Source organism: Gavia stellata, chromosome 11 (assembly GCF_030936135.1).
Source record: "Gavia stellata isolate bGavSte3 chromosome 11, bGavSte3.hap2, whole genome shotgun sequence".
NCBI lineage: Eukaryota > Metazoa > Chordata > Aves > Gaviiformes > Gaviidae > Gavia > Gavia stellata.
The window spans coordinates 11,738,343-12,026,700 of NC_082604.1; the positions used below are offsets into that span (position 1 = coordinate 11,738,343).

The window sequence follows — 288,358 nt, forward strand, 5'->3', positions numbered from 1 at the left end:
TGCATCTAAATTTGCATCATTTCTGAGGACTGACCACTCTCTTCCACTGTAGTCTCGCTTGCTCTGACCTTGTCTCAGAGAACCTTGCACCTTTTGTTTTCGCTTTTGTGTAAATGAGGCTCTGCTACCTTCTGTCTAACAGTTCTTCTAATGTTAAATTTCAGTGATGGATTTAGATACTTATAATTTGTAGGTGCTTATGGCTTATAAACTACTCTAGACCCTATTTTTGTCCTTATTACAGTATTCTTGCATAAAAAATGTACCACTGTTACAGTCAACAGGTTTAGGAATCTGACAAATAAAATGCGTCACTTTAATGGTTTTGTCCCTAAGATACTATTTCCTCTACATGGTCACCATCAATCTGGCTTGAAAATGGGATTTTTTTCCCCATTTTCTCTCTATACCTTGCTCTCAATACCAGCTTCCTCTCACTGATGCTTGAGATTTTAGAGCCAAGGTGATAACATCTGTGATGATGTACAAGATATTTGATACTGAACATAATGCTCTGCTCTTCTAGAGTTGTGTTCTGGCTGCTAGTACCAAACTTTTGGGAAAAGTAGCCTCTAGTAGCCTCTATTAACTAGCTTTCACAGTGGATGTCATAGGGGGTTGACAGTACTGTCTACTGAATGGAGATCCAGCTCTACTCTCATGCTTGTAAGGGAAGCTGTTTTACAAAGCTCTGTGGTTAGCTTTATGCTCATGAAAGGGTTTAGATTTATATCTAATGAGTAGTCCTAAATAGATTTATTTTATATTTTTGTATATTGTTGCTTTTTCTGTATCACTTGTAGAGCTTAATAAAACCTGTAACGTGGGATTTTCTGTACAACATTCACAAACGCTACAGATAAGGTAAGATCGCTGTGGCCAGCCTAGCCAACGTACTTTCTAAGTTCACGCCATCTCAGAACACCACCTTATTTGGTGAGGTGTTACCTTGAACATGCAGTATTTTTGTCAGTAATATTAATGTGATAAACTTGACATATTTCTAACATTTTACAAATCACACTTCCATTCAGAAAACCTTTATGTCATGCTAAGCTATGTGGAAAGCCTGGGGAGAAACATTGCTCACTGATTTCTCACTGATGTACATTTATGCAGTGGGCAGCAGTTTGTCCCTCCTCGAACTTCTTAGTCTGCGTTGTCTCGTTAAGAAAACACTTGAGGGACAGGGAAGCGTTTCTGAAAGAAAACCACGCCCGTCAGTGCCCGGGAGCGCCCCGGGCTGCGGCGCGATGGCGCTGAGGGCCCGGGCTGCAGCCGGCCTTCCCCGCTAGCGCCTCACTCACGCACCCAGCGCTGCCGCCTCCCACCTCGCTCCCGTCCCAGTTTAAGCGACCCCTTCTCCCCGCCGGGGCTCTACAGGCGACCCCGCTCTGGGCGGGCCCAGGCAGTGTCCTCTCTCGGGTGGTGCCCGGGGCTGGCCCGGGCGGGCCCCCGTCCCCACTCCCGCCGCGCAGCCCCGAGGCCGTTCGGCCGGCGCCCACCACCTGCGCCCTCACGGCGGCGCGGGAGAAGCGGGCGGGGGACGGAGACAGCCCCGTAACCAGGGACACCTCCAGCTGCCCCAGGACGGGGCTGCCCCTCCGCGGCGCTCACCTCAGGTCCCAGGCGGGAAAGCCCCCGGCTCCTCGCTCACTCCATGTCCGCTGACGGACGGACGGACGGCGACTGCCGGCGCTGCCCGAAGCAGGAGACGCAGCGGGAAGAGGAGATGGGAGGAGAGCGGTGGCCTGGGCGGCCCCGCCCCGGCCAGCCCCGGCCCCTGTCCCCACCCCAGGACGCCGGGACCGCCGAGGCGGGTGCGAAGCAGCAGCCCCCAGGCCAAAAGCCGCGGGCGGGCAGGGGGCAGAGTCCGAGCGCCCCGAGCCGAGCTCCGTGGGACACCGCGCAGGCAGCGCCGAGCGCGGGGATGGGCGGCAGGGGCTGCCCCAGCCGTCTGGCGCCGCTGCTGCTGCTTGTCCTGCTCTGGCCGGGCCGCGCTGCGGCGGCTGAGGTGAGTGAGCGCGGGGCGGAGGGGCTGGGGTGGCGCGGCGGGACGGTGGCGCGGGGTCCCGCGGCGACTGCAGCGTCAGCTGGGGCAGAGCGGCGCTCAGCCCCTCGGCCATCTCACTGCATTTCGGCGTTGGCCAGTTGTGAGGAAGAAAAGGTGAATTCACTGCATTTAAAATGTTACGCCTCACCCGCCTGAGGTACCTCGCACCGGGGCACCGTGAGGTATCGTTACCCCTGCCCCGCTGCCAGGCGGGGATATGTAAAGGCGGAGAGGCCCCTGCACAGGGCATTTCGTCACCGCTTGCCTCAGGTGCGAAGGAGAAGCACAGCGTGTCGGCCGCCCGGCCGGGCGGGTCGCAGGGCGGCTTCCCGCGCTTCCAGCTGAGGGGCTCCTCTGAGGGGACGGGGGGGGCCTCAGTCCCGCCACGAGCCTGGAGAGCGGCCGCGGAGGCCTCTCCTGCGGGCAGAGCGTCGCTCCGCAGGAGGCAGTGGATGTGGACAGCAAGGACGGAGCGGTGTTGGGTGTGGATGGTCTCAGAGGTAAACACTTTCAGAGCAGCGCTTATTATCTGGACCACCTGTGCCGCCTTCATTGCAAACTCACTTTACCATTTGTCTTTCAGGTTTGATGATGAGTGTGCATCACCGTTTGGTCGATAAATTCTCCTAGATCATATTGTAGTCTTTGCCGTGCCTTTCTCCTCTGTCTGGTTATAACATTTAGATTGTACATTCCTAACTGGGAGAAGAGCAGTCAGCTGCAAAGGTAAATGGGTCAGTGTAGCTCTCAACGTTTCTGGCAGTTACCAAACAGAAAGCTGCCAGTTTCAGTAAATATCTGATAGACATCAAACACAGGAAACTGCCAGTTTCAGTAAATTTCAAGTTCTGTTTCTCCCATAATAGTCAACGGTGTTAATTTCCCCTTACACATGCCAGTAAAGCTCTAAGGCAGTACATCAAAATCCTTTACTGCCTATCAAAACATTTTGCAGTTCACCTTTATAAGGAAAAACTCTGATCTCCTACTTTATTGTTGCTAAAATAGAGCCACATTCTGCTGTAATTATCTGAAGCAGACTTAATTAGTAATAATGTTTCTTCTAAAATATTGCAGCTCTTTCACTCACCCATTCTGGGTAAAGTGTCTGGAAACAGCATAAGCACCTCACCAAACATGTTTTCTTTCATGGGACTCTAACTAACTTGCAGTCAAGTTTAGCCATTTAACAAAGATATAATTGTTTCATTTGTAATGGAATTAAAATACCTCTTAGTTCTTATGTAGAACAGAGGTACCAGATCTATTTGCAAAGTACACGTTTTCTGCAGAGTTGTTTCAGGCTCTGCCTAGCTCTAATCCTTACTCTAAAGCAAGATGTGGAAGATGAATAAACTCAAGACCCGCCTCTCTCTTCTATCCAGTTTGCTGTTCTTTATTCCGTTCTTCTCTTTGTCTGCTGGTACCTCCCATCCATTGCCCTTGTTGCTCCTAAGAGGTGGGCATCGTCGTATGGGCTTCTGGATGGCTGTTAACAAGTGCAGGCTGCGTACCAGGAACTCCGCCCCCCCTGCCTCCCACCACACACACACACACTTTTTCTAAGCCTCTGTTCTGTCTGTGTTGATCTTGTCATCCTGTTTCATGTTTTTATCTACAAAGGAAGGGAAAAGGAAGTATGTTGACAAGTAAGCCCCCGCATATGGTACAGTAAAGCATTTCAACAGTTTTTAGCAACCTCAGTAGGATCCTAGAGTATTTGCCAGTCTTGCAGACTCATGTAGCTTGGTTCATTAGTAGCCTTTCTGCTTAGGCTAGATCATGAAGCTCTGAGATACCAGTTTTCTAGAGCATTGTCATTAGTAGATCCTCATTTACACTTAGGTCTAAAAGACAGGATTTGGGATGGTAAGTGTCTTCTACAGAAATCTTGCTGTTTAAGCAAAGTTTGAACACAATGTATTGATTCAGTGGTGCTCTGAAAATTCAGTGGATCTCAAATGTTGTCTGAGATGAGATTAAACTAGATAACAGATCAGTTTAAGATTCAAACGTCATAATTTCTATTCTTGTATGAAAAAGCTGATATTTTCAAAAGAAAGTCTAAAAAATTTTTCTAGATGATGGAGGAAATAAAAACTTTTAAAAAAGCAATTTTATCTAAACTCCTGATAAAATATTAGTGGCTAATGTTAATTGACATGAAATGATTGATGAATAAATCATTGCATCTTGATTGGACTGTCCATTGCAAAGAAATAGGTATTGTTTGTGTTTTAAAATAGTGCTACACTTTCATATGAAAATAAATTGATATTTGACCAGCAAGCAATATTTTTGCTATATGCATAAATTAAAAAATATTTCAACATAGAAAAGTTATAAGTGTATGTCTCAATAAGTAGTTTATTCCCAAAGACAAGAAAGAAGATTATTAATTTTTGCCTGCTGCTATTCATACAGCAAATTTTGGTCCTCACAGCCCTTCAAAGAGTCCAAACTTCCCTGTCCTTAGGAGGCTGAACTTTTTGGCTCCTGCTAGGGAGTATTATTATCTGCATTTGTGGCCACTGGCATGCTTTAATCACATCTTCTGAAAACTCAGCAGAAGTAGCATCTTTCCATGTCAAAGGCTTTTCAGCTTGCTTGATGTATTCCTTTCCTGCAAATACTGATGTTACATTCTTTGGATTTTCTCACTGTTCATTTAAATACCTTAGAAGAATAATAAAAATTATCAATCTGTTTCCTTGGGGAACAAGATCTTTCTCATTCTTCATTTCTATTTTTTTCCTCTGAGAAAAAAATTGATTTGCTTTCTCATTGTTTCGTTTTGTTTAACAACACCTGGAGCTGATACTGTCTTGATGCACATGTATGATCCAATTAATTCTGAGTGTGTCCTGTCTTTTGATACCATCCATGTCCTTCTTGTGTATCTTGAAATTAAACACTAATCTAAAAATGTTCCCTGAAATGTGCTGTTTCAAATGACACTCATAAGAAAAATACCTAGGTCGAGTTCATTAGTATTGAATTGATACTGCTTCTTAGTGGCATTGATCACTTTTATTTTGGCATCATGTTAGCATGTGTTCAGAACAGGATAAAAGAGGGTTTCTACTTGAGCAAGATCACTTGATTGCAAGTTAGCTGTACCTCACATTACTACCATTTTTTGATTTGCATTGTAATACAATTGCAATATTGTATTAGCTCACAGGATGAAGTGCTCTATGTTCTATATTTGCCTCAGTCATTACTTTTTGTATTTTTTCATCGTGTGCTGCTGGCAAAGGAGGGGAGATGACAAACTCAGTGACTATAAGGCTTGAGAAGATCTTTTTTGCATCCCCTTTCTCACTTAGGCTTATTGTCTGTGACTAGATGCAAGTGTTCATATTTCCCCATTAATTTTATTTTGTACAGATGTTAGAATTCGCATGCAAGTACTTACAAACTACCGTAATGTTTTCTTCTTCATGCAATATTTTTTTCCTAATTATATGCAAACTATATTGCTGTCACAAATAGATCTTAATACATGGCTCTGGAAGGAAAAAATGCAGTGTTCTAGCTCAGCCATGAGCATCTCCAAGGCTGGTAAGAATGGGATGCAGGCTGAATTGCTTTGTTTAACTAGGAATCAAAATGTTGGAGGGACAAAGTGTCACAGTGAGAATTTTCCATCTCTGCCGGCCTTTCGAAGTGCCCAGGTTCTTTGTCACACAAGGCAGCTGAGAAGGGAAGATGTGCACCTGAATATACAAAAGAGAGTTCACCGAGTGTGTTAGAAAAAGAAGTCCTTTGTGAAGTGCTCTCTTTGATTTGGTTAATATGATCCCAGCTCTGAAGTCAATGGGGGTGTTACTTTGATAATTGGGCCCAATTTATACTAGACTGTTCTGATCCTGATTGCCTCTATAATTAGTTGTAATTCAGCCATCACCTCCATAGAGAAACGGGCCAATGTCACAGCACTGCAGAGCAATGCTCTTCCTACTGGGACAAGAGAGTTAGCATAAATTAGCAGAGTTGCCCTAATGTTTGTACATGAAAATTAATGGAGTTCTGCTGTCTTATACCACATGGAGGCTTGCTCTGATGGCCATGAAATGTTAAGTGTGCTTATGTGTTTGCTGCATCATACAACTGAAAGAAGATGAACCTCTTAAGGTGATCTTAGTAAACACCTGTGAAAACTGAACTGTTAACACTTGATGTATAGCTTTTTTCTAACAAATCTACAAGGTAAATACACATTTAAGCAAAACTCTATAATTCAAGTTATTTTGCTGGCTGAATAATATCATTAAGATGATCAAAGTAGGCAGGCAAACACTGGTTTGTTCTTCCTTGCTTTGCCTTTCTTATAGATATAACAGCATTTTATTTCGAGATCTGTGCTAGCAATCTCTTCTGCAATACCTAGAGCTGATTTATCATAACATGTCTTTGAAACAAAATACTTTGCTATTAAGTGCAACTAGTATGGGATGTCCGGTCATCTGTTTCACTGTCACATTCTCACCCAGCCACCTAACAAAGTAATACTAGAAGGCTCAGTGTGTTGGCATGGATTACAGAAGCCTATGAGGAAGGTGAAATACAAAAAGGCTGTTTTCTTCTTAACTGTTTACAGCCCCAGTCTCTCATACATGCACTGAAAAAGTTCCATTTTGCCACACCTAGTATATTTTTAGTTCTATTTTCATTGTTTGTCTTTTTTTTTTAAATTAGCAATTTTGTGATAGGATACAAGTCTCACAGGTTTACAGGTTTTCCATTTGGCCTGGTACAATGAAGGCTTTTTAACCAGGGCTTTATGCCACATTTTTCCACAGATCATTTAGGAGGAAGCTGCAAGAAAAAGTAACCTTTTTTTTTTTTTATCTGTGAAATCACAGAGCCTTTCAAAAAAGGAGAAACCAAAGCATGTGCAATAAGCTTTCTCTGAACAAGCTACTGTTGCTTTCATTGCTATTTGCACCACTTAACAGAAGATGCACACCAGGAATTTTATGAATATACAAATATACAGGCCTGAGGAGACAACAATTATATTGAATATAATTCCGACACTCAACAGTTGGGAAGAAATAAAAGTTGTGTGATGTAATGCTAACCATATTATGGTAGGTAAGCAAAAATTCTCTACTTAAATGGTGTGTATTCTTTGTTATTAGATTGCTCTTTTAAGATGACCCTCTGTTAGGAAGGAAGAGCACGGATGAATAAGCTGATTAAACACCCTTAAAAGTTTGCTACACAAAACAAAATTCTGTGGCCTGAATTGCCTAATCTTTTTTTCCTTGTGGAAAGGAAGAATATTTATTTCTTTTGTCCCCGTGTCCTGTTCAAGGTCAGGAGAAGAAACCCACAGAGATGGGGTTTATGGGTCTGCCTTTGGAAATGTTACCCATCTGAATATATCGTGAACAGTTTTTGGTCCAGTTTCTGATAGTCCTCATCACACTGACTTCCACCCTAGTGAGATTATTTGTAGAGTAAGATATCAATCATTATAAATATATGTATATAAAAGTATCAAAATTTTCTGTGTTTTAGCAGAAGAAAGTAAACCATCATTCTCTCTGTTTAAAGACGGAGTAATTCTGTATCTTCTCTTTATAGACCAAAAGCAATTAAAAATCCCCAAAAAACAGAGATTCAGTTGAGAGCCTCAACTTATGGTTTTCCAAAACTGCACACAACATGCCAGCTCTACATACATAGATACTCAGTAATTCAGGCAGCTCAGGCAGCTTCTAAAACACAGGCCTTAGTGGTCATCACTGCAAAGCTCACAAACAATTTGTTTGTGAAAACTCAAGGTGTTGGGTTTTTTTCTAAATGACCACATTTTACCTGTTTTATCCTAACGCAATGATGATAACACGCAGGCACAGTGAAGATTGCTAAGCCCTACTGTTCTCACACTCCCTAATTCTTTACTGTCAGTGAGTAGGAGAGAAGGGAGAAGCTCCATGTACTTAATTGTACTGTATCTGCTTGGACAAGAATATCGTTGGCACCATGGAAGTTGTGGAACTATGAGCAAGATGGCAGAATGGTGTGCTTTCATAAGAATAATATGAACAGCTATGTTACAGTAGTTTCTTGGAACTTCCATACAGACAGGCTCATTCACAGCAAAAAAGATACGCTATATTACAAAAAAAGAGTTGCAGGGTGTTTTACAATTTTTATTTTGTTTTGGTTTTTGGTTGTTTTTTTTTTTCCCAAGGACTTACTTTATTTCATTTAAACATAGGCAAGAGATAGCAAAAGTTCTATGAAAATTTCGTTTCCATCTGTTTTATACTGGTTTACTTAAGGTTTATATTACTAATTTTTTATTGTGATAAATATGAATAGTTATAATGAAGACGTTTGGCTAACACTACAAAATTGTTATTTACGAAGTTCTTACTGAACAGGTTTTTGCTTTAAAAACTAAGAGAAGGTTTTCAAAATGGTTTCAATCTCTGAAGTGAAAAAGGGTGTTCATACACATGTTCCCTTGACATAATAGAAAGTTGTTTAAAAGTTCATCTACAGCAGCTTCTTCTGTTTCTCCATACCAGTCATTTACCATAGTTGGTCTGCAAATACCATTATAAATATATCTTTGCATTACATAAAAGAGCAAATCCCTTCCAAAAGGACTCCTGACATTTTAAAATTAAGAATAGAAAGTAAGGAAATTCTTATCAAGTTCAGCTAGATGCATGTTGTGTGTTCACATTGTGTGATCACAGAATGTGTATCTCTAGACACAAAATCCTGCTTCTGTGAAGTGTTATGAAGGTTTTTTCCAATGATCGTAAATGCTTAGGCCTTCTTTTCTGCACCTCACACTGAAAGCAGCACATAACCAGTAATACAAGGCCTATGTCACCAAGGAGGGATATTGATTCAGTAGTTATTCCCTCAGCAAGGTTCCCATTACAAGTGTTTAATGGAGCTTATTCAACAACTGCACTGTCTGTAGCGTAACAGTTGTCTTCCACTGTGTCCTTTGAGATCCAGTCTGCCTACATTAGATGTTATTGACCAAGTTGTTTACTAGTTAAAGTTACAGGTGTATTTCTTTATAATGGAAAGTCAAAATGAAATCATTTTTGTCAGGTGCCAGGTATTCAACTGGTCGGCAAAATGCAGTGAATTCTGATAGCATACATGGCTGCTAACAGGAGTCTTCTAAGGTAGGAATGTCTGGCTGCCTTCCAGTTCACAAGTGACTACACAATGTTTCAGGGTTTGGAAACGGACATATTTTCCTTCATCTCATCATCTCCTATTTCTGCTCTATGTTGTCTATACTTACTGAAGGCTTAATAATTTGGTTTTGTTGTACTGGTCCAGCAATCACTAAAAAACCACAAAGTTCTTCGTGGTGTTTGATAATTTTAATGAATTCTTGCTTGATGCTTAGAATGCATGAAAAAATTTTAGTATACAGATTGTAATTGTGAGACTGGTATTTTGTTTTGATAGCAATGTTTTGGAGTGAGGGGACTTCATTCTCCAGTACCTTGTACGCTACATGATGATTCAGTTGTGCAACATGAGGAATATGCTGCCAGAGTCACGTATCTACTAACCATGTCTAGATAGAATTACTGACTGTGCTAGTCTAGCTAAGTATGCTAACACAGGTGCATCAGACTCAGAAGAAAGGTTTCCCTTATATAGCCTTTTCCACAGTGGGAATTTTTTTCTATACAGCTCTGCTGTCAGATCCTCTGCTTGAGCAGGTTAGGATAAATTCTCAAAAACATAACTGTGTCCAAGCAGCATACCTATCCCAACACAAGTCTGTAGTGCAGATAAATGTTAAAGCAGAACTTTCCGCTTACTGTAATCATAATGCTTTACACCCACTTTTATTAGATGTAATAGAAAACATGTAGTAGAAAACATTAGAGAAATGGGCCCTTTGTAGTTTTAAGCACTATATTAACATCAACTATTTGAGCAATATTATTCTGTGTGCTCAGTTGTGGTTTATAGACGCAGCTGGAATGTGTAAAGTGATTGCTCTGCACTGAGACAGCTCAGGAAGAATTCAGAAATCTCAGTGTGTCAGCAGCCCTTGAAAATTCATAATCAAGACTCTTTAAAGGAGCTGGCTCACTGATACGTAATTTTTAATAAGTATTGGAATTTAAGGGAGATTACAAAAAACTGGAAATTAGCTGATAATTTACTTCCACTTAGAAAGGACCACTGTGATGACCTGCATATTTGTAGGCTGCTCAGGATACCATTAATGAGCAGAAAGATGAAAAAAAAAAAGTGGCATCACAGAAAAATAGATCTTGTCCAGTAAGTCTTGTTCCATCTTTTGATGGACTTGTAATTTAGTGATCCTTGAACTTGGAAGTTAAAGACCTAATGGCAGGATAGGTGAGATGCTAATAAAAATCCAGTTTAAATGAAAAATCAGGCTTGCATTTTTAAAAATGAGCCTGATCAGCAGTTAGAACAACCAATGAAGGAAAACAACAGCTTCATCACCCACTTGAGAGAAGACACCTGGACTATTTTTACTGTCCAGAGTAATTAATGGATATCACTTGCACTGCTTTTAATTAATCTTAAAATTCCTCATGTTGCACAGTCATCTTTCATTTATGTTAACCAGGATTTACCTCTGGAATCAATGGAGTCCATGCATGAAATTAAAGACCAATCAGGCCAAAAGTGTAAACTTAAGCACTACTGCAGCCAGATTACTATATTCCTACAGAATACATTTAATTTCATCTCAGCTTTCATCTGAATGTCTTTATTACTTATCCTGTGTGGTCTTGATGTAGTCTTCATCTGAAACATGCTTAAAGAATACGGTGCCTGTTGCCTGCAGCAACACATTTTGCTGCCTCTCTGTCCTGGGTGCAGTATTTTTAATACAAATAAGTATTTTGAAATCATAGCTGACCTACTCTGATCTTCTCTGGATCTGGAGAAGCAAACAAATACTCTGACTGTTCTGTCATCATATATATCATTCCAAAAAGAGATCAATGAAGAAATATTGGCTCATCAGCCTTACTGGCTCATTTTGTCTGTTCCCCATCCTCCTGCCTTTAAGCCATTCCCAGTATGACTGTATTGCCCTACAGATGTGAGTGACAGGTCTCAAAGCCTGTGGTATTGATAGAAATGCCTATCATTGTTTGCTTTTTTCCTTACATTAATGTTTTGTGACGTCCTTTGACGTATTCAGGTTTGATAGCATCCCTAAATACATTCTCTGACATCTTTCATATAACTAGCTCTGTTGGCAAAGTGCTGTAAGCTATATAAGATTCACTTTGATACTCCAAATTAAGTTGCCACGACTGCAATGGTAGGAGTAGCAGTGCCATGCTGAATCTACATTAAGCTTTGTATAGGTGACAATGTAGTCTGTTAGTATGTTATTTCTTCCTTCTTTCTTAGTCATTTCATTGAGGGATTCAGTGGAGAGGACTGAAACACTTTCTAAACATGCTTAAGTTAGTTTCTGAATTGGGAGCAGGAAGAGGTCAGAGCCCCATAGAATCCAATCCCATAGTGTAGGAAGGGCAACTCAGTGTTATAGGTGAGATTGTACCCACTGAACAAAACATGAACCGCTGCAGAAAATGTGCTTCAGCATGTACAACTGTAATTATTTAAAGAACACAGAATACTACTACTATAACTCAAAACACTTTTCAAAAGAGTTCCTCTATAAATCACTCCAAGAAAGTGTTGGGTTTTTCTAAAATTTGGGTTCATTGGTGAATTCATTTGATTTGTTATTCATATAACGATCTGACTTTATCCTTTGGCTTAGATTTTTAGATCAAAAATCTAGTGCCATCTATAGTATCTAAATATTTGAAATAAATGTAGGTTGTTACTATAAAAATCACAAAACTGAAAAACATGCAGTAAACCTGTGGCTTTGGTAATGCATTTACTTATATAGATGTTATTGTGAGGATTTTGAGCAAATAATTAATAACTAATATTCAATTTCCTTATCATATAACCTGGCAATAGACTATTGTTTTGTTATGGTCCTTTGATAAAGGAGCTGCAGGCATCTTGCAAGGATGTGGAAACATCCAGTAGTGTAAGTGAGCAATAATTTTTTGGTTCAAAGCTCCTTTACAGAAGGCAGAATCTAATGTTATGTAAAAATCATATGCCAAAACATTTAGTATTATCCAACTAACTGACTGTGTAATGTAAAATCATCTTTGGTCTTTTCAGTTTAGTTTAAAGTGATATGTGTACACAAAAAGACCTAAATTGATCTGAAAGCTTACTAATGGCAAATTAAACACATTCTAAGCATTCTGACTTCTTGAAGAGCAAAGGCTCTTTTTCTTTAAATAGTTTAATAACCTTGTTTAGTTATATAGCATCATAAGTTTCTACATGTTCATGCATTTAACTTCACATTGAATTATCTGTGATTGTTAGTTAAAAGAAAAAGTTTCTTCTGTATCTGTACCTGTCAAGTCTTCTGCAGACTATACCTATTATAGAAGAGTCATTTCATTTGGTGATTTCTCTACATGTCCTGAAAACTGTGCTTTGCATACAAATACTGTAAAGAATCTGCTTCTAGCTTTACTTTCACAGGTAGAAATAAGGGGCAACTCCATGAAGGTTTATAGAATTACAGTGGTAAATAACCGCTACTGGGAAAATTAGAAGCCCACTATGGCTATTTCTCAGGAAAGTTCTCTATGGTCAGCCAGGATATGCTCCCAGTTACACTGAAGAAATTCAGAGAATTTGGAATACTGTAATCATTTTTTCCTCAGTAAACAGTACCTTCCCTGGACTCAGACATGTGTCTACTAAATCTGTAAGCTAAATCTTTGCTTCAGCAGTTGAGATTGCTGAGTAAATGGGTCTCATAGGTCTTGTAGTTAATTTACAATTTTCATATCCAAGCCTTAAGAATGTGGTAGCTTGAGTCACTCACCAGCCCTGTACAGCAGTAAAATATAGTGCCTGCAATTTAAGACTCCTTTTAATGTGCACTGTGTTTACATCTCTCCTTGGGATGCTGAACATTGAACAGTTACCACTTTTATACTGCTCAGCACACACGTACCAATAACCTCTGTCACCTATTTTGAAGAGAATACTTTGGGACGGAAAGTACTATTATTGAATACGGAACAAGAAAATTGGTTGTCTTATAGACTATTCCAAATTTATTTTGAGATATATGTCACTTTATCCTCTGATATTTATGCTTAAAGGCTTAAGATATCTGTCATATAACTTACTTGGTGAATTTAGATTATCCAGTGCCAAACTGACCTCACCAAGAGGAAATCAGAATACTGTTTGTTGTTAATTTTGCACCTAGTGTTCATTCTTGTGTCTCTGGTGATAAAATCATAAAATTATACAATCGTTTAGGATGGAAAAGACCTTTAAGATCATCAAGTCCAACCGTAAATCTAGCACTGCCAAGTCCACCACTAAACCATGCCCCTAAGCGCCTCATCCACATTCTTTTAAATACCTCCAGGGATGGTGACTCAATCACCTCCCTGGGCAGCCTGTTCCAATGCTTAATAACCCTTTCAGTGAAGAGGTTTTCTTCCTAATATCCAATCTAAACCTCTCCTGGTGCAACTTGAGGCCATTTCCTCTTGTCCTATCACTTGTCACTTGGGAGAAGAGACCAGCACCCACCTCTCCACAGCCTCCTCTCAGGTAGTTGTAGAGAGTGATAACATCTCCCCTGAGCCTCCTCTTTTCCCAGCTAAACAACACTCTTGGGCTAAACTCTCTCAACCACTCCTCATAAGACTTGTGCTCCAGACCCCTCACGAGCTTCGCTGCCCTTCTCTGGGCATGCTGCGGCACCTCAATGTCTGTCTTGTAGTGAGGGGCCCAAAACCGAACACAGTATTCGAGGTGCAGCCTCACCAGTGCCGAGAACAGGGGCACGATCATTTCCCTACTCCTGCTGGCCACACTATTTCTGATACAGGCCAGGATGCTGTTGGCCTTCTTGGCCACCTGGGCACACTGCTGGCTCACATTCAGCCGGCTGTTGACCAACACCCCCAGGTCCTTTTCTGCGGGGCAGCTTTCCAGGCACTCTTCCCCAAGCCTGTAGCATTGCGTGGGGTTGTTGTGACCCAAGTGCAGGGCTCAGCACTTGGCCTTGTTAAGCCTCATACAAGTGGCCTCAGCCCATCGATCCAGCCTGTCCAGACCCCTCTGCAGAGCCTTCCTACCCTCAAGCAGATCAACACACCCACCCAATTTGGTGTCGACTGCAAACTTGCTGAGGGTGCACTCGATCCCCTCATCCAGATCATTGATAAAGATATTAAACAGAACTGGCCCCAGCACTGAGCCCTGGGGAACACTACTTGTGACCAGCCACCAACTGGATTTAGCTCCATTCACCACAACTCTTTGGTTTTTACCCAGCAAAGAGTGTGCCCGTCCAAGCCATGAGCAGCCAGTTTCTCCAGGAGAATGCCGTGGGAAATGGTTTCAAAGGCTTTACTAAAGTCCAGGTAGACAACATCCACGGCCTTTCCCTCATCCACTAAGCGGGTCACTTTGTCATAGAAGGAGATCAGGTTAGTCAGGCAGGACCTGCCTTTCATAGGCCCAGTCAGCATGGGTTTGATCACCTGGTTGTCATGTACATGCCATGTGATGGCACTCAAGATGATCTTCTCCATAATCTTCCCCAGCACCAAGGTCAGGCTGACAGGCCTGTAGTTCCCCAGATCCTCCGTGGCCCTTCTTGTAGATGGGCGTCACATTTGCTAACTTCCAGTCAACTGGGACCTCCCTGGTTAGCTAGCACTGCTGGTAGATGATGGATAGTGGCTTGGTGAGCACTTCCGCCAGCTCCCTCAGTACCCTTGGGTGAATCCCATCCAGTCCCATAGACTTGTGGATGTCTAAGTGGTGTAGCAGGTCGCTACACATTTCCCCTTGGACTGTGGGGACTTCATTCTGCTCCCAGTCCCTATCTTCCAGCTCAGGGGGCTGGGTACCTGGAGAACAACTGGTCTTACTATTAAAGACTGAGGCAAAGGCGGCATTAAGTACCTCAGCCTTTTCCTCATCCTTTGTCACTGTTTCCCCCTGCATCTAGTAAAGAATGGAGATTCTCCTTAGCCCTCCTTTTGTTGCTAATGTATTTATAGAAACATTTTTTATTGGCTTTTATGGCAGTCACTAGATTAAGTTCTAGTTGGGCTTTGGCCCTTCTAATTTGATATTTAATCATATTGATTAAAATAACAGTAAAGTTACCATAGTCACATGGTTTCTGTTTTACATGACACCTTTGTTTTCCAAATTTCTGATGTAGTACCACTTGAATTCTAGCTGTCAGATCAGGGGAAGAAAGTGTCTTCTTTAAATATGCCAAAGAAGTAAGTATTTAATGTTTGCAGCTCTTTAAAAATCTAGCTTGAAACATCAAGTAATCACCTATTGATCTGTCTGTAGAATACAGGCAGACACAATCATTTCTTAGGGGATTTGCTTTTCATGGCCAACTGAGTCTAATTTCTGTTTTCTTTTGTAAATGAGTGTTTAAATAACTGTTCACTTGAGGAATGCCTCCTGCATCTATGTTTAAATTAATAGATGGCATCATCTCACCTAACTTCAGCCACCATGGACAGGGGAGCTACTGTCAGTAATTGTCTAGTCTGTAGAGAAAGCAAGTACTTGCAGCATCTTTCCTCCATCCTAAAAGAGGCACCTAAAGAGACTGGATGAGTTGTTCCAAACTAGATGTTTCCTTGTGTAGTCAATGGAAAGATACGAACACCATGAACTGTGTAAGAACTGAAGGCAAGTAGCTGATACCACATACCTCAGTTTTGGATGATAAAGATAGAAGAAATTGATCCTAACTTGTGGGAAGAAAAGATGCTTTTCAGTTCTGTAAAATGTTTTACCTGAACAGATTACTACAGGAAAATTTAAATTATCATTTTAGAATGTAATGGAGAACATTTTTTCATCTGTCTTTTATTTTCTGTTTTAGAGAAGACAACTGGAAAAGTTATAAATTTGGAACAGTGCTGCTGCTGTTGTATTATGACCAGCTGTAGGCGTCAATGAATTCTGTCTTCAAGATCTAAATAGAAATTTCATATCATACCATCTTAAATGCTGTAGTCTTGTAAGAAAAAATACAGTTCTTCCTTCTTTTCTGAATTTATGCAACTTAGAAAAATATCTTCATAACCAATATGTGATATTTGTCCCATTCTTACTGTCTGTAACTATGCCATAGTATATGGTCATTGTGATAAACATATATACTAAAGTGGAAGGATAAACTGAAAAATAACCCTCTTTCTACAGTGGTACAATTGAAAAAGTAATTCAGCAAGAGCTTCAAAAACAAAGGAAATAATTTAAGTGTACAAAGAAGGACAATAAGTGCAGTTTACTCCACATCTGTATGAAATACAAGGCTTCAGTAACCTCAGTGATATTTTAGTATGTATAATATTTATGTTAACAAAGGATTATTTTCTTCTCCTCCACTCCACTGAAATAGGATATGTCTACATGAGTGTAGAAAAGTCCTTTGCAGAGTTATCCCAGCCTGACTGGGCTAGCTCAGGTACTGAGCTTGTGATAGCTGTAGCAGGAACAGGACACAGAAGGGTTAAGTGATCTCGAATTCACCCAGGATCTCAGATGTGCTTTGCAGCTCTGCTGAGCTCCCTGCTACCACAACTACTTAGTACATGAGCTAGCTAATTTAGTCATGCTGTCTATCCAGTTACATACTGAATATCCTTGTTTGGGTTTTCTGTTTGTTTGTTTGTTTTCACAGTGTGAACAATGTTTCATAGTGTGAACAATAAAAAACCTGAATATCTCTTCATACTTGATTAATCATTGAATTTTCCTAAATTGTAGTTGCTCCCAGATAGCCATGCCATAGTCCGGCAGTAGACGTCACAGACTCAACATTCAGCCCTCCAAGGAGGCCTTTGAACCCCAGGTTCACCTGAAGACATGGATATGATGGTAGCAGCTACAGCCCAGGACTTGCTGCAGGAGTGGGGACTTCCCTGTGTGAGGGCACTCACTGTCACACAGCTTGGCTCAGGAAACCTCCAGAATTCAGAAACAATGAAGTTGAGGGTCCTTTGTAATTGTATTAAGTAGCATGTGTCAGCGTCAGAAGATGAATGCAGCTACAAAAAGTCAGAAAATTATTGGTTAATAGAGTAAAATAAAAATAATATCATCCTTATCGCTCTCTACAATTACCTGAAAGGAGGTTGCAAAGAGGTGGGTGCTGGTCTCTTCTCCCAAGTGACTAGCGACAGGACAAGAGGAAATGGCCTCAAGTTGTGCCAGGGGAGGTTCAGACTGGATATTAGGAAAAATTTCTTTACTGAGAGAGTGGTGAAACACTGGAATAAGCTGCCCAGGGAAGTGGTGGAGTCACCATCACTGGAGGTGTTCAAGGAATGTGTGGACGAGGCATTGCGGGACATGGTTTAGTGGGCATGGTGGTGTTGGGTTGATGGTTGGACTTGATGATCTTACAGGTCTTTTCCAACCTTAGTGATGCTGTGATTCTGTGATCTGAAACAATATCAGTATATGCATGTGTTTCTATACTAAGTTTTTTAAAGGATCATCAATGTTTAGTGCTGTGAGCCCAAACTTGAATTTTACACTTCATACTGATATTATAACCCTGGTGGTGTTAAGCATGGCTTCTTGGCCTTTACCCCAACTACAAAATTAAACGAGTGCCCTTCTCTGTCTCAAAAGACAGTACAGAGGAATAATGACCTCTTTTCCGCTGTTGAGAATTGCCATTCTTCACGAACATTTTTTTAAGTTGCATTATCTGTGAAATAATTACCTTATTAAAATTACTGTGCTCTCATTTGCCCCTCACCAAACAACACAATGAGAAAAATAATTTTATTATAAAGTTTGTCTTTTTGTTTTTCAGAGCTGTGTATGCAAAGGTAAAAGACCCTGCTTTTGTGATAGCATGAAAGGTAATAAGGTAAGAACAAATACATTTTCCTTTTTTTAAGATTAGCTTATACCTGCAAATTGTTAATACATTAGTTGAGTCGATACAGTGAGTGAATTTATCATGTGATGATATTCTGTCAACAGAGTCTACAGAGAATTGTAAAAGAAATACATTACTTTACAAAATTCTGTTAAAATAACTCTGGGGACACTGTTTAACTAAGAAGAGTTTTAATTTTTTTTTTAAATGCATTAGTTTGTCGACAGCATTGCATGATGTTTGAACACCAACAGAAGAACAACTGTCCAAAGCACTACGTCACTTTCACAAACTCCTAACAAATGCCCACAGATACCATTACCCTGGCAGCAGCTCTCCCGTTACAAATTTCATAATGCCATCAAGGGTGTCATGTTCAGTGCTTCCCTCTTTGCATCTTTGGACCTTGCCCTCTCCCTCTGTTTTTCCAGTTCCTGAAGGAAAGCTACATGCACTGGCGTCAGATACATCTCCTGCAGACAGACTCAGAGGATGAGTTTCTGGGTCCTAATCACAAACACCTTGCCAGCAGTGAGGAAACAGCATCAAATCCATCAAAAGTAACAGAGCCGCAGCTCTGCCTGTTGCCAGTAGTAGCTTGGCAGAGGCTCAGAGTGGCTTTTGACAAACCTGAATTACACAAATGCCAAAAATTCTTTCAAACTCCTGCTTGTAGCTGGAAAAACAACTGATTCACAAATGAAAGGGGCATTATTAAAGAAGTCATGGTTGTAATTCAGGCTAACTGTGGACACAGTGATTGCCGTACTAAACCTTATCAATAGATTCCAGGTGTCTATATAGGCTTATGGTTGTGATTAGTCCCACTGATCGACACATCTGGCTGGTAAAGAATTACTCCCAACTTTCCTCCTTGTACTTTTATTACCAAGAAAAAATGTCACATTGCACCACAGTAAACACTGCTAGTCTTGCCTTTAGGAAGCTTCATTTCAGTGGTGAAGAGTTCTGTCAAAGTAAATATGTTCATTATTAAAACATTATTTTCAGAAGTGGGAAAGGAGAATACTCATGTCTTTAGTAAAATCTCAGTGCTTATTTTTCATGTTCTTTGTTAGTCTAACCTGACTTTGTCCTAACCAGTAAAATTGGCACCAGTTGAAAAATTAAAAAATAAGCTGCCCACTAAAAGAGAAATATTAATAAGAATGAACACCTGCAACTTGTCTTCATCAGTTCCATGTTAAAGCAACTGAGCAATTAGTAGGTAAGAGTTAATCATTATTTACACTGATGAAGTTTTTCAGGCAGCTTTGGAAAGTCAGGACAATTACATTCATCAATATGTTTTCATAACTGTTCAATGTTAAGAAATTCTCCAACCTGAGAATCCTCTGATCATGTTGATCTGTCAAGAAGAAAGTGTGGATAAAATGGCCTGTACTGTATGGAGGGGAGTGAAGCTGTCAGGACAGTGCAGTGCTGCTCTCTATCCGGAGAGCACTCCATGGCTTGCTTCAGTGTGGGGGTAACAAGCTCAGTAGAGGAAGATCAAGGACTTCTTTCGGTTTTCTGTGAGTTAGTACCACACTCCCTCCAGTGGCATGCCTTGGTATAGCATTATCCTTTTTTGCCTTTTCTTGGGACGCTGGTGGACGAAATAAACGATTTGTTATAAAAAGCTATACCGGTTTATGATACAGATCTCACAGACACTTCATAATGCAATTATTATTTTGATTTGTGTTAAAATGTTCTGGGATTATATTCTATCTTTATATATTTTAATACTCTTTTTTTTTTTTAATAATTCAGAAGCTATTTAAAATCTGGTGAGTTAGTGGGATTTTGAGGGGTGAGAATTGGTGGAGGGACAAGCCAAGGTATTTTGGCTTCCCTGAGACTTCTTTTGGATCCTGTCTTGTACATCAAATAATAAGATACTGGAACTTCTGCACAGCAAAATTTCCAATGCATTTTCGTATAACTCTCCCCTGATAAAGCAATAGAAAAATTGAGAGAATTGATAACGCCATCCTCTCTCTCCCATGCTGTGATGTAAAAGCTCTTGAATAGGCAGCTCTTTGTTACCGAAAAATTGTAACCAAGAAAACTCTCCAAACCAAATGATAGTTTAGAAAGCTGACATTGGTTTATTGCAGCACTGGGTGCATGGGGGATTCTTCCTCCTAGCATGCACACCCAGTTGAAATCATTACAAGTATTTAAACAGTTAACAAAGTTAGTTACGCCTACTGGTCCCACCCCTTAGCTAACTATTGGTTAGTATCTTTCTTACTTCATCTTAAAGATACAGTTCTCTTTTAATTGACAACGCATGCCCAGAGAGTAGGGGGCTTATTTGGGTTGGGGGCTTTTCTAGCTCGGAGGTGTGGTTTTTAACATTATAATGAGGTAGGTCAGCCTTAGGACACCTATTTGGGGCATTTTACTGACTTTGCTGTTTGGTATGTAAACAATACCAAGTCTCAAGGTTGTATATCAGTTGTTATCAGGAGACCCAGAAGCTCCTCCAGGGTGCTATATCTCAGTATACTGTTTATCTCAAGGTAAACAATATCAACATAACCCAATACAGCCAGTGACCACAGCCAGACCGTTTCCAGAAAAACTGATGCATATTTCAGTTTATGTGACGCAGTATCTTCTTAATTTGTCTGTACAAAGTTTGCACAAAGGGGTCTGTTCTTTGTATGCTAACTAAATTGTTTAAGTCTTTGGTATCTTCACTGATGTAAAATTGAGCATGCTAAATTGCTGCTATCTAAAGAGCTGAAACACCTTTTCTGTGAGTTTCTAGTCTTGAAGCACTTTATTTTAACCAAAATAAGACTTGCATCTTCATTATATTTAACTAAAAAACTGAAAATGGCCCTTTCACTGTAACTTAGCCTCCTGTTTTCTATATGTGTAGCTTTAATCTTCTGTGTTTCCTTTACATGGTTGGGTTATTTGAAATTGACCTTAAAAAACACATGAAAAAGTAATTGGATGTCTTAATGTCTGAGACTCAGAACAATTTTTAAAAGTTGTTGCTTAATGCAATCTTCTTTTATTTTATCTGAATGGTTTGGTTGCATTTGATTCCCACTGTTTCTTTCCATGGCTTGCATGAAGAGAGGTATTGATGATTTGGAACTGACCTTGCTGTACAGCAGCAGCCATTAAGTTTGCCAACTACAAATTAGAGCTGCTATGATGGATTTGTTGCTGCTTGTAGGGACTAAACACATTATAGAAATATTAACAAGGAATATGTATGAGCTGCTTTCCTAAACTTTTCATGCTGCCAATTAACTTCTGTACTCTGCAAAATCTTGAGTACTGTTGTCTTCTGATATCTTCAGCCATACTTATGAGCATGTTACTTCAGTGGTACCATGTGACCTAGACAGCACACAGGCAGGACCACAAAAACAGGTTAGTATGGGCAAGGGTAATATATCTGCCACGGTAGCAGACACATATATAGAAGTTAAGAGGTACTGAAAGTAATGAGTGCCTTAGAAATCACTTATCAAAAGGAGAATTCATGGATCTTTTAAGAACTTCTTTCTCTTAATGTTTACAGGGTGAAAAAGGCTTTCCTGGTGTTCCAGGTCCACCTGGTCATAGAGGCTTTCCTGGTCCAGAAGGGCCTCCAGGGCTGCAGGGACCAAAGGTAGGCGTGTATGTGAGAGAGAGAGAGACACAGAGAAACTACTGTGCTTGACTGTGACAGTGAGCTATGACTGGGTAGAGAATTCTGTTTTAAAAAACAAAAACAAAACAAAACCTGTTTCAGAGTCTCCTATTTGGTGAGGGATGTTGTGTGGTCACTAGCTGCAATGGTCATTTTTGACTGAGAGGAAGTAGCTGATATGAACATGGGCTTTTATTGTCAGTTGTCCAGTGGCCAGTGCTAAAGCACCTGGACTGAATTGCCAGAGGCAATGAACATGGGTCTAAGTAGATTTTAGCAGCATAACCTCAGTTTTGTCTTAACGGTATACTCTGTTGCTAGAAAGAGAGGAAGCAAGCTGCTACTGAGACAATTATAAAAAATAGATTTAAGAAAATTTGACGGGAAAGATTGTTTTTAAGATAAATCTTGTTCTGTTTAGGAAATACCTAGTATGGAGAGAGTGAATTCAGTGACTTGGGCTTTCTTTCCTGTATGCGTAAACTGATGCTGAATATGCATTTTCAATGACTCCTGCATGAGCAGAAAAAAGAAATAAATTTCTTATTAAAAACCATTTCATTTATATTTGCCTTGAGGAACAGCACTCCTGCTGTCATCAAAAAATTGACTCTGGTGAATAAATTATTTGTGTGTAAATATGGCGTGAACTCAGCCACAGTATAATTCAGGAAGGTACTGCCACAATCACATTATGTCTAGGACCTGCATTAATGTGGTTCCAGCACTTATCCATACCTTTAAACAAATGTTTTTTATAGTTTTAATTTGTTAGGGTAATGTTGCATTATTCTGTCCTATCTCATTTTTACAATACTTTATGGAGCTGATACTCATGGTGGATCTCATACATGTTGATGAGTCATGTATTTGAATTCATTGAAAAGTGTTTAGTAGAGCATTTCCCTTTTAATAAGTGATAATAACTTCTGCAAGAATTGCAAAAAGTAAGGATAATTTATCTAGCAATGTCGTGGTTTAAGCCCAGCCGGACTAATCACCACACAGCTGCTCACTCACTCCCCCCAGGTGGGGTGGGGGAGAGAACCAGAAGAGTAAAAGTGAGAAAACTCGTGGGCTGAGATAAAAACAGTTTAATAAGTAGAGCAAGAAACCCCGCACGGAGAAGCAAAGCAAAAGAAGGAATTCATTCACCACTTCCCGTCGGCAGGCAGGTGTTCAGCTATCTGCAGGGAAGCAGGGCTCTATCACGCATAGCGGTTGCTCGGGAAGACAAACGCCATTACTCCGAATGTCCCCCACCTTCCTTCTTCCTCCCCTGGCTTTATATATTGAGCATGATGTCATATGGTATGGAATATCCCTTTGGTCAGTTGGGGTCAGCTGTCCCGGCTGTGTTCCCTCCCAACTTCCCGTGCACCCCCACCCAGCCCACTCACTGGTGGGGTGGGGTGAGGAGCAGGCCTTGGTGCTGTGTGAGCCCTGCTCAACAGTAACTAAAACATTCCTGCTTTATCAACATTGTTTCCAGCCCAAATCCAAAACACAGCCCCATACAATCCAAAACACAGCCCCATACTAGCTGCTATGAAGAAAGTTAACCCCATCCCAGCCAAAACCAGCACAAGCAAGAACATCTCTGTTAGCCTGAATGCCATCTATTGTCATGTATTATTCCAGTTAGCTTTTCCTTTTCAATGCCTGTACGTTATCGTAAATGAAATGTCACCCAAGATTTTAGGAGCTATGCAGTCCTGTACGTTCCCCATTTCCTTTATGGGAATGATAAAAGTTTCTTATTATCAGTAAAGCTCTAAGTGTCTTGAAACAATTCTAGCAGATTCTGTCTAGACTGTGCTGTGTCATGCTTTGCTGTCTTCTTTCAGCCTTGCTCTCCCATCCTGCTTAGCCCCCTTCCAGCCTCCTCCTGGCTTTCCTTTCCATGCACAACAGTGCGAGTGAGAGTGGCTGGTACATGCATGTACCTGATCATTACATGAACATTGACCATATCCAGGAGCTGAGGAGCTCTCCTGACTACTGGTGAGCCTTCCAGCTATTTCCTCACAGGGAAGCACTACCAGGTCTCACACTTTTAAACAGATCCATAGCAACTGCTTTCTCAACAAACCCTGACTGTTATTTTTTTGACCTATGACGAGATATATCCCCTGTAAACACTGAAAGGGAGGGCAAAGTGCCACAATTTATGCAAATTGTATTAAATGCTTGCTTGCTTTAGTGTCTGTAATAGGCAAATCATTTATTTATTTATTTATATAGTTTCATGTACACATGTTGGTATTGGTAAAATAATAAAAATATTGCACGTCCTGTTGACATATATGTACTTTTTCTCAATTATATTGAAATACGTTGTTTTCCATTTGTGATCTAGGGTGCTCCAGGGCTTACAGGCTTAGTTGGACCCAAAGGTATACGAGTAAGTATTTATATTTTAAACAAACTTGTATGTATTAAATGTCATGCTAAATGCCAATTTGGTTCAGTAATTTGTGAAAAATAAAACCAAAACATTATATATGATTTTGAAGTATTTTTAAAATTTATGATATGGACTATGCACATGCATTACCTGTTTTTTAGAACTTTTGCATTTTTTGCTACACCTTATGTACAAGGTTCATGCTGTATGTATTTAGTATTGGGATGTGCTATGAAAAAGTCAAGACTAGAATTACATGAAGAGTTGTTTTGGGTGTTTTTCTGTGGGCAAAACCAGTCTATGGCAACAGTGTGTAAGCTACCATTATACTTGTTTCACAGTCAGAAGGGTTAAGGAAATAATGATCTTTTGATAGAATCATACTTGCATTCATTCTTCTTTTGAATGCAATCAAAAGAAAAACTGCATCATGAGTTTTTGCTTAATATTTGTAATATTACTCCTCTGTTTTGATATCATTAGGGAGTCCCAGGAATACCTGGATTTTCAGGTCCCCCAGGCCTTCCAGTAAGTAAAAACAAAACTGATTTAACCATTTTTCTCTTACTATCGTCTTCAGTACACAATTATCCTCAGCCCAATATGCTCACTCTAGTCTCAATATCAGCATTGTCAATTAGCCTGGAGATAGCAATCTTAGCATCAGCAGTTCTTACTCATTGTAATGATTTAAGAACACATTGTAATCTGTCAAGTTTTGTGAAACACTGCTCTAACATAAACTCTTTCAGTGTTGCTGTAGGGTAATATGAACATGTGGAAACAAAGCTTGTGTCAATTTTGCACTTCTTTTTAGGGTGAACCGGGAACTGTTGGTCCTCCTGGGCGCTCAGGTATTCCAGGATGCAATGGCACAAAGGTACAAACCAAGCTGAATGTTATGGGGATTGTGTTTGGCTATGCTTAGGAATGGCCAAAAAGCATTCTGAATTTTTCCCCTGATATACAGCAACTTCGATTTGTTTCAGTTTGTGACTTTATCAGCTAGGAAAAATTTGAATCATGAGGCTAGAGAAAGGAAAAGTGCTGCCTTTTTATGTAAGATAGATAATTAAATAATCCATATTAATGACCTTTGCTAAAATGTTAAGAATGTTTGGTATTTTAACAGATAAAACTTTTTTCATTAAATCCAGAAGACCTAATCGGTTTTGTCCACCCTGTCCTTCTGTTGAAATGGATTATAGAAGAGATAGTTAATTAATTTTATTTCACCAGTATCTAGTTTGCAGTTGACAATTCATAAGTCCTGAAAGCAATTAAAAGAAAAGGCTTAATGTTAAGTTACAGGTTTACTAGTTTTTCTTTCCTCTATGAGCAAATGCTTCTAGCATTCTGAAAAAGGGAGTCAGAAAAATGCCTACTACAGAAAATCATACATTTCTAGTGAAACAGTGAACTGATCTGACATAGCTAATAAAGCCCGGTGTCTGGGATAGAAGTCAAGACCCATACAGTCAGGCTGTGCCCCTTCTGGCAAATATGGTGGTAATGCAACTCACAATTTTGGTATGGTAACATAAAGACCTTCTTTTGTAATCACATTTGCTAAAATCAGACCAAATAATAAACAATAATATGCATTAACAGTCACTCTTACTACTTTCAGGGTGATCAAGGTTTTCCAGGTCCTCCAGGTAGAAGAGGTGCTCCAGGCATTCCAGTACGTGTCGGTGAAATTCATGATTGTGTGCATTTCTACCACATAAAGCCATTCACTGAAGGAGCGTAAATCCTCACATTAGCTGGTATTGACAACAGTTGAAATATATACGTATCCCCATTTTATTAATATTAAAACTGTGTGGTAAAGAAACCAAAGTTAAAAGTAATGCTTTGTCTGCTTCATGTTGGGCCTCAACTTCTTAGTTAATGAGTGCATGCAAATTCATTGACTGGTGTTAGCTCTTTAGTGTCTCCGGGGATACTCATGAAAATTTACCACTCACATCTCTAAAGGTGTCATATATATTTAATAGATTGCAGTTTCAGTTCATGCCTAAATATCTTTGAGGATATGGCCTAATTAAGTCAATAAGAACCAGGAATTAAACCCAGAACTTCTCATTATGGTTGCACTGCTTTAACCCTAGGATTTGTTTTTTCTCTGTAGAAATGTGTTATTAAAAGAAACTTCTAAACAACAAATGGAAAAGGAATGCTGTCTGTCAAGTTCCGGTGGTTTCAAGTTTAATAACTGCTAAACATGAGTTTTACTTTACCAGCTCTCCTGATTTTATTTATTTATTTATTAAGGTCAGGCTTCAAAACTGTTCTGCCCTCACTTGTAGAGTTGTAACTGTGAGACTGGACTATTTTTTGACAATATGCCCTTTCTTCTTCAATTGAAGTCTGGTACAGTAAACATGTACCTGGCTATATACTGTGTCCATGAAAATAAATCACTTTAAGAGCACTGAGCTTAGAGAATATTTAGAATGTGTCATTTTAGAGAATATTTAGAATGTGTCCTTTTACCATTGTCTCATTTTACTTTTCTGTTTTAATAATACGATTGTTCTTCTCCCTAGGGTATTGCTGGCATCAAAGGAGACAAGGTCAGTTATTTACACCATATTACATGAAATATTTATTAGTGATCAACAGTTTGTGTGTATGTCAAAATCTCCATTCACGGTAAACAGAAGGTCCGCTTTCCAGAAGAAGCAACTACAAATTTTGGTACTTCGTCTGTACTAGTTGCATTCAACCTGGGTTACAAAACAGTATATAATTTTTTTTCTCCCTTTAACTACTGTTATTGCATAGAATGAATTTAACCCTTTCAAGCACAGAAATAACTAAGCCCCTCCCCCAAACAGTTTATGAATTCATATGGAAATCCACAGATGCACTAGAGAGTATTTCAAAGAGATAAAAACCACTAAAAAAAATTTGAAGGTCAGGACTGTGGGTGAGTAACATAGGTATGTCTGAAATGAAGGCTGCTCCTAACAGACAACTGGAATGCCTGGAAAAGGTATATTCTGTTTAATAAAATCTTTTTTAAAGGTAGAACTATCCAGAGTGGACAGTTGCCATCATTATGCCATTCTGATGTTCCTTATTTCCCTACAAACTGTATTAGAAGATTTGTTCCACTACAGAGTTCTACAGCATAACTTTTTGTCTTCCTTTTTATCTAATTGCCCAGGGGTGCCCTGCAGATGGATATAACCAAGGGTATGGTGCAAAAGGTGATCCTGGATTGCCAGGAATGCCTGGACTTCAGGTAATTCAGAATTAATTCAGACTGTGATATATATATAAAAAAATATTATATGTAATATGTGTGTATATATATTAGAATTATTTTATATAATATGTAATTTTAATGTGTTATATATTTTACATAGATATAGTATTTTTACAATTATGTCACTATTTTCTAAACTAGAAAATAATTGTGTGTCTTTAAAAAATTAACTTTATGTGATCTGATTAATACAATATATTCAAAGTCTTTCTTCTGACTTTACAAAACAGAGTACAACAAGACAATAGTAATTAATTTTGCCATCAGAACCAATAGTGTCCATTATGTGTTAGTAAAGTGAGATAGGGAATTCAGGTTGCACACAAACAACAATACTTTAGAAATGGAGAAAAACTGATCATAGATTTAGGGGTTTACCCCTGCATATAGAATAGAATAGTTCGGCTGGAAGGGACCTACAGCAACCATCTAGTCCAACTGCAAAAATTCCTCATGAAGTAAGATTAAACAGATTAGGCCAGCTCAGCTTCTAGAGGAGTACTAACAAAGACCAGTATGATCCATATTTAGAAAATGGAGATTAATAGAAGAAGGCAGAGCAGACATTTTTTTTGACTGTTCTAATAAACGGAGGACATTAAATTAAAAGGAAATTAAAAATTTTTAATTTTCAATTTCTTTGAAAATGAAGCTTTGAAGTATAGAATTTATTGTGTAGAATATTTGAAAGATGAAAGGCTTGTTAGGGTTAGGAACAGGACTATACGGATTATGAGAATGTCCACAGTTAAACAGGACATATATCCTCACTTGAGTAGTTTAGTTTTAGAACAGATATGTTTCCTCATGTTTCAAAACGTATGCCAACCAATGAAGCAGTGAGGAGGAATTATACTTCTGTGTTATTCTGAGACATGAAAAGGAAATCCAGAGACAGTGCTGCTCCTCTGTTTCTTATTCAGTTCATTGAATTTAGTGTTGTGCTTTGCTCATAATCTTGCCAGGAGATTTATTCGTGTTTCTTTTTTAACATGTAGGGTGCCAAGGGTGCTCAAGGATATTCTGGGGAATTTGGACCACAGGGCCCTCCTGGAGCTTCAGTGAGTATGAACTTACGTCTCACTTGTTACTGTAACATTTGATTTTCCCAGAAACCTACAGAATGACATAACTACAACTACCAGACTTGTTTGAGGCCTAGAGACATGTGTATGTGAAATAAATATCCTTCTGCAAACATCTGATTTTTTTTCAGTTTTTTTTTATTATTTTTATGCATGATAATTTCCATGTTTTCAGAAGCATCTTTGTCCATGTAGGCACAAATTTTAATTTTCACATAATTACCTGTAAATTCATTTTAAATACTAATGTGTATAACTGTAAGAAAGAGAGATGTATATGTTTGCAACTAGACTGTATAGACATTCTATCACCCACTCACAACAAATTGCAGTTGTAAACATGGAAGAAAGAATAAAAATATTGATATGACTCAAGTGAAAATTGGGTACTTCGAAACACCTATATTGGTGCTGAAGATTGTAATTTTTTAAATTAAGGATTTTTTTTTTCCTTTTTTGTAGGGCATGCCAGGGAAAGCAGGACCTCCTGGACCTAAGGTAGTCTCAGATTGGTAATAAGAATGAAAACTTCCTATTTAAGTCATTTTGTAGGTGTTTTGAAAATAAAAAAAAATAACATTTGGGGATTTTTTTACAGGGTCTTATGGGACTGAAAGTAATAGGAACCAAAGGAAGAAAGGTAATTGTATAAAATGCTGAAAACATTTTTTTGAGTTTTGTTTCTGTTTTCTGCTTTTTCTGATCTACTATGGTGAAATGTTTGGGGAAGTAAGTACACTGAAATAAAAGTTTCCAGTATATATGTGGAAGTCTTTGATTGGAAAATGGAAACATGGCAATTAATATCCAAGGACAATCTGTTTTCACATAAGAGCCAATGATGTAAACTTCCTGATAGAAGGGTAGAAACTTAAGAGGAGCCAGTAGTTAATATTTACTAACACATAGCATTAAATTTATTTATGTATCATTTGTACAGTGTTCCTAAATGCTTATCTAAGTATGTAAACATTGATAAATATATAGCATCTGTAGACTCACAACTTTTATGGCCAACATCTTTTCAGTGTCAGCCTTTATGATGCTAGAAAACCACCCAGATTTTGAATAAAAATTGTGTGATTTGTTGTCCATGTTCTTACTTTGTATCCCATGTTATTGACATTAAGCTAGAAATGGCTACGAGTACATATATTGTCTCTCAGGACTTCAGCCTGCAGTTGGAGGACCAGTGTAGTCAGTCTAAATGTCTTTACAGGATCCTTGCAAGAAAATGGGGCATCTCACAGTTATGCTAACTTACCTGCACAGATTCAGCTGTGAACTGAAACAGCACTATCTGACAGTGGGATTAGTTTTAACTTTGTAATTACTACCAGGAATGTGCTAGAAGTTTTCTGGGAAAATTTCTGTAAATAGAATTGATTATTCATTAGCATTAGAGCAGTTCACCATGGAGCATCTTGCTTCCTTATGAGAGTGATGCATTCTTTGCTGTTATGCTGCAAGTGCATGCAAAGGCATTCCACTGGCTTAAAGTCACTGAAAATTATGGATGTTCTTTTGTAGAGCTCCACAGGAAAGATCACATTTAGGACTTTCCCTGTTCTAATAGATCCTTAATGAAAAAGTGTACTGCGATATTAATGTTTTTGGTTAAGAACACATGAAAGCTAATTTTATATGTCAGCACTATGTTACAGTCATCTCCCTGTAATAGACAGACTGCAGTTCTGAGGATGTCACCAAAGACAGTTCATGTATTTTACTGATTGACTTAAATTGTGAGAAAATTATAATCAAGGAGATATTTTTATTTGGAGTTAAAATGGTTGTATAGCTTTTAAGCAAATAAATAGTATTAAAAATTCAAGATAATTCTAGATACTTTAACAGAAATCAGCATATGCATTTTTATATTTCTCAGCTAGGAGAAGGTTGTCATAGTATTCTTAAGTCTTCCATATGCCTTTTTTATTGGAAGGTAAATAGCAAGCAAAGAGAAATGTTAATTGTGTTAATGGCTAAATGTAATGACAGAAAAATTTTCACAATGTCAAAAGTATATCGATAGTAATTTGAAACAATAAAAACACACTGCTTGTAATTGCTCTATTTTTCTCTTTTTCTTTGAAGGGTGACACTGGGTTAACTGGACCCCCTGGACCACCAGGAACCGTTATTGTGACATTAAGTGGACCAGACAACATGACTGTAATAAAATTGTTAAACATCACGTTCAGATAAGCCATCTTACTAGGTTTTACTTTGAGAGGATGTCTTCATCTTCATTGTTCCAGTAACATTTCCTTTTACCCATCCTAACATTTTTCAGACTTGTTTAGTTTAACTAAACAAGTTTAACTAAGCTAAGCTAAGCTCTTCTTAGTGTGTCTATACAGCCAGCTCAGCTGAGGCCTGTGTATTCACATGCACATCTGCACAATGCCAGTAGAATGCTAAATGCTTATTAGTAACCCACCTGCTGTGGATCTCTGAGAACATGAAAAGTAAATCACTTTTAGCTTCACCAAATCAACATGGATTTTCTGAATGGATATCAAAGCCACAGCTGTGTTGACCTCTGGGCCTTGTCACTGAAAATATCAGGACTCTGAACTACCAGAGTTTCACAAAAGCTTACAATATGTTCATGTACATTTCATAGTTTAATTTCTCATTGTTTTTACTGGAACATGAGTTATCATGGAAAGTGTTGGAAAAACAACGAGTATTGGAGAAAGAAAATACTGTGATTCAGCTTTCATTTTAAGTATTGCTTTGTGAATTAAAATTCTTGCATTTTGTCTTTATATAGAACTTAAACAGCAGTAGTTCATACACAGCTTTAAGTCTTCCCATATTAACAGAACAAGTCTTCAACCTGTTCTTGACTGTTTTCCTTACTTAATTTGCATCTAATCCATAGTGTTATCAAAATGTCCTCTCCATTCTGTGCTAAAATAAAAAGTGAATTTTGCATCAAGACTGGATTGAGGAGGGAAGAGAAAGATTGCAGAAGCAAGGTTCAGCTTTTAGGCACAGTAGCTCTTCCCTGTTTAAATCAAATATGGACCACCTGGAGCACTTCCCAGTCACAGCTGTGGCAGTTTATCATGGGGGAATGGCAGTTTTTCAGAGACATTGGACATTAAGGTTTAAAAACCCCTCAAAACTCCTTACATAAATAGTTTGGGGTATGAGTCCATAAACTTTGGCTTTATAATGAACTTAGGATGTGGCCCAATACATAAAAGTACTACACAGTAGGGGTAGTCTAATGGGCCCACAGTGGCAAGGATCTTGTGGGTAGCCACTGCATTTATGTGTTGGAGGTAACTGTAGCTCCAATGAAGCAACTAAGGTTTATTTGTTTTTCGCTTGCAATTTGTTGCCATTTCTGGGAATATTTGCTCCAGTCCCCTTGCACGCAATCACAGCTAGGTCATTTTGAACTTGCTATGTTCAGAAAAACATGCAGAGCCAGTTTCTTTTTCAAATATCATAGACTTAGGCAGGAGCGCTGATATGAAGCTTCTGTTTCTTAGTTGTTGAAATAGAACCATCTCTGCTTAAAGAAGCTGGCTGATAACACAAGGATTTCCTATTTGTAAAACTTGAGTGTTATGGTAAGCACAGAAAAATCCAAGAGACCATATTACACTTTTATTTTCTGTGTAATAGGACTTGAAAGGAGAGAAAGGAGAAAAAGGATCAAGAGGACTTCCAGGGCCAATGGGCTTTACAGTAAGTGACCAGAAGTAAATCCCTTAAATCCAGCTGTTCAGGCAGCATCACCTAGTAAATGCTACTCTTTAGAGTCCAATATTTACACTACTTACTCCAACCTTTAATGAATAGAATAGAACTAATTAATAGAATAGAATACCTATTAATAGCATTCTAACTGTAATTTACTTTATCCTTTTTTTGAAGATTAAAAAAAACTGTAAAAGATACATTTAATTTAGAAAATGTGAGTCTCAAAATATGTGTATCTTGAGGGTGGTTTTGTTACAGGGGCCGGTTGGTGATTCTCAGAGTGAAAAGGGTGACCGAGGAGAACCGGGACCACAGGTATGTGCAAACAAACATTGAATACACATATATTAGTCTTTTCTGAAAAGCAGTTTTGCACTAGTGTTGCTCACCAGTTTTTGTTTCAATGCCACTCAGAGCAAATTTTCTCAGATTCAAAAGCTCTTTCATCCAGTAAACCAGACTAGAGAGCTGAAATTCAAATGACTGTTCTTATAGGCTAACATACCATGAGTACATGAGGTAAAGGTCAGTTGATGGTGGATGCACTTCTATTTGTTTTGCTGTAAAGGTTCAACTGTTGAAACTTAGTAAAAAAAAAAAGTGCTTTTCTGAACACGTACTGGCTTTATAATGCCAGTGTGTATGTAGAAAAGAATTAAAAACATTGGGCTTACTTAAGACACCAGACTTAATTTAGTATGCTCAACGAGCAGGTATGTGGAGACATGAAGAAAGTTGTCATACGAGGGTTATTCTGTTAACAGGATAATATGAGAAAAAAAACATATGTTTATTTTAAAAAGCATATGCATTACAATATAATTTACTTGAGTATATCTACGTTTTGAAGATAATTAAATAGAAAGTTACCACTTTGCATTCAAATAGCTTTCAAACTTTCAGATAAAAACTAGCCAATGAAAGTTCTTAGTAATTAAAACTGTATGAATTCATAACAGTTTATCTATATGTAATCAGGGGAGTACCCTAAAATATCCAAATAAATCAAAATGTTTGGTGACATTTTCTGAACAAAACATTTTGATTCCAAATACATTTTGAAAGCAGTATTAAGAAAAATAATATTCAAATGAAATATTTTTCCATACTAACATACATATTTTGAAACTTTTCCCATACTTCTTGTAGTTGCAATAAATTTTCTTCCACAAGGAAAGGTAGCAAGACAAGACCAGTACTACCTGTAGATTGCTCTTTCTTCAGTTGTATGGTGCTGTAACGATGATGATGCTATAGAGCAACTTGATTGTTATTTTTATTATTCCTACATTATGAAAATTTTAATTTCTATTTGAGTTACTGGTGTAAAGTACTAAAGGTTCTTGCTGTCCAGTGTGTGTTACTCTTCCTCCATCTTCTGTGTTTCTTCCCTATTATGTCTTCTGTTTGCAAAAGCTCTGTCCTGTCACGCAGTATTTTTTAGAAGTCGTCTTAATTCACCTCTCCCTTCCTAACTTGTGGAGCAAGTACTAGAGCACCCTTGCTTTTCTGCCCATTGACCTTGAAGAATGCTGAGGAAATAAAAATTGTGTTAAGATATTGACTGACTGGCTATTATAAAATGAAAACAAAATGTTTCCTTTTGCTATTGAAATTACATCAGTGAGCACAAAATATCAAACGGCTCTGGATTTTATGTTCCAGAAAAAATTATTATTTTGTGCAAGTGAGTTTTGAGCCTGTGGTGACATCATTCCAGCTCCCTTTCTTTTCCAGAGTATCGCCTTTGGTTAAGTTCTGCCATCTTTTGAGTATTGCTGTTTTTTCTGATGCTTACATTGTAATTCATGGTCTGGTCATCTTTTTCAAAATTATTTTAAGTTTCATTGATTTATTCTGTGCAAAACAAATTTCTAAAATGTACTTTCTCCCCGGTTGTTCTGAGTTCATAATCTTCCACCCCCCCTTTTATCTTATCACTACCTTTCTGCTGTGGATGTTAATGAACCAGGTTTTCCTCATTTCTGCCTTCAAGGTGGCAAGTAAGGTATCCATATTCAGAATTATGGTTTAATTTCCTTCTGTTTCTCTCCCCATTTTTCCCCATTCTCTCCCTTCCCTTTGTCGTCTTTTTTTGTTGTTGTTATGAATTGCTTAACATGTATTGTTGCCACACTAGATACCAGGACCCCAGCAGAAAGCTGCCTAATGTGCTATGCACCATAAAAACCAGCAGATATCTCTGGCACGCTGCCTCCTGTTTTCACTTTTCCATCTACTGCCCTGCTTCCAGTACCTTTTGAAGTGTACTCCCTATTCTTTTTCATTAAATAATTTCTCTTCAAGTCATCGCTTAACCCCATTTCCTGTAAGAGAAGTCTCCCTTCAGTATCTTTCCATGCTTACCATTAGAAGGGCTGCTAGCTGCTGTATTGTTTTATCATTTGTCTTGCTTCTGCAAGGACCTGATTTTGGACCAAGCTTTCTGCACTTGCCTGGCACTTTGTGCTGGTGAAGTGTCTGCCTCAACTAATCCTCCACAGGAGGAGGGATGTCCAGGGAATATCTTACTCCCTGTTTTGTAGAGTTTTATGAACATTAGTTATGACTAGAAATAATGAACCTCTTAAAAATAACCTTAATGGCTTTTCAGAATTTATAAAGACCTAAAATACAGTTATATGCACAGCATTTAGTTGTTATGCTCTTTGAATGTGATGACCCCTCTTTTGATCTTCTTAATTTTTTTTATTTTATGTTTTTCCTTTGAAGGGTAAACCTGGAAAAGAAGGTGCCCCAGGTCCACCTGGCTTGCCGGTAATGAAGGAAGCCTTCTAAACATTTTCTAAGTAACAGTCATCTGTTTATCACAGTCCTATCTTCCTGTCACAGCTTTTCCCCATTGCAGAATGTGTTTGAAAACGTTGATTTGCATAGACTCTGAAACATTTCCTTTCACACAGCTGACCTTGGGACATACCATGTCCTCAAATTTATGCAGGAGAGGGAGGCTCAGTTCATAGATGTTGTCTCTTTTGTGTAAAAAAAAGACCTGTTGCTTGCTGCTGACTATGTAATGAGTTTGAGACACGGTCCAAGTTACGCAAAATTAATTCTACTGAGTTTAATTCTGGTGAGTCACACTGAAATTTTTGCAAAAGAGTTATACCTTCACATCCACCTAAACCAGGAAGCAAAAGGAATAATTTTTAATCACTAGAATCAAAGACATTCTTTTACAAAGAAAAGTTATTGTCAAGGTCACAGCTGCCTCGGTCTGAAACAAGATGACTGATAGGTATTATAACTGTCATCTTGTCATCATAGAATTCTTAATTTTGGTTATAAAATGGCATATTTTATCTCATTTGTACACTAATTTAAAAGCTAAAGTTGTTCAAATGCATTTGGAATACTGTATTCAATTGGTTAAATATCAATTCTTTAATATTTATTTCACTTCCACTTAAGTGACATCATTAGGGTCACAGTGACCTTACAAATATCTTATCAAAATTCTTATTGTCAGAATAGCCCATTTCACATATCTCTTACTAAACCATCATCTTCGTCATGCCAAAACAACCTTCGCAGACAGTCTAAACACATTCCAGTCTGACAAAGAACGTGGAATGACAGACCACAAAGCTCTACTGCCTCAGCTAACAGAAAGATAACTTTCTGTCATGACTAAGACATGTCATTGCTCTGTTCCCATTTCAACTTTACTAACTAGCAGTGCATTCAACTGCATAAGCCTCTGAGAAGTCCCTTTTCCTTGCATGTATATACTTGAAGAAAGCCTTAGCAGCAGACTGCGCTATTACCCCTCCTGGTCTTGCTGACACCTCTTGAGATCTGCACCATCATGCAGACTGACCAAGTTCTGGGAGAGGGAGTTGCTGAATGCAAGAGTCTCACATTGTGTTCCGTTTCTCCCCTTTCAGAAATAGTAGTTTGCAGAGGGAGACCAAACCAGAGCCTCCTACACTTGTGCTATCCAGAGCAGCTCCACCTTGGGATCGGTGGAGTGTGCCGTTATAAAGGCAGGTTTGGATAAGACCTGCCATATTTCCCACAGACCTGGAACTATACCCCAAACTGAGTCTTTCCCTGAGATTTCTTCCCCTGAGCAAGTCACATTCACTTTGCCATCCCCATGAAAGATTAAATCTTTCCATTTTAGATCTTACTGATGACAGTGCTAAAAGATTAATCTTCATAAAATTGTGTACTGTCACCTGCAGGGGCAAAAGGGTGAACAGGGCAAACCAGGACTGGCTGGCAGGCAAGGAGCTAAGGTATTGTCTAATGGTTTTGTTGCTTATGAGGATAAGGTACATTTTGGTGTTATTAAATTGTTTTGTTTATCGCTGTGTATACAATATGTTTTACTTTACCTAAAAGATGACAAGTAATGATATCATGGAGTAGGGGATGGATCAGCTGAAATAGATCATGTGTTTCAACTGGTGTCCATCTATGCCGGCTGATGTGTTCCTGTAGTTTTTGGTGTATGTGGATGAATAGTTGTATAAGGAACAGAGATGGGGCTGGTGAAGGACTGGTCAGGAACAGTTGTTCTTTAATGTTATGAGCAATGTACTGAAGTAACAGTGGGTACCAAATGTCATGTATTGTTTTTAATAAACAACCCATCTCTGTTCTCTGATGAAGGGGATGAAAGGAAACACTGGTCCACCTGGAGCTTGTGGTCGAGTAAGTGTAAATTGTCTTCACCATATCATTTTTCTAAACCATTAGATTAAGAATAAGCCAAACTGACTGTATGAGGCAATAACAGATGTACCATGATGCTCTAATCGAGGCATGCCTTTCTTAAAGTACTGATGTTTCTAGGAGTCTCACAGAGATAGCATCTTCCTTCATGTAGAGCTGGATGCACAATCAGGGCCTGGTTAGACCTCACTCAGTTCCAGCAATTTTGGCAGGAGATTGGATTGTCACAGAACAGTTACAAAAATTCACAGGAGTTAATTTTTAAACCAACCTCTAATCAGTTCCAGAACAGGTGTTGTTAATTTTAAAATCCTAAGAAGATTTTCTGAAGAAAGCAAGAGATGCTATGAGTACAATCTGTCTAGTCATGCTGTCTTGCTAGTGGCTTTCTTAAAGGTCCCATGCACACCTAATGGAAACCTTCTGCCCAAAAGAAATAACTTTGTAAAAAGCTAAATCATTTGTGATATTAACAGAGTACTAAAACCCCACCACTTTTCAAAAAATCAATAGGAGAAAAGTAAAAATTTTGAATTTTAATTTTAAGCATTTTTTAATTCCTTTTAAAACTGATACATTAGTAGTCCATTTAAATTTCGTTGTGATGTTTATATATCAAGGAACAATACTTATTATAATACTGATTTGCTAGTAACACTGCCCATACAAAATAATCCAGAAAAGAGCAAAAATTTGTAGTTATAAACAAATAGTTACAGCAAATTGCAATTTGATTTTTCTTGTCATTTGTAGAAACTTTGAAACATCGTAATATTAAACTTTAATGAATTAAGTATTAATTTTTATATAAATTACTTTTTAAAGCACATGTGATTTAAGTAGTTGATTTTTGGTTTTTTTCATGTATGATTATTTAAAAGAGTAGTCTAGATATAGCTGATGCTGCTTTGAGCCAATGGAATAAACTAAGTGTTTCCTAGATGTTTCTTTCAAGAATATTTTCTATTTCATGCTACCGTAATATTCGTGATTGGGTCTCCAGCTTATACTTTGCCTGTATAATTGCATCTGCAGGCAGAGGAGTTCTCTGGGAGTTGAGGGACTGGCCTGAAATCCCAGCCCCATCTATTTGTGCAGGTCTCTTGGCATTATCTGTGTATAACAATCAGAATTTCATTTCTGGCTGCTTGTAATTAGATGTGCTAATTTGATTAGAAAGGTCTCATGGTTTCACAACATCAAAATTATGAATGAGATCATAACATTGTTCTAACCAAATGTTCAATATGAGGCACTGTGCTTTTCCATTCTTACTGTTCTTCTTTTCTTACGATCTTTCTCTTAAGACAGAGTATTATGATAATGTGGTTGGTGAAAAAGGAGATGAAGGACACCCCGGACCTCCAGGACCAAAAGGTCAACGTGGCATGCCTGGTGAGTGGGACATCAAAACTAGAATCTTTTAGAAAGAGCTGTCCACTTAAAGGGCTTGTTGCAGGCTAGGTTTTTGAGCACCCAGCTTGAAATGTACCCTGAGACTTTGATTTATGGCTATATTTCCTCTTAAAAATAATGAAGCTGGCACACTTCTTTGCACAGATAACTGAGTTGAGCACCTAAGCTCACTGACATCCCGTCTCATGATCTTAGTGGACTGCTGCATCAGCACATTATTTTATATGCCATAGACAAACCATCAGGGCTGTAAGTCTCCTGTTAAAGGTCATGCACCTTTTTTCTCTCCTTTCTTCTTTTTTTTTCCATAGCTTTCATAGTTTGTCTTATGCCATTTTTATTGCCTATCATTCCTAACTAATAAAGATCTGTAAGTTTTTATTTTGTTTATTTTGGCCATGCTGTAAAATTAAAATGTACTGATAACATGGACTTGTGGGCTGAATTCTGAGGGAGCATCTTATCCAGCAAGTCCTTGCCTTCTGTGTTTTGATGTTCTAGTTTTAGGAATATTTATGCATCCAAGTGATTGTGTTGCATTCAATGAATACTCTTTGTTGTCGTAAATCTACTTACATACTTCCAAGGGATGGCAACAGGAAAGTTGAGCCTTGCAAAGGTATTAATGCATTGTTAAGAGGTGGTATATTTACTAGAGCAAATAATAGTGGCAAAAAGAAGCAAGTTTGCAGGCCTGTAAGTGATTCTCAAGTAATTGAGTGCATCTTCACCTAAGATAAATGTGGTGGATCCTATTCCTACCTGTTCTAAACATCCATATCTTGCCAGATTTCAGTGAGTATTGTCAGTATGCAACAGCTGCATACATAGTAGATGCCTACTTAGGTAAAACCAAATTCTTAAAATAAGCTCAAAATGCAGAAGCCCAAAGTTTGCAGTCAGTATTAGTGAGTAGTGACTTTGCAGAGTATACAGTGGTTTAACTCAAGTTTTAAATATATTGCTTTTGCAGGGCCACAGGGTCCTCCCGGAGATGCTGGTAGACCAGGTACGTGTAATGGTCCAGTACCAACAATAAAATACATTGTTCTTCCTGCCCATTATACTGAATCAGCTTTGTGGAATCTTAACTTGAGATTAATTTAAACATATCTCTTAAGTGGTAAAAAATTGTCACCCAAAAGCTTTGATGGGCCAAGTATTTAAAGAGAGGTTAAAGATCTTTTTAAAATATCTTTACATTGTCATTGTGATTATTTAATATACTACAAGATAAAAAAGATTTGTGGAATGAACTCAGTGTGTCTCTCACTCATCCTATTGAGTACTTACTTTGCTTTGAAATTCCATTTATTTAACTTCATTTTCGTATTTTTTCTTCTTTGGTTAGGTGTGTCAAGACCTGGTCTGAGAGGTCCCCCAGGATTTCCTGGGCCAAAAGGAACAAAAGGAGAGAAAGGACAAACTGGCTTGTGTATTGTAGGCCCTCCAGGACTTCCTGGTATTACTGGCAGACCTGGTTCTGTTGGATTACCAGGTCCTCCAGGAGAACCAGGTGATGTTTCAGTACTGTATATATAATGAACAAGAACAAATCCAAAGTCACCTCAATATCTCATGTATGAGATCATATAAATACATTACTTACAGAATATATTTCGAGTAATATGGTTGAATAGAATTTCTTTTTGGAAACTTTGTTTTAGGATATTCATGAAGGAAAGGTCTGCTCCATTGCTAATGAGATTCTGTGGAGAAGATAGAATGACTTCCCAGTATAAAGATTTCTCACCTTTTTGTATACCTATGACTATAAAAATCTGCTACATAAAACCAGGAAAGACTAATGAGAGAAAATCTGTTCTTAAAATCCATTTTTCCAAAAGTTGTAGTAAATCTGTAAAACTAAATTCAGAAGGGGCTAATCTGAAAGCTAGAGAAATCACTTGCATGCCTCCAGAGATCTTAGTGGGCCTTAGGGCAGGTTTGAAGTTCTTGCAGCATGAAAATACAGCAGTAGCAGTTTATAAAACTTCTAGAAAATTTATTAACTAGGAATTGCTCTTTAACTAGTAGTACTAACATCATCATGTTTCTTTTGTATGTGGTATGGCCAAAATAAGTTTCTCTGAACCAATGCCAAAGTAGTGTTTCTCTTTTCTCTCTCTTTGAAAAATGTATCTATATCCCAAATATATTACCTTAGGAAGAGCTCGATGCATATTCTGTTTTTCCAAAATAAAAGTAAATACACCAGAATAATTCTGTCAACGATACATCAGCAGCATTAATAATTTAGGATTAAAAGGAAAGTTCACTTTCCATTCCTGGTAAAAGAAAGAATTATATTTCTGTTGATTCAGATAAAATGGAAATACTTTCCCCAGAAGGTACTATGCTTTTTAAAGGCTAGGCAGATGGATCCAACAGTCTGCTGAGATTTACTTCAGCATTACAATATTTATCCTCAAGTACTTCCAGTTACAGGTGTTTTGGATTTGTCCAGGTAGTTCTCTCTTTTAAATTAATCATGGAATATCTCAAGTTGGAAGGGACACATAAGGATCAGAATACTGTCTCCAGCTCATCCCTGCAACTTTTTTCTCTCTTAGCAAATAGAGAATTGTCTGAATAATCTGCTGACGTAATGGTGCCATCCTCATTTCATTAACAGGTAGAGTAACATTTAGAACAGGCTTACCTGGACTTCCTGGAGAGCCAGGGTGTACAGGACCTCCGGGACCTCCAGGAGATATTGGCATGAAAGGTCAGTTTCAGAAAACTGTCACTCAGAAGCAGATGGTAGAATCCAGTAATCTTCATGGATCTTCATGAAAATTTGAATTTAATTTACCTCTTAAGCCATTTGATGAGTTCAGAGATTTAAGAAAATTCATTAGGGGTAGCAAGATGTCTTCCATCCCTTACAGTAAAAGAGCAGTGTATATGCCAGTGCTGCACACCAGTTGTACAGCACTGCAGCCAGCGTGTAGATGTTCGCTGGAACAATTATTACAGGTTGGTAGGGTTTTCGTATTCTCCCATTGTAATGTTCAACACTAACAGTTGTCCTCTCAGAGAAGGTTCCTTCTGTGAATATCACCACAGGAGCTGCTGAATCTCTTTGCCATTTGCCAGTCATTAAAGTCACCCAGGCTGTTATGGAGCCATGTTAGTTTGAAGCCTATGTCCCTTTCTTCTTTTGAAACAATTTAGCTTATCGGTAGAGCGACTGTATCCAAATCGTTTACTAAAACTAGATTTGAAAAAATCAAGAGACTTAAACTGAATGTTCCTGCATTTTCAATTAAATATAATCAGTTCTGCTTCACTGTCTGACCATGGGTAATTTTGTACTGTGTTGGAAGTGATCTTCCAACAAAATTAAGGCCATGTTCCTACCACTCTCAGGCCAAAAAGTCTTAGCCATACTCTGTAACAAATTATGTAACACATTAGTTAAGCTTGGGAATGACTTGCTGTGGAACAGCTAATGAATTATTTTCATTCTAGGTGATGAAGCTTGCGTGTGTACTGACTGCAGCTATGTTCCGGGAATACCTGGTCTTCCTGGTTCTCCTGGGCCCCATGGCCAAGATGGCATGCCTGGTAAATCATCTTGTTGTTTCTAACAGGACAGTAGGAAATGCCAATGATTTTGCTTTTAGCATGAGAATCAGGTATGAGCATGTCTGCAGCATTCAGTCCTTGAATGAGCGCTGAGGTTGTGATGAGTGTGAGAGCCTGACGCAGCTCCATCCACTGATACGAGCACAAGCCCTAAAAGAGGTGAAGTCAGAATGCTAATAGGCTTAGGTGCAGCCTGAAGCCAGGTCAGTCTGTGATGATGCAGCAAAATAACAAGCAGAAACACTCAATGCTGGGTGTGATTTTCAGAGCTTGTCAAAATCCATGTCCTTGTTACCATTTTTCTTTACAAAATATGCTGTTTCTTTTGTAGGTAGAAAAGGAACAACAGGTCAAAAAGGTTCTCCAGGTTCTCCAGGAGCACCAGGGTTTCCAGGAGCTCAAGTAAGACTTGGGTTTTTCGGATTATTTTCAGATCCCACAAGAATTATATCAGAGAAGCCTCATGGCTGGTGTGACATGCAGTGTCATACTGGGTGATCTGAACAGTTTTCTTTCTGTAGTAATGAGTGTGTTTGCGTGGGAGGCCTAGGTAGTGACTGTAATGTGGACATAGCTGACCTAGCTTTACATGAGCCTGTTTTGCTGAGTGCAGCAAGAAGTTCAGCCCAGGCAGCGAGGCAGGCAAATAACTGTGTGATTAAACTGTGCTTTATTTCATGATGGCTAGACTGCTTCTTCTGCCTGGTATGGGTCGTTTACAGTTAACTTCTGTTCATCTACATAATTGTATAATCATGGCAGGGGCTGTAAAGCATATGTAGAGTTTTGTGTGCTGTGATCATCGTTAGACTTCTTACTTCTCTTGTTTCCAGCATCCTTGGGACTTGCTAAAGCCCCAGCTATGCAGAGGAACTTGCTTCTCATAATAGCCTCTTCAGGCATGCAAAGGACATTCCCTCTTGGGAAACATTGTGAAGAGGGAAGGCTGACACCTGCTGCCACAGTCATACCACGTTCTAACTTGTGCCTGTAGTAGTAATTATTCATGGGAAGTTACAGTTGGCATAAGTATTCCATTGTGGTGGTTGCCATACAGATGCAGAATGAAAGAGTCTGCTAACAGGTTTTTCCAGAAGGCTTCCAAGAGTTCAAGAGCCCAAGATCACTAGAGCCTAGTGTGCTTTCAGCTTGTACTGGTCTTGGCTGGGATAGAGTATCCACTTTGTACCCTGAGGGGTAAAGAAGGAAGAGGAGAAGTTAACTATGAACAGAGCCAACTGTGGCTGTTATAGTATCCCTGGGGAAGATATTCCCATGTGGAGGAGAAATCTCTAATTAGATTTTAAGGTACTTTCTTGTACAACCAGGTAGCTAACGGTCTGATCCATTAAATGATCCTGCATTATTTCTGCTTATAGTAGCATAAATTAAATGATAATCAGGGCCAAAAGAAGTAAAGGCAGGAGGAAAAAAAAGGACCCAAACCAAAACCTGTTCATTGAAGTGTGCCATTACAGTGAGTAAAGATGAGAATAAAAAGAACCACTCTCAGGTATTTAATTTAAAAAGAGAAAGATTGAAAACAGTTGACGTATGTCTAGCACTGAAATTCTTTTGATTGCTTTGTTCCAGGGACCTGCAGGTTTTAGAGGAGATCAAGGGCATAAAGGATCAAAAGGTGAGCCAGGATATGTGTATCCAGAAGGGCCAAAAGGTGAGCGAGGAGATCCAGGGGCAAGGGGAGACAAAGGAAGAAAAGGTTCAAGTGGATTTCTGGGAAGACCTGGCTCTAAAGGATCCAAGGGTTCTAAAGGTGAAGAGGTAGGTATGCACTGTTTGCAATTAATATAGAATTCATGAAAATCTAAGTCAGTATTTACGTCTTGTACAACAGTCTGTTTTATCTATTCAGATACTTTTACTGAATATCCTCTACCTGATGTAGGGGTACTATGCTCAACTATAGCAACCAATATGCATAACCACTATGTATGAAAGAATGCGAGTAAATATTCTTATGTAATACCAGAGAGATGAGGCTAGTGTAGATACATATTGCTGAAAAACCTTGGCAGTCTACTATGGTGTCAGTTTGGATATTTATATTGGAGCATTATCTTGGATTCCTATGATGAATAAGATTTAAAAAAAAAAAGACAGTTTTCCTGACTACTTATAATGCTTAAAAGGAAATAGTAATTCAAATAATTCCTGTTCAGTCTTTAGGTGTTAATCTTCAGTCAGGGCTGAGAGAACCACGAAAGCTGGGAGGACTGACCATAAAAATAGAATCGCTAGGGCAGAGCTCTTTGTTCAGCAGAAACAAAAAGTAACAATTATTGTTGTGTTGTGTTGGCTGAGAAACTGTAAAAGTGATTCAGATATAACTCTCTAAACCCGACGACAGTATTCAAGGAGAATCAGAGCTGAGGTGTTTTTCTTTTTACCAAACCTGTTTTAAAAAGAAAAAAAGCATACAGTGTAATGCCACAGCAATCGAAAAATCAAGCTGTTCTATTTATTTGTAGTATTTCACTCTTAATAGCCTTCTATTTGTAACCATTGATATTAAAATTTTTATTCCTTTAATCACAAGTAAATCAGAGGAAAAATTCTTCTTAAATTAGCAGAGCTACTCTGTTGCTAAAGTAATGCAAGATTATAGTCAGAGAATCGGGCATTTTGTTATGAAAGCTGTTGTGGAAAGCAAGTAATGCTTGGTATACACACATGTGTAATCATTGATAGGGATTGGCTGGTTCAAAAGGAGAGAGAGGACTACCTGGGTTGCCCGGCAGTCTTGGTCTTCCTGGAGAGATGGGGCTTCCTGGACTGCCAGGATATGGACCCCAAGGAATAAGAGGTTTCAAAGGCTCTAAAGGAATGCCTGGTCCACCTGGATTACCTGGAGAAGCTGGTTTGTAACTTCCTATTTTACCATGTCTTACCGATGCTAGAGCACTTGCTTGAAATTGAAGAGATAGATTGAAGTCAAAGACATAATTTAGGAAACATAGGAAGTTTTTCTTGGGATGAGATTTCCACAGCATTGTCCCAACTTTGGTCCCACTGGAAATAATAGCAGAAGTCTTAGGTTTATAAGATAATTGAGGTTAGAAGGGACCCTGTGAGGTCTTTAGTCCAAACTCCTGCTCAGAGCAGTGTCAGCTATGAGATCAAACTAAGTTACTCAAGGCTTTATCCAGTTGGGCCTTGAAAACCTCCAAGGACCAAGACAGCACATAATCTGGGGGCAATGTGTTCCAGTGCTTGACTGTCCTTATCATGGAAAAAAAAAAAAAAGCCTTTAAATATGTATCCAGTCATCACCATTAGTGTGAGCTAGATGATCAGGGGAAAATATGAAGGACTTAATAATTTTTTGAGTGCTGAAAACATACCAGTGTGCGTATTTATAGGCAAGCATAATCTGGAAGAACTCAAAGTTGGTTGGCAGATATAGTCAAGGTTTCTTAAAGAGAATAACCATCAAATCTTTATGAAACGGAGCTGCAGATTAAGCATTTCTCAATTGCATCATCTTCCTGCTGACTTTGTGCCTCCTTTTCTGGGTCTCCAGTAGACTGCAGGAGGGCTGAGAGGAAGGCTATGGGGGGCTTGTTGTCAATAAAATCCTTTTGCTTTATGAAGCCAGGATCTGAAGGCTTTTCAAAGTCTGCTGGAGTTTCAGAAATATGGAAACTGTCGAAGACTGCATTTTTAACCAAGTGGATTGATCACTAATATTTTTAAATGCTTAAGATTACATATTGCCAAATTATAAGACTTTGTAATCTTTGATTATGTGTTTGCTGAAGGTCTGAAAGGAGAGACCAGTAGGATAACTCCATTACCTGCGTTGCCAGGACCTCAAGGACCAGATGGTTTACCTGGACCCCCAGGAGTGCCTGGTAAGTACATCTGCACTAAATACAGTAAAAATCAGAGATAATCTAATCGGGATTTCTCTCCCAGCTCTGGCCAGATAAAACTGTTGGGTTACTTTGAAATAACTATGAAAACGATTTCTGTGATACAGAAACTATGGAATTAGCTGTAACATTCCCTTTCAAGGAAACTAGGGGAAGTGGATGTGAATAGGAAGGGCACACAGGGCCATGGGCATGGTGTGTGCAGTATGGCAGATGTTCCAAGCAGTCCTATGTTAGGATTTGGTTCCTACAGGAACCAGGAGCATCTGGTGCATATGCCACAGCTTGTATATCCAGAAAGGTGCCTCTGGCATAATTTTGGCAAAAGCCTGTCCTAAATTATGCTGGGACTGCCACAACCTTCAAAATAGAAGGAACAAAATTAGATTAAAGCATTCTTAATCTTCCTGAAGCCCTTGGCCCTTCTCATGCTTTGCAGGGGCACAGTCAAAAAAGTGACTGTATTACTAAGTTTCCTTTTTGATGTGACTATTAACTAACCATTGTTCTGAGATACTAAGAACCTGAGTTTCCTTTTTTGGGTGGGTTTTCGGCTTTGGTTCTAGGTGAGGTTTTTTCGGTTGCTGGTGTTTTAAATTTTGTAGAATTTTTCAATGCACTGAAGAACAGTCAGTGACATTCAGGCTAACCATAAGGCATCTTTGCTTTGGTTTTGTAGAACAATAGTCCTTAAAGCTGCCCTGAATAGCACAGGAAAATTTCTTGGCAGCTTTATGGTAGCTTCTGTTCTTAAAGTTGCTTCTGTTCCAAGCCTCACCCCTATAATGTGTGTTTGTATATTTTCAACAAGTGGAAGATTTGTATCTGCATGCAGTTGTTCCTAGAAGTCTGGAATTTGGGCAGATTGCATAAAAACTCAAGTCACAGACGCATGCCTGCTTTGATACTGTGAATGCAATTAGCATTTTAACTGTGAAAACCTGCTGTGGCGAAGAAATAGTGTCTGAGTTCTGATATAATCTATAGTGGTGTGCTAATTAATAGTGATAAACTATAAAACACCTGATCTTACAAGCTGATGTTCTGTGGTAAGATACATCATAGTTTTCTTATTTAATTTGTACAGGTAGGGTTGGAGCAAGAGGTCAGCCAGGTGATTCAGGACATCCAGGGCCAACAGGTGACACAGGCTTTCCAGGGCTTGGATTTCCTGGAAACCCAGGTCCAAAAGGTAAAATATTCTTTTAGATCTTCTGAAAAAGAAAAAAAACAAACCCCCAAAAAATCTACTGGTTTTTTTTTTAGGCTATGTTAAAAACAATCAACTTGTTAAAAAAACAAAATCAATGAACTTTAGTCAGACAGGCAAGTGTTTTTAGCACTCTTGTAATTTACTGCCTTCAGGCTTATAAATTGCAAGTGTGTAGTTTTTTTGAAGTATTTCAGAGAATCAAGTATCAAAGCTGGCAGTAGGAAAATATTTTAAAAGACATTGTTGCTTCCTGGAATACTGCCCAAACAGGTGCAGCTCATCTGAGTGCCACGCTTACTTCAGATGGATTCTCTTTACCTGGATATGTGTTACATATGTGTATAAGTGTCAGTATATGTGTATAAGTGTCAGTACTTTATTTTTAATCAATTTTGGTTATGTACAATGCCATACCTGCTCTCCTGTGCAGGTAATAGAAAGCATTTTGAATACTGTGAATTTGGCCATTCCTCATGCAAAGTCATACACCTCTTTGGACACTAGAAATATTAAGAACTATTCTCATAATCCTGTCAGGACAAGGTGGGGATAAAAAAAGAAAGCTCTGATACTAAAACTACTATCAAGCTGCTTGTTAAAAAAAACAGTAGGGAACTGACATCAGAATAGCTTCACTTTAAAAATAATTACATGTTAAATAACTGATTTGAAGGAAGTAACCAAGCAGTGTTACAGTAAACACTGAGTGAATATGTAAGGAACAAGATGCAGCATGTCACATCAGCTCTGAAATCAAGATGCAGTCTTCAGCTCATGTAGGCTACTCTAGTTTCGGAGGCTCATAACTGCATCCATACAAATACCCATTCGTAAAATAAGGTGATAACCATAGCATCTGTACTGCCATTTAATTCCTTTTGCAGGAGATAAAGGACTTGCAGGAGGCAGAGGGTCACCAGGTTGTGAAGGAAAGATCGGAGATCCGGGCCGAGCTGGAAACCTAGGACAACCAGGAGAAAAGGTTTAGTTAGAAATACAGCACAGACGTTTCTATAGGTCCCATTCATTAAAGGTGACACTGAGCAAATAAATTAAGAAGTATAAGGAATATAGGAGTTCCTGTATTTCCTGACGAGTGACTCACAAACCATGAAAATAAATCATGTATATATAAAGGGGCTCAAGCCAAAATTTTAAATTCAGAAACAGGATTTCAGAACCCCAGGTGTTTGGGATGTTTTGGTACTTCTGTTTTTAAAGCCCAAGGAAGATAAAGCATTGCTTACAGCAAAAACTTAAGGCCACAGCTTCTGCAAAGATGGCTATTCAGAAATTGCAATTAAGCATGTATTTGATGGAGGTCAGTGACAAGTAAGTATGCATTTAATTTAAGCAAGTGCTCTGTTGAATTGAAGTGTAAAGGAAGTAGGTTGCAGGTAATTCAGCAGCCACTCTTGCTGAATAACAGAAGCTAATCTACCGATGGCACATGTAAATGTAGGATTCTTGACTATGTAATCAGGATTCAAATTTGAACAAAATAATAACACCTAAATGTTTCGAAAAGGTGGCGTTTCTTTTTTTGTGTGCTCATATGTCATTCTTTTGTGTGTTTTCTGACATAACAAAATGTGGGGGTTGGGGTTGTGGATTTTTAATTTTTTTAATTATTACTTAATCTGTGTTTGATGCCACAGAACAGCTGGATGTGGAGTGGCCTTTGTGGTCCAAGTATCAGTGACTGGTATAAACTCAGCTCTACTGACCCGCTTTATGAACATACTGATTTGCTGGTACTCAAAGCTAGTACTCAAAACAACCAGCAGTTCAGTCAGCCAAAAAAAAATAATTCAAACTTTCCTTTCAGGGAATAGACCTGGGACATTTGTGATAAAACAGTCTTCGTGGAAAACAATGTTCAGAAGAATGATTAAAAAAAACCCCAATAACTGACTTTGAGTATTCCGAGACACATCTGGGTGCTGACCTTGATTATTTAAATAAATATTTTGATAAAAATAAGACTCCCATATAAAATAAAGGAAAAGTTGCATTTGCACAAACTTCAACCAAATTTTCAGATACAGGTCCAAAGCTTTTCACAGCTACAGCAAGCATCACAATACAGTAAAGGCGAAATGGAGGGAAGTGTCTTGCATTGTGCAGTAGCGATTTGTTAGAGTTAGGAGACAGAGTTCAAAAGCTGTCTAGAGGAATTACTCCTCTGTTATAGAACCTGCAGGTGGTCAACAAGGAACATCCATCGGTCTGCTGAATTGGAGACATTAAAAATTATAATGTGAAAGATCCCCAGGGAATGGAGAAAATTACCCTAACAGAAGTTGTTAATTGATCACATAGCAGAAAATATTTTGGCAAATTTGCAAAACACAGTACAAGTGGATTGTTTACATTTCTGTCTGTGTTGCAGGGTGACCCAGGCATGGTTATTCCTGGAGAGCCAGGTAGACTGGGTTCACCAGGAGGTCATGGCATTCCTGGCTCAAAAGGTGATACTGGATTTCCAGGACTTCCAGGCCTACCAGGGCGTGCTGGACATGATGGTGATGATGGCCTGAGAGGTACTGTTGTCAAACAAGCTCAAGGAGCACAGCAAGTTATTTTAAGGAAAGGGAAGCCAAGTCAAACAATGCTCACTCAAAGCCTGAAACTTCTACTTAAACCATTGTGAATTCAGTTTCCTTTCTTTTAGGAGATCGTGGCTCACCTGGAGTTCCTGGAGATCCAGGTTTTCCAGGGAAACCTGCTGAATGTATTATTGGTCTGCCAGGTTTGCCAGGTGGCCAGGGAGCTACAGGCCCACCAGGTAGGCCCTCTGAATCAAATGTGCCATTTGGCTAGGTGGGTCTGGGTTTTGTTTCTGCCTTCCAATGGCCTGAGGGAGCTGAAGGTGGTTTTGGATATTGGTTATAGGATATTATGTGAGAAAATGTGAGCCCATTTACAAGATACACTTTCTGCAGGTGGGAGGAAACACATGCACTGATTAAGATAGATTAAAATTAAGATTCAGATTCCATTGTACAGTGCAAAGAGTAATCACAAACTGGCCCAAATTGTGCAGGAAGAAGGATATTTCAGGCATGTCTCCTATATGGGGCTGAACTTTGATTCCTTGGCACAATGCGATTGATAAAGAAACAAAACAGAGGAAGAGCTCAGCTAGGTAGAAAACAAGTTTAGGGACTCAAAAGTAACTTCATATACTGCATATGATTTCTGTTCCAAGAGAAACACACTCTGGGTATCCAGCACAGTCCTTCTCCTATGTATGATCTCAAAAGGATTTTTTTTTTTTTTGAGAAGGAATGCAAAATTGGTGAGTTTTTCATGTTTGTTTTTTCCTTCTTTTTCTGAGAAAGAACAGAATTGTCTACTCTCGCCTTTTTTTTTTCTTTAAAAAAAAAACAAAACAAAACACACCACCACAACTCTTTTAAGATTTCCTGAACATGTATGTTGTCTTACCTAATGTTTGGCCCTCAAACAGGCAAAGTTCAAGACGAGTTTCGTGCTCATGATGGCAAGATAGAGATGAAGGTTTATTTTCCACACAGATGTACCATAAAACACTGTCATGCATTTTTCTTAGGAGGAAGAGGGTCGCAAGGTTCAAAAGGAAAACTAGGTCTTCCTGGCTTGAGTATCCCGGGAATCTATGGAAAGCCTGGGGAACCTGGATTAATAGGTCTTCAGGGAAATACAGGATTACCTGGTCCCAAAGGACAGTCTGGAAGGCCAGGAATCTCTGGTGTGCCAGGTAAGGATTCCCCAAATACTTGCTTTGACATAGAAATTAAGTCAGTCTCTGCAAAAAGGTGTCAGTCATGCTTTTCCAAATTGAAGATGCTGAAATATATGAGTCAGATCAAACTCTGTCACATTAACCAGAGCTAACTTTAAGTCAGGCAGGTATTCCCTGTAGTTTTTTTGTTTTTTTCAGAAATGTGTTCAAATCTGATTTGTAGAATGAACGAAATCCGGTATATAATGCTTCTTATCTCTAACAAAGATTTTTCATTGCTATCAAATCCTGCATTATCCTGTGGGAAGGAGATGGTACGTACCTTTTTATATATACAACCTATAAAACTAATGATAAACATGTAGCGCTTGACTCAGTTGCGCAAACCTAGGTTTCTGATGTCATTTGAGCGGAGTTATCATGTCCCAGCAGGCCTTCAACTCCTGAGCCAGAACATCCCATGACAGGTCTCCCATCCCTGTGTGGATATCTCAGATACATTATCCTCACTGTCAGTTATTTCATTCATTGACAGAAGCTGTTGCAGATACTAATCTAGGTAGTTTGGGGGTTACTGTGTGTGTAAGTGCTGTTCATGCAGTTAAAGACTGGAAAACTGGCTTCAACAGTATGTTACAGAAATGGAGAAAATAATAAAATAAGCAATTAAACACTTAAATGATGGGCACGTGTGTAGTTTTCTGAAGTAATGTTCTGTTTCACTGATCAAATACTAACAAATATGTTCCTATTGCTTCAATTCCACAGGCTCAAGGGGAGAGCCAGGTATAATGGGTCTGTTAGGAATTCCTGGCCCCCCTGGCATGATTGGAAGACCAGGCAACATGGGTATCAGAGGCAAGTGGCCATAGTGTCTGCCTTCATTATTACTTAGAATATAGGAACTTCCATGCTGAAGTAGTCTTGTGATCCATCTTGATGTATGTTATCACTCCTGAGTATGCATGTCATACCAGAATGTCTTTGAGTCTTGGTAAATCTTTGACTTCTGTATATGTGCAGTCTACAGACTGAATGACAACATTATTTATTTCTTTTTATCAGTTTTGAATCACCACCTTTTCTATTTCATTGATGTTTGTAAAAGTGGCTGGTGATCTGCTAAATAAAGAGCAGAGAGCTTTTTTGCTCTATTTTTTTCTATTCCATTCATGTTCCAAATGTCATCATTATATCTATTCAACAGATAAAAAATTATACATATATTCAGTATAAGAAATAATTACCATCTCTTGCCATAACCTGTGCTCATAGATGTTTTATTGATGACTGGAGTACCTAAGAAGCTAGTTTAGGTTGTTGATTTGGAATGTATATTTACACATGTAGTTGCCCTTGAAGACAGGAGTTTCATTGCTTCCTTTATGCTATCATCTAGTCAGGTTTCTTCAGAAAATTTAATTGTATTTTCTTGCAGGTTCTTCCGGCTTTCCAGGACTAAAGGGAAGAAAAGGGTTTCTTGGAGCAAAAGGCGAACCAGGTGATAAAGGTTTTCCTGGACCATCTGAAACCTTGGTTGGTATTGGGACTAAAGGAGAACAAGGCTTAAAAGGTATACATTCATTGTTCTGTCATTTGAAACTACTTAGGGTTATCATCTATGTTGCAGTTCCAGTGGACTCTAAAACATGGAAGAAACTGACTCTGCTACTGAGAGTATTCACATGGCTTTGAAGTAATTATTGCTGTACACTGTAACTGCCTTTTTATTTATGGGATAGTTGGATATTACATTGAATATTTATTTCCATTTGAACAAATCTGTATTCCTTAAAAAACCTCTTACTATAATCTTAAACCAGTATTACTATGTCAATAGTACTAGGAGGCTTATACATATATGCTATACACTCATGTTTTTACACATTTAGTAGCCCATGAGCACAGAAATGGCTGTGCTTACCAACTAGATACTGGATTGCAAAGAAATTGAGTCTGCTCAGGAATACTTGACTGTCAGAAGAATTCCTTTGTTTGCAATATCAATATAGACTCTCTGTATATGAGTTGTACATGCGTAACACTGTCTGGCTTTTTGTGTAGACATTTTCCTGTGGAAGCTTTCAGAAACTTCCTTTTGTCTCACTATGAGAAATACTGAAGGCATTAACTGTGAGCTTGTGTCTTGCTTGTTTGTGTTCATAGAGTGAAAATCCTATGCTGCACTTCTGCTTCATTAGTTTTAAGAGTTATAAAACTTTAAACTTTACATAAAACTTATTGCAAAACAACATCTTAGAGTATTTTTTTTAATGAAACTTTGTTTTAGGAGTTCAAGGAAGAGTGGGTCTAAGAGGAGAAAAAGGAGATGCCGGTATGCAAGGTCCCCCAGGTCTTGAAGGGTCTGAAGGAATACCTGGTCTACCAGGTATGGAATATGTATATTGAAAATTACTGTATTATGTGGAGGGTAGAGGTAATATTACCTCAATGCTAGACATAAACTCTGCTCCGGCAGCAGCACTACATTCTCTGTGTTAACTCTTTCTGAGAATTCTGAAACTGAGCGATTTCAAAAGCTGCTATTTGAAAATCACAGCAGCTACCACCAAATGATTCTTTGTTTCCTTCCAATTATAGAACATTGTTTGGGGTGATAAGTAACAAATAATATTAAATCCTGAATACTAATAACTTAAAAATCTAAAAGCTGATGATGCCAATGAATAAAAATTGGTATTTATAGAAGTGAAGTGTGAATTCCCAGTATTATGGAAAAAAGTAAGAATTCTAAAATAGGAACATTACAATTGTGCACAAAAATATTTCAGAAGCTTTTTTTTAATTTCAGATTGATTCTATTTCCCTTTTCAAAGCCTGCATGTTTGGCTTATATTTTGAAAGTTACCAGGTCTTCAGTGAAAAGCAGACTTAAAAAACCTGCCTAAGCCATTTCACAAAGTTTTACTCTGCCATTACCATAACATCATACATAATGATACATGTTGACCCTTGAGTGAGACAATACATCTGTTTTTTCAAATTAATGCTAATAAAACATCTTTACTTCTCTGTATTCTGTATTTTTGATTTGAGATAACTTATTTCTAGAAAACCATGATACTATAATTAGACACATAAAAACGGTGACAGTTAGAAATAATTTTAAACTTGTATTCACAGTGGCTCTTCTCATGATGGCAATTACCCATGCTATATGTCATTACAGCATCACTGCTATATTCTGTCATTAACATCCTTTGTAGTCATTGCACTGTAGCCATCACAGGAAAAACTGCAGAAGGTCCACTACTCACTCACTTTTTATGGAAGAAAATAAGACCTCACCTGCCTAAATGTTCATTGCTAGTACCCTGGAATTTAAATATCTGGACATTTTAGATGCAACTAGATCTTGTAGTCGTTAAACTGAATGCTAATTTAGCTAAATTAAGCTAAAGTTAAGTGAGTGGGGGAAAAAGTGCCTAAGCCGTATAAGGAAAAGCTCTTGAGTATACTAGTCATGAGAAGTGCATAATGAGTAAGTAATAATGTGACTGTGACATGCCCAGAAACCAGACTGAACTCAGGGGGACAATGAAAGGAGAGTCCAGGGCGTAAATACAAATTCATGATCTTGATCAAAATTTGCAAAAGTATATTTCAGTTGCCGCCCCCAAGTGCTGTAGTCACAAACCTTCATTTTAATGTTGATACATAAGATGCTTGTTATTTCCTTGACTTTCTGGCAACAATTATGATAATTTTATCTGTGCAGAGGCAAGAAGAATTATTATACTTTGGCTGCGTGTTGATTTATAGAATAATAAAATACCATGACAAGGTGTGCAGTAGAGGATTCTGTATTCATGACAGCTCTGCCTGCCAGCCATTCAGTGTCTAAAGCGACCATGTGAAGATGACACTTATTTCTTCATCTTGCAGGTGTCAAAGGATTTATGGGTCTTCCAGGTATTCCTGGAGGACAAGGATTTCCAGGTGCACCAGGAAACAAAGGGAACATGGGAATTCCAGGTCATTTTCTATCAAGCCATATTACAAATTCATAGAGCTGTATAGAAGCATTTGCACAGATCTGAGCAGTTACTGTAAGCACACTACACAATACTTAGACTGGGACTTATTCTTTGCAGTACCTATAGACTTCTCACCACCCCAGTATTTGCTTGACTTGCAGAATGCAGTTCTTCCTCTCTCTAAATGAAATATAACTTCTTCAATTTATGTATTGTTACGTATAAGAACCTCTTCTTAATGTGTTTAGAAATAAAATCACTGGCTGTGTAAATTACTTTACCTTTAATGAAGAATGAATATCTGAATATACAAGCAGTAGTTCACAAAACACAAGGTGTGGTATGCAATTATGATCCTTTTAAGAATGGTATCAGTATCTGTATTTTTCCAGGTCCAAAAGGACAGAAAGGATCTCCAGGCTTTCCTGGACCATCAGGTGACCCTGGTCCACTGGGCTATGGTGGCTTTCCAGGTGACAAAGGAGACCCTGGGTACCCATCTGCTGGGCCTCCAGGAGAACCTGGTCCAAAGGTATAAAGGCAATGGAAACACTGTCATATTAGGCAATAAGCAGAGCCTTTGACTGTAGAAACAGAACATGTAAGCAGGAGCTGCAGAGTTTGCAGAAGTAGGTGATTTGTTAGTGATAAAAAATGTGAAAATCCTATTGTGTCATTACTCAGGAGAAATTTTTGAGTTCATTACATTTCATTTTTTCTCTTGGTACAAGAATTTCTTATTTGGAAAGATAGAACATCTTGGAAATAGCTTTGTTTCTGTAAAAGTTGCTAATCCATTAAGAACAAGGACTTGCAGTTAAAAAGTCAGCAGTAGGAATACTTGTATGTTAAAAAGTACAGAAAAACATAATGTTAGCAAATGTGAAAGTTTTGTAATCTGATCTTGTACTGTTGGTTTTTGACAGTCTAGTAATATCATTACACAAGATGAATTGATTTTTTTTTCTTAACAATATATATTACTGAACATAATATATTGCTAAGAAAAAAACAGTATCTAAGGACAATTGTGTACAATTTTTCTCTACATATTCTGGTTGTTGAAGAACTGGGAGTCTTTTTACATATGAGATTATCTGAAATATGTGGTTGAGGCTGTAAACTGTACTATAACTCCTGTAATCTGTCTACATTATGTTTATTTTCTGTATTAGCTGGGTAGCCACAATGAGATTACTGTCGTGAAAGTTAGTAGGAATTCAAGGAAAAATATGCATTTTAGTATTTTGCATAGCTGCATATTATGTAAGGAATGTATGTTTGGATCAAAAGAGAATAAAATTGAAGGGAAGTCCATGTGCCGGTGAAAACATTTGAAGACTGAAGTTGATTAGTACAGATTAGAGAAAGATCTTTTTTTCTTGGCTAGGTCTACAGTATTAGTGGTATTATCAGAAGACTTCATATTAGTCTAATTTGATTTTTGTCTGAAAATCGTAATGAACCATGATTACACATACTCAACCATGATTTGCCCCTGGGCAAAGGGGTCCAGGAAGGCTGGATGTTCTTCAAGAAGGAAATCTTAAAGGCGCAGGAACAGGCAGTCTCCACGTGCTGTAAGAAGAGCTGGCAGGGAAGACGACTGGCCTGGCTGAACGGGGAGCTTTTGCTCAGACTCAGGAAAAAAATGAGAGTTTATCACCTTTGGAAGAAGGGGCAGGCAACTGAAGAAGAGTATAAGGATCTCATTAGGTCATGCAGAGAAGGAATTAGAAAGGCAAAAGCCCAGCTAGAGCTCAATCTGGCCATGGTCATAAGGAATAACAAAAAATGTTCTTTCAAATACATTAACAACAAAAAGAGAGCCAAGGAGCATCTCCGTCCTTTACTGGATGCAGGAGGGAACACTATCACCAAGGATGAGGAAAAGGCTGAGGTACTTAATGTCTTCTTTGCCTCAGTCTTTAATAGCCACAGCAGGTATCCTCAGGGTATCCAGCTCCCTGCGCTGGAAGACCAGGATGGAGTGCAAAATAAACTCCCCATGATCCAGGAGGAAGCAGTTGGTGACCTGCTACACCACCTGGACACTCACAAGTCTATGGGGCCTGATGGCATCCACCCAAGGGTACTGAGGGAGCTGGCGGAGGAGCTTGCCAAGCCACTTTCCATCATTTATCAACAGTCCTGGTTAACAAGGGAGGTCCCAGACGACTGGAGGCTTGCCAATGTGATGCCCATCTACAAGAAGGGCTGGAAGGAGGATCCGGGGAACTACAGGCCTGTCAGCCTGACCTTGGTGCGGGGGAAGATTATGGAGAGATTCATCTTGAGGGCGCTCACAGGGAACATGCAGGACAACCAAGGGATCAGGCCCAGACAGCACGGGTTCATGAAAGGCAGGTCCTGCTTGACCAACCTGATCTCCTATGACCAGGTGACCCGCCTAGTGGATGAGGGGAAGGCTGTGGATGTTGTCTACCTGGACTTTAGTAAAGCCTTCGACACTGTCTCCCACAGTATTCTCCTGGAGAAGCTGGCGGCTCGTGGCTTAGACAGGTGCACTCTTCGCTGGGTTAAAAACTGGCTGGACAGCCGAGCCCAGAGAGTTGTGAATGGAGCGAAATCCAGTTGGTGGCCGGTCACAAGCAGGGTCCCCCAGGGCTCAGTTTTGGGGCCGGTCTTGTTTAATATATTTATCAACGATCTAGATGAGGGGCTTGAGTGCTCCCTCAGCAAGTTTGCAGATGACACCAAGTTGGGCGGGAGTGTTGATCTGCTCGAGGGTAGGAAGGCTCTGCAGAGGGATCTGGACAGGCTGGATTGATGGGCCCAGGCCAATTGGATGAGGTTCAACAAGGCCAAATGCCGAGTTCTGCACTTGGGTCATAATAACCCCAATGCAACGCTACAGGCTTAGGGAAGAGTGGCTGGAAAGCTCCCCTGCAGAAAAGGACCTGGGGGTGTGGATTGACAGCCAGCTGAATATGAGCCAGCAGTGTGCCCAGGTGGCCAAGAAGGCCAACAGCATCCTGGCCTGTATCAGAAACAGTGTGGCCAGCAGGAGTAGGGAAGTGATCATGCCCCTGTACTCGGCACTGGTGAGGCTGCACCTCGAATACTGTGTTCAGTTTTGGGCCCCTCCCTACAAGACAGACATTGAGGTGCTGGCGCATGCCCAGAGAAGGGCAGCGAAGCTGGTGAGGGGTCTGGAGCACAAGTCTTATGAAGAGCGGCTGAGGGAACTGGGGTTGTTTAGCCTTGGAGAAGAGGAGGCTGAGGGGAGACCTTATCACTCTCTACAATTACCTGAAAGGGGGTTGCAGAGAGGTGGGTGTTGGTCTCTCCTCCCAAGTGACCAGCGACAGGACAAGAGGAAATGGCCTCAAGTTGTGCCAGGAGAGGTTTAGGCTGGATATTAGGAAAAATTTCTTTACTGAGAGTGTGGTGAAGCATTGGAACAGGCTGCCCAGGGAGGTGGTGGAGTCACCATCACTGGAGGCGTTCAAGGAATGTGTGGACAAAGCATTGTGGGACATGGCTTAGCGGGCATGGTGGTGTTGGGTTGATGGTTGGACTTGATGATCTTACAGGTCTTTTCCAACTTTAGTGAATCTGTGATACGCTTACTTAACCTTTAAAATTACGTATGATTTTTCTATAGTTGAAATATGGAATGTAATGTATTTAATGTAATGTGATTCTTTACCTGTGTGTGTGCAACTGCTATTTCTCAGGGAGATCCAGGCACCCCAGGAGCTTTGGGCAGTAAAGGGGAAAAAGGATCCCAAGGTTACCCAGGACATGAAGGAGTACCAGGACCACATGGGATCAGAGGGGAAACTGGAGATGCAGGGATCCCAGGTATGTTTTGTTTTGGAGGGGTGGTGAGATGTTGACATGCTTCTAGAAGATAATTTCTAAATAAACTACACAGGGTGCCTGTGGGCTGGCACATTTATATTCACCTGCTGTAAACCTAAACAGCTCCTTTGCAGTCAGTGCAACAGGCTAGGTTACATCAACTAGAGATCTTTCGCAGCTGTCCCAAGAAGAAATGGTAGCAAAGTTCTCAGAGTGAGTCTGGATCTAGTGATAATGCCTTTTTCCCTTTTCCACACTCTTTCTTCTTACAGGGAAGCTTGGACCTCCTGGAGATACTGGTGTTAAAGGACGGCAGGGCCGCCCAGGACAACAGGGCATTACAGGCCCTCCCGGTATGGTATATAGCATCCCTCCCAAATCACTGCCCCCTGGTTTGTTATTTTCTTTGTAACAAGGCAGTTGATGTTCTTGTTCTTCTGAGCTTTTGAGAATTTAACTGATGCAGTTGCAGTCTCTGTTTATGTTAGTTCAAGGCTTTGTTTGCCTTCTTTGATTTCAGCTAAGGTCTTTAACAGCCTGTTTTCAATGTTATCAGTTCAGCAGAAGCAAGAGGTTTTAATTTTGTCTCTCTATTGTAAAGGTTTTTGCCTTTTTTTTTTTTCATCCAGAGGTCTCAAGATGTGATATCCACACAATTGTAAGAAAAGCTTGTTCTACCTCCTAAAAGAGAATAATAAATTAAGATGTAGCTAGACGAGGAGGAGAAGAAAATGAAGTAGAGTGGAAAGAGGGGACAGAGTTGCAGTTGTTTGTTAAAGCAATAGAAAAGATCAAACTGTTCAAAATATAAATAAGGGGGAATGTGTAAATATGCAGCAACAGAGAGGTATGCAATGCAGATTTTATTAAAGTGAGTGCCAGTCATTGCCTTCAAAAAGAGCACTGAATGCTCTTATATTTGGAGATCCTCATCAAAGTGATGTTGTTGTGGTTTTATAGACCTTAGTGAACTTGCACTGACTTAACAGCAGAGTTAGTAAAGATCAGAAGCTACTCCCTGTATAGAGAAAGCTTGAATTTGTAATAAAGCCAGAGAGAGAAACCACGTTGCCTGTATGGATTCCCACCAGCATGGGTTAAATCAAAAGCAGGGTCCGAAAATGTTTTTGAAAGACAGGAAGTTACTGCCTGTGAAAATAGTGGGGGTGTTAAATCCATTGAAGTCCAGTGAGATCAATAAAAATGATATGCTGCTCTTTACAAATGTTTATATACCAATTCAGTTCCATCTATCTTTGAAGTAGCTGAACTAATTAAATTTTAATAAGGGGGACTCACATCTTCTCCCTTTGAAATGCAAAATAATAGAAGTGAAAACGATGTTGAGGTCCATAATAATTCACAGGTGCTGTTGGAGACCCTGGAAAAAATGGACTTGTTGGTGAAAGAGGTAATCAAGGTCAGGATGGTATGCCTGGTCCCGCAGGAGTAAAGGGAGAACCAGGTAACACCAATGGAATATTTTCATTCTATTTTACTATTGTTTTTTTCCCTAGCTAAACTGACAAGGATTATTTGGGAAGGATTAATAAGGAGCTTCTGTGGAGCCAAAGATAAGTTTATAAGTAGAAGGTTTTTCACTTTTACATAATTCACATGTTTTTCTATGTAATTGTTGTACATGCTGTTAACAACCCAAATGCATATGTCACTGCTCTATTATACATGTGATTTGTCATAACTTCCCCTAAAAATGTTAATGTCTGCAAGAGCCAAAGTATTGCTGTTAACAGTCCTATGGGTTTAATCTCAAAGGATGAAAAGAACCAAAATCCTTTTAAAGGAGTCTCCTCTTATGTGGAAATAAGATAAAAGGAATCACAGTGTTTACTTACATGAATAGTGAAGGTTTCTGTGACCTGGCCCTTGGGTTGTAAATCTTTCATTTAAATGTCACTCCTGATGTCCTCAAGGTCCACAGATAGATTTAGTCCTCCACTGAATTCTGACAGAAAGTGTTTTATTATTTTACAGTGAAAATGTTTCTTTGCATATTAGTATAAAGAGGATACTGAGAAGGCATTCATAGTATTTATTAAGACTTTTCATATTAAGTTTGAAGTAATCACTGTTAATGTATTTTCTTTTTTAGGTATTTACATTTCTTCCTTTATTTTTCTCAGTAACTAACTTAAATGCGGATTATTCTTCCATTCTTTTTCCTATGAAAAAAGGCAAAGCTGCTTATTGTAGAATGTACCTCAAATATGATTTATCAATACGAGTTCCTACTATAAAGAAAAACTTACAAATTCAATTTGTATTTCCGGATAGAAGAAATGGAAATAACCAATAAATTATGTTTTACATTTAACTAAAATTTATGTTTTGCTTCAGTGAATTGTGAAGAAATGTATGAAATATTAGACAACTATGATGTTTTCTAACAATTATTCAGGACTTTGAGTATAACGTGACCTAATATTTTATAGGAGCACCAGGGAGAGGAATCCCTGGCCTTCGAGGTATTCCTGGTCGTAGGGGTGAGTTGTCTTTCCAGAAAGCAAAAGCTTAATTTTTAAATACCAGAATTACCATCTTTATGTTGCCTCCTGCTTTTGGATGCTTGAAATGGCACTAAGAATGTCAGAGGAAATCAAGAGTGAATCTGTGCTTTTGATCAATGATTTGGTGCTATACATTAAATGTCAAGAGTTTCTGCTTGTAAAGTTAAGACTCTTGTAAAAGGGAAATGAAGAAGCTAACTTCTATGGTTTTGTGAAGGTGATATACATGATCTACAGCTTTTGAAATTTTATTTTGATACATAATTTGATCAACAGAGTATGTTCTGATGAAAACAGATGCTGCTGCTGAATACTAAGCATACTGTAAGAAAGCTACAGTGATTGCACTTTAATTTTGTTCATCTCCCCTTTTATGTTGATGAACAGTTGACTGAGGGGACTCTTCCCATTTTTTAGGTCTTGCATTGCATTTCTAGTACTGGTAGAAATCCATTGACTTGCTTTACTTTAAAAAAAAAAAATCTCTCTTCATACCCTCCATATATAGATCATACACTCTAAGATCAACCATAGAACAATACACTTTTGGAGTGTTCTCTTATTTTATTGTACTCATATTGATGCTTTTAGCTGGGATTTAGTTTAAAAGAATAGCCAGTTCTGATGTTCAAAGAAGCATTTCTTCTACTCATGCATCAAGAAATATTCCCTGCTCTGGTCTTTCTACCCTCCTCTCAAGTTTATTCTTTGTATGATCAATCTCTGCAGTGGAGTTTTTAAAACAAAAAATTAAAAAAAGAAAAAAAGAAAAGTGATGTGTACACTACCTTGCAGTGAGTCCTCTCTTCTCATAACTATTTTGCTTTACAGTAGCAAGGTGGCTTTGGGGACTTCTCCATGCTAAAAACAAAGGCTGAATTCCACCTTTGCCGTATAGTAAATGCACATATTCTGTGTAGTCACATCATCTTACCATCTTTGACAGCTCTCCCCATATGTAATACTTATACTTTGCAGGAATCAAAGGGGACATGGGACTGCCTGGTTTTCCTGGGCCACCAGGTATGAAAGGCCATCAGGGTGATCAAGGACCCATTGGACCGCCTGGCTTAGTGGGGTTACCTGGATTTCAAGGTGCAACAGGCATGGCAATTACTGGCCAAAAAGGGAACAGAGGTATTGCTGGTGCAGATGGAAGACCAGGTGTGTTGTTATAACTCCTTATTTATCTGAAATGATATGCCAATAATTGAAAGCAGAATTCAGCCTGTCCAGAACTCAAGGTTGAAAGGGGTCTTCCTCCAAGACAGCTTCATAATTAAACAGGTAGTTTCTTTACCAATTAATGCAATGTTACCATTGCAAACACCATGATGGTCTATGCAGCGTGATGTAAATTAAAATAATGCTAAGCTTTGCAGTCCACTTGATTGCATTATTTTCTTTCTTCCGATGTGGTCTGCAGGGCAGCTGAGATCCAAAGTGAGATAGCTTGAGTGTGATTACAGGCATAACTACAACTGGAGGATATTCAAAAAACTGTAGTGCTATAGAGTACTGCAAGAACTCAGGTCTGATCTCAGATTAAATTAGCAGGCTAGGAAAAATGAGTTGGTTTTTTTTAAAATGGGTAGGTATATTTCCTTGGGAATCACTGAGGTGGTAAACATGAGTACCGTTACAGAGTCATTGAATGTTGTACTGCATTGCATGTAATGTATGTGAAATGCTGTTGGCAGTAGTCTTTACTTACTCTGATGTTTCTGTACAGGTGCTCCCGGTTTTCCAGGGCCTCCTGGTCTTCCCACTGCCAGCATAAAAGGAAGCAAAGGTGTTAGAGGGGCAGATGGCATACCAGGGCCAACAGGCCCAGCTGGCGACATTGGTCCTCCCGGTCCAAAAGTAAGTGAAAGGAATATTGCTTGTTTCTTACTCCATTGTTAATTTTGCTCTTACCATGAAAATAGCACCCAGGACAAGTTTTTAAAAAAAAAAAAAAAACACACAGAAAAAAAAACCCACCCAACAAACCAAAACAAAAAAAACCCACATACTCACAAAAAAACTTGTAATAGAGGAAAAATATTAAAATGAATATGAAAAGCAGTTTTTATGGACTTAAGTGGACCAAAAAGAAATTATTGTGAATTTCCTTGGCCATTCTGCATTACAGAATAATATTAACAATGATATGAATATTTCTAATATGCTCACAAATGGAACAGATAATTCTAGTTGTAGCATATTCTGTGAACATAATGCTTTGAATATTCTGAACAAAAAGAAAATGTACTTCATAGCGTACAGATGCTGCTTCCTGTTTATTACTGGTATTATCTGATTTGCAGGGAATAGAAGGTCGATCAGGTTATCCTGGTGCTAGAGGGGACCCTGGATTTCTTGGATTTCCAGGTGTAAAAGGTATTCATGTATTTATTACATACACATCTGTGTGCCAAATACAATAATTTACATGTTGCATTATAATAGTATGTGTGTAATAGTACTGGGTGTGGTCCTAGAAACATCAAGTTTTTCCATCAAAAGCAGGGTGTAGGTCAGCTATAAACGAAAGCATTCACGAAGACAGCATGTTCTTTGAGTTAGATGCTATGGATGTGTCCAAACTGATGTTAAAGTGAGGAAGGGCTGAAACTTCAATGGCCTCCATTCCAGGCAAGTTCAAAACAAGTTTGTCCTTAGTGACTATAATGTGTAAGGACTTTGGGACTGAGTCTGCTAATTAGAAATGCCACACCACTGCTAGAAGATGTGACTTTTTGGCAACCTCTTAGCTACAGAACTCCAGAGCATTTAATTATAATTACAACACAGAGCACTGGGTCCTCTGTTTGGTGTAAGAATAGTCCCAGTTATAATCTAATTTACCAGTTTATCAGCAGATGAACTGTTATATGTATTGGCTTAATTAATTTCATATTCCTGAGGGTTAGTTGGATCAGTAGCTGGCTAAAAATCCTTTTAATTTAGACATTTTTCTAGTGATTTAAATCTGATATATGTGTATATTATTCCAATATTCTCTTTTTTCAATTACATGATTTACAGTGACACAAAATTGTCATTACCTGTTTAACCTACTGGTTTGTGTTCCATGCTAATTATTGTGTATTTTAAAGTGGTTCTCATTTGAAAAGTCACCGTACAGACAGTAATTATACTTTCTTAAGCAAAAAGCTCTCATTTCATGGCATAGTCAGTCAAGTCTCCTGACTTGATGATAAAAATACTTTTTTTTTTTTTTTATTTCCAGCAGAGCTGTGGAGAGTAATATGGATGTAACCTCGTATTTTGCACAGTGAAAAGAATTGCTTATTAAGTGTCAAACACTTGAAAAACTATACAACCCTCCTAACAGCCATCAGCATAACTGACAGTAGTGTTTAAAGGGAGTTGAATTGCACAGCATCACTGAAGGCAGCACTTGACCTGCAAACTCAGTGGCAAAAACACGTAAGATAAAAGGACATAGTCTAAAGTTGAGATTTCAAGCTAGGTTTGTGGGACCAGCCGTTACATGAAGATAGGCATGGAAACATCCTATAAACTGGCTGCACTTGGCCTATAAATTATACAGTAACAGCAGAGATATAGAAGTCTCCTTTTGCATTTCATACGAGTCTACAGGCTGTGTTACTCTTTGGGAAGGTTGCATGGATCATGCAGGACTCTTACATAAGCCTCTGAAACTTTAATGGTTGTTTTGACATTTTAAACCAGACAGACTTACCTCCAATCTTCTTTTTTAGGAGAAAAGGGTAATCAAGGACCCGCTGGACCACAAGGTGCAGAAGGGCCAAGGGGACCAAAGGGCCAGCAGGGTAACCAGCCTTTCTCATTCTAATACCAGCTGACTTAGGTTGATTTGTTTGTTTTGTTTTGTAGTTTGTTTGCTTTCTTTTAATAAAAAGCAATAGCTCTTCATTGTATTTTTGCTGCTAGGTCCACCTGGAGTCCCTGGGAGAATATTCTCCATCCCAGGAAGCAAGGGTCCTCCTGGACTGCCAGGAATCCCAGGAACACCAGGTGATCAAGGAATTCAGGGGATTCCTGGACTACAAGGTAGTTTATATTTTCATCTCCATACATGTTTATGTGTGCTGCTTAGTGGAACATTTTGGTTTGGTGGGAAAACATGCTTCGGCATAAAAAATTGACACATCTTTAAAAATACCTCTCTGTATTTAAAAATAGCTCTTTGTACCTTGTTAACAATCTTGTATTTATAACCTGTCCCATTCCATCTGCCCTCTACCCTCGCAGTGAGTGAGTGAGTAAGTTTCTCCCTCAACATAAGCCTAAGCAAAATAATGGAATAAAAAGTAATCTTGGATCAAAACATTCACCATTTTCATACAACCAGAACCATGCTCAGGATGTTTGCCATTTTGGGGGGGAAATTACCATACAAAATAGAAGTACTCTAGATGTGCTACAAAGAGATTGTGTCTGTCATAGTCAGGGGGTGGGAAGGGAAAGAAGAGGCTGGCTACTTCTCCATTGAGAAATGGAGCTCCTCAGGGGAGCAGGCTTGCCAGAAGTCATGCCCCACTCAGGAATGACAGTTGCCTCCAGCATAACAAAGCAGACACCAATGAATTGTTCTTTTACACTTTCCTTAAAGTTGTTTTACAAAGGACCTGCATTATTTATAGAATTACAAACTGTGACGAAGACGATTATGGCCTGTTACTATATTTTTGAAATATTTCTATTGTATGACACATGCTAAAAGAAAAAGCTATTTGCTTTGGTTTCTGTAAACATTTCTTATGAGAATAATATTTTTCTGCAATACATCCAATATTTCCTTGTAATCTTCCTGATAGGAAATATGGTGACAGTAACACTACAGACAGTCTCAAAACTTAGTAAATTCACGCTGATGTTTTTATTCTAACATTTACGTGGGGATTTTAACTTTATTTATTAACAAATATTAAAATCTAGAATAGCTACTGCTATATGATTCTGGGTTTTTTCTTGATTACAATTTAGGTCCTAAAGGAGTAAAAGGTCTACCAGGAAGTTTTGGTCATCCAGGTCAACCAGGACTGCCTGGACCAAAAGGAGACAGGGGATTTCCAGGACAAAGAGGTAAAGGGAAGCAGACATCTCTGTTTGGCTGCTACTACTGAATTTACAGAAAAACTGTATTCCTGATTTCTTTAAATCCTTCTTCTTGCATGTATTGAGATACTGTAACATTTACAGTAGCTTTAAGGCGACAAGAACATGTAAGCACATTCTTAACTTTTAACAGATGCGATGCATGTTCACAACTGAAATAATAATTTACAAAAATATGCCTTGACTGTGCTCCTTTGTTATTAATCACATTTATCCACTTGAAATCCTTAGGTATCAGTGTGCCTTTTTATGACATCAAAATAGAACTAAGTATTTTTATTTAGTCACCATAAAATGTTTTTACTTTACAACTTTTTTGGTAAAAATGGCCATGGTTCTTTAAAATACTTCACTATTCCATGAAACTGTGCAATGTAAAGCTACCTGAACTAGGTCTGAAGGAGTTAATACATCTAGCAACAAATACTACAAATTTTGAAGTTTTATCTTCTTATTGATAATTTTTTTGTCAGTTTTCAAGTGGTTCCACTAATTTAAATAAAGTAAAAATTCAAACAAAATTATAATATTTGCAGTCATATTTCTTTCTCCTCCAAAGGACAACCTGGACTGATTGGCTTTCCAGGTCTACAGGGGTCACCTGGATCACCAGGTACTATCATCGCTGGTCCAACAAGAGGAGGTTTTATCTTTACCCGGCATAGTCAATCAACAAAGATTCCTTCATGCCCACATGGGACATCGCAAATCTATGTTGGCTATTCGCTGCTTTTTGTGCAAGGAAATGAACGAGCACATGGACAAGATCTTGGTACTGTATTGGTAAAAATTTTCAGATTATTTTCTTTAGAGTCCAGTAATGCTAAGTTGTTATGAAACCAAACTCACAGTAAGCGTCCGAGATGAACCGATGTTTCAACCATCAGTCTCTAGAGTCAATTCAGGAATTGTGGCTTGAAAGACAACTTTCTTTCCTGCACTCCTATATTCCCTTTTTGCTATCCCTAGACATGTTTGAGGAGGAATTCAGTTACTTACAGATAGATGTCTAGTATAAATGTTCACAATATCTGCATAGGGCTGACAGTAACAACACAGGATCTGAGAGAGAATCTTGCTTTTCTGGAGACCAAATAGGATGCTTTAGGGTGTCAAAAATGGCACCAGAAGCTTTTGTTTAAGTAGCTGAATCCCTGCCACTGTGTCAAGGACCGATACCATTCAAGAAGATATTACTATTTTAACAGATCTTGTTCTTAGCTCATATTTTTTATATACCTATTTTTATATATACCATAAGCATTTTGCTTTTGGATAATTCCACTGTACAGACACTTCTCTCTTTGAAGTTAGCATTTTAATTCTCGCTTAAGTAGATTGGATGCCATGATGTGCCTCTTCTGTTCATCATACTAAATATAAGCTCCTATCTGTCACAAACCTCTCCTCTTTTGTCTTTTAGGAACAGCTGGTAGCTGCTTGCAGAGATTTACCACCATGCCATTCTTATTCTGTAACACCAATGATGTTTGTAGTTTTGCTTCTCGCAATGACTATTCATACTGGCTGTCAACTGCAGCAGTAATGCCAGTAGACATGGCACCGATTTCTGGCAGGGCACTGGAGCCCCATATAAGCAGGTAAGAGTATAAGAATTTTAGCTCTTCTGGCCTGGGATCACAAAGACATCATAAATTGTTTTGAACGGCAAATCTTGGGCAAAGATCTGCCCATCTCAGCCAGTACAAGCACTGTTTTTAACCACCTGATTTTTGATTACTCACCTGAGTATGTCAGCTATTCAGTGACACTCTAAGAAAAGTTAGATTAAAGCTAGGGTCCCACCACAGGGATTAATCTGCATAGCTGACATGAGAAGATGGAACACAATCCTACTGATTGCAGTGATATTTTTTTTTTAAACTTATTGTTGTGTATATCAGAGGCAGACTAAAATGAAATAGACAGGTTCACTATTTGGAATACGGTGCAAATCAAGTTTTGCTTTCAATTATGTGTGATACATTTACTGTAGTTGGCAAAGAACACGGTAAGTTGGGGCTGAAGGTTCTCTGCTATGAAACACCCTTGTGCAAATGTGGCCCTTTCTAGTTGCTTTAGAACAGCTGAGAAGGATGAAGAGCATCTTAAGAGGAAAAGCTCTAAAAGCATGGAAGAGACCAAGAGTAGCAAAATGAAAGATGGGAAGGCAAGTTTTGCACACTTGTCTTCTAGCCTGCCCTACCCAGTTATTGCAGTCTAGTAGCTCAGCTTCATAGTTTCTTCATTTAGGAAATAAAGATTACTTTTTCTAATCTTAGCAAATAAAGGTACAGAACTTTGATCTAAACCATAACAACATAAAGTAGTGAGCACATGAAGAGGGTAAAATTTAGCTTGTTACTTCAGTAAAGGCAAAATTAGGAAGCTCAAATGTTCTGGAACTAATTCCCATCTTATACCAGTTTTTGCCTGGTGTTACTAGTAGACATGGCAAAGCAATTGCAAAGCAAGTAAATTGAAGGTAACCCAAATACCTTATCGCCTCATTAAACAAAGAAAACCTGTGTAAGTTATAACATTTATAGTAAGTGCCGCCATTAGGTAGCTGCTATCCTAGAAGATACAATTTTTGTCTGCTTTCATGTTTTCCCTCATATCTGCACTGATTGCATGTGCATTTCTTTGTACAGGTGTGTTGTCTGTGAAGGGGCTGCAATGGTTATAGCAGTTCACAGCCAAACAACTGTAGTTCCTGCATGTCCAGAAGGCTGGATATCTCTCTGGAAGGGTTTCTCTTTTGTTATGGTAAGGATATAAAGACCTGAATTATTAATTTTATGTCCTATCACTTTCATTGGCATTTTCATCTGCTCATAGCTCAGTTTCTTAATAATTGTTAAATTATTTTTTTCTTCCTTTGCCAAGAGGTAGACAGTAATTCTATTAACTCTTATTCAGTGCCAGAAACATAGGAACAACTATTTTGATCTGTCCTCAAAAATAGGTGGCAGGAGGAAAAGGGAAAAAGACGAAAGGAGAACCATAGGATTTTAGTCACAAAAATAACTGCATGCTCTCATTTTCATGTGTACGCTAAGATCTAGGAAACAGGTTTGGGGAATGGAGTTGTTAAACCAGTCCTGAACACATATACACAGAAATAACTGACCCACTTCCATGCCAGGGAGTTCTTTTATAAATCAGATCTTGGGGCTGAACTCCACAGAAAGCTAAAATCAAAATAAATACAGTACGCTGTCTATAAAAGACTGCCTCAGCAATTTTGATGCATAACGAGGTATGAGTGAAGAGAGTTCATAATGTGCCTGCAAAGTGAGAACCGATTATGGGAATGAGTGTATCTATACTAGGGGACGTAGCACTTCATCTTTGTTATCCATGCCTGTGGGATGTGATAGGGATGCCAGCAAATGACAGTAAAAGACAGAAATAAAAACTCCTCTTTTTTGCATGACATAAAGTCCTTTTAGGTCTAGTGTGAAATTTGTTGTCTCTCCTGGGATTTGGCCCTAAGTAATAATAATAATCCTGGAAAAGAATGAGAGAATTTTTGCAGTATCTGGTTAAAATCATTTGCTTGTTTCCAACATCAGCAAATTTAAATGGTATCTTCTAGCCAATTTTCTACTGTCATAAATTATTTTAGAGCTATTTTTACAAGCATTTACCAACATCAGAGAAGGAAAATGCCTTCTTTGCTTTTCGTGTTTGGAGAAGCAATCAATGCAACAAGAAATACGAACACACACAAAATAGGGGATTTGGCTTATTTGTAATTCAGTTCCTGTAGTCCTTAACTGGGCAGAAGCCAGCTACTTTCTAGTCTTTGTATTGGTTACAGTTTTATGCCTCTTCATGGAGCAGAAAAAGGCCTTTGCAGGGACTTAAAAACTGCTGTAACCGTCCTTGCATTTTCATAAGGTTTCTGTGCCTCAGTATAAGTTTGATAAAACTAATCTGTGTTCATTTTGTTTTGTCCAAGATATACCACAGAACATATGGTATGTTTTAGAAAGAGATATTTTTTTTTGCCTGCAGTTTACTAAATGCTGATGGACAAGTTATCATAAAAAATGTATTGGTGGTTACAGTATACAAGTGCCGGCTCAGAAGCTTCTGGCCAAGCATTGGCATCTCCTGGATCTTGTTTGGAAGAATTTCGAGCCATCCCATTCATAGAGTGCCATGGCAGAGGGACGTGCAACTACTACACAAATTCCTACAGTTTCTGGTTGGCATCGTTAAATCCAAGAAGAATGTTCAGGTAAACTGTACTTCCCTGCATCCATACGCATCGCATCCACACTGCAAGTGCCTGAGGAGACACTAACTGCCTGCATAACATGTGGGGGCTCCCCTAGTAATTCCCCTCAGTTTAGACATCCCCTTTGTTAGGTTTGGGGTCATTCTGTAGCACAAAGATGCCTTAAGTGAGCCAAGGATTTCAGCGTTGTTGTCAATAATTCCATATCCAAAGTTAATATTGTCTCTCCCTGTTTTTTAAAGAAAAAAGTAAATGTTTGTTTTCTTTCTTTTAGGAAACCTCTGCCACAGACTTTGAAAGCAGGAGAACTAGAAAATATCATCAGCCGTTGTCAGGTCTGCATGAAGAGGCCAAACTAAACGGTGGCCACTCTTGATGGAACATGAAACTCTGCTTTTATTACAAAGAATTGCCTAACTTTGAAGAGCTATAATTTATTAAAGTCCAACTGCATCTGGAAAGAAAATTATAAATTGCCAATGCAGGACTGTGGTGAGGTAGGGCAACATTTTGACTTTTGTCTTCGGCAAATGACAAAGCACTTTGTTGGAGAAAGCTTGTAATGGCAGTCTGCACGGGCTTCTCCTGAACTGTGTCATTTCTAAACTGCATCTTCATGATAAACCTATGGCATTGCCAGATCTTTAATGAAAGATGTTAATGCTGCCTTGTGTCCTGCGCTTTTCAAACTGCAAAACAAACTAAATGCTCTAATATCAGCTTACATATGTTCAGTGTTCAAAGTGCATATAATTTAAGATGAAAATCTGGCACTTATGAAAGACGGGGTTTAACAGGATATATTTTTAGTGCACTTTTAAATACATGTTGATTCATTTAGGGTTGTTTTGGTTTGGTTTTCTTGTCTAATAAACAAGTATCTCCCCGCTTACCTCACCCCTCCTCTGGCTGGCAAACAGGAATACAATCTTTTTTGTATCACTATAATAATAATGGTCTTGACTAGCCAGAAAGCGAGCTACACCGTGCGCTGGGCAGACAGTGCAGTGGTGACATGCACTACCTGTGTTCTCCAGAGTGACTCTGGCTAAGGGCTGACTAATTGAAAGTGTTGGAAAGTTTTCATTAGATTTCATGGCTTTTGACACAGATCATGAGATCTTTTAAATTCTTCAAAAGTTGACAGTATCCGGGCCTTTATTATGATCACGTTTCTGTCTCTACTGAAGAACAACTATTTAGCATATCATAATTTAGGCTTTTGATGGAATTAACAATTACTGTATGGCTCAAGTGGTCCCATGGGATTATCAGGTTATCACACACGCATCAGGATGTGATCTCTTTCTATTTTATTTTAAATAGATAACAAAATATGTAATATTCACATTTTATAATATTACATATTTAAATATTTATCACAAATTATATTCTGTATTTAAATATTTATCAAAAAATTATGCAAATTAAACAATTTATTCCATCCAGTTAAACGTGTGCCTCCAAAATCTAAAAAAAAGACTAATATTTAAATTGTACCTTCTGAGTACTGACTTATACAAGAGAATTCAACTGTAAACAAACATAAATACTTGAAAAGCACTTTCATTTACTCATATAACTTATATAAAATTGTAGCTCTGAGGGGTTTTTTATATTTATAACATTGCACTTGCAAGGCTATTTAAAATTGTAATGTTAACATTTAAAATGTTAATATTTTTTAATACTTGCACAATTTATCAAAATTCCAGTATTTAGTGTTATAAAAGCAGCCTAATTCATCTGAATAGTTCTGTAAATGCATCATTTTAAATGTAGGGTCTAGCAATTCATTGAAATAACCAAAATTTCTCATTTAGATCTTTTTTAAGCCAGTGAAATTTTATATTGTTTCTGTTAAAATACTTGCATTGTGTTTGCCTGACTGTTTGAATTTTCATTGTTAACCTAAGTAAAAGTTTCATCAGTGTTTCATGTCAGTATCTTCTGATGGAGCTAATGTGAAGATACCATTTACATGAACTGAATGCATATTTTAAAAATTGTTTGCTTGAACAGTCATAGTACTTCTGTTTGCAAGGTATAATTGTGAATTTGCAGGGTTTTATGAAGAATGTGCAGATGCACTACTGATAAGAAGGTGTTAATGTCAAGTTAATATTTAGTCTTCCACTTGAACCAGGTTTGGGGATGGGGGTGTTGTCCTTAAAACAATCAAATTTAGATTTTTCCATAAAATCTGAAGTTTGCTTTAAATACTCAAAGATAAAATCCATACCCATTGCTTGTTAGGTTGTTGGGTTTTGGTTTGTGGTTTGGTTTTTTTTTTTTTTTTAATTAAGGCTCATTACAGTCACCCAAAGGTATTGTATACTGTACCCAATTGATGACTGTGGAGACCCTCATGTAAAACTTGCTAGTAAAATGCAGAATGTAAGTACCTGAGGTTGAAGCCTGCTGGAAATGGTCAGTAGAGGATAATGTGTAAGGAGAAGGGAATGGATTGTGGTTTTAAAGTCCAAAGGTAAGTTACAAAGAGTTATGTCTCATAGTATAGCACATAACTGGAAGTTATGACTTGTTCCCAGTTTTAGATTCCACTGCTCACTTATTGTGTGGCCTTCAACAAGTTACTAAAGAAAGATTTTCATAGCTAGCTTTAGATTTTGAGTGCTAACACTCAGTCTTTCTTTCAAAAGCATGAAACACAACTGCAGGGACATACATGTTCATCAAGCCCAGCATAATACAAGCAGGACACTGAAAATCAAAGAAAAACTTGAAAAAAGTTGATCTGAACTTCTCTCTGCAGATATAGATCATTTTACTTACCTACTGCTAATGATTGTTGTGAGGATTAGTTAACTCATGTCTGTTAATGCTTTGAGAGCCTTAACTGGAAAATTCTGAAGAGATGCAAAGTGTTAATATATTGTACTGAAAGAACAGAAGCATGAGAAATCAGAAATAATGAGCAGATGGGGGGAGGGAGGAGGAAAGAGGAAAGCAAACCTTCTGCTAAATACAGCCAAATAAAAGTATTTTGACTAAATAAAAGACCCATTTCACTTGGTTTTTTGTTCTTCCCAGTGCTAATGATTTTTCCACTACCTATGCCTAATATTATTTAAAAAAAAAAAAAGTGTCATCTGATTAAAAGACAGTAGGTGGAGTTTGCCCTCAGAAAGACGCCTGCCCTCTCCTACTTGGACTACACTAGAAGTCTAGCACTTCAGTGTAGATACCCAAGCTGGATGTCTGCATGCTGTCTTTCTTCCTAGACACATTTTTACATAGGATACTGTGATGGGCTGGTGACAGACAGTGGTTTTGATCTGGAACAACTCAGCCATGTTCTTCTCTACTGCATTCATTTATATTTTCTGCTGGATTCATACGCATGCAGCACAAGTGGGTGGCAAGTTGCTGTTGACAGAAATAGTACAAGAGAAAGGGTTGTGATGACACTGAGGAAAAACTAGGAAGATGAAGGAGGCCCTGCCCAGCTTGCACCCTCTGCACACAGGTCCAGGCGCTGCATCCAAGCTCCATCCTGGGCTTTGCCTGAACTCTGCTGTAGGCAGGCTTGTGCCCAGCCCTCTCCCCTGCTGCTCCCAACTTCTTCACTTGTCTTTGACCTGGGATCTGACTTGTCACCTTGCATTTGCCTGATGGTTGATGGGACGGTCAACAGCTCCATGTCGCTGTGCCCAGTATGGTGGGACTGTGCCCTTGTTGGGGAGATCACTGCCCTGCCTAGGCTGGGGTTGTTTTCCTCCGTGGAAGGAAGCCACGCTTGCAGCTTGCTGTCAAACACTCATAACTTGCCTAGGGAACCACTGTAACCCCAGGCCCAAGAAAGGAAAGGACTGGCCACCAAGGAAGCCAAAACCTGTAAAAACTTGAGAAGAGTAGGACTTGTGTTTTCTCAGACAGAAGGCAGTACCCAAAGGTATTCTGTAAGTGCACACAGACAGATAAACAAGCAGATTGTGTGCAGCAGAAAGAAAAGGACACACCTAAAATTATTATCAAGACTTCAGTGTGAAAATAAGGAAGACATATCAGAACATCAAACTGATAGAACAGTGTTGTATGCAACATTCTTAAGGATGGCCTTTTAAATCACTGAACAAGAAAATCAAGGATATCTGCAGAGAGATTTTAAAACTGTCAATTATTCCTGCTAGGACTTCTACACAATGAAAAAATGGAAAGAGCATCCTGAAAGGGATGAGGGTAGAGCTAGGGTACAGCCTGATGCAATTCTTTTTGAGATCTGACAGAATACATGGGGCCTGGACGGGCTGACGTAGTCTGGTAATTCATAATGTGATATTATGCTAGAAATCACCACCAGGGCTCTTCTGGAGCATTTCCTGTGGATTAGAAGAACCCAGGTGACTAGTCTGTGGCTGCTTTTATTGTGTGACCACTCAATTTATGAACAACAATCATATAGTCAATAGAATAAAAATAGTTACGTAACTGATCTCAACATAAAATTATATATGGGGGATCACGGGAGAAGGACCATATTTCTAGTGTGCTTCAAGCACCCGTTTTAAACTTTTTATAGATTTTTTTTTTTTTTAAAGACTAAATCCCCATTGATAGTTTGTAAATCTTAGAGCCTGGAGGAGTGGTAAAATTGAGGAAGACTCTCCTACAGAATGATGGGGATTGCCTGGTAAGATGTGCTCAGGCTAACAATTTGTGTTTCAAAGAGGCCAAATGTAAGACCACAGAATCACAGAATCATTAAGGTTGGAAAAGACCTGTAAGATCATCAAGTCCAACCATCAACCCAACACTACCACGCCCACTAAACCATGTCCTGCAGATCATCTATCTAAAGGCAAATAACATCTAATTCTCGGTATTATAGAACTTCCATTTTTATCTAGTAAGAGATCATATTTCAGACCACTTGCCTCTAAAACAGTGCTGTTGGTATTTGTAAAGAACTGAATTGGCAAGTTGCAGGCCTTGGATCAATACACGCTTCAATACTTCTGGCATTGCTACTCATTTTGACCTCCAAAACATTACTGTGACCATAACTCAAAATATAGGGAAAGCTCAGAGGCTACTTTCCTCTCTTTAAAAAATTATCTGCTGTATATAGTAACATTTTTCATTTTATTTTTCTGTATGGAATTGGAAAATTGATAGTTACTGACACCACAAGGAAACAGCTGCTCTTAGGCAGCCTATGCTGCGAGCGAGAGCCAGTTTCAGGAAAGGTCACCTAATGGGGCCCTTGGAAGTGTTCTACCGACATAAGGAGAGGGCGCTCTGCTGGTCAGAATTGACGTGCAAGCTGGGTTTAAGTGGGACAGGAAATGGATGGCTCTGTCAACCGCATTTGCTGACAAATTTTATGTAATGCTGTTGGGGTGGTGATTGATGTAGAAAAGACGTCGTTCAACAAGACAGCCTTTGTGGAGTTTACCAGTCGGTAAGACAGGAAGCTTAACGAGCAGCTGGGTTTTCTGAAGTGTGCAGTTGCTTTTGAGCGGTAGCTAGGCAACTACTTATCCTTCGGAAGACGCTCCCTAAAGCGACTGGCCTTTTGCCCTTGCACATGAGGGTGGTATGCCAGGTTCATCACACACTGAGCCAGAATTCCACCCACTTAACACATAATTAGATCTTCGTATTTCCGTATTACAACAGTATGTTAATCCACCACAGCACAAAGATAGAAGCAGAGCGCTGAGTGCTCCACACGAAGCTCTGCTGCTTGACAATCAACACTTAAGAGGCGGACGGGTCGCAAGGAGCGGTTTCAGCAGGAGCGAGCAGTAGGCAGCGACGGGCAGCAGGAGCGGTACAGGCGCTGGAGCAGAGGGTCCCGGCTCTGCCGGCACCCGCAGTCAGCGCTGCCTGAAGTGTCCTCCCCTTGGGCACCACCGGTTACCGTGAGGCTCGACTGAGGAGCCGCGGAGGCACAACGCCCGCAGCGCCAAGGCAGCACGGCACTAACGCAAGCGGCCTGCCCTCCAGGCAGGCAGGGAGAAGGCCGTGAGAAGCTGCAGGGATAAGTTAAACAGAGTCTCTCCGTGCAGAGAGCTGTGCCGCTCACTGCTGCTCCTCACCCTCTGGCTGGAAGCAGGGCCGGCGACCACCTGCTCCCGCCGGCCCGCAGGTCGCCGTGACAGCGGCGCCGCTCGCCCGGGGCCCAACGCCGTTTGCAAGCGCCCCTTTCCACCCCCTCGTCCACAGGGCCGCGCCGGGCCCGGCCCCGCGGCTGACCTTGCGTTGCGGCCTGGGGACACCTCCCAGCGCGCCTGCGCGGCGCCCGCCTTGCCTCACTAAAAATGGATGCCCTCCGGCTCCTTCGTATGTGAGGCACCAGCGAGAACCGCTTCCGCCCTCTTTCGGTCACATGACGCACGGTCCCCGGCCCGGCAGCCCTTACGGGAGCCCGATGGGGACAAACAAGCTACGTTTTGCGTGTTACCTGAGGAGTGTGGTGAGGGCGCGCAGCGCCGCTTAACGACCCCCCGCCCGCGGGAGGCAGCGCGAGGGTCTGGAGCGCGGCAGGAGCGGCCCAGCCGGAGCAGGCAGGGCTGGGCAGGGGGTCGCCGGCCGCCCTCCCGCCGCTCTGGGTAAGTACGGGCTGCCGGGGCCTGGCGGCAGCGTCTCCAGCTCGTCCCGAGGGGGGGCTTAGCCTGGCCGCGGGGCGCTAGCCCGTCCACCCCCTCAGCCTGAGACCCCCTCAGCCTGTGTCGTCCCCCCGCGACCGTGTCTCCTCTCAGCCCCGTTCCCCCTGCCGCGGGCCCCGTGGTGGAGAGCCCCCTCCTGCCCCAGCCCCGCTCTTCGCCCCGTGCCTGCCCGCTTGCCTCGGCTCGCCGCTGTCTTCCCCGCGCCCCATCCCGCTCCCCCCTCCCCAACCTCGGGCCGCCCCTTCGGCTCCCCGGGCGCTTCTGCCCGTCGCCCTGTTGGTGGCCGCCCCTTCCCGCCGGTGCCGGGTGCCGCTGCCTGACACCTGCCGCTGCCCGGTGTCGCACGCCCAGCGCTCCCGGCGTTGCCAGCTCTGTGTTCACAACGCGTTACTGGAAACGTTTTAATAGCGGCACCAGCGCCGCTTGTAGCCGCCTCCACAGCTGGAGGTTGGCAGGGGCCCTGGCCGCCCGTTCTGGAGACTCGACCCTCGAGGGGACTGACGGGACCCTCGGGGTGGTCGCAAGTGCCAAGGGAGCGCTTGGGCACGCCGAGGGCTCCTGTGCTCTCCTGGGCGCCCGGTGCCCCTGCTACCTTCCTCTGACATTAGCTGACTGGGTCTGTTGCCGGACGCTCTTAATGCTGTCACAAGACGATGAATATTTGGGTGTTTCAGAGAAATGGTTGTCAGACTGTGACAATTCTTTTTCCTCCTAAAGTTTCCAGTATTTTTTCTATTAAAAAAAAAAAAAGGTGTTTTGCGTTAAAACCTCCAGCTGGAGTAAAACAAACTTGAAAGAATGCAGCCTTAAGTGTTTTGTGATCCCGTAGCCTTGTTTATGTATAATAGATATTTTTTTGTTCAGGTCATTCATGTGCTAAGGAGAGGAGGTAACCTAGCTCTCCTTTCCCTCAAATTGTTCCGTTAGTGCTTTGTTATTTCATAGCCTCTGATCCTGAATGCCTTTGTGATATATGTTCTAACAGTTTTAGGGTACCCTAATAGGGTCCTTTGGGTCCTATAATGCATGTTCTTAATTTTGCTTTAAGTCTTCCTCTTCCCCTTTTACTTTTCAAAGGATATCTAGACACTTGCCAAAGGAGCACTTTGTAGCTTATTACATGCACTTGAACAGACTAGCTGTAAAGTAGCCACATCAGAACAAACAGTACTGTAGCTGGAGAAGTTGCAGTTAGTTTGGTGTAGGCTGTAAAACCTGCTCTGATCTCAGTGCTGGCACTGTTATACTGTTACCAGTACTCATCTTCATATATCTCAGATTAACTTGGACATCCACACTGTGCATAACATTCCTGATTGCAGCACAGATATGGCCACTGTCTGATTATTGCCGGAATGCTGCCAGAAGTCATCCTTCAGATTCGTATGCATTGCTTCATCCCTCTCTCTTCTGTTGCCATTCCTGTTCAGGAGAGGGGGAAGGAGGTACCCCTATGTCTTTCTGAACACACACAATTCACCTTATAGAACTCCTCTTGCTCTCTCTTCCCTTGTCCTCCTCTGGATTTTTTCCTTCCTTTCTCTCTTCCACTGAATGCCACTGATGCTCTTTTGTGCTTCAGCTGCTCTCTGTCCTTTATTTATCCTGTATTTGTGATTGTATTTTTATTGCCTCATCATTCTCAGACTTCTTTTCTATTATCATGCCTCTTTAGAGCTACTTAGTTCTGTAAATATCAATTTTAAAATCTTCTCCCTGATTTATTATTAATGTCTTCTGTAAAATGCTTTGTGTAACAAGAACATTACAGAAAACGTAACTTTGATTTCTGTTCTCTTTAAATAGTTGGGGGTTTTGTTAACAAGCCCCATTTAAATATTTAAAGTTTTCTGTTGCTGAAATCTCACGGTGTCTTGTTTTGCTGTTCTCTTGTAAAAAGGACTAAAAATTGAAATCACTTTGACAGAAAATACAATTCTCGGTGATGCAAAGTAGATGAGATGTAGGCAAGAGTAGGAAGACTTTGAGGTATTGTATCTATAGGTCCTTAGCAAGTACAGCTAAACCCACACAGTGATATTTAAAGTAGTTTATAAAGCAGCTATTCTAATGCCATCCTTTTTTGTGTGTGTTTTACCTTACAGCTGGAAAGCAGTTGTCATACAGACTTGTGTACAAAAGCAATGCCAAACTTTAGGGAAGCTGTGGTGTAAATGCTGCTGCAGTGTAGTGATACTTAATTGTGAAAATTAGCGCCATGCAGGTATTTCAAAATGAGAAAGTGAACAAGCAGTGAAACACCTTTTGTCAAGTCTTGTGAGCAATAATTATTCTTTAAGCTGCTGCCAGTAGATATTTTGGGTACTTTAAGTTCTTCTTAAAATTTGGTCTTTATATTGACATCATGATTTTTACTCCTGTCAATCTGGAAATGCTTTACTGGTCATAGACCATGCGTTGAAATGAAAAGCACCTTTTGGAACGTGGAAATGAACAAAGTACACAGTCTTCTGACATGTCACTGGCTGATCTAGACGATGTCTTGCAAGAGGGACAAATCTAGCTTGCAAGACCAAAGGGCGGGCACAAATAAAACCCAAAGTGAAATCTTAAGAATTTTGAAGTGACAGAGCTGCTTAAGCACCTCTTGAACTCCTATAAAGTGTTTATTACTAATTGAATGGGTTGTTCCAGTTTCTTTCACTTGATACATACAAACAGTAAGAATTAATATAGATGGATTAAATCTGCATCACTTCAGGTGTTTCCTTTATAACTACTTTTTTTTTTTTTAAGTTTACATAGAACAGTGACCTTGCCTTCTCCCTGATGCCCAGTTCTCCTACTGTGCTGCAGTGAGACTTTGAGACAAATGACATTTTTTCATTTGATCTGTGGTGATAGGAAGTCCTGAGAATAACACTAAAGATCCCAGGATGGATTGCCAAGTAGATCACATCTTAACTATATTAAATGAGTGCATTTAGTATGGTGTTACACAATCCAGATCCTTCTGTGTGCTTCTTTCAGTTGTCTGAAGGTTACTATTAGTTTGAGGTTTTATTAATAAATATGGAAAGTATTGTTTCTGTGTGATGGTGGGAGGAATGGCTTGTGGTCCATCCCACCTGCCACGTAGATAGTCTGCACTGAGGTGTTTTGTTGAAGTTCTGCGTGTTCAGTTTATGAAAGCACGCACACAGCAACAGACGTAGCCTTGCTCCAAAAATAGTAAAAGAATGTAGTGGCAATTATAATTGCAAAACCTGCCTTTTTGCCAGGATAGATTACTTCATTTAGGGAACTACTTCAAGCAATACCACTGGAAGATTTCTTTTGTTCTCCTATGTCAACATGCAGTTTTGTAAGACTTCGTCCATTTTCTCAAATAGCAGTACACTGGATCTGTGTAAATATAGATCAATATTTCAGATTTGTTACCAATCCTGAGTAGATTTCCTACCAATCCTGCCCATTCTTTCTGGTTTGTTGGTTTGTTTGTTTTTCTTTTTCTGCCAGCTAGTGCAGGAATAGCACATCCCATGCAGAATTTCTATGTTTTTTTTGTCACAGCTCAGGTTGAGGACCCTCAGTGCAGCTTTGAGCATTGCCTACAGCATCACTTTGTTCTTCTGTTACTGCCCTCAGTTCCTTGTGACTACACTCCCTATGAATTTTATCGTGTAATTTGGTTCTCTAAATAAGTCTGTTCAGTTAGGATCATCTACCATTTGCCTAGTAATCAGAACAAAGAGTTTCCTTTACACACTTTCTGCCAGTTTTCTATACTGCTATTATAGCTTTTGGTTTTCTTTTGCCAGAATGAGTGGGGCTGCATTCCCATCTCCAGCTGCCGAGATGGCAGAAATTAATCGCCTTCAGTATGAAATGGAATACACCGAAGGAATCAGTCAGCGCATGAGGGTCCCAGAAAAGCTCAAAGTAGCTCCTCAAAATGCTGACCTTGAGAAGGGCACCCAAGAAGGATTTCCAAATGCCAGTGTAACTATGCAGGTTCCAGAACGGATTGTAGTGGCAGGTATGTCTGCATCTCAATAAAAGAAAAATAGGGGAAAACTTAAATTAGCTCCTCAGATTTCTGGTTGGACAAAAATATATATTGATATATTTTTTAAAAGAAAAACCTGTAAAATTCTTTTTGGTTTTCAAACAGCTATTGCTCATCAACTTTGACTTACAAAGTTTTTTAAACTTTGAAAATGTTTCATGAATAGTTCTGGTATAGCTTGTAGTCGAGACAGTTAATGAATGAATTATGAACAGAAAGTTTAATTGCTGACTTTTCATCTTACTAAACCATTTCTGGAGCAAAAAAAATTAATGTTTATTGATTTAGACCTGATTTTTCTTAATTAAGCTAAAGTAACTATAACAAATTTTGGGGATGTACTATATATTAGCCATGCAAAGGGTGTTTGATTATAATCAGAATGCTAATTATGTTAAGGATCTGTCTATTATTGGGTGGACTCTATCAATAGTATTTATGGTCATGGGCTTTACTTTGACAGACCTGGAACTGCTGAAGGCCTTGCAATTTGCAAAAAGTGTGACATGCATATATTTTATGCTTTGAAAGAGTGGCATCTTCACATCCCCAGTCACCATATTTCTAAACAAGTACACCTTTAATAGGACTATGTCTTGAGATTAAAAATGCCCTCACTTGCAATAACAGTTGATGTTGCTCGGGATTACTCAGGATCATTGTTCTCAAAGAAACTGCTCAAATAAGTGTCAATTAATGTGGTCTTTATGAGAGCTTTAACCATACTTTTTAACATGCAAGCCCTGTTAAAGAAAGGTGTATTTAATTATTTGGCATAGTCAGGGGAATGTGCGATGTGATGTCTTTTTGAACTTTAGCATTAGCCCTCAGGCCTCAGAACAGCTTGCTTTCTATTGACAACTGATGTTCTTGCAGGTAATAGTGAAGACATTCCATTTTCCAGACCGCCAGACCTTGACCTTCTTCAGTCTACTCCATTCAAACCACTGGCATTGAAAACTCCTCCTCGTGTTATTTCTCTTAGTGATCGACCGCTAGATTTTTTGGACCTAGAAAAACCTCCACAGCAGACACCTCAAAATGAAGAGGCTAGTGCTTATTTTGCTTTTTCCTTAGTTGAGAAGCATTCTACTAAAGAAAGTGAAATGACCAATGATTTCTCGACTGTGTTGCAGGTCTAATTGGTGCTAACATTAAGTTCGGAAAATATATAAATATTGTTATTAGCACTGTAGTAGTTGTAATTATGACTTTGAAGTTCCATATTTAACAGGCAGATGGCTAGGGGTTGCCATGCTTAGTAAGCTTACACAGTACTTACAAAAATAAAGTCATAATTAGAACTACTCAATATTCTATTAACAAAAAATTCCTTTCAGTTGAAGAGAAAGCTGCAAGATCGTTTTTAATTTGCAGGTTATCAGAAAACAGTTTATAGTTAACCTCTGGAATTCATGGCCAGATGATATAACACCACATAGAACTAGTGAGTTTTAACAAAACTCTGAAAACCAACTTCAAAGAATGGTATAACATTGGCATCCAGGTGGATGATGTATAATTGACATCTTAAAAACTGAAAAATATTTATGAAGCTGCATATTCTATAGACTCATAAAATACAGTAGAAATATATTTAACTCTGGTTATAGGAAGTAATATTAAACGTAATATTGCTTTCTTACATATTCAGAATTCTGTTTGTTCATACTTTTGGAATCAGATCATATGGATAGATGACAGGATTGCAGTAAGTTTGGGCCTTGGTTTTATAGGTACTAGTATCAGATTCTGTCATCAGTTGTTTTCCTCCTAATCACTGAAACCCATGAAAATGTGCCTTTGTATCTGAGGGCAGATCTAACTTACAAATCTCTAATGCAAGTTATTAAGTGTCTCCTGGAATTCCCTGTCTTTTATGTCCCTCTTTCTCCCATTCTACACAGGTCCGCTCAGTGGGAAGACTGAAGAGAGAACGTTCCATGAGCGAAAATGCCACTCGACAGAATGGCCAGCTGGCCCGAAATGATTCCATGTGAGTAGAGCAACAGGGTGCAGAGACACAGCTACAGCTTTGTTACATATTTTCTTTGTTCCTTATCTTCCCATTATTTGCTTTTTCCAACTAATATTTTGTATGTTGTGGCAAGTACATAATTTTAAATATTGTAAGGCCAGCATTTTTCTTAATTTCTATGCTTTTTGCTTAGTGAGGCGACACATTTGTGAAGTATTTTCTTGCAGTGGATGGGTGGGAGCGTTAGTGGGCTCACAGTTGGTTTCACCAGTTATAGTGAATTGTTGCTTCAGGAGATTTTTCAGTTTCTGAGCTGGTATAATATTCCCCCAGCCCTGATTTTTTTCAGGAAATTGAGTTCTTTGTGCATGAAAATGTTCCCGGTTCTCTCACTATTGATATTATATAATGGTTTTCATTCATAGAAAAAGGAATATGTGTATTTCTCATAAATATTAGCGTAAGTAACTTTTCTTTGGTGTCAATGTACTTAATGTATTGGAATCTGTGAGTATCTATCTTTTGAGACCAAAATGGCAAGTAGCATTTAGAATTGGAAACTTCATCGATTGATACCATATGAGGTAGCAATTCCTATGGTGCTTTCTGAAGACATACAGGTCTGTATATTTTTATTAGATATGACAGTCTTTGATTAATCATCGTTTATTCAGAGTGACAGCATCTTTCCACCTGGCAATACCTGTTTTTGCAATGTAACACTTAAAACTCCTATCTAGAAGATTCCTATTACAGCTACCATAAAGAATACTTTCCCTTGTTGAAAGTATGTTAGATTTAAGACCTGAAAGATGGGATTCACCTGTCCCAATGTAGACTATATAACACTATTGCTGAATCACCATAAACTTAATTTCCAGTAACTAGAGGAAAGTAAGTGCATGACCTACTTAGGGTTTACCTATTTTTCGTCTAAAATGGATCAAATCAATTACGTCCTAGAAATGTGTTTTCTTCTGGGGCACTAGGAGGTACCATATGTACTATATATCTGTATACCTGTTAGTTAATTTGTCTAAAACTGGGAAAATGTACTCTGATGCGTGTTCCAGACATGTTATAATTCTTCTCTTCCTCCAGATCTTCATGGAAATATTGTTGCATATCTTCCTCTTCTTACTTAATCAGGCTTTTGGTTCATACAAGCTTATAGATCGCACATGTCTAGGTACTCAAGTCTGCTGAGTCATATATACTCACTGAGCTGGCAAAACCAGATTCACATCCATAAGTTCCTGATCAGCTCGTTCTCCAAATGTTCTACCAGCCCACTACTAAGTGCCCAAGTTCCCTGTGGTATCTGTCATCCAGTTATGTCCTGTTGTACTGGTCATACTAGAATTTCGCTGCAGGAATGGCCTTCACGTGCCTATCTGAGAGTTTGCACATGATGCGTGCTGGAATAGATGGTGTTCATGTGATGGAAGCTGCTTATGAAAAAGTTTACCCCTTTGATGTTACCAGCTCTGCTGTGCCAGTCTTTGATGTATTGGACTTAAAGGAAAAACAGATGTGTTATGAATTCTTGCGATTTCTTGAAATCACTTCATCCTTGCTCCCCAGGTTAGTTTAGTCTTCCAAAAGTCATGGACTGTGTCCGCCCAGCCAGCTATCTGAGAAACTGGCAAGATCAGATCTGACTGGATGTATCCAGTTGCTGTCAGATTTCTCACATACTGTTTGGACTTCTTGAATCCAAAAATCATAAATCTGTAAAACTCACCTGTGTGCTTTGCTGTCACTCAGTAGCTATAGATAGAAATACTGGTTTAAAATGGTCTGAATATTATTTGCTGTCACAGTTCATTAATCTACTAGCCGTCCTTCAGAGGCTTAGCAATACAATAAGAACTTGGAATCCTGTAAATTGAAAAAGAGTATGATCAATGAACATAAACTGAGTCACGCAAGCTACCAGTTATATCATTTACAAAAGGCAGGAAATTATGACACATTTGGAGATTAGTTTTCCTCTCAATGCCCATGATAGTGCCTGCATAACGTCTGTCAAATATATCAAACTTCCAATGCCAAGCAGGTTCCATTATGAGTGTCTTTTAGGAAAATTATATAAACTTTAGATTGATCAAGAATCTCTTCTCTTTTGTATGAAAAATAACAGCTAGCTAATACTGAGCCTGCTGTATCTGGGCTCTCTGCTGCCCATGTGGAAGAAGCTATCTTTCTTCACCGCAGCATTCCACACTTGCTGACCTGCAGATAACGTATTTTAGTAGAACTTCATTTGTCTCTTGCCCTCTCAAGTACTTGTTTTCTTACAATAGAAGTTACACTGTGCCTAATGTGTAGATCGTCTGCTTTGAAATCATTGAGGTTCCTAAAAATTGCTTCTTTTTGTCATCATTGCTTCTTCTGACTTGGTGTGATCCAAAAGAAGAAATAGCTTTGAACATGCTGTGGCATTCTCAGTGATGCTGAGTCTGGCATTTCTCCCTCACACAGGTTTTGTCAATCTCCAAGTCGAGAATGTGACTATATACCTGGCTAACTCTCAGGAGAATGTTATGTTCAGATTACAAAAACACTATGTTCAAGGTGGAACTTGTATGGCTCACACAAATGCAGGAAAGCCAAGTGTTTTGTACGTGGTAAAAAAGATATCTCTTGGCTCTTGTTTCCTCACAATTTAAGCCCACAGGACGTATACTGTAAACAGGGAAAAAAAAAAAGCAAGTTTCATGTAAATAAAACCAGAAGTAGCAATTCTACAAAGAAAATTGATAATGTGGCATTCTGTTTTCACTGTGGTAGCTACTTAGAGAAGCTACCCATGTGGAAGTGTTATTCTATAGCTCAAAATAGGCAATATAAGCAAACAAACCTGCTTGATGTAAATTATGCTATTTCGGATGGTTCTGGGTATCATCTAGCTCATAGACTACTATTTCTAATAGAGGTTCATAGTAAATGTGATGTGTATGTTTTAAGTTTAGCTTCCTTGTTGATAAATTAGACCATTTAAGTAAATAAATTCTAGTACAACTGTATTCTTTGCAGTACAGAAAAATGATACCTCATTTATATCATGCTGAAATTTCTTTACCGTCTAGAAATATTATTTTTTCTAGTGGTACAAAACCACAAGAAACTAGCTGCTCCTAAAATTCTTATTTCTGGTGTTGTTGGATGAAAGAAATAGTCGTCGTTCTAATTACTGTAATGATACTTTGATGCTTCATCAAAACTGGCTTGACTTTTAAGTTCATATCATGTCTAAGTAGTTTACTTCTGCAGTAACAAATACTATGGTCCTCTAACTTGACAAAGATCAGCTCTTTATTCCTGTGCCTGTGTGAGTCTGGTTCATGTCTTTAAATATGAGAGTCCACATTTTACTTAAAATATTTAATTCCTATCCAAAAAATCATTCTTCTTTTTTTCTTTTTTTTAATGCTTGTTTCTCTTACCTCCTTCCTGATAGACATGGTAGTCTACTCAGATGCTGTGATGAGGACCCCATTGAAAAGGCACATGGAGCACTGCCTCTCAAAACCTTTGGTTTCTAAATAGGACTATAATACTCAAATTTTAATCTGGGACACTGTTGTCCTCTTTGGACAAAATGTTCACATGTACTGCGCAAAATTCCAGTGCTTGACCTACAAAGTGACAAAATTAAACATTCTGGAATAGGTTGTCAGATTGAACTGAAAGAATTGTCTGGGCTCCCTACCACAGTGTTCTCTACATGGTACAAGTAGTTGGGTGTTTTCTGTTGTTTGTTTTTTTTCCTCTTCTGTCACATGCAGAGACAGTTCCAAGAAGTTTTTGGGAGTTGGGCTTCACTAAAGACACTAATTACAAAATGTTTTTTAAAAAAAAATGAGACTAACAAGTAGGCACCTGCTTGTACAATAACTATCTATCTGCATAGTGATAATGACAGCTCTCTAAATTGCAATCCCTCTATTTATAAGGATTCTTACTTAAGAGATTACAATTATCATTCAAGGTGGCACAGATCAGATACTGTCCCAAGAAATAAAATGCCACGGTTCCAGTCACCTCTTTCGACTAAGGATTGCACGTAAGCCTAAATGTTACCTGGTGTATGAAAATCAAGACTGTGTTTATTTATGTAGCTCTCTGCAATACTAATTTTCTAAGTATCTGTAGTTTAGAATATAAAATTTGAAACAGCCTTTGCTACACTGAATGTGTGGTTTCTAATTTTGCTTCAGGGTTTCTCAAACTTTGCCAAATTGTTTCCCTGTGTAAAGAACATGGGGAAAAATACTGGTGGGAAAAGGAAAGGGACAGCTTCGACTAAACCTATTTGTAAAGAAAAATTACATTTCAAAGCAGCTTTAGTTTGTTTGATTCTTTGTTCTTTGGCTGTTTTTGAATAGCTGGAGAAACAAAGCTTTTTGTTGGCCATTGCCCACCAATGTTGAATGCAAGGATTCCACTTCTGCATCGGAATTCAACAAACCACCAAGTGCATGGAAAAGGGGACTGCGTTTAATTTTTTTTTTCTGCTCCAGCCTTTGCCTTAGAAAACCACATCTCTCTAGAGAGTTCAGTTTCACAGTTTGAGAAATTCTGTTCTTCATGCAAGTCGTGGGGGAAAAGGTAATGGTGTGCACGTCTTTAATAAGAATATAGTCTATGTGGTTGAATTTAAAGTAACCTTGATTAGTTAAATCTGTTTACCTCTCATTTGATACTTCCAGAACTGTAAGTCAGAGGAATATCTGAAATAAACCCTGTGTACATCACAAATGTTTTGAAAAGGTTTAGAGGAAATTACTGCTAAGCTAAAAACTCTGTATATAGTAGAATGTTACTGTGCTCTTCCATAGTAATTTCTGTAATTCCATGTTGTTTGTTTTGGTTCCAAACTCTGGAACTGACTGGTGTCTATAACCAAGGAGTGCTAAAATAAGTGGCTGGAGCTGTATATAAGAATTCTTTTCAGAAATCTGAAACAAAATTATACCTAGGACTAAGGCCATTTAACTACAAATGGAGGAGAGAAGGGCGATAGCCACAATGTCTAATGATAAGTAGTCATGCTAAATGTTAGAGAATTTTCCTTATGTTAGAGGGTTTTTTCTTATGTCATCTTGGCCAATTTATATATCGGATATTTGCTTCATAATATTTCTTCTGCATGGTCTCTGACATAGTCCAAAGGACTACCCCATGTTTACAGGTCAATAATTTTGAATCCTGAAAAAGGAGGATAGGAGAAAAATTTGGCTTCTTACTTGGTCGTCCACCCCTCCGCCCCCTATTCCTTAAGCCTGACATTTGAATGCTTGAACCCTTCATAGAATTAGTCTCACTTTCAGACAGAAAGGAAGAGAGAGGTCTCTCTCAAACAATGCACTTTAGAAGGGTATTAAAATTAGCAATAGCCTTTAAGGAAAAAATTTTAGTAACTTCATGCAGCTGTACAGTTTACCTTATATCTAGGAGCAATCTCTTAAATAATTAAATCAGTTAAGAAACTAAATACTCTCTTAAGTAAGAATTAAATAATATCTTAAAATGAATGAAGTAATCTCTTGAAACTTCCTTTTCTTACAAGCCACCTATAAAACAACGAGCATAAAGTAGTCTAGGGACTAGACCATGGGGTTAGGAATGATCTAGTTCTGAAGTATGCCTTGATTTTTTTTTTTTCCTTATTATAGACACTTTCCTTTTAATCAGTATATGTAACTTTCTTCTAGAGAATTTTGTGCAGTTCTAGTTAAATAGTTTTTTGGGATTTTTTTTCAGTATCTACAGAAGACTTTGTCTGCAAATAACATTATTATGGTATTTGCAGTAATACCATTCTGGACAACAGGAGTTCCACAATATCTTCTAGTTTGCAGTATGTCTAAATACTGTTTGTTACCTTTTTTAAGCTGTCTTTCAGCCTATTCTGTAAATCTCTGAAGTGATAAACAGGAAAAATTACTTTTAATATAAAACATACTACGAGTTCAAGCCTTCAGTTCTTCCCTCATTTCCCTCAAGCCAGCAAATCCACAAAGGAGTAGAAATTCTCATAAATTCACTTTAGTGGCAGTATTTCCATACTTGCCCCTGCTTCTTGATATTTTTCTAGTGAATACTGGCATTCCCAATGCAATTCAAGAGTAAAATGTGTGGATGTGACCACTACCATTGATTACAAAGTAGAAATCGTAAATATAGAAGACAGATGGATCCCACAAGTCTTGGAGAACCATAAAAGCTGTAAAGAAGTGAAGTAGATGTTTACTAATGTCTCCTTCTCCTTTTTACTTGTCCAAATATACTCTACAGCAGCATGAAAAGATATTTGCAGTTTAGGTAATAAATAATGACAGTATCAGTCAAGCACCAGCCACTGCTGTCTTTGCATGTCTCTTGAAGCATGGGATGGCTGAACTTCTCTGTGGGTGAAATGACATCCATGTAACATGCTTTGAATCTGTCTTTTCAATTGAATTTTCTTTCTTACTCAGTTTTGTGATCTTGGTGCCAGCCAGTTGCAGAGCAACTCTATTCAAAATAAGAGTATCCATGGGATTATGACCCATCTAGAGGTTATCCAAATATCAAGCCAGCTTCCAAGCACTGAGCCACTAATGCTTTGCTTAATTTCTTAAAAATGCCTGAAGCAGGAAGGTTGGCATTCTCGCTCCAGAAACTGTTGGAGCAAAGCACAAGTGGCAAGATCAAAGGAAATGTGTTGAATTATGGATGCTAATCTTGGAATAAAAACTATTCCAAGGTTTAAAGGCTACAGTGACTCGCACTTTGTTTTGCATTTATGTTAATATTTACAATTAAGTTAACACAAATTACTTCGTATTAAAAAAAGCATCTCACCCTTAATTAAAGTTTCCTGATTTAAAAAAAAAAATAAATATCTTGATGTGTGAAGGACAATGTGGATAAAGTCAGGTTGAATGTAAAGAAACATGAGCAAATCAAAGGCAGCTTATCAAAACCAATTTCTGTCTGATAGAGATGAGGTTTGTATAATCCAAATGGTCATGTTTTGAATTTCAATCCTGTGTATTTTAAATATTATTTTTGCATCATAGTCAAAAACTCAGATAATGTAATTTGTTGTCACTGGGATATGAATTCTGTGCTTTTTTAAAATTTCTTGCAGTTGCCCTTAAACTTTGTTCATGTGCAAATAAAAATATGATCTTGATCTTTAGTCGCAGCTTGAAGAAAAATTTTTGCTGAAGAGGCTCTGTGTGACATTCTCCTTATTGAAAAAGGCTTGTGTTTTGAAAGAGATTATGGGTAGGATTTTTTAAAAAATGCCAATGCTTGTAAAACCACTTTTCTTATTGATGTCAGTGAGGACTTGAATACTGACTTCAACAGGTACAGATTTAGCTGGACAAGGACTTTCTAAAACTAACTTGTGTAACAGATCAAAACTGTGTCCTTGGCTTATTACTTGCATTTGTTTCTGAAGAACATAGCTCATGATCCCTACGCTACTAGAATTTGGGAGTGTTAACTTACAGTGGTGGGAGAAGGGTAAACGAAAAGCAAGCAATAAGCGTTTTGGAATGGGGTCTATCTGAAAAGCTTTTATTAATTTAAAATCTGACTATAGTATTTCTCTCTTCATTTACTATGCTTGTACGAACAGTGTGACACCATCACTGCAACAGGCTCGTGTCTGTCCTCCCAGTATGTTACCTGAAGATGGAACTAATCTTTACTCTGCTCGTGGCATTTTGTCGTTTATCCAGTCTTCCACTCGTAGGGCTTACCAGCAGGTCTTGGATGTGCTGGATGAAAACCGCAGGTGATTGGTTGTCACTGATTCTGCCAGCTTTTGCTGCTTTTTTTTTTTACTTTTTTCCTTTTTAGTGGAGTTTGGTTTCTGTTTACAAAATAATGAGATGAAATTATTTGCTTTTGCTTTCCTTTGCTTTCACTATTCATAAGCAATTTAATTGTCCAAAATTCACATTTCAAAATGCTTCTATTTCAGTCAAATATAGTATTATTTTGGTTTCCTTCCAAATAAAAATCAAAATAGGAAGTGTTAGTCTGTGGCTGCAAGCGATTTTGCTGTTCCCAGATTGTCAGTGCTTTCTGCAATTAATACTTGACCCTGAGCCTGCAAATTTATTAAGCTTTGTCTTCTGCTTCTCTATTGGTGAGCAATGGTGCAAATCAGTAAGATTGGGTTGATGTTGTCATAAAGCATTAAAACAAATGTGCAGAAACAGGATAGAATATTATGCAAGGCATTGCAGACACTGCTTTTGGGAACATGTCAAGACTTTAGGGAATAGTTATGTCTGGTTGATACATGACTGATGGTGACCACTTTGCTGGATGCTGACAGCAAGAAAGGCAATGTATACTGAGAAGCTGGTTGCTCCTCTGATTAATGCTGTCACTGTTTTTATGGATAAGTTGATACTTTGAGAGGTAACAAGCCAATACAAGCCTCATGGCAATTGGTCACCATCCCTGGAGGTATTTAAAAGACGTGTAGACATGGCGTTTAGGGACATGGTTTAGTGGGGGACTTGGCAGTGTTAAGTTTACAGTTGGACTCGATCTTAAGGGTCTTTTCCAACCTAAACGATTCTATGATTTCCATTTTCTTCAGTGGAGTTTTGCCCACTTGATGTATCCTTGGACTGTTTTGATTTGGCACTTCTAAGCGTTAAAGAATGGCATGTTTAACGCTACAGAAACATTTACAAAGACTAATAATGGCAAAGTTAATTTACTAAAAGCAATTTTCATTTCAATAGTATGCTAGCACAGAGGTTCAGGTAGAAATTGCACATGGTTAGTCTCTAGTGTAGGGCTAGCCAAGACAAGGCTAGGTTGAATTAGAGGAGATGATTGGCAAGAATGTTGAGAGGAACTGCTCATTCCTCCTGCAGCCTTTCAGTGTTGCCTGTGCTAGGAAGTCCTTTGAAATTTGCCATCTGCCTCTGGTTGCTATGCTAATATCCCAGCAGCACTCAATATTTTGTAGTGTGAAGTTAAATTATTTGCTTTGTAGTTGTTTTGGTAATAAAATGTGACTATCAAGCCAATCTTATTGTGAATGTTTGTGCGTTTGCAGTGGCTTTCCAAACTGGCACCTCCTGTAGCTCACCATGTTTGCTGACCTGACAGTATAGAAATGTCCATATTAACATTCCTGAATCATAGAGAACTCCAGTCTTTCTGGCCTTTATGTTATTAACTTTGGATTTTAAAAAACAAACGAAAACCCAAAAAGAAATTAGCTGCATAGTTCCCCTTGAAACTCTGCGAGTTGGGTGCTTAACCCTGACTTAATCCTATGAAATTTCAGGCTGTAACTGTTAAAATTTTGATGCCTGTGAACACTTGGACAGCAATACCTTTTTTCCTTGTCAATATTAAAAAAAAATAAAAAATTAGATGGAATTACAAGTTTGTTTCACTTTACAAAATTAAAGCTGCCAGATGAGGATGAATTCTACTGTTTGTGAATAACAGCACTTACAGATACTGTGCTAAGAGTCCTTGTTAAAATATAGACTGAAATTCTAGCCCTTTCCCAAGTCTGCAGTGAAGCTAACAGGTTTTATTCCTGGCTTCCATTAGGCATGTTCTTGCCTGTGTTTTCTTGAATTCTGGAAAACGTACACATATGCATACATACATACATACACTTTCAACTTAACTTCAGTTATCTGAAAATTTCCAGGGTTCTGAGTGCTTCAAAAGCTGCATTATTCTTCCTGGTTTGGGTTAATTTTTGAGGTATTCTTACTAACCTTTCTAGAAGAAATGGGAAACCTGTTTCTAGTCATCTATGAACAAATAGGTGCTAAAATAAAGAACTTTTCAATAAGGTGAAAGTGTATTCTTTGTGGTTGGGTGTTTAGATACCCACCATTGCTCTACAGCTGGCAGAGGAATGTGAAATTTGGATGATCCACTTGCATGGTTGCAAAATATTGTTCATTTTAAATTGCTCCAAACCTGCACTCTGTTCTTTTGCTCTGTGTAATGTGCTTTCTATCTCAAAACCTTATCTATTTTAACATTTTATGCTTAATATTAGAAGAGATCTTTTAAAATGAACAAGATCTGACTATGTGTTACTCACTGGAAATATTTTAAACTTGTTTGATGGCTTGCTTTTTTTTTCCAAAATATTTTCCAGTCTACTGAAACTGCTAACAGTAGGTGCTGATTGTACTGCTGCAGATAATGAATTATGCCTAGTTTAGCCAGCACTGCTCACATAATAGGATATTTAAATGGGCAACAATTTAATGATCACTGTTTACACTGTCTGTTTACTCTTGCGTTTCCTTCAGCTTGGACAAGGACAATAGGTCAGTTTTGTTTTCCAGTTCTAACCATTTTTCTGTTTCAATTTCTGTCAAATGACTGTAGGGCCAATACCTAGTGTCTTTTAAAGACTGATCTTTTATGCTCTAGGCAACAACAAAAAAACATTACAAAAAAACCCTCCCTGCATTTAAGGAGATTTTAGTAATGTCTTAAATGCAGAAAAAAAGACAATTTCATAGCTGAATAGACTTGTGTTGAAATCTGTACTTTATCTGAACTATTCTTCATCTCTTGGGTCGATACCTTTTTATTTAGGAGAAAAAAGTATGGAAATTTATTACTATTTCCTTTCTTCAGGATAGCCCTTTCTAAAAAGCGACTATCCTTCTTTAATGCCAGACTTCACCCACATAATCATATTCTGAGGTGTTATGAGATCGCTTCTTATATTGAGCAAGTTAATGATATTTTTCATGGTAGAAATAAAATGGGATGTGAGTTAAGACCATCAAAGAGGGCTACACATGACTTTGGATTGGGGTAATATAGTTCAGAAGAAAATTAAATGGGTCTGCAAATGTGAAGGAGCCTGGGAAAAACAGTAGCCTATTGCTTTGTTGAAGTAACCACTTACAGCACTGAGACAAGCGAGGGGAGCAGTTTCACCCAGTTACTGATTCTTCAATGCACAAATCCTTTTTGTAGTTTAGAAGCTGAGCATCTTACCCCGTTCACATCCAGAACGTGTCCATAAAGTCCTAGTGCCCATTCTTACTTTTCTGAGATTCCCAGAGGTGTGTTAAAGTACAGTAAAGGTGAACATAGCTCCTACCTCTGCTGAACAAAGAGAATGCACTGGCCTCAGTCCCTGTGCACATGCACAGAAACAATGGAAGTTGGTCCCAGGTACCAAGATTGTTCACACCTTGTTGTTTTCCTCCCAGACCACATGTTTATGATTGCATCATTACTGTCTTATTTCCATTGCATGCTCTGCTCTAAGCAGAGGAAGACAAACCAGATTCATTTGGTCATTGCCTTATTGACTGGTTTCCCACTGTTATTAAATTGTATCACTCTACATTCCCTCCACGTTTCAGGTTGCTGCTGTATTTGCAGTGAAATAGTTGAGTGTACATGGCCTCCCAGTTACGGCTTCTTCTGATCATGTGTTAATGTTTAGGATGGAATTGACAAAAGTAGCCAGAAAATTCAAAGGTTTAATGTACTCTTACTTAGTTTTTTTAAAGAAGGCCATGTATTTAATAGCTTGACTATGTTACATTTGTGCATTCTTTATTTACCAAAAAACTTGCTGCTGATTTTGGGGTAAGGTGATTTCAGTTATGAGGCCATAACTGTGATCTACATAATGAATTTTTTTGTTGATATATATAACCAAACAAGTAAAAAGTGTGGGAGAGGCAGGGGAGTATTCTGGTGATCCTTTTGGGTCCCCTTGTAAAGAAATAAAATGTGAACTGCAAAGAAAAGGAAGAAATCATGTGCAGCTTCTTAACAGCCTGGCTGTGTTGGGAAGTAGGATTAAAGGCTTGTCTTTTGTTTAGATTAAGTTCCTGATTTGCACAGATCCCAGAATGCTGTAGTTTTGTTCCTTGGTGTAGCCCTCACTACCACCAAGCCTGTGGCTTTCCTTGGGAAGGGTAGTGTGGAGTAGTTAATATTGATCAGTTCTACAACAGCCGTGAAACTTTGTTTGCTGCAAAATACCACAGAGGCCAAGAGTTTGAGAGCAATTGAGACCTATCGTTCTCATCGCACAAAATCCAAATGTTGTTGCCCTCTGTCAGATGGCGTGGCAAGTGCCTGCTGTATACTGACAAGCTGGCGTTCATGTATCTGCCAGTTAATTACAGGTGACTTATGTTCTCAGAGAAATTCTGCGCCCTGTTCCATAGCTGCTGTTTGCTGAATTTCTTATGCTTTCTCAAAGTATTTAGTTCTAGCATCTGTCAGACAAGGCTTCAGACTAGCTGAATTATTTCTCTGATTAAAAAATAGGAATACCTTTTTTGATAACTTTCTGCAAGACCTCATGCACTGAAGAATATTCTTTTATTTTATTGTCTATATATATTGGAAATGGGGGTTTCTGCTTTGTAAAACACATCATGCTGACTTATGTGCTAGACAGAAAAACACTGTGGTATGCTCTTACGGTGCTGATTAGGGTGGGACCTAGTCCCAGTAAGTATTGTAGCGGGCAGCAGAGTTTGCTAAGGCTTCTAGATCCTGATCCTTTTAAATGAAACTAATGGTTGTGATATTTTTGCATGGTTCTTGCTTGTTCTCCCAGCCACCTCAGCACCAAGCCTCTGCTTCCTACATGTACCTGCTGTACAGATCTTCATACCTAGATTCTCTTTGTCTTTAATTTTATAGCCTGGCATATACATGGGTTAAATGCATGGTACAAGTACCTCCTGTTGGCATGGGGAAAATGGAAGAAACTGAAAAAATATTTCAGGCTCTTGAGCAGTTTGTTACACATCATAAATGTGGAACACTAATGCCTCATTACCAGAGCGATTGAAAACACATAGTACCAGCTTTGTCAGAAGGTACTACTGGTATTCACATCTTCTGTAAATTGGGACACAGTAACTTACTGCAAAGTTAATGTATATTGTATAGCTGCAGCAACTTAAAAAGCTCTACCTTTTCTTCCTCTCTGCCTAGAAAGAAAAGCAAAAGAAATTGAAAGAGCAACACTTATAAGGATGTTCATACCATCTACTCAAAGCTTTTAGTCACCTCCTGGAGAGATCTACCTCTCTTCAGACTATATATGGTCCTTAGGCTACTAGCCCAGGTTTTCCAAATTACATCTAGCATAGCTGAATAAAGAAAAGACAAATCTCCCCTTTCCCTAGGGGGAGGAGAGAATGATTAAAAAGGTTTTTGTCAGTATGTGTAGATACATTTTATTTTTGTTCCATTGCTGTTGGGTGGGGTATTGGTTTTTGAGGGAATTTTAAGTGAAGTTTCTCACGGTCATGTTATAAGACCGATAATCTCCACCCAAATCTCTGTTGCAACAGTTAGTCTTGCATAAATGAAACTATATCATCAAAAATTTGCCTACATGTCTTAGCTGCATAAACATTCACTGTTGATTAAATCTGTGAGAGAAATATGAAAAGTACAATTTACAACAAAATAAATATATATTATATTGTATTGAAACATTATACAATATAAGTGGAAGTATTTTGATGTTCCTTTGCTCTGTGTGTTTTACCTCTTATCTCTGTCGTTTCCTGTTTCTGTCTTGTGCTTTCTATCCACAAAAACCTGCTGTAGGCCAGTGTTACGTGGTGGGTCAGCCGCTACCACTTCCTCTAACCCTCATCATGACAACACCAGGTAAAGAGTTTTTTTTTTTTTGTTAGTCATGATCCACTAATTTAGATTCTAAAATCCAGACTTCTGTTACCCTATTTCTAGTGTCCTTATTTTAAAACACAATGCTTATTTCTATCCTCCCTTTCAACTCTTGGGATATTTCAGGCCTTTATTCCTTACCCATCCAAGTCACCTGCAAAGACCTCACTTATCTAATAGATACAATGTGCTGCAGAATTCTGACTCAAAGTAATGTCCAAGGTTACATTAGCAGTATACTTCAAGTATTTTCTATTTAATAGTGAGTTTCATATTTTTATTGTTAGAAAAATTGACCTTGTGTCACCTTCTTTTTTTCCAACTGTTCTCATAACATGCCTGTGATTGTTAGTTGTAGCTGGATGCCTTTTCACTGCCATGATCTTGGTGGATTGACGTTGTTTCAGTGGAACTGGATATACAATTGACATGTAAGCTCACGGTCAGGATGAAGGAAAAAAAAAATTGTCCCTTCCACATCTGTTGTTCCCATTTGCCACTACACTTCTGTGTTTTCATCGAAATCGAGATTACATTTGTGCTTACGTAGACACTGGATTCAAGCAGGCGATTCTTTTCTAACTCAGGAATTCACTTTTTGTAACGGCCCAAGAGATTATCTCAAGGGATTTCTTGCTGGTAACCCTCTTGATTTAATACCTGGAATGGTTTGGAAGTTGGTACAGCAGCAGTGATATACTGTGACTTTATATTAAATTTATGTGACCTGGGAGGAAAGTGTGCCCATCTCACTGAAATGATGAGCCTCTCTGCTTTTCCCAAGAGATGGTGAGGGACAACTATGCTGTGGATCTGGTGGGATTTTCTAATTTTTTTACCATCTACTGCAAATAAAAAAATGGCTACAAAAAGACCCTCGTCAGAAATATCTTTGGCTTTCAGAGGACCTGTAGTAGTAAGGAAAAGTTATTTTTTTTGTGTGTGCGAAGTTCAGACTTTTTTTTTAACAGCAGTAATGTTCAAATTGTTTTATAATTAATTTAGAGTTATTTTTTTTAAATTGCTGAGTTAGCAATGTGAGCTTCACAGCACTGAGGAAATTAAAAAAAAAAAAAAACAAACCCAACAGTTTCAGTCTTTTCACTATTGCCCAAACTGAAAGAACTACAAGTAGTAAATAGCATAAATAAGTTAAGTGAATGTTTGCAGTCTCCTTAGAATAAAAAATTAATAATAGCCTTAATGAGAAATTTTTTGTAACAAAAGGAGTTACCAAAACTTTTTTTGTCGCATACTGTGTTTTTAGTACAGCTATGACTCGACAGACAATTGCTTATTTGACCGTTTGCTTACTAAAAACTAGTTTTATTCTGATCTCACCTGGAGAAGGTTTCCCTCTCCCTGTACACCCTTCAACCCAAAAACCCACAGATCAAAATGTAATTAACTTCCTATCTTTTCTACAGTGTTGCTCAAGCATCTCATTGTTATCTAAGTCCAGACTAATGCAACTCTCATCTAGAAACAGCAATTCTTATTTAGAAACAATATATTAACGAACGATGATACAGGGAAGCTTTTGACAAGTTGTCTGTTGGAGGGGGGGGAATCTTGCCTGAGCTGAGGGCATTCTATAGGTGTTTGCTGAAAGGGATGAAAGAACATGCAGTGCAAAAGTAGTATCTGCACTTAAGTATGTTCTGCAAGCTTCAGGAATTCTACTCATAGTCACATTAGTCAAAGTTGACCATTAACTGTCATTAAATGCTAAACATTCTTTTAGGTGTATTTTGTTGTGAATTTGGTAGCCTTGACATTATTTTGTTCCATTTCCTAAGCTGTTTGCAGCAGTTGTCCATATGTCCTAATGAGAAAGCAAGTCAAGGGGAACTAATACTGGAAAGTGAGATTTTCAGATAGGAAGTGAGAAACTCAGTGGTAGGTGCAGCATCAGGAACTATTTTTACCTGTTAGTTGTTGGAAAAGAATCTGGTTAAGAGGTAGCATTTGGATGATCAAAACACATACCTTATGTAGACTTTCTGCCACTTCCCAACTGATAATAAACGTGCTGTATTTAATTAACTTGCCCTGGAGTTAGAATAATGCTTTTTCTGAATTGCTACATTAAGAAAACTGAGACGTGCACTGGGAACAAACTTTCTAATACATGCAGAGTTCAGCAAGCAGTGACTCTGCACTAGATTCTTTATTTGCAAAGTTGTCTGCCTAAAATACCGAGATGAATGTGACCGAGATCATTAATCTCAGTAGGTGCCCACTTGGGATATTTAAGTAGGTACTGAGCATAAGACACCCAATTCTTTCCAAGTCTTCATCTGGTTATTTCTCATCTGTTGCCAGGTCTCTTGCAACTTTGGCATTTTAGCTCAGGCAATTTTCAGGTTTCATTAGTCAGTTAAATAACTCGAAACAGTCTTTTGAGCGACCAGGTGACCGCCAAGAAGTCTGTCCGTGTGGAGAATCTTCAAAAATATTTAAGTGTGGAGAGCAATAAACCCAGATTCAGTCAAGCACTTACCCACTTCATATGTATTTGTGCTTCATTCAGTTAGGATCCTGTTGAAATAGACAACTCTGTAGAAGCTGGGAAAAAAAAAGTTTTATGATTCTTCTTTGTCACCACCAAAAACACATCTACTAGTATGTTGACAAAATTTGGTACTTGCTAAGCTCTCTCCCTTATTTGATAGATACGGTCTTTCCAACTTGGATACTACACTTGAGGGAACACCAGATGACATGACAGTTGTAGATGCTGCTTCCTTAAGAAGACAGGTATGTAAAGCATAGTAGTTGATAATATTAAGAAAAAGCCGTAGCAGTAAAATGGGGGAACAGGTTTTCTGTGTGGCTGCAAAGGTATCCATAACAGATATGATGAGAGATCCTCTCTGTACCCCTGCTGGACTGCTGTCATGTATCCTGTATTGTTCTGGGAATCCGGAGAGCCCAACTCCATTTCTGTTCCTGCTTATTAGGGACAGCAAGATCCGATCACTGGCAATTGAAGATAGAAAGTCAGATTATCAAGTGTTTAAAATTCATCTCTCTGAGATACTAATTTTACTTGGGTATTCAGAAGCTTCTACAATGTCTGACAACTTTTAATGAAGTATTAAAAGCCTTTATTTATTTTTAGATAATCAAACTTAATCGCCGTCTACAACTTCTGGAAGAAGAAAACAAAGAGCGTGCTAAAAGGGAAATGATCATGTATTCAATTACTGTAGCTTTCTGGCTACTCAATAGCTGGCTTTGGTTTCGGCGCTAGACACAGCTCTTGGAAAGATTTAATAGTTGAAAATACAATCAACTTGCAAAATTTTTCATTTCTGTTTCTGAATTGTATGCTGTTTTATAATTCATACACTGGAAACTTCCACCACAGATAAAGGCTATAGAATTGCAGTGTTAAAGGGACACCTTGTTGTTCAGTTATAATGTATTTAATAGATTTGCATTGCAAATACTTGCAGTATCCTCCTTTGCATGCTTCAATGTAAATATGGATCAGCCAATAGAAAGTTTGCTTCATGCAATGTAAGGACAGTGATCTACAGGAATAACCACTGGATGTTTTGTTGTGGTGGGAAGAGAACAAATGGAACGGGTTTGGAAAAAATATCAAAACAAAGGAATAAAAAATAGTTTTTATTGTTCTGTTGTTAGATGCAATTAAACATGATTGCATTAGTTTTCCTTTAGTCTGAGTAGTTTGAGGTGTGCCATATTCAAGGAGTGTGTCCTGTTTCATGAGTATGTTCCTTGTTTAAACACATGTTCAGGTCAAATAATAAAAGGTATTCTTTGCTAACATGCAGATTGTCCAGAGGTGTGTAATATGTATTTTTTAGCTTTAATTTTGCAGATGTTTTTCTATAAGATATATTTTTAAGCAAGTCAGTCTGTGAGTGATCAAAAGATTATGCGAGTACAAGATACTGATGCAGTATATTTAATAAAACTCTCTCTCAAAAAAAAAACAAACCCCAAACCATTGTTTAATATTTTTTTAAGAAAACTTACGTGAGGGTTCATCTGAAGTATCAGTCTTCAAAGTAAGTAGTAGTGATGGACTAAACAACTCAAAAGTAGCAGGTGGGCATCCAATACCTGCTGCAGGCTACCATCCCCTGCACGTTGTGGCATTGTTCTCAGCGCGTGTGGCGAGTACACGGGTATGGGAAGCTAGCCTGGCGTCCCCACCTACCGTGGTCAGTTTAAGCATCCCCTGTGCAGTCCCGTGATCTGCTACATTTTTTGGTGGCTACCGCCTGAGGGAGTGCTGAGCCGCACATGGTGCTGCTGGGGAGACCTCAGCCTTCCCTGCGGGTTAGTGGCTTCCTGCCCCTGTATGGCTGCAGCTGCCACTCAGGTGCAGTGCTGTAGCAGACACAACCCCTTCCCTGGGGGTGTATGAAAGGTTGGACTTGATGATCTTACAGGTCTTTTCCAACCTTAGTGATGCTGTGATTCTGTGAAACAACTAACAGTGTCAGTGTGTGGGAGAACATGCAGTGATACCAAATCGGTGCTTCAAAGGGGACCCTTCCTAGAACAGCTAGACCTAGACCCCTGTGCAGGACTGTGGCTGGGCTCCAGGAGTACGCAGACTGGTGAAAAGACAATGGTGCCCAAGGGCTGCAGAAGAGAAGGACGTGGGGCCTCTGTCAGCGATGTCCTCGGCTCACCCTGCAGCAGCAGAGGCTGCAGAGCAGTCCCGGGGCTACCTTTGTGCAGAGAGCCCCCCGCTAGCTGGGAAGGTCACTGGTGCTCCTGTGCGGCTGGTGGCTGCAGGCTCTGGTTTGGCGGCAGTGGAGCGGTGCCTGGTGAAGACGGGTTGCTCAGGGAGCATCGATGTGAGGAGCCCTGAGGATTTTCATACGGACGCTGTGAGTGCCTGGTAAAGGAATGCTGCTCTCATACATTTCATGTGCTATCAAGTTAAACGGGGCATCATACCTGCTTTTATGTGGCGTTTGCACTATTGTATAGGCTGCTGTGCCTGCTTCCTCGCGCTCCTCTGGATTGGGCTGTTGCGTGTATTGTTTTTAAGCTGTGTTCACCCTGCGTTACGTGACTCCGTGGGCTATTTAGAGCATTTGCTGTGCATGTTTTCTTACCGTGATTGTTAAAAGTGTGTGCCTTTGTCTTTTAGAGAAAGACAATACAAAGGGAAGGGCCTGCTTTGCATGATTTCTGTATGTTTGTCAATTTTAAACCATGACCTTTAAGCTGAAGGTGTGTACTGTGTGGACTCTGATGATGCAAACGAGGGTCAGAACGACTGGAGTTGTTGACGGAGTTGTATGGGTAACAGGAAAAAATAAAGCTGCTTTTAAGGGAGCAGACTTTGTCTTGCAAGTGGAAATGAAACCCCAGTAACAAAGAGCAGATGTTAAAAACATCTCAAACTGTGCGCTGCGTGGGCTGCCGGTTTTCCTTCACGCCGCGCAGGGCGGACCCCCGGCAGAGGCGGGGGGCAGAGGCCCGGCTGCCGCCGTAAGCCTTCCGCAGCTCCTGCCGCTCCTCGCAGCGGGGCGCCCGGGGCTGGCGCCGTGGCGCGCGTTCGGCGGCTGGCGCTGGCCTGCGACTCGCGGCAACCGTAGAAGCTCCGCGCTCGTAGATGACAACGCGGCTTTGCTCAAGGCTTCCCAGGGGCCCTTACCCGGGAGCTGGCGGGAGCCCGGCCTGATGGTCGCCGATCGGAGCCGCCGCTCCCCACTCCCACCCCGCAATGCCCCGACGGCCCGGCCCGGGACGCGGAGCCCCAGCGCTGCAGCTCCCCCCTTCCCGTCGCCGGGCCGGGAGGGCGGGTCTGGGTCTGGCGGCGGCGGCGGCGGGCACGGCTGCCACCCCCGCCTCACGGGGGCGCCGCCGCGGCCGCCGCTCCCAGCATGCAGCGCGGCGCACGGCCCGCGGGGAGCTGTAATCGCGAGGGTCGTTTCCGCCGCCGCTGGTCCGCGCGTACCGTTCCCGGCCAGGAACGCTTCCGCCCGGAACTAGCGGGGAGGGGGCCGTGTTTCCCGGAGGGGACGCGGGACGGATCCTTCCTCCCCCTGCACCCACCGCCATGGCGGCCCGGCTGCTCTTGGGGGCGTCGGGGCGGCTGCTGGCCGGGGCCGGGGCCGGGGCCGGGGCCGGGGCCGGGGCCGGGGCCGGGCGGGTCGCGCTCAGCACTGCGCCGCACCGCGAAAAGAAGCGGTGGCTCCGCGCCTACCTGGAGCAGCAGAGGCTGGAGGCGCCCCCCCAGCGGCGGTGAGAGCCGGCCCGGCCGTTAGCAGCGGGCGGGGGGGAGGCGGACGGGGGCGGCGGGGCTCGGGGGAAGGGAGTGCAACAGGGTAAGGAATAGGTAAAATGAGAACGTTTAAGCACCTTCTCGTCACGCTCTGGAGCAGAATGTTTTTAGCTCCGGGACCAGCCGAGCCCCGCTTTTGAACGTGGCAGGGGGCCCGCCCGGTGGCCCGCAAACGGCGATGCGCGAACCAACGGTGTTTGCAGTAGGGTTTTTAAACACGTGTTTTCATCTTCAAAGACAATTCAGTTTTTCATTTCCTTTCGATCATCTGAGAGGCATGATGCTTGCAGTACGGGTAACTTCTTGTTCTGTTTCTGAATTTGTTTTCTTTTCTGTGTCTGTAGATCAGAGAAGCCCAACTGGGATTACCATGCAGAGATACAAGCTTTTAGCCACCGGCTACGTGAAAATTTTTCTTTGGATCTTCTCAAGACTGCATTTGTTAATTCTTGTTATATTGAAAGTGAAGAAGCAAGACGTCGAGAACTTGGGCTAGACAAAGAAACGGTTGCTCTTAATCTACAAGATAATAGTAAACTCGCTGAACAAGGGATGTCTTTTTCACGTTCTTACCTGACGCAGTGCTTTGAAGGTGCCTACCCAGATTTACCTGCAAAGGGGGTAGGAGCCCTTGTTGGTTTTCTTACCAGTCAGGAACTTGTTTCTTATGTGGCTCAAAACCTGTCTATACAGGACCTGACGCTTTGCAAAGAGTTTCCTGTCCCACCAAATGTGCTACAGAGGACGTTCTTTGCTGTAATAGGAGCCTTGCTCGATAGCAGTGGGCCTGAGAAAACAGCGATCTTTGTCAGGGTAGGTCATTCCTTATCGTCTTTTTTTGTACTGACAACAATAACATCTAAGGGTCTCAGAAGTTACAGGGGAAAAAAGGCAAAAAAATTAAATATTATCCTGTACCTTGATAGCCAGAGATCCGTGGAGATTGGCAGAAGTTTGACAGTACCTGTAACAAAACAATTTAACAATGAGATCTGCTGGTTGGTGGTGGTGGTCGTCTGGGGTTTTGGGGGGGGTTTGGGGTTGTGGATTTTTGGGGGTTTGTTTTGTTTGTTGGGGTTTTTTATCGTTAAGAAGCACAGGCTGGTCCAGTACATAAAATCATATACTTCCCGTTTGTAATGGTGATTGTTTAGTATTTACTGACACTTGCTCAGAGAAAGCATTATAGTCCATGCACTATACTATCAAATAATGAAATTATTCCATGTAAGCTTGAATATATCTTCAGTTTTAAAAAAACATTTTATATAAAGCAGGGGCTGAGTTCATAGGTTTTGCATGTAGGAGTGCAAGCACCTAAAGCTATTTCATACACAAATGTTCAATTAAAAGGCAGTGTAGCAAAGTAGTTTTAGCAGCTACTGTTCTTTCAGTTGTCCTTTTCGCTTATTTCTAGTTTTGTAATGGAGAAATGTTTGTTAAAATCTTATTTCCGATAGAAGAGTGTTGAGAGGTCTCTGTAAGAACAAGGAGCAGTTAACAGGCAAGAGAGTGATATGAACAGGTGAAAGTCCTGTGGGTTAGCACATTCCCTTCAGCTTGTTCGCAGAAGCCCTCTGATGTACAGCTTCTTGCTTGCAAGTAGCACTGAGTTGCTTACCTCGTGCTTGGAGCTGTGCGTAAGCGTTGTTATAACTCCTTTCTCAGGCTGGTGCTGTTCCTTCTTTAGGTCTGGGCGGTTGACGCCGAAGGCGCACATCCTGTCAGTGGCTAAATTGGAACCAGAGCTGCTGAGCGTAGCAGCACTGCTTAGCTGTGATGGAGCACTGAGGCAGTTTCATCGTTCATTTCAGCAATTTATTGTCAATTGTATTAATGTCTTTTCATGTTTTATTTTTATTAGGAGACATCAGAAGCTAGAGCTTTCATTACCTTTCCCATTAATTGTAACCTCTAAATATTCTTGTTTAGGATTTTTTTATTCCCCAACTGATTGGAAAAGACCTGTTTGAGATCTGGGAAGTTGTAAATCCTATGGGCTTACTAGTGGAAGAACTGACCAAGAGGAATATCTCTTCTCCAGAACCAAGAATTACCAGGCAGTTGGGAGTGAGCACGGTTCTGCCACTGTACTTTGTTGGGTTGTACTGGTTAGTACAATATTAATTTAAAGTGAAATGGATTTAAGCTGGGGGAGAGGGGAGGAGGGAAGATGGTCTTTTACTTTATACTTGTGCTCTTCGGTCACGTTGTTACAGAAAAGAAACCTTACCGTGACGTCCGTATCAAATCAGCCATTTAAGCGTTGGCCATAGCTTGCTGAAATGATGCATAAAAAGACAGTCTCTGACTAAAAGGCTTCAAAGTCTGAATTGGGCGCACGAAAGAGTCTGGGTGACCTGACATAGGAACTTTGCGAATAGCATCACTGAATGGCTTCGGAGCGACCACAACTGTATCCAGAGCTTAGGGAAGGGTAAAGAGACATAGACATCAAGGGAGGTGGGATTGAAGAGAGGTTTATTTTATATTCGAGAGAAGCTTTTTAGTTTTCAAATCACGGGCACTGTAAAGTAAGCAAGAGGAGTGTCTGTATCCAGACAAGACATAGGAAGTGCCAGTCATCCCTGGTGCGCTTGTCTCAGATGTGGTCAGTGCTTGTCTTGGTCTCTTGCCCAGGGGTAACATTGCTCCTCTGGAGCAGGACAGGACCTTCTTCCACCAAAACCCACAGCGTTGTTGCTTTGCTAAATGAGCTGCAGATAAATGCGTGGGAAGATTACCTTAACTTGTTCTGATTTATCATGCTTTGGTTTATATGCCTTCTAAGATTTATTATCTTACATAAAAGAAAGGAACTTTGATTATTTTTCTTCTGGAATCCCTGGTGTCCCTTCATGAACTGTTCCTATTCAGTGCCCGTAGATGTTGATTAAACAGAGCTGAGTACATACTTTGTAACATAGAGAACTTCTCTGTGAATCCTTTTGAAGAAGTTTTAAAATGCTTTCTTACCTGGGGGGGGGAAAGACAGAAGCATTTCACTAATTTGTTTAAGCTAACCAGAGTAACGAATTTCCATACTTTTGACAGGGCTAACAAATTGAACACTGTAAAGAATCAGTGATATGTTAGGAACCTAAATGACCAGAGTAGTGTTCTTGCAGGAAATGGATGCATTTCTGATTTGAGTTTCCATTGTTGAATATACAGTCACTTATCTTTGCAGGAAAGACCAATGGAAATGTTTACATTTGTGTGTATATAGAAATTACCTTTGGTATTCACAGACATTGGGGAAAAAAAAAAATCTAGCAGCCCTTATTCATGATACACAGTAGTGCTCAGGATGTCATGATGAAAATGTTTTGTTTTTTTCCCCCCCCCCCAAGCGATAAGAAGATTATAGCTGAAGGTCCTGGTGAAACACTGCTTGCTGCAGAGGAAGAAGCTGCCCGCGTGGCACTGCGGAAGCTATATGGGTATACAGAGAACAGGAGACCTTGGGATTACTCAAAACCCAAACAAGGGTTGGCAGCTGAAAAAGCTATCAGCAGTAACTAGATAATAAAAGACATTTCTGTTTCTCTTAAGAATTAATGGCTTCCATGCTGAATATAGATGTATTTAGGAAAGCAAAATTCAGTTTGGGTTTCTGATCTTCAGGGCTTGAAACTTTCAAATCAAATACAGTATTAAAATAAATAAAGTCTTTTCCTTTTCACCATGTTTAATATTTGCTTGTTTTCCTAAACATAACAAAAGTACTTTTATTCTGAATTTTTGCCTTTTGGCTGAGAATTTTTTCCATACATCACAGGAGACCATTTTTAATGATGTTTAATAATGTGTGACAAAAATCTCGCTGTATAGAGAAGGGTTTCATGAATGCTTCCTTGAAGATTGTTTTGAGGGTATTGTTAATAAGATGAGTTGAATTACATATGTAACTTCGGTCTTTGGATTGCGTCTGTATTCATTTGTCTTTGACCCTGTTGATACTGACACTGTTGGTGATCCAACTTAAAAAAAAGTGGGACTTTTGAGGTCTTACGGCTTGCATACAAATTTTATTTGCCATCCACATTGGTTTCTATCGTTGGAGCATGCTCTGAAAGAGGGTATATTTTTGGTTTTAAAACTTGTAAAAATTTACTGCAAAACTAGAAATAAGTGAAAATAAGGATCATGAAGGCCTGAACCCAAAGAAACTGGGGAACATGGTTTAATGATAGGCTATTAGATAAGCTACAGCCTTCTCTTTTCTTTTTTCTCTTTTTTTCTCTTTTTGGTACTTCTCCTGTTTAGTCCAGGTACTTCATTTTTCTCCTGTTTTTTGCCCGCTTAATTTAAGCAGTCACATGACAAAAATATTGGATTCAGTGAAATCAGTGTTTGTTTTGTTTGCACCATCTGTAGCTGTTCTAATGTAACTGCATGTAAATAGAAAGTCAGTTAGGAATAACTCGGGTGCCTGCATGATGTTCCTATTAAATGTCATAGAAACTCACTCTGTGTACCAGAAGACAACAGATGCATGAGGACTGTGACTCTTTTGGAATAATTTCCTTTAAAATTGCGTGAGAGTCTATTACAAACTGGGATTGAGCCCTCAAAGGAAGAAAGGAAGAAGCTGAATGTAGGACAGTGGTTGAAGAAGTGTTTCCTGCCTTATCCCATTGTGAGCACTGGTTGTAAAAAAAGACAACAGGTAAATGTGCCTTCACTAGCCGGCGAAAAAAAAAATGCACCTGGCCATTCAGCTTTGATGTTACTGTCCAAAACAACATGCATGCATTGCCTTCGGCCCCGAGGATGGATTTATGTGAAGCATACTCGGCAGTGAAAGGTCCCGGGCTGCAGTGGTGGCTGCTAAGCAGATTTGTGGTACAGCGTAGGTGGCATCTCCCCTTCTGTCCCTGGCGTGAGAATGAGTTCTGACTCTGGTCTACTCGACGGAACAGATTTATTAGTGTATTCAAGCAAAAGAAGTGGTTGTCTGCAATTCATGTGTGTCTCCAGTATTCAGTGTGACCCCCATCTTAAGCGTGTATAAAACACTGACATGACTGAATAGCCGTGAAACCTTTCTTCTGCATTCTGGCATGGGAGATTACATGTGTGAATGCTTGAATATAAAAAGGAGAGCAGAAAAGATCAGTCTAGCGTAAAATACGCATAAAATTGCTTGTGTTAAGTCAAAAATTCCAGCTAGGTAATCGTTATTGCTTATATAAGCAAAGCCAATGAGGTCACAATATTCCAGGGGAGTAACAGCAGAATCTGAAAAGAGGATAGAAATTACTCACACTATTTTTAGTTTCCAGATAAGGTATTTCTCTTACCTTTACCTATTTTAAAAGGACAATAGTGAAGGTGGGTTTTTTTACATCCAAAGATTGATCTACCTACTATTTTTTATATACATATGTATTTTAAGACAGAGAAAAAAGCAATTTTCTGGCAGTTTACCTTAAAAGAATATTTAAGATCTGCTTACTGTGACTTTACAGTTTGGAGTATGGGCATAAGTCTTAGGAGAAGCGGATTAGTGAATAGTGTGCTGGGGAAAAAAACTGAGTAATAAAGAGAAATCAATTTATTGCGTAGTACATTTATGGAATGTCTTGAGCTCAAATGGGAAGACAGTTTGGGGACATGGAAAGAAAACTGGGTTTTTATAGAGGTGTGAGTGGAAAAGGAGTTCTTACAAGTTTTTTTACACGTTTTTAGAAGAAAAAGTGTACTAGTTTCAAGCTTCCAGAGGTCAGAAAAGTATTTTATATGGTATTTGTGCTTTAATTTCTGGCACTTAAACATGTGTTTAAGGATTTACCATTGTAGTAGTGGGATCATTTATATACTTCAGATTAGTAACTACTTCCCCCCCCCCCCCCCCCCCCGAATCAAGAGCCATAAATAGTATCTAAGTGACATTTAAAAATTGGTTAGATTTACAGAAATCAGTATCTACAAAGTCTGGTGAAAACGGCAGCTTTTCTTCTACTAGAAACTTTACTAATGAAATTCCATGGTAGTTTTGTTATCTGAAAAGTACTTCGTAAGCTACTTACATTGGTTCTGACCCAGGTGCTGCGTACAAATGCATTTACGTCTCCTGGTGGTTATTGCTGTCTCAAATCACTTTTTATTTATCTTTCAGAGAAGGCCATAGATCAAGCAGAGTGTCAATAATTGACTGACAGAAAGGAATCAGGACAGTTTATTCTTGCAACCCATTGAACAACTCATTTTATTGATGATTGTTATGAATATTATATTCATAAACTTAGTTATCAGTAGCAAAGGATATATTCTCTAGCATTTATGGAATTCTGTAATAGGTTAACATCATCTCAAGAGTCAACTTTGATTATGCTTTTCTGTATGCTACTTTTTAACCTTATCTGATGCAGATGTTTCAGTTACTGTATTTGCATTTATCCTTCTGTTAACTCTTTCACACCTTCTCTCCTAGTCAAGATTTTGTTTGCTAAGTGAAAATTATAATTGGTAAGCCAGAGCACAAATAACAGTATTTCTGCACTAACTTAAAATAGAATGTCGTGTGTGTACTAACAGCTGTGTTTTGACAAAAGGACTGCTATTTACTAACCCTTTTTTTAGCTTTCTTTTCCTTCTTGATCTTTGTATGAATTTGCATAAGTATGCCAGTATGCTTAGACGTAGATATAAGTCAACTTACTGAATAAATGGACCACTAGTCCTTCATCCATTAAAAGCAGTGGCAGTTTTGCTATTGATTTTGGTTTAGACTTCGTTTTACTCCAAATGTTAAACAAACTGATCTGTGAATAGTCTTAGATTACTCTGTTGCTGTCATCTAGATCCTTTGTCTTTTTCTTGAAAGTACTTTAAAGGTGATTTTATTTTGAGAAAGGTAAGAGAAGTTCTGCTGTACTGGTCCCAGCTAAGTAATTAGAAAAACTTCTTAATGTGCTTTCATGCACTTAAGTTAATTCTGTTCTCAGTATGGGCTTTTGCTCCTGGGTCTCGAGCTGTTCACTAATGTGACTGAATGCTCTGTATTATCTTCTTGCTTTCAACTGCAGCTTCTTCTGGTTACAATAACCAGATATTTTGCTGTAATTTTCTCTTAAAAAAAAATTCCAGGAATAATTCTTGTGTTAATTGTTGCTCTGACTTAAAGGTAGAAGATTAAAATACAATCGCTTTACAGTTATCTCCATGTTAACTCAGCATTTGAGATTGCCAGTGAAAAGTTAAAGCTTTTTTTATTGAAATTTCTTATACCAAACTCTTTTGTTTTTTATGATAAATCAAAAATTTAAATAAGCTGCTCTGGTGTTATGTTGCTATAAAAAGCCACAAAGCATTCAAAACATCAAAAGATGTGTTGTCATTCTTTTTTGCAGGGCAGGAGGAGAAGGATGACGCAGTACAGAAACATAAGAAGAGCCCTACTTTTTCTTGTCCTTAACTTTACTGAGTGCTGTGGTAAACTTTAAACAGGCTCTAAACTATTTGGTTTCTCTTACATCTGAGCTTTGAAGTTTAATATTAAGAGATGCATTCAGTGTAGAGAAGCAAACATCTAAGGACAGATTGTTTTTATCTTTTCAGATCGATTCCACTGATCTAATAGCACTAGTTTTGTGTGTTCTCTATTTCAGCTTGTCCAAGAAATTAGGAAGATAAAATGATCCCCAGTCGGTCAGTAAATAACCGCTGTCATAATGCAAAGTTGCACAGTGGAAACACAGTTGATCTGCGTGACAGAATTAGAGCATTGAAGGCTGTCAGTGATTCTTCAAATCACAGGGCATGCTGCAATGCAGCTCTTTGTGGTGCACCTAAAAACTGGGGCTGGTCTTTGGGAAAAAGGTAGCTCTAGGGAGAGAGTAACCATTACCATCCCTTTCTATTTTTGTGTAATAAGTCTAATGTTTCTGCCAGTCTCTGGCAGTTATGCTTGTGAACTTCCAGTTTTAAGTTCAAATATATTATCTGAATTACTACAGTGCAGGTATTGTACGACAATGGGGGACTTCCTGGATCATCAAGACAAATCTATCACCAGCAAGCTATATCTTATGAGCCTCTTCCTAGACAGTTTAGTTCCATTTTAGAAGCATTACGTCTTTTGCTCCTATTGCTCCAGGTGGGGACAATTACAGAATCTCACTGTTCTGATACAGAAATTAAAAATTATGCCTAACCTCTGTAAGTATTCATTGCCAGTTGTGCTCACTTGTTCTTACACCAGTGTTCTTTATCCGAAGAAATCAGGATTTTATTGATGTTGGGAGAATTTTGCATTTAATTCCAATGAGATGAAAATTTCATCGAGTTTTGAATGTGCTTGAGAGTTCCTTTTTATAGGGCATCTCAATAGCTCTGCAGTCCTATGTTTTCCCTTAATTAGACTGGGATGCTTACATAAATCAGAGCAACATTTATTTTTATGATAAATTGAGTAACATATTTTAGACTAATGATTACCTGACATTTGAAGTTTAATACTCCTTGTCCTGAAGACGTGAATTTGGTTTAAAGTACTTAGTTTTGGTACTTTATATAGGCAAGCAAAATTAATTACATCAATAGGTAGGTGTGTCTATTAAAAAATGGTATTCTCAACAGTCATTCAAATGACTTGGCCAATTTTTATGTAGCATTTCTAACTCTTAAAAACATGCATACTTGCAAAAAAAGTTCTGAAAGAATGTTTTGATAGCCAGCTTCAAAGAAACTTTTTAACAGTATTTAATGCAAGTTGTTTCAGTAGAGAGAGACAATAGTTAGCTATAGTCCTTTGCTTCTGGTAACAGATTCTATAGTTTCATGATTCACACGTATTTAGATAAACGTTGAATCAAATCTTTGGTTCGTCAGTGCCAGTGTATTTGTCTCTTTCTGTAGGCTGTGGCTAGTACTTAGGTGGGGGGAAAAAAAAGTGCCGCTGGCAGTTTTTCCACCTTATAGAAGTGAGAAAAGAAACACTTTTGACTGATGTGGGAGATCAGTTCCTGAAGTTTCTAGGTTTGAAAGTTTTAAAATGTTCTGCTCTCGCTTATTTGATCACTTCTAGAGAATGGTGCCACCATTTACATAGTACATAATAAGTGATAATAGATGCATGGCCACATTGAGCTGACAGTTTTGTGGGGACGTATCTAGACTTGTGATTAATATCTCTGAGGTATTGCAGGGGATACTGCCAGATCAAACAAGTAATTAAGCCTAGCTGAATGAAAAATCATTACACGTTCCTCGAGGCTGAAGGAAACATGCTAGTGGAGCACCGCTGTTCTACATGATACCTAAACCTATGAGAGAAAAGTCAGAGTAACAGGAGTTCAAAGATACCATTCTGCAATCTGTTTTTGTGGAGTATCTCCTTCATGGAGGCAGCCCTACGTAATTAAGAAAATACTAATGAAACTGAGGAAGGGTTACAGAATTAGTGCTGTAAGAGCAGAGAGTTAACCAGAGGAAGCATTCCCACCACCAGAGGGCAATAATTTGTCTAAAAGTTCTGGCTTGGTCCAATAAGACATTCGGTTACTTTAATGATAATTTCAATAGAAAGAAATAGGAGGCCCAGCTTTATCCTCTAAATTACTGGCAAAATTATCAGTGCTTAGGATGGTAACGTAACAAAATGATTTGTAGAAATAATTCCAATGTCAGAGAATGTTTAAGGAGGAAAAGAGTCCAGAGAGAAAATGGCTTCGTTTGTTGAATGCTAGTTGAATGCTAATGAAAATTATTCTCTTTCATTTCAAATTGTAGAAACTGATAATGTTTACAAAATAACTTTTTTTATTGTCCATCAGAAAAAAAATGGTTACCTAATCTAAAAGTGTGTATCTGAAGGTTGCTTATTCTGTTACACAGACCTTCTGCATCAAGTAACGACTGTGGCAATGAGCTTAGAATTACTTTTATAATTTGATGGGGCTTTCATCACTAGGGGGCTAATGATTTTAGATTGGAATGATTTACCTATCATTTTCTGTTTGTAATATCAGAGTACAGTTAAGTTTTGCTTTTATGTTTCTTTTGCAGCAGAAATATATGTTAAGTATTTTTTCATTTAGCAGATCCCCACATGGCAATTCGTTATTGCTTCTATTGCTGCTTTTATTACTTCAGGATGAACCTACCCTAGATGCATATACCCATATAGTTTCACTTCAAGACCCATGGCATTGCATATTTTTCTCACAGCTACTGGGAATCTGCGCTGACACTCAGTGTCCTGTAACTTCAGGCATGATGTCAAAGTGAGGTTTGTGATAATTTCCTTGATTCAGTCTGTGCTGCATGAACAGCAGGCAGGCTGCTGAAGTTCGTGGCAATCTAGACCAGTAGCAAAATTGTTGACTGGTCCCAGGTTTCAGAGGTACATAATTTATTTCATGGTTTATTTCTTCGAAAGATTCTTGTTGAACTTGTCAGTTCTTAATTGGTTGTTTCAACTGCCTACTGTGAGCTTGGCTGTAAGATCAAGTGTTTAAGAGACGATCATGGATCAGATTGAATTTGGTTGATCTCATTACTTCGTGAGATAAAACCAGGCAATTTGAAAGTAACAAGTTTGAGCATTTTTTTTCTTGACTGGAGTACTGTACTCATAATTTTCTAGTAACCAAAAACATCAGGGACTAGACAAAAAATAATATAGTAAAGTATGATACAATTTGGAATAAGCTTCATAATTTTCCGCTAGACAAAAATTCCTCCTATTGCAGAAGGGATTTGCTGCTAGTGACAGTCCACTGCTGAATTGTCTGACTCTTACCAGATTCTTTTTGAAACCTGCAATGAATGCTTTTCATACTTCAACATAATTTCCATTTTTGAAGCATAACAATAAATCCTTTTAACATGAAGATGTGATTCCAAAGAGTTCGCATTGACAAATGGTTATTTGGATTTCATTATACAAGGGGATGAAACTTGGCTGTAGAGAGGACCAAGGGCAATTTTGGCCATTGCCTGGCAGTGCTAAGAGGCTCTAGCAAAGAAAGAAACCACATGGGACTTTGGAGCAAAGCTGAGATTGTGGACAATACTCTGAAAAGTCATTGTCCGATAGGTGCTCAGTTTATAAAGAGGATGAAATAGAAAGAATTAAACTCTTTGACAAGTGGGTTTGCACAGTGATCTCCCTCAAGGATGGAAAGAGTAGGAGTGTAAAACAAGAGTTTAGCCTGGCAAATGTCTAGGTCAGTTACAATGGACATTTTTCATTAATTACTATGAAACCTTTCTCTGTTAATCATTACTTTGCTTAAATTGTTTTATTTTTGAATGATTACACTCCTAATCCTAGCTCTGAATTACCAAAGTTGTGGTCTGCACCAAGAGCCAACTGCGCAGCACTGAACGGCAGCTGTTAGTTAATCAGCACGGCCGGGCACGCACCTCCTGTATCTCTTGTCTGCATGTGTCAACATTTCAGTTGGGCAGTTATCTGTGTGCACAAAGGTACATGCAGGGAGGGAGAAATAAGCTGAAGGGTAGTTCTGGCATCAGAGCAATATTTATAAACTGGCTATGAATGCATTGAACCTGAAGAATTGGAAAGCTGGACCTTAAGTAAAGTATTGAGGTCTGAAACAACCCCACACAAAGAGGAGCAGGATGCAAAAACCCCTGTGTATTCATAAAGTGGATCTTGATAATTTAGGAAAGTCAGGGTAAACTTCGAGAGCTCTAAGGAAATTATACTAACAATTACAAGAAACTTGATTAAAAGTCCTAAGTTGTAAGAAATACTATGCTTACCTAATAGCTTCTGTAATACTTTTGTTACCATATTTGTGATGATTTATTAACTGTCATATTCCTTTCCCTTCCAATTTTCCTCATCCATGGTAGTCTGGAGGAAGTTGGTTTAGTTTTTTTTTCATTTGTTTAAAAATCTCTTGCACATTGGGGGCTGTATTTCTCAAACTCCTGTGTTTATGTCAGTAAGACACTGCTCTTTAATAACTAGGGTATTGCTCTGAGCAGACATTATCCCAAATTTTTCATTCACCGTGCTGTTTCAGAGTATTTATTCATTCTCTTCCACTAACTCCTTTGTCCACAAACCAAACTGAAAAAAAAAAAAAAAACAAAACAAGGTTTTGTTCTTGTCAGGCTGCAATAATGTTCTGAACATTTACTCTTTTCCAGTTGCCAAAACACAGTATGTGGAATATTACTATGCCCACCATGCCTTAATTCTTAATTTGTTTCTGTTTTTTTGGGTTTGGGGGTTTTTAAATTTAATTTATTTAAGCATGTAACCAATAAATATTAAATAGTGCTGTCATGTCATGAAAAAAGCTTCTTTTTCATGTCAAGTCATTTTGATTAAGTCACATCCTGATGAGCATTTCTCTTTTTCCTCTTGGTTAAGAAAGAGTTTTTCTGATTGGCAAATACAAAATCTGCATTCTCAATTGGAATTCACACACGTCGTTTCAAAGAGGCATGCCACTTAACCAGAGAATGCATTCTTGAAAGAAATCTTAATTTTTTTTAAAGCTGTTTGTATCTACAACTATGGCTTGCGGTGTTGAAAACAGTCAGTTCAAGGCAAGAAACTGCAGCTGCTCTTGCTGTACAGCAGAATGTACAAGAGGCCTTAATGTCAGGGGATTCACTTTTCTTGTTAAATTAATTATTCTAACGGCAATTTGAGCATTTGTCCTTTTACTTCCAAACGAAATGATATGGAGAGAAAGTGCTAAAATGTTACTAGTTTTAGCAGTATTTTTCCCATGTATGGGTTGAGATTAGGCTTCTCCTGCAGAAAACCTCCCTTAAGAGGATATTTGCAGCTACCAGGGATTATCCATATCTATTCACTGCAACTGCACTAGCCTGTGCTACATTCTCTGGGGGAATTTTTGTTTGTTGTGCATCTTGTTAGTGCTCTTACTTTTAACCTGTTAATAGTACCAGTCATAAAGCCCTTCTCTCTGCAGTTTGGACAAGACAAATTCTCGAGGATTCATGGAAAAAGTCTTGGTGGCAATATCTCAGTTTTTAAAATTACACTAATGAGAAACGTTACACTAAATTTGAAGGATCAGGTTTCCTTTTGTAGTCCACTTCTAAAATATTCACTTTCAGAAATGGGGTGACTGAAGAACTTAATTTCCCCATATTCACATTACATAGCTTATTTTCTTTATTCTTCTATTTGAATGTCTGACATCTGAAAGTTCTACTTCCCAAATTTCACTATTTTGTTATGTCCATCTCCATGTCTTTACTCCAAGATACTGTTCTTTTTCATCCCGCTTCAAATCCAAATGGATGTTTCCATAATTTTTAGTTATTCTGATACTTGTTATATTCATTGGTTAGTTCAGTGCAGTGTACAAAACTCTGTTTATCAGACAAGATTCAAACGCTACTACACTAGAGTCACTGATTTACCGTCTCACTGTTTCAGATAATGGAGTGCAAGATAGATATTTCGTGGCTTGTCTTGGCATCTTAGACTCAGCCCACTTTTTCCTTCCTTTTTGACCTTTTTCATTCTTTATATATTCAGGTTGACTTAGAGAATTAGAAAGTTTTGGACCTGTTTATGTAGATTCCAGTTGTAAACACTGCTTCAGGATTACCACAAGCACTGAAGGATGCCTGCTCAGAACAGTTAATTCTACTTTAGTGTTCCCCAAATCAGCCTTCAAGTGATGTTTATTAAAAGAATTAACATTTTAGGGAAGTCTGAAGGAGAATATGTGAGTTTTGTAAAGTGTGGGCAAATAAAAGAACACTGGTTGAGAATATTACTTCTCCTGTCTTTTTTAATATTGTCTTTCCCTCACTGAGGATGCTTGTCAAATTATCTGTAATTGTTTTTGCCAAATCTAAGGCAGTTCTAAGACAGCACTAACTGATAGTCGTTTCCACAAATTAGACTGACTAATCAATAATTTAGATTCATTAGTGGAGAGGAACAAAGACCTCTCTTCATTCCCATGGGAGTTTTACAGAAAACAGGCAGGAAATGCTTGTCGAGTGGAAAAGGAAGACTCAAACTTGAAAATACACAGGGCTTTGAATACAAATCTCATTCATAGGTCAAGAAATAAGTTACATTATATAAATTTTGATGTGAAAATTAAGTTGTTCCTGTTCAGAGAGCTGGGAGAGCATTTCTTGGTTTAGTATTTTATGTAAACAAATACTACAGAAATTGTTGGTCGTTTAGATATCTATTTCAGTTCTGTCTCTCCCTCTTCTAATTTAGACCCAAAAGTTAAACAGAGTTAAACTGTCTTTCCACCATTGAGGTCTGTCTTTCAGCTCTTTGTCTCCTAAGGTCATTTGTTTGCTTCCTTCTTGCTTTATTCATATCAGTTCCACAACCTCTCTCTTCTACCTATAGGCTCTAGGCTGCCTTGTGTATTGCTAACATTCCTGTGGGCAGTTCCAGAAATGTAAAATATGATATGGCTTACCATTATTTTTCTATTGCTGTTTATAGGATTGAATATGAATATACTCCCTTTTCAGTTTAAAGGGTTCCACTCTCCTCTGGCATGTTCCTCTGAAAGGATGTAGGAAACAATCATTTTACAAAAAGTCCTGTGATTTGTGGTACAGTTTATAAAGCATCGTTCAACTACAGGATCTTATAGAAGAATGATAAAGCAATACAAATCAAAATCAGTAACAGAAACATTGGCACATACCCTAAAAATAAAGGTACTGTAAAGATGAACAAAAATAAAACACATTCACCATGTGTACAAGATATTCCTATGACAGATGTTTTGCCTTCACTGCAACTGTATATAGGCATGTTCTTTCCACTACCTAGTCTGTGATTAGAAACTGGAATATGATCTTGTACACTTAAGGCATGATGGAAATTCAAGAACTGTGTCAAATAAAGAGGCAAGGTTGAAATCTTGATAACCTTTCAACATCACTGACCAAGCTAGAAAGCAGGAAGAGAATAATCCCTCCTCAGCTATCAAAATTTCTCACTAAAATTAAAAAATGAAAAATTCCTGTAACTTTGCAACAAGTCAGTCTGCTGGAATGTCCTGCCTGGATATGAAAACCTCCAGTTGAACTAGACTGGATTACCCTATGAGCTGGGACAATCCTGCACTCAAAAATCCCCTTCTTAAAAAAAACCAATCTGTTCTTCACCGTGCATGGTGCCTGAAGGAACTTGTAAATCTGAAGGCAGGAAAACAATTGTAATCTTAGGCAAGACAGGCTCACAAGGTCCCCTAGCAGTTCCAGTCCAGCCAGGAGAGCACGGTGTTTTGTTAACAACTGTAAGCACAATTTAAGTAACACAGAAGCTGCTCACTCTTCTGAGCAACTTTCTAAACAGCCAAAATTCAATAACAGAATTTATTTTTTTATCTTATCAATGGATATACTTTTTTTTTTTAGTTTTATGAGAACAAAACAAAAGTAGAAGATAAAGCCTAAGGAGAGTATTTCCATGAGAGAGATGTTAATAGTTTAGCTAACTTGAAAAACTGAAGAGAGGTAGGTGTTCAGGATAACTAGTGCTACATGGGACTCCATCCAGGAAACCTCAGGCCTTCCCATTGAAAAACTTCCAGTAGATTCAACTGAACTACAAGGTAATAGATTTAATTCAGATAAAAGGAACCATATTTTTAACAACAGTGACTTTAGGATGTCACCGATTCAATTAATTTAAATTCAAATTTTCCATTCAAACAACTTAGAAAAATTAATGACTGCAAGAAGCTCATCTAAATTATCATTTACAATGGAACCTTCATTCTTAGCAATTATCACCAAGAGCAGAACATCAAGCTAAGAGGAAAGATACTTAAGGCTTTTTAACCACCTCTGATGTTGATCTGTTGTGTTAACTTCGGAAAGGCATTCTACACCTTTATGGTCCTCTTCTTAAAACTCACCTGGTTTGTTCAGATTAATAGGAAAATTCTAGTTTACCTTGCAAGGAGGAGAGTATGTGTCTTGCTATTAATGCCTGATACCTGGCTCTACGCATCTTCAATCTATCTCACCTGGAAATTGTAAAAGCTGTTCTATCAATAAATATATAGCAGACAGGTCACAAACTCTTGAGGGAGGAGTCTAAAGAATAATTGCTTTTTCTGTCTATGTTTTTTCATCTTTTTGATACTTCCCGCTCTTCTGCTGGCTCTTGCTTTTGTGTCTCTCACCCCATATCTTCAACCTCCTCCATGTCATCCTCAGAGCCAGCACTTCAGCTTTGAATCTCAGACTTTCATTGCTGTGGTGGCTGAAAATCACTTCCCACCCTACGTTACACAAAACGAATTAGGTGTATGTCACACTAATAAAACATGACATTTAAGAAAAATAAATTAAAGACCACTAACTCGTGCCTTACAAAAAACCAAGCTGATGTGACTGTGCCTTTCTCTTTATTGTGAGGTCTGTTTCCTGCAAACAGCTGTTATGGGTAAAGGCAGGGCTATCGATCATTTACCTTTTCTACTATGTTAGTCATAGCAGTGGGTGGGAAATGTCAAAGGGAAATGACATTTCAAATTAAAAAAAATTCTGTAATTCAATCATATTTGTCTGACCATTTCTTGCAGTTAAATTTTTTAGATTTCAATAACTGTCAACAATCAGTAATGATTTATATAAACATTACTATGACTTTCTCTTGTTTTGATCTCTTACTAAAATGTATCTCTTAATTAAGAAAAAGCTACTGCTTAAATAAGGCCAGGCACAGACAGGCTAATTTATGCTCAGTTGACTGACTCTTTGATAGAGCATATCAGTGAACATCCCTGCCAGATACACTTGCCGTGTTCTTTCTTAGCATTTTCAGAAAACCTCTCATATACAAATATTGCAGTAGCAGTTTACCACAGATCCGATATACCTAATCCCAGGATTAATTTTGTATGCCCATCAGTAGGGAAGCAAGATGGATTTAATAGCCCATTAGTCTTTCAGCATGATAATTTTCACGTCACTTAGCCTGCTGGGTTAATTGCTTTAAAATGGATATTATTGACCTCAATCCTAGTGACAAATGGAGAATGTCTTATTCATCTCCCAAATGTACATTCTTAGACTCTTGTTTCTTTTGGTCCTGACAATAAGTCCCCTAGATTATGTGCTTGTATATTATAATTTATACCCAATTAGCCCATATTTAAGGGCTTATTGAAGCAACGTCTTTCAAATATTATTACTGACGACTGGGCTAACTTTTAAGTTCTGGTTTTTTATGTGCAAAGAAATGTTGCAAGCATAAGAAATCATCGGTTTACCTCTTGTTAATAAATTAATTTTAATGCTAAAAGCTGTAGCAGGTGCAGCAGGGATTAAGCACTTCTGGAATAAACAGCTGGCCAGTATACTTCCAACCACAAAAGTCTAGTCATTGGGAGAAGAACAAATGTGGACAGAGAAGCTGTAGGAAAGGAATTTCAGGTCCTAGGGTAGAGAAACAGAAAAATAGGAGAAAGAAAACCAAAGAGTAAAGCTGAAGTTTTTATTCAAGTGTATTATTTGTGGATTTTTTTTCTGTTAGTAATTTAGAGAAAACACAAGCCATCTGCTTTGAGGAAATTAATGCTAGTTGTGAGCGGCAAAAAAACAGAAAAGGAGGGAGTGGAAGAGCAGCACAAGTACATTATTGCTTGCAGGGAGGTGAAACAGGGCTGGAGGTTAATGTAGCCAGTTTTCAGACCTATGTATGTCAACAGTGTAACACATATGTTTACACACAGGGAGTTGTATTTCTCCAGCACCAGTTCCTACGGGAAATAAGATGGTAAGATTTAGATGCTTGGTTGTAGGAGCCCGAGATTCAGAGCAGATGTACTCGCAGTCTCTAGAAGAATCCAAATCCCACAGAACTTATAGATATTTGTAAAAGGGTGTATCTTCACAACCCTCTGAAGTCTCTTTATGTAGTTTTCTGGGGTAAATTGGCTTTATAAGAGAAGGAGAGGCTTGGTATTTTTAAAAAGTGATTTCTAAACCAAATTAATGTTAATATAGGTCATTTATCTACTAGCATAAGCCCATCTTGGTGCTGACCATGAATAATGTCAGAACTGTTTCTTCATGAAACAAATTAGACCCTGCTCTAGTGTAATACGAAATCCATAAGGCTCCTATTGAACTGTGTGATTGACTTAAACAGTACTAGGATTTTCTCTGGAAGCTCAGTTCCACATTTTAATGACAATGACAACTTCAATGACAATGGTATTGTTTTTATTAACAACTATTCATGTAAGTACATTTGCAACACAAGCAATTGAAGTTGGACATTCTCGCTTCAGTTACAAAAACCCAACTGTATGTAGCAACTCTCTGCTACAGCAGGTGTTGTGGCCAATCATCGGTCTCCAAAGTATTTTCCAGGAAAAAAGCCTTGGTTTTTAGCCTTTAAACTTTTCTTTTCTAAATTTAGGTCATCTACTTTAGGTCATTTAGGTCATTGGCAAATCTCCAATGTTAGCATGTTTCATACAAGGCAAGAATCCTGAAATCTTCTGAAAAACAAGAACGTCAGCATTTCAGAGAGAAGTGAAAAATTAGAGGAAGCGGTGAGATTTGGTCCTTACAAGACTGGAAATATTTCATGTTTATCTTTAAGAATGCTGTTTAAGCATTTGTGATCATTTAATGATTTCATGATGTTTATTTTTCACTATCAAGAGCTCCTGCCATCTGTATTAGAAAAATCTGAGATCAGTGTTTAAAACTTAGGACTGTTTGATCAGCTCATGTAAATCAGCACATCCAGGGGAATCAGAGGAGAAATGCCAAATTACTGATGCCGAACACCTCGTCCTAGGTTTTTTTAACTAAAACTATGAGGAAAATACAGCAGATCAGATCTTGCTCCTACAAAAGCTAGTGCTAACATATGTACTGACGTCAGAGGTGCAAAACTTGACCCTAAATACACAACATTGGGAATCATTAAACCTCAAAAGGTTTTAATCATACATAGTGTTGCTAGGCAGTTTTGCAAAAAATCACCAAATTAAAAAGGACATTGAATATTTTTTTTCTTTAGAAGTATTTTGTGCTCTGTTGAAAAATATTCCCTTAGGCACTTTTGTAAGGAACAAACACATATTTTGTAGATCAGCGCAGATTTGAGTTCAAGCCAGAGCCAAGGGTTCCGCAAGGGCATCAGCAGATATACGTGACTGCTGGCTCTGTTTTCTTTCCTTCGATGAGGAAAGTGTCCAGTTGGGCACTAACAGCCAAGCTCCCAAGGGGAAACTGTGCACTTTTCATCTCTGTAACAAAAAAGACAGAGACCCATAACAATGTTTCTCCTCACAAATCCCACTGCCTTGTGAAAATCGCACTGACAATTCTCACTGGGGCCTTGTGAAGCACCACAGCCACCGGTCCGTCCCCCTGGGAGTCACACCGCAGGCGGCAGGGACCCCCTGGCAGCCTCCTCTGGAGAAGGCTTCCAGCTCGGGAGCTTTGGCAAGGCTTTGTTGAGCCTCCTACAAGACCTTCGCCTCAGCCTCTGCTCTCACGAGCCTCCACGACTGAATTTCCAGGCTTTTGGGAGACGACGGCAATTTAGAGGGCCACCGGGAGTGCCGGGGCGCGGGGTGAGGTCGGTGTTTGCTATTCGATGGGGCAGGCTCCCCTCCCCAGCTGGCCTGAGCCCGCCCTCACGGCCTGGGGCTGAGGGGCGTGTGGAGACCGGCGGCCGCGGCGGCACAGTCCCCAACGGCCGCGCCTCGCGCTCACCCCGGGGGGGTTAGAGGGCGCCCCCGGGGGCGTCGCTGGAGGGCGTGGCGGAACAGCCCGCCCGGAGCGCACCGCGGGGAGGGGGCGACCCCCTCCTCCCCGAGAAAATGCGAACCGTGCATTTTACTGAGATTTTTCCATTAAGATTCTCCACACGACTGCCCCCTCCCCCCCCCCCACCCCGCGTTCCCTCTGGGGTCGCGTCTCTCCCCGCTCCTCGGAGCAAGCCCCCCGCCCCGCCGGGTCACACCGGGTGACACGGCCCCGGCGGCGGCGACACCTCCCCCGGGCGGGGGTCGCGGCGGGAGGGGAGTGCGTCCTCCCGCGCGAGAGGGGGCGCTGCCGCCGGCGAGCGCGTTCGGCCCCGCCGCTCCGCCGCCGCCATCTCCTCTGATCTCATAAAGGTGTCGCGCAGGTTCCGCCTGAGCTCGTCATTCAGCCGCCCCGGGCCTGTCGTCGCCGCCGGCCTCCTCCGCGCCGCGGCCCTCGACCCGCCCCCTCTCGCGGTGCCGCCGGCCGGCGTGAGCGGCGACCGCGCTCCCCCCCCCCGCCCCCGGCTCATCGGCGGGCGCCGGTTGCCCTCCCCGCCCCTTCCTTCCCCCGCCCCGGCCCCCTCTCCCGCCGGCCGGGCCCCGGAGCGCCGCCGCCGTCGGGGTGTGAGCGGGGCCCGGCGCCGTGCCGGGCCGTCCCCTCGCCGGCGGGGCCATGGCCGCGAGCGCCAAGCGGAAGCAGGAGGAGAAGCACCTGAAGCTGCTGCGGGAGATGAGCAGCCTCCCGCCCAACCGCAAGTGCTTCGACTGCGACCAGCGCGGCCCCACCTACACCGACATGACGGTGGGCAGCTTCGTGTGCACCTCCTGCTCCGGCATCCTGTGAGTGCGGGCGGGGGGGCTTTCGGCTCCCTCCCTCCAGCCGGCCCGGGAGGGGGAGGGCGGCCCCGGTGCCGGCGGGGTGACCTCCGCCCCTGGCCGGCCTCTGGGCTCGCTTCGCCGCCGGGAGACGCGTCTGCTGGGGCGGCGGCGGCGGCGAAGCGAGCCGCTACGCGGGGTGTAGCGCCTCGCCTTGGGTTTCGCTGTGCTGGCCGTTTCCCCCGTGGGTTTGCCCTTCCTCCCTGCCGCAGGGCAGCGCCGGGCTGCTGGGTCAGCCACGTCGGAGGGGAGCAGGCGGGGGGCTTTCCTGGGGAGAGGGAGGGGAAGGCAGGCGGGGGGCTTTCCCGGGGGTACTCGCCAGAAATCCCCGTCGGAGCCCCCGGGCCGGGAGGTGGCGGTTGCTAGCCGGGTGGGTGGGTGTGTGTGCGGGGCTCGGGAGCACGGCTGCCTTCGCGGCCGGCGGGCAGCAGCAGTCCGGAGTTCGTTCTGTAGCTGCTCCTGGGGAGGTGTTTTCCCGCACGCAGGGAGTGTAAGCGTTTGCCTGCGGCACGCACGGGAAGGGGGGAGCACCACCACCACAGAAATCGTTGAAGGTGTAGTTAATTAAAGAAGTGTTTGGAGAGTACTTTTGGAAAGAGAAGGAGGCACGCGGCTGAACGGTTCATTTTCATGACAGTCTTGAAGACGTGGGGAGACTAACCCTATCGTGAACACTGAGTTTAGTGTTTAAAAATGTTACTTTAATGTTAAGTTAAATTACCAGCCTAGCCTTTTGTGTATCAAATTATGCTTGATAGTAGTTTGTAAGACAACTCTCTAAACTCTAGCTTAGAGGATAAACTCTAGCCTTAATAGTTTAATATACTTGATCAGAAAAGTAGTAGAAGGTTTTTGTCTTGCATCTACTACTTCCTACGAACTATATATATAAACCTTAGGAAGGGATTGGCTCTGATAAAGTGGATTGCATTTTTCCTGTTCCTCATTCCTGCATGGGCCTCCCCCCTACTCCTCCTCCATTTTCCACCCTTCCTCCTCTGAGATAGTGTGTATGAAACTAAGAATTGAGATCAGTCAGTTCTGAATTTTAGTTACGTATACATAACTTGGGGGAAAAAAACCCTACTGTCTTCAGTGTTACTGTTTCTGTAGCTAAATGTGTTTGCTTGTTTATGTTTCTGTGGCATTGTGCTTACGGAATGGAGCAGAATCAAAGAGTGGCCGAAGTGAGTAACAAATAGTATGTCAAAGGATACAGATTTGTGTTTGTAAGGGTTTGAGTGCATAAAAGGCATTCAGGGACCTGAACTAATTTCTGTCCCCTTACTAAGAAGGAGTAAGTACCCCACACAGGCCTTCCGAGTAAGGTCTGATGTTTTAGAACAAAATTGGTAATTATATTGAGGTTCAGAACAATGCAAACGTGTTAGTTCTGTGCTGAATTTACATGGAACAAGCTGCCGTTTATACTACTAGATGACTAATTAGTCTTGGGGTTTTTTTTTCCTCCTTCTACTTTGTGTAGACTTTTGAACAGCCTTGACACAAATACAGAAAATATATTCAGGTTGTGGAACTGAAAAGAGACTCTAGTTTTGACATATACATGCTGCTTAGCCAGCCAGCTCTGGCTATTGTTTGCTCTGTTAGCAAACTGTTATTTGTGCTAGCATGTGAAACTATTTTAAGCTACTGCGCAGGGCTTGTTTAATGGTTGCACATGTTCTTACTGGTTAAACTGACACCATGATAAAACTGCTCCATGAGAATATTTTTCCTTCATTTTTCAGGCTTCTTGACCTTAATAGACAAACGTATCATGAGTGCTGCTGAGATGTTTAGCATGGGTTCAGTAGGATGTGTTCATTTTGTCTGTTGGCTGGGAGGTATGGACTACTAAAGTCCATAGTCCAATTTACAGTAACCAAAAGTATGTACGTGCAGTGAAACAGCTAGTAAGCAGGGGAACAGCTGTCACTTTCTGTTAAGTTGGCCATCATTTGGATGTAAATGTTCTTAAAGGAGGAATACTTTTTCTGAAGAACAGTTGTTAATGTATTGGTATTCTAATAAAATGCAAATAGCTGTTTCATTCTAAATATGCAGTGTTTTTGGGTTGCTAGAAAAAAGAAACCACAAACAACATTTTTAGTTGTTACAGCTAGTAACACCTACACTTAAAGCTGGAGTAAAGGACTGTTAAGAGGACCTAAAGCTTTCTTCTGAAATAAATTTGGGCTCGTTCTTTCATGTTGGCTTGGAAATGCTTTCATAAATTGTGTGTGCGAGTTCATATGTATTGGTTAACACCTTAGAACCTGGCCAGTGGGATATTTTTGGTAGTGATGACACTTAGTGTAGAGATAGGTCATGTCTGTTTCATAACTAGAAACTGTTATTTTTAACACTTCTATCAGAATAGTCTTTCATACAACTTGTTTATTTCCAAACGCTTTTCACTGTGGAGGGAAATTACTTGGGAAGAAACTGCATAATAGCAAATAAGTGTAAAAGTACTGCTGCTTTTGTAGTTCTTAATGGCTGCTTGCCTTCTACCTCATAATACTTGCTTTACTGTAAGGCTTTAATAATCTTATTACTTCATCTTGCTTGTGTGCTGTGTGAATTACTTGCGTTGCTTCTCGTTTTAATTATTTTTTTCTAATCTGGTGCAGGAAGTATTCTTGGGAGTTGCGTAGACCAGTTTTTTCAAGTATGAAGTACCCAATGCAAGATTAAAATACTAGTACATTAATAAGTCTCCTTCAGAAAGGTTGCTCAATTAATTAAAAGTGGTTGCTAACATCGGTATCATCTTACAGGCATGTTTTTCTAGATACAGTTAACGCTAAACTTCTTAAATCTGAAGTCTAACCGATTTTGTTGCAAGTTTTCTGAAGTGTTTTTTCATTGTCCTGGAAAGGACAATCTGTTCAAACCCAAAACCTTCATTCTGGATCCATCATTAATTTCTATTAATGATTCTATGTGTAGAAAGAGGGCTACGCTATTTATTACTAGATTTAGCTTTAAAAAAACCTACTATTTTCTTAACTGTTTCCAAAAATAGTATGTTTAGCTTGTTCAAGTACTGCTAAAAATTATGAGAGAACTAGTGACTTTGCTAAAAACATATGTTCATGACTTTAATGTTGAAGGTGAGTCTTGTCAAGTTAAATGTATGAATAACATAGGGGAGGTCCTTTCCCATAATACCTAGGTTTTACATTATCTCATCAGATTGGGTTTACCAGAGCAAAAGTTTAGCTGTGCAAAATGGTGCATGCAGGAGAAAGTTCATGGATAGTGGTGTGGATAGTGGCTTCCTCTTAAAGTTCCTCTGCTTGTCCCCTGTGTTTAAATTCTCTCTTCATGTGGAAAAAAGCTTGCGTGATGTGCCTAATTCAACTTCTTGGTGTTGGACGAGTATATAGGATATGTAGAAATATACACACAATCATTTCTTCCCCGAGAGTGGAGGAGATGTTCTAGAGGAGCAGTCTTCTCAGGTCAAGTATTACGGTAATACAAGACCAGAAGACTTCTCTTTATTATAGCAAAACAGCATCTTGGGAAATGTTGGCAGAGAGATTCTTTTGGTTTGACAGAAGTCCTTTGGTTCAAAGGATTATGTTGGTAGCTATGTCTGTTGTGTTTCTGGATGCTACCATGTGCCCGTGCTGACAGTGACATCCTTCCCTTTGTCTTATCAAATGCCTCTTTGCCTTGCGCCTCAGCTGTTTGTGCATATCTTTGCTTTCAAGCACTTCTGTACCACTCCTGGCTAGCCTACTCCTAACTTTTGTGAAAAGAACATGTTTCTAAATTCTCAAATGGAAAATATTCCTGTTTGACTAAGAGTCTACTTCCACAAGTTTTGTGCTGTAGAAATTTTTTTTATTTAATCTTGACTTTTTTTAATTATTTGCTGATGTGATAATTAGGACACTCCTTCTACCTTTCCCTTTCTACCCTCTTTACACCCTCTCTTCCAAGTTACTGAGGAAGTCTCTTGTTCAGATGTGTGCACTTCTGGCTTGTGTCAGGAAGGAGCAACAAAGAATGTTTAGAACATGGTTATTGTGGGGAATGCCAAAGCCCTTTTATGCTATTTCTTACACTTATTGAACTACATGGCCTTCTTTTGGCTGCTTCGAATTTTCCTAGTTGAAATTTTAAATTTAAAATTTTCCTGGGTAAGGGACATCTGTATCAGTCAGATTGGAGTATTTGATGGCAGATACGAGTAACAAACTAAGAAATAAATCTTTGTGCAACGGTGGTGAATTATTGTCCCTTTCCCCAAAAGAAGTTTCGCAGAAATTAAAATGGCCTAAATAAACAGTGTTAGAGTGAAGGTGATTCTGGCTGTGTTGGCATGACTTCCCAGTCTTTTTTTTTCCATTTGGAAAATGGCTCTGTGTTATATGTATGTGTATGTATATATATTTTAAGGGTATTTCCTATATTACTGTATTTCTTGTTTTCAGTGTCATGGGTGGAGAGCAAAGGAAATGTCTATACCACAGTGAAGACTATGCACTTCAGAAAGGATGTTTGGTTTTTTCAAGAAAAAAGTTAAATTAACCTTGACTGTGATTCTAAATATGTGTGTGAGCCTTTTGCTGTTAAAAATAAATGAGCTTGTGAGATGGTGGAGGGTCTCCCGGGAGGTCTACAAGTATCAGAAATGGCCAGTACTGCTTATATTCTCTTTTGCTAGTAACAATAGCATAGAAATAATAATGAATGCTGTGACACTGGGTTTTCTAAAGCTTGTTTTCCAGACACCTGGGGATGTAGGGTGCTCTATGATGGCTTGGCATTTGACTTGCCTCATTAACTTCCAGCTTCTTAGGGTATCAGACTTTGCTGGCTTAGACTTGAGATCATATTAGAATCTGATACGGGGGGACGTGAGTGGTGTTGAGTAGCTGTCTGCCCACTGTTCCTCCTGTGGAAGTGACCCTCTATTCTAGCAGAACCCACGCTTTAAATATTTTTCGCCTCCCAACTCTGGCCTTTGCAGACAGCTTTGCCAACATTTGTTTGAGATGAATGCAGGAATGGCTGCTCTGCCAACAATCACAAGTTCAACCATAATTTGCTACTAAATTATGTTAGTAACAAACATTCAGTGCTCGTTGACAGTGTTTTGAATGTTTAATGTTTCAATTGCCAGACTTCAGAATCTTGTGTCAGTGGCCTTAAAGCTTCCTTTGTTTGTGAGAGCACCAGTTTTAACTGCTCTCTGAAGAACAGAGATCTCGTGTTCTGCTCATGTTCTCTGTAGCTGCCCCTATGATAGGCTGTGTCACTAGAAGCTTGGACTGATTCAATAGAGGGTCAGTGGAGGATAGTCTCATAGCTTGAAGTTCTGGTCACAATGCTATTCCACAGAAATAACCATTGCTGAGTGTGAAGAAGTTGGCAGTGATGAGTGGGATCTAAGTGTAGGATGTTCTAGCTATGGTTTGCTGGATAAGTGCAGATGGCAGAATAGTCTTACTCGGCCATCTTTGCAAGGGCCTCTTAGGAGATAGCTGCAATATGGATTAGGTGCTGAGGTTGTGTTTGGCTGTCTTCCTCAGGAACTCTGTAGTAAAGAAAGGAGTAACTGGTACCACTGCATGGGTACAGGCTGCAAATATTTGTTCGGGGTCAATTTAAATTTAGGCATTATTAATTTGGACTAAGGGACTATAATCCATTTTGTCACCTGTTAAATAGGAAATACTGTAAAGCATTAGAACTGTGCAAACCACTTGTCAAATACATGGTAAGAAGCAAAGCAAGTGGTAGATACATATTTCCTATAAAAAAGGAGGTTTGTTAATTCCTCATAAGGGGTAATTGTACTTGGCTGTCTACCAGTAAGCTTCCCCCATATGTAGATGAGTTGTTTGTGAATCATTTGGGTCATCAAGTAATCTCTGTAGGTAAAGGAAGGGTATAAAATGTCTTAGGATTTTGAAGTAAGAGTAGCTTTAGTACTTAGGCTTGGTTCTCAAGTTCTGCTTCATAAATCCCACAACTGCTCTGTTTTAGGGAGATTCTGGTCTGTTCATGGGTATAATGTTATTGAAAGTAGCTCATGCCAGTTAGAAATCCTAAAAAAATAGTTTAGCTGTTCTAATGGCAGAATCAAAGTAATTTACCTAAGGAACATAATGAATATGTTTCGGGTTGTATTTGAATGCTGTATAATGCAGCCTCTTGTCTTGAATTCCTTGTTCCAGTCTGACTTCTTACACTGCTTTAGCATAAGAGGAGGCTTTTCATAGGCTTCTCTCCACCCCTTGCCATGTTAAATAAACATGAAAATTACTTGTATGTATAGTACTGCAGCTTGATAGTTAACTTTGCATTTATGGCTATTAAAGTTAAGTTCAGAATTTCCAGTCTTCCTGGACCACCGATGTGGTGACATTCTCTCTTTCATCATGCAAGACATCTGACACTTCTGTGTTGTGATCTGACCTTAGGAGTGGGGCATGTCTCCCTCCTTTAGCAGGAGGGTGTAAAAGAAATGAGAATTCATCTTATCCCACATCATGTATATAATGTATAAATTGGGGAACTTTATAACCCAAACCTTAAAACTCTAGAGCAGTCTTCACTGGAGAGAGAGAGGCGTGTAGGAAGTCTCTAGTTAGGCTAAACAAAAATGTAGTCTATGCTTTAAGTACATTAAATATTGCCGCCTAACAGAACTGAAGATGCATGTTTGCTGATGTAAATACTTTGAAGAGCCATAGTAAATCAGTGTAGAGTAGGTACTGCTTAAACAACTTGTGCAGTGCCTTTAAATTGCAAACACAAGTACAGTATAGCACTTAAACTATACTTACTGTAAAAATTAATTTCCAGCAGAAGATAGTGTGAAAGTCTAGTCTACCTGTGCTGAAAAACATGTGAATGTGTTAGTGAATAATCCTGGCTTTTAAAATAGTCATTAAATTGTTTACAAGTATCTATCTGTGCATCTTAATTAATAGGAGGAGAGTAAATTGAACAGACTAAGGTAGACAGAACCACTTTTATACGTACTGTAAAAACAAGGGACAGTGTTTGTCATATAATATTTGATGGAGCATATTTATGTGAAATGCCAGGTGGATGTCAACTTTGTTTCTATGCTGTCACTTAATATGTTATTCTACAGTGTTGCTTAGTGAAGTGTAATTACTCACATGCACAGACCAAGAAGGTGTTTAGAAAAAAGCCCAAAAACAAACAAAACCCAAACAACCAAACCTAATCCAAGCACCAGCTCTGAAACAATGAGTTTAAACTGCATAGAACTCTTACAGATTTTTTTGAAGTGGCATCATCTTAAAATGACTACTTACTTCAAAAAAATCTTAGTAATACAGTATTTTAATGTGTTATTTGTGATGTAGATCTAGATTTGATTTACAACTAGATGAAAGATGTTAAATTGTTAATTTCAATTTACCATGGAATTTAAACATTTTGAGACAAGAAATTAATTTGCTGATGGTTGAGTTGAATAATTTTGAAACCTCTCTCACGAACCTTAATAACACTTCTTCTGCCTTCTTGTCGAGGTGCTGGATGTGGAGTGTAATTTAGATGCTCAGATTTGAAAAATTTGCTTAAGCAAATAGCATTCTGTAAAATTAATTCTCATGCCAATAGGTTTGTATATGACTTCCGTTCTTGAGGTACTCTTAAGTTCACTGCATTTCTTGGCAAAATACAATTAATTGTTTATTTTTATCCAAGTGTTTCAAACATTGAGTGTTTTAAATCTGTTTTTTAATGAAACTTAGGCTAAAATGTTACTGTTTAGTGTTCTAATCAATATTCAACTTTTAAATGAAAATGTGGAAACTTTTTTAATACAGGATCAGAATTGTCTTCTTGCAGGTACAGTGTGAATTTGCAAGCTAAATGCACAATTATTTTGTTCCCATTATACTTACTCAAACTCAAAGTGCTAAAAATAGTCTTTAAAAGTTGAGTAGAAAGTATTAATATTTGGAGCATCATTTTTTGTTGTTCAGTGTTTTGATGGATAACAATTTAATTTATAGTCAGTGTTCTTGGAATAATCACTACTAGTCCTCTGAAATTGGATGTCAGTGATTTTTTGTTTGCTTTTTTAATTCCTAAAGGCAATCTGAACCAAATTTATAATTGAAGTGAAGTAACAAATATAAGCAATAAAGCCAGCTCTTACCAGGTGATTTGTCAGCAATTTTTTAGCCCCGTATTACAACCCTGGAAAGTTTCCACCAAATTCCTTTTTGGAAACTTTCTTCTCATATACATAAACACAGAATTTTGTTGTTCTTTGATATCTCATAGTTAATGTCTATTCTTTTTTTTTAAGACAGTATCACAAAAATCAAAGCCTGAATAACTTGAGTGTTAAACTAACCCCATTGTATTGCCTGAGTTAGTGTCTTCACTGTTTGGCATATGCGGGATGTGATGTTCTTGTTTCCATTGAGCAAAACACGGCTTGATTTTATTTGTAAGTATTTGTGGGCAAAAGCAGTAGTTAGTGTGTATTTAAAGAAAGCTTGAAAAGAAATAAAGCTTTTTCTTATACTGGCACTGTTGCTCAGCAGGATTTTTCTCTATGCTTGCAGGTTTTGGCTGGACTGGGTTTGACAATGTCAGGCTTTGGCAGCACAAGTGACTTGAATTTCTGTTAGCTCTGCTGCAGCAGTCTGTGGTGTGGATGTGAGAATGGTGCTAATCTTTGCTAAAGGCTGAGCTGCTGAAGTTTTGAGCTATTGCATTAGTAATGGTATCTCTCATTTGAGAGCACAATAAAAACTTTTTGCTGTTGTTGCTGTTACTTGTGCTGTCTTCAGGAGGAGGAAGACAGACCTGTGGATGAAGGGGCCAAAAGTAAACTAGAAAAAGATGCTAGGAGGAAACAGGAAATACAGGTTAAAGCAAGAGAAAAAGAATCTGAGCTGGGGAGTTTAGCTTGAAAAAATCTAGCCATTGGGTAGAAGTTGTAGTAAGAACAGGGTGAAGTGAGGGAGGAGTTGGAGGGAAGGAAAACTACAGCAGAGGGGTGCAAGACTGAGAGATGAAGGTTAGAGACAAGGGTGAACTAGTTTGGGGAAACAGTTAAGTAGACTTTTCCTAAAATCCTAATGTTTTCATAAATTTGCATAGAAAGGGTCAGAGTGAGTTTGCATGTGCAGTTACAAACATTAGTCTCCCCTAAAGCTCAATTATTTGACTTTGCATGCTGAATGTTATTTTGAGATGAGCTTACACAGCCTTAAGTTGTGTGGCAGTACCAAAATGAATGCATTTACCAGAGATGGCTCCTGAGTTTAAAGCTGACTGACTAATACTGACTAAATACTTCTTGTTCCTTTTAGACGGGGCTTGAATCCACCCCACAGAGTGAAGTCAATTTCAATGACTACTTTCACACAACAGGAAATAGAATTTCTTCAGAAGCATGGAAATGAAGTAAGTATTATTTGGAGGATATCAAGTGTTTTTGGCACTTTCAATATTAAACTTTAAAACACTACTTAAGGAAAGTTTTTTTTTTTGGTAGCAAAAAGTAGACACAAGTCTTTTGAAGCCAACTTCATTTGAAGTGATGCTTCTGAAGAGCTCGTTTCACTTAGGTAGCTGATGATCATGTTATGTGTTACTCTCCAACCCAGACAATCTAGATTCACATGATCCGTGTTTTTGAATTGGGTTTTCCTTTGCTTTTGCATAAGGCAATATGCATCTGTCTTTTTTTCTGCAAGCCCAGACTTTGACACTGACTGCAGCAGTGTTTTGTGGAAGAGTGTACCATAACAAAAATAAATTTGTTGCTTGTAGCTGTATTTCTTCAGAGTAGGTGTCAGAAAGTCTTCTAGTAGTTTCAACAGCCTCTTTCTTTAATGAAAGTATTTCAATCTTGAAGGTTCTTGAAGAGAGGGAGGAAAGGGAGAATTTTTTTCTGCTAAGGATTATCTAATAAGTGTCCATATGTTTAGAGTGGCTTGGGGCAGCTTTGAAAACAAAGTTCTAGTGTACTGGCTTTTTGTTCTTTTTGATAGATGAAAACTAAATCTGAGGTAAATGTTGGGTTGGCTTTATGGGACACATGAAGCATGTAAACCCTGGATGTGGCTATTGCTGTCTTCAATTTGAGGATAAAGTTTGTATTTTAATACCATACTATAGCACTGAGGATTTTAGAGGCAGCTTTTGCTTCTGTTCTGAATTAGAAAAAGTTCTATTTCACTTTGATTGGATCTGTATTCTGTTTTAGTAGAACTATTGATTGTAGGCTACATAGTCTTATCAACATGTTCTTGTGAAGCTTTGTGGAGATAAATCCTATCATTATCTAAAATACTTAACTTTCTTAAACTTGGCCCATTCATAACTGTCAGGTTGAAGAATGAAAATAGAAGTAGCAATTTCTTTTTCTGTCCTGGTAAGTATGTGTTATTTGTTGAAAATGACTGTTAGTGGATGATTCCTCTAGGCAGAGCTGGAACAAGGTCTAAACTCTTTCAGACACTATAAAATACTCTTAATGGCTTTGACTAGTTTTTTAATTGTTTTGGCGTGTTAAAGCTGTACAACATTGCATATATATATACACACATATATGTGTGTATATATATAATGTATAGCACATTGCTGACTTTTTGCATAGGGAGAATAATAAAGAATCTTTCCTGGGTTTGGATATAGTATGTTGGAGTCTCTTCCCTTAAGATTAGCTTGTAAACTCCAGCTTTGCTTTAAGCTTCACAAGTATAAAGGAAAATGTGTGTGTGCCTCTGTGTGTCCGTCCCTCCCTGCATCTGTTTTAATTTCAGTTTTTCACTGAATCTGCAATGGCTAGAGAATGCTACTAGTCTCTTTTTTTCTTTTTTACTGCTCTGAAATCTTAAGTTAAGAAACCTACTCAGTTGATTAGTGTAGTTGTCCTTCTTGTTACAGATTTGACTAATGTGCCAATCATAATGATTTAGTTGATACAGAATTTATTATTGACATAAAGTTCACACATCTCTGCAATGCTATACTATGTTTCAAAAGCAGGGGTCTTTGTGTTTGTAGTACTTATTCCTCTGAAGTTTTGCAATGATTTAAATGAGCTACCTCAGAAATGGAGATGTCCTCCTGAGTTTAGTTTTGGGTTGTTGGGTAGCAGTGCATTGCCTTAATTCTAAAGTAACACTGAATAGATATTTGTAATTGCAGATGGTAGATTTAACAGGTGCTCTAATACTGAGCAGAAGTGGTATTCTTTTAAACACAGTTAGAAGTTTAAAACTTAGTTAAATATGTCTTCACTTTGTCATGCTGTATGTTGTAGTAGTTAAATAAGCATTTTGCTTTCTCTTGTTGGTATTGGACTTTGGAATACTCACCTGCAGATAAGATAAAGTTTTGGGCAGGTGAAGTTCATCTGACCTGACAAAAAACCTTCTTTGCTTAGCTTGCTTTTCAACATAGGTAGCTCTTGTGTGTATATTAAGAAATGACATTTTCTAGGATAAACTTGTTCAAACATGGAACTGTCCAACATTTTAGAATGTGGACATGTGAAACAAAGTACAGTCACTGAATGGTTTAGATGTGGTAGCATTCAGTTGTTTTAGTTCTGCAGCCATATATATAAGAAAACCCTCAACTTTTTGCAATCTAGTATGTTTAACTTCCATTTTTCTATAGCTTGTAAAATACTTTTGTTCCTGCTTTGTCCTCCCAGTCTTTCTCCAACATGGCTGAGGCCTCTGTAGTAAGCTTTCTTGCTTCCAGATGAGTAGATCATGGTGTACAACAGGGAACTTTTTCTGAATAGAAAGCAAAATAGCAAGAAAGCTTCCCTGAGATAAGGTAGTTACTAAGGTGGTGAGTTGTTCTTAGAGGAAGTAGTTTTCCACTCTTGTTCAAAGAATATTTATAAGGTCAAGGTATTGTATGAGGCTGAAGTTCTCTTAAAAAAAAACAAAAAACCAAAAAAAAGTCCTGATCTCTGAAATAGTGACTTTTCCCCAGTTGTCACAAATTGCCATCTTTGTGGCACACGTGGGTAAAACATTCAGTTACTAAAAGACGTCCACAAAGTGACTGCTTTGAGAAGAGATATTCAGAGCAGCTTCTCTTCAGGTGTGAGACACCATCTCTTTCCCTGCCTATACACCTCTAAGGAATGTCTTTCTGGCACAGGTAACTTGAACTTTTTTTCAGATGAGTTCTTACTGCTTCAAATAAAGATTTAAATCTTTTTAGCGTATTAGAAAACATCAATATTTTGGTGTTGCTTACTCATCTGCAGGTATAAACAGATGTCCAGACTCTGGTTTTGCTAATGTTGGAGTTAGCTCACTTTTGCAGCAAGAATGGAGACATCTTGAAGCTGATACTCCTCAAGTGCCTTCTGAAGTCCTTTAGAAGGATAAAGGCAATTCTGACTCACTGGGTGGGATTTTCCCCCTCCTCATTTTCTTCATGAAGAGCAGTGTGAGGTATTTTCACATTGTATTTTCATGTTAGGAGTAATGAGGAGCGAGTGGTATGGAGATGGTTCTTTTTGAATACTCATAATCAAATGATGCTAATGTTGATTAGGCCTCTGATTCAGTAGTGCAATGATAGTAGAAAGTGAACTTGCTGCAGAAAGTGGAGGTGGTACTCATCTCATGTTGCCATTATAGCTGTGAATATTTATTCAGAAGCTTTCCCCTGAAGCTGAAAAATAGTATTATGAGGCAAACCAGTTACATAGCTAATTTTTCTACTACACTTTTGAAAAGTGCCATGTGTGTTGTAACCTTTCTAAATAGCCTATTCTAATATGCATATGGTGGAAGAAAATTATTTGGATGGTCTTGTATTTGGAAAAAACTGTGTTTATCTGGGGGCAAAGATCATGTTTACCTGAGCTAATGAGTAGAATGCTATGTGGGTATGCTCAACTGCTTGGGATTAGTTTATCAGGGCTTAATTTTGTTTTTGTGCCAGTCTTCCTGACTTTTGACAGCACCTGCACAAGCGTTTCTTACCAGTTTCCCACACTCCAGATTCCAGGAGAACACACAATTGCAGAACTAGTAGCGGTATGGGGCTTGTTCAGAGCTGGTGTTTGGCCTTACCAAAATGTTTTCCTAGAATCTCGTTTACTATGGAATGTGGCCTAGAAACCCTGGAGTGGAAAGAGCAGTACTAAGCTGGAGCTGATGAGTCCTGACAGCATGCGCTGTGCAGTCAGGTGTCCTTGTAGTACATGCCTGGTTCTGCTAATACGATATAGAGATACATGAGCTGATTGTGTATAGAACAATGTCTTTGTTAGCAGGATTTACGAGCTTGGACTCTGTGTTTAAGAAAGCCGCTGTAGCTTCTGGACCCAAACTGGCTTTGAAATCAGTATACTGGTACTATAAAATTCTTTTAACCTACAGAGATTAATGAATAATATTGACATCAGAAGTGCTGAATTACTAAACAAAGCTATAACTTGCTTACGTAAGGGAATTGTTTCCAAATCTTTCTTCCTGTGGCGAGTGTTATGTTTTGGAACATAGTTTTGTTGTGTGGTAATCTGTAGTTCTTTGCATTGTCAGCATTACATTTGGTGCATAACTGAGGATATTTTATTGGGGGGGAGGGGAAGAAGAAGAAATCTAATTTGGCATTTACCAGGCTCCTGAAAGATAATATCTCATTAAAGCTTTTTAAACTAGACTGACATGTGTAATCTTCCTATGCAATGGTATGTCTGGATCTAAACAAGAAGTGCTCTGTTGCTGTAGGTCTAGTAGTATGCTATTTCTTGTTGAAGTGCAGCTTCTACCAGCAGAAGTACTTGTCCTATTATAGCTTTTCCTTTCTGTGCTGCCTTCACTGCATACAAGAGAAGGCGGCTTCAAGAGCAAAAACTTAATTTTGCTGGCCTAACTGAATTTTTATTATTCCTAACTAGCACAACTATGCTAACAGGAGTTTTTAAAGTGTGGTGGCTCAATGTGTTGTGTAAGCAGAAGGCTTTTGTCTCTCCCATATCCGCCTTCCCACACGCACTGGAGATCTGTATCAGTGAAATAGTTATGACATGGTAAAGTGTTGTTTGGTAGTTGAAATATGTAGCACTGGAATATAAATAACTGAGATCTCAGATTGTCTCAGGCTTTCTACGGAATTTGATGGATACTGCTGAGGTTTTTTTCCTTATTAGCAGATTTTTAGTGTGCCTGTCCTTCCCCACCTTTTGTAAAAACACACACACAAAACACCCCTAAACATGACAACAAACCTAGAATCAAAACCAAAAGCTAAACATTTGTGGAAAACAGGTACGTTTATGTTCCTCTTAGCCTTTGAGTCCTGCCTGGAACTCCTGAAAGCATGAAATGTCACTATGAGGCTGGACTCTAAACCAGAAGCCTTTCTGGTCAACTTTGTTTTGTGGAGTACCAGATGTGCAATGAGTGGGATGAGTTCTTTTTTCCTTTGTGTTAAAGCTGAAAACAAGGGTAATTACTCAAACTGTAGAATTACAAATGTAAATAGTGTGTGGAAAACAAGATAGGTAAATGTAGGGGTTTTTTAGGGAAAACAGTTTCTCCCTCAGATAGAATAGCTGTTGAGTGCAGTTTCAGGGAAACCAATGGTATGAAGAGAAATTTGAGTAAAGACTTTATTAGAACATACAATATGCACTTGGCCCAATTTCTCCTTTCAAAGATATATTTAAGGTACGGCAACTCACAGTTTCTGCTTTGCTGCCTCCTGGGTTTTTATTTAGGTCAGGGTGAGTAGGTTGAAGCTGGTTGTGATACTCTTTCCCTCTTTGCTTCATGCTGTATTTACTGATCTAATTCTGAACTTCCCAGTATCTAGTTGCCAAATGTCTAATGACATCCCTTGCAGTATTGGAGCTTGTTGGCAGAGAACAGGTACTGTTCTTCCCAAACCAGTTGTAAAAGGATTCTCATGAACTTTCAAATTTCATGAAGATAACTGCTGAATCTTGTTTTCTACTTATTGTTACCTGACAAGATAAAATTTTGCTTTGTCTTGTTACTTAGCAGCTCCCACAATGTAGTAGAGGCAGGCAAAACTTCAAAGTCTTGCTTCTGTCAACCCTTTAACAAAAGTAGACTTTCGAATGCTTCGTATGCTTAATCATTCTGACTTCAATGCTGTCTTTTTTTCTTCTTGCTGCATTGGTGAACCAGTGGGACATGGACTAATTATACTTTTCAGGGACAGTAGACAATGATTATGGATTGTTGGATATGTTCCACTGTTTCTAGGGGCTTTCACATAACTTGAATGTTTACTCTTGGCTCCAGCTTGCCAGGCTCTTCTCCTCTAAGCTGAGCATTTTGTTTAATAGAGCTTTGGTTATCAAAAGGAGTAGTATAGCAAGGCTTTTGGTGAATGAACAGAGCTTTTGAGCAGCGGCTTATTTGTGGTGTTATTGCAAAAAGAACAATATTAATATTAAATGGCTGAAACAGAGTATCCCCAAGAAGGTGGTGCGATGTAGAAGGATATCCGAAAGCCATACAATTTTTAGGCCTGATACCTTAACAGTAACATTGTGTATTTTGTGGTGAGTTAGGATGCTTCTTCATGTATTATCTGTAAAAGCAAAGGAGTGAGTAATTATCTTAAAATGGAGCTAAAGATGTATCATGAAACTTGGGCAGAAGCATTTTCTGAATCAGCTCTGCAAGTCTGATTTATGTATGGCGTAGTTAGAGTAGAGAGGTGTTTTCAAATATGTGCTTTTTGGGATAACAAATTCAAATTTCTCAAAGCATATATTGTTCTGATTTTTTTGCTTCATTTGAAAATTGCTTCCTTTTTTTCCTCAAGTAGTAAGTTTGTATCAGAAAACTAAGGAGAAAACTTAGTGTTCAGTAGAGTGACGGGTTACTTAAAGCTGGGTTTTGTGCAAATTTATATGCCCTTTACTGTCTTTTTGCACTTTTTTCCCTATGTCCTGTGAGTAGTGGCTGGGCAAGAGTCTGTATGTGCTGTGAATAACTGTGTGCTAGTTCGTTCAGATGTCCTGCCTAGACAGCTGTCAGGCCAGCCAGAACATAGAACTGAAGCTCATGTTGAAGTATTGGCAACTAAAGTTGCCAATCTCTACATTTCCACTAATTATTTTTTTGTTAGAATTAATCTTTTAGTATCTCAAGTGGTGTAAAATTCAGATAGTGTATTTAAAAGCTGTGATTAGTGGGGAATTATCAGGGTACCGAAGATGTAAATGCTAAGTGATTATTCCCCACCATAACTCAGCAGCAAGTTGTATGGCATAAATTTATTTGATCTTTATCATAAGAGTAACTTTTAAATAGCTTTGAAATTTAAAAAAGTGGTGGCCTGATCAGTAAAAATATTCATGTTTCTCACAGCAAACTTTTCTTCGCATGAGATTCAGTACTGTTAGTGACTTATTTTAAGATTATGGAAAGATAACTATTTCAGAAACAATTGTATGATGATGCAAGTTCTGTCTCTGACAATATTTTTTAATTGTAATTTCCAATTTTGATTTCATCCTATGGTATTGCACAGCACACTGCCATTTTCTTTTTTGTGGATAGCTGAAAATTGTGTATTATGGCTCGCTTGAAGCATTAATCAATGCAGTATTGTGGATCCCTGTCAAGTCAGATGATAGTAACAAAAGTATAGCTAGAAAGAGCATACAGGTCACCAGCAAACAAGGAAAGACAACGGGCCTTTTATTGTGTTCTGAATGCTTGCTTGGAATGGCTGCTGATGTTCAAAGCATTGTGTGGTACTTCATACAAAAATAGACAAAACTGTGCCTTTTAATAGTTTCTTGTGTGGTATTAAAGCTTTAAAATTTGACTTTCTAAAGGACTTGTCTGCATTTAAGACTTCTAAGAAATCGTACTTTCTCCGAGAACTCTTTTCTTAAAAGAAACTTACGTGAAATTTAATTTGCATCTCTGGTGTGGTAAAGTAAATGTTTTAACGTGTGTTTGTATAGCTACTGCTGTCAAACTCTGTCAAACTGTCAAACTTCTTGCTGAAGCATGTGTGACTAAGTTTTTTTTGCTTGGTGGTTTTGTGTTGCCCATTAGTAATACTGTTCTCTCTGCTACCAGTAACAAAGAACCAATAAAGGGTGCCTGGCAGGTTTAATTAAATAAGTTATAATAGTGACTTAAAGTATATTTCAGTTGTTACTGGTTTAGTGTTAAGTACTTAGAAATTAGTTGCTCCAGGAAACGCTTTTGGAAGCCTGCTTTTTGAAGGTTTGCAAAAATTGCAATGCAAGAATTGATGCCTTTAAGAAGCTTGCATCATTTTAAACTAACAATGTGTTTGGACGACAGCACAGTCCTCCTTTGTACCTGTTTGCGTATTCATAGAACTATTATCTACTATAGCTGCATAGCTGGTAAATGATCTAAAGTCACACAGGACCTAATTTTTTGATTTCTCCTAGAAATTGCCTGTCAGGAAGGCTTGAGACTACTTGACACACAGTTGGTTGGTGGTGTGTTTTTTTCTTTTCCCCTCCCTCTGAATGCTTAGGCACTTCAGGGTGAAGATGAGGCAGAAGACTGGGAGGGAGGAAAGTGAAAAACTGGATTGTGGTTTGACTGTTGCTGTGACTTGACCTCGGTACAGTGGTACTAGTGACATGGCAATTGTGATGAGATTCTGTTGATATGCCTTCTTTTGGGTGGCAGGAAACGGGGGAGTAATCTAATGGCCTGATATGGGTGGTGTAGAGGACCTTCTCTTTCATTCTCTTTCATTTCACATCTTAGGCTGGATGCAAACTGATCATCAAGGTACAACCTTGAGTGTTATTCTGCTAGGTGTGGGATCAAGTAGGGGCTGTTCTAATACTTGTCTTCCTGCTTGTCTGAAATTAGGCAGAACTTTTCCTTTTCTTCAGTGTTTCCTGATTTTCCTCCCAATACTGAAATTGAGGGGTGTGGGGTGGAACAGGGCTGTGTAGATTTAGACACCACCAACTCCTGCTGCCAGGTATTCTGTAACTAGCCATAAACAGGACTTCTCTTCTTCCTAGCAATCATATGACTATTAGTTGGTACAGTTATACTCACAAACCTAAGTATAGAAATACTACTGCTGCCCCCATCAGACTATCCACTGCAGATGGTTAAAGCTATACCCATAAATGTTCTGACTTTATAAATTTTGTCAGCAAAAAGTAGTGCTTCTGTGAAAGATTGCTACTATTAAAATAGCACTTCAGGCTATTGGCGTGAAGTGGCTATTGGCATTTTAGAACAGACTTGTGACTTTTTTGTTTAAGTTTATATCTTCTAACTTTGTATGAAGAAGTATTAAATACCTTTAGTTTCATTTCACCTTACTGCAAGTAATGACTGTTTAAATCTGTGAACTCAAGTCAGTGCATTGAACTTAACCCTTTTGTGGAGTACAGTTGCTGAATGAATGCTGAATAGCTGAGTTTATTTGAAGTAGGAGCTACTGATCTTATTTTTAGATGAGTATTTAAATCACTAATTTAGAGCTATCCTTTGATCATTAGATCTGTTTCCCGTTGTTGTTTGTCTCTATGCAGTAGATGACAATAAGGACTGTAGAGTGTTGGACATGCAAGCAGGCTATAAAAAAATCAAGACATAGAGTATGAAATGCATACTTATGCTGTCTGTCTAATCTCTTTAATCCTGAGCAATCTTTGAAATTACCTGTAAGATTTATCACATACAACAACTAGCGCTTCCGAAGATGCTAAGTTGCTACAGTTTTGGTGAAGTTAGCTGGCCAGGTAAAGAAGAAAACCTCTCTGGGGAAGATGATGTAGTGGAAGTATCACAGCTTCTACCTTGATTTGCCAACTTTCAGGGCAATCAGTTTATCAGCTCTTGCTTGTTAGAGCATGTGCTTCCTCTGAAGGTCATGGGGACAATGCTGAAAACCTGACACGATTGCAGGGATAGAGGGCAACATTTGTAAGAGGCATGTAAGAGGGATGGTCAGGACTATTTTAGGGTGTGGGAAGAAAGGGTATGCATCATAAAAACAAAGCTTTTTTGACTCCATTCATCTGGAAGAAACCTGTTCTAAAATGGCAGAGTCTGGTTTTAGAGGGTAGCTAATGTTTGGTATATTGTTTGGGCGCATATTCAGGTTACTCATGGAGTAGTCGTAAGTGCTTAAAGAAAATGTTTTAAGTGTGACAATTTCTATGTCTTGTTTAGTTTTGAAAACAGTCACCTTTCCTGTTGTTTTGATCAGGAATTGAAGCTGAACGTAATGAGAATTTTGCAATTGCTTCAACTTTTGCTCACTCACAACTACAGTTAGAAAATGAAAGCAGAGCAAGAGTACTTTTCCCTCCTTCTCTCACAGCCTCACTCAAATTAAATGTATATGATACCATAGAAACTGCTTCATGGTAAGAAAGACTGTTTGGAAAAAAAGCTCCTATACTCAAATAGTAAGTATAAATACTAAACTTCAGATCCTTTAAAAGCTACTGTCTGGGGCTTTTGGCATATGGAATCTGTCGGAACAGTTTAAACCCTGAAGTACAGGTAAGGGATTGTGTAGAATTAGGTGAAGGAGAAGAGTCTTGGATCACAAGCAGAAATCGGGTGCTTTTCCCCTTTACGAGTACATACTACAAATATTTTGTAAAAGCAGTATTTGGTGGTGAAATTGGATGTTAGGATTTGCTTGCCCTGCTGTGACAGATGGTCTTTCAACTTTTAAGTATTTAGATCAGTACATGGTGCACCAGTCAGTTGTTAAAGCAGCTCAGTCTGAAACAAAAAATATGCAGCTACACACTTTTTAATGGTTTTATGTATTAATAATTGTAAAATTAAATAGGTTTTGAATTAAGATATTTTCTGATTAATCTGTGGTTGTTGGTTTTTTATTAGGTGTGCAAACAGATTTGGCTAGGCCTATTTGATGATAGATCATCAGCAATTCCAGACTTCAGGGATCCACAGAAAGTAAAGGAATTTCTACAGGAAAAATATGAAAAGAAAAGATGGTAAGATAGCTTTACAACTATAAAGATTGCCTCTGTGACCAGAAGTGAAGATGGACTGTTACCCTCACATTCTTGAGTGTGCTTTCCTTCTTGTGTGCTCTTTGGACTAGCTCATGCAGTTCTGTAAAGTAAAATGATTTCTGGACTTTATTCAGAGTTCCTACAGGAAGCAGAGAAGACAGACCATTTAAAGAAGTTTCTCAATGTGTACTTCATATTGATGGAACAGAAATGGCTTAAGGGGATGTCAACAACAGTGTAAAGTAAGGGTTTTGCAGGCTTTTATTAGAAGATGGAAGACACGTGTGGCTTATGTTAAATAAGTGCTATAATATGTTGATGACTTGGAATTCTAGTCCATTTTTTAAAAAATATCTGGCATATTTAAATAATGGGTATTTTGCAAATCACTGGTAGAATTTGTTGCAGGGTCAGTGGTTAAAACAGCAAAGCTGAGATCTACCAGTTCTCATACCTGAGTCTTATGAATGTTGAGCAGAACTATTTATGTTAAATTTGTATAAACCATTGCTTTTTTTTAAATGTAGGTATGTTCCTCCAGAGCAAGCAAAGGTGGTGGCATCAGTCCATGCATCTATATCGGGGTCTTCTGCTAGTAGTACAAGCAGCACACCTGAGGTGAAGCCACTCAAATCTCTCTTGGGAGAAGCTGCACCCACACTGCACTTAAACAAGGGCACACCTAGCCAAGTGAGTAATGACAGAGCTGAAGAGCACAGAACTGTTCAGCAGTACTTTTTTCTCTTTTAGTGGCACAAGAATTCTTGCAATAGCAACTGTTACATAATATGATCACTAAAGACAACTTTATGTATTTTGTTGAAGTCTACAGGTGTTTGCAGATCAGGTTCTAAATTAAGCTTGTTTCTGTTGACTAAATTGATTTTTTTAGTGGCTATTTTCAGTAAGCAGAATTTTCCTGTGTAATTGACAAATTTAATTATGATTGTCCTTTGCTTAAATATATCTAAAATTTGAACCTAATGTGATAAGTTTTCATGTTTGTTTTATTTGAAAACAGTAAAATGGCTGATGCTGTTAACCATGAGATTAGTAGTGAATATGTGGATGAAAAGCATGCATGTTCATTATTACTTGCTATGCATTCTGTAACTGTCTTACCAAGTGGCTTTCAGGGATTGTCTGTATGCTGTTATGTAAAGCCAAACAACACTATGTACTTAAATTTTAGAGGGAAGACATTTTTTTGAAAAATGTTTTACCTTTAGGATACAGGCAACTCTTGAATGGACCTCTTAAGACTCAAACAGTAGAAATTTGTGGCTTGCAGCCTTACTATGAAATTATTCATTTTTTCTCTCCCTATACTGAATTCTGAAGATTTTTTCAGAATGCAGTGAATAATTATTTTCCAACTTGTAAAATTAAGTTTTATTGTTTGTGTTTGTACAGTATTTGGAGTTTTAAATACATAATTTTGAAGTTGTTTATATACTGCTACTTTGTTATTCTATGCCCTATTAACCCATGGAAATCTGCTGCAGAGTTCCATTAAAAGCCACCATAGTAGCATAAACAGATTGTCTTCCTCATACTATAGGAGGAGTGTCTGTCCTGTATACAGCATCTTGAACTTCAGGAATAAATGGCTTGTTAAAGAAATATGCTTAGTCTACCCTTCTAGTAATTTGCAAAAGTCAGTTTGGTAAAATATCAGCTTTTTTGTATTAGTTAATTGAAATGTTGTTTGTAGTCTCCTGTTGTAGTTCGGTCTCAAGGACAGCAGCAACAAGAAAAGAAACAATTTGACCTCCTCAGTGACCTTGGCTCAGATATATTTGCTGCTGCTCCTCCTCAGTCAACTGCTACAGCCAATTTTGCTAATTTTGCACACTTCAACAGTCATACAGGTAAGTATTCTGAGCAGTGTATCCCTTTTAAATGTATAAAATGTAGTTTTAACTTTTGATGACTTTAGACTAAACTTCTTCATGAGCTATATGTAATTTCTGTGCCTTGAGAATGTTGTATGGCTCAAGATTTCCTTTAGATATTTATAAAGAAAGGTTGAAGACATAAAGGCTGATAATACTGCTTTTTTAAGTGGGAGTTGCTGTAGCTATTTTCTATGATATGTATGATTAGACTGTTTCTGCCTACTACTAAACTTTAAATTCTCCAGGGGAGAGTGAGAGGATGAGTAACAGAATGTAGGGAAAAGCTGATATTAGACCTTCAATTAGACCTTCAGTTTTCTTTCTGAGAATTATTAGGAAGAGCATTCATGGAAAGAAAGCAGGTAAAGAGACTTAAAGGGAGTTCAAATGCATTGCCAATAACTGTCAATTTGTTCAAAGAAAAACAAAGGCTTCCTCAGTTTAAAGAATGACCATCTCTTTTGTGTGTGTGTCTAGTTGAAAACTGAATGCTACCCATGTGAGTAGTATTCTGTAGTTTCAGGAAGAATAAACAAGCTTTGAGCATATGTATTGACTGAGGGTGGGGGTAGGCCTTGAATTCTTGAAGAATGACTTCACTAAAATATATTGAGCCCTCAGGGTTTATTTTCAGCCAAAGATCTTGAGCCATAGAAGTCTATCCTAAAGAAAAAGTTGATTCTGTGGTCACTGAAGTATGTTGTTGCTAACTTGCATTGTAATTGTGGGAAAGTACCTTTGCCTGCCTTGTCTCAATGGGCTTTTCATCTAGTTTTTCTGAGAGAAACTGTGGTGCTAAGCCAACAAGAATAAGAGATATTTCTTGCAAAACAGTCCTGAAATTGTTAACAACTGAGAGGAAGCATGATGGAGGGGACTTAAGGCACACCTGAGGAACTGAGCAAAGTATTAAGGCTTTCTCAAAGTTAACTTTCAAAAAAATGTTGTGAAATAATTGGCTGAATTCAGTAATACACTGCCACAACAATTCTTATTCTGTATTTTGTAAAATCCTTAACATAAAATCTTACATGTTAATCATCTTCTTGGAGGTATACTTACCCGGGAGAACTTGTGCTGGACTGGCCGATGTTGTACAGTGTTACTGAAGAGACTGCAGATACTTAATTCTTTCTAATAACTTACTCTTTCCAAACTTGTTGCTAAATGATTCTGTATTTATATACATTTAATTACTCTTTGTGGGTTTCAGGAGATGAAAATTCCCTTGAAGCAATATTTCAATACTGTGTTCCGAATCTAGGTAAAATTCCACGGCATCTCTGGGTAGTTTTTAAAAGGATAAAAAGCAATAGGAACACTCCAGAATAAATATAATCTTACAAAAGAGTCTGTTTAATTTCTGGTTGAAATAAGTGCTGAAAAGCAAAATTGAGAGGAATACTCAGCTGTACTGACTAGTTTTCTGTTTCAGTAATTAACCATTGTGGTCATTCCCATGACTCCTCTCCTTAAGTTTTAGAATCCAAAACAGTTTCAGGGTTGTTAAATCAGTTTCTAAAAGACAAATCTAATTCTGAGCACGCGATAGCTGAATGTATATTGCAGACTGGTTTACCTGAAGGTGTTTTCTGACTTGCTAGGGTAAAACACTTGTAAGACTTGTTCTGCTTACAGTAACCACAGGGTAGTGTTAACTGAAACTAATAATGAAATGTTACTGACTCTTCTCTTCAGAATACAAGCAGGGTTGATCAGTCCGCCAGCTTTGGCAAAAATGAGTTTTAAATGCTCATTTAAGGAGCTGTATGAACATGTAATTTTTGTTAGCAATTACACACAACAACAAAACATGGAAGAACTTGCACTTAGTCTAGCACTACTTTCTTGAAGTTTATGGTCTGGTGTTCTTGCTTTAGGGCTTGGTTTTAGCTATGCCTACAGGGGATGGACTTTTCTCTTTCCTTTCATATATGCTATGGTTAACTAAAGAAATCATGGAAGAGCACCAGCAAATTTAAGGTATTCCCGTATAAGCTACTGTTCCTGCAATTCAGGCACAACTGAGTGCAGCAGCTGATAGGAAAATATTAACAAACTTGTGCTGTGATCTGTAAAGTGCAGATGTAAAGCTTGAAAATTATGCGGGAAGTGAAACTTTTGATATGTTCCTTTCTTCCTGAGTTTTCTAAGCTGGCTCAGGACATTGTTGCATGTTGAAGAGGAAACATGCTAACCTTACGTTTACTTGCCTGTATTTAATTTGTAAAGTTCCATAATTTCTGCAAAATGATAAGATTTTGAAGATGTTGGTAGATAAGTGTTCTCTGTCTGTAGCTTATAGACTGGTAATAGTGACAAAAAAGATAAAATTTTTTGGCATGTAGACTTTCTATAAACTAATGGAATAGAAGACCTGCACAAAAGATTTTTAAAAAGGCATAGTGCCACAGCACAACTCTATCATGGGTAACAAGAGAGAAGAGGCTTTACCTAGAAGAAATAAAGTAGTATGACATAGTTATTGTCTTTGAGAGAATTACTTTCAATTTAGTAATTGAATATATGTGGAATTTATTTTAGGTTTTTTGGTTTTGCAATGTTTCATGTCTTTATTCCACACTAGGTAGTACAAACCTCACAGAAGGAGCTATGCAAAAAACTGTAGGGGCAGCTTGCATTGCCATGACTGGTGCTGTCGTACTGGAGCTAGCTTTAGCCAGCTAGCTTTTGTACTGCCTCATTTATCTGTAGTCACAACAGTTGTAAATCTATGCCAATCTGCAATCCACTGCAGTTCCTTAACTAACTTAAGGTTGTTCTTGGGTTTCTGCATGGAGAACTGGATTTTGGAATTGCTAATCTACATATTGTTCAGGTACAGGAAAGTACAAGTCTTACCTGGTCTCTACCTTTGTGCCACTTTTATGTAGGTTTAGACTTTACCACATAAAATAAAGCAAGATTAACATCTGAATACTCTGCAGAAGGGTCTTTACAGCTCTACTGCTTTAACATGGGCCCACTTGCAAATCATACTTTCTGTGTCAGCTGATGCAATAAAATTGTTAAAAGTGGCCTGTAATATAATACGTTCCAGTTTTTAATCTAGACCCAAAAGATATTTAATTTAAGATTCTTGACATAATAGTCTGTTTGTGTGAGTGGTTAAAATGAGAAATTTTGTCACAATTCTAGGAGTGACATTTATGTACTTAATACTCTTTGGTCAACTAAACATCAGTCTCTGAGTAGCCCCTATCCAATTGATCCATCAGGATGAAAGCCTCACTTTTGTTTTAAAGCAAGGTGCAGTTGAATTCTTAATCTATTCCTCTTTAAAAAGGTACTGGTTTAAAAACAAAACAAACAAAAAACCCAAACTGTGGAATTTGGAGTTGAAGTCTGTAGAATGCTATTTGAACCAATACAGATGGCATAATAATAGAAAGTATTTTTCCTCTGTTTGTGTCAACTCTTTCTGCTTGCTCACTTTAAAGGTGAAAATTTTAGGACAGAACTTTCCCAAGACCTTGCCTTCTCATTGATTTTTTTTTTTTTTTACTTGCTTGTTGACTCTGCTGTGGTGGGTTGACCTTGGCTGGCCTCCAGGTGTCCACCAAGCTGCTCTCTCACTCCCCCTTCTCACAGGATGAGGGGAGAAATATGAAGAAAAAGCTTGTGAGTCAAGATAAGGATGGGGACATCACTTGCCAGTTACCATCATGGGCAAAACAGACTCGATTTGGGGAAGATTAAGTTAATTTATTGTAGATTAATAATAGAGTAGGATAGTGAGAAATAAAAAACAAACTAAAACCACCTTCACCCCTTCTTTCCAGGCTCAGTGTCACTCCTGACTCTTCTACCCGCTCCCCCTGAGCGGTGCGGGGGGATGGGTAATGGTGGTTGCAGTCAGTTCATAACAGTTCATATCTGCCATTCCTTCCTCCTCATGCTGTTCCCCTGCTCCGTTGTGGGGTCCCTTCCCTGCAATGGGACACAATCTTCCACAAACTTCTTCAATGTGGGCTCTTAACCATGGGCTACAGTTCTTCAAGAACTGCTCCACCATGGGTCCTTTCCATGGGGTACAGGCCTTCAGGCATGGACTGCTCCAGTGTGGGCCCCCCCCAGGGTCACAGCTACTGACAGAAAACCTGCTCCTGCCAGGGGCCTGCTCCAGCATGGGCTTTCCATAGGCTCCAGCTTCCTTCAGGGCATCTCTGGTGTGGTCCTCCACTAGCTGCAGTGTGGATATCTGTTCCACCGTGGTCCTTCATGGTCTGCAGGGGGACAGCCTTCTTCACCGTGGTCTTCTCCATGGGCTGCCGGGGAGTCTGTGCTCCAGTGCCTGGAACACCTTATCCCTCTCCACTGCCCTTGGTGTCTGCAGGGTTGTTTCTCTTGCATTTTTCTCACTCCTCTCTTGCAGCTGCTGCACAGTGTTTTTTACCCTCTCTTAAATGTTACCACAGAGGTGCCAGTAGCATTGCTGATGGGCTCAGCTTTGGGCAGCAGCAAGTCTATTTTGGAGCTGGCTGAAGCTGGCTGTCAGAAATGGGGGCAGCTTCTGATCTCTTCTCACAGGGGCCACCCCTGCAGGCCCCCGCTACCAAAACTGTGCCATGTAAACCAAATATGCGTGCATACTTCTAATAAAAAGTGGTATCAAGTAGAGTCAAACCTCCCTCTCTCCCGGTATCCCATGTGAAGGGAAATACTTGCACTTTCATTTGTATTAAAAGCATTGTGGTATACAATAGTTTGTATAAAAATGTTGGTTTAGTTTACAAATCTGTAGCACAGATGCTTTTTTGATAGAAATTAAGTGAAATAATGCAGCTTTTTATTGGCATTATCTAGGTATTAAGTAACAGTACCTAAACAATCAGCGTAATTTATTGTTTTTTTATTTACTTAATCTGCAATGTCCCTCCAGAATAAACAAATCAATCCTGACCCAAAAATATAATGTAGTGCATCTGTTACTCTAGAAGGTGTTTTGTGGGCTTTCTTTAGATAGCAACTCAAGTTACCTATACATACAGGTTTGATTTGCATTTGATTAAAACCATTTTTTCCCCTTACTCCTTGCTTATAACAGTGTTTAAGACTTTCTGTGGACCTTATCAGTTAGGCATGCAATTCCTGTTGAATCTATAGATGCTTGAATGTCCAGCTGTTTGAAATTAGATGGGTGTTAACTTTTATTTTCTCCTATAGTATGGCACAAAAGGAAGGCGAAAACTGAAATTCTATTTGAAATTTCCTTGGATTTTATTTTGTGGATACACTCTATGAATGCTATCTTCTTGACATTGGTATTGATTTTCCATATTTCTGTACTCTTGATTTAGTTTTTTAAAAACTGAATTTTCCAGTGAAATGAATTTATAAATCTAGCCAAAACTATACAAGTGGTGCCAAACTAAATTCACCCAAAGAAATGTTCAGTTAGTCCACAAATTCTAGTTCTGGAAACTAGCATTTAGACTGATATCTGGTCTGGGTTCTACAGGTATAAATCTGGTATTCTGTACTTTTTTGCTGTTTTTCCCTGACCAGCCACCACTGCAAACACTCTAGGGTTAAGCTGAACTGGATTTCATCAGGTCATGCAGTTGTGAGTAGTAGCATGTGTGAGGAGGAGAGAAGTAGCATTAACTGGTACAGGTCTGTGAAGGTGATTCGTGAAAGCTTGTTCAAAGACAACTTTCAGTTGTAGAACATCATGTATAATTTTTTCATGTAAAAAGAAATTACAAGGTAGGACATAACCCTTGGAGGCTGTCATGACCACGAATTCAGTTAATACATCTGTTTTTGTGTTTATTTCCCATATCCATTAACATGTTTTGTTCCTTTGCAATTTACAGCGCAGAACTCTGCAAATGCAGGTTTTGCAAACTTTGATGCATTTGGACAGTCTAGTGGCTCGAGTAATTTTGGAAGTTTCCCCACAGCAAGTCAGTCTTCTTTTCAGCCCCAAAATACAGGTAGAACTCCTAGAACTTTTGATTAATACTTAATTGAAATAATCTTTACCTTTATGTTGGAAGGTACTTAAGTTGAGTTTATTTCTTGCATCTGCCTGCTTTAATGCAATCAAGCCATCTGAAGCTCTGGGGAAACTCAAAATGAATTCCTTCTGTTTGGTGTTGATTTTCCTTTTTTTCCTAATGCTACTCAGAAGTCTGATGTATGGCACTATGTGTTTGTAGCTCTACACCTGAAATAACTATGAAAAGAGTAAACCATACTGCTTTTGATAAATGTTGAATTGACTTTCTATCTTGTAAGAGAAGCATATCAGTAGACCCAAAAGCACATCGCAGTACCAAAAAAGTGTGTCTATGCATTTGTGTAGCATATGCACACACTTCAGTATGTTTGACTTCATGTGTAGAGCCTATTGCTAAGATTTATTTTGCTTTCCTTTAATTTGATCATGCTTTAGAACTTCTGCTTGAGCTTACACTTGCTGTTTGTCTAGATCTTTGGCTGACTGACTTTCTTTTCCTTTTTTTTTTTCTTTTGAGTGTGGTGTCGTTTTAAACTTTTTTCCAATTTTCTTTCTCCCTTCTTATTTTAACTTTAACCCACACACAATTTCTGGCTGTCCAGCGTTCAGAACGCTTTCATCTAGCTGCAGTTTGGGTGAATTTACTTCAGCTTTTCCTCTTCAGGCTGTACACAGTAAGTTCCACGCAGTGGAAAACTCAGCTTGCTTCTTTTATGCCATTGTAGTATAGCATTTTCATTCCTACTGTTGCATATGTTTTAACTTCTTGATTATGCTATTAGAAAGTTGTGTGTTCTGTAGTATGAGTGGAATCCTCAACCGACTGTTTCAAAATGTGATACACTTAATGAAACAACTCATTTAAATTTAAGTACATGACCTGCCTAGATTAAATTGTGTGGACACTGAAGAGATGGAAGCTAATGGTTTCATATTTGAACTGAAGTTCAGTTGTGTGGACCGAAGTCAGATTTTAAAAATTGATTTATGTATCTCTGAAATCAGTGGAGACTTGGTATAAAAAGAGCTGTGTTTGTCTTCCCTCTTACCTCTTTCCTGATTGGATGTAGTCTAAAAATCTGAGAACAGAGAACCAAACTATCTTTTTAAACCTTGGCATAGAATCATACCACTTCTGAAATTCTAGGCACTGGTTTTTGCTTAGAATGATGACTGACATCTGAAATGGTTAAACATTGTATCATTAAGTAAATGCAAATAGTAGCTATTCATTAGACACATATGACAGGAAAAATAAGCTTCTGTATTTTGAATATTAAAGATTCAGACAAATACTTATTTTTCTAGCAGAATATTATTGTTGAAATTACTTTAACAGCTAATAAACAGGAAAAGTTTTTCAAGATCAAATTATGACTGTGATTTAAGCTGTTGAAGCTTGGGGGTTTTTTGTCCCTGATCTGCAGACTGAAAAAAATTTGTTTTCTGATGACCCAATGTAACTTTGAAGGAAGTGGGAAAGGGTCTTAAACGTGTGGGATGGGGTGGGGGAACATGTTGCCTCATGTAACCACAAAAAGGTGGGATTATTGTGCCATCAGTTACAGTTGGAGAGACTTTCTCTAGCTTTGGAGTGTTGATGTTGTTTAACTTAATTTGTTACAGGTGGAAGCGCTGGATCAGTGAATGCTAACTTTGCTCACTTTGATAACTTCCCTAAATCCTCCAGTGCTGATTTTGGAGCCTTCAGTGCTTCTCAGAGCAACACAACAGCAACTGCAGCCAGTAAAGCTGCAGTGAATAAACCGAATCTCCAGTCAGCTGATAAATATGCAGCTCTTGCTAATTTAGATAATATCTTCAGTGCAGGGCAAGGTATTAAACTTTATTCTTTGATGTGCTTATTCTACATGTGTATACTTACCACAAGGATGGCTGGGCATGTCAAAATAGTAAACGTATTTCAAAATGTCCTTTCTTTAAGTTATCAGTAGAATTTCATGTCAGTGTACCCTTAATGTGCAAGATGTAAGTTTTAAGATGTAACATCACTCCAAAAGGATGGGAACCTACTTGCTATCAAGATGAATAACTCTAAGTGGAAATGTCTATTACTGAAAATATATAAAAATATAAGTATATATTTTATATTTGTACTAAAACCTATAGTGAAGGCTCTTGAATGGAGAGCTACAGTTGCAGAGAACTGCCAGAGCAGCTTTCCGATCTCTTTGCCCCCAAAAGATTTGGCTTTAGTTTTTTATAAACTAGTAGTATGGATACTTGGATTTAGTTGATTTTTAGTTAGGGGGGAAAAAACTAGTTATTCTGTAACTTTTTTCTTCTCAAATGGTGTATTAAAAACTTGTGTTAGTTTGTAACGTAGAGCTTTGTTCTGAAATGGATAGTTTGAGGGTATGTGTTTTGTTAAATTTTCTAGTTGAAAATTACGGTAGTATTGAGTCACTATTTTCTAGGGAAACCAGAGGCACTCTGGAGCTGCAGAATATCTATAGAAACATGACACTTTACTCATAGCCAATGTTACACATTTTTTCCTATATGCCCTAGTGCATATTTCATTTTTAAGTCTGAAACTCAAGCTGTCCATGAACTTTCATTTAGTTCTCAGTGTTGGCAGGGCAGAAAGTGAAACCATCTTTCATCGCTTTTAATCTGTTTTTTTCTTTCTAGGTGGTAGTGAGCAAGGAAGTGGCTTCAGTACAGTAGTATCAGCATCAGCAGGTCCTGCATTGTCAGCCCCAAATCAGTCAAGTGCATCTTCAGACAAGTATGCGGCTCTAGCAGAATTAGACAGCGTGTTCAGCTCCACAGCAACCTCTAGTATTGCGTATACTTCCACCAGTAACGTTAGCAGGTACTTTGTTAGAAGTAGCTGACTCTCTACATTGAGCTACTTTTCTGCATATTGCTGAAGCCAAAGCTGTTTCTCAATCTGGTTTTATTTCTTATCTAAATAGGGAAATGTTGAGTGAGTTTAGAGATGCTACTGAAACTGCATCCTTTGTTTTATATTTTAGTAGTACTATCTTATAATATCTTATCAGACAAAATTAAGAATACTTTCTGTCAGCAGAATGTTCTCTGCACCTTTCTAGTCATTACATGCTAAACCTGTTAGATGGTAACACTTTCCTGTACAGAATAGTTGCATGCATACTGAAAATCATAGCATCATCCCTGGCAAAAAAACTATTCAGATACTTATAATGTAAATGGTGCCATCTACTTCTTCTTTAGATCATTAAAGTGATAAATACCAAATGCCTGTTATAGCTCTGCTTGGTACTGCAAGTGCCCCTAAAGCTTCTGCTTTGCAACCTTTATGCTGATGGTGTCTGCTTCCATATTCTTTCTCCTGCTGTTGGTGGAGAGGACTTTTCATTGCTCAGCACTAGTTATAGTCTCTGACCCTGGCATCAGGGGCTCAGTTCCTGGCATCAGTGAATTATATTGCGGTTTGCAAACTGCATGTAAGCATTCCTTTTCTATTCTTTTACATGCCAACAATAATTGTAAGTTGTATATAATTATTAAACAAGCAATTCTGACTTCACTGAGTGTATGAATTATTTTCAGCAATGCTTTCGGAACAGTACCCGTGGCTGCTACTGCACAGACACAGCCTGCATCTTCGAGTGTGCCTGCTCCATTTGGAGGTATATAAGTGTTACTAACACCTTTTGTGGACTGTAAGCAAACATCTTACTGATTTTTAGTTGATAGTGCTATACTTTGACACTGGTGATACTGAAGTTACTAAAGGATGCCAAAGAAGTACTGTTGTTGTCATGCATTTCAAATTAAGCATTTTATTATCAGTTCCTAAATTTTCATGTCATTTTATTTATTTATGTATCTTTATAAAAGCTGTGTAAACTTAATGTGAGTCAGATTGGCTACTTTTAAGAGTTTGTTTTTTATCTTTCAGCAACACCTTCCACAAATCCATTTGTAGCTGCCCCTGTTGCCCCAGTGGCACCTTCAACAAATCCATTCCAGACCAATAGCCGAGGAGCAACAGGTTAGGAAAAAACCCCTGAGTGTTTGAGAAATTTTCTTTCAAGACTTGCACTGATTCTTTCTTTTCATAGTAACTTGTTCCTTAAAGGTTTTCTGTATTACCTGTCTCTAGTCTATTTGACATGTTGTGTGTTTGTTCAATGTAGAGTACAATATTTATGAATAGGCTGCAGAAATCAGTGTTAACTTTTTTGAGATAAGTGATGTTTTTTATTGGGCTGAGGACATCAGTTTCCTGTCTCTGGCCCAATCCTAGGGTTTCAAATGGTGGCCATGAAAAATGGCAAAATGATCTGTTTAAGATCTTCTAATACTACCTAAGCTACTTGTTGTCTGTGTATTACCAGTTGGGTACCTTCCAAGACTATAACCTTGGCTTTGAAGCATGCTTCATCGCAGGTTGCCCTGAAATCAGGGATCTTGAAAGCCCTGCTGCTAAGCTGGTACACTTGTTTTTTTTCTTTCTTTATCTCAAAGTCCTGAAAGCCCTCAAAAACAAAGAGCTGGGGCTAGAACCAGGAAAGACAAGGCTTTTTGGCTGTTAGCTCCTCACCAGTCCACTTACTCAGTACATTGGTGGTGTCCTTTATTTTTCTCTTTTATAACAGTAAAGCATATTTTTAAATATAATCTTTACTGTTGTGATTTACATTAATTTTCTGGGGGAGGATTCTGTACAATCAAAATTCCATAGACAAAAACTTAATCACTTTTTAAAAAAGCAAACTTGTACTTTTCTTTAAAACACTGAACTTGGATTTAGATGACTGTTAGATATGCTAATTTTCCTCTCCAAAGGCACTGCAAAATTTTGGCACTTTTATCTATTAACTGGACTTCCACAGACTTAAATCTGCTGATGTATGCGTTTTAACATTGAGTTGTGCTTTGCTCAAAGTTTTAGGTAGACTTAATTAAACTGATCAGGCTGAGTTAAAACTGAATTGATCAAATTCATTTCCTCTGCTAAAATGAATTCTGTTTTCAGTCCCTTTTGAGATATTATGCATTTAAACTTACTCAGCTATTTAATGACCAAAATATCTTTTTCCTTATTTTCATCTAATTGTGCTATTCTGAATCATCATTAAGAACTCGTAACCTCTTTAGATAAAATTGTTTGAATATGGCAACTCTATCCTTCCACCCTCTAAACTGCTATCCTTGGCTTGCAGGGTTTCCAAATCTTTGGCAACTATACTGATGTTAGGTACTAGGTAACAGAGATAATGACTATAAGTAAAGATAATATTCTACCCCTCTTGGTGTAAGGTGTAAACTTGTAGCTTGTCCTTTTATGCTAAGCTTTCTTTCTGCATGAACTCTGCTATTTATTACATGGGAGATTTGTTTTGTAGCGTTTATTTCTAATGGTTTTCTTAGCTTAATCTATTGCTGGTCATGTTACGAACAATTTGTTTGGTACACGTGTGTGTATATTTTTATATATATAAAACTAAGAAATGACTGTTCAAGAGTGTATAAATGATTTGACATTGTCTGGTCTCTTTGTGGCTTCCATAAGGCCTCTCGGGAGCAATGCACTCTCACATATTTCCTCAGGCTCATTTTGGTAGGTGGCCACATTTGGTATCAAGTTTCTTGTGGCTAATTGTTCTTGCTTGTAAAAGCTTATCGATAGCTATCTGGTTCTCTGCGCGTAGAATTTCGGAAGACTTTCTGTGTTTTAAAATGGAGTGGGTGTGGGCAAAGGGAGAGAAGAGTGATATAGGCAACCTATTAAGCAACTGAAACAAAACCATTATTGATATCCTCCATGGTCACAATATAATGCTAACAAGTTGAGTGACTCTTGAAGTTTCTACCAACAGTAGCTTGATGCATTTTGGGATATCCCAAGTCACTGCTCATTTTGTTGTGCTTTTGTTTGCTGTTTAAGCAAGTTTTCCTGTTGAATAGCTTCTCTGCTATCTGTAACTTGAGAACAGTGTTAGTACATTAGTTTTGCGTGTACCTTGTCAGCAGTTTATGTATGTATAATGTCTTGCCTGTGGATACTTTTGGGGTAAATTTTTCAACTGATAATTAAACTATATTCATTAAAAAATGAATATATTTAAACAGTTGAGCTTGCATAAAATCTAACTTGTAACATTGCAAAAGAAAAGTCCTGTCTAATGTGTAACTAGAATAAAATGCCTGGTGTCTGTATTTCTACCAAAAAAACTTCTACATGCTCCTCCTTTCAAGAATAACTCCCAAAAGACTGAATAATGGTTTTGTTACTACATTTTTGCACTTAATGTGCTCCTGTTTATTTGCTGAAGGCATGTGGAGTAGCGTATGAGCTGTGTGTTCTTTACTTGAAATGTTCAGCAGAGAATCAGATGAAAAGTTTTGGGTTTTGTTTTAAGTCTTACCTCAACAGTAAGAGCGTTTGCAATAGGAACTTTGTGTGCAAATAACGTGCATGGTGAAAATTTTCTTTAAAGTGACATTAAGGATGGGATGAAGAGAGAGGGGATGCATGTATCCCTTTTTTTTTTTTTCTGACTTGTAACTTCCTGTAATGCAGCTTGAAGTAGGGAGATCCTTTCATGCTTTTCTCAGAAGGAGAAAAACAGAGGGGCTTATGCTGCCTGAAAGTGCTTGCTTCTGATGTGTACAGACTTTTACCAGAAAAACTCCGGGTGAAGTATGGGATAATGTAGAGAATGTAAAAAAAATATTTCCTTTTCAGAAAGTATATCTGAATGTGCTGAATCTAGTAAATTTAAAATTATTACATTAATTTTTAAAGTGCAAAAGTAAATTATGCACCTAGTTGGTGGTGACCCAAACTAACAAATTAGTTCAGTGGCCGTAGAAGTTGAACCTAACTTTTGTATGGTCACTGAGGCATTAGGAGACTTAACATGGCATTACAGTAATTTGTCTCATGAAAAAAGTGATTTCTTACAAATAATTGAATGTTATTTTTTTGCCTACCAGCAGCAACATTTGGTACTGCATCCATGAGCATGCCTGCAGGATTTGGAACTCCTGCCTCCTACAGTCTTCCTACTAGTTTTAGTGGCAATTTCCAGCAGCCCACGTTCCCAACCCAGACAGCTTTCCCTCAACAGACTGCTTTTGCTCAGCAGCCAAATGGTAGGTCTATACGTTTTAGATAATCTTGTTTAAATTGGAAACGTGGAGAAAATTATCTGTCTGTAAGTTAGCAATAATGGGTATGTATTTTTCTATATGAACTTGATAATATTGTTGAGGAGTTCCCACACTCTGTTTTGGCTCTTTAGTTGAGCTTTCTGACTTGGCTGTGTGCAGTAACATAACTGAAATTTTACCATAATCTGATACTAAAATCATAAGTATTCCCAGGCTTAAAGGGTTTTTATGCAAGAAGGATTGTTTTGTCTTCATTTTTGGAGTGTCTGCAACCGATTATAACACTTTCTCTAACTTCGTACAACACAGGCAAGAGAAAATTGGGAAGTACTTTCTCCCTAAGTGTAAATGATAAAATAACATTGAAAAAAGTTCATATGTAGCAACTGCAAATGGATTAGTTCCAAACAGTTGAAAATAAAACAAATAAAAAGCCCAGACATATTTTTTCACACTTATATTCCTGATAGTGTTTAAGTAGGGTCAATCTTCCTGATTGTGCAGTCCAAGCTTCCACTTATTTTTCTGTGTGAGCTGCAGCAAAGAATTCTTTGAAGATTGGTTACTAGTATTAATATTTTTCACTTATCTTTCCAAGGAGCAGGTTTTGCTACATTTGGACAGGCAAAGCCTGTAGTAACTCCTTTTGGACAAGTTGCAGCTGTTGGAGTATCTAGTAACCCTTTTATGGTAAGTGAGTTGTTGTATGATATTAATAACTTCTGTATGTCTGAAGAGGCATAATCTGTTATGCTTAATTTAGAGACACACAAAAGATTTTTTCTTATTTGAAGGAAAAGAAGGCAGCATGTGAATCTCCTAAAAGCAATTCATTATTACGATGACATGGCATTTGTAACCCTGTTTAAATCAAAACAGAGGTACTTGTATACCATGCTCTTACAGTAGTGTAATTTCAGAGAACCACCAAAAAAAGACTCCAATGTAAATCAGAAATATTTCCTAATAGGTTGTTTTCTTTTTATATATCCTGCACTTACAATTTACAATATGGAAAAAAATCTTAAATGTTTGTCTTATTTCTCTTCTTTCATTTTCCCCCAGGCTGGTGCACCAACAGGACAATTTCCAACAGGAAGCTCATCAACTAATCCTTTCTTATAGCCTTATAGACACTTTACCCAAAAGAACTCTTATGTGGTCACATAACATCTCTGCGCCTCTTGCACTGTTGTCTTGTTTCACTGATATTAGCTTTAAACACAAAAGAAGTCTTTAAGAAGTAAAAATAAAAGCCTGCATTGTGTACCTTTTAAAAAAAAAAAAAACAACACAAAACCAAGAAAATCAACCCCCCCATCAGGTAATAACGTGCAAAACAGAGGGCTGTGGTAACATCCTTGAACCTGTGAACTGGCAGGTAAAAAGTAGCGGTATCATGTATATTAAAATTGGCTAATAAGTTATTGCAGATACCACATTCATTATGCTGCAGTACTGTACATATTTTTCTTAGAAAATAGCTATTTGTGCATATCAGTATTTGTAACTTTAACACATTGTTATGTGAAAAATGTTACTGGGAAATAGATCAGCCACTTTAAGGTGCTGTTGTATCTCTTGGAATGAATGAGCTACATCATTTTAACCATTGGTATTGGAAGTCATGAAGTTAAATTTAAGGTTTGTTCATTTCTCAAAATGTTTTCCTTTCCTAAGAGCTCTTCTATTTATACATGCCTAAATCTCTAATGTTAGAGGGATACCTGTCTGCATAATAAAGCTGATCATGTTTTGCTACAGTTTGCAGGTGAAAAAAATAAATATTAGAAAAAACCCCAATTGTGTAGCATTATTTCTGTGCAGTAACATTTTATTGGGTTAAAATGTACATATTGTGAGTCTCATAGACAGATGAGTTATCAAAAGTAATATGCTTAAAGGTGAGTTAAGCTTAAAATTTTGCCATGCCTCACTTGGATATGTTTGTTTATGTGCTGGTGATTAAGCTTGCTGTTCTAGCTTAAATGAAGTGACCTATTGAACAGGAAAATGTTAAGTGAACTTGAATTATTTTGACAGAATAGCTGTGTAATGAAGGACACTGGAAGCACTGAGGAGAGTAGTTACTTGAGAAGTGGTTAGCTGCAAAAGACATGTAATTATGGGTAGCTAATGACAGTCTTTGAATGAGACTTAGTTGTGATCAGCACAGTATGTGTAATAGCAGGCCAAGATACCACAGATGTAATAGCACTCTTTTTATTAAAAATTGGTATATATTAGTAAGAGATCCTGTGGAATATTAAATTCATCATTTTTTTTTTATTTCCTGGAATGTTTCCTGTCAAACTAGAATGCAATTTGTAGAGGGGAAAAAATGTCTGCCTTGTCTAGTCTGTAATAGTAAGGAAGTTCAAGAAAAATATAACTCTGCATCAAAGTAGTTGGTGATGGTGTTTTAAACGCAGAGATAACTTGTCTTAAGTTCAAGTGTAATACTAGAACTAAGCAAATAAATAATGTAAATATATCATGAATACATAAACTGCAAGCTTAAAAAAAGGTTTCTGACCAGCTGGAGAACAAAACTCATAACAGCTTTCAAGATAACAGGAATAAATAAGATCAGATTATGTCAGATTATTTTTGAGAAACAGATGTGCAAGCCAATTTGAGACAAATGTGAAAATTCTTGAAGATTGGACATTTCACTTGTAATTGACTCCCCTGAATGTTAGATCTGCTTATTTCTACGGGAGCCAAAAGACTTGACCACTGCTTGTAAAAACACTGTTATGCCAGTGCTTTTGACTTCAGTTGCCTGCCTGTGGGGTGGTAGTAATTTCTGTATGTTATCTTTTTTTAAGCTTTGGAGATCCTAAAGCAGGGTACAGGCAGCTTATAAGCAACTTGTTTTTATAGAAGCATTCCTCACTTAAATGTCTGGTTTTGTCCTGTTGGCATGTTTAAAGTTAAAACAGACTTGAAGTCTGTTTTTTTTCCTTCTGATGAGGACTGCTGGATAGAGTATGGTGTATGGTTTAGTTCCAAGATTCTCTGGGAAATTCACTAAACAAATCCCCAGCAATTGAGGGTTTCCAGGATGTTAGCAATGCCCTTACTCTCACCAGTTTTTTAGCATAGTATAAATAGCTGTAGTTCTTCCATGTTGTTGACCTTACCTGTTTTGGGATAGTAACACATAAATATAGTAGAGAGTGGGGAACTGCAAGGGTTCATAAGGACTTGTAGAATGCTTAAATATGCTTATTGCGGGGAACTGGGCCAAATCAACCAAATGCCTCATCAATGAGGTGAGGAACAGCCTTGTGGAAGAGGAACAATCCAGTGCTCCCTTCACCTAAATTAGTTTACATTAAACTTTGGGCAAGGGCTGGTGAGATCAGCATCTATTGAAATTGTTGTTCTGATCCAAATGAAGCTGATTACTGCTAAGAGATACTGAAATTCATTTAAGTATGCAAGGCGTGTAGTTTTAGATTATGCTGCAGAAATAGCGGAATGCCTTATTTTTCATGACTAGCTTGAATGCAGATAAAAGGTTGGCAACTTTTACTGTACACAACCACATCTGTTTAGTGTGTGTTCACTGATTTTAAGTTTGTCAAACTCCAGACAAGTGGCTGAAGATCTTGTATTGTTTTGAGTCTCCTTTATATTGAGCGGAAACTGACACCATACTGTTTTGTTGATTAGATTTTTAATTGTTTTGTCTTGAAAATCTCTGCAGTTATTCATGCAATTGCTCATGCAACTAGCATAGTTGCCAAAAAGCTATACTTCCACTAGCTTTTCAGTATCCTCTTCTGCTTTAGCATTGAAGTACTTGATTTGGTAACTTTAGCCCTCTTATACAGAAATTAATTTGGAGACTTTCTAGATTAATACTTTTATCCTAATATGTCAGCTCTAAATGTGTGTAAGAGGTGCATCCTGAGTTCTACAAAGCAGGTGTGATGCTCAGTTTCTGCAGTTTAAAGTTATTTAGTGGCTGCAAACCCCCAAGCACCATGTTGAAACAAAGGCTGAGGCAGGAATTTAATTTAAAAAGGACCAAATTTAGTTGGAATTCTTGAAAAAGACTATAAATATGATACAAGTATTTCTGCTTTTTTGAAGGGAAAACTTAACTGGGGCATAAAGGCAAGCTCAAGCAGCTTTTAAAAGTGTGCTTTTAAAGGAGTTAATAATTTTTACTTTTTTGTGAGCTGAACTTGGGGAAACATTAATTACTTCTGACTCTTGGCAAATCTGTAAGTTGTGGTAAAGGAACACAATGGAATTTGCTGCTGTCTGATATAGTTGACTCCAGAGTGGACATTATTGAACACAGTTAAAAGAACATTCTCTGATTTAGCTTTAGTTATATCTAAACTTTTAAGTGGTTTTATTCAAGTAAGATTGCCTTGTATAGAAATTGAAGTGTCTCCCCATGGCTTAAAAATAAGAAGTTAGTTTGGGAGGGTTTTTTGCTTCCAAAGATAAGTGTGTGGGGGTCATGGCAGTTGTCAGACATAATTAATTGCATATGCTTATCAAGACAGATACTCAAAGGGAAAGTTAGTGTGTTGTATTTGGACGTCTTCGACAAAGTCACTGTCACTGCATCAGTAGCAGTTTATATATAATGACATGTTTTCCTTACAGTCCTGTAACCTCAGATTTCTGAGGAGTGCATTGTCTATGCGGAATCTGAAATGACTGCATTTGGCCATTTGTAAGCTAAAATGGCAGTATTGCTATCTTATATAGCACTGTAGTAATCCACCTTTGAACATACAGATGTAGCATCTTTTGGAAAAAATTGGTTTCTTGCGATTTGTTAACTTGCTTTAAAAATGCATGTCACAACTTCCAGTTGAAAAAGTCTTAAGTTTTCAAAAGGTTTCTGTGGCAAGCTTTCCAACAGATCTCGCTGCTATGGGACAACTGCTTCTTTAGATTCCCTAAGAATGTTTGAAGGTCTTATGCCTATGACTAAATTGCCTTTAATTGAAACACTCAGTAGAAGTGAAAGTTCAAAGGTTGTGTTCTGTAAGTTCTGTTGTGAGGTTTAGGCACCTGTATGCACTTGCTTATTGTGATCATTAAGCATTAATAGAAGTTTTGGTGTCAGATCATTAAATTTGATTTGAAATAGAAGATTGTTTGAAGATTGTTTGGTATTAGAACTACTGGTGAAGAAAACGGGCAAAATGCATCATCCTGTTGACAAAGCTCTTTATGCTGTAGGCTTATAAACAGCCTGTTTCACCATTTGACCAGTCTTGCTTGATTGAGCGTTATGTTTCTCCTAATGCATTGTTCAGATGATGCAGCCTTCTGCACTGTTACTTGCAGCCATTCTTTTTGTCTCCATTGTTAATGATCATTGCTTTCACCAGCCACACTGGTATTTCTGCATTTGATGGTGATAATGGTGTATATGCTTCTGATCAGGAAAATTCCGGCTATGAATGTAAAGTAGCTGCCATAAATGAGAAACTGGGAAATGGAGGTGGGGGAGGAAGGAAGAGAGGGAGTCAAAACCAGCTTTTCCTGTTAGGTAATAACTTAAGGGGTGTCTTTCCACTGCCACCTTCCCTTCCCTGTCACCTATGCCCCAAAACGGTCCCATCTTGGAAGGATTCAAGAAGTCTGGCTACTTGACTTGATACTGTAGGAAGTCTGCAGTTGTAAAAGGAGGGGAAGAGAATACTCTGTGCTTCCTCTCCCAACCACAATAAGGGAGGAGGACAGCTGCCCTGCACTTCCTGGTTCTTCTCTGAAAAGGTGAAAGCTAGAGACTTGGACCTCATTCAGTATGTAATTTTAACCTTTAAATTTAGAAATTTAATGGGGAATCATGAGATTAGTTAATTTTCAGAATTACAGTGACTTAAAGATGCATCCAATGAAACTATGTAACTTAGAATTACCTTAGTAATAGACCCATAGATTGCCTTTCAGCTTGCTTCCTGCTTCTGTTTAGAGTATTTTGAAAATAAACTAGTGAATATTAAGCCTTTAAATAAAAAAAAAAAAAACCCTTGAGTAATAGGTGATGGTCTTTCCCTTCTGCTCTATGAAAATATTCTTAAAATTATTGCAGAAATGCAAAATTGGCAGGACTAGAGGACAAATAGGTTGTAGAAGCTACTGCCAGTTCACTTTAAAGGAACCTGTTTTTTAAGTAACTGTCCTAAGCTAGCCCGTTACCTAATATCTTCCCAAAGGCTAATCTTGGAGTAGAACCCTGTTTTGGAGGAGAGTAATGTAGCTTACCTGGGTGCTGATATCCAGTCCCAGACCTTTTGAATCTACTACAACAACAGTTAAAATTGTCTGAATCACCAGTGCAACAAAGTTGTTGAAGCCAAACATCAAAGCATAACGTTCCATGCTTAGATTGACAGCAACCTGAAACCTGAAAATGAATGTACAGGTTAACTAAACTATGGAGAATGTAGACACTGGCAATTTACTTATGGGAGGAAGTTTGGGAACAACTTCATGTGCACAGTGGATCCTTCATAGGATAAAGCCTCTTCACTCTTGGCTATTAAGCTGTAACAGCTTCATTTTGGCAGCAAGCCCTTGTTTTTCTGGCTTTGGCACTTTTGTGCATCCTACTTGTTTTTTACTTATTTGAGTGGATATTTTTGCTAAATAAAGACTTGTGTATGTTCATTTGATCATTTAGAGAATACTTGTACATAGATAATTGAACAGCTAAATGCAGAATAAGGTAGTTTTTGACTTGGACTAACCTATTAAAATGGTTAGTTCATGTAATTTTAAGCATACTTTTATATAAGCTAGAAATAATATGTGCTGCTGTCATGACCTATTTAAAAATCTTATTTCTAGGGAAACTTTCAGTAAAATTATGATAAATTTAAAAATGTGACACTTACTGATTTAAATCAATTTAATTAGAACAGTTGTGTATTATACTTACGTTGCTATTGTTATAAGAAGCATATAGCATGCTTTAAACACAAGGTAACCAGCATAACATGCCCAGATGTTGTCAGTAAAGTGCATGAGAAACAAAGAACCAGCGTCCATTGCAGAGAAAATTCCCAAACCCAGTTCTCCAGAAAGATCCCAGTTTACTTTGACATATCCAACTGCCATGGATGTTGCTGAACCTAAAAATTTAAAAGTAATAATTAAAACTCTGAAACATTATCATCCTTCTAGAGCCATTGCATAACTGTGTAAACGGATCATGTCAAGAGCTCTTGAGACTGTTACGGCCACAATGGGCTTTGATAATGGTGTGGATTATATTTTCTGTTAGTGGTGCGGGAGTCCTCTATCTATTTGGGGTGTTTTCCTTGCTTACAGAGCCTTTACAGACTGAAGTACTCTGAGAAAGTGCCTCTTGCCTAAGGCTGGAGGCAATAGTGTACAGTCTATTGCTGTTTTGACCACTGTGAGCCAAGAGACGAGCAATCCCACCAAGTATTTTCTGCCAAAATATGCATAATGGAGTTAAATTCCTTCATGTAAAGATCTTTTGAAATGAAAATCTGTTGCACTCCTTCATGCTTTGTTTTTTTATGAAAGCATCTTTTTCAGTTTCTGGTGAAAAATCTTACAAACTGCATTTGTCAATGCCTTATTGACCATCCCATACAGTAAAAGCCCATATTTGAGCATAATATGTTATAACAAAATCCGGTGCCTTGATTTTTTTTTAATCTCTGCAATAATGATGAGGTTTACTTTTCTCCCTATCTCAGTTCTGGAAAAATACCATCTACTGGTATAAGAAGGTTATCCAGCTATGTTTCTTCTTTTATGCTCCTTGAGCACAGAGGCTCCTGCAGGTTTAAGAAAGCTCTTTGAAACATAATATGCTGAGGTTAGTAGCTCAAATGCAAAGACAAGTCTGTATAATGTGCCTGAGAAGGCACATTATACAGCAGTGAGTTATTGGAGTCGGGAGAGTACCAGTTGCTGAGATGTTTTCAGGCAGGCTAGCACACCAGTGCAAAATTGAACTTCATTTGCTGGTTGCATGTGCTCTTCATTAGAATTCAAAAAGTCATAGCAGGCCTACTCCTTTGGTCCATCACTGCTATAACCAAGAGGTTCCTGGTACTGTGAGTGTTTTCTGTACTCTGAAATAGTATCAAGTGCCAGAGGGTGTAAAAGCAAGAAAGCCCTTGGGAATACGGTTCAAACCAGTAGTCTGAGAAGTTTTGGGGTAGCTTCAGTAAAATGCATTTTCATGTTGATAGCAGGGAGGAAGAGTAAACTGAGAGTTTCCTGTAGAAATGTGAGATAAAGCTCCTGGTATGAAGGAAGAGACAGAGCTGTGTAAATGTCAGCTTGAAAATGAGGCTCCACTGGTACTACACAGCTATTTAAATGAAGAAGTTGCACTTTACCCATATGCCTTCATTCTGCGGCCAAAGAGGAATATCATTTGGATGGACTAAGTAACTGTAATGAAAATCAGAATGGCTGAGGTTGGAAGAGACCTCTGGAGATTGCCTAGCACTGCTAAAAGCAGGGTGAACTAGAGCAAGCTGCTCAGGATGGTGTCCAAGTTTTGAACACCTCCAGGGATGGAGGGTCCACACCTCTGGCCAATCTGTTCCAGTGTTAAATTTCCCTTACAATAAAAATGTTCTTGTACATGTGCCCCTTGCCTCTTGTCCTGTCATTAGGCACCACTGGGAAGAGTCTGGCACTGTCCTCTTACTCCTCCCCTTCAAGTATTTATGCACGTTAATAAGATCCCTTGTTTTCTTAAGGCTAAACAATTACAGCGCACTCAGCCTCACCTTGTATGTCGCATCCAGAGGCAAACTAATTGACCAGGATACAGATGCAGTCACAGAGAATTTGTTCAGGAGCACTCATCCTGAAATGATTTTCAGTCCCCTGCCTAAGCAGACTATCTAGAGCAGTGTATCTCTTAATATGCTCTTTTTTAATTTTTAAACCACCTAGCTTAGGGTGTATTTGAGGGAGGAATAGGCAAGGTGTCATTGCACAGGGGTTTGGAACTGCTTACTTGGGGTTAAATTCATGGTCTAAACCGACCTGTGAACTTGAACTCTTAAAACAGTTCAGTGGAATGAGGGTCCCCAACGAAGGAAAAGTTTACATATTTTTTAAGATTACTTTTGAAGACCCCACTGATAAAGTTGTACAGTAAAAACACACTTTACATGCTACTTGAGTGTTATATATTGAGGCTGTTGACCTTGGTCCTCATATGAAATAAACAGAAAGACACAAAAGGCGTTGCTGAAGAATGCTATCAACACAGGATGGGTTAGCAGTAGTTGCTAATGATCTTTTACTTACCTAAAAAAGTTGCTATTGCTTCAACAGCTCCATTGTACACTGCAGAGCTGTGAGAGGGGGCTTTGAAGTCCCACAGCACTTGGATATAATTCAGAACCTGGTTGAAGCCTGCTGTAGCCAGAGCCCACCACAGGGACCAGTAGAGAAGTTTCCTAGAGCTGTAGCAATCCCTCAAGTCCTTGCTCAGCTGCACCAGCACTCTGAGCACGTGATTCTGGGGCTTGGCATTATCAGCCTGGTGTTCAGGCGTTGGTCCCCTGTCAGCAGATACAGAGCCTTTGTCCTCTTGACAGCTCGATGGCCTGTCGGAGCCAGCTGTAGCCACAACTTTATCTGGTCCTGGGAGAGTTTCTGAGACATCTTTCCTGTGGAAGAACATACTCTTTTGGGGCATTGGGAGGAAAAACGAACACACAAATGCCAGGGACACGGAAGCCAAAGTAATGGCGTTAAGGTAAAAGTAGGATACATCTGCTAAGGAAACCAGCAGCTGTCCCAGCACGGCGGCAACGGTGGCTGCAACAAGAGTGATGCTTCTGCAATAGCTCGTCACTCTCTGATAGTGATCTGCGCTGACGACACTGTAGATGTAGGCGTAATAGGCGACCTCGGTGGCTGTCACCATCCCGTAGAAGAATTCCACCACCTGCATGGCCGCCACTCCGTGTGCGAAGAGGAGCAAGAGCCACGTGATGATGAAGCTGATGCCCTGGAGGAGGAGGATGGGCTTGTAGCGCACATAGTCTGTAATCAGGAAGACTGGGAAAAGGAGTGCAAGGTAGGAGTATGTCCAAACTGGGAAAACATGTTTGGTAACCTAGAAGAGAATAAAAGAAGAATAATTTTTTTAAAAATACATTTAAAATGTTGGTTTCAAAGCTTTGTGATGATGGTATTGAAGGAAGGTAGTTGCGGTGACAGGAAACATTGACTTGTGCGAATCCTCAAGCAGACTTAAACTGCTTTAGATTACAAAACTGTAGTTTAAGAGGCAAAGATAGTGATGCTAGGCTCTACTACATGAACAGGTAGATTGCCTTAAAAAATAATTCTAGTAAAGGCCTATGAAGAAAGCAGATTTTAATGTGCAGCTGTTCAAAGTAGTTATAATAGCATTCATGTCAGAGGAAAGTCTGTCTAGCACCAAATCCTATTTCCCACAGTAGCTGAAAATGAACAACCATTTAGTTTTAACTTTTACATGAGTTATTGTATACCTATGGTCACCTCTCTCCTTTGTTAGAATTGGAAAAAATGTATACGCCTCATGATGGGGGAACTGGAACTGTGTGTAGTGGGCGTGTAGCTGTTGCTACGCTATCTTCACCTTCTACGTTTTCTTCAAATTTAATGTGTAAGAAGCAAACAAGTCTTTGGAACAGTATTTTGGTAAGTTTCAGTTGGCCTTCAATGCATAGATGGTCTGAAAAGAAATTCCTCCTCTCTTTCTAAAACGGATCTGCATTCAGGTTGGAAGGTGCTGTCTACTGTCAGCACTAAAGCTCAGTGCTTGCCCCGGCACCTTGAGTACAGCTGTGGCAGGGGCATCCCCTTCTTTTAGATACAATCATCGCAAAAGGTCACTTTGTGGAGGTCTTATCCAGTAATTGCTGGACCTGCAAGGGTATCTGTTCATGATCGCTTGTTCTCTGCTTAAGAAATTAGACCAGAAAAAAATTGTTTCAAATGCTGGAGGAACAGTAGTAGGTGGTTATCTTTTTGCTTCTGAACTGGTACTGGAATGAGTTGCATGGTGAGCAGCAGGTTCACTGTATCTTTCTGGGTGACTTCTTTTTGTTTCTCTGAAACTTAATTCCAATTTTTAAGTATTTGACTGAAACTTACGGAGTTAGCTCACCAGAGGTGAGTTTGGCTGAAAAAGCCACTATCTGTACTACACTTATTTTGGAGTTAAGGATGATTGCTGAAATCAGAATTAAGGCGCCCTATCATGCTATTTGTGTATTTCATGTAAAAGAAAATTTCCCTTTGTGGCTAAAAAATAAAAAAAAGGGGGGAAGAACCCAATAACCTGAACCACAAATACCTTTTCTTCAGAAGAAACCTTGGGTTCATATTATGCTATCAGATTCTGCCTTAACATTTGGTACTGCTCATCAGGAATAACTGTTCTTTTTATTAGCTGTATGTGGGAGTACCAAGCTTGTGTTTTCTAATTATACCATTAGCTCCATGATTCAGCCACTTGCTAACTATGTCGCCTTTTGTTGGGAAGCGCACTCGTGAAGCAGCCAGTGCTGAATAGAAGAGCAGAGCAAGGAAACTTGCAGTGCATGCTTTTGTCAAAAAAAAATAAATATATTTTTGCATGTGAATCTGACCTCCAGAGGCTAATGAATGCATAAAACAATCTTGTAATGTAGGTAATACTCTAACAGTTCATAAGGGGGAGTCTGCTTGGTTTTCTTATGATTTGCAATCACTACGTCACTGTCAGTGTAATCAATTCCCCAATAAGTATAAATAAATCTTAGTGTTACTCCTTCTCTGGGGCTCTAGGTGGGGAGAGGAACTAGCTGACCTGATTTTGCTGAAAGTATCCATTTCTTAAACAACTACCAAAGTGGTTTCAAAGTCTTAAGAATGTAGGGACTTCAAAGTTTTGACCGTCTGCAAAAGAGGTGAGTCCTTACTCTTTTCCAGAAGTGTCTTAAATATAAGTCTCTCTGGATAAAATACACCTGTATTATTGAACACTTTATCTCCCTTTCAGTTATTGCTGTAAGACTTAATGTTTTAAGCATTTTAATTATTACATAAGAGAATAGTTACATACCTCTTCAATCGTTAGGTTTTTGTCTGGTCCGGTTAGATAAGGAGTGAGAAAATATTCCGATGGCCTCATTGTGGAGAAAAATCCATTCATACAGATGATCACCGTGGGATAAATCCAGCTGTGGCCTACGGCTCCCTTCCAGCAATCCATAGTCTACCTAAAAGAAAAGGTAGTGAAGAAACGAGCACACCAGGGATTTGTAAAAATGCTCTTGACAGCTGGTAAAAATTCATTTGTAAGTTTACTTTTTAACTAACCCCACTTCAGCTAATGTTTCTTTCGCTAAACCTGTCAGTGATCACATATGCTGCTTGTAAATGAACAACTTGGATCAAGGTGCATTGGTGGTGGCAAACTCCAGACTCTGTATCATCTATCAAAGGTTGTTCTTAATGACGTACTTAGAATTGAGTGGATGTATCATAGTGGAAGAATAAAGTTCCATTACAGTCTCATTTACGAATAAATGAGTGGACAAACTATGAGATTAAAGCTCATTCTCAGCATGCTCAAGGAGGCTTTTTTCTGTTGATTTGCAGCCTAAGAGCCAAGTGGAATAATAGAAGTGCAAGCCTTTTTGTAGACAGTAAAAGCCACCAGCCAGCTCACAACCCATTGTGAGCTCGGTTTCTTCAAAAGGCTTTAATACTTGTCATATTTCTTGCACTCCATTCATTTTGAGTGGGTAAATAAAAATGCAGAAACTATCTGCCTGTGGCACCTGCTCAAACTTAAAAAAGAGGAATCCTGATTTCACTTTTGAAAGTGATCGGAAGGAAAAGAATGGGACTTGGTTTTGCTGCCAACTACAGTGAAGAAATAAGTGTAAAGCGATTTAGTGTTTTAAAGCTTATTTTACTTGTTTTGCTTTAGAAAGCCAATTCCGCTGTTCCTGGAAAACAAGTGAAACAATGTTCTTAAATCATAAAAGGACGAAAGCAAAGCACTGACTAATGTTTAATCAAGCTATTACAAGCTATTTCTTTTAAATTTTTGAATTCCATTTTATAGCAGGCACTTTATCAAAAGTGCTTCTGCTTGCACTGTGAGATTATATTTATTAAAACTTAGCATAAACAGTATGTTATTAAGGTAGTATTTCTGACCTCAGAGGAAGGTTACAAAAACCAACCCTAACCTTGAAACTTGGTTTCAAATGATTGCCTCTGACTATCATCTTACAAATCATTGTATCTATAAAAAATACCCTGTATTATCCTTAACTCTTACTATCTGCTTTAAAATCCTTTCATATCTTTTAAAAATAAAAGTATTTTAAACCCTGGACTGATCAATGGAATTAACATAAATCTTACACCCCTTCTAAATGCACTGAGCAAGTGAATGGCCAGCACATATTCAAATAACTCTGAAGGTAATAAATTACTTGTCAAAGCTGTGGCTGTGGTGCATTTGCTGTGGATTCATGTACAGTTTCCTCCTAGGATGACTCTGTCTTGTAGAAGAGAAGTTAGAAACCACCCTTTAGGACTGGAGGTAGTAAGAAGTTTCTGTGTCTTTTCCTAGAAGTTCTTGCTAAACTTGATAAATGTTAACAGAATTTAAATAACAATAATAATTCATCACAGCTCTTCTTGCTTGCAGAACTTGTCCATGGAGATTGCAGGGGAAGCTTTCTCCTTTACAGGTTTTGTCAGCAAGCTGAGTTCTAATTTTAAGATAAAGCTTTAGGACTCGGCAGTAGCTAATGATTAATAAAAACTGACATAGCAAGAAAGCAATCACTTGATTGCATTTTTGTGTTAATAAATACTTTCTAAAGCTCTGGTCTCTGATTCATGGATAAGGCACAGCACCCATTTTGGGCTGGCGCTGACCCTGCCCTGCGCACAGCGCAGTGGCCTCTGGGCTCATGGGGTCTCCGCTGACTGTCCTGGCTTTGCTGGGGGGCGGGGGAGGTAGGGCATCAAATACCACATACTATTAGTTGGCCAGGAATTAATTCTCTATAAGGACCAATCTGTCACTTAAGGGGGAATGGACAAGAAGATAAGAAGCTTCTAAATCTAGCTGCTAAGCTAAAACATCAAACCAGAACTGCTTCAGAGAAATGCTGCTGCTTTGCTTTCCTTTACCCAATTTTTTTCAGATTGGACTCCCTACTTCTTCCAAGGTTCATCAGAGGAGGGAGTTGACCCTGGAGCCTGTTGGTGGGATGTGTGTGGACACCGGGAGCAAACACTGTGGCCCTGGCAGGAGGGGCCCCACGTGCTGCCTAGAGCACCTTTGTGAGGTGGACAGAGCCTGGTCTTTTTCCACAGGTATGGAAACTCCTCACACTGCTTCTAGTGTGTAGTGCAGCCAGGCAGGCAAGTGTTTAGAGAAGCCAGACTTGCCTCTGCCTCCATGTTTCCTTCTTTTCCTTTACCAATGGCTTCTGAGAAAGGAAAAGAACCATGGGGAAGATGCTGCTGCGTAGGTCTGCTGGCCTGCTCAAAGGTGGCTGCTGACTAGCATTTCTCTGGTAACCCACGCAGGGCTTGGTCTAATACCTGCTGCCTTTGAATACAAAGATACAATTTGTTTGCTGCCTCATTGGCCAGAACTGGCTTTATCAGTTTGCTGGACTGTAAATTCATGGAAGACTTGTGCCCCAAACCACCGTGTTTCAAAGGCAGATAGTGGTGTATAGATGGGGTTGTAGCTACAGGGAGCAATGTGCTTAGTTCTGGGTTTTCATATTTACGTGGAATCCTTTGGCATGCTGGGAGAAAGATAAGCACTTAATACTAAAAGCTGCAAGAAGAGGCGGATTTGTTCAGTTTCCTTCTGCAGATCTGGAGAGCCTGTGGTTCCAGCCTTGCCTGTAACCTGCTAAGCCTTAACTATCTTCTCTCCAAAGAGTGTGTGTGTGTGTATGTCCATAAACACACAGGGGGATGTGTGCATCTTACTGTTTTGGATGAAATCTCTAACTCATTACTGGGTTAATTCCGATTTGCAGCTGAAAACGCAGGGTAACATAAAGTCTTACCTTTCTCTTGCTGTTTCCACCTTCGATGCATCATGTCCTTCCTAACACTCTTACAGAGCTGCCCTCTTCCTTCCCTATTCCTTGTTGTGTCCCCCTGCCCCCAAATGCTTCCCCCAACTCCCAACCTTAGAATCTTTCTTTTGGAAATTTGAGAGAATAGGAATAATTTTTTTTTCAAGTCTTATCTGTTTTCTGAAGATAGCATTCCCTACAGCTGCAAACCAATTACATTGTGTCTGCTTGGTTTCTTTGCTCTTTAGTGGCATCCCATATACACGGAAGGCAGTGAGCTCCAACCAGTTCAGAACAGAAGAATTTTTATGGTTATTTCTACCAGTTTTTCTAGCTCCTTTCCTGCAGCTTACTACTGCCATTATTTTTTTAATAGCAGAAAGTTTCATGTTCCTGATTCCTTTCCTTTTGCCAGATGCTACATAGAGAAAAATATTTGTTAACTTTCTGTACCAAAGGCAGTTTGAGACCATGGAGCTGGAAATACCAAGTTCCTCTTTTTCATCTAAATACAAATTCTAGTTAGCTTCCAGTCCAGGACTCACCTCTAGCTCTTTAACTAAATGCCTCAACAGAAGTTTTCTGCTCATGATGGAAAGTAACACAAAATAGTCCTTGCTCTATTGGACTCTGTCCCTGTTTCTTCAGGCAGGAATATCATGCCCTCTGTACTGCAGTAACAGAAGATACTTACTGTGTAGTGGAGACAAAGTACATCTCCTGCTTTTACAACTGCATTTGTTAAACTGTTCTGCTTAGAGCCAGTTTACAACAAAGAATGTCCACAAAATGCACAATAGTAAACAAAAGCCTAGAAAATTAGCTGGGTTCATTTGATCAAATCCCACTGACTCTTCTTGTGACTTGAAACAAATTGCTTCTCTCCTGCCTGTTCTCGCCTCTGGGCAGTTTCTCTAGTTGCAGTATGTGACAATTGAATGAAAAGCACATGTGTCTGTACGAATGAGAGCTTGTGTCTCTATGGGAAATATTATTCTGTAAATGCGAAGTATTTTCTAGTTTTATTAGTTAGATGTAGGTATTGGAAGCTAGAAGCAAACAGCAGTACAGAAATAACTTTAACATATGGATACAATTTATATTAAATTAGGCATTCGCTATGCAAACTCATTTTTAGTTTCTTTTTTCCTCTCCTGACTAACTGTCCTTTGTGCTAGACTAAATTAGCCATAGGACTTGAAGTTTCTTGATAAATTCTGAGATGCTGACCCTGCCAAATCCTTGGCCAAGATCAGCAGACCTCCTCATTTGGCACTCAAAAGCACACATGGTGCTAGCTTTTTTTTTTAGTTATAAATCTTCTTGGATATTCGTGTTAATCTGGAATTTTCCTGTGCAGAATAAGTCAAGTTTCTCCACAATATACTTCTCTGGTCTTAGTCCATACAACTCAATGCCTTTGATAATTTTTTTCTTTTCCTGTTGAAACAAGAAGACACACAGTCCTGAACATAATTTTACTGGATGCACAAGGAAAGGAGTAGGGCACTTTCATTTTGTTTTGACTCTGAAGTTTTTTGCTTCTGGGCTGAGATTTCTATGGACTCAATACAGTGTTTAGGTTGCAGCTTTCAAATGTGGGCTAAGCGACAATTGTGGCTTAGCAGCGTTTCAATGAACCTTCTCAGGCTGTGCAAACCCTGCTTTTCTGCACCGTTGTGTACAAAAGGCCTGCTTCTGACATGGGCTTTTAAATTAGAAGGGAGGAATCTGTCACTGAATCGCCTGTAGTTAGGTAGGAAAGGATATCATGATGCAAACATAATCCCTTCTTCCTTGGTTCAGAGCAAGGTACGTGCAAAGCGGGGGGATAGACCTTTCACCCACACGCATAAGCAAATGTGCATGGAAGCAGCTTGCCAACACTGTATACAAGAGCTAGGAGAAGAAAGGCAGGGTGAACTCCGATCTTTGCCATTGTGCGCGGTGGGATGCCAAGGTGGTTGCTCTGTTCTTGTGTATTAATCACTGCTGTTAAGCTATTTATAGGCAAGTAAATAAGAATCTAAAGCAATTTATCTTTTCTTTTTAGCACAGTGCCACTATAGTGATCTCTTCACTGGCATATGTTGTAAAGAAGTGCTGTAATGATTCAGCGTAGCTTTTCAGGGCTGTGTTGTATGTTCATCTTGCACTGCTCTTCCCTGCATGCTGCAGTAGGAGCTCTTCTCCCACGAGGGCCTGGCCACATCAGCCTGTCCGCCTGACTCCTACAGCCATGTTGTATAGCCAGTTACAATCTGCTCTTTTGATTCATGTTCAGCATGGTTCAGATGCTCGTTGCAAGATCTTGCTAGTATCCTTTTGCATTTGCTTGAGACAAGCATGCAAATGCTTCTGATCAAGAAAATCCCAGCTATGACTGCAAAGTAGCTGCTGTAAATTAAAAACTGGGAGGGGGAGGGGAAAAAAGGCAGAAGAATTAATGAAAAACACATTAGGGAAACACTGCTGCTTCTGGAGATGACAGACACTCTATTATTTTGTTTACATGTGTTCTGACACAGTTTCTCTATATTCAAGTTTTTGCTTTGTAATTAAGCAAAATCTTAGCTTTTCCAGCAAACAGCAGATCTTTAGGAAATGAAGAACTGCCCTTTGCTTCCAATCCTTATGCCTCTTAATAAATATTGGGGGGGGAAGGGATAGGAACAGGATTTTTTTTTTCTATTAGTGCAAAATGTACAAGTAGCTTCATTACCCACATAGTCATGAATAATGTAAGTGAAGAATCTGAGCTGGTTGTTTTTTGCTCTTACTTGCACATTTCAGCGCTATCACCACACTGGCTTCAGTAAATATACCCTAACTTTGTGTCAATGTTTCCAATGACAGTGGCAAGCCTATTTATGAAGTCCCACATATTCCTGTCCTTAATCTTAAAGTTTTAATTTTTAGTGTTTAATTCAATCTTTAATCTTTTAAAGTAACTTTTGCCTTCTCTGTGCAGAATATCTGAATAGCTTTAGTCGTCTTCAACTCCATGGGAGTATGAAGCTGCCCCAGCTGAGATCCCATTTAAGAAAATGCAGAAGTCAGTACATTTCATTTGACTCCAACATGAGTGGAATTGGGCTGACTGAAGTTAGGGACACTGTTGTTAGATAGGATATCCCACCTCAAATTAAGTGCCCAAACTGTGGGCAGAAAACTCTATTATTCATGTTAAGATACAGACCAGGTTTGCTCCTGAGCTGGAATTAGAAGGCAGGTGTCCTTGTCACTTGAGCTGAAATAACTCCAATAATCCAGGCTGTGTCTCATGGTCTTGAATTCCCCTAATAACATGTGATAATGTTGATTCTGCATCTGAGAAAACCAGCCTGAATTTTTGGGCAGAGAGGGTGTTATTCAGCGTTTTATTAATCTGCAAAAGCTGGTCAGATAGCAGAGCCCAATTATTTATGTTCTGGTGTATCTGCCTTTACGAAAATCAAAGACCAGCATCTGTAATCCTAGATGCTGCACTAAAAGGCAAAAGAGAAGAATGATGGCTGACACAAGGGAAGAGCAAGATGTCTACATTTCTACAGAAGAGAGAGAGAATTAAATTGTCCTTTGGCATAGCAATTTCTTTCTTGGTAAACTTTTGAAGATGAATTGGCTAAGCAGTAAATGGGAAGTAAGTTAATAGCACTTACCTGAGTCACTATGTCCAGTCCCAGGCCTTTTGAATCCACGACAACTACTGTAAGAATGGTCTGAATCACCAGTGCAATGAAGTTGTTGAATCCAAACATTAAGGCGTAGCGCTCCATGCTCAGATTGACTGCAATCTGGAACCTAATGTGAGACTGGCAGGTCAGTTACTTCACACTGGGTGGAAGGTTGTTCCTCTCAATTTAGTTGACGAAGAGAAACAATTCATGCAGATGATATATCAAGGATGGAATAAATAGTGCTTCATTTGTTTGTTTGCTTCCATGTTTGCTCTAAACAATGTCTTGACTGCCATAGCGTATTTTGATGGTTATTTTTTTACTTGCCTGTGTTGCTTTTCCAAACCACATTATCAGGTGATCTGCTTTATCCAGTTAGGAATCAGATCTCTTTAATCATCCCCTCTGTTTCTTCTTTACCTTCACAGGCTGTGCCAGACAGGTTGTAAAGTCTCCATGGAGGCTTTGAAAGACATGGCCAGACAAAACCATAACCTCATCTGGCATTGGCAGGAGTTCTGCCCTGGCTGGGGTGTTAGACTAGAAGGTCACTGTGGGTATCTTCTAACCAACTCTTCTATGATGATGTGAATCACTTCTTGCTTTGTGGCTTGGCAGTAGAGGGAGCATGCCATTTATTTCTGTCAAGACCCTGTAGATTTGCCTTGCAATATCTTTTTTGACAATAATTGGAACATCTCTCCTTGCAATATTTACCTCCGAAGTTTCTATCTGAACAAATGTGTGTTAGTCCTGCAGCACTCTTTTAATTGATTTTTATCAGGGCTTTTATTGTGCAAGCTTTTTTTTGGTAGAATATGTTGAAGCAGTCCAGGTGTGATCCACTATAATGTACTAACAATCCACCAAAATTAAAATAGAGGATTTGTTTGGCTTCATTCAAGATGGGCATTATTGCGTCACGCATTATAGTTTTAGCGGTTTTTTGAAAGGGTATCTGAATAGTTTGGGGGTTTCACATAAAAATTCAGTGGGTATTTTTGATAATGAAATAGTGTGGTATGTCTAAAGACATTCTAATCAATAAAATAACTGGAGTAATAAAACTGTTTTATATTTGTTACACAGATTAGATATTATTATTTATTTATATTATTTTTATTTTTCTGTCTCTGACAACAGAATAGCTTGGTCTCCTAAGAGATCTTGTGTGAGTCTATATGTCAAATGTTATCTTTTATTCCTTGTTTACATCATAGTATCATTAAGGATTATATGTATAAAGTTATGTTGGGGAACACTCTATGCCAAATCTTTTCTTGCATTCACGCAATTCATAGCTTGCTAACAAATATATCAGTAAGGTGGTCTAGACATAACGGGATCTTACGTATGGTTGTCTAGGCATGCTGGTCCCTCTTGTTCATTTTGCATCTTCTATGCCAGGAAGGAGGAAAATAGCTTATATGTTTTGCTGTTACTATTACCTCTAGTAATAAAAATGCCTTGTACCTTGTTTAACTTCTGCCTAGGTATATGCTCAATGTCCTTTTGATAATTTGTCTTTTATGGTTGTTTATAAGAATGAAAACAACCTAACTAGACATTTAAGATTCCTTGTCTTTACATCAACAGTTATGTCTAGCATTAGATCAGCTACCTCTGAGTAAAAGGAGGAATGCCCAAACTTAATGTATTGTTGGTATTTTGTGCATAATAGTAGCACTGCAAGGTTTTATACTTACGTTGCTATTGTTATGAGGAGCATATAGCATGCTTTGAAAATGAGATAGCCGGCGTAACATGCCCAGATGTTGGTAGTGAAGTGCATGAGAAATAGAGAACCAGCATCTATTGCAGAGAAGGTCCCTAAAGCCAGTTCTCCAAAAAGGTCCCAGTTAATTTTCATATATTGTACTACAAAAGATGTTACCGAGCCTAGAAAAAGAGGAAAAAAACCCCACGTAAGTGATGTGTCTGTTCTATAGCCTGTATCACCAAATCTCGCCACTCTCACATGCTGAAAGGCAATGCTAAATAATGAAGCAGAGTAGTTCTAAAATGTTTTGAAAGCATTTCTAATCACTTCTGAAGTCATGCAGGTGACTGGTCATTTTTAGACAACTGCATAAATCAAGTCTTGGCCATTCTTTTTTTAATGTTTTATTCCATTTCACAGGATTAATGTAGAAGGATTCATTATTTAGCTGTCTGTACCCAGCATGTATCTCTAGGGATCGAATTGGGAACATGGTTTGGAGCTCAAGAAAAACAAATTCTTCCAGCTTCTACTAGTTTACTTTACAGCTAAGGTCTAAAGTTACCTTCTAGCTTAACAATTTGGCTCTGTGCAGCTCATAAAGGGTCTAAGCTGTCAAAATGGGAGTTTTGTGAGGGATCAAGAGAATATATTCAGACAAACGAGAAAGGACAGGCACTGTTTGCTTTTGGTGGGCCTGCTACAAAGATACATCTGTTGTGAAGGTAAGCTACCTGACTATCTATCTTAGGGGTGTCATACAATTTTAAAACTTCTACACCTCTACACTGAGAAATAGGCAATTCCAAGAGAAAGAGGAATTAATCAAGGAGTAGACAGTACAGGAGCTAAGTGCTTCTAAGTCGTAATTCAGTTGGTCTACTTAGTTGTCTACCTCAAGACGAGAGTAATTTTTAATCTTAGAAGTATCTGTTTCTCCTTAATGACTGTAAGGGTAACCTGAATGACCAGCTATGATGTAGACATGTTTATTTTCCCTGGTAGATCACACCCCAATGTCTTGTGCAAGTTCTCTACAGCAGCACAACATGAATATGTGAAACACTGCCAAATCAGGGTGGTATCCTCTGACGTTACCTTTCGATAACATTACTTTGCTTATGCGGTGTGGACGTCTGCTTCTGGTGCAAAAGCATAATGGTTAATGTCAGTAGCGTAATGAATTTAATAAGGCCGTTTTCTGCAAATCTCTGTATCTTGGAATGACTAAAATTCTTCTTTCCCTCCTGCTGCACAAGAGGATTTCACTAGATCTTAATGAGAGGATCATGTTCTTTTTGTGTAAAATATTTATGAAAAACTTCTCATCTGTGTAAGATGATACCATTGTTATGGGAACTGTGTGATTACTTGTTTGGGGAACAAAAAACCCCAACAACCTCATCAAAAGAAACACAGGTGCCTCTGAATAGATCTAGCAGTGGGATGTAAGGTTCATGTGAACCTTACATCAACTAGATTTTGAATGCACGATGCATACAGTAGCTTACTGGAGCATCTACAATGGAATGGCACTTTAAAAATATAAAACTTTAGAAGCTGCCTTTGTAATCGATGGTTAGACACTAACTTACTCAGAAAAGTTGCTATTGCTTCAACAGCTCCATTGTACACTGCAGAGCTGTGAGAGGGGGCTTTGAAGTCCCACAGCACTTGGATATAATTCAGAACCTGGTTGAAGCCTGCTGTAGCCAGAGCCCACCACAGGGACCAGTAGAGAAGTTTCCTAGAGCTGTAGCAATCCCTCAAGTCCTTGCTCAGCTGCACCAGCACTCTGAGCACGTGATTCTGGGGCTTGGCATTATCAGCCTGGTGTTCAGGCGTTGGTCCCCTGTCAGCAGATACAGAGCCTTTGTCCTCTTGACAGCTCGATGGCCTGTCGGAGCCAGCTGTAGCCACAACTTTATCTGGTCCTGGGAGAGTTTCTGAGACATCTTTCCTGTGGAAGAACATACTCTTTTGGGGCATTGGGAGGAAAAACGAACACACAAATGCCAGGGACACGGAAGCCAAAGTAATGGCGTTAAGGTAAAAGTAGGATACATCTGCTAAGGAAACCAGCAGCTGTCCCAGCACGGCGGCAACGGTGGCTGCAACAAGAGTGATGCTTCTGCAATAGCTCGTCACTCTCTGATAGTGATCTGCGCTGACGACACTGTAGATGTAGGCGTAATAGGCGACCTCGGTGGCTGTCACCATCCCGTAGAAGAATTCCACCACCTGCATGGCCGCCACTCCGTGTGCGAAGAGGAGCAAGAGCCACGTGATGATGAAGCTGATGCCCTGGAGGAGGAGGATGGGCTTGTAGCGCACATAGTCTGTAATCAGGAAGACTGGGAAAAGGAGTGCAAGGTAGGAGTATGTCCAAACTGGGAAAATCTGGTTGGTAACCTAGAAGAGAAGGGAAAAATCTCTGTGGTGTTATTCTTGGGGAAAGGAAGTTCATTTATTTTAAATAGCTCTGTAGAGGGAAGTTTTTGCTCTGAAGGAATTCATAAAATATATAACCACACTGAAGCAGCAAGTGACTTTTGAGCAGGCAAATGGATGTTAAATCCATTAAATGGATCTTTTATTTATGCCATCTGCTGCAAATTGTAACCTGCCAAAGCTGGTTACAGTTGTGCTTTTCTCTGTTTTTATCTTTGTTTAAAATTTTACTTTTTTCTTTTTACTGCTCCATATAAAAGAAAATGGGGAGTAAAACCATACCTCATCTATGGTCAGGTTTTTATCTGGTCCTGTTAGATAGGGTGTTAGGAAAGGTTCTGATGGTTTCATCATGTAGAAGAATCCATAGAGGCAGAGGATCAGGGTGGGAAAAGTCCAGGTGTTGCTTTTCTCTTGCTTCCAGCAGCCCATGGCCTCTGCAGCAAAGCTGAGGAGGAAGTTTGTTAGAAGGATGATACTGCCCATGCAAGCCCAAAGATGTCTTGTAATTGATTCTTATTTTGTTGTTTCTAATGCTAAAGAGTGCTCTTCAGAGGCTGGCAGCTGGAAAACATTTTTCTTAACTTTAAAGTGAACAGCTTTTCCTTACGTTTGTGTTTCTCTGTCTTTGTAGACAGCGTGTAATGAATGACTTGGAAGATCTTTAACTGGGAGACAAATTACACTGTCATTCAACCTCCGCTGACCATGCTAACCACAGGAAAAGCCTTTTTAGATGAAAGTCGCTGAAGACAGCTGAGCACTGAGATTTCACTCAACACCATCACTGATCACAGCCAAGGACCTTGTTGGATGACAAGCAACTAGTTCACAATTGCTGTTTTTCCTCCTTCGCCCCCTAGATGTGCATGGCTTTCCTGTTACGGAGAGCTGGTAACTTTGGAGCCTAGCAGTTGATATAATATATAATATATAATAAATACAGAAAGGAAGTCAAGCCAGATCCTCAGTTGGAATTATCTGCATCAGGAGTCCAGTTTGGATACAGACATCCTATTTTCAATCTATAAAAAACGTTTGTGGTCACTGAAGGTAATAGTTCACACTAAAATTAAATGAAGCAGATATTTTTTCTTGTCTCTAGCTGAGATTTATGGAATAAATTAAACTTTGCAACTCTACTGGGCAGAGCCCAAAGAGATGTCAAAATGGGTGTAATGGGGCATGCAAAGGAAACAGACAGTAACTTATACTCCATATTCATGTTGGTACAGGCAATGTCAGGGATCTAAACGTGTACAGTTTACCTTCTGGACCCCTCTGGAGGGTGCTTGTTACCAGTTGGGATTTCTGTCAGTCTGCTTTTGACTTTTACCTATTTACCTCCTGAGAACTCTTTTTTTTCTTTTAGGCAAAAATTTTCATCTTAAAAATGAAGTATTTCGCAGGCTGTGGTTTTCCTCAAACGTTTTTGTAAAAGCTGAAGAAAGATCTCTTCCAAAAAAATATTTATGTACCTGTTGACTACATCACTCCAGATTGGATGGGCAGAGGATCCTCTTATGGGGTGTGATATATAATGTATAAGGCAGCAGGCATTATGCGTCTTCTTTTCTAACTTCACACCATGATAGCACATTCTACTAATGGCCTGATGGACTAAGAAATGGGTGCAGATCATAGGGGATTTGAATTATTTCATTTTATGTGTAACAGCTGAAACCACTGACATCACAAGATTTACAGCAGAACTGAACTTATCTCTGCCTCAGCTCTGTAGTGTGAACCACTAGAGGGCAAGATGACCCCAGCAAAGGAAAAACGTGTATGGGAGGAATGTGAGGCACATTCAGAGTGCTCAAGAAAAGAAGCGTTTCTGCCCCTCCTTCCTTCCCAGTTGTTGTAATAGCTCCTGCTGCAAACGTGGCTTTGGCAGGACCAGTTTTGGCCCTGCCCAGGATCACACTGACTTAGTCACCATAATATGCCCTCGCTCTCCTTTCACATGATAATCATTAAAGCGTTACAGCACCCTAATGCCACGTGAAGGCTTCATGTGGTACTGAGAGGTTCTGAGAAAGGCATCAAGAGGAGGAGGGATGAAGAGCATCTCTAGCACTGTAACGAAGAACATTTGTTCAAGTTAGCTTTGTGACTTAGCCAGGCTATATTTTTCCCTTCCCAGCCTAGATTCTCTGCTCCAGTCTGTTTCAGGTCTTGCCATGTTTGCTCTCCCCCAGCAGGCTGTGTGACACAAAGGCAGCAGGTGTCATGGATCCTTTCAAAATGTCCTGCACCTTGGGAGGTGAGTGGGGCAAACTGCTGTATTCCCAGGGCTTGCAGGGTGCTGTGTGCTGCACCTCTGATGCTGCCCATCTGTGGCAGGGCTATGCCATTGTGTGCAGTAATTTCTGTTTTCAGCTATATACACAAAAAGTTCAGGCGTGTCCTGGTCACTGCATCCCTCCAGTCCCAGCACATGCACTGTTTGGAGTTCTCTGCTAGACATGTACCTCTATTCTGTAGATTTACAGAATCTTTGAGGCACCTGCGTTAGGCTGGCTGATAAGTCAGACAAGAGGTTTCCTGCCTGATTTAAGCAGCTGTGCAGGAAAAACCTGCCACTGGTGCTGAGCTGGGAAATGCAGTGGGCTGCGGGCTTTTCAGGGGCAGCCCACTCCGCCCTTGGGGAGTGGAAGGTGGGTGCTGCTCCATCCACAGTGGGGTCTGCTCTTGCCTCGCACCCCAGCCCTTCACTGTCAGCGAAGGGTTCTGCTGGAGCCCCAGCTCAGCTCTGCCGGCTCCTGGTATAATTCCTCCTTTCTGCATTCATAACCACAGACTTCTGACGATGAGATCTGTACCTTGGTGCTTAAGGGAGAGAGGGATCCAATTTGTTCCCATTCAGTCACCCCTTATGGTCAATTTGTCTTTTATAAAACTAGGCTTTTCTTAACTTTTGGAGAGATGGTGGGATGCCTTGGTGTCATTCTGCGGCAAAACAATCCTCTGTTTCTTGTTTGCCCCATCAATTCTTGGTTAGTGCTGGAGCTGTCAGGTCTTCTACCACACAGCCTGACCCAGCCCCCCAGTTTCCCACTGGACTGCTCTCTTCTTTCCTCCCTCTTTCCCTTGTCACTGCAGGATTTCCAATTTCTGAAGTTCATATATAATCAAGTTCATATATAATCATACCTTGTCTGCTGGAGCTCTTCCTTTCTTACTTCCAAGGGAAAGGTCTCCTTTTAGTATTTCCAGTCTTTCTTCTGACTGTCCTGTGTGTATTGCAGCTACTGGACTCTATTTAGTTTTTGTTCTTTTCCTGTTCTTCTGGTATGTCAGCTTGCTCTGATGACACCTCCTTTGAAAACATTTCCAGCTGGCTTTCTTTCAGCATCTGTTTTCAGCACCCTTAAAGGAACAGCCAGATAATCCTGGCCTGTCCTTGCCCAAAGGCAGCAGTAAACCAAGCCCCAAACTACGGTTTGGTGCTTGGCTGGCACAAAAGCAATAGAGCTAATCCTGTTCCCAAAGAATTTTGGATCTATTTGACAGGGTATGTGGCTTGGGACCCACCTGTGCCTCAAACTGGTCTCTATTAAAGAAGGAGCAGTAGCTATGCACCGGTAATGACAGAGATGAGGGAGAACAAATACCAGTGTTATAATACTTAAATGTTTCCCCACTAAATACATGGGGTTTCATAAAGTTCTGGCAGGTTTAAAAAGTAAAACAATCCGCTCTGCTTTCCCTTGATTGTTGTTTGTTAGCAAATTTCTCAGATCTTTTGCTTAGGCAGGTTCTCACAGTCCTACTGAAGACGGAGATGGCCCTATAGTCGTCTTTAGAAGATCCTGTAGGACTCACAACAGCAAAGAATACTACCTGAAATGTACACATTTTCTAAGATATGTACCTACAAATCTAGATCCACTCCCACCCTGGTCCTACAACATATAGGTCTGGAATGAGGGATATAATAATTACTTAGGAATGCAACCAATACAGTAGGAAAATAATAAATTTGTAAGTAACAGTGAATTATCCAATAATTTCAGAGGAAGGCAGCTGCTTAGTTCATACAGAGTAAAATGGTACAGTAACTTTAGGCAGATATACATGAATATGAAAAACATGCAAAATTCCCTGCTGGGTCAGATGAGTTGCCCAGCTAGGCTAGTCCTTTGCCTTCAGCCTTGGCCACATTTTGCAGCCTTTTTGCCTCCTACTCCTCAGCAAACTTACAGGATTAGTGAAGTTAGAGGGGCCATCCCTGCCTATTGCCTTTATCATGCGTTTGTCGATCTGTTGTCCGTGAATCCATCTAATCCTGCCTGGGACACTGCTGTATACTTGTGTGAGCTTTTGTGATGTTATGTGAAACTAATGCGTGAAAGGTGTGTAGCAACTCCTTTTGGTGCCTTCCCAGCCATCAGTCGCTGTCTGACACTGATTCCAGAGCTCATTTGGTTCCGCATATTTAACTGAACCTGTAGCTATAGCAGATGACAGCTCATCTGAGAGGAGACTGTGTATATCTGCATTTGATTTTATTCTTAAGGGCTCTTGCTAAAATGCAGAGAACTTCTGCTGAAGTGAATAGTGTTACTCTGGGTTTGTATTGACTTACTGAGGTAAGAATCCAACTCAAATTTCTTGGCACTGAAAAAAACCCCCAAAGTTCTGTTTTTCCTGTAATGTAATAATGAGAGAGAATGATTTAAGTAACTTCTAGTGATTGATGTTTGTTTGTTTTCTGCTTTCAGATCCTCTTTTATCGTCTATTAGCTGTTCTTCTCATACTCTTTAGTCAATCTCATATGTACTTAAAATTTCAGTCTTTTTCACTGATTCACATCTGAATGCCAAATGGAAGACAGTAAAACTATGACGGGCTTATGCAAGACTTTGGTCAACTTGAGCCCTGTGTCATAAGCAGCCTGCAGCAGAGCTTGGTTGCTGGGTTTGAAGGGGACCATGATCTTTACACTGAATTTGAAGGTAGTCTGGTCAGAAGCAGACATGTTCTTCTGCTTGTAGGGTGGGCTGGGGGATCTGTTTATAGCTGGCATCCCAATTCTGTTCATTTGGGAAAGGGAAGACTCTGTAAGACCTGGAGAAAAGGTGAGTTTTATAGTAGTAGTGTATCATGAAGAGTTAATGCAATATGGTGTCTAATGTATCAAGGAGACAGGAAAATTCTGAGGAGAGAAGGGGAAGGAAAGGCAGTAAAAGGACAAGACTGCAAACCTCTGTCACCCCGGTACCTTCTCCTGCCTCTGCTGCCCCTTGGGCTCAGTCCTGGTTTTATCTCTGGTGCTTCACAGGGTGGCACCAGGGCTTGAGAGCCTCACCTCAGCTGTGTGAGGTACGTCTCTCTTTCTCTTTCTCAAACTGTCTGGTTGGGTGATGACTTAGGCACTGGCTTTCAGCTCCCAAATCACATCTATTTCTTGACACCTGCCTAACTTAGGAGAAAAGACTTGCAAATCAATCTGAAAGCTTATACCTTTTGAAGAATATGTACTATACTCCCCTTAAAGAAAGAGCAATAGCAAAGAGAATTTACTGTGGCTAATACTGAAGATTTTTCTCAATTGGTGGTCAAATACAGCCCACGCACAAAAGGTTGCAATGGCAGTTATGAAGATTAAACTGCCTTTTTGTTGGATTCCTCAGACCCAGGAGTATTCACAGGGCAAGTTCACTTTTTGATTTACAGATGAGCAGATCTTTATTTTTTTCTCATGCACTACATGCCCATTTTGGGAATGAGCTGCTGTTTGCAGACTGAGCCTGAACCCCATGGTGTGTGGGTGAGGGTTTCCATAACTTGCCTCGCAGCTGAATCTCATGCAGGGTTCTCAAGGCGGGGAGACGTTCACATGCTGGGCTCAAATGTTTTTGATCTGAGACATTTAAATGCTTATATAAAGTCTAGTTTAGAAAATTTAGCTAGAAAGTACTAAGTGCATTACTCCAAGGGGCAAATTAGAGAATACGTTCAACCAAACTAATGTTTTTGGTACTTAATTTAAATGAGTGCTTCCTTACTAAAAAGTAATGACCATAAGGTTATTTTTCACTAAACTGCTACTTACACAGGGTTAATGCCCTTCCCTTTTATCCAGTCACTCTTCTTATTCAAGTCATTAGAGTGCGCATTGCCATTTGCACTGTGCAGGGCCTGGAACTAACAGCTTTGTCATTAATCATCACCCTGGGGCATTTGGGGGGGTTAATTTTTTTTTCTTAGACAACATTTTGGTGCACTTGGATTTTTGCATAAGTAAGGCCTGGAGCTCTTGCTATAATGTTTTTTACACACACACACACACACACACACACACACACATATATATATATATATAAAATGCTGCCAACACAGCATGGAGCACGTAGAGGTTTTGTGATGAGTTTATAAAGACCGGTTGAACCTACTTTGCTTGCAGAGCCATGCCTTACGTCCCCTTTAGTACACCGCTAACTTTGGACCAGTGCTGGGTTGAAAGGAGAGCCTTACCCTCTTAATCTCCTGTGATTGCCCAGGGAAAGTTAAGTTCAATATCTTTAGCTTTCTGCAATATAAGTTACTGGTTGGATTTTCTCCTCTTTTGGTTACAGTTTCATAACTGAATTAAATGTAGGTGATGGGTCAACACCTCTGTAGTTGTGAGAGTCTGGGGAAGTAGCATCCAATTTACACTGGGTGTCCCCTTGGAAGCATTGCCAAGACTTCACAGGGATGTATGGCACCCCTATTTGCACTGCAGTGACCTGCATTGCAGCTCTCTTTTTTTGCTCCATGACTGTTGCGAAAACCTGTCAGAGACTTCGGTAGGTTTCCAAATAAAGGTGTTTCACATTGTCTGAGGACTGGGTTTGTTAGTTGAGCAAGATCCCCCTTTTACTTTCTTACTCTAATTGGTACAAAGCACACTCCAGTCTCCCAGCTGAGGGGTGCAAAGCAGTGTGATCCAGAGGATCACAGAGTTGAGCCGAGCCAGAAAACAGGTCCAGCATGTGAAGGTATCTGCTGATACTGTTCTGCTACAAAATTCATTGTGCGAACTGAAGGTATTTGTGAGCTTTGCAGTATCTTCCTCTTTGATTTATAGGTCTGAGAATGCTGGAAAATTAAATTCTAACATTTTCAACTTTGGTTTTTATGGTTCAAAACTACTTTTGAACAACAACAACAATAAAAATCAAGCAAGTAAGTTGAATAAATGATAAAATTTCCAGGATTGACCAGAGAGATGATATCTTATGTACGGTCTACCTCTTCAGGGTATATTTTAGCCCTAACAGCCATTTATTTCTGTTGCAACTGTACCAATTGCAAAATACTGGCTTGAAACTTCTAAAACACAGAACCGAAATCCAAAAATAGCATGATCCAAAGTTTACTGGAAGTTGGAGAAAGTCTTCCTGTTGCATTCAATGAATGTTACAACAGGGCAGAAAGGCTTACAGAATAGTTTATACCTCAAGTAGTTCCTTATGTTTTCCTTACATTTTCCTTCCAGATCATCAGCGGAGGACAGGAACTACTACTTTGTCAATGAGATTCTCTAAGGATTTTCCTTTTGTTTAAATTTTCTGGTGGTTGCTGTAGATCTGCACCTGACTTTTGTGTAAGTGCTGGCTGTGGGTGGGAGTACTGGGCTCTGGTTTCCCTCTGCCCCACACACAGTATGTCTATCAGCTCTTCTGATGGCATAGAAGCCATCAGTGTTTAAAGGAAGAACAGCAGTTTGGTATTTCTGGATGAAGTGGAGGATAAATGATACCGGTGAGAAAGAAGTGGTTGAATTTTTGTTGTAACTGCAAAGCTATCTTTCACCATCATTTTAAGATTGTCAGTGTGGTTCACAAGTTGGCTTTGAGCTCTTCACTTCTGCAAAGTGTGGTTGAGAGAAACATGTCTATTTTCTGTGGCTAATAAGAACATTTTGCCTAATACTTCCTTGATATGAGCTACATGTTATATGTAAGAATGAAACAATTGCTTTCACAAAGTACCAAGTGCTCTAAAAGTTGTGGCCTATTTCTCATCAGTGCCAACCACAGATGACTCCCATGACAGCTATGAGCTCCACATGACCAACGAGCCAGCCAAGGTCCACGAGGCAAGTAGTCTCTGGATACAGAGCTTGTGCCAACTCTCGCTGATTTTTTTTTGGTAAAATGAAAAAACTCATATTTTTAATTCAGTGCAATCATTGTTCAACAGTGTAACAAAAAATGAGTAAAAATCATGCTTTTAGGAGATGAGGAAGAGAATAAAAGAATCTATTAAGCTTCATCTTTAGAATTTGGAGGGCACTCCAGTCACGGATGAATGCATGCAGTATGCTTATCCCAGCACTAAAAAAACCCCTCATATCTCCAAGTGTGCTACTTGATGATTGGACTTGGTGATTTTGCCATCCTATTTGTATTTTTTGTAATGATGCTATACAATGTAATTCAATGTGCACTCCTAGCTTGTGCTTTAGCCTTTCTTTGATTGCATACTTTCCTCATCTCCAATTAAGTAACAAAAAGGAAATGATATATAGGTCAAAGAAATCTCATTTAAATTGGTTAATACTTTCAGTGACTAATGGTGACTTACCGTGGATTGCCAAAGAGAGATGAGAGGAAAAACCTGAAAAGATTTCTAAGTAACTTTCCGTGTTGAAAGATCACTTTCTGAGGCGTGTTCCCTTGTACACTTATTCTACAAACCTCCCACTAGTGGCAGATTTTGCCCTGTCGTCATGGAGGGACATCTTGTTTCAGAGATGCAAATTTGCATTTGCACAATTCATGTGTGTAGGAAGTTTCAGCTCAGTGCCTCTGCTCTACCTTTTTTTTTTTTTTGCCCTCAAGGTGCACCTCATTACAGACACTGTGGGAGACTTTGAATCATTGCAACAGCCCAGGTAGTGTAAAGTCCTGCTGGAATAACATTTGTCACATTTTGACAAGTGCACATAACTAGCTGGATGCTTCATTTAATGCTAAATCTCCAATGACATTTGGGAGAGACTTAAAATAAATGCATCATGCTGCTAGTGTTTGCTTGAAAGTAAGAATTCTTGTACTGAGAATGTCCTGGATTCTTCTAACACCTTGATTTCTTGCCAGCTCAAGAGACACCAAACACTTGCAGGGTTTTTTTTGTTTGTTTGTTCTTTCCCCAAGAGTGTGTTGGGTTTTGTCCCTTTCAAGAAGAACAGTTTTGTTTTTTTTTGTGGTCCAAGACTTTCTCCATGTGCCTTCATCTTCCGGTTAGTCCTTTCAAAGGCAGTAGTTACAGTGTATGTGTTGTATCCTGAAGCTCTGGCCCTGGTTCCCAGGTCCCTTGGTGCATTAGGTTGTGTGCAAACATGAAGAAAAAAATGACCATTCTCTGATCTGAGGAAGGCTAAGTCTAGTTACTCGAGGTGAAGATGTTCTTGTAAAACACAGGTCATTTTGGAATAGCAGATTTCTGTACAGCCCAGATTGCCTGGCTTAAAACATCTTGTATTTGAGCAGCTTTTCTGGCTCTGGTTCTTGCAGAATAAGCTCTTTTTATTTACAGGAGGCCCTGAATCTTTTGAGCAGTCTTGTGTGTTTGGGAACAGTACCTTCCTTAAAGCCTCAGCCAAGGTGCTAACCAACAGGGCACTGCTGTGGCTGATTGGAGTTGTCCAGTGGGCTGACTAGAGTTGTCTGGGCCAGCAATAAGGTGAGAGACTTTGAAAATGAGGACAAGCAAGATATGCTTGAAGCAGCCAAGGGGAACCTTGTAGAAAGAGAGGAAAAATGACCCCAGCAGATGTTTCCTTAATGGGAGCTAGGGCAAGACTGCCCTTGTTAGGGCCCCCAAATGCCTCTTCCAGAAATCAAGAGGTGAGGACTAAGGTGCAGAAAAGGAGTTTTAAGGGCATAGGAGGATAATAAAGGCAATATCTCAGTTGTTTTATGCAAAAGAACCTGTAAGAGTCAGGATGGAAGGACCCAGGGCTGTGGCTTCCTTGGACAGAGGGAAGTCCGAGCCAGCTGGTTTGGGCAGCCATGGTTTAAATCTCCCCACGGGAAAATCCCTATAACGTAACTGCATAGTGCTGAAAAGCTACAGTGATTGCAGCACTTGCCTTGAGAAGGGCTGTGTCCATGGCTACTCTGCCAACGTTCGTGACACAGCTACTCAATAGTGTTAACTAATATCTATTAAAGCCAAACTTTTTTTGTTTGGCAATCCAAAATAAGCAGCTATTATTGGATATTTTTAAGCTAGTCTTCCAGTAATACGAGACAAAACACCAGCTGTGTTAATCATGTACTAAGTAGTCCAGAGCGATCACCATCACTGGAGGTGTTCAAGGAATGTGTGGACGAGGCATTGTGGGACATGATTTAATGGGCATGGTGGTGTTAGTTGATGGTTGGACTTAATGATCTTACAGGTCTTTTCCAACCTTAGCGATTCTGTGAAGTGCTCTATATGTCAAGTGTGACCTTCAGTCAATGAGTTCTCTTGGTCAACTTAAGTTTACCACTTCATGCCACTTAGTTCTTCTTTCTTCTCTTTACTTTTTAGGGTTTGTTTTATGTTTTTGGTCAACTTGAGGAAGCAAGCAGAGAACATAGAAAATGTGAAGCTGCTTTTTTTTCTAAATTATTCTCTTCTAATTTTTAGACAAAACTATTCACCATGTTTCAGTTGAATTAATGAATAGCTTCAGCCCAACTAAAACTGCATTTCTAATGAAATTTTTAAGTGCCAGATTTTTTTTGCCACCTCTGTTCTTGTCTACTATTTGTCAAAATCTGGAGAATGTAACTTCTCTCTTTCATAATTGCCAAGGAATATCTTTATCTCCTCTTTCTGAATTAAATATTTTTTACTTGCAAACCCTCATTTGTTAGTACTGGAAGACATCTTGACATTCAGGCTGTGGATTTGGGCCCCAGACACTGTCCTTTTCCAGATCTTCTTTGGGATCTGTGCATCTCTGGGAAACTCTCAGCCACACCACAGCAATGGAGAAGCACTGACAGACACGCATAGAGGTGGTGAGGTGGGGGCCATAGAAAACCAGAAGCTTCAGGCTTAGTTTCAATGGGGTTGTATGATGACTCTAGTGCTAAAAGGTTGCTGGCAGCTTTTTTTTGTGAAGATTCCAGGATGTTAGACCATAGTAAATCACATTACTACTTTTTGTAAGCAGGTTCCTTTTTGTCTGCAAATGACACAGGACTCAGTCCCTTGCAGGAGATAAATATTGTATCCTCTCAAGCGATTCCTTCCCTTCTTCCCCACCTTTGTAGAAGTTATGCAGAAAATTGGCACTTTTCGACTTCTTTAATTAGTCGATATGTTTCTTTTGTTGTGTTTATTATGCCTAAAGGCACATACGAATTTAGATTGGAAGGGAGATAGAGCTGTAATAAAGCAAATCTAATGTACCCTAGAGCTCAGCTTGGTAGGCAGACTTTAATTGTCTCTTCCTTTGACTATTTTTTTTCATCCTTCTTTCTAACTATAGGTTTTGCCTTCAACTTTGAGAGGTCTGTTTCTGTGAAAACGTGGTTGGCCACCATGAGGGGCTATAGACAGAGTAGGGTTAATTATGAAAGTGAAAAATCGGCCCTCAGAACACCAGATATTCAGCTTATGTATGTAGCAGCAAGCAACCAGCAGTGCTAGGATGCTAGGATGTTCACGGCAGATGCAGCAGTCTCCTCATAACCTGCACTTTCGATAGATCAGAGGTTAATTTTTCCCAACAGGCACATAATTTGTCCATAATTGCATCAAATCAATGTCATCCAATAGTATTTCTAGATCTGTTCTTTATGAAGTGCAATGTATAATTAGTGAAAATTGGTTTCTTCCTTCAGATAAGGATTTCTGTCAGTCATGCAAGCATTGAACTGCATGAAATCACTGTATTGCATCACAGCCTCTAAAGCTCCAGAGATATTGAGCAAGTTACATGTGGAACTTTTGTGCTTGGGATTTATTATGTATTTCATCATCGGTGATTATGCAATGATTAAATCCCCACATTTGTCCCTATTCCTTTGAACTAGTGCCTTCTCTTGCCCTTTGCTCTGTCAAAGGTGTCCTAAAACAGAAAGTACAGAAGGGAATTTCTCCTGTTTGGTTCTGTTCTTCCTGGTTGATCAGCTGTATTGCTATAATGCTTTATTTTTAGCGGTTCGGACAAGGGCAGTAATAAGTAGTAAAACAACATCTCCTTGCAAATAAAAATGAATAAAAACAGAAATTTTGGTAAACCGTTACCAGTCAATTAAAAACTGTTGATATGTTTTTCATCTTATTGTAGAGGACAGATGAAAATATTATATACAGTGTATAATATCAGGGTAGGTAAGAGATGGGTTTGGTTTTGTGGTTTTTTTTAATCTTTCATGTTTAATATTAGACATAAACCCATTAAGAAGTGACTATAAGCTGTAGTCTATCAATCAAATAGTTAATGATTACAAAATTTCTTCTCTGTGTCTCTCCTCAGAAGCTAGTGGAGTGTTTTAAGCTTTGCATTTGTATGACTGTTTTAGGATCTCTTAGCAGAGCTGCATAGTCAAATAGATTACCATTGTGGGGCTACAGTTTCAAAGCATTTCAAACTGCTTTCCAAATCACATAGTTTTGAATTCCCCATGTGCATACGGCTTCTCATATGCAAGATTTTGAATGAAAACAGACGTAGCTTTATTGACACGACTCCACATGTACCTGGAAACCAGGCGGTCTGCTTCTGTGCTGCTCTGCAATGGGGAGGGTGATGGGGCAAGCCCATCCCCCAGAAATAATGTCCATTTTTCTACTGCTACAGGAGTGTTTATGAAGTTTGAACTATATGTCCCTTCAGCACTTCAGACTTTCAGCAGGTACTTCTGTGAGTAAAAGCCCTTTGGGATAAAAGAGAGAAAGCATATTACCAGGACACAACAGCCTGGTGACCGGGGAAAGCAGGGACAGAGAGGCTGTAGCTTTGCAGCTGGTGTCTGACAGCCGTCTGACTCCCCAGCTCTCCTCTTTAACATCCCCAAACTGCTCAGAACTATTGGTTTCCCAATATTACCTTGGAAAAGGCTTGGTTTTCCCTGACAGATTTCCTCTCCTTTCACAGCTCTAACTGAACGGCTCTACAGCACTGGCGCCTAGGCTGTCTTTGCCTCATCTTTTATAATACGTACAGGAGGGGTTTGGCCTGTTCCCCCTGTCCCTGGAAATACAGGAGGGGAGGTTTAGGAGACACTAAAAACTTTGTCAGTCTGTGTTTTGGTGCTCTGTCTTACTGTGAGTGCAGCAACATAGAGGGAGAGCAGGAGGGAGGAAAATTGAGAAACTTATAGCAAAGGAGAGTTGGGAAGAGGCAAATAAGTTAGGAAACTGAAAGAAGAAAAGGAGAGTAAGACATGACAAAACCAGAAAAAAATAATGTGGGCTTGACTGTGGCTTGGGAAGGAACCCAAGTGTAAGATCGTGCTCAGGGCAGGGTCATGTCTAGTTGAGGTTTGAGTATCTCTAAGGGTATTCAAACGGGGCTTTCACATCCCCTCCTGGGGAACCTGTCCCAGTGCCTCGCACTCCTTGCTATGAAGAGGGTTTTTCACTATGTCTGATGAGAATTTCCCTTTTCACAACTTGTGGCTGCTGCCTCTTGTGCTTTGGCTGTGCTCCTCTGAGGAGACTCTGGGCACGGCCCTCCCCACGCAGCCTTGCAGGCCCCAGCGCAGGGAAATAATGGTCTCCCTCAACCTGGCAGCCCCCTCGCTGACCCCCACTCCATGTGCAGCCTCCTAATTGCATTAGTATTAGGACACTAAACGCAATGTATTGGCCCAGCAATGACCACCCCCAACTGGCCCATGAACAGTCTCCGAGGTGGCGGTCGCCGCCCCGCGGCCCAGTCTTTCACCTGTGTTGCAGTCCCCCGGCCAGTCCATACCCCGCCATTTGCTCACGCAGGTGCTAAGGGAAACCAGGCCAAAAGCCTCATTGGGTCGGGGTGGACAGCAGTCACTGTCCCCTCGTCCCCAGGGAATAATTACTTCCCTTGAACACGTAAGCCCCTCCCTGTTTTCATTTTTTTTGCCTTCTGTTTGCATTATGGACTTGTAAAGACCGATAAGATACGGTTATGAGTCATATCAGGACCTAGCAGGCAACTTTCTTCAGCTGTTTGCATTAAAACTTTTTTTTAACTACGTTGTGTAAATAAACTGAAGGCGCTTTGTACAGACTAAGTACAAATAAAAGGATAGTGCTCCTGAAGTTGAGGCCCTCCTCATGGCTTTTGTTCCAAATCTTAACCTAATTTCCTAAATCAAATAAACCATGACATAAAAGGAGTACCATGAGCAAGAGCCCCGCTGCGACACGAGTGACAACACCAGCCGTGGCCTCTGGTGGGAACCAAAGGTGTGATGAAAGCTGTCTGAGGGCAGAAGTATGGCTTGAGCACTAACTAGGTGATGTCGTTTCTCTGGTATCCAAACTGCTTGTGCTTAGTTAGAGTAGGTAGGGGTGTCAAAGCTCATGTGAGAAGATTCTGACCAAACAGCACTGAACGGAGAAGAAATAGCGCTGTAGAGTCAGAAGGGAGACTTGAGATGCAAGGCCATCTCCATCTAGATAACAGTACCAGCAATCACATGTTAAGCTGTAATTGCCTAGGAAATGGCATAAGAAACACCAAAGTTGGATATGGGTGTAATAGATTTGGGACCAATGAGGAAAAGGAATTGGGGGTGAGTTGTTTATTTGGGGGGAGTTTGGGCAGAGGAAAGGAGATGCAGGGGTGGTGAAAAGGTGGGTTCAAGAAAAGGAAAAAATGGGGAATAAGGTATAAAATGAAGAAGGAGAGCAAGAAATGGGAGGATCTTGTGACAGGAGGAGGGCAGCTGCCTCCAGGCAGTGGTGAAGTTGGCCTGTGGGCCCAAGCTTCCTGGGATGCTGGGGGCAACCCCTTTGGACAACCCACCAGACTCTCCACCAGGTCTATGTCTGAAAGACAGTGCAGGAGGGGGGGAGTAAGAAGAGATAAACTTGTAAGGAAGTATAGACTTGTACCTTAATACTCAGTGCAGGAGGCAAGGCAGTAGAATTGCAATTTAATACCACTTACTAGTGATTTTTCAGTATTCTTTATAATAATTTAACCAATATATTAATGTAACCACTGTATCAATACTAATAGTAAGCAATAGAATTGTAACTCAATATTACTTGAGGTGATAAAATTGTGAAGTAATATTGCTAGTAAGAGCAGTGTTTTTATTAGCCACTTAGGGTATTAGATATTTTTTATAAGATTTGCTGCCTAATCAATAAACATTATAATCATCCTAATCAGTTATGTCTCAAGTCTCCAAACTAATGGGGGAGAGGTGAACTTAGGGAGTAACAAGTACATTAACAAGACGGGAGACAAACTGATCACTTTTTTAGAAGGTTTTGTTAGCAATTTTTAAAAGTACTGTTTTCCTAGTGCTTTTGATGCTCTTGATACTAATCCATGGTTAAGAAGATATGGTTACTATCTTGACAATCTTAGAAAGTTCTCTTTCTAAAGTAGCTGAAGAATTTCCTAGTATCAACACTGGAGTGAGATGGGAGGGTGGAAGTGGAGGAATGTGGGTTGATAATCCAATGCCTAATTTTCATATCTTCTTAAAGGCAGTTGCTTGATAGCATTTGGATGGTGTGAACTCCTGCCTAAAAAATAGTAAGTAAATAAAAAATCCCAGGTTGTTATTGGACAACCAGTTTAAAAAAACCAACCAAAAACGTGGTGCTTGTGGGGAACATAGAGAATTGCTTCTTGCCAACCTGATGCTTGATACCTGTCAATCTAGAAATAGTTATAAGTGATTCATGTTTAATTACTTCTATCTTTATGGAAAGGAAAAAGCTATCAAGCCAAACTTCCTCATTTCAGGTGTTATCATTCTAGTTAGCTATTTTGTAGCATTGCCTAATGCTGACAGATAGTCCTTAAAACGGTTCAGAAATAGCTGCATACTGAGAGCATTGATCTTTACGTATTTTTATGGCATTTCACTATGATCCATAAAGCAGTTACAAAAAACAGCGTACATCAGGGCATAGGATCTTTATTGCCTCTTCCCCTGTCCCTTGGCCAATGGCAGTGGCTCTGAGGAGGAGCATCTCCAACATATGTCATGCCATGCACGCTGTAAGGCTGCTCATACGTACCCCGGCCATACGAGCTTCCCTAAATTCTGGCTATTATATAGAAAAATTAATTTCTCTGAACAATAACCTGTTCTAGAGTTCAAATTCTTTACATTTCTGGGAAGAAATAACAGGAACACACCCTTCGTGAGAGGTACTGGCAGTCTGTGAAGAATAGAAGGTATGTAATTATGAACTGACTATGACAGTGTCCCTGAGCTTTACCTTAAGAGAAGCTACTTAAAGCTCAGGTTACTCTATAACCAGCTGGAGCTGGTAGCAGCTCCTGTGTACACCAGCTGACCAGGACATGGCCTGCAGCCATCACATTCATTTCACACAGGTCACTAAACAGCACTGGAAAGTAACAGCCTTCAGTAGCAGCTCAAACAGTGTACTTGCAGCGATGACAGAGCCTCTCTCCGAGGGTTTCTCCCGAGCCAAGCGAGACAGTTCTAAGATTGTGTGTGTTTTAGTTGAATGTTCAGGAGTCGCAATACTCAGGTACAGTTTGGCATGGGAAAGTAACAAGATACAGCTGTTGCTTATGAAACAGCATTGATGCATTTTGGACAGTACAGGTTCAGTAGAAAATATAGACCCCATTCCAAGTTGCTTTTAAGCTAGCTCTGTTTCACATGAAGTAGTTCAGGTGTGTAACAAGCTGGCAGAAAGTGATGGCAGTGAATATATGGTAAAAGAAACTCTAAAGAAACCCACTTCCATGAATACTCAATGTTGCTCACATGTCCCAACCAATACTACAATCTAGAGCTCAGAAAGCAGTAATCTGGAAAGCCTGATGTTACTGTGTTGGTCAACCAGTAAATATTAATGTAGTGCTTTGGTATCATAGCAGATAGTTACCCAGCTCCTATGAGCATGCCATACTGAAATGAATCCGGCTGGGTTAGGCCCACCTCCCTCTGCCCTCAAGTTGGGCTTATTAAACTAGAGCACAACAGATATGCAGTTTCTGTAGGTAACATCGAGTTACCTACATTTGACTTTCCTCATTTCACAACCCACAAACTCCTACCCCTAAAAATACACATGCTTCACCCACAGAACCATTACCTCACAGCCTTTTATTTCCTTTTCTTTTTGGCTGAATCTTCTAACCTACTTTACAAAAAAAAAAAATTCCCCAGCATGCTGTTATCTCCGGTTATAGCACCAGGAAGGTGTGCTGGGGCCGAATCGGGCACGATGGAATTTGCCATGGGGAAACCCGCTGATGACAGTGGAACCCGCCCGCGTGTGAATTCCCGCAGCTCCTACCACCCCTTTATAAGCAGGTGGAGGTGCGGCAAGGCTGGCAGGACAAGCAGGCAGCAGCCGAGCACTCGCTGGAGCACAGTTTCTGCGTGGAGTGGAAATGGCTGGCTTTGGCAGCAAGAGCTTGGTCCTGGTTTCCCTGTTGGGGCTCCTGGCGCTGCTCCTGTGCGGCACCTCCGAAGGTGAGTGAGCTCGGGTGTTCGGCCCCAGGAAGCGGTTCTTGGTGCCGCTCCGCACCGCACCAGCCATGCCAGGGGCGTTCATACTCGCAGCTGGCAGCAGGGCGAGGGTGAGGTGGAAGGGAATTGTTTCAGCAAAGTACACTGCCTAATCCTCCTCTCAACGGGGAGCTGGATAGTCAGGGGGCTGAACAGGCAGTACCCTGGGCAGCATGGCAGCGTGGTCCAAATGGGTTTTATTTACTGTCATTTTCCTTCATTCCAGCACAAAGCAACCAGGATTGCTGCCTGTCTTACACCAAAGTGCGTCTGCCTCGGTGGGCCCTAAAGGGTTATACTGAACAGCTCTCCAGTGAAGTCTGTGATATCCATGCAATCATGTAAGTTACTTTTCAGAAGATCTTCTGTTTTTTCTGACATGTATTAACCTTAGGATGTCTGGACAGAAACAATGATTTGAACATTGTAAGCATGAATTTTCTTGCTTTTTCAAAACGTTCAATTAACTGAATAAATTGTATATAATACCTGTAAACAAAATACACAACCTCTATTTGATAGGGACTACTAACTCATAGGACAGCCATACAATGTAAATAATAAATCTGACTGTTTAGGAAGCAGCTGTGCAAATAAAGACATACTTCGTTTCCAGCTGAGGGCCACTCTTGCCAACACAGGATGTTCCTTTGCCAAAACCTGTTAACAGACGTATAAGTGGCAAGAGTTTTCTTAATTCACAGAGATCAGAAGTTTTTTTCCCACAAGGTTTTAGCCCTCCTAAATGTTGAACTGTCACCTTAGCTTGACAGCAACTGTTCTCCTTAGTCTCACAAATCATTTCTGGCATCCAGCAAAGTCCTTTGTCTGAATAGTTCTGATAAATTGAACACAACTTTATGGTGCAAAAAATGATCCCTGAGACTGAAGCAGCTGTTACATTTAAATTTCATTAGGTGTTTCTTTTTGTTGATATAGTATTGGAGGGGTTGTGGAGCATCCCATATCTAACTAGCCTTTACAAAAGCAGTTGCTATTGCTTATTATATAGAGTAACTATGATGCATGTTTTTGACCAAATGCATCTTCACAGTATTTATAGCAGGGTTTTCTAATGATTTACCAATCTCCTTACCATTTTTTTTTTCCAGTTTCCACACCTACAGCGGGCTGAATGCCTGTGTAAATCCTAAGGAAGGCTGGGTGAAGAAGCATCTTCTTTTCCTGAGGTAGGAACCTAAAAATCTAAATACTACTAGGCTGACGAAAACAGAGCACGTATGAAAGCCCGTTTCATACCTCTCCTGAATGCCACTTCTGATGGCAATGCTGAGCACATCTGTCTTTCCATCTCTTGTCAGACATGGCTACTCCTTTTTAGAGTCTTCTTGGGGACAGTCATGTCACATATCCCTTTTTCTACCTGAGCTGTTCTCTCAGGAGGTGCTATATGTTGGAGAGAAAAACCTATAATTGACCTGTGGCTGAGGTCATTATTTATGTGTGTTCTTTCATTCTTTCAACAGCCATAAGCTCAAGAAGATGTCAATGTGATACGGTTTCCAGCAGGGAACTAAACATAGATGTGGCTGAAGAACCACTAGGTTCAACCTCTTGGTTGAGATCGTCGTCTTGTACACTGTTGTGTGCTTAGTCACCTCTCTGGCTTCTTTGGAACCATTGAACTTCTTGAGTTGATTCATATTGCATCACTGTTTTGCTTGAATTAAGCATTTTGTTAAAGTTTCTGTTTTTACTAATATGTGTATGTTACTAGTATGACATAAAAGTACTATTTAGTAAGGACTACCTTAAGCTGTTGTACAGAGTATGAATTTTATTAAGTTTATTGCATGTTATTTTTTTTTTGTTCAGCATGTGCAAAGCAGGTTATTTATTCTGTTTATTTTGTTACTTCTTTGGCACTGTCTTGTGCCAAAATGTTTCCTTTTAACCATAGTTAGCCTTACAATACTTCTTGAACTATTGTTAAACAAAGTCTGCTTGTGGAAAAAATGGAAATTGGAGTTTAAAAAAAAATAAATGTTAAAATCTGCACTCTTTGTGTGATATGTTTATTTTTTTAATTGAAAAAGGTGACTTCCCCTTGAAATGAATTCCTTTGCTTATGAGCATCCAGCTGAAACTATTACACAAGTGTATTCACACCTGTTAAAGCCACTTTCCACCTTGCTCACTTTGCCCTATGGGTAGCTATGACCTCTGTAGAATATAACTCCTTCCTCTCCCCCAGAGAGCTGCTATATATGAAGCTTTTGCTTACCATGAAGATCTGTTCTTAGCTCAATTTCATCTTAATCAGACTTGAGAGAATTTCTCTTACCAGTTTATCTATTTATTCAGGAGGAAACTTACCCATATTGTTACAGGGCAAGCTTCTAGCTCATCCATTGAGAAGGATTATGATTAAGGTAACACAGTCTGCTCTCAATTTAAAGGGCTATCTCTACAGGAGAAATTTGCAGTGCTTTCCTCCCCTTTATGCATTTCCTATAGTATCCTATGACTTCCAGCATAACGAGGATTTCCTGATGCAGGATCTCTTGATGGAGGTCTGCAGACACTACTGCAGTACAAATGATGCCTGACAGAAGTAATGGGACTCCATGGAGTAGGTAGGACATGGGTGCAGGCTGAATGGGGAAGGCTGCTCGGTTTTTTAGGTACTATTACACAGCCCACATGGGCTTCAGGGATGTGACGAAGTAGGCTGTGTAGGTGTAGTCCTCTCATTGTCAGCACCAGAGTCTTGCAGATAAATCTACGCCTTGGCTTTTGGTAGCTTTTAGTCATAGAGATAGAAGCATTAATTTTAATTAATTTAAACTCTAAATGTAAAGCATTTTTGGTGTCCTTGAGAGAAGAGCTGAGAGGTGTTGGGCTTTTTAAATGGTGTTCATGAGTGTAAGGCTATTATTTTCTGGTTTCAAAACTTGCTAGAACTTAAGCAATCTGCTTGTGGCCCTGCAAATCTGGGAATTGGCAATTCTCTGTGAGTGAAGCTCTGAAAGAGCAAGATTAATTGGCTTTAATTTCCAGCAGGTGGATTCCATGTCCCTGATATTAAAGACGTCATGGAAGAAGCTATCAGCCTCCCAGTTAGGAGTAATTACCCAGCATGTTCCTTAGGGATTCCCCTAACTTCTGGGCAAAACTGCAGAGCTCTACCTCATACCTGCTAGCACTAGTGTGGACTCCTGTTTGGGCCCAAAGAGCTCCCAGGTTAAATCAGGCACCAACAAAATGGTACAGACACACTGAATGGATTTGTGTTAAAAGAGTCAGAAGGTGAGGTTCCCCGAGCCTACCGTAGGCATTGGTGGAGATGTTAGGAACCAGAGCTGTAGATGAACCTGTTGCAGAAAAGTCTGACGTTCAAGCTAGCGAATTCAAAGCAGGGGAGCAAAATAAGAAATTGAAGACCGATATGTGAAATTCTGTGGGTGGTTTTTTGTACTCCCAGGTCGGGCCTGTCAAAAGTTTTGTATTGCTTCTGTAACTCATCCTTCCTCTTGTCGGCCATGGCTCCATTACCACAAAACCCCAGATGCTTCATCCACAGAACTATGACTCGTGGGATTGCTTTTAGTTCCTCTTATTCTGGTTGAATATATTTTTTTATAACCAACCTCACCGGAGGAAAAAAAGAATTTGAAAATTGGTTTCAATGCTCAATAACATAGGTTGATAAGGTTATTATGTTACTGGTAGGAAATTCCATGTAAAAATAGCATGTCCCTCCATGCATTCCTGAGGATACAAATAGATATTATAAACGAGTACTGTATCTCCAAAATCATCAGATCAGAGGCACATTTTTGTAAGTACCCTCAAGTGGACAGTTAAAAGTTCTGACAGCTCTGAAAATCATGACCGTTTCTAGGAAAACCTGAATCCTGATTACTTTGGTGGGGCTGTTCTGCATTTGTGTAGGTTCTTCCTCTCTATCTTTGTCCCTCAGCTCCTAATTCAGCATATGCAATTTTGTTGAACAATTTGAGGTGCAGTATTAGAAGGTCATTTGGGGACTTTTTCCCTTCCATTTACGTAATTTTTTAAAAAACAAAATATTTTTTCTTGCAAAATGCCAACAAGGCTTTTTATTACAGCTTGGATATCATTTGGATAATGGGTATGAGAGCTTTCCCTTCAAAGTCTCAGCACAACTTCATACATCAGTTCCAAAGTCTCCTGCTCTCACTGTATTGAGACCAGTCCTCAGTGATTCCTGTGCCTGCTGAAGTATTATTATTGAATCCTATTTGTGCATCTTCTTTCTGTGTGGTTTTTTTTTTGGGTTTTTTTTTGTTTGGTTTTTTGTTTTTTATTTTTATTTTTGCTTCTTTTTTAACTCTTTTTTTTTTTCTCTAAAGCAATCTCACATCATTCCCAGTCACAATGTTGCAGCATTTCACTAGCTTGGGATCTTTGACAGAAAATTTTCTCTTCATATATGGAATCATAATCAGATTTACTAATTTCTTAATATTTTTTCCTCCCACTCCAGCACAAAGCAACAAAATAACTTAGCATTGCATGGACAGTGATTTTTGTAAAGAATATAAAATCTTCCGCTGATTTAATTTTGCTGTTAAAATATAAAACCTGCCACATCTCATCTGCTGGGCAAGTATTAACATTTGTTGAATTACCGTTCAGTTGATGGTAGCTCCTAACTATCAGTTGAAGACTGTTTTTTGTTCCTCATCTCTTGTTTTTTCCACCTTCCACACAAAGCGGGGGGGTGGGTTGTAAAGCATGTGCAAATCCAAGAGACAAATGGGTGAAGGCCCTTCTTAGCCTGCGGTATGCATGTTTTCATTACTGGGTGTGCTTAGTGACAATGACACTTTTAGGTCTTTCATAGGAGTGTTGATAATTAGCCAGTTATTTTCAATTACCAATACCAATGAGCCCACATGTAACTGAACTTCACTCCTGATGAACTGGAATGCATTGTTCAGCTGTAATTTTGTTGAGAAGTGAATTGGGGAATTCGTGAACCAAGAAAGGCTTTAGGCTTATGACACTGTCACTTGATTTTAATGGCATACACCCAGCTGGATAAACATCAAAACAATACAGATGATCAATTGTAACAAGCCTTCTGTATGCTGAGCTCAGCTGCTTTACAGCCTGGCAGTCTTATTCCAAATACCAGGCTACAGGCAACATACTTTGCCAAAATATGAAGCATAAAAGAAGTTTTTAGTCTTCAGACTAAAATCAGTGCATTGTGTATGCTAAGTTCACTAAGTGATTACAGTTGTATGACTGTACATAAATGGAAAACTATGTATGTTCCTATGATCTTGTGGTTGCTCTGTTCTGGAAGGTGTCAGCCTTGACTGTCCACTGTTGCAGTCCTAACTCTGTTAAAGGCTTTTAAATTGCTGTGTTTGTTTCTTCTGCATTATCAATTGCAGATAGCTTCCAGTCAAAGCTCACCAAGAGCTGCTGAACATTTAAATACAATATACAATAGATATGGCGCTGTGCCTGCTATTATATATTAAGCATAGTGTATTGCTCATGTAGCTACTACCGTAAATAAAACCAGACATTTGTTTAATAGTCTTTTAGCTTCCTTGAATTTATAGCGTTATTCAAAGATTATGCAATCCAAAACACATACTAAATGTAAAAGCATCAGATGAAATTAAGAATATTGTGTGCTTAAAAAGCATATATGTCACAGGAAAAGTAGAGGCTAAAATACCATTGTCAATTGTTATTGTTAAATTTACAATAGCATTTCTATAGTTTTGCTTATATGACTTCAGTTATACCCCCAAAATAAAGTAACAATTTTATTTTTAAGCATCTGCATCTACATTTCTGTGTTCCTGAAACTTTGCTACTCCCTAACTTTAAATTGAAAACTCTATTAATTTTTTTTTACACTCTCTTTGTATCAAGGAGACAATTGATAGTCTGGATTGAGATCCCCTGAAAAACCAGATATGCTCTATACAGTGTCCATATATGGAATTGTGCTGGATACACTTACAGTGCATGTCCTATACTGGAGGGATTTTATCTACCATTACGGCCACACAGCTGCACATACAAAAGTGAGGAAAAGAGGGACTGCACGTAGCAGATGTTCCTAGACTAACAGTGCCAGCAAAAGGATATGAAAATCCAAGGAGAAAAGTCTGTATCTCAGGTTCTGTTAAATTTGGTTCCTTCCCCATTGTTAATATTCTTATTATTGGAGAGGTGTCCAAGGAACATGTGAGATGCAATCACTAAGTTTCATTAAATATATCATTAATTCCTACATGTATTAATTCACAAACCTAACCTCTTGGTTAAATCTGTATGACCTTTAGATCCAATGCATTCCAGTGTACTAGGTTTTCACAACACTCCATCTCCCAGAGTATCTTGATTTACCTAAAAATCTAACCTTCACAGTGATTCTTTTTTTCTAGCCCTCAAAATTATGGAGAAAGTCATACTCATGGTACGAATTAGGGAGAGAGAGAGACAAACCAGCTTCTGGAAACAGGAACAGTGTGGCCCAGCACTTGGCTCCCTGGTGAGAAAGCCTGTATCATAGGATCCATTTAATAGATAGCTACAGGATAAAGCAACTTAGGAAACAAGAAACATTGAGATAGTGCAGTTGGGGTACCATGATTAGTGAAGGCATGTACCAAGGCAAAACATTTATGTGTAGGCAAAAATTTTACGTGTAGGATTGTCTAGTACAACAAAATTGTAATAGACTCCTCCGATATCTTCTGGATGATAAAATTTAATCAAAACATAGATTGTTCTTAAAGGAACATGGCTTGCAAGGGGATAAACTCTGTACCAAGAACTCATATAACAAATGTTGAGGTGACAGTAGATAGCATCATTAGGCACCAAGGGCAGAGAAACATTACAAATCTGTAAGAAGCTACAGACTCATACCTGGGGGGAGCGGATAGCAAGGTGCTATGCACTGACTGGTCAAGCCATTTAATTAGAGTTGTGTCAGTGGAGATGGGTTCAACGAAGTGGTCTAATTTGCAGTGAAATTGTCAATTACAGTGTCGAGATTAAACTAGTAGTTAATATCCTTGCAGCATCATTGGTCAGGCACAAAGCTAGTGAGAACACAATAAACTTACAAAGCAGGCAAATGGGAATTTGAGAATGATAGATGTAATGTGGCAGATAAATCAGAGCTGTAGAGTGGTCAGTGTGGTGACTTCAAATGTTCACTCAAATGTGGCAGTATCTCACGTACGAATAAGCTTTGTTATATAGCTGTACTTAAGGAATACAAATCAAAATGATAATGTAAAAGTTTGTCATGCATATCTGAAAAATAATAATATTTTAGCTATTTGTCTTACTACAGTGATTTCTTTTTTCAAATGTACATTTACTAGAGCTGGTTGAAAAATATGTGTTCCAGTGGGCATCTGAATGTTTCATGTTGTTGCGACTAGGAATAAATGGTCAAGATGTCTTTTAGAGACAATGCAAATCTCAAAGATACCTGACATATTGCAAATCTCAGAGTTGCTCACTCTATAGCATCCTCCAAATTGGTACAAGAGTAGGCAAAAATGTTTTATGAATTTGAAAGTGGGTAGAGCTGTATTGATGCTAATTACAATGAATGGATGATATACATAATATATTGTTTTGCACATCCATATGAAGTACATCAAAATGATAGTAAGGAAACTTAGAAAACAAGAAACACAGAGACAATGCAGTAAGACTACCACACTTACTGAAGGCATATAGATATGGAGAAAATATGATGGTTTATGTGAAATGCTTAATGAATTTTGGCATTATAAAAATGAAATATAAAAGCCCAAATGAGTTATTTTTACTTTTTTATTAAAAATAACAGTGAGATGAACACACTTTAATAAAACTGTGTTTTCTAAACCAAAGTGGCTTTCACTACTTATCTTTTTCACTTTTATTGTAAGCTTACTAGAAATCCTGTTATTCGTCAGGAGCTTTTTGTTTCCTCCTGTCTCAAAGTAGTTTTACTCAATTGTGTGTTAAGGTATATGTAGGAGAGGTGCTACTCTATTTTCCTCACTAGGTGCATCCTGGTAACTCACTGGCTTTCATCTTGCAGCTCAGACAATCTGACCACAGAATACTTGCGTAATTACCTGATACCGTCAGCTTTGCAATCTCCACTGGATGATACAGAGCTCTCCTTAACCAAAAGGTCTTCAGCCCCCTACAGTCTGGACCATGGAAAGAAAGATTAAAGGCATTTCTGAGTTATTCTCAGAGAGGGCAAGATAAATACATTTTATTGGTTTCTTTGCTTTGAGGGTTTTTTGTTGTTGTCAGGTCTACCCATCAGCTTGGCAAGGTTAAGAGCAGAAAGGCTCTCCCTTAAAAAGTGGAGAGCAAGGAAAAACTTTGAAAATTTGACTGAAACAAGTAAGAATGTATGGAATTTGCCTGACTTCATGGGATCTGTAAACAGTTTGTCAGAAATGGAAGATGGAAGAAAAGAGCAAAGAAGAGAACTACTGTTCCTTTCTGGTACTTGTTATTATCTCACTGTAGGTAAACAACACATGCATCTATTCATGTGAACAGAAACTTGCAGGTGACACACTTTCTAGGCAAATAGCAACTAGTAATTTTTTTTAATTCGAGATAACCTTAGTTGATGAAAACAACCATGCAAAGATGAAAAGCAATCTTTGCGAAAGAGAGCATTTTGTTCTGTAACAGTCAGCTCTTTCTCCGAGTAGCTCTTACCTAGCAAACAGCAAATTCCCAGAAGATCATGTTCCTTATACAATATAGTTTTAACATCTTTCATGGCTGTGGTGTCATGATTAGCATTGGAAATAACAGAGCAGAAGTGAGAAGGAGCTCTGACAATGCACAGAGAAGTGTATGTGTACAGTGGTGTCTGTTCTGGCAAGAGGAAGCAGGTTATCTACACCAGAATAAAACAACTTTGCAAAAAAAATACCTAAACCCATTTAATTCACCAAGCAGAGACAAGGAAATATCAGAGCACAGTCCTTCTGCATCTGACAGACCTGATAATTATGAGAAAGCACAGCATGCAAGAAAGGACAGCATGCAAAAACTCCCCTTAGTAAAAATTCACTGCACCCATTACTAACATAACAGAAATAGGAAGTGGCTTTCTACATCTTTCCCTTAACTCAGACTACTCTTGGGCTGGCCTTTCTGATTTAGTTCAGCATACCACAGACTGACCTACTTCAGAACAAGTGGGTCATGATACAACTTCAAATCAGGAAGCCTAAAATCCACTCTTCTCTGCAAGCGAGAGTGTGTTTGAGTCAGAAACACTTTCTTCTTGTTACCCTTCTTAGGATGGTGCTTTGGCTCAAGAAAAGAGAAATTTTCAGAACCTGTATTGGCAGGAAGAACCCAGGGTTCTCGAAGCTCTTCATTGTAACTGTCATAGTTTTGCTTCATACTGTCCAACACAGTTGTCTCCAGCACTCTAGACAAGTGTATATTGCAGCCTTTCAAAGGCTTTTGAATATTGACTGATAGTGAGGTTTATAGTATCTTAACTTTCTGCCACTCCTACACACTGCTGACATAAGCAAAAATGCACAGGGAGCAACTGATGTATAAGTTATCTTTCCAGGCTGATAACATCAATATTTTTGATCTCTGTACATAAAAGCTTGTTATCTCACCCAGAGATAAAAATTGCTGCAGATCCTGGATGAACATCCCAGCATTTAACTTTTCTTTCCAGTGTAGATATTTTTGAATTCTCCACGGTGTGTATGCAGATTCTTTGAAGCTGGCCTTTCATGGCTTAGGAGGCTGTGTGCATTCTTTGGATGTTAAAAACATCAGGGCAACAATTTTGCCCCAGCAGTCTAAAAATTTTCCTTCTAAAAGTATACACTAGTTGCCCATTTCCCTGAACTTGAAAAAGAGTTGCATTTCTGCTTAACAGTCAAGATTTAGTGGTATGGACTTCAGGTCAGTCTGCTGTTATCATCAGAGTCCCTGCTTGACTAGTCCTCAGTAATTAGCTGTGTTTAAGTCCTTCCCTTCACTCCCTCACTACATTTTTTACCTTTGCTGCCTAAAGTCTCCTTAGGTAATCCTACCTGTGCTACCACTCTGGTTCTGTTTTGTCAGAAAGACAGACTGTTAGTTACCATATATTTATTTTGCAGACCGGCCTGTCCTGGGTGGCACTCTGGGAAAAACTTCATCTCAGCATAGTGTTAGCTCTTTGTCCCCTGCTCAGGTGGTCAGCAGTTTTTTCTGGTTACTGTATAGGAACAGAGCAAAGAAGGCCATTATGCCAGTGCCTCTTTGGGACAGTCTGGATAGCAGGCACAGAGCTAAGAGGGATTGACTTCTGTCATTACTCCACTGCTCCTGAATCTTCTGCTTACAGAAGCAAGAAAAGGAGGTGAGAGCTGAGGCCTGATTTGACTTATCATCTTCCAGTGTCATTATTCCCTCTTAATCCCGGGTGACGACAAGCTGGGGGTGTGCATGTTCAGATGGAGATTTACAGCAAGAAAGTGAGGAGAGAACATGCTGAACTGCTGGGTACTGACGTCATGGTGCTTTGCAGCCTTTCTACTTACCTCTCCCCTGTTTAGGTTGGGGCTGCATTTTCCCTTTTTGTGTCTCATGAAAAGCAAACAAACAAAAAAAATCTTGTTGGCATACGATATGCAAAACCTTGAAAAAATGGTTGCTCAAAATATCACAATAATTGATTCAATGATGCAAATACAACCCTGAAGTACAGAACTGAAGAGATACTTACTGCATAAGTTACAGCTGAACTGCAGATACTCCTCATTTATTCTGTAGAGAAGTATCAAGCCTTTAAATTTGACTAAAAAAATTAAATGTAGCACTTCTAGTTGGTGTTAAGTAATACTGAAGGCACCAGAAAGGCTGAATGAATGTGAGTTTACGGAGAACAAAGAAGGTGTTAATGTAGGAAGCGGTGTCCATGCCATGTACGTTGTTCTTGTCACTTAAGTTACAAGAACACAAAAATATTTATATTCCGCAATTATAATCTGGGTGGATATATATTATGCTGAACAAATACAAAAACCTGTTAAGAAACTGGAGACCACCAGGACTAGGGGTTGTTCAAAAAGTTATTTTCGAATAGGGTTGGTCTAAGTAAGTCAATTCAGTTGGAAAGCTGTTTGGATTATTTGTTTTCAATAAAAATATTTCTTATCTGCCTCAAGACTTTCCACACACAAATAAGACAAAAGATTTAAACAAACAAATGGGAATGAAAAACCCAGAGACCACTTTGTCCCCCAGTCATGTCCCAAAGTAAATCTGGAATTGGCCATTGTATTTTACTTCCTGGCTTTCAAAAACCAAAGGACTGTCTTCAAAGTGAAGCTGTAGGGAGCCATATGGGTATTTTTGGAAAAGTCACGTACCGTTAAACACTGACTGGGACTGTCTTATGTTGACCCGTTGTCAACAATGTGGGCTATGAGGAGATTTGCTAAATGAAACTGTGTTCACTGCTTCCCCCTATTGATGCTTTACAGCCATTTCTGCATAAAGCTTGACTCAATTTTTTAGTTCTATTAATACATTATCTTTTAATGATTCCATGTTGGTTATCTCTTTTCAACTATATTTTTCCTTCTGTCTTTGATGAAACACTATTTTCATACTTATGTATCTGTCCCGAGTTTCTCTTTAAAAACATTAAGCTGATCAGGGTTTTTCATTTTTTTGATCTTTGCCTGCTTTCCTTAATAATTAAGCGGCTATTTGCTTTTCAAATAGCTTTCATATATTTGTTATGCCATTACTTGTGGCTCTTTAGCACACCGAATTTTATAATTGTTTAGTGCACTCTAGCCTTCGAAGATCTGATAGCTTCCTTTCTATGGCAGAAATGAGAAGCCCTTGCAGCTCTGGATGTACTATATAGTGCGAGCAGTTCTAGCTGATGGCTTTCAGGGCAGTCAAGATGAGCTGACTGTGAAAACTGCAGAAAATCCTAGCAGTACTAAGTGAAAGGTAGATAAAATTCAGCAGGGATAATTATAAATCCATGCATCTGGGAGAAATGGAACCTAAGTTTGTATAAATAGTGATGGGCTTCTAGCTGGCTATTACTACTCTGGTAACATCTTGCAGTTATAATGGATAGTTCTGCCGAAATAACAGCAAAAAGCACCGAATATCATGAATTTATAGGAAAGAATTAAGAGTAGGAAATAAAATAGTGCCACGCTGCCACAGAAGCTCACGGCAACCTGCTCCCTCACGGGAGGCCTCGGTTGCGCAGCCGGGGCAGGATGTGGACATGGCTGCGCAGCCGAGGCCTACACTCCGGCTGTGCAGCCGGGGCAGGATGCGGACATGGCTGTGCAGCCGGGGCAGGAGGAGGGCTGAGGGCACGCCAGCTGTGCAGCCGGGGCAGGATGCGGACATGGCTGCGCAGCCGGGGCAGGAGGAGGGCTGAGGGCACGCCAGCCGTTCAGCCCTGAGGAGAAACCGCCACATGGAGAACCCGCCGCGCCCAGCGGCCCTTCCCGCCTGGGTGCGAGCGCATGCGCGCAGGCGCTGTTTGGGCGTTGCTATGGTAGCGGGCCGAAGCCCGGGGCCGGCGGCGGAGGAGGATGAGGCTGAGGCGGCTGCTGCTGCGCTACTACCCGCCGGGTGCGGAGCGGAGCGGAGCGGGGCGCGGGGAGGCCGGGCCGGTTCCCTGCCCTGTCCGGGCCTGTGCCGGCACGGCGGGGCTGGGGCCGCGCGTGGGGACCGGCGTTGGGCTTGTGGCAGACGCCTCTCTCAGGGAGGCGCGGGGTGTGTGTGGGTCTCCTGTAACGGAGGTTCTCCCCACCCCTGTCATGGGCGAGCGCAGGAGTAAGCGGGTGGATCGCGCACCTGCAGCCGGATGGACTTCAGGTGCGGGTATTTTGGCACTGCGGTTGGTTGAGAGACTTCCAGCTGGAAGCAGCTCATTGCCGATCGGAGCTGTAATTGACGATTTATCATTACGAAATCAAAGCAGTTTCATTCGCATAGCAGTAAGGAGTTTAAAAAGTCAGAAGTGACAGCAGTTGGCACCAAAAAATGTATATGCATTATTAAAAGGCCCGTTTAGCAAAAACTTGCCACATTTCTTATTTTTCCTTTCTTTGTTTTGTGACTTTTCTGAGCAGAATCACGCTTTGAAAACCTATTCTGTTAAGGGGTCTTCATCTATTATGAACTCAGTCAGGAGACTTAATGAATTTTCACAAGTGAAACAAGATGGAGATGGCCAGCTCAGGAAGTGTATTGTAATAACAGATCTTTCTTTCAAATTAAATATTTTTCTTACAGACTTGGTAAAATGCAGCTACTTCAGCTCAGTAGAAGGTGCAGAGGTGCCAGAGCATACCTAGAAATGGAGTGTGTTATGATTTTTTATACATTACTGCATGCAGGCCTTTGCGAACACTGAAATAAATACAACAGGTTTTCTAAAATGTGTGTTCGAAACTTCTTGGAAGACCAAACTACAGCAAGTATCTTCAGGACAGCTTGTTTGAAAATATTGCTGATGAAATAATGCAAAAAGTTGTTGGGGAAAAAAGAGCTTGTTCATTTAGAGGATAGAAAATGGCTCATAAATAGTAGTCTTTAATATCTTTTATCATATAAACACATCAGAGTTGTTCATTACCCTGCTAACTCTCAGCAAGAACAGCCAACTTCCTTCTAGTTTCAAGAACTGGAAGTAGGTCTGCCGAAGTCAGTGGAGCAATAAAAGTAGAAGCATTGCAGCCTACAGTGTGTGTTGTAAAATCCCTGACATGTAATTAAGACCTTTCTATCACTTTTTTTTTTTTAAGGAATTATCCTGGAATATGTACAAGGTGGTGAGCCAAAGACCAGATCTATAGATCTACTTAATCTTACACCTGAGTAAGTATATTCTTTAAGATAACAGCACTCTCTGGTGTGCTATAGCATGCCCAGGTACAACTCTGTTTGATTGTTTTAAACATAATTGAGGTCAGCTATGTCTTTGTTCACTAAAACACACACACAGAAAAGAAAAAAATGTAGTCAAATCATTCTCCTACTACTTTAAATACAGAATCTTGCATTCCGATTATTATCGTCACACTGTTCAGAGGTGAAGCCTCTTTTTGCTTATAGAGTTATGATTATCAAGGTGTCCGTACAAAGCCAGCAGAAATATACAGCACTTAATGTTGTGATGTTGTGATGAATGACAGTTAGTTCTTAGGTCCTGTAATAGTATTTCTGGTCTTCAGAATGTTTTCAAAAAGTGGGTCTAACGCAGCCCCCAGTTACATTGGTTTAAATGACCTCTGTTGAAATCACTGAAAATAACAACTAGACGTAAGTTTGGATCTCTCCTGTTAATTAATTAATCTTCATAACAATCATGGGTAAGGTGGTATAAGATAGGCACGTAAGTGACTCCCTCCCATATATTTGTGTGGAGAAACTAAGTATCTGCGTCGGATGCAAGTAATGGAAGTTTTCTGGTTTCTTTTGTTGCAAACCAATTGCAGTTGGGTTCTTTGAAAGAACAATTACGAGTGCATAATCTGATTTTCTAGTCTCTTACAGATGATGAAAGAAATTGCAGGAGCTTGATATATCTAAAAATCAGGGATTGGCCTAACTGAAGAATAAAAAATACAATGTATTTCAAAATCAAGTTTAGATTTAAGATTGATAGGTAAGGCAGAAGGCAGAGGTCACTTCATGAGGAAGCAAGTGAGACTTGCTATGTGGAGGACAATCCTCAATCACATCTGGCTCTGGTTTTCAGACAGTTGGAAGGCACCAGTCTGAAACTCTCATATGTCTTCCTTGTGAGGTATAGGATGAATTTGTTGTAATGAGAATGTTGACTTGACAAGTTATGGTGCTGAATTAGCTTTAATACTGCTACACGTAATGTATGCACCAGTGCTTGAGAGGTTATTTGACTGGCTGTTTTGTGCATTCAGAATATAATGGTATGTCACAGAATCAGAGAATTGTTTAGGTTGGATGGGACTTCTTGAGACCGTCTAAAGCAGGGTCAGCTAGAGCAGATTGACGAGGACCATGTGTAGTTCAGTTCTGAATATCTCCCAGATGGAGACTCCACAACCTCTCTGTGAAACCTATTCTGGTGTTTGACCACCCTCAGAGCAAAAAAAGGGTATTACTGTGTTCAGATTGAATTTCTTTTTTTTTTTTTCTCATTTGTGCTCCTTGATGCTTGTCCTCTCAGTGGGCAGTACTGAGAAAAGTCTGTCTCTCTCTACTTCATTTCCTCTTGTCAGTTATTTGTACGCATAAGAAGTATGGATCACTTCACCAATTTGCATATCATATGTAGTGGATTTTTTCACAGAACTTTTTGGCTGGCATCAAACACCATGGAAAGATTATCAGGATTTAGGCAGTTTTCAGATGATATCTTTGTCTTTCCTCCTGCTCATGTCTTCCTCTAGGCACCCAAAAGAGAAAATGAAAAGAAGGCTGAGCGCCTTAATATGGTTTTGGTCATAGTAGTCAGCTTATGTGCTCCACTTAGCCAGCTCTGGTAGGAAGAGCTTCAGAAAGAGGAAAAAAATGCCACCGTTAAATAAAGCTGCCAAAATCCATGGAGTTTATTAAGCAGAAGGGCATGAAGTAATATGATTGTCTTAATATCAACATTGATACGGAAAAGTCTTTGCATGTGGGCCAAAGTTAGTAGACAATGTAGGCTGCACAAGCAAGATGAAAAATCTAATTTTGTAAGTTATTTATTTTTGTCTACCTGGAAACATCTAGCTCAGTACTCTGGATAAAATGTAACCAATCACTTCATGAAAGAAATAAGTTGTCTGGTATTACTTAATATAAGTATAAACACTGAGAGTTTATTAATTTATGAGGATGTTAGTGGCTCCCATTTAGAGGACTGATACAGAAAATCCCCTTTGGACTGCAATAATTTACACACTAACAGAAATGCAAGGCTTTCTTGCTAGGTCTAGTTTTAAGTCTATGTTGGTGCTTTTACTGCTGGGTACTGTCAACCCTCAGTTTCTTGTGGATGGCCAGGAATCGGCAGTTTATCTGATGATATGAAAAGATGATCCAATTCCACAGACTAGCTGTGAACCACTTCCTGGGGGCTCCATGGACACCAATAGACTGTGGAGCACATTTTGGAAGTTATTATCATAACTAAGAGTTATAAGAACAGGCATAGATTTGTGAAGCCACAGACAGAGATAGTTTTAACACTTGCCATGTATAATTTATCTTGTTGCTACTTCATGGGCAGTTCATTCAGAATTTATTCAGTGAAATTCCACTTTAATTTAGATATTTATTCCCAAACTATCAGTTTTGGATACACATATCCCATGCCTGACCCTCTGTGGAAACCCTTTGAAAAGGTAAAGTTCTTGCCAAGCTAAAATTTTTAAAAGTTAAATCTTACTGAACAGCTTTAGTAAGAGAGGGAAGGAAGTATAGAAACCAAGAAAGATTCATCCATATTTCTTTAAGCCGTTACAGAATGAGATAAACACATATCATTTAATCGCTTACTTCAGTTTCTCTGCAAGTAAATAAAATTCTTGCTTTTATAATCATAATTATTGCCAGAGGATGAAATCTGGTGGGTTTGGGGTTTTGTTTGTTTGTTTTTGTTTTTGTTTTTTTTTTTATTTTTCTCATAATTAGCACAGATGCCATAGCCTTGGTAGAAGAAATTCGAAAAGGAGAACCTCTCATCACAGCTTCATGCAAGGAACATATCATACATTTAGTACGAAGATTGCAAGAGAAGCTAGGGGAAAAAGAGGATCACAAGTTCTATCTTTTTAAGGTCAGAGGCATCTTTAAAATAATTTTGGGGATTTTGGGGTGTTTCCGTTGTGATGTTGTGAGTATGTTTTTACTGCTGCATATTGTGCCTGAGAGCAAAGTTTGGACTTTATGACCCATTTCTTGGCTCTTTTCAATCACCTCTGCACTGTTTAGAGTGACTGAGTATCGCCTGCTTACGTCTGCCAGGAATTCCCCCAAAAGGATGGGAGGTATAACTGTTCCTAGACACTGTTTACACAGGCTTATGTACAAGGGTGTGTTTTGGATAGGGAGAAATAATTCTCTCATTTGTCAGATAAGACACTGTGGACCAGCAACACCCATAGTTATGTTTAAACGAAACATTTAAATAGACCCCAAGTAAATTAGCTGCTGCAAAAGGCTCAAAATATTTTCATGCCCTTGTCTACTTGTTCTTCGTTTTGTGAAAATTGTGTTTATTTTAGGTATTCTGCTACATACAGTAATACTGGTTGTCATTACTTTCTGCCATTACTGTTATGTTTGAAAATTGATAGTTAATTGTATTTAATTGTGGAAATAAAAATAAAATTGCTTCCAGAGGTTGCACCTTGCAATCTGAAATAATTAAGTGTTGTATCTCTATTGTGTCAGCAGGTGGCAATGTGTAGCTGTTAAAAATTGCTGGTCAGTGCTATGTTACTGATTGTTAGCTGAAATTTAGCGAGAAAAAGGAGAAGTTTTGTGTTGGTTTGTTTGGCTAAAAAAAATCCCTTACATGTTGCTACATATAACTTGGGTTTTTTGACCAACCGTACGCATCTGGGTGAATTCTGCTAGGATCTGTGTATTTAACCTTGAAAACAGAGCTATGTAATAAGGCATCTTAATTTTAAAAACTTTCTGTTTTGTTTTAAGGTATGCTCTCAACTGAGATAATGTCTTGCCTTTCACAAGCTTTTAAAATTGTTTGTTCATCATGGAGACTTACAAATCATCAAATGCTTGTCCAAATTTCAGTGTAAATAATGTATTTGTTCTTTGTTGGGTATAGTGCCACATTTGAGCTCCTGTATTTGGAAATACTAGAAGCAAGCAAATCCAATCAGTGCTGGCTTATTTCCTTCACTCAAGAGTAGTTAGAAGGGTTTAGAACTTGTTTTATATTTCAGTTCCATTTAATGCTTGTAAATGAAACATGAGTATCAGGTGCTTCTGAGATACTAATAAAATACAAGAGGTGGGTTCCATGTGCTGGATTGTTTGGAAAGGAATAGTTTTTCCTGTTACTCTGGAGAATAATCTTAAATGAGTGTATAAACCCATCTTTTTGTTATTTCCAGTGGTGACGGTGTTGTGTTAGGCACCCTGCAGAGAAACAAGCTTTTGTAACAATTTCTCAGGTTTTAAACTATTACATGGCAATGGTATGCTGTAGTCATTTGCAGATTTTTACCATAGGAACAGCTGTAGCAGATTTTGCAGAACCGAGGTACATTTTTTTTAATATTGCCTTAGGGTTTGGCTATCATATCGTTTTCACAAGCAATTCTTGCTGGCTTACAGTTCTGTGGATGAAGCAACTGCAGAACTGGCCATTGGAAGAACAGAAGTAGTCCCATGATCTGAAATTGAACACAAACCCATCTCATTTTCCTCCCTTTTTTCATAATTGTTAAATATGTTTGTTGTTCAGAGCTGCCTGCATGGAGCCCTAAAAATGTCATGGATCAAATTTCCATAAATTTCCATAATTATCCATTCTCATATGCAGATATTTGTATACTGTGGCTGTTTTAAAAAAAGCAAAACATTTTTGTCATTTGCACATCTTGATTGCCCATTCCCACTGCTGTAGCCGAAAGTATAACTTGTCTTACTTTCTCTAGAGAACAGAAATTGCTGTTTCTCTAACATATCTGTTCTGTTTCTCTCTCTCTCAGTTCTTCACTTGACCACTGTTATTTCTCTTCTGTTTTGATCAGTCCCTACTCTTCTGAGTAGAAGATCTCTGAGCTCCTTTTGTTTTCCTTTTGGAGGCAGGCAGCTGCGAAAGCTAGAGATAAGAACAAAAAGTTGAAGCTCTTGTAATATATCAGTGATTAAATAGTATTGCTCATAAATAATTTCTTCTTGATTCTTACACTATGGAGAAGACCTAGTGGACCACTGCTGTATTTTTAACATCCCTTTACTTCACTGTCAGCAATTGCTCTGATTTCCCAGGTGATGATTTTACTGTGCTTTAGACTCAAGCAGAACCCAGCTTGTAATAGATGAAAGTTGTTCAAATGCAAACCCTGTCATACAGGGTTTTCAAACACAAACCAGATTTTTTTTTTCTTGATCACTTTCAAAGTATCATGGCAGACTGACTTTCATCGGCAGTATCTGAAACCATTTTCACCTATGTTTAATAAACATTAATATGTATTATTATGGGTATGAGATAATTTACACGAAACATATAAACTGTCTGATTATAGGACCTTAGAAGCAATGTTGGAAAAGCTGTGACCTCCATAACCTAGACAATACAGGCAGACATCAGATTTGAAATTCGCTCTTTGAATTTTGTTTTGATAAGTATCTTTGTTATGGTTCTGCGTGCTTTTTTTGTCATAACTTCATAGGACATAGATGTAGCTTATTTCTGTTCTTCCTGTTTTTTAAAATAAAATCATATACTAGCTGAAAGCATGCCATAACCTAAAAGACTCAAAATACTCAATTCAGCTGGATCTCTTGATTCACTATATAAGGCTTAACATTAGTTGGGATTTCTTTCATCAGTGATTTCACCAGGCATGGTCTCCTCACTCATTTGTTTTTGCCCTTTCAGCTCAGGTCTAGGGTTACTTTGCTAGTCTCAGAGAAGGTGGAGAAAAAGCAAACACGGGGGAAAAGACAGTTCATTCAAGTAAAATAGAAATTTGAAATCAATACTATATAATATCTGCAGTGATAACCTGCTGAGGCATGGGAGATTTTTTAGTTAGGGATTAATGTATTAGAGCTGTAACTGCTAATTTGACTGAAGGAGAAAATATTAACCTATTGAATATTTTGAGCAATTTTTTTTTTTTAATTGCATCAAATGCTGTTTTCTTCTCCCTCCCCTGCTTCTATTTCAGGTACTTAGAGCACATATATTGCCACTGACTAATGTAGCATTTAACAAATCTGGTTCCCGGTAAGTTGTTTTCAAAGTCAAAATACATAATCACTAATCGAAGTTTTGTATTCGTAAATTAAATTGTAAGGGAATTTCAGTGCCCTTGTCTTGCTGCAAAAAGACTTCAGCTGTGCTGCTTACAATCAGCTTCAAGCACGATTGGGAATTGGATTTCAGGCCTCTGTGGGACAACCAATAGGAGATGCAAAAAAGTAGCGGATGAGGTTCAATTTATGTAATTTTTTTCTTCCAAGGTGATAGCTTGTTGACAATTACCGTATTTCAGAAAGAAGCACCTTTATGGCAATAAAGTGAATTTTAATAAAAGCTAAATGAGTCTTTGACATAAACTCATTTGGTACTTTTACTGTAGTGGAATTTCATGTTAATTGATTTCACTGTGGCCATATGCCTAATCATTTTTTCCTTCATGTCTTGAAAGCAGCAGCTTGCTTTTTAGTTGAAATGCATTAAAGATTAGAAACAAGATTTTTTTATGAGTAATATTAAAAAAAAAAAAAAGGAAAGCTACCTCTATGGTCATTAATCTATATTTTTGAAAGAAAGGAGAGATTTAGGGTCTGAGACAGTGCTAACTGAAATCTGTGGAAATAACTCATTTGACTACGCACCAGGACCAGTAAGATATTTACCGTATTCAGAAATTAATTTCTCTTTGCTTTAGCTTTATCACTGGAAGCTATGACAGAACCTGCAAAGTATGGGATACTGCATCAGGAGAAGAGCTATGTACGCTGGAGGGACACGGAAATGTTGTCTATGCAATAGCTTTCAATAATCCCTATGGGTAAATATATTTTCTCTGAGATACATCATAATTGCTTATTATGTTATTTTGCAAATACAGAACTGTTACTCAAACTTTAACATAAAATAGACTAGCTCAAACTGAAAGAGTTCAAATTCTGAATTTGTAAAGTTCAACTATAGCTAATCACCATGGGACGACACTGTGTATTATTTGTATAAGAGATACATTCAAGTGTGTTTTCTGCTATAACTTTTAAAAATTAAATTTAGAAATTCAAAGCATAAATTTCATTAGGTATTCAGTGTCTTGAAAAATACAGATATGAGTTAGTTTAATATATTGAAACACAGATTTATTTCAATAATATCTACATGATCAGTTTGTGTTCTGAATGTTAATCATTCTTTACTGCCTCCATGTAATTGCATATGATGTGAGATATAAGTACTTATGACAGCTTGTGTTTCTTCAGTTAAGGAGAAAGAACATTTCCGTCATAACAAAAGTGGATTTCTCCATTTGGTGTTACACATTCATTATTATTTAGGGCATGCTTTAGAAGTGTCAGAGCTGTTGAGTAATTTTTATAAAATCCACAGGGTGCCGCTGTATGAATGTCAAATATGAATCTGTGCATCTTGTTTTCTGCAATAACTGTTTGCCCTAGGTTAGAATTGCCACCTGTTAGGTGAAGGGAATTACATATTAGCTACTGAAGTTTCACTGTCATTTGCTTCCTGAGGAAGCTGTCGTGTGTAAGTAAACCATTTTGCTTCTCTGTGAAGTAAGAGAAATTAATTCCTATTTTTATATTGAATCACAATACTTCTTTCACTGTCAGATATCCTATTTATCAGTTAAGCAACATATAGTTAACATAATGAAATAAATGTTAAAGACTTGTTCTTACACTATTTAAAGCATCATCATTTACTTCTAAATGAAAAGACTTTATCCAACCTAGAACTAGCTATATCAATGTCTTCTGATATTATTCTTTACTTTAAAAAAACAATTAATGAAACTCTTTTATATACTTTGAAAAAATTTATGTATGATAAAAATCTGTGCAAAGATCAATAACTAGACTGTAACATAAAAGTGGAAAAGCAATATATAGCGAGCAAAAATCTGATGAGAACCTTGAATACTTTTAAATTGAAAGTTTTGTAAAAAAACACTTTTTTTTCCCCTGCTAATCTTTAGGTTTCGATACAGTGTGCCTTGCTACATATTCTGGGTACCTCACTTCAGTTCAGTCTTGCTCTAACTGCAGTTGGTCACAACGCTTCCACTGACTTCAGTGGGAGTGGATTTCAACCTCTGAAATTTGGGTAAACTGCTTATAAAAAGAGTTTAGAACTGTTGATAAACAAACAGATGCTATCTGATGAAATGACATAACTTTTAAATAGATCTGGAAGTACAGCAGATAACCTCATCCCTAATGTAGGTTAGTCATCAGTTATGAACACTTCTGTGCTAATAGATAGGCACAGTGGCTGTTTTAGAAACTAATTATGTCTGCCTGCTATTTTTTTTCCTTAACATAACTTGTTTGTGAAATCCTGCTCCAGGACCTTGTAGTGCGCCGGAAGGCACCAAAATGCACACAAGTGGCGACGACTGGGTATTGTTTCTGTGAGTTCTACTGTCTTTGAGGTCAGAAGTTTTTTTCTAAATAAAAATAACATTATTTTTTCCATTTAGTGACAAGATTGCCACTGGATCTTTTGATAAAACCTGCAAACTATGGAGTACAGAAACAGGAAACTGTTATCATACTTTCAGAGGACATAGTGCAGAAATAGTGAGTACTGATGGATGTTTCTTGTTCCTATATGCTTTCACACATCATCATTGATGGCTGTGGGTTCCAAGTCCCTGTGAGCTGACATTGGAAGGGGCAGCTATTCTGCTGCATCTATTCACACATTCAGACATAGTGAACATTTCTGCACTGCAAGAAAAGAGAGTCTGACAGTTCTTAAGAAATAGAATAAAATATTGTATACAATTTGAAAGCATATTTTTATTTGTAGTTTGTTCCAATTTACCCTGTTTGCTAAATGTTAAAACATTTTTGAAAAATAACATAACAATCAGAATTTTCAACTTATTGCACATATTTATTCCTTGATTTGTTTACATATCCCATTATTTTCTAGATCTATTGCATTGTCTCTCGTATTTACAGAATTAAATACACAAGAACATCATTGCTTGTATTGCTGTCTTTCACGCTGAGATCTGTATTTCATGTACAGAACCAACTGGAGCCATAGAAGAATGAATTTCTGAAATTTTAAGTGTGTTAACTGAGAGTATGTGGGATGCTGAAATGCCAAAGATAAATGAAAAGAAAACAGTTTAAGCTTAAAAAATGATTAGTTTCCTTTCCAATGCACTAGGAGTCCCATTAGCAGTAGCAAATATCTTGATGCACAGCATACCAATTTAAAAGATCAGGGCAAATCTGCTAAAACTCTTAATTTCAGTGCAGAATATATTTTTTAACAAGAATAGCTATACAATCATTATTCAATAAATTCTGGAAATTGCTTCTGGAAATAATTGGAATTTAATTTGTAGATTGCGAGGCCTATAACTAGTGTGAGAAATTGTGGTTTACCTTGGTGGAAGGTGAGGTTGGTTTCAATGGGTTTTTGATTCTCTGGATTATTTGAAACAGTTATCCCTTACCATGGAGAACGTTTGCTTATTGAGAGAGGCTGTAGTGATTTTGCTTCCACAAATCAGTTAGCTAAATATTTAAAGGCTCCTCAATTTCTTCTGACTTCTGTAGGGGTTAGATTAGACCCAAAGTGTTATGCGTTGTGATAGAAAGTATTTAGTAGAAGATAATAGCCAGCAGAAAATGATGTGTTTCTCTGAATAAGACTGGTTTCTAAAAGAAGGCCATTATTGCATATGATACGTTGCTGGCAAGGGCATAGCCATAGTTATTCAGTATAAAAAAAAAGAAATGGACATAGTGAAACTGCACCAGTGACCTCAGCTACTGTTTTCCTTTTTACATGTCATCTCCTATTCTTTATTAGCAGAACAATCATATTAAATAATTACAGAGAATGGGAAGATGACTACATGATTTTTTAATGTGAAAAATGAATTAAGGAAATTGTTGAGGTTTTGTTCTTGCTTTTTCATAAATAACTATGATGTTGTGGGGACACCCTTGGCAAATGGCCTAGATAATGACACCTGTTAAGATAAGAGTGTGAGTGTACAGAGTGTGTTTGTGGGTAAACGAAACTGCCTGGAGGGTCTTTGCCCCAGACTGATCAATTTAAAGAGGAAGCCTACCAGATGATAGTGTTAGGGAGGACTGTCAGTCAGATTGAACAGTAGCTGGGGAATCTCAAAGAGAATTTTGAAATAAAGAAGTAGAAAAGTCTGAAAAGAATTATAAAAGAATGAAGATAATTTATAACAGGGAAGGGGAGACATTAGTCTGGAAGCAGCAGTTGTGAAAACCTGCTCTGGTGCTTCCAGAAGTTACCCTGGGCATCACAATCTCTGCCCACAACAGAGACCATGGTTTGGAGACACTGTGAGGAGTCTGCATCCGGCTAGTGGATTGTCAGTACAGGGTTCAACAAAAAGGCCCCCTTGTCCTCACCGTAAGATGTGTATGTATGAATTTGGACGCCTTCTCTCTGGCATGTGGATCAGCAGATTGTAGGAAGTGGCATGGGTTCAACTAAAGCTAGAGCACTCGTCTCCTAGGGGAGGTGTGTGCAAGTAGGGGAACACATACTCCTAGGAAAGGGGGGTGCACTTGTAACCCACTCATCCTGTGAGAGGGGAGAGGGGATGAGTGTGCATGCAAGAGTGTGAAAGTGTGTGTGTGATTAAACCATCTTGGAGTTATAGGAGGGGATTTAGAAATTTGTAGCTGTTTATTAAGATTGCAAAATATATCTATTGTATTACAGATACTGACACTGAATATATAGTTCTCCACCAGTTGTGTGCTGTTAATAAATTAACAAACTGCTTCAGTCTTAATTTTGATTAAAACTTTGTATCCCTGTGACACAAAATGAAGCACCTAAATAGCGAATTTTAATCCAGGCTCAGAAAACAACACAGGAAATATTCCAGTAAGTCTTTTTAATGCATTGCCATTGCAAAGCAGCCAATTAGTCCATTTGATTTCTGTAGTCGTCCAGTGCTATGTCATAAGGATTTGTTGCTCTTCTAGTGAACTGTTGGAAGAACTCTGCAATTTTTCTGTATGCCATAAAATATTAAGTCAGACTTTTGTCTTGTTTAAAAATATTAATCCTGACCCATTGTTTTTGAGAAAATGTATATAAATACTCTCCTTTCCCACTTTTTCCATCCAAAATTTCTTGCTACAGGTATGTTTATCATTTAATCTTCAGAGCACATTGGTGGCCACTGGAAGCATGGATACCACCGCCAAATTATGGGATATAGAGAAAGGAGAAGAAATAGTGACTTTAAGTGTATGTTTGCCTTCCTTATGTTTTTAAAGGTGTTCCTTGCTTTCTTAGTTTTCTAACCAAGATAAAAAACAGTATAACCATTACAACAGTTTCAAAACTTGCAGGGTTTCTGTTACGAGGTAGTCCCACAGTGACTGCAGTTACAAAACAGATTAAGAAAACTTGAAGGGAATAATAAAGCTATGGTGTTTTATAAGAAGTCCTATTTATCAAAAGACAGATTTTCTCATTTCAGTGACATTACTGCTATAGATCAGAATGCTGCTCATTAAAACGTGTTTTAATGTAATGTAAATTATGGCCTCCTCTGCATTAACAGAAGATTAATGTCAGACACTACATCTGAATGGATCTTCTTCCTGTAAACATCAGCAGAGGAAAGCCATCCAATTACCTCTAGATTGTGATGTCTCTTTGCTCTACTTGCTTTGCTGGGATTCCACAGGTTCAGATTGGTCTGTGCTGTTTCAACGCATTTCTCTCACATATTTCCTAAATAACAGATAGTGCATAAGCTTCCTTTGGTGTATGTGGCCTATAGAGTGGGGAAGGCATTTTCTCCTCCCTGACTTTCTCTTCCTCAGAGCCCTGAGCAGAGCAAAGAGCTGTGGAATGTGTGAACCTTTAGCTTATAAGTATGCTTACATTCATTTTTCCAAGCCTCTCCACCAACACCAATGACAAGCTGTACTGTAGTTTACTGTGAATGAATCATGATATGTATTGGTGAACAAATGTGATTCTGTTTAAATCAAATATGGAAAATATGCACTGATGACATCACTGGACAATTTCTCACTGCTTAAGTGATGTGCCTGTTTTTTTGCATTTGTTGGTATATTGACTATTCCCCAGTCCAGTAGAACTTTCTGTTAAAACTGTGATATACTGGACAAGACAATAAATAATATATTGAAGGGTTATAGAAGGATTATGCTGCTGGAAAAAAGCTACATATTGAACTACATTAATGGAAAAGTCATAATTTGCTTTCTTATACTTCTTTTTTAAAATTCCCTTAGGGGCACTCAGCAGAAATTATTGCGTTGGCTTTCAACACCACTGGAGATAGGATTATCACTGGCTCCTTTGACCATACAGTAGCAGTGTGGGATGTTGGCACTGGCAGGTACTAAAGTACTAATAAATATCATTTTACATTGCATGTTTTAATGACAAATGAAAGAGACAATGTTGAGCTACAAATTACAGACCTTGTATTTTTGCTTCATGAGTATGGGTTTCTTCATCTTATAATTTGTTATTCCTGTTCCCTTTGTTCTTCTGAAAAGGAATGCTGCTCACAGAATGCTTTTGTATATGTTTTTTGTTCCAAATTTCCATCTTATTAGCACTGAGGCAGCAGACAGAATGGACAAATCCTGTGTTTGTTGCTGATGAATTCTCCAAACAGGAAAATATTTTATGTAAAGTCATGGTTTGGAAGGTGTCTAGAATTTCTAGATGGAACTCACTCTTTAGGTAGAAAGAAAGTATATGTTAGGTCATAGAAAATTAGTCTGGTCACATTGTCTTTATACACCATAGAGGGTCTGTTTTCCTTCTCACAGTCCTTTATGTCAGTATAAATTTATAATATATATATATAAAATTTATTAAATTTATAAATTTATAAAATGATAAAGAGGAGAAAATTTGTCCCCTCTGACTGCAGAGAACAAAATGTCTTGATTATGATGCCAACAAATAATAATGTAGTAGCTAAATATGAACTTGTATTATCCTGACAAATCCACTTGTTTTTTCAACTGGAAACTCAGTATAAGTAGAATAATAAAATGATTACCCTGATTACTGACAAAGTAATTTATTAAGATAATGATTCTATTATGTTTTCAGAGATCATGTCTTTTTTCTTTTTGTGAGAGCAAGGGCTATATCTCTGAAATTTATATCTAAAAGGAGAGTGTATGTACAGTGATATCTTGGGGTAATAAACAATGTGTACAGCTTCAAAATGAGAGTAATCATGTGATTTAAAAAATAATGTATACATAGTACACCATTTAAGGCTTGATCCTGTAAGCTTTGAGCTTGTTCAACACCAGCAGTTTAGTGTTTGGCGTGTACATACTTAGGAGGCAGTCATTCAGTAAATCAGACCTTTGAATTAAACTTTATTCGGTCTGGTGTTCTTGCAAATATTTTTGTTTGAAAACAGCTTCTTCTTCCAGTTTCTTGTCTGAGCCTGAAGTGAAGTCAAATCTTGGGATTTTCATGTTGCATTCTTTTTTCCTAAGAAATGAATGTGGCCTTCACATCAGGATCAATACCAGGAAGTAAAATATAAAGGAGAAAATTCTCTTTAACCACTGGCAGCTCTGGTAATTAGCTAGTGGGCAATATAACTGTGCCAGGGCCAGCATTCAGCCTTTTAGATGGCAGCTGGGCATGTATACATTTAGTAAAATGAAAAGTTGCAGTCAGAAAGACTGTAAGGAAATCATACCCTTCTGTATACCGGTTCAGGTAGATTTGCAAAAAGATGAGGTTGTGTGTGCCCATCTTTCACCATATGAAACACATGAGAAACACTGCTTTCCAAATTTGAGTTTGAACTTGAAGTTTCTTTTAATTTTGCTGGCTGACTCTGATGAGTGCCTGTGTTCCTCAGTTTTATTCTGGGGAGGTATCCAGAATTGTCCTAAGGGAAGCTGATGTAGGGACAAGAAATCTCGAGAAGGTTCAAGATTTTCTTCAGAAAATGTTAAAATAAAAAAAAAAGGCAGGGGGAGGGGAACATACTTTTGTAATACAGGTCTGTATTTCATCAAAAATTTCTCAATGGCAGATACAGTCAGCTATCGTTCAGTTGAAGGTGTCTTCAGAGCTTCATTTGACAAATCAACAGCCTGTAACTGGGGTCAGGAGTGCTGGACACCAGGATGCTGAGAGAGAGACAGCTTCTTCTCATTTGCAGTTATGATGCAAATACTGGAGCATCCATATATTAAATTTCACTGGAAACTGAAGGCTAAAGTAGTATTATCATGACTGAGCTGATTTTTCTGGATTATTTTAAAAGTAATTTAAATGGAAAGTTTTTATGGCATTTCACAAGCCTGTTTTCTGTGTTCTTTCTAATTGTGTATCTGATAGATTGTGGTTTCTGTGAGGTCTTCCACACGTTGCTATTTATTCTGCTTATTTATCAGATATTTACACTGAAGCTTGAAGCCTGGATTGCCTTTTGAAATTTGGAAACGAAAGCTTTTAAATTAAAACTTTTTTCATGATTAGGTATTTTGGGGATTAGGTATTACAATAACGGCAGTCTTGATGGCCAAATAATATGCTCACAAAATTAAGACGTTTTCCACTGTTGTTTTCTGCTTGTTGGTTTTTGGTTTTACTGTAAAAAGGTCTGCACAATTACAACAGTGCAGACCTCACATTGTTAGAAAGTAAAAACAGTAATTCTGTAAAATGACATGAGTAACCAAGTTTTTCTTGTCATAAACAAATAGAAGATTCAATTGCTCAGGAGATTTGCTTTGCTCTTCATTTAGCATATATATTAATTTAGCTACCCTTATATATCTTATGCGATGAATAAAAACATTTCAGTTACTTAAACTCATTTAGTTGTTTTTCTAGTCATTAGTTTATCCATTAGTTAAAGCAGTTTTCTATTAATGATACCGTGACATTAGCATTGCGATAATATCCTAATTTACTAATCCTTTAATATATATATAAAATAATCTTTTTTAGGTTCCATTGCTTTATAGGCCATTAATTCATAGGAAGCAATAATGTCTAATTGTACCCTCTCTATTCAGCTAAAGCTGAAGAATTTAATAGAACTAATATTGTCAGTCCTTGTGCAGCAGGAAGTTTAGGATTAATGAGGATTAGAAATTATATTTCAGTTTGGCTGTCATTTGCCTGTTACTTGGGAACATGTTCACATTAAGTACCTGATTAAGTTCCATTTGATCGTCAGTGGATTTTATAAAAGGTTTAGATTATATGGAGTTTTAAAGATGTACTGTTTACAGTTCACTGAAGTAGGATAATGGGAGAGTAATGTGGAAAAACTTGCTGTATGTGCTTTGTATGTAGATGAATACAAGAAATCTGTCTGGCACTGGAATGTCATCGCATTTCACTGGAAATACATTCACTAAAGTATTTTTGAAAGCAAAAGGAGGACTCTTCCATTTTATTCCTTACAGCCTCTTTGTCTCAAAGAGAAAAAATGGAATTGATGTTGTGCTAGAATGCTAAATGAGCTGTACCACTCCATTTAATTGCTTTAATAGACAAAATGGTGAAGACTTGACACCTTAACTATACTATCTTATAAACTTACCTATAATTTATATGCATATATCAAAATACACACTAAAAATGTAAATTCTATTTTTTGTAGGATGTTACATAATTTAACTGGTCACCGAGGAGAGATTAGCAGTGCACAGTTCAACTGGGACTGTTCCCTCATTGTCACTGGATCAATGGACAAAACATGCATGGTAAGAAAGTTGAGTATGTACTGAATAAAGCTGCTTGATATATAAAAATATATCTTTTATAAATGGAAGAGCATTATTTTAAACTAGTACATGTAAATCATTAAAGAATTGGGACATGGTTTAGTGGGCATGGTAGTGTTGGGTTAATGGTTGGACTTGATGATCTTATAGGTCTTTTCCAGTCTTAATGATTGTGTGATTCTGTAATTTACAAATAAATGCAAAACCTATAAACTTATTCATTTCAGTGAAGTCCAGTTAAATAACAATATAAATATATATTTAAGGCTCATTTAATCAATACACTGAAATAAAAAATATATAGGACTTCATTAAACTGACTAAACAGTGACTCTTTATTGATTTACATCCAGGTTTCATGTTAATACATTGTCAGACATCAGAAAGGGCCTGTACATGTTGCTTTATGGATCAACTACATATCTATCAAGTAAATTAGTCAAAATAAATAAGGGTCATTTTTATGCTTATCTATGCAGCTGTGGAATGCTATGACTGGGACACATACAGCAACTTTAACAGGTCACAGGGATGAAATACTGGATGTCTGCTTTGATTATGCTGGTCAGCGTATTGCAACTGCCTCCGCTGATGGTGAGTGATGTGACTGGGACTGCTGTAAGAATTGCAATAGTAGCATAGAACACCTTTGTCCTTTGCCTTTGGTTTTGCTTTGAATGTGGCTTGATGAAAGAGGAGTATCATGACTAGAAACTGTAGATCAAGCAATGTTTATTGCATTATAGAAAGTTTGGCATTAAACTTAAGTTTTCCCCAGTGAAAATTTTCTTATTTTCCACACTTCAGTCAACTCAACATGTCTTTCCCCTTTAACTTCAAAATTGTAGGGAAATATTTCACTTGTGGCTGGGAATGCATTTTAAATGCTTAGGTAAGTAGCTTTTGAGTGAAGTTTGATTTGGGTGGCTCAGATTTAGGCCCAAATGAAAACAGTAGCTGGAATTTTAATGGTGGATTTGCTGCTAGGCTTCCCAAATGCACAGCAAGAGAATACACAATAAAGAGGTAGTGAAAGAGGCAATTTTGTTTTGCATGCTTATTATTTTTTTAGGAATCACCATAAATAGTTTTTTATATTCACTTGCACAGTGTTATATTGTAGCGCATAATGACAATACCATATTATTTTTACATACTTAAGTGTTTTGATTTGCGCTTTCAGAAACAGGATACCAGACTGGATGGGGGGGCACTATTTGGATCTGATTTGCTGTAGTTGCTAAATTAAGATGTAAGACAATGTAGAAAGTTTCCTGAAATGTAATCAACAGCTTATTAAATATAATTAATATCTTATTAAAGAGAATGAATATCTGAAATATAATGAAAGCTTTCTGAATATATTGTACATGCATTCTGAAATTACAGACTTCAGTGGTCCATGTTCTATGTGGACATTTGTATTCACATTTTAGAAGGTTTTCAGCAGAAACCATTAAGATGTCAGTCTTTTTCAATAAGATTACAGATCCTTTTTGACATACTTTATCCTTTGGGAAAAACGTGTTAAGATTGTCTTCTATTTCTTTTGAAATCAAACCTGAAGATGAGGCCCTTATGACCTTATTAAAATCTTCTTATTGAAATGCATGCTTAAGCATAGCAGTCACAAATGGCTCCTAATCTGCTACAACAGGATCAGCAAGAGTCTATGATGCAGAAACAAAAAAGTGCATTGCAAAGCTAGAAGGGCATGGAGGTGAAATTTCAAAGGTAAGTTGTTTGTGGTTTGCATTTTTTCTTATTTGATTATGTGACATCCAATCCACCATTTATTCCATGACACAGGAATACCGTTAAAGAATGTGGTGGTAAAGTTATTAATATTTAAGAGTGAGAGGTCTGGCAAAGAAGTTGTCTTTACTAAAAGAACATTCCTTTCAACTAAAAGCTATCAGTCAAAGATCGTTTCCAACTCCCCACTTCTGAGCTACGTTAACACTGGGTCTGCCACTCCTATAGACTCCACCAAAAGCCATCCCTCCATATCGTCGTGTTACTTACTATTTGATTCCTTAGAATTGTGGGAGTTAGCAAGATACTTGAGAATTCCATCCCTGCCAGGGATGGATACCTGGCTTTGTTAACATTGCAATGATTGCTTTTCCTTACATCTTTCCTTTTTCTGAAACAGTATATATGTTGGGACTCTGCAATCGCTTGGCAGAGAACAGGGGAGCAGAGAGGGAGATGCTGTCTGAATGTTCTCTCACTATGATCATAGTTAATAGAGCTTCTGTCTGACCTGTCCTAAATTGTACTTGTGTTATTATGCCTTTGGAGTCCCCAGATTCTCTGACAGAATAAGCACAAGTTTTTAGTCTTTTGAGGACATCTTAAGGCCATTGCCTCTGAGACTTTTACCATCACCCTTACTCCTTGCTTCTACCACATCTGCTCCTCTTTTTTTCATTTCTCTGCACACCCCATTTATGGAACAGAACAGAAAAAAACATATTTCCGTGGAAAAATACATGGAGAGTCTATTTTGCAAAGTGCATGGGGGACTTCGAAGTATAAAGCCTGTTTCAAAAATCACTTAGTCATGAGCAGTGTGCTCATGTACTTTGCTGGAAGTCTTGTCTGGCTCTATTTTGAATGCCAAATTTCAGTTCCAAATACATTTATTTACTTCCAAAATTGTACATATTTTTCAAACTTTGTTATTTAATGCTTGCAACTTTTCATTATTCTTTCGAATAGGTAGTTTTCACTACTTTCCAAGCTAGTATGCTAAGTCTGTGCTGCTTTTGTTTGATGTATTTTGTAATTGAAATACTAATATTTTGAAACTAGGATGGTTCTTAGTGAACAAAACTCACATACTGTCATTGTATTGATTTGGCTATTATAATCACTCCACTAAGAGAATATTAAGTTCACAAGGGCTGGTCTTTCTGTCACTTAATTATCTCTGTGCAATATTTCACACTCAGTGTAGAGTGCACACTGAGGAATACAGTCTGAATACATGCTGACATGTGGGTGGGTTAGGGAGAGCTTCCATCAGGGTCCTTAGTGCTGGCATGATTTCTTTGCTGGAAGTGAGAATCTGCTCATCCGGGAGCGTGTTGAAAAGTCAATTTATTTCTGCAGATGTTCTGTGTAGCTGTGATCACTTGGGAAGGTTATTACTTGGAAATTTGATTTCTGGGGCGCAGGCATTTTGCCCTCAGTAATTAAGCAATTTTGCATTATATAATAAACCTGGTACTGTCCAGTTAGTGCTACAAAAATATATCTGATTATCTGGAAATGCATGCAATTTTGGCAATAAATGTTTAACAAATATGAAGACATACTACAAAATCAGTTGCCTTCAGTGGGAGTTTGGATATTTTAGAGACATATGGTATTTAATTTAGAACTGTATAAAATATGTATAAATTTTACATTGGAATAATGATACCGTTTAAATAAAGTTGTTACAGTTGTAGAGCAATTGTGATTTTGGGGGATAATATTCTGAAGTCTTGATCATATAGTTAGGGCATTGTATATAGACCTTTGTACATACACAAAGTTTTTAGCCACAGAAGTTTGCCAGGGTGACTCTAGTGGAATACTATCCTTAATTTTAGCTGAAAAGCTGAATGCAAGAGTTGCTGGTTTCTGTTTTCATCTTTAATCACTAGATATGCTTCCTTTTCTAGGCATATTGACTTGCTAAGTAATATGACTATTTTCTATATTTTTTAAAGGTATGTTTCAACCCTAAAGGCAATCGTATACTAACAGCCAGCTCTGATAAAACAGCTCGACTCTGGGATGCTGCTACTGGACATTGCCTTCAGATATTAGAGGGTCACACCGATGAGATATTCTCCTGCGCTTTCAATTACAGAGGTGATATAATCATTACAGGTAACTAATATATTCAAATTTATTTTTTATTTTTTTTAGAGACATTTGAAATCTTGTTACAGTAAAAAAAATGAGTCTGAAAAGTTTCTTGGGGCAGTATCCCAAATGCAGGTTCCAGCAGTGACTTAAAATATAGTCAAGAAAAGCTGGAAACTCACATTTGAACTGAAGCTTAAGTGGATATGGCCATGAACAAACTTGTACAAAGGCATGGGCATACCCTACCCTCTCTCCTACAGGCATATACTAGCACCAGATCAGTGACTAAGCCATTTTCTCACAATGCATTGCAGTAAGGGAGGTTTGGATGAGCAAAAGGCAAAGATTTTTAAATGGGAGCTCACCTTTTGTGTATTTGGCACTGCACTCTGTTCAGCTTTCCTTAACTTCAGACAAAAAGTCACGGGAGTGGGAAAAGATATGAACAGAGTATTTGTGACTGCTTTGATCTTTTGACCGAACTACCAAAATATGGGATGAAGAATGATCTCAGCTGAAAATATTGCTGTAGGTCCTGCTGTCTCTTGCTAGTCATGGACAGAAAAATATTTCTCTGGCTCCTTGGCATTCTGTGTTGATGTAGTTGTTAACAAAAATGGATAAATTGTGTGACATAGCCAAATGATTCCTTCACAATGTGTGTTTGTTACTAGGGAGCAAGGATAACACCTGTAGAATATGGTACTGACTGAAGAGAAGCAAAGATCCAGTTTGGTATATGCCTACTTTGTGAGTTTTACAGTCCGTAGACTCAGTCTTTCAGACCTGCTTTCTTTTACCCTCTTCATTTGCCTTCAGCTTTGCTGAATCAGAAAAGTTACCTAGATTTTGATAGATTTGACTTTACTGATGTCTGGTAGATATGGAATCACAAAATAGCAGAAGTTGGAAGGGACCTCCGGAGATCATCTAGTGCAAGACCCATGCTCAAGGCACCATCAACTAAGCAGGCTGGCCAGGACTGACATGGTTTTGAGTATCTCCGAGGACAGAGACTCCACAGTTTCTCTGGGTAACTTGCTTACTGTTTGATCACTCTCACAGTAAAAAAAGTTGGTTTTTTTTCCTTATGTTTAAACGGAATATTTTCTTGTATTTCAATTTGTGCATGTTGCCTCTTCACTGGATACCACCAAGAAGAGTCTGGCTCTGTTATCTGTCACCTGAGAGAAATCACAATTAGTGTGAATGAGTCTAATAGGATGGCCCTATTTCTTTCTGTGTCATTTTTAACTTGTAACCCTTTTAATATAAAAAATACAGCGTTATGATACTCTCAGGTGTGAAAGGGGTGTTTATGCACTTGCTCTGAGTACTTTTGTATTAATTTCTTTGTTGTGTAATAAAGTATTGAGTTAAAATGCCAGTTTCGCTACTTGTAATACAATGTCCCACTTAGTATTTCTGGAGAAACCCAGCAACCATTTGTGAACTGCATTGCTATCAACTATTGCATACAAGCTGTAGTTGAACTCCCACTCACTCTCCTTTCATACTTGCCCACATCTTTCCATTCATTCCATTCCTTTCTGCTCATCCCTCATTCTCCCCTTTTCATTTGAAAAAAAAAATAATATGGGTGGTGACTCCAACTCTGAATCCTGGCCCAAAGATTATGGCCAGCATGAAGAAACTCTACACCCCAAACATTTGGAGCCAAGGATCATGACATAAACTGAAAAGTTGAGGATGAACTCCTGCTGGCTATTTACCACAGTACAATGAGGTCTCCCCCAGGCTTACCTCTTGCCAGCAATTGCCAACAGGTTTCACCTGTGCAGAGCTCTCCCCAGCTCATAGCAGAGCCCTGAAACGGCAGTTGCTTTTTGTATGGGAGTAGTGAAGGTGCAGAGCCAACTGGTCTCTTCCAGCAGCCTTGGAAGAAGGATGAAGAGGCAAAGAGGGTAGGCTTGAACAAAGTATGTGTGGTGACTGAGGAAAAAAAGGAAGAAAGGAAGTGTGCAGCAGAGAACGAACTTGAAGGTATTTTGTTTATATTGTATATCTCTGGGTGGTTATGGACTTGACTATGTTGTTAAATTTAATAGGAAGTTACTAATGTAGATGTGCTCTGATTATCTCTGAGTGCTTGCCAGCATCCTTGTGTGTAAATGAAGAAACAAAAGTGCCTGTCATCACTTGGGAGATACCCTGATTGTTTCAAGTAGTGTTGTGTTGTGGGAGAACTAAGCAGTGTGCTGCAAATCATTTAAAATTCAACATTTACTAGTAGGCAGCGTGGCTGACATTAATGTTACTTTAATGCTTGTAGTGTGTCCTGTTGTCTTGTGCAAAGACTTATGATATCAAAAGAGTATGTCAGTAATCCGGAACTGAAAGAGGCAGGAAGGGCAATGCAGTTCTGTGTTACTTTAGAATTGCCTGGTGTCCCTAGATTGGTTTGCACCTGTACTCACAGGTGTGATATGGGGGATTTCTGCTTAACAAAAATGGAGAAAAATTAGTATAATGAAATATGTACAAATACTGCTACATAGTTAAAAACTGGAATTTGACTTGCTGTGAAACCATCACAAAGTAAAAAAAAAAAAATTCTTTGGACTGCAATTAGGAAGTAGATTTCCTTTTTTTTTTCTTCTTAATCTTTCAGGATGGGTTATCTTCTGTTGCCTTTTCCTTTATGATTTTTCTCTTATAATGTACTAGTGAGTCAGTGAATGAAACATCTGTAGTAGCTTTTGGCTTTGAGCTCTTGTCCTATTTTTATGCAAAATAGTGAGTGACTTGAGGTTTCATAGACCTAAGCATTGGCCTGAGAGGCCATCTGGGCTCCATTTCTGACTCTCCCTAGATTCACTGAGTGAGTAGCATTGCTTGTCAGGCTAAGTTATCCAGGTTTCCTGCTCGAATATGAAATACTTTCACATCTGGTGTGATTCACAGCACTGCTGTAAAGTGTGCTGACTTTGTACCTCATAAGAACTTCAATAGTACTCTAGGTACCATCATTATAGGATTACCTCAGGAGACTCCTGAAGCGTGCTTTAGTAAGGACTGTCACAGTGGAAATCAGATTTGCTGTATTGTTTCTGTCCTTTAGACCTCTCAATCCTTCCAGTATATACCTCCGTGAATATACAAGATTCTTTTTCTGGAAAGAAACCCTTAGTGTGTATCATGCAACTTCTCCAGGACAGAACATATATTTACAAGACGAGGCCAAGGATTTCCGTGTAAGGATACAATGTGTACTTGGACTCTTGACGTGTGGTTTTTATACCTCTTGAGATTCAAATTCTCTTCTGAATAGGCGAGGAGGATAATACTCATACCCACTCATGTTTTAAAAGTGGCATTTTGTGAGAATTTCTTTTTCGCCTCCTTCCACGTGATCACTTGCATTTCCTGGGTAGTTAGTGAAAGGATATGAAATATATCCTCCTTGGCTATATTTGCCAGTTTTCTGCACTTCACTGTCTAATTTTCAGCTGAAGCTGGGAGGAGGGCACAGTATCCATCAGCCAGACCTGGCTTCACTGCAAATTGTTTTAATTAGTTTGATAGTCCAGCTGTCTAATTTAACTGTGTGCTGTTAAATGCTGTACAGCTGCAAGTTGCTTTCTGAGGGCCTGTTCCTCATGATGACTGGCTTTAGAGTGGGTTTGAAAAGTTTAAATAGTGGCATTATGAGTTTGCTCATACCTTGCGAAGACTTAGGACTGGCTCTGGCTTGAATTACAATTCTTAAATTGGCTAGTATGGGTGTGCTTTCCTTCTCAGCTGGCATTTGTTCTATTTCTTAAGTAACTCATGTGAGCTCTTTATTTCAATGGAGTAGTGGGGTTTTATCCCCTGACATTTTGAAAGTCAGAGTGCAGGATTCATGGTGGCATTCCTGTGCCTGTCTGTCATGCAGCTCTGTGTGAAACTAGACAAGAGAAACGGTAAAATCAGCCTCTCCAGAAGGGTTACCTGCTGAATTTAATGGGATAACTGTAAACAGGTGACCATTTTTAACATAGGCCACAATAAAATGGTTAATTTACTGAAGATGCTATGAAAATCTTCAGTGTTATGACAAAATGGAGGATGATTGTAGTTTTTCAGCTTCTAATATCCCAACATTAAAAGCACCCTCAACAAAACCAAACTAAAAATAAAGGTTTTAAATACTTATTTTTCAGTAGGTAAATCTCCTGTGTTTGAATTAATGTATCTACAGGCTGCATACTGCTCTTCATTGGGTGGGTGGTAGAGTCAACAGCAGGGTGGAAGGCACCTTTCCCTGAAGCCTTCTTGCAGAGTAAGAAGGTCAGCGCGGCAGTCCTGGCTGCGAGCAGTGCTGCAGCAAGTGCTGAGGCAAATGTCTGCTGCTCCCATGGGTGGCCTCTGATGGCCAGGGCATCTCCCGAGGCTCGTAGGGTTTGTCTTATTTACTAAATTTGTGGTGCATCTCTTTCAAGTACTTATCCAGCTCCCACTTGAACCTATGTACAAGTTTTGCATTTGATAAAGTGTCACCTCTTTTTGTTTGCTTTGAATCTGGCTTGTGTGAGTTGCATTTCTTGGGTCCTGGCTTTTGTATTGGTAAAGATAGTGAGCAGCCACCCCCTCCACACCCTCATGATACTGACAACCTGCATCATGCTCATGTATACAGAGAGGCTGAACTGCACACAATTTTAGGTAAAAATCTCAGAGTAAATTATATGTAGTATGAAGTTCTCATTTATGTGTAATTAAAGCTGACTTCAATTTTTTTTGTCCTTTTTTTAATGGTGGACAAGTCCTGTTCTGATTTACTCAGCTAAGTGTTGGTTTCCTTTTCTGTTTTATGGTAGAAATACTTTTACACCTAGACAGTAGGGCAGTAAATATCTGTGCAAACTTAAACAAGCAGAAGAAACTCCTGACCTTCTGTCTCCTGAGCCCCCTGCCCACTTTTGCACTGAAAGCAGCTGGAGTGAGCACTAATAAGAGGTTTGGTATGTTGGAAGTTATTCTGGGGTTAATTCTCAGCAATGAACGTATAATTTCTCTTTATTTTACTGTGATACTAAGAATGTTGTGATTAGCCTTGTATCACTTGAATGAATTGTGGAACCTGAGTAAAGCCATAGCTTTGGTACTGAGGTAAGACCTGAAGCTTGCTGAAACTTGTTTTGGTTAGGGCCATGGGTCAGATTTTTCATTCAGAAACAGAGCTTTGGGAAGCTACAGGGATGGCAGGCAAATATTATTTAATAGGTCAAAAAAAACATAACACATTTGTGAACTTTTTAGGAAGGCAGAGAGGACACACATTATAACATAAATTTATTTCTGAATAAATTGCAACATTAAGAACTACTGTACAGAGAAACTGCATCACACTGTTACAACTCTGACATGATATTTGTGCTTTGTAGGATAAGTAAACATTTATTCTATCACAGCAAAAAACTGTATACTGACAACTAACTGTATTTGGTTTAAAAATAAATACACTTTCCCATTTATTAACTCAAACGAAGCACTTTAAGTCTATAATACTTGGTGCTTTTTATTAACTTTCAGCCTCAGAAATGCTGAGCGTTCAGAGTTGCCACTCATGGTGGGAGTTATGGATGTTCAGCAATTCTTAGGAGCAGGCCCAGTGACTGCACAGTTACGCTCAGTGTATGCAATAAACTGACCTTTGTCTTGACAGTAAAGCGACCTTCACTGTTTTGTGTATACTGCAGAGTAGATCTAGAATTACTCACGTTGTTTAATGTTCCACACTGGATTTTGATTCACTAACAACTTGTATTTCGTAACAAATGAGTGATGCAATCATGCAAGTTTAGGAATGGTTTTAAAGATAAAATTGAGAGTATGGCTCTTTTTCATAAGTTATTTAAAACTACTTCAAAATTTTCAAAAATATTTAGTGCAAAAGGATAGGGGTTTTTTTTCAAGAAATATTACAGAAGCATATACTGTTATATGGAAAATAAACCATCTCTTAAATATTTTATTGGGAAAAGCAGGCAGGTTTTCTGTTACGCTATTTGGATAGGGAGAGATGAAAGATAAATATTTTCAAAGAAACAAATCGCAGAAAAGCTGTGATGTGATAAGTTATATTTACCTCTAAATTCAAAACCAATCTCTTTGGCAGAGTCAAGAGAATGTATCATTAAGTGCATGATACTAACAGATCATCTCAACAAGACGATACCATAGTATATCTTATCAAACAGTTCTATAAATGTTATAGTAATGTAAACTATCACATATAGTCCAAACACTTATATCCAAAATGAACAAGTATGTCTGCTGAAATCTTAATCATCATGTTGCTTTCTTGTAAGTTACAAAATTAACATTAAGATTTTAATGATGAGATGGTACTCTTTTCAGACATGCATTTCTTCACCTTATTAACAATTTATTTGATTAAACGCAAATGAAAATAGTATTTTTTTTTCACTGCTTTTAACTGATATGTAGCATGTTATGTAGTGCTTTAAATAGAAGCACTTTAGGTAACAAATGTACTATCATTACTCCCTCTTAGCAGGTAGGGACACTGAGGCACAGAGGTGAAATGACTTGCCCAAGGTCACGCAGCAGGTCTGTGGTGGGACGGGCCTGCCCTGACTCAGAGCTGTGCTCAGGGATGTATGAGGTGTAACTATCCTGAACTGCACTGCCTCCAGGTGAAAAGGAATGAGGTTTTTAGGAGGGGTAACTGAGGGTCTAGATTTTATTTCCTTGAGAAGACAACAGGAATGGGGAACAGCTGTGCAAGAGAAATAATCACATGGAAAGAAACTAAAATATGTTTTCAGCAGCTTTTTATTGTGTTGCCTGACTGCAAAGTTCTTAAGTACTCAAAAGTTTTTACCCCTTAGCAGAGTATGGGGATTTTTAAAAAAAAAAATATTATTTATCTAGGGACATGGGTGTCTCCAGGCATCCTGGAACACACTCTGGTTCTAATAGTTACACTGTACAAATACTGGTGTTTTAAAACTGAATGTTAGTGTACTATCCCATTTTAGCTCATTGATTTAATCAAATTCATGAAAATGGAACATATTAGTTAAGCCTTTACTGTGTAGTCCATCAATTCAGAAGGCTAAAAATCCATCCCCTCCTAGTACGGTACATCCTATAGCACAATATGTCAAAAGTCCCTCATGATACAGAAAGATAGAATACACCTTGGTTTCACTTTGCTCCTTGTTCAGTTGTGGAACGGACGTGTGCTCTTTCTGTAGAGTTTGTATAGCTTTGCTCGTTTTATTCGGTGATGTTCGGAAATCAGAGCGTTACACAAACCACTGCTTATTTAAACTGGAATAAAACAAAAATGCTGAATAGGTGAACTTTCTTAACCCAATTCGAGAAGCCAGTCAAACAGGCTTGGTGTCATCTCTCTGCCTTCCTCACTGAGCTTGTAGTACTGCACCACAGCATGAAAGATATCCCCCACTTTCCAGGACTTCCGTTGAACTAACTGCACGACATCTAAAAACTAAATAAAAAACCAAAACAAAGCACACTTAGGATTTGGTTAACATTTTGCTAAGGTTTTGTTAAATGAATACACACAAGCTGCTCTAAGACCATCCTTCTAAATGCACTGCTGTATGAGGGAGTGGACACAATTCACTGCACAGCAACATAAAGGTTCTTTCCATTTATAAAAAATTTCTCAAGTTCCACAGCTCCCCGAAGACTGGTCGGATCTCATGATATTTTCTAAATTAGCTGCTCTCATCAACTATTTCTTATTTATTGCAATGAAAATAAGAACAGTGAAAGTGAGCTTGATAAAGGATCACAACTTCCCTTGCTATCGACAACTCACTGTCAAAATAATGGGGGGAAAAAAAATCCTCTTCATTACCATTAGCTATATTTTAATTTACATTTAATTTTATGTATTTCCATATATACATCCCACAGTATTTTAAATATTCACATAGTACTCGTGAGAGGGAATTCTGGGTAAACTTCTGTCACATGAAGACGTTTGCCACAATTGTGTTTGAATCATAGAGAGGATCTAGATTTGATTTTTTTAACTTCCAGATTAGCCAGAGATTAAATATATGTTCTTAAGCAGCTGTAAAAAATCCTGAATTTTGTCCACTTTGTACTTAATAATGGGCTTCTCAGTGTCGTACATCTGGTCTCATTTTTTTCTGAAGCACATAAATGAAAATCAAAGCTTTTCATTTCTTTGAATTTCACAATCAATATCTAATTAGCTTGCTCTTTCTACATTTCCAGTTTTAAACCACACAAGAAAATATTGTGTGTGTCTAGTTAGTGTGGCTGTTTGCTATTTACATACTGAAGCCTAAACTTTTAATATGTATTTTAATGATATTTAATAGGCACGCGATTTCCAAGAGCACTGTTGTAGGCAGGATGTGCTTCATTATTCTCTAGTGTATTTTTGCAATTGAATTAACTGTTTGCCAAAGCACATGGGTAAAGCTGACAGCTGTTTCTTTAATTAGATGCAATTTGGACTGTTGCTGCTGAATGCATTTTAAATTATGTTTATGATTCCCAAATGCATGTACTCAAGAAAATCAAACAATATCTCTGCTACTCAAAATGATCTTCCCATAGACATTATTTTAAAAGACCAAAATACTGATTTGTGACACTTTTTTCATTAATTGATTTGAATACTGAGACACTTTTTCTGAGCCTTAAGGTTTGAGACGTTCTTGCTGACCGTGGAAAAGGGGCTGTTTTGCTTATTCCTGAAATGTTGTAGGTGGCATTTGGTGGTGTCTACAACGGAGCACTAACTAATCATTCAGGAACAGAAACAGTCTGCCCTTCTTGTGGCCATTTTGGACTTCAGTGTTGTTCTTGGTGCTCTGGCTTGGACTAATACCTCAGAAGGTTTCTCAGTTCTGGTAGTTTGTGTCTGTCTGCCTCTCTCTGCAAACAGACTTCTGCTTTCAAAATGGTGGTTGGCAGAGGCTAAGCTATACCTGAGCAGGAGCAAAAGAGTACTGGCACACATAGCACTTTTTTATTGCTAAGCCAGGGGCGGTGCTTCATAATTTCCATGCAATGATGCAAAATATTTCAATCAGTCTCATTTTCCAAGTAACATATGCGTGATTGCAAATATGGCTCCACGGGAAACACTGGTTGGACACTGCCTGGGCTAAAACTGGGTAGTAATAATATAAGGAAATGCCTACACAGATAGGTCCATCCTGCCTATCCTCTGAACTTTCCATCAGCTCTGGTGCAGAAGCCTTGTAGTCTTGGGATATGAGACACTGAACCTGAGCTAATATAGGTTATCTTTATTTTGCAGTTAGTCTGTTCTGTCCATTTGAGCAGCGAGCCCATTCCTTGGTGAGCACCAATCTTCTGCCAGCACAAAGTGCCTACAAAGCCAGTGCATTTGGCCAAGATAGATCTCGCATAAATGGAGGAGGAACCGTCAGGCCCCTGTGGTACCCTGCTGTATCCCCAGCTGTAGCAGTTTATGAACAGCCATGCACAAGTTCAGACCTGCCTGAGGCTGCCCTAATCACTGTTGCAGGCAAGGCAGAACCTGCATAAGGACTAAGGAATTTCAAAGCTGAAAATCTTAAGTACAACTTGCGGCTCATGTCATAGTCAGCTCTTACTGTCACTGAGCAGCAGAACTTTGTATATGCGATGTCTACACTCGAGTGATTTTTATTTTTTAAGCTACATGTTTAAACTCCATGTAAGACATCTGCAACCCTTCAAACGCAGCCACATAAAGGACTCTTTCTGTTAGTTCTGCCTTAGGCATCGATACTTAATGCATCATTGATGTGAAAAAGTGAACAGATTCATCAAAGCATGTTATAGAGGCTTTGGAGAAAGTCTCATGGTGATACTATATTTTGTGCCATGGACATACTACTAAATGTCTTCTTTCACATACCTTAAATTCTGACACATTTAATCCTGTCCTCCCTTTCCGTAATAAACAGTAGCATTGCCATCTTGCTGTAACGAAGATGTTTTTGCATCAGGTTTTAAGCTCAGTAACTTCAATAAATCATAACTGGTATTGTGATTAAAGTGAATTAATAGTATGCCCAATTATGTAAATACTACCTTTTCAATTCTGTTTTCCTGAGATTTCTTAAAATAGATGGTTGGAATTCCAAGTTCAGAAGCGGCTATCCACTGCAGGGTGGCTCGCAGCTCTGCATCAGGGCATTCTGGTTCCAGATCAAAGTTTATCACCAGTAGGTCCTTTTGACAATTGGCTGTTCCCACTGAAAGCCCAGAAGTACTTTCTGAAAAAATAATCCCAACAGTGACTGTGCAATTACTTGTGTTAACTTCAAATGGTATGCTTTAATTGATATGGTGCAACTTACCCTCTGTATTTTCTGTCTGTTCTTTAAGGAAAACCTTTTCTTCTACTAATTCACTTAGAAACAAACAACAACAAAGCTTATTAGTGATATTTAGAAACAGTCTACAAAATTGCTTCATGATGGATAAACTTCTTCCTCAATGTAAGACCTAGAAAACTGCAAGAAAAAAGTTACATAGGATGAAATAATAAAATGTGGGATGTATTTCAATTATTTAATTTGTAAATCAGGAAAAGCTATGGGAAATGCAGTATTATTCCTGTAATAGGATGAAGTACTTGCACTGGTTGCACTGTGTATTACACTTCACCAGGATCTGTGTATCTTTACAGTTTATGTAATGACAAGCAAATGACATTATGGTAAGACACAGCAAGTCTCATAACCTGGGGGGAAATACTGAACTTCCAATGTCTGCATTTTGCAGTGCTATACTCCCTGGCTGAACCTTTTCCAGTCTTGCTTTCTAGTTTAATTTCTCATAGTTAAATACAATCATAACTATCAATGACTTCAACTACTGCTGGTTTTAAATATATTAGCTGTTTGGATAAACAAATTCTGTTTATGACTTGCAAAAATTTCTAAAGATCTTAATTTCTTATGTACCATCTCTGTCTTGTTAAACTACAGGAAACAAACTCCTGGCATGTGGTCACTGCTTCAGCTTCCGTTTCTGAACACAATATCCATGCTTATGTACATGTGGCAGGAGACTGCAAATTCACTATTGATGTCACAGCTATTGTATTCGTTTCATCACTCCTAGAGGGATAGCACTTATAGTACACATTTCCAGACTGTCCCATTCTGTCCTCAATCAGGGGGAATGCTGCAAGTGTAAGATTTTGTTTCTAGCATGGGAGGATGCTACCCTTATCACCCTCATTCACAGGATTTCAGAATCTTCGCCCAAGGCTTCAAAGAATTAAGATTATGTATACTCGTGCAGTGGTTACTGCGAGATGTGAGAGGAAAGAATAAAATGGCAGCATGCAACGTATGGTTTGTCATGACTTAGAATCACAGATGCTTTAATAATTTCCTTCCCATCAGATTTTTTTCCAGTTTTCTGTTTGAACAGCAGATGTATTCTGTGCATTGACTTTGATTTGTGGATGTACAAACTTCTCATGCCTATTGGCTAACACCTGAGAATAGCCCCTGAAAGCTAATAAGCGGAGTTTATTACCCCTTTGGATAATTTATCCCTTTGGCCCTTGGAAATATAAGGGAGAGGGGTCATCTTTAGGAATGCGCGTGGGAGGTATTACTGCCTACTGTGAAGATGGGAATGTTTTAATAAGTTTTCGAATCAGCAGCTGAGAGACAATGCATGTAACTCTACAGAAATATGAATGCCCAGATTCCTTACAAAAAATGAGCCTCTTGAAAGCAGGACAGTTGTAGCATAGTGTGGTAATGAGCTGTGAAGATTTTCTGATGTCAGTTACTTCACAAAGTTCCCATGTACAATGCGTGATGTACAGTCCATACACTTCTGCAGTGGCCATGCCCTGACTGCATCATGACATTCACCAGCTGGCAGGTTATACCAGGTTTCAGGGTACCAGAATCTTTAGGCAGGTACTTGCACATCTCTTGATAATTTTATTGCATGCTCAGTAGAAACATGCCCAGAAACAATAGGTAAGATATACTTAGAACCAAATTATTGTTATTATTTGAAAGAATGCTATCATATTTTTTCCCTTTGACTTTAATTGATCCTTATTTGCTTGACCTTACTTGTTCTTACAGTAAGGTTTTGATAATATTTGAAGTTATTCAGAGAAGAAAGGTCACACAATGGGAAAGCGATACCGCAGAAAACTGTCTTTTAGGCAGAGTGGTTGGTGGATCCATGTTCTCTTGAGAGATCCACCTGGGTGGGCTTTCCTGTAATCTTTTACTGTCTAGTGCTGTCACTCTGCACAGACAACTGCATGTGCTTTTTTCTGAAACTAACGGCAAGCTCAGCAGTAGGTGCAAAGCAGGGCTTGGCACATCTTAGATGGCATAAATGATTTGCAGTTAAAATAAGACTAAACATCAAGTCTCACTTCAGTGACTACTTACTTAATCATAGGAGAAGATGGCATGTTCTCCTGATAAATTTCCAGGTCCATAATGCCAAGACTGCTAGTTGTACTGCTGTTGCCATTGCTGACAAAGCAAAAGTTTAAATATTAGTGCCAAGCTGCACTGAACATGTCTCCATACTTTTTTTTTAATTTATTTATGTACAAAGCAAAGTGAGGAGGCTGCCCCCTGTTATGCAGAGTTCCACAAAATCAGTTGTGCTCAGCCAGTGGTTCCCAGAATGAAGAACACTGATCTGCTCAAAATAATGAGGCTTTTATTAAAATAGTTCTAGATGGAGCATGTATCAAGTGATGCTGTAAACTGGAGGGAAAAAAAAAAAAGTGGACTATCTTTTTGTGAATGGCTTATGCAATGAATGTTTGACCTCAAACAAAAAAACAGTCCTTGAAAAGAAGGATTATCAGGTACAGAGATGTCCTGGAAAAAACCTGCAGCGATTCAGATACCTCTGAACATTGTGAGTTATAGCAAGGCATTTGGTTGCCTGTTATACTACTTACCTGCTGAGTGACTCCATGCAGTTTCAGTGTATTGCATCATACCCCAAATACTATCAGGGATCTGATGGAGCCCACAAGTATAGTGATGGCCCCTCATGTTTCTGACTACTCTGAAAGACTGAGATTTTCATTAAAGCCAGTGCTGATTGGGACCAGTAATACATAGAAGTATTCTCTTTGGCTTCTTCACAAGAATGAAGTAGTACATCTGAGAATATTTGGAAAAAATAGTACCAGTTCACTTTATAACATTATTATAAATTTGACAGTGAATATTTATGCAGATACTGTAATAGTCTGATGAACAGGTTGTGAATTTGATGGCTGCAAATCAATTAACACAAACAAGTTCTGTGTGGTGAGTCAATTTGAACCGCTTGATTTTTACTGGAAAAGCAACTAGTAGTATTTTTCCTTATGTTAGAAAGATTGACTAGACAGTTCCTTTCCTCATCAAGTTTTTCTGAGTCAGTGTCAGCATGCCATGCATTCAGACTTGCTGTAGCAATTTCTGTTTCAATGCAGAGCCGAAAGACACAAAACATTAGCTCTCTCAGACCAAGGACTTTGTTAAAGATTGATACTGTAATAAAGGGATGAATGTTCACCCACACTGACAGACAAGTTTTGTTCAGTATTTTTTCAACTAGCCAACAGTGCTGTCTGACAGAACCTCTTTCTCTTCTCTGCTTTATTACCATACTGTCTTCCCTCCCTGTCATCTTAATACCCAAGAGAAAGATGTAATTACTTGACAATATTTTAAAACCTAATCTAAGAGCATGTGAAGAAAAAAACCTTGCTCAGTTTGAATTTGTGACAGGGCTGAAGTCAAACTAACATCACTTTATATAAACTCTAAGGACTAGATAACACGTTTAAACGCATGTCCTGACGTGAATAGGAACAAAAAGCAGCACGCTGCAATGGGAGCTCTGGAATTTATGCCAACTCAGGGGAACTCGGTCATCCTCTGTCGATCTGCTCCCCTGTGCCGGTCTAAGCAGACCAGGGCTCTATCTCTGCTCTCAGTGCACAGAGACCTGGTGGGAATAGCAGTCTTATCAATCTCAGCTAAAGAGATGCCAACATAAACATTATGCAAATAAATCAAAGGAAAGACAGTAGCAATTAGCTTGTCTGATGGCCCTTTCACTGTAGGACTGAGGCACTTGAGTGGTGCTGGGAAGTTTTTTCTTCATCTGAATCTAGCTGCTCACCAATAATAAAAAGATGTGGCTAAGAACCAGAATGTGGCTAATATTTTTTCCTTTTTTAAAAATAAAGATATGAACTCTGTCATCAGGCTTTCTTTACAGTATTATGAATAAATCTCAAGCTGTTGACCCTCATTCCTAATGCATGGTAGTCAAGTCATTGGCTTGGTTGATTAGACCATATAGTATACTGAGAACAGACAATATGGGTACCTCAGGGATCGCTCGCTGAGTTGTAAGTAGCTACTTGTGTCGTCAGGGTTGTCCTCATCATTAGCTAGCTGGGACCAGCTGCCAGTGCTTTCTTCACTGCTGCTGAGATGGTTCAGAAATTCTCCAGCTGGTTTTGTCTCTCCTACGATTTCAGCATCTGGTCTGCTCTGAGGACTGTTGCTGGTAGGGTGATAAGGAAGGCATGTTGATATTGTAATACAAGCAAACAAACTGGCGCCACCAATCTTCAGGCAATGCTGCTCATTAAAGTCAACCAAGCTGCAAAATTATACAGATGCAAGAGACTGGACAAGCTTATAGTTTATACACAAAGTCCAGCTGAACATAAGGTCTGAGATGCTCCTAAAAAAGGATCTTCTTATGACTGCTATAAACAAACACAAAACAAAGTAGGCCTTATACTGAAATACGCATAGAAAAGGTTTAACTTGTACAAAAGGAAGTGCTGACTGCATAGGCCTATTGCTTAATGCGCTTCAGTCAATCAGTGGTTGAAATACGTGGCATATGTCAGTGCAGAATGCACTAGCATTTCTTGGAAATATATATTGGCACTAAATCCCTGTCATACTAATCCCTGTCGTGAATAAGTTTCTTGCCAGGATTTTCTACTCTGTTAGCCTTGCAGATCCAAAAGAGGTCTAGAAGTAGAAGCAGGAAATTATTGTGGGTTGTGAATCACTATGACTCCTAGCTTTCTGTGTTTCTTAGGATCTTTGCTGCTTACGTTGGGGAAGGTCAAAAGTATTCTTTTCCTAAGTAGGTGTGCAGCAGGTTGTTAGAAACCAGACTGAATATGGAGCCCAGACTGAGTTTAGAAAATACAGGGTTAAGAGAAAAATCTTCACACTTGATATGTGTCACACGCATATAGTTATATGACACATATATATACACACACTCCCACAAACGCACAGACAAACAAAAATTAAAAACTGTGTTTATGATAACTTTTCAGAGCCAAACTGGACTTTGTGAGACTTACCGTGGGACTTTTGATATGCAGGCAGAAAAGTATATAATAATCCAACCCCCCCTCTTTTTGGATGATAAGAAAGAATTAATTATATCACTGCAGTGCTAGAATAACAGTTAAAGCAAAACTGTAGTTTTGTTGTATTTACTGGATAATCTGCATTTGCAGCTTTGTGATTAAAACAATGTAATGTGTACTGGCAACCCTCTGCAGGTTCCCTCTAGAGAAGTTCTCGCCTTCAGACTTTTATCTGTAGCTATGGCTGAGGTGCCCTGTCTTCAGTTAGAGCAAGAGATGACCCCAAAAATTCTATTGCTCCCAAGTAATTAACTTGATTAAGAATATACTGAGACAATATCATTGTGGATATCTCCTTTTGCCATGCTCTCACTCTCAGGACAATGAGAAGTTGCTGCGTTAATGCTGGGTGTTAGAGAGAGAGGCAGCCTCCTGTACAGGGAGAAAGGGACTTGTTTGCCTGAAGGCCTCTGCTCTACCAGGCAGTCAACATCTGTCAAATAACTACGCCTGTCATCCCTGACAAAACTAATCATATGTAGTAACATGAAGGCACTGAGCAGCCAGGTCGCAGGGTCGTGGTGTTACTCAGATTTTTAATACAGGGCAGGTAGCACCTAATACTTGGTCCAAAACACGGGAGATTTTTGTGGGTGTTGTTACTTGGCATTTTGGGTTTTGTTTGATTCGTTATGCAATTACATCTCAGATTAGCGATGCTTTGAACTGACAGTTCCCTACTTCTGAACAGTTGGTTGGAATGGTTTCTGTGTATCTGTGACAGAACTGGGTCTGTTGCACTGCCTACGTACAAGAAACAACTCTTTTTCCCTGCTGAAGACCTCTTCCCCAGGTCTGCATGGCTTGCTTTTTTTTTCCTCCCCCTAATGGACTATATGTCTGCCTGATATTTTGCCTGGAGTCCTCTGTGCTGTATCTACACTAGCAAATAATTTCATGTGGTAAGAGTGGATCAAAGCAATTGGTGCTGATGCTTTTATAGCTGCGTTATATATATTTTTAGGTTTTTACTTCGGCCTAGACTTGGTCCAGACAGCCGTGCCACAAGTGGTTCAAATCCATGTGAAGAACGACTGGAAGCTTTGCCTTCCCAGTGGGGGTACAAGCACATCTGATACACACTTGTGCAGCTTCTAGTTGAGATTCCTTTAAAAGAAATCTGTATTGCGTGCTGCAAACACAGCCGATGCATGGAAATGGAGACAAGTTGATTCAGAACTGCACTGCATTGCTGAACCAAAATGCTCAAGTAGGTGTAGCCTCTGGATACTAATTCTGCTCCACCAATCCTATTGCTTTAAACTTCCCATAGCCACTTTGAACTCTGCATCAAAGGCAGAGGAAAAGCTATTACTAAAGGACTCATAAACTGTGAAAATAGCTTCCTTTTCAAACAGTGAAGATTTCAAATAGGTAGATTTCTAAATGTATCTTCTTAAAAGCAGGTTGCGTTCGAAGGAAGAGGAAGGTTAGTGGGGGAGAGTCAGTATGAAAGAACAGACACTATGATAATTATCCATCTAATTGCTACCATACACAGGAAAGTACATACTTTCTCACTTCAAGCAGAGCTTTGTCAAAAACCAAAACAGAGCACTGCCTAGAATAAAACGAACTACAAAAAGGTTTCTAACACTAGCACCTGCACTCTTTCTAGCACTCTGAGATAATGGGGTGCTGCAATGCTCCAAGTGATTGGTAGTTTAGATACAATTAAAGTAATAGATACGATGAAGAAGTATAGCTAAAAATAGGCAATGCCTTGAGAGAGAGAGCCTTGCTCTTAACCTCATAGCATCCATAGCAATCCTCTACACTTGCACTGCACTCGCATACTGGGCTTACACTTTGCTTTAACCAAAACAAGTTGCAGGTTTCTCAAAAAAAGAAGTACAGCTGGAAGGAGAGTGTGGTAAGCTGTGGTATAAACTCCATGAAATGAAAAATAAAATGAAATTTTATTCTTTTCTCTATTTAAATTCTACCAGAGAAGTCTTGAACTAAAGGAGGTGAGGGGTGATTTTAATTACTATTTTATTTCCTCCACTAAAAATTTTTTATTACTTGTGGCTCCGGACTGTAAACACAAAGCTGAACTTCAAGCTCTCAGAAGTGTGGTCTTGTTTCCAGGTATGCAAAGCATTAGTTATGCAAACAAGCATAGCAAAAAACTACAGGTCAAATTCTGCTATTTTCTCTTTTACACTAACACTGATTTTTATTTATTTTTTTATTTTAATTGAGATATCAGCCAGTGCTAAATGAAAGTTCAAACTTTGTCTATCTTGCCTGTCTTGACTATGGAAGACTTAAAGTAGAGGAAAAACTTGCTTGTCTGTGCAGTATTAGATTTGAATCTCAGAACCATAGTATTGTCATATTCAATGTAAGTTTGCTCCAGAAATCAGCACTGTGATATATGATGGGGTGATTTTATGCCATTAGAAACCTGTAGTCAGAAATTAACCTGTTTATTTCTTTAAAAGTGCTTCTCTTCTTATCTTCTTCCTTTATCAAAATAATTTTTACTGGGAAATTAAAAGAAAGACCAAAGCAATGTGCTGATTTGCTCTTTTGTCACTTACCTATTTAGTAGGGAACTGGAAACCGTGTGTTTCCCATCAGAAGCTTCTGGAGGCTTTTCTTTGCTTTGATGCTGTTTTCCAGAAGGGTCACATGAAGTTAAGGACTCTGAGTCTTTATCTGGCTCATCTCGTTGATCAGTTTCTATCTGAATTAAAGGCACTTCCCTGTGCTGACCTGCAGGGAGGCATCCAGGGCTCTTCATATGCTCTTTTTTCTCATCCAAATTTACTTCATCCCTTTTGGGTTTTGATTGAATCTGAGTTGCGCTTTGGGGATGTTTGCTTTCCAGCACGTGTTCTCGGTTTGTATAATCAAAGGAATCCTGTTGGACAACAATTAAATTTTTACCACTTTCAACAATGTTTGCAGCCAGTCTGTTTGCATATTGTTCCACATGTGGTGGGGAATCACTGTGAAACTGGTCTGCCTCTGCAGCCTCTGCCTCATCTGCTATGATTTTGTTCTTGCGCATTAGAGATTCAATAGAACTTGCCCATGTCTCGTGAATCAACATATCTGTTATCTGGTCAGTCTTGCATCTTTGGTAAAGGCATGAGTCAGACTTGCAAAGACCTGAAGAAGCCACGGTGCTGACTGGCTGTACACTTAAGGAATCTTGGTGATGGTGGGCAAATCCATCTAATGAATTTGCCTTAACTGGGACATTAACTGTTAGCCTGGAGCCTGATGATCTGCTGTCAGGCATTGATGATTGCCTAAAGCAAAAAGGTGACCGTAGAGAGGGTGGTAGCAAACTGCCACACCAGTCCTTTGAATTTCGAGGGGAAGATACATTATCTTTATTTTCCTTTTCTATTTCTCTTAGCATATACCGATAAAATTCCTCTGTTATGCTTTCTGTGCTGGACTGTTTGGATGGGCAGCTTGGCCTTACATTGAGATGACCATTTTTCTTGGCTACCTGTTGCAAAGCAGAAGTTACGATGTTGCTCGCATTTTTTCCTGCATAGTAATCCAGTAATAAATCAAAACATCTTCCTTCATTTTCCATCTGGTTCACCATGAATCTTGAAAATTCATCTGTAATGCTTTCACAACTAGACTGCTTTGAGACAGAACTTGTCTGGCTCACAGGCTGACCAAAGGTGTTCATTAGGCCTAGGGTATTGAAAGAGGATTTGGAATCCGGGTCCTCCTCTGGTATGCTCTCACAGCTTGATGCCTTGGCTCGGCTCCATCTTTCACAGTGCAGCCTGTTCCTGGGATGGTTTGGACCTTGCCAGATGCTATCAACCACGGAGAGTTCAGTGAGGTTCATGATCTTGGCAGCCACTTCATTTGCAAAGATATTGACTGAATCTGGTGTGTCCTCAAGGTTTATAGATTCATCTACTACCCGATTCATCAATCTCTCCTTTAGCTCAGGATGCTCATCTGTTTTTCTTTTGATCTCACTAAGTCTAGGTGCCCTGTGCTTCCGAACAACTGAACCATTAGCATGGGTTTCCTTTTTCCTTTTCATGGTTCTGCATGATAAACCTTGGGTCACCAGATATTCATTGCCTCTCTTCCATGCACAGAACCAGGGTTGCTTTCCATTTGAATTTTCAAGACAAATGGCAGCTATTTCTGTTGCCATAGACACAACTGTTTCTGCCAATTCTTCTGCAAAATCTGTTATGCAATATTTGTCCCTTGAATGTTTCACCTGTAGCACAGGCTGAGAAGGAAGCAAGACATGATTGCCTAATAAAGACAAGCTAACCTGAACATCATTATTTAGCACAGCATCACACTTACGCTTGGCCTGGTTTTCTGCATTCATGGTGGCACTGGAAGACAGCTGTTCTTGAACACCATGCCTGCATTCATTGTTTGCAAAGGTATTTTCTCTGTCTGAAAATGATCTGTAGTCTTTCTTCTTCTGATGATTGTTACTCTGATTTGGGGATTTGTAACAGTCTCGTGCAGTTCTTTTCAGGTATCTTTTCTTGGGAGATGTTTTTGCAACAAGTGCGTTCTGCCCTGTAGCTCTACTTGTTGGTTCTGAATTCAGTGTGGCACTTTCCTTGCTATTTACATCTTTCATATTACTTTTCCTAGTGTTTGTGACATTTCCAAGATCTTTGCTAGCACTAGTGCTGTAGGATGTACCAAATGGCTTAACAGCAGAGTGATCAAGGGGGCTGTGTGAAGTTTCACGTGCTGTTACCTGTGTTGACCATCCTTCCGCTCTTGCTACTTTCTCTGCTTTTGTGCCCTCGGAAAAGAGAGGTGAACACTCTTCAACTTGTCTTATGTCATTCATCTTCTTGCAAGTGAAATATATTACGTTAAAAAGCAACTTGTTTGCAGTCTCCACAAAAATGTCTTGTGTACTTGAGTTGTTTTCTGAATGGGGGTGTAGCTGTTTCTTCTTCCTAACTTCTTCAATAGAATGTCGTAGAATAATATTGGATAAGTTTTGCGCAAGTTCATCCCTGATTACTTCATCAGTGTGGGGAATCCGTGGCCTTGCTGCTGTTTCAATAATTTTTCCATTTATGGATTCCATAAAATGCCCTACATTTTTGTATGTGTTGGGTTTTGTCAAAATTATTGATGCCTCTTTGAGAAGCGCCTCTGCAATGCTATCATTTAGCTTCTCCATGCTGCTTCCTATAGCTATGCTACAATGAAGAGTAATGGCTGCAGAAGTCTGAGCAGCAGACAGAAGTCCACTTGATGTTGCAGGGTACTTATCTTCCTTCGTTTCCCCCAGACCGCAGACGGCTACAGCACTTGCTACTTGAGTCATTCCACACAGTGCAGATGGAAATGAATATTCTGTGCCAGCACAGTCATCAAGTAGCTGTGAAGATGCTGTGTGTAGCTCTTCATTATTAACCACTCTGCTTTTAGAGTCTGTGGCTTCTTGATCCCATCTCAATTTTTCTGCAGCCTGGGGACTAGAAATAGTTCCAATAACAGTGGCTGCACAAGCCAGAGCCACTTCCAGTGCGCTCTGGCCGTGTCCGTTTGAATGTTCTTCCTCAAAGTAATCCGAAACTTCAGCAGAACTTTCTGATTCAGTCCAGTGGCACAGGTTAGGGAAGGCAGACTCTGGCCAGTCAGATATATTCTCAGAACTGTCTGGACTTTGCACTATGACGATCTTTGGAAGTTCATTCCACGATCGGGAAGCAGGTACATTTTCTGACTTACAGGAGCTTCCTACAGAGATGCTGACTGCAGCCTCCTCACTAAAAGTGGGTTGAGACTGTGACAGTCTAATGAACGCATCTTGCAGAACAGATTCTGCTAAATTTGTGGCATACTGACCTGTAGTCGCCTGCTCGTTTTGCAAGGGAGGATCAGTTTTCCTGGTACGTGCACAATCCTCTTCGTCTGTCTTACTGTCGTGTTTCACTGTTGGGTCACACAGAGGCCCCAGCTCCTCTTTAGCCATTTTGGTTAAAGATACATCTTCTAACACATGCGCTGAGCAGGAATTTTCAACCTCACTAGTCAAAGTAGTAGTACTAAAGGATGAAGTAGCTCTTCCAGCTAATTCCTTCTGCCACAGTATTACCTGGTCTGACTTATCTTCAGCTTGGAAGATGCCATCTTCAGCCACAACACTCACAGCTTCAGAGACTCTAGTAGCTGCATTATCTTTATTAATGCAGTTCCCTTCAAGAATGAAAGGCAACCTGGCTTTTCTGTAGTGGAGATTTTCAAATCCCTTTCCTTTATTTTTTTTGACATCTGAAGATGCTTCTGAAACACTTAATTTTTCATTACCTATTAAAAGAAAAATAAGAAATTTGTTTTTGCAGAGTACCCTGTAACTTTAAGAAAAGGGCTGCACAACTGTGTAACACATTACTGTTCTGTAAAACTACTGCACAACCATGTATCCTTGTCTTTGAACAACAATTTAAAAATATGAATGGCTGTCCATTTTCTAAATTACAGATAAATATATGCATGAATTAACGTCAAGTGCAATTGCTGTGAGCATTGCCATGGCTATTTTGCAGTACACACAATAGCAGAATTATGCTCCGTCCCGTTGCTTTTACCAGTTTTGTATTCGTCAGCCTCGTTGTCATCCTCGAGGTGCTCAGATGCTGTGAGGAAATCTTCTTCTATTGAGGACACTGAGCAGTTTGTGTCATCCTCAGGCTTTAAGACACGAGCTTCTATCTGCAGCTGTCTCTCCTGAACGAGCTCAAGTCCAATCAGAAACTTGTTTATTTCAAAAATGATGCAGCTTGCACTGTTTTTTCTGTCCCCCCTCGCACACTGAACCAAGCAGACATCTGCCAGCCAAGGACACTAGAGGGGAAAAGAATCTCAAATAGTTATTTAATTAAAAAATAAGTTTTATTTTAAGCTTCCCTCTCTATAAATATCTCAGGAATGTTCTGTTGCAAAGCTGCAATACAATTTGTCATTTAGATGTTTGTAACACAGTGTGCAGTTACATATATGCCAAAATAAGACTACTTGGACTGACAGCTTTTATTATACAAGTGTTTTAGTAGAGAACCTAGCTGTATCACAGGGGCTTTTTTATTTTGTTGAAATTACCAAGCTGTTTGTTTTCAATCAACTTATTGTTTTAATGACAGGGACTTACTTGCTTTTAGCCACGTCAGAGTTAGCCATCTGACATACTGTTATTAATGGCCTCACACCACCCAGTATTACCTGTCTCTTGAGGGAATTGTTTGTGGGCATGAATTCCTTTTCAGGATAATTTCTGTAGCAAAGCTTGTTTGAAGGCAGCCCTGTAAATACTGGCTGGCGAGGTTGTTTAGAGCAGGTCACCTCTAGGTGTTCCTACAGACTGTTTTAAAATAGTGGTTTATTTTGTTTCTTTGCTCTTCTTCCTCTCATTCCTTATTTGCCCAAAGCCCCATTATTTCAGACCAATAAAACCTCCCACTGGGAGTGGGGCTCCACTGCGCACTGTGCTGAGCCTTTATATAGAACTGTCTTACCCAGAGAAGCTGTGCAATTAAGTTGAAAGTTGGACAGAAACTGAGAGAAGGGAACTCTTGTTATCCTCATTTTATTGATATTAAAACTGTTGGATATTTATACAACCACAGAGCTAAGTTGATATCTCTGCATGGCACTGCATTTGTGGTATGGATGTACTCTGAAGCAAAGCCAAGCTTTTGCAGCTTGTGATCTTGTGCTTTAACTCCAGGCCCCAGCAAGGAGCCAGCTTGAGTGGAACCAACTCTGGATCAAGGCGGTAGATTTTAAGCTGTGCAAAAGATGCCCTGGACTCCCTGTGCATTTGCACAGTATCTAGCATAATGTAACCCATCTTTAGATCTTTTGTCTTTTGAGTGTGAATGCAAAGCAAATACCTAGTAATAAAGGGAGGGGGATGAGTATTATGTTAGACTAGCATGTTATATTAGCCCGCTCTTCCTTTCCACCTAAAAAATGTGTCTGAACAGAAACACAGATAAATTAGTGTGTTAAAACAGAAAAGATAGATTTTTTGAACTAGCTGCTAAGAAATTCTTGCTGAATCAGACTTGACCATACACTGTATTGTGAAAAATGTTATTAAAAACACATGCACAGAATCACAGAATCACTAAGGTTGGAAAAGACCTGTAAGATCATCAAGTCCAACCATAAAAAAAACCAAACAAAAAACAAACAAAAAACCCCCAAACAAACAAAAAAACCCCACCCACAAACCACAAAACACACCACAACCCACACCAAAACCACCACACCCACACCACACAGCACCATGCCCATCAGGCCACATCCCACAATGACATATCCACATGCTCCTTGAATACCTCCAGTGATGGTGACTCCACCACTTCCCTGGGCAGCCTGTTCCAGTGTTTCACCACTCTCTCAGTAAAGAAATTTTTCCTAATATCCAGTCTGAACCTCCCCTGGCGCAACTTGAGGCCATTTCCTCTTGTCCTATCACTTGTCACTTGGGAGAAGAGACCAACACCCACCTCACCACAACCCCCTTTCAGGTAGTTGTAGAGAGCGATAAGGTCTCCCCTCAGCCTCCTCTTCTCCAGACTGAACAACCCCAGTTCCCTCAGCCGCTCCTCATCAGACTTGTGCTCCAGACCCCTCACCAGCTTCATCGCCCTTCTCTGGACACACTCCAGCACCTCAATGTCCTTCTGGTAGTGAGGGGCCCAAAACTGAACACAGTATTCGAGGTGCGGCCTCACCAGTGCCGAGTACAGGGGCACGATCACCTCCCTACTCCTGCTGGCCACACCATTTCTGATACAGGCCAGGATACTGTTGGCCTTCTTGGCCACCTGGGCACACTGCTGGCTCATATTCAGCCGGCTGTCAATCAACACCCCCAGGTCCTTTTCTGCAGGGCAGCTTTCCAGCCACTCATCCCTGAGTCTGTAGCGTTGCATGGGGTTGTTGTGGCCAAAGTGTAGAACTCAGCACTTGGCCTTATTGAACTTCATCCAATTGGCCTCGGCCCATCGATCCAGCCTGTGCAGATCCCTCTGCAGAGCCTTCTGACCCTCGAGCAGATCAACACTTCTGCCCAACTTGGTGTCATCTGCAAACTTGCTGAGGGTGCACTCGATCCCCTCATCCAGATCATCAGTAAAGATATTAAACAAGACCGGCCCCGGCACTGAGCCCTGGGGGACTCCGCTTGTGACCGGCCGCCAACTGGATTTCACCCCATTCACCACAACTCTCTGGGCAGCCTTAGATCAAACATTCCCCTGCTGTTTCTCCAGTCCGCAGTTTGCAGGGTTGTACTTGTGAAAAGGGCTGAGGGGGAGCAGAATAAAAAAACTTGTATGAAAACTATGTGAGTCTCCTTACAAATGAAATTCTCTGGAAAACAAAACAAATGTAAGGATGAACATAGCATGTGCTCATTTGGCCAATAAATCTCACCTGGTCTCAACGCAAAGCTTTGCTCATCTTACAAGACATAAATTTAGGTTAGTTCTCATCTGTCTCTTGTCTGCGCTCTCTCTGAGAAGGCTGCCAGCCTCAGTGGCTGCAGTCTTTTGGAGATGGGGGTGACCTGGGTACTTAAGTCATCTTGTTCAGGCCTCAAAACACCCTTGTGTGTACTGCAGCGGCTTCTCCCCAGGGAAGTGGGGTTTGGAGCTCCACTGTTCCCACCACAGGCTTGTGCTCTTATTTTTTTAAGTCTTTCTAAATTCAGCCATTAGTCATATTGGCAAGAAAGCTCAATAACCAGGTAATTACTCTCTTTAAAGGTTAGCTTATTGGTATAACATAAAATTCAATGATCTTTGCAATACAGCTCTTCCAGCGCCTGCTTCATGAAGACTTTTGTACAAAAGTTAATTTCAGTGAAAAAAAGTTTTCTGCTTTTTTATTCTGCAGCAGACAAAACTGGAGGTACCTGTTCATATTTTAAGTTTGCCAAGACAGTTTTGTACTCCAGGATAACTCTGCAGTTTTAATGAAGCTGTTCCCAATTCATGCTTGGCCAAATGAGATCAGAATCAGGCTGAAAAATACTGAAGTATTTTTCATTCTCTTTCTTTACACAGACATGAACAGGCATAAAGTATGATAAAAATGGAAAGGAAGAAAAAGCTTTTTATTACAATACGGAGTTAAGCTTCTGGAACTTATGTATTAAAATGCCTTTAAGTAAAAGTTACCATTTGCTTCCTTTCTCTATGTGGTGCCAGTAAGAGGAATTCTTGGCCTCCAGATCACAGATAAGGAACATTTCATTGGCAATGATGGGAGTGAAGGGGTTAGCATGAGAACTTTGCCTTTAGCTTCTTTAAATGTTAAGTTTTAATTAATGCATTAATTACTTTTTAAGTTGAAAGAAGCTAAATGAGGTATCAGCCCTGACATGGTTAATGTAGCTTGGTATTTTCCATTGTCACATTCAAGCTTACAGTAGCCTCTAGGATCTTCAAGTCCTATCGCCAGCTCTTTTCCGAGGCTCATGCGTGGGAGAAGATGGATTGGGAACAAAAGTGGGAAGTAGCAAGACTTCACTTGAAAAGGAGTCTGTAAGAGCTCTGCCCTGATCTAGCTACGTGCACAGAAAAAGTGTTACATCTTTCCTTTCCCCACTCTGTGTTGCCCTTCTGACTCCTGCTACTCTTGAAATCTGGGCTTATGAATCATCTCTGCCACCAATGCCTGCCTTCCCTGAAGGATCAACCACTAATATGGCTTAAAGTATTATCAGCTGCAACCCAGACATCCACAGGATCTAGAGGGAATAGCAGGATCTCTCTCCTATCTTTGTGTCACATCCCCCCCGCCACACACACTTAACAGACTTTCGTTAGACAGATTCATTTTTTATGTTTGCAAACTCCCACTCATCTCTTAAACTGGTGCAAGGTCTTTGCTTTCAGCTTCCTTTTTTCCATTTTCCAAATTCCATCCTTCACAGGTGTGATGGGATCTTAAAGATGAGTTTGATTCCTACCTGGGGAACTTCATAATCGGCATGAAGGTTTCCTGATGCTAATCCACTCAGAAGGACTATTTCATTTTCCTTTGGTGGCTGTACATTCATTGAACTGATGAGTTTGGGGAGATTTGGAGAGACGCTGATCAACCTCTGTAGTATGAAAGATAGATTTTGCTCTCAGGTAATGAAGTCTGAGTTGCATAGTTTTATTGATAAATATCAAAATGAAATACCACTTATAGGCATTCCTTTAGGCAGCTTACTTGAACTTACTACTTTGAGTCAATTAAAAATAGAATTGGCAACATTAAAATGCATACTCTTTCTTTTGAGCCACCAGGCAAGACATTAGTGACAGTACAAACTTCTGCATAACTGTCCAGCAGGACAATCTGTCGTCCCTTACACTGTCATGTGCTAAACAGCTTGATTGTATTTGTGCATCTAAATGCTTGGCATTCCTATTACAAGTGAGTTCCTAAGAGACTGAGGACACTGTGTCTGTTATTGTCTAAAGCAGAAAAGATTCAGTAAGTATGGTAATGAGAACAGGGCAAATCTTCCAGTTTCCTGACAAGCAAGACACCAAAGGGAAAGTTAGCTGGAAATTGCTGATCAAATAGATGCAATACTAAACCTGGAATAACGGAAGTATTTAATACACAGATGAAATACGCATTTCTTTGCTGTTCCACTGGACACCTTCATGACCTTTCATTTGTGATGATACAATAATTTTCTACCTGTTATGTATTTGCTAGAGCCAAAAGTGGTAATAGTCACAACATCAGTGATGCTATGTAACATAGGAGATTTGTATCGCGATACTGCTTGGAGTCCCCAGTGATGTGCAGGAGACATCTGTGCTCATTCGTGTACAAAGGCCAGACCAAAAGGACAATACCTACTCTAAGAGTGCTTGCAATTCTTTTCTGCCAAGGATCTCGGTGTGCTTGCTTTATGAACAGGGAATCAGGGATGACCCCTTGCAGAGGGAGTAAATACCACCTCCATGTTATGCACTAACACAGCCCATGAAAGGGCAAAGCCGTTAAGGGAATGCAGATCTCAGGCACCCAGCTGTATGCTTTAGTTACTATGCAATTCAACGATACTTCACTTTTTCCTTTTCATCTTCAAAATAACAAGCTTGCAGTACTGTTATTAGTACTGAATTAGATATAATAAAACTTTTTGGCTTAGCAAATCTAATTCAATTTGGGGGAACAATTCACTTTTCAGTAGACTGATCTTCAGAAGAGGCTGAGTATTTATATTTGACGTAACTAAATTCAGTGCTTCAATTCAGTGTGACATTTCAGTGTAGTACAAAAAAGTTCTCATCCTTTTTTCAAATTATAACCTTTCTGTTATCACACACATTTCTCTACATATCTCTGTTTTTTTACTGCCTAAATTGCCACATTTTATCAGATTTCTTAGGTAGGAAATCATGGCATTTTGCATATCCTTTACTTCAGTTCCTTACCTTTTGTTCAGAATAAAAAAGGAAAAGTCTGGAAAGATGATTCTTTTACACCAAAAAACCCCCAGTTTAACCCATTCCAAAGTTCAAAGGGTAATGCAAAATCCTAACAGCAGCTATTAGTAAATAGTTATATATTTCATATGAACAACAGCTATGCTAACATCTTTAAAATTCTTCTATGAAATGTTTTTACCACATCAGTGTGTTGTATAAAAATCCACTCCACTCAAAGTTAGTTTACACAAACTGCATATTATACACAAAAATTGTGATGAGTGAGTTTCCTCTTAGAGAAGAATATACAGTGCCTGTGCCAGCAGTGAATTTCTATTATCTACACTGAAAACTAAAAGAAAAGTATCATCTGCCAGTCATGGCTAATAAACGTGTTAACTGCACCAGAAAATACCCTTCTAAAATGTGGCCAAATGTTGCGGTCTCTCTGTCACCAGTCTCCCCACACGCCAGGCAGGGAGTGCCAGTTGTGGGCACGTTGGGGTGCAGCACTTCAGGGAGCCGCGCGGGCTCTGCTGTGAAGGAAGAGCTTAGAGCTATGCGAAGCGCATGGGTGGTGAATGCACCGCTGCCGTAGGGCTGATAGGTAAAAATCATGCAGCTGCTTTCAGAGGTGATTTGTGCTTGTGAGGGAGTAATCTAATCTCCAGGCATTGTAAAGGGTAGCTGCATAAAACTAGTTTAAGTTGGCTTTTACAGATATCTAGCTCTAAGATTGAGGGAGAAACTTCTGGTATTTCCTTATGACTTGCTTTAGCTTTTGTTCCTTAACAAACACTGTAAACAACAATAAAACCATTGCTTATTAGAAAACAACCAGTGCTTCTGTGGAAGTTAAACCTCTCAAGCTGTTCTGCACAGTTAACCTGCTGATTCAACTGAAAAATAATTTTGCTGCAAGAAGACATATTTATTTTTGACATCTGAATTTTCACAGATCCAGGATGCAGAAAACAGCATAGAAAAACAGTTCCTGCTAATGAATGACTTGCAGGAGACAACAAGGTCCCAGCATTGGTTGTCCTCCCATGGGCTAAAATTGGTTTCAGCAAACTAACCCTAATGCTTTAATGGTTTAAAATGTGACTTTCTCAGATGTGAGGGTTTTTTGGAATGCTATGTATTTTAAATAGCATATCATGATGTAGTCTGTGTTAGTGTTTGTAAAATAACCAAGCTTTTTTCTCTTTTTATTTTTTATAAGATCCCCTTTTTTTCTACCCTCCAAACTTTCAGTTAAGTAGGTAAAACACACCTTTGATTCTATCTAGACCCCTTCTCAAGACCACATAATCAAATTATCTGGAGCTTGACTGAGTAAGACTGGTCAGCTGAACAAGACCTAAATGAGCAGAAGATTCTCAAAGGCTTTTTGGCAGTAGAGAGACATCAGAAATTATTTTTATGTCGTATTGTGTCAAATTAAAAAATTGGATGTATGACATATCAGTGTTCACTTCTCCGATAAAACCAAGGCTGAGCAAGAAGTCCACGCACATGATAACTGCTGTGAATTCACAGGCTGCAACAGTCTGTTAGACATTTCTGGGATGGGAGTAAGAAAAGCTATAAAATATGGCCTGCTGTTCAGATAATCTGATTCATGATGCATTGCTCTCTGTAACAGTTAAAAATCTAGGGCTGGCTTTGATTTGTCCATAGAATTTTGATCTGGGTTTTTTTTGTAGAGTCCTGGTGTACCTGACTAGACACTGTGTGTTATTAAGACATCAACTGTTACCTGTTTCACTTGCTCATCACTGCAATCATCTCTGTTTGCATCTAAATTCACAAAACAAACCTGTAATAAGAGACAAAAAAAAGAAACAGTAGCTTATAAAGTCATATTAGAATGGCAGCAACCCTTTTAAAGTCAATATATGTTCCTTTTCAAGCCTTGTAGTTGAATATGTGAAGCCTTTTCCTAGTACAAGACAGGTTGAAAAGTTAGCAAAGAGAATAGCAGAGTAGATATTAAGAAACAAGAAAAAAAGGAACAAAAGTAAGAGTCTTAACTTTATCTGCTCTGACAATTAGCTTGTCTGATGAATGGGCAAATGTTGCCAATAAACTGCAATACAGAGGATATTAGAAAAGATAGAGGAAATGTTACAAATGCACTTGATTGTATATCAGATAAACTCTTCATGTCTTGCTTTTCCGATGATTTCTTCTTTTCAGGCACTTGTTGCTAAATGTTTCGTAAGTGAAAGTATTGATATATGTACAAACTGTGAGTTGCTTTTAGAATTTTCTCCACATCACATAAATATTGTAGTATTTTTCCTAACTTTCCAAACTTCCTAAGTAGAAGTTTAAGACTTCATAGAAATAATTTTTTTAAATGTGGTTCACAAGCCCATATGCAACCAGAAGTTTTCTGCAGTGCTAACCGGGCACTACAATACGTGGCAGAACAGCTTACTGTCTAGTTAGTATGCATGCAATTCACTGGAAAGTACTGCTTTTAACAACAAGGTCTTTTGCCCCTTCTTTGATCATTATGAATTTCAGCAACCATTTAATGGTAGTGAGATTGACTTAAACAGAAACTTCAGATCTAAAGACCATTTCATTTCTGAAGACAGTTTTTTTTACATGACTGGAAGACCATTTTCTAATTTTCAGAAATAAGAAAATCTCTCCTCCAGCTTTATTTCTGAGTTAGAAGCAGAGACTCCAAAGCTAGGCTGACTGTCCTACTTCTGAGTGCTGCGGACATCTCTTTAGAAGTTCGTGAGAGTTTGGTGTTATCTTGATTTAAACCAAAACCTGGCACAGATTCAGGGCTGAGTTGAAGCCAACACCTGATTCCAAATAAATTGCCGATCCAGAATTTACCTTCTAACAGCTGCGTGATTTCTTTTACTATTTGCTGGAAAATAAAAAAAAAAAAAGTTCTTTCCCTAATTCTATGTAAATTTCCTCTAGAAAAATAAAATGGTCTAAATTATCCCCTTCAACAGTATTCTTCTTAGGTGTCCCAGCTCCTGTTGTGTGCCTGCTCTTACCCCAAAACAACACTGATTTCAGTTTATATATGCACATACCATATGTACAGATTATGACCATCTGCAGTAACAGCCAGTACAGCAGATGGAAAGATCCAGCCAGACCTCCATTGTAAACCAAAAAAAAACCTCACTGAAAAAGAAAGCTTTTTGCTCTTTTAAATAGTTTAATGGCATCTTTATATGAACTTAAAAACATATTTTCCAACATTATTACAATTTTAGGAAAAATATTTCTCTGCCTGACAATGTCAACAATCAGGATATGCCACTGTCATCTGCATTTTATAGCTGGCTAACTTTTAAGAAATACAAAAATTTTTAAGCTATAAAGTATTAAAAATACCCTCTAGCAATATAATGTGGCAGTTATGTAATGTCCTAAAGATGTTACAGTTAATTACGCAGACAAAAATTTGTCTTACTTTCCACTAGGATTTTACATGTAGGCATTTTACAGATCAGCAATATGTAGTTAATTACATAGGTAATTATTACAGTTATTACTGTTATTACAAAGTAATAGGTAGTTATTACAAAGTATTAGAAAATTACGCTCTTGATTTGCACATGTACTAGACCATTGCCCGCGGTGATATGTGGTGATGAGTCCACAGGTGCACAGAGGTGCGTTTTCTTAGGCAACCATTAATTTGGCCACCAGGGTAGGAGCGCTGGAAGGTATGGGTCCGGTTTCTAGTCTTCTCAAGCGTGTTCACTACTGTCCTGAAGGTAGGGCTGTTACTTAGGAGCTTTGTTTCCAAGCCCCCATGCCAGAGCGGTGAGGTCTGGTTTTGTACTATATTCAGTGTGAAAGCTTCGTGAAAAAGCTGCGTAGGAGCAGTCGTGTCTGCGCGTACACTCCAGCCAAACACTTGACTCTCTGGTAAACCTTGTTTTGTCATTTGCTACCTACGGGTTGGTACAATGGTATATGTCTTTGCTGTGTTGTACACTGGTACTCCTACCAGTGACACCAACTACCATCCTAAAGCTATGTCCTTTCCAAGCAGCCAAAAAAATCATCATCCGTATATCATGTGGCGTGGATGGCATATAACTCATTAATGCCTCAGTAGAAGAAATAACAGTACAAGCAGGAATATCTATTGTTTGAAGTTATATTCTCTTTTTTTTTTTATTTTCAGAACCCAATGAACTTATAGTATAAAGCCTATGGCAATACTGAATCCAGTTTCCAAATACACTTGTGAAATTCCATTGACGTTGATTTATTACACTGCTAATGCAGTCTCTTAGCGTTTTCCTGTTCTATGGATTTTGCAGTTTTAATTATAGGCAATTTTAACACAAAAAAAGTTTTGCACTGGTGAAAAACACTGAAGAACTAACTCACTTTTTCTGTTTTGCTGTTTGCTTTGAGATTAGCCCTGCTTTGAGCAGGAGGTGTGGGACTAGTTGGCTACTGTAATCATAAATTAACTCTATAGCTCCATCCTGACAAGTTCTGCACTACTGCTACCTTCTAGGAAGTTCACTGTGAGGGTATTTTTCTTGGAGATACTTCACTAGAGGTGCTCAAAGAGGAAAAGATCCATCTGAAAAATCTCTCGTTTTCTGTTTACGTAATACAAAATTTAGGCTCTCACTAGCTTGCATTGCTTGATGAACTTCTAGTAATTATCAAAACAAGGCAAAACAACACTACAGAATAATTAATAATCTGTAGGAAAGAAATATTGCATAGATGATGAAGAAAGAGCCAAGGTCAGGTCAGCATTTGTTAACCTCAGTTTAATTCTGACTTTTTTCCTTTGTATCAGATGCAGGTTAATGTATTTTAATTTAGTTTAACTAGAGCCTAACCTTGTCCTAATCATAGTATCTTTAAATGTCAGTCCTTTACACCTCACATCCTTGTCTTTCCACAAACATCTTTTCACCTACAAAATGTGTCTGCTCTCCACTTATACTGAGCTACTGTCTGGAAACCATGCAGAAACATCAAGATATTACCTTTTTTTCTGGCTTAGGAAATATTTATTTGGGGGCAGAAAACAACAAAAATTAAATGGTGTTACACAATACAAAAAGGGAAAAAACCACCACCCAAATTCTGGCTTTGCATTGTGAGATAGTCACCCATGACTTCCCAGTTAGATGCTAGTATCTCCTTTTGGTTCAGTAGTGTTTCCAGTGTAGAAAGTTGCTTTGCTCAAGTGAGAAGTCTTATGAGGAGCGGCTGAGCGAGCTGGGGTTGTTTAGCCTGGAGAAGAGGAGGCTGAGGGGAGACCTCATCGCTCTCTACAACTACCTGAAAGGGGGTTGCAGAGAGGTGGGTGTTGGTCTCTTCTCCCAAGTGAATAGTGACAGGACAAGAGGAAATGGCCTCAAGTTGCGACAGGGGAGGTTCAGGCTAGACATTAGGAAAAAGTTCTTCACTGAGAGAGTGGTGAAACACTGGAATAGGCTGCCCAGGGAGGTGGTAGAGTCACCCTCCCTGGAGGTATTCAAGGAGCGTGTGGATGTGGCATTGTGGGATGTAGCTTGATGGACATGGTGCTGTGTGGTGTTGGGTGGGTTGTGGCTTGTTATTGTTGTTGTGTGGCGTGGGTTTTGTGGTTGTGTTGTGGTGTTTTGTTTTTTTTTTTTTTTTTTTTTTGTGGGTTTTTTGATGTTGTGTGTTGTGGTTTTCCCCCCCCCCCCCCCCCCCCCCCAGGTTGGACTCGATGATCTTACAGGTCTTTTCCAACCGTACTGATTCTGTGATTCTGTGAGAACAATACTTTTTTTTTGGTGAACATGTACTACTGCACCTGAATCTAGAGTCTCAATACTGCAGAAAGCAGTATGCTACATATCCAGAAACCATTTAATACGCAATCACATTGTAAATAGCAACCCTTTTACTATGCAGATTCGTGTACATTTTAAACATGAATTGGGGTCTGACCCCAAGCCTCCTCTTCATAAAACTCTCTAAGCATTTCTACTAGGACAGTACCAGGCAGATTATCATCACTAACTTGCTGAGCTTTGATCTTGAAGAAGCCTTTACTTTCCAGGATCATATAAAAAGCAAATACTGAAACTTTTTTTTTTCCTTTTTTTCTTCCCTGTTTTGCATGATAATTTCTGTGACTGGTAAGAGGTTTATGGAGTAAATTCTCTAGATCAACAATTTCAAGTCCTGAAATCTACCCTTGATTGGTGTAGAAACTATGCAGACACCTCAGCATCCACTGTCTGCAAATTAAGACTATTACTTCTTAAAAGAACTACGTGTTAAGAAATAATTTGTTTATAAAGCACTTAAGGATATAATGTACTATACACAATATATTCTACTGATTGACAGATGGCCTCAGGGAATTGCTAAAACCGTAACACTGTTCTCTCACTTTGGAAGAGTAAAGCAATTTAATTTTTTTTCAGAGTACTGATGCTGGCAAACGGCTGAATGACAAGCAAAGAAATATATTACTATCTATATTTTCCTTATTGCTTTCATTTCAGCTTATATTAACCAAGGTTGGTATTACTGGCATTTTAATATTTCCTAGATAAAAAAGAACACTGATGGTAAGAAAGAAACACTGTCTCAGAGGTATAATGCTAACAACAGTAATTTAAAAAAAATTGTGCATTTTTCCTAAGTGTCTGTTCTAAGGTGAAGTCTATTTCAGTTGTGTACTATTTTCCCCAGATGAGAGATTGCCAAGCTACTTTTTTCTGTTTGTTTTAGGAAGTGCTAATGCCTCTTTCTATTGTCTGTATCAATGCCTGACAGTAAGGAAAGGCTTTTTCTTTGTCCTATGAAATATCTTATAGCTTTTGGTGAGATTAAAACAAGCCCTAGCTTGTGGGTTTTTTATTAAACAAGTATTTTTTTAATTAAGAAGAAAATCTGTTTTCCAATCCTCTTCTATGTCAAAATACTAACTCAGCAGAGATGTTTGAAGGCTGGGCTCATCCTGCCACAGTAATAGTAGCTTCTTGCATAGTGCTGTAATGGCTAGGAGCTGCTAGCAGCTTTTGATAAAAGAAACAGCTTTGAGTTGCTTGGTCCCTTTTCTCCCATGAAGCATGAGTTCTTCCAGCTTCTTCTTAGGGAAGAGGTTGAACTGAAAATTCACTGTATTCCTCCCTTTCACTGGGATAATAGCTGTCCCTTGCACCTAACTGATATAGTTACTCTGGTAAAGTGAAGTGAGAGCCATAGTCTTGTGTTTTGCACTCTAAAGGACTGTGATCAACACTTGTTTAAAGTGCTGCAGGAGGTGTTTATTTTTCCCCCCCATAAAATCCAAATACATATACATTATATACCATCCTCCCAAATACATTTCAATATCTATTTTAAAAGAAAGGAATTTAAACTGAAGAGACAAGACTTGAAAATCAGAACTAGATACAGATGGCTTGTGCAACCTTAATTTGACCTCATATGCCCACATTTATGCAACACAGGATCTCTGCCCGATTCAATGAACAGGAAGAGCACAAAAAGGCACAGAATTATGAAGAAGCAGAGAACTGTGTATCTCCCATTTTCTAATGTTTGAGTTTATGACTTTGTAACCTAAAGGACACTCTTAAACACAGTTCCTTCGTTTCTAATCTATGTCAGTTGGTGGATTACAACCACGCAGTTAAAGACTATCAAAATGCCAAAATGGTGGCAGGACAACATTCAGGTGGCACAAACCACTTCATCCCTGTCACTCTACCACTGTATCCATTCAGATGATCCTCATCAGCTTTGGCCTAGGTGTCACTAGCAGGCTGGGTTTGGTGCCACATACCTCAGCGTAGGCTAAACTTCTGTGTATGTACTTGGATTTGCAGGGGAATTGTGCAGAACTCACCACGTTCTATGCTGTCTTGGTTGGTATGTCAATATGTAAATGCTGCCTGGAAACTGATCTTACAGGGTCTTTACATCCCAGGTCTGTACTGCTTGGCTTTCTCCATCCTCTCTCCTGTCTTCTGTCATAACACCAAGTCTACTTAGACATGCAAGGTGCCAATTCAGACAACCCAGGAGAGAGTTAGAGGAAATAACTGGTTTGGGACTGCACTGCAATATGCCCGTAAAACTCATGTTTAATTTCCTACAAACAGAAGTGAAAAAGATAATTAGCCCCAGGAGAGATTGCAGGAGAAAATAATTATGAGCAGGCAGTTCCTGGGTGCAGAGGAAAAACATAGATTAAATGCCTAAACCTGAGGACGAGAGGGATACAACCGTGTGGCCTAGGAAGGCTGAATGACTGCTGAGCCCAAGGCTGATGGTAGTTTTGCATATAAAACCAGCCGAAGCGCTGATGAGAATACAGTCCTCAAGGGCAAAGAACTGAAGCAGCAACTGTATTTCCACAGCAGGAAAAGCAAGTTCAAACTGTGCTGTTCCTTGCACCTTAAGCTTTCCCCGATGACACTCAGTAGTTGTCTTGTTCACTTTAAATGTTAGCATCTGCTGCTGACAGGAGTCCAGTGGTGGGAGCAGGAAGGTAGCTGTATGTCAGGGCAGTCGGCTGTCTCCTCTCTATCCTGGTTTGGGTGATGCAGGTACGAAACTCTCACAGTGTGACTTTTAAATGAATATGTATCTGACCGTGCTTGTTTGTATCTTCCCTTGCTCCTTGTGCCCAAAGTGAGTAACGTGCATCTTGCATTAATGCAGTAATGCTCTGATTATTTAGCATTATCCTTTGAGAAATTAAAGGCTTTGCATTTATTTCCATGTTGTTTCCCCTCTATATTTTGGGCAAGTATTGTTTGTTCTCAGGATGTGTATTGTTTCTTACACGCTATTATGCTACTGAACGCTTTATCCCTTTTTTAAATGTAGAACTGTGATGATACAGTTTGTGAACAGGGTTGTGAAATTTTACAGCAACTATGATTGTTGTGACAGTTGTTTTTAAGGATTTAATGGAGTGTCTGACCTCATTCATTTCTGCTCTCAGCAGTAACTCTGTGATGGGATGGCAGTTTTGGAATTCTAAGCCCTATTCTCATCCTAATTTCATCTGTGCAAAAGCAGAAAAACAATACAGTTGCTCTAAACTTTTATTAGACCAAAATCAGAGTCTCCTGGCTTTAGAAAGATAGTTTACATCACCGTAATTTCCCCACAGCACAATAACCAAATATAGCTACTCCAAGGCATCACTCACTGGAATGGTGTCTATTTCATAAAACGTACAGCTGCATGTCGTGCTCCCTTAGGAGCTGAAGTTAGCGAAAGCCCTAGGAAAAAATAGTTTGACTCCATGTGTCTGAGACAAAGTAAACTGTAACCCACAGGAAATATCAAAGGAGTGGCAACGTGAGATATTTTGTCCAGAAATTTTCTGTGAGCTTTATCTCTTTGAAAATAACAAGCAACTTTCACATATTTTTGACTTATATTAGGATGGCATAAAATGCCTTTTCCAGCAGATTCTAGCAATGCAGCCATCTGCTTTTTCTGTCTCTATGGCAAGATCATTTTTTTTGATGGTTAGCCAAATGGTGATCTGCAAAGCTCCCAAAAAGAACCTTGCACTTATTTTCACTTGAATTATTTATAGTAATGTGAAGGCTAAATAAAAACTCTTGGACTTCCTGTGATATATATATACGTGTATACATATAGCCTGCCTGTAAGGACCCCTAATTATTGACCTCTCTGTTCTTTAAACTTGCAGCTTCTTGAGTCTTGTAATCCCAATAGTGTTTCAAGTACCATTTATTTAATTTTTTTTAGAAAGACAAACAAAATAGCTGTAAAATGATGATTTCTAAATAAATGTTTTAAAACGTCATGTGAGATTACCCTTTAGCTAATAATTAAACAAACTACCTGCAGGAGCAGGGAAGTGATTGTCCCCCTGTACTCAGCGCTGGTGAGGTTGCACCTCGAATACTGTGTTCAGTTTTGGGCCCCTCACTACAAGAGGGACACTGAGGTGCTGGAGCGTGTCCAGAGAAGGGCGATGAAGCTGGTGAGGGGTCTGGAGCACAAGTCTGATGAGGAGCGGAGAAGAGGAGGCTGAGGGGAGACCTTATAGCTCTCTACAATTACCTGAAAGGGGGTTGCATAGAGGTGGGTGTTGGTCTCTTCTCCTATGTAACTAGCGATAGAATGAGAGGAAATGGCCTCAAGTTGCACCAGGGGAGGTTTAGGCTGGATATTGAAAAAGATATCTTTTCTGAGAGAATGGTGAAGCATTGGAACAGGCTGCCCAGGGAGGTGGTGGAGTCACCATCACTGGAGGTGTGCAAAAAACGTGCAGATGTGGCACTTCAGGACATGGTTTAGCGGGCATGGTGGTGTTGGGTTGATGGTTGGACTTGATGATCTTACAGGTCTTTTCCAACCTTAATGATTTTGTGATTCTCTGATACCTCATAATTTTGGAGATCCTAGGAATTTTTTTAGCATCTAGGTTTGGTAGGACTTGCGTGAAAGGAGGCTGCTTGCATGAATTTTCTGGGAAGCTTGTGGCTTTAGTCATTTCACCACAATTATTTACTAAAAGCAAATTTTCATAGCTGACACCTTAGGCCAATATGTCTGCACCTCTCAGTACAATTTGTACAATATAATTCTGATTCATGTGCTGAAAAGCTGCTATCAGGTTTTTACTGTGACTCAGGCTTTGGAGAGTAGAAGTCTCCCTAAAATGCAGCTTCAGAAATTTGAGGTCTTGGGCAATTCATTGCGTTTGATGGGAATCTTGCTATCAACAACTCAGTGACCGCCCCAATAAATATGCACGTGTTGGGTGTAAAACTTACTTCACAGAAATGACCCTGCATCCATCAAGGCCAAAAGCAATATCCAGCCTAGTATTTCTACCCTTTGCTTGTCTCTCATTACCATTAAAAAGTCTATGTCTCTCTGTCACCATTTTTACAGCCTGGGGTCAAAAGTAGTTCTTGCTGCAGAATGAATAGAAATATTAATGCTTGTGCAAGACTACAAAGTTAATATACATTTCTGCAAAACTTTATGTGCCCGCATTAGTCGTCTTGCGTTACTTTTTTGCTAAGCCTTATGCTTATTTAATTTCTTTCTTTCTGTACCCATTTAAATGTCAAGTAGAATCTCAGAGGACTAGGTATTATAACCGTGATAGTTAACAAAGCTGAGAAATCAGATTTCAATGTCAGTCCGAACAAAACAATTATAAATATAAACCAATAAACCATAACTGATACCCTCACTTAGCTTTGTTCAAGTTAATCTTGTCTTTTTCCATTTCCTGTATTTGAAGATTGTTGGTATGGAAAAATTATGGTTCCATCAGACCATTGCAGGGGATATTTTCAAGGAGGATTTGTTCCTGAGCAAAATAATAAGTATGAACCTAAGACCAGTTTGTGGGTTGCACAGAAGCCAGTCCTGCTCCTTCCCCTTTTCCTGCATCCTTTGATCTCCTGCTCATCAGGGCAGGCCGATGCCAGCTACCCAAATACGAGCACAGTCTGGAACAATATGTCAGTGACCAGGCTGCTCCAGAAAGACAAAGATAAAACTTCATAAAACAGTACTTCCAAACTTTAGATACTTCCAGGGAAAAGATTTCATAGAAATTGTTGAAACTTTCAGTTGTCAAAATGCCATGAAGTTTTAACTGTTGTGGTTAACTACAGACCAGACTCTGCTAAATAACTGCACCAAAGAATATAAAATATTTAACGGTTTGGAAAAACAAGCTGTTTAACAATGAAACCGAGGTGAAAGACTGACTCCCTGCAGCCCTAAATTCCAATTGTCTTGGCAGTCTCTGCCCAGGCCAGTCTTGGTAAACCAAGAAATGTAACTGCCTGTAATCTACAAAGCCAAAGAGATGTATTCTTTAATCTTATAAGCAATTGAATCAGGGAATTATTACAATGTTGGATATATGGAGAAGAGAACATTGATGGTGCATTACTAAATGAATGTTCAGATTTCTGGGACAGTTGAGTATTTGCCTACTGTTTTTTTAACACACCTAGTCAGTCTCATTTGGTACAGTGTTGCTCTGAACTACTATAAAAATCAATTATTTTTCCCGAAGACATTTGTATGTCATGTAGAAGCAAAAAAAGGAGATTAAATTTATAAGTACTTAAATCCATTCTGCTTATCTGTGCATGTCAAACAGTTCTATGGTGCTCTAAAGGCATTTTCAGTACTCGAGAACGATGATGAAGTAAATGCTGCTAAGCCTAATTTAAAAATGCAAATGATTTTGCTAAACAAAGATGTCAAGTGAAAATATTCCATAGCAGTGACTATGAGAGAATGACTGGACTCAAGTTCCACCTGCTCCAGGTCTCTGGGGTGTATGAATGAGCAGGTATTACCAAAGCATAAGTATATCTATCACCAAGCCCATCCTGACCCCCGTGCTTCTTCCTCTTTCCTGGGTCATAAAATTAAATTTTTAAACCAAGACCATCATGTTTTCTCCCCTTCGAAAAGGAATGCTTCATTATTCCCTTAACAGTATTTGCATTCAGCACACAAAAGATCCAGCTACAGCTGACCAATGTTACAAGTAACAGAAATTACAGCTTTATAATGGATATGGTTTGGTGACAGTGTTCTCCATGCACTTTGTTGTCGATGTCTAACAGAGTCACCCTGCAGAAATCTCTAGATTAATTTAAAGTACAAATAAAAAAACCCCACTTATTCTGTGAATGAACCAGCTTGTTCTTTAGAGACTTTCTGCACATAGAACAAACTCTTAGCAACTAGCTAGTGGTTTCCACTGCAATTTTGAAGATTACATACCCTGTTCTAAACGTTGAGTTCACAACACATGGCATAGCCTCTAAATTCAGCAATTCGTAGTCTCTAAATACAGCCTTAAATCCACTAACCTACATTAGGTTAGTTACACAAAGGCCCAATGAAGGTAAGACACAAACTACTGGGAAAACAGTAACATGAAAACAGAAAAACAGAAATGTCAGTGCCAGGCTTGTCAGAATTGAGGATTAGCCCAGAACAGCAGTGATGCCCTCTGCTTTGTGTGTCCCCTCTTAACATGTGTTCAAGCTAATTGCCCAACTTCATCAGCTCAGTCTTTCACTGTGGGCTTTGTTCCTGCTGTGGCTCACCAATCTCTCTTTTCATCACTTCTGACTAAAGTTCTATAATAAAGATAACATATGGTTGCCAACAACTTCAGTCATTTTAAACTAAACCTTTAGGGACTGACCTCTGTTTCTGCTGAAGGAGACTTGCATAGCATCTGTCTGCTCATGCGTGCTTTACAAATTCCAGGGCAGCTCTGCCCCAGCTGTTAGACAGGTTATAAATAGGTAGAGCTCGGAAGCAGCAAGATTACTTGAAGAACAAGAAATATCATGTGTTCTTGTGCTTATGAAGTGATCTGAAAAACAGCTGATTTTCTGATTGGCTATGTGTGTGGTGGGATTAGAAAAGCTTGCTTACCTATGTATTAACGTTTCAAGGTTAACTTTTCAGCATCTTGAAAAGTGTAAGCTCTGACTGCCACTTCCCCTTCAGTAGAGTGTTCATGAAGGTGTGGCTTTGTGTTGTTCCTCTGTTGTATAAGCAAGGTTTGAGTTCACACTCAACCTGTAGGAACAGAAACCTGTAGGAACTGTAACCTCTGGGACCTCTGGCCTATTGTCAAATTAGATAGATATCATCCAGCCAGTTCAAAAGTGACTAGATTGTCACATGAAGACTTTGACCACGTGTACTCATAAGCTATGTCTTGATTGGAAATGAAGATCTAATCTCTGGCACGCAGAATGGTAGCTTTGTGTGGCATGTCAAGCACATCAGATACCAGATCCTGCAAACTGCAGAGGAGTCACAAATAGAACACTGGTGGGGCAGAAGTACCAGTTCCTCCTTCTCCCACTGTCAGCACTGGTGGCAACACAGTCTGTCTCCTTATCAAAGCTACCCACCCTTCAGCCTTCTTTGTTCTTCTCACCTGCCTCCCACAGACCATCAGGGCTTCAAATTTGGCTTGAAAAAAGCTGAAGCCCAATGCTCAACTTCTGCTGATGGAGTCTGTTGCTGTGGGAGGTTGTTAATGGCTCCGTCAAGACACTGGACTCCTCTGTCCTTCTATTTAAGCCTCTCAGAGCCACTGGGGGAGGCTCTGTTGCCAAATGTGTCCCTGAAAGGAGTGGGCCTGTAGGTCTGTCTGCTTTTGCATAAGTAGGGGTTTACTTTGGTGCTGCCCTCTTTTTCTCTCTGCCTATTTTTAGAGGACTGCTTTGTGTTAGTATCCATTAAAAAAAAAGTGTCATCTATGATACCACTATCTCGGATCCCACAAATTTTTTGAAAATGAAATTGTGAATCACCATGCCTCCCATGCTTGCAGAATGTGTTGTTCAGTCACATTAAAAAGATTCTTGAAGTCAGTTAATTTGACATCTTAAATATACGCTCTCAAAACCCTAAATGCCACTGCATAATTAGAAAGAAAGCCTTAACTGAACTTTGAAATTTCCTTTTCCCCCCACTTCTCCTTTATTTGCTCTTCCCTCAACTTGAATTTGCTCTTTCATTGCTCTCAGTTGAGCCTGAAATTATTTCTGTTGGTAAACAGGCAACCAGAAACCATAATTATGCTTCTTTACTGAGGTTGTAATCCTAGGTATTCTCTCGATTCTTAAAAAAATATTTAATCAAACTAATTTAAATCTAATTCAACTAGTTTGTCAAACTATTTTTATGCACACAAATCCACAGCTGCTTTGGAACAATGTTTTGCCTAGTTACATGAAGTTTTTGACAGATTTAGGTCTTGCCCCAGTTGAAGTCTGATCTATTGATGTCCAGAATCCAGTATGAGATAGTAAAGATAAATAATTTCCTCTCACAGAGTTTTTTAAGCACCTTTTAGGGTGCTTTCTGTGGCATCATCCCTAAGTTGGGCTCATATTACAGAAAAGGGTCTGGGAGCTCCTACAGTGATGATTAAGTCAGGCCTTTTGTAGCTCCCAGTTTCTTTGCAGAAGAGCAAAGAGATGAGAAATCCTGGCATCCAGTTGAGGATTGGATTGGATCGGATCTTTTTGGAAATGGAACTAGAAACTTCAGCCTGAGCCAGTATTATCAGGAGTGGTGTTTTAGGTAGTTTCAGTAACACTATGTGGTGTGGTTCCCGATTGTTCTCTAACTTATGTTAATACTTTGAGAAGGTAAATATCTCTACAAAACAGAAACCGCTATCCCTGCTTTTGCTTACCCCTCGTAACTTTTTCTTAGTGTAGCTAGGGAAAAAAAAAAGCCGTGTGCTAACACTATGATGGTAAAATGAATGTTGTATGGACAGCTGCAGTGGATCTTTCAGTTCAAAGGGCACATGATCATACACTTTGCCTACACAAGGGTCCTGAGTTCTGGAGAAGAAAACACCTACGGCAAAACACACGACTGCAGTCAGGTTACAGTGGAGGTTTCATGCTCTGAATGCTAAGAGCATGAAGCCACGCTGGAAAACTTTCAACCCTAGTATGTTCTTCAAGTTTTCACTTACACTGTCATTGGTCATGTGTGTTTATCTGTGTAATAAACAACTGCTCAGTTTACTTAACAGAAGCTCTACTGCTGCAGCCAGCAGCAGACTGAACTGGAACAGAGGCAATTAGACAAGCTGCCTGGGGGCAGACGGTCTTTGCACTCAGGCCCACCCACAAACATCTTCAGCTATTTGAAGATGTAACTGTGCAGTCACACACACCCTAATGAAGAGGATATGAGGATTATCTGAAGTAGGAGTGTGCCCGCGTGGCTTTCTTGTGCATACAGTTTCATAATGCCTAATGTGTGATCTTCATTCAGCTTCCTTCTGGTTTTATACTGTGCTGCTTTAAAATGCCTTCATGCAGAGCAGTTAGGCTTGTGACACCTACATTATAAAGCATGTAAAGGAAAAGACACTTTCCTATGGTTTCTGGGAGAGAGACATCCCAACTGTTCACGAACTGCTAGCTGAAATTTGTTGAGTGTCAGGTAATATTCTACAGAGTGTTCTCCCACCTTTCTCTATCTTTTTTTTTCTTGTGTCATGACTATTATTTAGCCTCCTATTGCTCCACGTCTGAGTAGCTTTGGGAAGCAGGCAGAATTTTGTTTCCTGCCTTGCTATTGAATTGGTGTGCTGTCATGGGATGGAGTAACGTAATCTGGTAATTCTCAAGTGTTTCCCTTCCCTGAGCACAGAGAAGAAGAATGTGTTATAAGGATTGACATTGCCTTTTTGTAGAGATGGGAGATATTTCATAAGAAATAAGGAAACTGAAAATTACCAGTTATTTTTATGTTGCAGTTATTTGCTTTTAGATTACAATTTCCTTTGCCCCACTGACTAAATTTTGGTGACTTATTTTCACTGCCATTGGCTCTCATCACATCTTTTTGGAGTCGTTAACAGTTATAACTAATATGCATAACTCATCTTTTTGGTACATAGGAGACTGGGAATGGTATAAGAGATGTAGCACTCCCCTCCAGACATGGCAGAATTTGATTCTTTATATTTAAATGGTTAAAGAGGATCTTGAGTTGGAATATATATGAGGTATTTGGAATAGCCTGATAATGACTCAGAATAAAAAAGCATCTTCTGGAAGACAGACCTAATTATCCATTAACATTTGGATGCAATGCTTGTCTCGCATTAATTTCCATGCTTGCCAAAATGATTCTGGCAGAGGAACCAGCTGTGAAATGTAGAATTAAAAATATTAGTTTGGAAGTACTAGATATGCCACGTAGCTGCTTGCAAAAGGATGTACATGAATGGAAGTGTGAGGCAACAGTATTACACAAGTGGGAGAATTTACAAGTGATAACCCCAGAGTATGAAGAAGCTCAGGTACACCTTCTACACTGTAATCTAAATAACTCAAAAGGCTTAATGACAGGTATCCCTCAGCTATAGAGTGGTACCTTCCTTATCTCACCAAAGTGAGATCAGGCTACTGCAAACCATCAAAAAATCCATCCTTGTCGAAGTAGGACCATGGCACTCTACTGACAGTTTCTCTGCCCAGAGCTTCAACAGGATGCAGGGCAGGTTGGGGAAACATCAACCTGAAGCCAAGTCTGGGCCTTCCTTCTGTGGTACTGTCCTTCACATGATTAGAGTGTGACAATTTCCCTCCCTAGCTGTGAGTGGAGAAAGTCTTTTTCCCCTTCTTGCCCTGTATTTTCATTAGCATGGCCACAAAAATCACATTACTCTTTTCAGATTCTATGTAAAAATCTCTCCTATGAGGTGCACAACTGCTATCTAACATGCAGAGGAGGTTTCCAACTGTTCTCCTTGCAAGCCCTAATGGAGCGTTTCCAAAAGCAGATAACCCAGTATATACTATCTTCTGTGAGTCACTCAAGTTCACCTAAATAAGGTTCTGACATGACTTTCCTGTGTCTCACCAGCCCAGCCACAATTCTTTTTTAGGTATGTTGTCAGAAGGATGTGTTATACTGCTCTCCCTCCAGCATTTTTAGCAGTAATGTACCTGAAATTTAGTCCCAATTACTCTTCAGAAGATGCATATCTCAAATGACTTGGTGGATTTATGGGTCTTGATATTTTAGAGACTATCCCTATTTTAATGGCTGGACTGCATTAATGAATCATCCTGAGTCATCTTTTCATAATCTGTTGCTTCAAAAACAGCTGTGAATATTTTCTTCCCATTAAGGCTTATTCCTTGGGGTTTGATGTAATTAATTGTCACTTATGACTTAAAGAAAATATGCCAATAAATATTTATGCCACATGCACCATCTGCTTTCTCCGGTGCCCTGTATACTTAACGCTTAACAAATTTCTATAAGCCTCATACTGCAATTCATGTTAGAGGGAGCCTGTGGTTATAACAGCAGCAAGCAGCAAGCAGTTACAGATGTCCACTCTGGCGGTAGCACAAGAATCCCATTTCTTGATAAAGCAGACTATGGAGGCACTGAGAATATGTCAGTGTGAAAAGCTGAAGGGGATACAGCTGCAATACCACACTTGATCCTCCCAGTGTTTATTTATAGCTTTGTCAGAGTAAGGCTAAGCATCTGGTTCTCTTAAATACAGATAGGAAAACACTGCTGTATGAGAGTATCACAGAGGGACAGGAAAGAAGATGGTAGATCTAGACGATTAAAGAGTGTCCAAGTCTGAAGTTACAAGGAAAGAGAAGGATATCTATTGTCAATCTTCCCTACCCCAAAATTCATGAGGCAGCTTTTGGCTGCTGTATAAAATACACGTGTGATACTGAAAATGTGGAAATACAACCCTTTAAGGGCATATTTAATTTCTGCCTTAATATTAGCTCATATGTGAAGATATATTTTTCAGAGCCAAGTATGTACAAGAGCAAAAAGAGAAACATTTTACAGATTATACAAGTAATCCTTTCAGTGGTCTTTTAAACTAGTGCTCAGTCTGCCTGCACTGGGCTCCATGGCAGAGAGTAATTGGTGAAGAGGAGGGTTTATTATTTCTCTGTGCAATTGAGAGAGGGGGTCTCTGGAAGGTACAATTCCTTAGCACAGCAGCATGAACACCCACACATGCCTGAGAAAGGACTGAGACTCAATGCCACAATTTAGCCTGCAGCTGTTGATTCCTGCTCCTTGTCAGGGTATAATTAAGGTATCATCAGGCTGAATAGGAAGATGGGACTTAAAACTAAAAATATCTCTAGTAATTGTGGCTTAGATCTGGAAAGCAACGGATGGATTTTGATTTCTGAAAGAGACAATGCTGTTCTTGAAGATGGCTGAGTAATTACTGAGTGAAAGGTAAAATAAACACCCTTGTAATCCCCTGTCTATATGACATACTGCTGAGGGTGTGCATGCAACCTCATGAAGGAGGGCAAACATGTTAGCATGTAGGCCTGTCTATTTTATGCAGACAAATAGGGCTTTGCTATGTTTACTAGGAAATGTAAATCTTCATTCAGACACAATAAAACAAAACAGTTGTTTCAGCTATGTATGGTCACTATTCAGGAACACACATATGGTTTTGATTTAAAAAAATCCAACAAAAAACCTCCTTTGCAATTCAAGATTGCACTTCCATACTTGGCTGTATGAAGAGCCTTGTTGACTACTACCAAACCTGGGAAGAAACATCCTCCTTTCTGAACACCTGTAAGACTAGATCTCCACCCGTCAGTAGGGGCATCCTTTCATTCTTTGGAGACTCTGGAGAACACATCAGGGCCGGGGGGTAGAACGTGCTGGTTTTGGCTGGGGTAGTTAATTTTCTTCATAGTAGCTAGTATGGGGCTGTGTTTTGGATTTGTGCTGGAAAGAGTGTTGATAAAGCAGGGATGTTTTAGTTACTGCTGAGCAGTGCTTACACAGGGTCAAGGCCTTTTCTGCTTCTCACACCGCCCCACCAGCTATAGGCTGGGGGTGCACAAGAAGCTGGGAGGGGACACAGCCGGGACAGCTGACCCCAACTGACCAAAGGGATATTCCATACCGTATGACGCCATGCTCAGCACATAAAGCTGCGGGAAGAAGGAGGAAAGGGGGGACGTTTGGAGTGATGGCATTTGTCTTCCCAAGTAACCGTTACGCGTGATAGAGCCCTGCTTTCCTGGAGATGGCTGAACACCTGCCTGCCCATGGGAAGTAGTGAATGAATTCCTTGGTTTGCTTTGCTTGTGTGCAGCTTTTGTTTTGCCTACTAAACTGTCTTTATCTCAATGCATGAGTTTTCTCACTTTAGTTTCTGATTCTCTCCCCCATCCGACCAGGGGGAAGTGAGTGATCGGCTGTGTGGTACTTAGTTGCTGACTGGGCTTAAACCATGACAGGGCCCTGATTAAGAGATACAAAATGTTCCAGCGCTTAGATTTAAATGCCCTGACCCAGTGTCCGCACTATTGTTAGCAAGTTACCTGGACGTAATTCTAGTATCAAAAGCTGATGTAAAATATAAATCTGTACATTTGTACCTAAACATCTGAAGATATGTAGCGTCAAATCTTTAAAAAGACTTGTCTGAAGAAATGAATGAAAACCACTCATAATCTACTTTAATTCAACTGAAAGCCGCTCTCTTTTTTCCCCTCAAAATACACCTTGCCAAGGATTTTCCCTTTCTGCATATATTATCATTCAGTTTGAATTAATTTGTGGGAACTGTTTCCTGGATGTTTTTGTTCCATCGCTTGAGTGAGCACTGGCATTTGTCTGACAATACGGTGAGATGATTCAAGGAAGAATTGGCCTGAAAAAATAATTTCTTAATGTCATAGTTATTTTTCTCTCTGAACTGACTTACTGCACATTTGTACAAATGCCAGGACAGTAAAAAAGATGAAGTAAAGGCTGGAGGAGGAGGTGAGACCACAGAAGCCCTTATTTGAGCAGCTCAAACTAGTGTGTAATGGCATCCTTAACCTCCTCCTGAATCTGTTTAAAAGCTTGATGGCTAAACTGCGATGAAACTGACAACGCTTAGGTACCTGCTTAGGGCAGTGAAGTTATGCAGTAGCAAGGTAAGCAGCCAGTTCTGAAAATCCCGTTGCTGTGATGGCAAAATGACACCCTTCATTATCTCAGTAAACAGAGAGATCACAGACAATGTGATCCATAATTACTTCACCTGTTTGCTTTCTTAACAATCTCTTTTATTTCTAACCAAGGCAACAGCCTTGCCACCCTTCACTAATATAAGCATTGTTTCCTTTCCTTGAGATGCTAATGTCTGTCTCCTAGACTGGGTATGGTCTCTTGTACTCAATTAACTAGCTAACAACCCCAAGCTGCCATTCTTTTTCCTCCTGTGCTGCGGATGGATTAGGGTTCTTCCACGTGGCATAAGCCCACCCAGTTGCTGGTTACTGTCTCCACCATCCCCTCTTCCCTAGTCATGTTGTCCTTCACTCTCCTTTGTGCTACCAGCATCACTCATCAGACCACTTGGAGAAAAAGTGCAAATGGCATGGGATCAGACAAAACAGCCAACAATATGTATATGCATATTGCCTACATTATATGCATACTCATATGGAGTATTCTGGTGTGACTATTTACATTGTTATGGAGTAGGAATACTTGCAAGTGGAGAAGTTGCTGGACTATTTCAAGAATGTTTCAAATCTTTAAAGTCTTTATTGAAACTGTTCTCTCACTCATCTGCTTGCAAAGCCAGATTTTTTTTTTAAGCTATAAGGAGACACAAAATGATTTTAAAATGAGGTTTAGAGCCCTTCACAGAATCACAGAATCACTACGGTTGGAAAAGATCTGTAAGATCATCAAGTCCAACCATCAACCCAACACCACCATGCCCACTAAACCATGTTCCACAATGCCACGTCCACACGTTCCCTAAACACCTCCAGTGATGGTGACTCCACCACTTCCCTGGGCAGCCTGGTCCAGTATTTCACCACTCTCTCAGTAAAGAACTTTTTCCTAATATCCAGCCTAAACCTCCCCTGGCGCAACTTGAGGCCATTTCCTCTTGTCCTGTCACTCATCACTTGGGAGAAGAGACCAACACCCACCTCTCTGCAACCTCCTTTCAGGTAATTGTAGAGAGCGATAAGGTCTCCCCTTGACACATCCTAATTCTTATTATTATTCTACTTATTATACTATATTATTATCCTAATTATTATTATATTATTATCCTAATTATTTAAAAAGTGGTATCTTGTTATGCTAAAGTAAGAAATGAGCACTGTTTTTTATTGCTTTGTTTTACCTGAAAAACAGAGGTTTTTCCATCTTCCATTTAATGGTGTAAAGATTGTGTTTCTACTTCTCCAGGATACTTGACAAAAAGTTTGCAGCATTTCTGCCAAAGTCTGGAAATCCCATTACCACACACGTGGAGGCACACTGCTTGGGAAGGGAAGGGTGTATTTTCCTAGGTCAGTGGTTCTCAAGTGCAATTACTTGTTAGGCTGTGTTGAGCGGGAAGACCTGCTTCCCAGCCTCTGTGTTTGGGACAAGATGGTCATGTGAAGAGGAAGAGGGCATGATGTCACATTTTGTGGGGAGATTACTGGAGTCTGGCTCCATTTTGAGAAAAAAATCTTTTTTCAGCTGCTGGTCTAGAGTGTGAAAGTCCAGAAAATTTCTGGAAAATTCACTGTTATGATTTATGTATTTTGAGGTAAATGAATGCCAAATATCTTGCAGGACTATAATACCATCTTTTTTTTTGGTTCTGTTTTGTATCCTACTTTTTTCTAAATAACTCTTTTCATTAAGAATTCCTAAAAGACAATTAAGATACATCTTCAGCAGTGTGGCAATACCACCTTAATCATGCTGATGCTTACTGCACAGGCATTGAAAAGAAAAATGTCAAAATTTAGGAACTGCTAGGAAGAATCATAAATGACTTTTCTGTGTGCAAGATTAAGACTTTGCACTTTAGGAAAGTCCAATGCTAGAAGAAACTATAAATCATCTAATTAAGGAAGAATTTAAATTTCTTAACTTGTACTAACATAAGCCAACCACAAATGTTCAGCACTGGTAATTGATCTAGATTTTGGAGGGAAAGTAGGGACAAAGTATCTATCAGTTTTGTCTTTTCAAATAAGGTTTGCTTAAAAGGATGTTCAAAGCAGGGAACATTTGATGTAGGTCCAGAGAAAGATAGTTGGCAATAATGGAGTGGACAAAGGTATATATATTTATGTGAAACTACATTTATTTTGTGAGGTGTCTCCACGGGGTAATAAGAATGTCACATTACAGATATTTTAATTAAATTTCTAAGTCACTATGTCCAGGTTATGAATGATTATGTCTCATGAATCCATGTATTTTATTCTATTAGGTGGATTTTGATTAGGTTCTCATTCAGTGGAAATAAGCAAAACAAGACTTCCATAATTAAACTACCTTTAAAATTTATACTATCTAATTATGATATTAGCATGAACCTATGTATTCTAATCTGCAGCAGTAAACTGCTGCTAAACAGTATCATTGTTAATTGAACTAAGTTTAATTTAATGTTTTGCAATTACTCAAATATTCTCTGAAGCGTTAAAAAACACTCTTGACATCGGTGTAGAAGAAGAAGTTCTTTGAGAGAGTTTAACCTTTTTAAGCAGACCCCATGGCAAAATCAGATAGGGTCATCTGAAATAAGGAGGGTAGCACACTTCAACCCAGGGACGTTTTAAAGCGAGATGGTAGGATGTTTTACTCCAATACAGAAATGAAAACAAACAGCACTACTACCTTCACTCTCTCCCACTGTGCCTTCATTCAAGCATACAGAAATCTCTTTCAGCTGCCCCTTCCTGACTAGCCTCTGTGGGAAGCCTCCCTAGAAAGCCCTAATAACCCACGACAGTTAGCCCTGTCCACCTGGACTCAATCCCAGTGTATCTAATCTGATTTCCTAAATTTAAACACAGAGAATTGGACAAAAATAGTATGTACAGAAAGTAGAAAAGGAAAGTTAGGACAAGACAATCTTTCAAACTCTGTTCACATCACACTTGCTCATTATACATATAACACTTCTTTTCATAGACAACTAACCAACATACTGCTAAGCTGGCAAAAAAATGGAGAACAGACACCAAATCTTGCTATTATTTCTCTATTGTTCATCCTTGCAGATAATCAGAAACATTGGATTAAATATGGACACACTAGCATTTCTTCTATTATGGTGGCGTACCAGAATTTGAAACAACAATTTTCAGAGCTCAGGAGATTTCCAACTTAAGCAAGTATGAAATACAGTTCCTCTAACACAATTTATTATTTTCATATCATAATGGCTAGATTTTCATTAACCAGTTTGGAAATGAATGGAATATTACATCTACCAAAATGCCTGTTCTGCTTTAAAAAAATTCTCTTTGAAAAAGTAGTCTGCTATAACTGAGTTAAATGTTTAGTGTTTTAATAAATCAATGTTAGTATACTTGGTGAGCATATGTAGGACAGCAATGCGTCTATTTTTACTTGTACTAACTGTGCTAATCTGTAATGGGACATAATGAATATAACATTTATGAAAGCTATGTTCATATGGTCTTGTTGCATTTATAGTTACAGTAAGATTAGACCCCTTATAACTAAACATGAACTCTTCCAAATGAAAACTGAACACTATAGCTAAATGTATTACCAGCTATCTTTGGGAAAAGCAACTGTTAATGATATAGTACATTTGAGATTTCTTTTTTCCTTCTGCAAACCTAATGACAATTTTCAGAGGCAGTTTGATTAAAACATCTCTGGCACCACTGGCAACAGCAATTTATAAAATCTTCCACGTGAAAGAGAAGATAGAACATATTTTTTGCTAAGGGCAGTCTGGTTTCCTTGCTAATTGAGAAGCTGGGGGAACTATTGCATGTTCATATCCTTCTTCCTCTCTCACCCCTGCAGCTTCTGCTTGTTTAGTGTCAGTCATTGGAAAGGACTCAGAATGAAATGCTTTGCAGGTTCCGAGAATAATACTGAATTAATGCTTAATCCTTGCACAGTGGTTAAGGATTCCCTGTTCCCTGGTTTGCTCATGTACTGTGCACAGCCAAATAAACCACCCACATCTCTAAGGTGGGGAGAGCAATTCTGAAAAAAAAGTATATGTGCTTACAGTCTGATCCACATATCAAGTTTGATGATTGATGTCAAATCTTTCTAGTTTGCTGCTTGTATTTACATTAGTTGTGCAACCTTTTAGGGACCCAAATTAAAATTCTATACTGTACTACCACTCAGAATAAATTAACCAGGAATATGAACACAACTTCAGTTCTGCTCATAGCAGTTTGTGATTAACTATCTAACAGTAACTCAAAAACATAACTTCCAGGGACAGATCAAGAACTAAGCTTCCAGGCCACCAAGTACCTTTTCTCTTGATGTGAACAGTGATGTTCCAAAATAATATTTAACTTCTTAGCTTCTAAATTAATGCTCCCTCTATATGACATTTTAATTTCACTCAATATATTGTTGTACATTCCACTTCAAACTCATTAATACAAAATTCTTTGAATATAATATAACTGAATATAACTGTAAATTGCAGAATCATTTAGGTACTAAAATTTTGCTTTGAAAATTGTGAAACTTTTTCTGTGTGTAGAGTTGGCACTATGTTCACAAAGCCATACAGGGAAAGCTGACTGTCCTGTATGCACACTATCAAGGAGTAGGCAATAGGAGAAGATGACTTGGCAGACCTTGTTTCAAAGTGTATCCTAATATTCCTCCCATGTAAGAAAGGGGTCAGTCAGGGTCTTGTAGTTTAGGATGGCATTAGGAACTGTGGGGCAGTTCTGTATCCTGGAAGCCTCACAGAGAGCACCTTTGCCCACCCTCTGCCTACAAGCACAACTACACCATCACGCTATAGTAACACAAGCTGTTTTCTTAGGAAAGAGCTTTGTCTTGTTTGTCTTTTCTTTGACAAAGAGAGGATTAAAAGAAAATTATCACCTTGCATGACTTTGCCAGGAAAAATTGTGGGGATTCAGCACATGTGAGATTTGGGTCTGTGACTTGCTGAAACCCCTTACTTCTGAATCTCCTTTTGGGATTGTAATGAAAAGTCATTTCAGTATTGCTGCCTCCAGTCATCGCCACCCTGGGATGGAGATTGTTTCTTGACAGCAGGCGTCTGGGTTCATCATCTAGAGCTGCAATGTTCCTGCCCTTGAGGGAATCCCAGCAGACTCCATGAAAGCCCTCAGCTGGTCTTCAGGTTGTGTGCAGCACAAGCAGTGCTGGAAACCTTTTGCCTGAGATAAAACTGTTCTTTTCTAAAGCCCTTGTTGGTTCACTGAGGCCAGGGAGTAGCCATCAAATGGGATGTGCTCTCCTGAGTCCTTCATCAAATAAAAAACTATTACTATCATAGCAATGTACTTCCATCCAGTTTCATGTAGATAGTGTGTAAAGCAACATAACAAATCCTATTTCTTCATGTATGCTCTTGACCAAAAGCTGTTCTTAATTGCATTATAACCCACAATAGTGAGATTTAAATTTCATTTCAAATGTAAAATAATTCTGTTTGAGTTCTTTAGCAGCTTTTCCTCATCTAATATGGAAAGAGTTTTCTCTTTAATTGTATCTCTATGCCTTTGAGAATGTTGAGCAGCCTTTTACACATCTGCTCTTTCCATCCTGCCACTTAACAAGTTACGGTTTGGAGTAATTTTCTCTTCGGCTTATTTTTCTCTCTTGTCAGTTGCAGATTATGAACATAAAAAAAATATGGAGGGCCACAAAGTCTGAAGGCCAAATGTGGGGAAACCTCTGCAGTAATCTTTATTAATGCGCTCTGTATAGAAATCTGTATGCATTTTTGCTTTGTATGTTTGCTTTTAACAGAAAGCTGGAAATTACAGAAACTATGTATACATTGCTATAATTTCAGTGTCAGTTAGTCATTGACTTTTTTTAATTTAACTTGTGCTTTAATTTGTGGTCGGTCCCACACCCTACCCAAATAACTCCCAATGGACATTTCCCCAGAGGAGATTACAGTGAGTACTTACTGAGGCACAGTTGCTTTCTGACTTGTCTTCCAGAAAGCCAATTTGGCATGGTGTCCTCTGATTCTGCAGCCAGTAGTCTGTTGATTCTAGCAGACTGTTACTGCAGAGAATCTGTTAAAATAATTAAAAATAGTTAAAATAATTAAAAAATTTACTCAGTCCTACTGTGCTTTGGGGGACTGAAATGTATTGTTGTAACTTATGGAAATCTTGCCCACAAAATTTTTGGGGGACAAGACCAGGACCCCCGTTCCTTTTGGACCTGTCCAGTTAATGCACCTTAAATCAAGTGATTTATATACCCCTGACGTATTAGCCTATTTTTTTTCTGAACTGAAAGTCCTTGGAGATACTTGAAGGGGATGCCTAAGCCCAACATTTTTATTGGAAAATATTGCTAGGAGTTTTGTTCTGTGTTAAAGTGATAAACATAGATGTTGGGAAAACTAATTATTTAATTATACCAGAGTGCACAAACTTGCAGCCTTTATGATTTACTGTATCTCTCTCCACAATAGATCAGTACTATTCATTCTGCCAGCAGCCTCATTTCTGTGACTGCCTAGGCTACAAACTCTTTCTTCTTAAACACGTTTTTCTGCTTTCTGAGAAGCTGAAGTACTTAAGACCTGCTGTAATGAGTACTGAGTTCAGTCAGTACCCTGAGATCAAATCTTTGCATTTAATCTCTCTGTGTTGATTCAGTCCTACTGCTTATGCCACAAGCTTTGCTCAAACAAAACCAAAATAGGGCTACAGATATCTGTAGACTATAAAGAGGTAAAGCCAGTTTTGCAAGTCTGATGCTTAGATTGAACTGAATTCCTTACTTGCTGCCTCTGTACTAATATTATTCCATGAAAAAGAGGGACCCTTAGTATTTTGAAAACAACTAGGTAACAGCAGGAAAAGAATAGCTGCAACAATGATGTTACTTATAGAAGATTTCATAAGGCTTATCGTCTCCCCCAGGCAGCA

The 288,358-nt window shown here is 39.1% G+C and overlaps 9 protein-coding genes across 18 annotated transcripts in view; 6 read left to right on the plus strand and 3 right to left on the minus strand.

Moving 5' to 3' along the window:
* Positions 1-17,041: 17,041 nt before the first annotated feature.
* Positions 17,042-70,839, plus strand: COL4A3 (collagen type IV alpha 3 chain). The gene is made up of 52 exons (XM_059822845.1): positions 17,042-17,101; positions 18,000-18,056; positions 21,622-21,711; positions 24,092-24,136; positions 24,623-24,667; positions 24,957-25,019; positions 25,770-25,823; positions 26,692-26,718; positions 27,315-27,392; positions 28,415-28,477; positions 28,964-28,999; positions 29,100-29,141; positions 30,599-30,676; positions 32,147-32,209; positions 32,483-32,539; positions 34,958-35,002; positions 36,433-36,486; positions 36,863-36,904; positions 38,233-38,320; positions 39,315-39,350; positions 39,693-39,857; positions 40,977-41,069; positions 41,816-41,911; positions 42,264-42,334; positions 43,526-43,714; positions 44,642-44,810; positions 45,712-45,804; positions 46,913-47,017; positions 47,923-48,020; positions 49,431-49,581; positions 49,713-49,826; positions 50,613-50,780; positions 51,534-51,623; positions 52,204-52,338; positions 53,056-53,154; positions 54,672-54,761; positions 55,156-55,295; positions 58,465-58,591; positions 58,864-58,944; positions 59,958-60,056; positions 61,045-61,095; positions 62,098-62,283; positions 62,852-62,982; positions 63,429-63,501; positions 64,851-64,922; positions 65,044-65,163; positions 66,100-66,198; positions 66,791-67,003; positions 67,655-67,832; positions 68,886-69,000; positions 70,308-70,480; positions 70,755-70,839. Exons 1-52 carry the CDS (start codon positions 17,042-17,044, stop codon positions 70,837-70,839), a joined length of 4,992 nt encoding a protein of 1,663 aa, XP_059678828.1.
* A 6,179-nt stretch (positions 70,840-77,018) lies between these two features.
* MFF (mitochondrial fission factor) lies at positions 77,019-100,765 on the plus strand. Of its 6 annotated transcripts, XM_059822553.1 has the most exons (9): positions 77,019-77,058; positions 80,898-81,115; positions 82,022-82,194; positions 83,053-83,141; positions 87,118-87,192; positions 90,763-90,921; positions 96,741-96,803; positions 99,497-99,581; positions 99,946-100,765. In XM_059822553.1, the coding sequence occupies exons 2-9, from the start codon at positions 80,899-80,901 to the stop codon at positions 100,075-100,077; spliced, it is 993 nt and encodes a 330-aa protein (XP_059678536.1). In that variant the 5' UTR covers positions 77,019-77,058; position 80,898; the 3' UTR covers positions 100,078-100,765. The 6 variants fall into 6 exon arrangements, with proteins under 6 accessions (XP_059678536.1, XP_059678539.1, XP_059678537.1 ...); XM_059822556.1 differs by lacking the exon at positions 90,763-90,921; XM_059822554.1 differs by lacking the exon at positions 87,118-87,192.
* A 2,517-nt stretch (positions 100,766-103,282) lies between these two features.
* On the plus strand, positions 103,283-106,629 carry MRPL44 (mitochondrial ribosomal protein L44). The gene is made up of 4 exons (XM_059822846.1): positions 103,283-103,311; positions 103,449-103,917; positions 105,037-105,215; positions 106,458-106,629. The coding sequence occupies exons 1-4, from the start codon at positions 103,283-103,285 to the stop codon at positions 106,627-106,629; spliced, it is 849 nt and encodes a 282-aa protein (XP_059678829.1).
* A 16,884-nt stretch (positions 106,630-123,513) lies between these two features.
* On the plus strand, positions 123,514-160,534 carry AGFG1 (ArfGAP with FG repeats 1). Of its 5 annotated transcripts, none has more exons than XM_059822472.1 (14): positions 123,514-123,680; positions 133,052-133,145; positions 143,588-143,703; positions 144,252-144,414; positions 145,439-145,595; positions 151,463-151,582; positions 152,211-152,282; positions 153,235-153,444; positions 154,264-154,447; positions 155,170-155,249; positions 155,522-155,614; positions 158,566-158,724; positions 159,347-159,432; positions 159,808-160,534. In XM_059822472.1, the coding sequence occupies exons 1-14, from the start codon at positions 123,514-123,516 to the stop codon at positions 159,865-159,867; spliced, it is 1,761 nt and encodes a 586-aa protein (XP_059678455.1). In that variant the 3' UTR covers positions 159,868-160,534. The 5 variants fall into 5 exon arrangements, with proteins under 5 accessions (XP_059678455.1, XP_059678457.1, XP_059678458.1 ...); XM_059822473.1 differs by having other exon boundaries at positions 123,559-123,680; positions 159,341-159,432; XM_059822474.1 differs by lacking the exon at positions 152,211-152,282 and having other exon boundaries at positions 159,341-159,432.
* A 3,554-nt stretch (positions 160,535-164,088) lies between these two features.
* Positions 164,089-170,983, minus strand: SLC19A3 (solute carrier family 19 member 3). The gene is made up of 5 exons (XM_059822784.1): positions 170,834-170,983; positions 168,037-168,853; positions 165,668-165,860; positions 164,992-165,133; positions 164,089-164,211 (listed from the first exon to the last, which is right to left on the minus strand). Exons 1-5 carry the CDS (start codon positions 170,981-170,983, stop codon positions 164,089-164,091), a joined length of 1,425 nt encoding a protein of 474 aa, XP_059678767.1.
* A 4,168-nt stretch (positions 170,984-175,151) lies between these two features.
* Positions 175,152-182,123, minus strand: LOC104252660 (thiamine transporter 2). The gene is made up of 6 exons (XM_059822847.1): positions 181,974-182,123; positions 180,836-181,652; positions 179,227-179,419; positions 177,503-177,644; positions 176,099-176,251; positions 175,152-175,280 (listed from the first exon to the last, which is right to left on the minus strand). Exons 1-6 carry the CDS (start codon positions 182,121-182,123, stop codon positions 175,152-175,154), a joined length of 1,584 nt encoding a protein of 527 aa, XP_059678830.1.
* Positions 182,124-199,240: 17,117 nt separating this feature from the next.
* On the plus strand, positions 199,241-200,873 carry CCL20 (C-C motif chemokine ligand 20). Its single transcript, XM_009810087.1, has 4 exons — positions 199,241-199,322; positions 199,585-199,699; positions 200,471-200,548; positions 200,846-200,873. The coding sequence occupies exons 1-4, from the start codon at positions 199,241-199,243 to the stop codon at positions 200,871-200,873; spliced, it is 303 nt and encodes a 100-aa protein (XP_009808389.1).
* Positions 200,874-211,963: 11,090 nt separating this feature from the next.
* DAW1 (dynein assembly factor with WD repeats 1) lies at positions 211,964-233,682 on the plus strand. The gene is made up of 13 exons (XM_059822789.1): positions 211,964-212,003; positions 213,182-213,254; positions 216,039-216,183; positions 219,281-219,339; positions 220,007-220,129; positions 221,804-221,903; positions 224,482-224,589; positions 225,612-225,718; positions 228,986-229,088; positions 229,589-229,703; positions 230,767-230,843; positions 232,832-232,994; positions 233,648-233,682. Exons 1-13 carry the CDS (start codon positions 211,964-211,966, stop codon positions 233,680-233,682), a joined length of 1,248 nt encoding a protein of 415 aa, XP_059678772.1.
* A 6,633-nt stretch (positions 233,683-240,315) lies between these two features.
* SPHKAP (SPHK1 interactor, AKAP domain containing) overlaps positions 240,316-288,358 on the minus strand; it is a 53,636-nt gene continuing 5,593 nt past the window's right edge. The window contains exons 2-10 of the mRNA XM_059822893.1: positions 287,381-287,491; positions 262,636-262,695; positions 259,406-259,540; positions 255,012-255,267; positions 250,986-254,730; positions 247,365-247,643; positions 243,329-243,381; positions 243,060-243,244; positions 240,316-240,459 (exon numbers count right to left, since the gene is read on the minus strand). Coding sequence (XP_059678876.1) covers positions 240,316-240,459; positions 243,060-243,244; positions 243,329-243,381; positions 247,365-247,643; positions 250,986-254,730; positions 255,012-255,267; positions 259,406-259,540; positions 262,636-262,695; positions 287,381-287,491 — 4,968 coding nt within the window. The remainder of the gene's footprint in view (positions 240,460-243,059; positions 243,245-243,328; positions 243,382-247,364; positions 247,644-250,985; positions 254,731-255,011; positions 255,268-259,405; positions 259,541-262,635; positions 262,696-287,380; positions 287,492-288,358) is intronic.

Excerpts from the sequence above, each read along its gene's own strand:
- DAW1 (XM_059822789.1), top strand. The coding sequence starts at position 211,964 with ATGAGGCTGAGGCGGCTGCTGCTGCGCTACTACCCGCCGG. Across the intron at positions 213,255-216,038 it reads CTACTTAATCTTACACCTGA|CACAGATGCCATAGCCTTGG; the intron begins GTAAGTATATTC and ends TCTCATAATTAG. Across the intron at positions 220,130-221,803 it reads GCTTTCAATAATCCCTATGG|TGACAAGATTGCCACTGGAT; the intron begins GTAAATATATTT and ends TTTTCCATTTAG.
- MFF (XM_059822553.1), top strand. The coding sequence starts at position 80,899 with ATGAGTGGGGCTGCATTCCCATCTCCAGCTGCCGAGATGGCAGAAATT. Across the intron at positions 81,116-82,021 it reads AGAACGGATTGTAGTGGCAG|GTAATAGTGAAGACATTCCA; the intron begins GTATGTCTGCAT and ends ATGTTCTTGCAG. Across the intron at positions 82,195-83,052 it reads AGACACCTCAAAATGAAGAG|GTCCGCTCAGTGGGAAGACT; the intron begins GCTAGTGCTTAT and ends CATTCTACACAG.
- MRPL44 (XM_059822846.1), top strand. The coding sequence starts at position 103,283 with ATGCGCGAACCAACGGTGTTTGCAGTAGG. Across the intron at positions 103,312-103,448 it reads CCAACGGTGTTTGCAGTAGG|ATCAGAGAAGCCCAACTGGG; the intron begins GTTTTTAAACAC and ends CTGTGTCTGTAG. Across the intron at positions 105,216-106,457 it reads TACTTTGTTGGGTTGTACTG|CGATAAGAAGATTATAGCTG; the intron begins GTTAGTACAATA and ends CCCCCCCCCAAG.
- LOC104252660 (XM_059822847.1), bottom strand. The coding sequence starts at position 182,123 with ATGGGCTGCTGGAAGCAAGAGAAAAGCAACACCTGGACTTTTCCCACC. Across the intron at positions 179,420-180,835 it reads AGCAATAGCAACTTTTCTGA|GCTCGGTAACATCTTTTGTA; the intron begins GTAAGTTAGTGT and ends CTCTTTTTCTAG. Across the intron at positions 177,645-179,226 it reads CTCCTCATAACAATAGCAAC|GTTCCAGATTGCAGTCAATC; the intron begins GTAAGTATAAAA and ends GTCTCACATTAG.
- SLC19A3 (XM_059822784.1), bottom strand. The coding sequence starts at position 170,983 with ATGGATTGCTGGAAGGGAGCCGTAGGCCACAGCTGGATTTATCCCACG. Across the intron at positions 168,854-170,833 it reads AAAACCTAACGATTGAAGAG|GTTACCAAACATGTTTTCCC; the intron begins GTATGTAACTAT and ends ATTCTCTTCTAG. Across the intron at positions 165,861-168,036 it reads AGCAATAGCAACTTTTTTAG|GTTCAGCAACATCCATGGCA; the intron begins GTAAGTAAAAGA and ends TTAAATTTTTAG.
- COL4A3 (XM_059822845.1), top strand. The coding sequence starts at position 17,042 with ATGGATATGATGGTAGCAGCTACAGCCCAGGACTTGCTGCAGGAGTGG. Across the intron at positions 24,137-24,622 it reads TTGGACCCAAAGGTATACGA|GGAGTCCCAGGAATACCTGG; the intron begins GTAAGTATTTAT and ends TGATATCATTAG. Across the intron at positions 62,284-62,851 it reads TGGTGCAGATGGAAGACCAG|GTGCTCCCGGTTTTCCAGGG; the intron begins GTGTGTTGTTAT and ends GTTTCTGTACAG.
- CCL20 (XM_009810087.1), top strand. The coding sequence starts at position 199,241 with ATGGCTGGCTTTGGCAGCAAGAGCTTGGTCCTGGTTTCCCTGTTGGGG. Across the intron at positions 199,323-199,584 it reads CCTGTGCGGCACCTCCGAAG|CACAAAGCAACCAGGATTGC; the intron begins GTGAGTGAGCTC and ends CCTTCATTCCAG. Across the intron at positions 199,700-200,470 it reads TGTGATATCCATGCAATCAT|TTTCCACACCTACAGCGGGC; the intron begins GTAAGTTACTTT and ends TTTTTTTTCCAG.
- AGFG1 (XM_059822472.1), top strand. The coding sequence starts at position 123,514 with ATGGCCGCGAGCGCCAAGCGGAAGCAGGAGGAGAAGCACCTGAAGCTG. Across the intron at positions 143,704-144,251 it reads AAATATGAAAAGAAAAGATG|GTATGTTCCTCCAGAGCAAG; the intron begins GTAAGATAGCTT and ends TTTTAAATGTAG. Across the intron at positions 151,583-152,210 it reads TTTTCAGCCCCAAAATACAG|CGTTCAGAACGCTTTCATCT; the intron begins GTAGAACTCCTA and ends CTGGCTGTCCAG.